Source organism: Aotus nancymaae, unplaced genomic scaffold, assembly GCF_030222135.1.
Source record: "Aotus nancymaae isolate 86718 unplaced genomic scaffold, 86718_ANA_hifiasm-v0.15.2.pri h1tg000089l, whole genome shotgun sequence".
In the NCBI taxonomy this organism is placed as follows: Eukaryota; Metazoa; Chordata; class Mammalia; order Primates; family Aotidae; genus Aotus; species Aotus nancymaae.
This window is the reverse complement of record NW_026988504.1, coordinates 13,354,999-13,603,573: the sequence shown is the minus strand read 5'-3', so window position 1 is coordinate 13,603,573 and position 248,575 is coordinate 13,354,999. Positions and strand designations below refer to the sequence as shown.

The 248,575-nt window shown below is 39.3% G+C and overlaps 2 protein-coding genes and 1 non-coding gene across 5 annotated transcripts; 1 reads left to right on the top strand and 2 right to left on the bottom strand.

Moving 5' to 3' along the window:
- Positions 1-52,463: 52,463 nt before the first annotated feature.
- LOC135271786 (U7 small nuclear RNA) lies at positions 52,464-52,525 on the bottom strand. The gene has a single exon (XR_010339911.1). It is a non-coding gene; the product is annotated as a U7 small nuclear RNA (small nuclear RNA).
- A 22,724-nt stretch (positions 52,526-75,249) lies between these two features.
- On the top strand, positions 75,250-214,482 carry MAP2K6 (mitogen-activated protein kinase kinase 6). Of its 3 annotated transcripts, none has more exons than XM_012453817.2 (12): positions 75,250-75,562; positions 168,417-168,483; positions 178,960-179,008; positions 179,604-179,717; positions 181,102-181,221; positions 182,372-182,488; positions 183,150-183,201; positions 185,710-185,837; positions 187,108-187,185; positions 188,781-188,920; positions 198,428-198,473; positions 203,722-214,482. In XM_012453817.2, exons 1-12 carry the CDS (start codon positions 75,547-75,549, stop codon positions 203,797-203,799), a joined length of 1,005 nt encoding a protein of 334 aa, XP_012309240.1. In that variant the 5' UTR covers positions 75,250-75,546; the 3' UTR covers positions 203,800-214,482. The 3 variants fall into 3 exon arrangements, with proteins under 3 accessions (XP_012309240.1, XP_012309242.1, XP_012309241.1); XM_012453819.3 differs by lacking the exon at positions 75,250-75,562 and adding an exon at positions 127,887-128,104; XM_012453818.3 differs by lacking the exon at positions 75,250-75,562 and adding an exon at positions 164,997-165,017.
- Positions 117,012-117,549, bottom strand: LOC105718239 (small ribosomal subunit protein eS26-like). The gene has a single exon (XM_012453900.3). The coding sequence runs from the start codon at positions 117,516-117,518 to the stop codon at positions 117,012-117,014; it is 507 nt and encodes a 168-aa protein (XP_012309323.3). The 5' UTR covers positions 117,519-117,549.
- Positions 214,483-248,575: the final 34,093 nt, after the last annotated feature.

Genomic DNA, 248,575 nt, shown 5'->3' with positions numbered 1-248,575 from the left:
GTACAAAATTAACAGTGAACCATAATTTTAACAGTATTTGATGTAGAGTAAGAGAATAAGGCTTGCTACCCTAAATACGAACCTGCAACATACCCTTCTCCTGCTGGTGAACAATGAATTCTATTTGTGTTACTTTTTAATTTGCTGGACATCAAAGCCTTATTTAATGTATTCCCTATGCTATTTTTGCCAAAATTAAGAGCAAAAATTGTTAAATTGTTGCAGCACCTTTTTAAATATCAAGTTAGTTCCTTAATTTACATGATTATAATACATTGAAAATTACATGATTTTTTTAAAATCTATGATTATTAAACACTAGTATTTGTTTTTAAACATTTAACGTTTCTGCAAGGCTAAAAAAAGGTTTCAAGAGAAATGATGTGGTTTATCTATTTAGAGTTTAGATATGATTTCAAAGCATTGCAAATTGGTACATTTGTCTAGAATGAGTTAAAACACATAAAGAAATGCAGCCAGGGGTGGGGCTTAGGATAATAAAATTTAAAAAAAAAAGAAAGAAAAAAAAAGAAATGCAGCCTTGGCTGACAAAGTAGGCAGGGAATCAAGCAACTTTACCAATAAATAGAATTCCAAACTAGCATATCAAATGTGGCTGAAATAATTATTAAATAGCTCAGTAAAATGATTAGTTGATAATTGTTAGAGGGTTATGGGAAGGGGTTGGAGAAGAGAATAACTTCTAAAGGTAGTTTTAGTTTGTTTGATTTTTATTATTACTACTAATATTATTATTATTACTATCATTTTTATTACAACAAAAAGAATTTTAAGTATTTTACTCTTTTTGTTTCTCCAAACAGAAAAAGTAGTCAAAGAAGACTGATATTTGAAGAATGTATAGCCAAATTTAATATTTAAGATTTAACCAACCAATAAGTATTTATTGTCTAGTATTCTTACTTGGTAAAAACTCTCAACTTTCTAGGTGAACCAAATGAAAAAAAGGTAAAGAAATCAACAATTGTGCTGAGAGTTTTTTAAAAAATAATTTAAAAACATCAAACAAGGAAGATAATATTTCTTCCACTGTTAAAATATGTGGTGCAAATTATAAAATGCTATAGAGAAATCGTTGAGAAATAGAGTTTACCTGGTAACTTCAAGACAGAAAAGTGGGAAGATTGGTTTAATGAGAGTGAAGAATTAAAACAGAAGGCAGAGAGAAATAAACCTTCATAAATTTGTATAAAGTGTGTAATTTACCTAAGAGAATAATATAAACATTAAAGAGAAACTTGACTCAATTTTTCTTTTCTTTCCCTCTTCAGTAAAGAAAATGGACTTTACATAGGTAAAGGTGAAACACACAGAAAGAGAACTGAAACTTGAGATAGGTGAGGAGGTAGTAAGAAAACACCTATCTGTTTCAAAGAAGTTCATGTTTCCAGGCACAAATTACATCCCACGGCTGTTTAGAAGTAACCTAAGATCTATTGCTGCTGAGTTCTGAGAAACTGTAAAAAATGAAAAAGGTGATAGATCACCTGCTTAAAAAATGGTAAAAAGGTATACATTGAAAACTGTAGAACAGAAGAGTAAAACTCCAGAGTCCATACTTAAATGTGTTAGAATTTGGTGGTCAATTGGAACCAGACTGACTAAAATAAGACAAGTCACACTATACTTCTTTATTTGATCTTTGAGAGAAGATGGAATTTTATAGCCATGATGTAAATTAATTTCAGCAAAGCATTTAATCCAATCCTTCAAATCTTTGTGGATGAGACTAAAATAGGGGCCTGATTTAATTATGATTAGGTAAATTCAAAATTAGTTGGATAACTGTACCCTGATTTTTGTTCATGTTTTTCATAAATTATATAGGTGAAGAAATTATTCTGGTCAAATCAACAGGTGAAACAAAAACTATATAGCATAGAAAATATGACTGAAGACAGAACCAGAGAACAAAATTAACAATTTGAGCTAAAACCTAAAAGATAAAATTTAACAGAAATGTATGAAAATTTCTACATTCGAGTTGAAAAATGAAATAGCACAAGTACAAAGTGGGATAGGTTCTAGCTTAGCTATGCAAAAAACATTCAGAGGTTTTAGTGTCTACAAAGATTAATGTGAGGATGGCCTGAAGTTACACCTCGAACACTTCCATTTGAAAATGCTGTCTTTACCTCCCTCCTTTCTTTCAACCGTTGCCACTATTCCCCTGATAAGCAGAATAGTGAGCCCCACCCCCACTGTCCTAATCCCTGGAACCTGTGAATATGTTAATTTATATGGAGAAATGGATTTAAGATTGGAGATAGAATTAAGGTTGCTAATTAGCTGATCTTAAAATAGAGAGATTATCCTTGATTCTCAGTGGATGCAATATAATCACAAAGGTCCTTAAAAAGTGAAAGAGAGAGGCAGAAGAGGAGACTAGAATTATGTGATGGAAGAACTCAATCTGCCACTGCTGGCCGTGAACACAGAGGAAGGTCTGTGGATGACCCTTAGAAGTTGGAAAAGGCCAGAAAACAGATTATCCCGTAGATCCTCCAGGAAGGAACAGAGAGCCCTGGGAACACCTTGACTTTATCCCAGAGAGATCCATGTGTTGGGCTTCTATTGGTTTGTTTGTCTGTTTGTTTTTGAGATAGGGTCTCACTCTGTCACCTAGGCTGGAGTGCTGACAAAAATCATAGCTCACTACAGCCCCAATCTTCTGGGCTCAAGCTTTCCTCCGGTCTCAGCCTCCTGAGTAGCTGGCACTACAGGTGCATGCCACCCACCCAGCTAATTTTTTAATTTTCTGTAGAAATGGGGGTTTACTGTATTGCCCAGATTAGTCTTGAACTCATGGGCTCAAGCCATTCTCCTGCATCAGCCTCCCAAAGTGCTGGGATTACAGGCATGAGCCACTGTGCCCCGCCTGTATTGGACTTCTAACCTACAGAACTGTAACAATAAATTTGTGTTGTTTTAAATCACTAAGGCTGTCACAATTTGTTAGGGAAGCAAGAGAAAAGCTAGTACACTTTTTATAATTTATTTTCCTTCTCTACATTGCAGTTATGTGCTTATTTAGCAACCAAACTTCCTTTCTTCTCTCCTGTCTTTTTTTTTTTTTTTTTTTTTCGCTTTTGTTGCCCAAACTGGAGTGCAATGGCATGATCTCGGCTTACTACAACCTCCATCTCCCAGGTTCCAGTGATTCTCCTGCCTCAGCCTCCTGAGTAGCTGGGACTACAGGCATGTGCCACCATGCCTAGCTAATTTTGTATTTTTAGTAGAGATGGGGTTTCTCCATGTTGGTCAGGCTGATCTCGAACTCCTGATCTCAGATGATCCGCCCACCTCGGCCTCCCAAAATGCTGGGATTACAGGTGTGAGCCGTCGTGCCTGGACTTCTCTCCTGTCTCTCTGAGCAAGCAACATGATGCCATAGAAAAGACAGTAAACTATTACTTAGATATTGTGGATTTAGAAACATAGTAACTGATGTGACTTCATGATCATACATTACTCATGGTTAGTTTCCATAATCACTGGTTTCCTATTTGTAAAACAGAAATCTAAAATAACTTCCTTCTTTGACTCTGTGCTGCTTTAGGGAATTTATGAGATGAAGTATAGGAAATAATAAAATCCAACTGTTGAGCATATAATATATGCTGCATAATCTTCTATATGCTTTATGTGTAGCTTTTTATTTGATCTCTATGATATGTGAGCTATGACTTATTATTTTTTATTCACCGAAGTAAAGAGAAGTACTCTGAAAACTGTAAAGTACCAGAAATTACAAATAAATGTCCTGTAGGGAATCAATGTACAATGAAGAAAAAAAAGTGTTTTCAACTAATAACTTTCTGGAAACTTTTTGTTTTCTTATTTAAACTTTACTGATACTAGCTTTCAATATTTGTACCTTGAACGTTTCCATCACAGTTATTCTCTTTCTTCATCAATCTGTCCATTCATTCTGTAAATATTTGTGAATTACCTATTATATGTCAGGTACTATCCTAAGGCTTTGGAAGAACAGTGGATGAAACAGACATGGGATTATCGATTGTAATGAGGCTATAAAACGGGAGGTGACAAAGAAGTGTGGTCAGTAGCATCATGGGAATAGTGGTCCGTAGAAGGATATTACAGACCTAGGGTGTCGAGGAACATCGTTTAGAGGAAGTCATATCTAAAGATTTGAAGGCTAAGTAGGAATTAGGCAAAATGGAAGCAGAGAAAATTCCAAAAGAATAGTACCTTCAGTATTTCTGCCTCTTTCTTGTTTACATTGATTTTCTTTTTCTCTCTCTATCTTTAAACTCAAGTAATCCTTCTTTAAGTTTTATTCCCAAAATATAATTTGATATTGTTCTTGTAAAATTTTCAAATATTTCATATTTCATAAGCTTTTCATAATCCATTTATCTGATCTCACATTTCTTAATCCAATAACCAAGCAATATTTTATTAAGTGTACTTTATTTCCCTATTCAGGTAGAACATGGCCCTCTGTTATTAGCTAATCATAATATAAATAAAATTCAAAATAAACAAGGAAATGTTTTCTATATAATTTCATTCTTGTGGTTTCCTTCCTTTGCCACTAGATGGTACTTGTATGCCTGAGAGACCAAAATGCTGATTCAGTTTACCTTCTTGGAAACTATAAAACTAACCAATCAGAGGATCAGGTCATTGAGAAGAAGAAACTTGCCAAACCTAAAATGTAAGTGACCCTGGTTCTTAAATTTATCCTTAAAAATTAACCCAACAATTATCTTTTCTCTTTAGATAAATATGACAGTAAGAAGTCTTAAATTAAATTAGCTTTAATTTCTTCCCATCTTAAACCCCATTTTTAAAAATTTCTTTATTTTTACTTTTTAGTAGTACTGCTTTTCTAACATCCTAACCTGGAAAATTGGATTACTTGTTCCTTATTGGAGGCCCTCCATCCTCCTAGCTCCTTGTGTAAGCTAAAGCTTTTCTTTCTACTTGGAAAAACCGCTACCTCCCTTCCGATCCCTTCCTACTAGTTTTTATTTTCAGAAATCCTAGTCATTCTTGAAGGCTCATTTTAACTAGTACCACTGCCATGAAGTTTTTCTTGTTATTATTACTTGAAAATACCTGCTTCTGATTCCTTTTTCATTCTTCTAACAATTTGAGTAATTTGTTTGATAATACTTGGAATGTATTATTCTAAAGAGCTATATGTATCTCGATAACAATTAGACTTCCTGCATTGTGATTATTTATGAAAATTTCTTAATCTCTGTACTATACAATGTTTGCCTCTTGAGTGCAGAGACTATCTTAGTAATCTATATATTCTGAAATATTTAGTACATTATTATTTATTGAATTGAGTTTAATACTAATATCCATAAGACTATTGCAAAAAACTCTTAAGAATAAAAAAATGATATGGTGATTCTTAATGATAGTCTCATGTGTAAGTTGGATCAAATTCATTAGCAAGACCTGTGGAATTAAATCATCTTTTTCCCATTTTCCCTTTTTTCCCATGGCATGAGACTCCTGCCTTCCCCAAATATATAGAAGTAATGGGCCTGGTGCCCCAAATATATAGAAGTAATGGGCCTGGCGCAAAAGTGGAATCACACCTGTAATCCCAGCACTTTATCGAGACCATCCTGGCCAAAATGGTGAAACCCTGTCTCTACTAAAAATATAAAAAATTAGCTGGGTGTAGTGGCACATGCCTGTAGTCCCAGCTACTCAGGAGGCTGAGGCAGGAGGATAGCTTGAACCAGGGAGGCGGAAGTTGCAGTAAACCGAGATCATGCCACTGAACTCCAGCCTGGTGACAGAGCGAGACTCTGTCTCAAACAAAAAAGAAAAAAAAAAAGAAATAATGCATAGAGTATAAGCACTTTAAAATATAAAGCTCAGTTTAAAACAGAGACAGCAAAGGCTTCAGCTACCAGAATTGAAGAAGAAATTCAAAGTCACAGTAATAAGGATCAGGAGCTGAGGTTTTAACCCCATTTTGGACTAAAAGATGTGGTCCTAAAACTACTTATGAGGATCTGGAACTAACAAACATTCCTGCATAAACTAGAAGCCTAAAGAGATTTTCACATTTTGAAGCTGTAGAAGCTTATCTGTTAACTCAGTAGTCTAGGATGAGCAGAGGTGAGAGTAATATTGAAAGCCTGTGAATATTCAAAGGTTCCTGTGAATACTGAAAGCCTCTGCCAATAAAAATCCAATTTTACGTTATTGTTTGAAAAGATAATCATAAGCTTAAAAACAGAGAAACAGCCAAGCCCTATAGAAGCAAATATAAAAATCCTTGATGAGGACATCTACACAACTCAGGAAACAAAAGAATCCCACAGAATAAACAGCCTTCAGTAAAGGCGCACGCTCAATAAAATTTGCACACCACACAAAGAAGCAATCTACCACAAGGCAGATGAGAAGACACAACAAATAGAAAAGCCTGTGCCCAAACAACTTGAGTTAATAAAACAACTTGACAACTGGGTGCAGTGACTCACACCTGTAATCCCAACACTTCATGGGGGCCAAGGCAGGAGGATCAGTTGAGGCCTAGAGTTGAGACCAGCCTGGGCAACACAGTAAGACCCTGTCTCTACCAAAAAAAATTTTTTTTAAATTAAAAAAACAAAAACCTGGAAGTGACAAAGAGATATCCATAAAATGATTCAAAACATAAAGAAAAATAAAAATCAAATGAAAAAACAAGATAAGGTAAAAAATAAAAATATTTGAGAAAAGATAGGAATTTGTTGATGTATTAATAATTTTGATACTTATTGAACATCTGTAGAATTCTAGTACTGTTCTGGGTACTAAAGATAAAATAGTGAATAAAATATATAAATTTTCTACTGTCATAGAGCTTATTTCTATTAAAAATAAAGAGCTCAACATATGGCTTAAATAGATGGACTAGATACAGTGAAGGAGATAATTTTTTTTCTTTCTTTCTTTCTTCTTTTTTTTTTGAGACGGAGTTTCGCTCTCGTTACCCAGGCTGGAGTGCAATGGCGCGATCTCGGCTCACCGCAACCTCCGCCTCCCGGGTTCAGGCAATTCTCCTGCCTCAGCCTCCTGAGTAGCTGGGATTACAGGCACGCGCCACCACGCCCAGATAATTTTTTGTATTAGTAGAGACGGGGTTTCACCATGTTGACCAGGATGGTCTTGATCTCTTGACCTAGTGATCCACCCGCCTCGGCCTCCCAAAGTGCTGGGAAGGAGATAATTTTTAAACTGGAAAATAAATCTGAGGAAATTATACAGAGGATTTTAAAATGGAGAGTATAAAGGTAAAGTTATATCCTTAAGAATGCAATAACAAGACTTAACACATATTTAATAGAAGTTCTTTCTGAGATGGAGTTTCGCTCTTTCACCCAGGCTGGAATGCAGTAGACTGATCTCAGCTCACTGCAACCTCCACCTTCCCTTTTCAAGTGATTCTCCTGCCTCAGCCTCCCGAGTAGCTAGGATTACAGCTACCCACCACCATGCCTGGCTAAAGAATTTTGTATTTTTAGTAGAGACAGGATTTTATCACGTTAGCTAGGCTGGTCTCGAACTTATGACCTCATGATCTGCCTGTCTCAACCTCCCAAAGTGCTGGGATTATGGGCATGGGCCACCATGCCTGGCTGGTAAGAAACAGATGTTCTAAAAAGAAAGAAAATAAAGAAAATGGAGGGGAGGCGTGATTCAAAGAGAAGACAGCAGAGAATGTGTCAGATGTAAAGATAGACATGAACCAGAATGCAGTAAGTCCTTAGCAGGATACATGTTTTAAAATAAATCAATATCAGAACATTCTAGTTAAAGTTAAAGAGCTCCAAAACAAGAAAAACAATTCCTAAGAGAAAAGCAAGAAAGAAAACACACCTATAAACTGGGCATAGTATCTCATGCCTGTAATCCAATACTTTGGGAGGCTGAGGAGTATGACTTGAGCCCAGAAGTTTAAGACCAGCCTGAGCAACATAGTGTCTCCAAAATTAATAATTAAAAAAATTAGCTGGGTTTGGTGGCCCACGTCTGTCACCCCAGTTGTGTAGGAGGCTGAATGGGAGGATCACTTGAGCCCTGGGAGCCAAGGCTATAGTGAGCTGTGATCATGTCACTGCACTCCAGCCTGAGTGACAGTGTAAGACCCTGTCTCAAACAATAACAACAACAACAACAACAGCCTACCTATGAGGAAACAAAAATGAAATTGGCAATAGAAATTCCGCTGGTAAAAAGAAAGGTTAAAATAAAATTTTTAAAGGGCTGTGGGAAATTCTATTCTCAACTAAACTGTCGAAGTAAGAATGAGAAAGTTGTCAGATAAAGACCAATAGAGTTTACCATTCACAGACTTAGGCTGAAGGAACTACTGACAGATGTACTTCAATAAGAAGGAAATCAAATCCAAAAGGAAGAAGCAAGATGTACGAAGAAATATTGAACAAAGAAACTAAATAAAATTTTGGAGAAACTAAGTATTGACATATAAATAATGGATTATAACCAAGAAAATTAAGATGCTATATCATGAAAGAAGAGGAAGTCAGGTTTGAACATATTGTGTTTGTAAATTCCATTTTTTGAGAGGAGGCTACAGTTATTATTAATTTTCGAAATCATAAAATCAGGTATGCATGTTAAAAATTTCCAGAGTAATCACCTGTCATGTGTATTTGCTATACTATTTAAGAATATTCAATTCAGGGACTAGAAAATGAAAAAAAGAAAGAATTAAGAGATACATAGATATGTTAGACATAAGGTAAGTAGATTATGTGTGTACTGAGTGCATAAACAAGAAGGTATGGAAGGAATGAGTAAGCACCAAATATTCATGAAACACCCAAGGCACCAATATTCATGAGGACCCATTTTGGCTTCATGTGTCCTCTGCTTAAGAGAGATAAAATCTGTGGGTGCTTAGCAAGGTATCAGTGGTGAGTTTCAACTATATCCAGGCAGACCAGTCCCTGAGTCTTGCAGAGAAAATATGAGCTGGCTGTAGGCACCCTCTATCTGCTGAGTCTTCTTTGTTTATCTGCGACTCTGGTCTTTACAACTACAATGTTAGCAAGAAGAATTAATATAGAATAATAGAAGAGAGGACATATAAACGTTTTATAGACTAGGCTTCAAGTAATTCAATCCCTCTATACCAATTGTACCCTTTCCTAAGTACATTATTAGCCTACTCTACCCTTTTCCCCTTGCTTCTTGCTGTATGTTTTAAATTGATTCAGTAAACTGTGATCTCAGCATCTTACTTTGATCTGTGAGCCTGTCTAGGCCAGCCCCTTGGTAAAGAACTCGGAAACACCATTGCATTAAGGTAATCTCCCACTAACATACCACTAAAAGGTAGAGATACATAACTTACAAATGTGTGAAACAGAAAAGGAGCCAGCCTGGCTAACATGATGAAACCCTGTCTCTACTAAAGATACAAAAAATTAGCCGGGCATGGTGGCACACACCTGTAATCCTAGCTACTCGGGAGACTGAGGCAGGAGAATTGCTTAATCCTGGGAAGTGGAGGTTGCAGTGAACCGAGATTGTGTCATTGTACTCCAGCCTGGGCAATAGAGTGAGACTGAAAGAAAGAAAAGGAGAAAGGATGGAAGGATGGAAGGAAGGAAGGAAGGAAGGAAAGAAGGAAGGAAGGGAAAGGAAGGAAGGAAAAAAGGGGAAGGGGGAAGAAAAAAATCACTCAAATGGAAGGCAAGAAAGGCCTAAAAAATTAAGAAATGGCATCTTAAAATCAAACTTGGTTACCTTTTATTTCAAAGATACACAACTCATTTTTAATTCATCTACCTCAGCACATAATTTCTTATTGGTTGTATGAATACATGGTTAAGAAGGATTCTAAAGCGAAGTACCATTTTAATAAAGAAGAGTGCTTTCATTTATTAGCAATATCTATCCAAAGGCACTGGAAATGAGCTGATATAATATGAGGAGTACATATGTGTCTTTCTTAATCCAGGTTTTCTAAGGTTAAAAAATCACCAATTCCCAAAGCTCTCAAAAAGTCAATTATATTTTCTTTTAGTTTTTTAAAATTTGATGCTTTTATGCCTAATCTTTTTGTATGTTTGAGAGAAGTTACTTCAAATACTACTAATTCAAATAAGAATATTTATAATATGGCCGGGCACGGTGGCTCACGCCTATAATCCCAGCACTTTGGGAGGCCGAGGTGGGTGGATCATGAGGTCAAGTGATCGAGACCACCCTGGTCAACAAGGTGAAACCCCGTCTCTACTAAAATACAAAAATTAGCTGGGCATGGTGGCGCGCGTCTGTAGTCCCAGCTACTCAGGAGGCTGAAGCAGGAGAATTGCTTAAACCCAGAAGGTGGAGGTTGCGGTGAGCCGAGATCGCGCCATTGCACTCTAGTCTGGATAACAGGAATGAAACTCTGTCTCAAAGAAAAAAAAAAAAAGAATATTTATAATATACACAACAGCATGAAAATCATAAGACAGTATTTTTAGTTACTACATAGGAAAGAAAGTCCATCAATATGTCTTTAACTGGCAAGAAATTTCAGTCATTATTCAATTGAATTCCACAAATGGTCGCTGAGTTCTTATTGTGACATGCACAACGAACTCTACTAAAGGATCCAAAATTTAAAAACATAGTCCCTGCCTTCAAGAAATTTAATAGTGAGGGAGATATCCATTACATAGTCAACTGTAAAACAGAGCATAATGTCAGTACATTCTACATCTAGCAGGGCATTAGGATCATCCAAGAAGCTTTCGTTTGTGTATTTATTATTGTTGATTGTTGACTGTCAGAACCTGTCAAAGATATGAAAAAGGAATCTCTAAGGTATGAAATCTGAAAATGTATAGATTTAAAAGGGGTTCCACACGATTCTGATACTTAGCCAGATTTGTGAACAACCATGATAAACGTTATGCTATTCATACTTAGAAGAATGTGGTTTATGTTACTTTATTGCAATTGTTTTATGACCCTAGTTCTCAAGGAAAGGAAACATAATATGAGTACATTTCCTAGGAAGATAAACTTACAAGGATAAACTTGCAAAATAGAATATTAACGTGGGTTGAGCCCTGGAGTGCCAGAGAACACTATGAAAGCATTTGATGACAAGAGGGAATAGAGGTACAAACTCACCCAACATGTTGAGGGAAAAGACAGGAGAGGAAATATAAACATAACCTATGTCCAAATTGTGCCATGAGGTCAGGCCTGTTTTTTACTTTCTCTATATTCACACTTCAGCCTGAGGACTGACTTGGAAGAGCTCTTGTTAAATTGGAAACTTTAATTTAAAAAAAAAAAAGAAAAAAGGAAAAGATCATATTTGTACACTTCTGGTTCCTAGATTGCAAAATATTTTCAAGTCACCCAATTATTTTTGGCATATTTTTGTGTCATTTTCTAAAAAGATAGTCTATCTAGTCAGATAAGTTTTCTAAGTGGGACTGCTTGTCTTTTACCTATTTTTGTGTAGACCTTTATTTTTTATGAAGATTTTTATTTTTCAAGTAATTTTTTATTTTTATTTTTACTGTTGTTTGGTGATGTTAAAATGGCTTGTAGTCATTCTTTTACAAACTAAGAAAAAGAAGAAAAGTATGTAAATAAAGGAAACATTTTAACTCTAGCTGTTCTGATACACGTTATGTAGCATATGACCTAGGATAGACTGATCGACCAAACAGGCCAACTGACTAAAAAATGTGCAATAAGTCAAATACCACTGATATTTATTTCTTGCTCACATAGTAATTCAAAAGGATGCCCTAGGCATTGTCATCCTGTTGGAGGATAGAAAGGTTGAAAAGGCACAAAGGAACAAAAGGCCCCCTTCTTAGCAGTCCAGACCGTGAAGTAACAGTTATCACTTAAGCCTACGTTTCTTGTATGAGAAATAGCTATGTGGCTCTACCTAGATGCCAGAATTGCCAGTCTTGGCTGTGCAACCACTTCCCAGCTATAGTTCCATAATATGGAAGGAGGATTACAAATCTTCAGTGACAGCTAGCTATATGTATTCTCTTTCTTGAAAATTTAAGAGAATCTACTTTTGAAAGTGTCTAAGCCTGGCACATCATAGAGGTTATTTATTGACAACACTATTTTTACTCCATTGTTAGTGGTCTTCTTAAAACATTTTGGAAATTTGGCCAGGCGCGGTGGTTCATGGGCTATAATCCCAGCACTTTAGGAGGCTGAAGGGGGCAGATCACGAGGTCAGGTGATTGAAACCATCCCGACTAACACAGTGAAACCCCATCTCTACTAAAAATATAAAAAAATTAGTTGGGTGTGGTGGCACGTGCTTATAGTCCCAGCTACTCGGAAGGCTGAGGTAGAGGAATCACTTGAACCCGGGAGGCAGAGGTTGCAGTGAGCCCAGATCACGCCACTGGCCACTGCACTTCAGACTGGGTGACAGAGTGAGACTTGGTCTCAAAAAAAAAAAAAAGGAAATGTATATTTCCACCGAAATTGTTAATTTCATCTAAATTTTCTAACGTATTAGCTTAGATCTGTGCAATAGATTCTCAAATAAGTATCTTAAATTTATTTGAATCACTGGTTACATCCATTTATTCCTCAGCCAATAAACTGTCTAATTTGTTAGTGTTTTTAATGAAAAATAATTGAGTCTACTTATGAATTCTATTATTTTTCTGCATAGAATTTTTTTAGTATTAAATCTTGCATTTCCATTCAGATAAGAGTTTTTTTTTTTTTTTTTTTTTTGAGACATTGTCTCACTTCATCGCTCAAGCTGGAGTCTTTGCACCCACTGCAAACTCTGCCTGCCAGGTTCAAGTGATTCTTGTGCCTCAGCCTCCAGAGTAGCTGGGATTACAGGCATGCACTACCACCTCCAGCTAATTTTTGTATTGTTAGTAGAGATAGGGTTTTACCATATTGGTCAGTCTCGTCTCAAACTCCTGACCTTGGGTAATTTACCTGCCTCGGCCTCCCAAAGTGCTAGGATTACAGGGGTGAGCCACCATGCCCCGCCATGTATTCAGATAGATTTTTAAAGCAATAGTATAGGAGTGATGTACTTCCTAAGCCCTTGTATATTTAAAAATTATTCTTTCACATGAATCATGATTTAACAGCTGGGAACAGAATTCTTGGGTAATACTCTTTTCTTTTTTTTTTTTTTCTGGATCTGGTCCATGATTCACCAACCACTCCGGTACCCACAACGGGCTTTCAGCAGATCTAGGGAAAACACAAACATGTCCTCGTCCCCATATTAGGACGGGATCAGGTCCATTCCACTTGTTAGTTAAGACATTCTTCCACAGCACCTCAGCTTGTTTTCTGGGACTAGGGTACCAAAAAACGCTCAGCAGCAGAACGTCCTTCCGCATCAAAAGTCAAAAATTTTAAAACATAAAGAGCATGTCTGAGCCAAGTATGAGGAGTCTTATGTATATCAGCTCCTGACTCCCCCTTTTTTATTTTTTATATAGTCATTTTCTATGATCGCATTTTATAATTCCTTGTTTTTGTGGATTGTAGGGTATACCTATAGGGTGCTGAATATGAAATTGAAAGTAAAAATGATTACATTTTTTGTTGGTGTAAGCAAGAGCATTATTTGTTTTAGGGAAAAGACCAATAAGCAATGGGCTATAACATCTTTAACAGCTTTGCCTGTATGAGCAGAAGCCACTAAAAAATGAGAAAAAGTATAGTGATTGTTACAAAAGTTTACTTGATAAATATTGTAGCTTCTGACTCTGGCTCTGTTCCCACATTTTACCTACCAGGAAACCAAGAGATCCTAAAATGGGTTTAATATGTCAACACTGAATGCTTTTAACTCGTTTATAGGCAACTACCCCTTTTTCCACTATACCTAACTGAAAAGCCAAGTAACCTTTCCCAACCCACAGCGCTCGTACATGCCACACACCTTCCACAAACTTACGCTTTTCTCTCTGTCAACCCTCAACAAAATCCTTTACCACGACCTACAGCACTCGTCCATGTCACACACCTTGTCCAAACTTACGCTTTTCTCTTTGTCAACCCCCAACAAAATCCTTCACAATAAATTCCTCAGAGTTCCTAGATTTCTGTGTCTTTTGATTCACATGGACTCCTAGTTAAACCTATTTTTAAAAATCATCTGCACATCCATAAGCTTAACAGCATCATCATATAATTAAAATAACTAAAAAAATAAAGTAAAAAAAAAAAACAAAAAAAAAAAACGGAACCTTGATCCCGAGCTTCAGACACCACCACCTCCACCTCTTCGACGCCGCTGAAGAAAGCGTCACCAGACACAGAACACTCAGGGCCTTCCTGTTCCTACGATGGGCCAGATAAAACATCTTTGCGCTGAAGCTACCCAACTTATAGACTCACAGTGTACCCCAAAAACTCCTGCTGTAATGTTCATAGCCATGTTAGCTATTTTGACCTACAAATCATTTATGAACAGGCTTGTGTAGCCTCCCCTTATGCTATTCTATTTGGAAATATATCTATAAATGACAAAAGTGGACATTATTTTATAACTTGTCCCTTAATATTTTCCAGCTTCAACAACAAATTCATGCCATTGATTTTTCCCGCCAGGACCTTCCACGGGATGATACTGCCGCCCGTGATATTGTTAACACTTTGTTTTCCTGGACCTGCAGTTTTCACTTGCCATCTTTTTCCACCATTCTGGCCGTTGGTGGCTGTGTTCTTCTGCTTCTTATTTTTCTGCTGTTCCTCTTTCGCCTTGTGTTCTCCTCCCTCCAGCGTTTGCAGCTCAAAATATTTGAGCTACATTTAAAGAATAAAAATGGGGGAAATGTGGGGATCACTCCAGCGCAGAGACCCCTAACAGTGTCTCCACCATAATGGAATTTGAGCCCAGACACGTTTCTCCCCCACTGGAGGCAGTCGAGCTAAGGGAAAGAAGGAGCTGAAAGAGGTTTGTTTTGCAGAAGTTTATCTCTGGTTCACTGACCTAATATTATGGCTGGGTGAAGGCTGTGTGGTTTTACTAGATATTGTGTTTTTAGAAATTCCTGTTCTGGGCTAGTTTTATGACTTTGTGACTAAGCATTTACTGAATCTTGTGATTATTCACAGGTCATTTTGAAATTGTTACCCTTAAGATTTATAACTTGGTTTGACTCAGTTTCTGTGTTTTTGATTATCAGATACGTAGGAAAAGGTCACTTGTTTGTCATATGACTTTTGGATTAATCTTTATGACAGCTGATTGTATGTTTCTCCTTTTACTAGTTTTATCTTGAACCCCAGGCTTGCAATGTTATAACTTTTTGTTCTCCTTTGTTATCTCCACAATGTGACTTGACGTCAGCCACTGCAGGCTGAAAGATATATAATGAGACCCTGTGCATAAAATAAATTGCTGTTTTAGGCATAGCCTATTCAGTCCTCCAGACCCTGTCTATCTGTCTCTCTTTTCTTCCGCGCACTCTCTCTTCCAGGTACTTGGACCCTCTTGCAGGTCAAGAGACCACCGGCAGAAGTGCCATCTTGCCAGTCCCCCACATGCTTTATCTTTTTTATGACTTTCAGAGTTATAAAACAGCTCAAAGACGCTCAAGTCCCCACATTCATAGCCACATTAAGGAAACAGACCCCTGACCAGGATTTTCAGCTACTAAATCAAGCATGATGACATCTTAGCATGTACTGATTTCAAAATATCAAATTCAGACCTTAATGCTGCTTTATAGGGAATTATAAAAATTAATTTGTGTAATTTATTTATAAAATGTCATAACATTTTAATAATAAGGCACCAAAGAAACATTCCAACTCCTCTATCACAAGAGTAGGTGCTGTCTTAGCCAAGAGGACTTGAAACCACCTTTACAAAAATTGTATCAGTGAAAAAAATTATGGCAGTGAGGGAGATCTGATCTAGCCCACACCCCTCTTGCCTTTAGCTTTCAAGCTGCCTTTAATTATTCCTGAGCTGACTTTGGAAGATGTTTAGGTTATCATTTAAATGATAATAGCCCTTTCTCCAAAACTCAACCACCCTGTAAAGCTAATGAGAGACAACCAAGCTAGGTAGGGGTAGAAGAGGAGCTGAATTCTGCAAAGGTATAGACTGACCACAAGATATGAAACTTCCCTATTCACACCTACAGATAACATCACAATTTTATATTGGCCTTTGAGATATCTTTTGAGGTTTTTTTGCATGTCTGACACTGATGGCTCCACTTGGACCCACCAAACCACTCCTGTGCCCACCCTCCCAGGAGTGACTCAACTAAAGAAGACAGCTTTAACCCTCTATAATTTTATTTCTGACCTAACTAAATCAGTAGCAAACACCAATTTCTTAGCCACCCCCTTCCTTCCTCCAAACTGCCTTTGGAAAAATCCCTAACCTGGGATCCTTCTATGAGACTGATTTGAGTAATAACTCTGTCTCCCATGTGGTGTGGCCATGTGGTATGGCCGGCCTCACGTCAATTAAACTCTTTCTTTACTGCAATGCTGTGATCTTTGTCTGTGCAGCAGGCAGGATGAACCCATTCAGTGGTTACAGATTTTGCACAGGGACAGAAACATTAAAGTGACTTTAAAGATGCAGATTGAAATCACAGTTCCAACACATACTAGCTGTATAATCATGGGGAGATAAATTAACATCTCCCAGTCTCAGTTTCTTCATCTGTAGCATGATAATAGTAAGCCCAATGTATTACATTGAGGTAATACAAGTGACACACTTAGTATATAGCCTAGTACAAAGTAATCACTTAACACTGTTATTTTTCATTCATTCAAAATTAATTAATTAATTTTTTAATTTATTTTTGAGACAGAGTCTTGCTTTGTTGCCCAGACTGGAGTGCAGTGGCATGATCTCTGCCAACTGTAACCTCCTCCTCCTGGGTTCAAGCAATTCTTGGGCCTCAGCCTCCCAAGTAGCTGGGATTTCAGGCATCTGCCTCCATGCCCAGCTAATTTTTGTATTTATAGTAGAGACAGGTTTTTGCCATATTGGCCAGGCTGGTCTCAAACAGCTGACCTCAAGTGATCCACCTACCTCAGCCTCCTAAAGTGTTGGGATTACAAGCGTGAGCCACCACGCCCAGCCCTGTTATTTTTCTTTTAGATCAGGGGCTTGATAACATCTAATTTGTCTAAAATTTGCCAGTATATAATTTTGGACACTCTTGACAAAGCTGTGTTACCATTTTTATGTCACATTTGTGTTTTATTTGAGAAAGTTCTTTCTTGGTGGAAATTACCAATACATTCAATTCTCTAGAACCTGGCTGGTGTAGTGACATGGAATAACCATACCTCTCCTAAGGTATCCTCTGATACCATTTATCCGGGGGTGTACATTTAGGTCAATAGAAAGAAGAGGAACACCATCTAATTTTCTATAGGAACCAACATGTTCTTTGAATTACACTCAAGTCTTTTCTAAAAGTCTCAACCGACACTATGCAAATCCAGCATGCATTCAATTTTATTAGAACCTAATATAAGGAAACATCTTTGTTCTATACAATTATTTTTTAAAAACAGGCGTTTTCTACACCAAAATGAACACAGAGGAAGAATTAAATTTGAACCTAATTTCATTTCAAGTAAATTATAGACACTTACTTGCATCTTTTCTGCTCAATTTATAGCATACATTAGACCTTTAAGAAATTAGAATTGTTATACCCCTGTTACTGGAAAGGAGTCCTAATCCAGATTCCAAGAGAGGGTTCTTGGATCTCGTGCAAGAAAGAATTCAAGGCAGTCCATAAAGCAAGTGAAAGCAAGTTTATTAAGTGAAAGCAAGTTTATTAAGAAGGAAAAGGAATAAAGCAGCCCCGAGGACTGCGGGTTGCCCATTTTCATGGTTATTTCTTGATTATATGCTAAACAAGGGGTGGACTATTTATACTTCCCCTTTTTGGACCGTGTAGGGTAACTTCCCAGTGTTGCCCATGGCATTTGTAAACTGTCATGGTGCTGTTGGGAGTGTAGCAGTGAAGACCACCAGAGGTCACTGTCATCGCCTTCTTGGTTTTGGTAGGTTTTAGCCAGCTTCTTTATGCAACCTGTTTTATCAACAAGGTCTTTATGACCTGTATCTTTTTTTTTTTGAGATGGAGTTTCGCTTTTGTTGTCCAGGCTGGAGTGAAATGGCGTGATCTCAGCTCACTGCAACCTCTGCCTCCTGGGTTCAAGTGATTCTCCTGCCCCAACCTCCCGAGTAGCTAGGATTACAGGCATGCCCCACCATGCCTGGCTAATTTTGTATTTTTAGTAGAGACAAGGTTTCTCCATGTTGATCAGGCTGGTCTTGAACTCCCAACCTCAGGTGATCCACCTGCTTTGGCCTCCCAAAGTGCTGGGATTACAGACATGAGCCACGTCACCCAGCATGACCTATATCTTATGCTGACCTCCTATTTCATTCTATAACTAAGAATACTTTAATGAGTGCAGCCTAGTAGGTCTCAGCCTTATTTTACCAAGCTCCTTTTCAAGATGGAGTTTGTTCTAGTTCAAACACCTCTGACCCCTGCACTTCTAAACTGAAAAAAAAAAAAAAAAGTATAACTGAAGTGACTTCTTTTTAGAACCATGGAGTTTTTTTTTTTCTGAAATGTAACATTTTCTATATGAAGAACTGACATTTTAATTCCATGCCCTACTCACTCATCACGCTGCTCGAATCATCATTCCAATTCCTCAACTCAGTGGTTTGTTGTTGTTGTGGGGTTTTTTTCTATTTATGGTAGATGAAAACTAACATTGATGTTATAAAAATAACGTTAAGATGCACATTCAAAGCCCATAAGAAAAACTTTCTGGGTTGAGGACATTTCTGACTGGCTTTTCAGACAACAAAAGTCCGTTGACTTTTGAAATATCTTTTGTTTGACATTGGATTGTCTGCTTTTGCCTGCTTGATCAGAACAGGTGAATTTAATTTCCTCTTTTCTTTCTTCTATTATCAACTGCAGGCACCTCTTTAAGAGGACCCAGTAGGAGACAACTGCCCTTGAAATGCTAAAATGGGGAAAACAGCTTGAGAATGTTATGAGGCAAGACAGACTGACGTGAAAGATATTTTCATCTCCATGCACTTGGTGCCAACTCAAGGCCAAGTTAGGAAAACAGTCCACGATGTACTGTAAAGTAATACTGAATGGAACAGGTGAGTTAAGAATGGAGTAAGAATGGAAAAGTGAGTCAGACATAAAGTCACAACACCCTGAGTTTGTCCTCAAGATAATTATTTTTGGCATTAATTGGCAAATTCCTGTTGCTGTTTAATTGTAAACCAATTAATGCTACAAATATTTGCATTTTGTGGAGAGTACATAACAATGTTCTCAGTATAAAACTAGATGGGAAAGTGGAATTTAGTTTTAAACTCCAACATATCTCTTAAATCACTTATTTCTATTTCAAGCAGGAGAGAAAATTATTGTGCATGAAACCTATAATAATTTATGGTGTTTATCAGGAAAAGGAGAGTGTTCTGCAAGTAAGGGCTTTATTTAAATTTACTAAGGGAGAGTGTATTTACACTTCTATGGCAATTTTTTGGTATGACTACTTTCTAACATATGAAATCTTTCTGTTCCAAATAGGTGAGTGGTTTAAATCAGAGAGCCTGTATCATGGTCTTTGATTGTTGATCCTGTTTTTACATGGCCTTGAAACCATCTCAGGTTCTGAATTCTTAGCTTTTCCTTTCCATAACTATAAAAATGGAAATGATAAAATGCTGAAAGTTTTAAATGTTTGTATGTGTTTGTTTGCTTTGTTTTGGGATTCCCAAGTAGACATTTTTATTTCTATGAAATATTACTACACTGGGAACTTGAAAATACATGGGCAGATTCAGGGGGCAATGCCATAAAAATGGAGACAATTTTGATGAAACAAAACTTTAAAAGTATGAACTTTTAAATACTTTAAAGATATATATTTTAGAATGAAGTTAAAAAATTTTTTTTGAATGTTGTTGAGGGTACAGGGCAATAGAGCTTCTTATATACTGCCAGAGTAGTGTGTGTTGGTAACCTCTTTCTCAAAAATAATTTATCAACATGTGTCAAGAACTCTAAAAATGTTTTTAAGCCAGGCACGGTGGCTCACACCTGAATTCTAGCACTTCAGGAGGCTGAGGCAGCTGGATCACTTGAGACCAGGAGTTTGAGACCAACCTGGCTAACATGGTGAAACCCCATCTCTAATGAAAATACAAAAACTACTCTGTCGTGGTGGTACATGCCTGTTATCCCAGCTACTCGGGAAACTAAGGCACTAGAATTGCTTGAACCCTGGAGGCGGAGGTTGCAGTGAGCCGAGATTGTGTTACTGTACTCCAGCCTGAGTAACAGAGGGAGACTCTTTCCAAAAAAAAAAAAAGCATTTTTATTAGTTTGCATAGGCTGCCATAATAAAATTAAAATACCATAGATTCGGTGACTTAAACAACAGAAATTTATTTCTCACAGTTCTGGAGGCTGGAGTTCAAGACAAGGTGCCAGCTGATTTGATTTCTGGTGAGGGCTCTCTCTGGCTTATAGAGGGCTGCCTTCTTGCTATGTCCTTACAGAGCAAGGCTGCAGGGAGAGAGAGAAATATCTTTCTTTTCTTATAAGACTTATAAGACTATAGTAGTCCTTTCTATTGGTTAGGGTCCTACCCTTGTGACTTTATTTCCTAATGACCCTCTCTCCAGATATAGTCACATTGAAGATTAGGCCTAATTAACATATGAATTTGGGTGGGAAACATAACTCAGTAATATTCATACCCTTAGATCAAGTAATTCAACTTCTAGCAATCTATCCTGTGTACATAGTATAAGGTAGGGGTGGGGAGGGAGGACAGGGAACTGAAATGTAGCCCTGGATGGGAGCTTATTTAAATTCATCACATTCTTTATTTACAATTTAAAATAGAAAAACAACACAATGTTCAAAAGATATTTTGTTTGACCACAGCACACAAATGTGTGTTTGTACCCTAACACACTCAAAAAATAGTTGAGTGTGTTGTGGTACAACATAGACAGAAAATTAGACAGCCAAAACTTTTAATTTTTTTAATCACAAGAAAATAATTATGTTCTATTTTAAAATGTAGAATAATGGCCAGGTGCAGTGGCTCAAGCCTATAATCTCAGCACTTTGGGAGGCCGAGACAGACGGATCACCTGAGATTGGTAGTTCGAGACCATCCTGGCCAACATGGTGAAACCCCTTCCTTCTCTACTAAAAATGCAAAAATTAGCTAGGCATGGTGGCGCACGTCTGTAATCCCAGCTACTCAAGAGGCTGAGGCACAAGAATGGCTTGAACCCAGGAGAGGGAGGTTGCAGTGAGCTGAGATCGAGTCACTGAACTCTAGCCTGGGCGACAAAAGTGAGACTCTATCTCAAAAAAAAAAAAAAAAGAAAAGAAAAGAAAGAAAGTTGTAGGATAAAAAGTTATCATGGGCCGGGCACAGTGGCTCACGCCTGTAATCCCAACACTGTGGGAGGCTGAGGCAGGTGGATCACTTGAGGTTGGAAGTTTGAGACCAGCCTGACCAACATGGAGAAACCACATCTGTACTAAAAATACAAAAATTAGCCTGGCATGGGCGCATGCCTGTAATCCCAGCTGCTTGGGAAGCTGAGGCAGGAGAATCACTTGAACCTGGGAGGCAGAGGTTGCAGTTAGCCGAGATAGCACCATTGCACTCCAGCCTGGGCGACAAGAGTGAAACTCTTATCTCAAAAAAAAAAAAAAAAAAAAGTTATTTATGCACTGTGATATCCACAATGTAAAATGTAAAATATATCTATAGATGCACAGAGAAAAGCCTTAGGAAATATATAACAAAATATTAATGTGATTATGTCTGGGTAGCAGGATTATACATTTTTTTAACATTTTTTGGAATAAGCATATAGTGTACTGATAACATAAAAATATTTTTTCAAGGTGAACAAATATGTGAATGTGGAATAAAGTCAAGATAGGAGAGCCAAATGTGTATGATTATCTAGGAAAGCCACCAAGTATCTTAATGATAAGATGAAATAAATAATTTTCTAATAAAATCTCAGGTAAATGTATTTAGGCTTTATTTGTTTGTTTGTTTATAGTAGCAACAGGAATACAAAGACTTGAATAAAAAGCTAAAAGTTGCCAGATTTTTTTTTTTGGCCTTCTAGCTTATTAGAAAACACAAGGCTAGGCACAGTGGCTCACACCTGTAATCCCAGCACTTTGGGAGGCTGAGGCAGGTGGATCACAAGGTCAGGAATTCAAGACCAGCCCAGCCAATATGGTGAAACCCTGTTTTAAAAAAGAAAAAAAGAAAATACATTTGAGGCTAGGCGCGGTGGCTCACACCTGTAATCCCAGCACTTTGGGAGGCCAAGGCAGGTGGATCACTTGCGGTCAGAAGTTCGACACCAGCCTGGCCAACACGGTGAAACCGTCTCTACTAAAAATATGAAATTTAGCCAGGTGTGGTGGCGCATGCCTGTAGCCCCAACTACTCAGGAGGCTGAGGCACGAGAATCACTTGAACCCAGGAGGCGGAAGCTGCAGCAAGGCGAGATCACACCACTGCACTCCAGTCTGGGTGACAGAGTGAGACTCTATCTCAAAAAAAAAAAAAAAAAAAAAAAAAATTTGATTGGATAAACATTGAAATAAACAAATACATTTTTACAAACTAGTTACCTGTTAATTTTCTGCTCAAAATTAATGACAAACCAGTAAAATTCTCCACTGGAAAACAAACAAAAAGCAAACATAAAAGGGCTAACCAAACTCATTTTAAAAAAAATACATGCAACTTTAGATGATAATGCATAAGATCCAAGCCAGTTTAATTCAAATTGCATAACAGTTTCAATAAACATGATGTTTTATGTATATAAAATAAAATACATATTAATTGCCATTAGATGTCATTACTAGTTTACACCATTATATATTAAGTTCATATAACAAATGTAAAACTTTTAGAGAAATTCTTCCTTTGACTTTCATCTTGGTTCTGTAAATAACAAGACTGCTATATAATTGTTTTGAATAAATATATGCCCATACTTCATGGTAAACACACAACTTTCCCTGCTGACTTTTTTCCTAAAATTTTTGGCATTTTAGGTTATTATTTTATATCATGGTACAGTAAGATAATTTCTAAATATGATCTGAGATTAATTTTCCTACCTTTACATAGAAATTACATTGTATACTTGGTCATGACATTCTCCGCTGTGGTAGGTGAACTGTGCTGTAAAACTAAAAGAATCTAGTTTAGTGAAAACCAGGCAGGCTTCTTTTTTTTTACAGTCATTGCTGACTGTATAAAAGCATGTCCTAAACCCAGAGCACAGACTACTCAATGGTTCATTTAGGAATAAGAACTCAGCAGCCACACTAGAGCAATATTTTGATGTAGCCTAGAAAAGCACTGCCCCCTGTAGGTAGTTATAGGAGGGTTTGTTAGGATGTGTTGGAGCCAAATACTATGAATTCCCCAAACTGATAGCTAACTGTGTGTTTTGCCTAGTGTGTTTGGTTGGAAGAGACCAGCCACCTGGCCACATTTGCTTGTTAGCATCTGCAGTGAAATGAGTGCCACTAAGGCCCACATTCAACCCATGGTTGCAAGTGAAAAGAACCAATGCTTTTGGGTGAACCATCTTTGTGTTCTCCAGGATGCTGGTGATGGCTCCTGGCTTGATAGAAAATTCATGATCCTCAGATAATTCAGAACATTTAAGCCATGGCCAGGCGTGGTGGCTCATGCCTGTAATCCCAAAACTTTGGGAGGTCAAGGCGGGTGGATCACCTAAGGTTGGGAGTTTGAGACCAGCCTGACCAACATGGAGAAACCCCATCTCTACGGAAAATACAAAATTAGCCGGGTGTGGTGACACATGCCTGTAATCCCAGCTACTTGGGAGGCTGAGGCAGGAGAATCGCTTGAACCTGGGAGGCGGAGGTTGCAGTGAGTTGAGATCCTGCCATTGCACTCTAGCCTGAGCAACAAGAGCAAAACTCTGTCTCAAAAAACAAAAACAAAAAAACAAACATCTAAGCTACATAAAACTACCAACCACTTTGTTTGCAGGTATAATAAATAACCAGTCAGACTATCCTACCTGTGCCTCGGTGGTCTGCAAAAAACGTAGCCTTCACAGCAGTGTTCACAGAGCCAGCCCACATTCATAGATTCATAGAAGTCTAAGTCCTGGCTAATGTGACTGCTCTATTTATGAGTGAAGTACCTCTGTTTAGAATATAATAGCTTCAAATTGTGGTATACCATTCCTTCTGTACTGTCCATACTGTTAATAAATAAGGGAACTTAAAGTTTGCCAGAAGTATCTTGATTCAATTCAATTCAGTTTATTCATTTATTTAAAGAATATTTATTAAGTGCCTACTATGTGCAAAGCACTGTACTAGGTGCTAAAGACTGAACAAAGCACACATACACAAATAACACACACACACAGAGTTTCAATGGAGGAGAAAAAACTAAACAAGATAAAAAGAAAAGCATGTGAAATGTTAAACCCCATGTGAAGGAGAAAAAGAATTAAGTTGGGAAGAGAGATGCTGTGGTTTCAATGTCCCCCCAGATTCATGTGTTGAAACTTAATCCCCGTTGTGGTGGTAGTGAGAAGTAGGGCCTTTTGGGAAGTGGTTAACTCATGAATGGATTAGCACCTTTTAGAAAAGGGCTGGAGGGAACTAGCTGAGACCCTTTTGCTCTTCCTCTCTTCACCAGGTGAGGGCACAGCAGTCATCTCCTGTTGTCCTTTCCCCTCTGTCACGTGAGGATGTTGTTGCAAAAAGATGCATTTGTTGGCACAGGCCCTCAGAGAAGCTGCCAGTGCTTTGATCTTGGACTTGCTCGCCTCCAGAACTGTGAGAAAAAAACACTCTATTATGTGTAAATTACTCAGTCTGTGTTATTTTGCTCTTGCAGTACAAACCTGACAGACCATCCTACCTGTTCCTAGGTGATCTGCAAAAAATGTAGCCTTCACAGCAGTGTTCTCAGAGCCAGCCCTCACTCATGGATTCATAAAAGTCTAAGTCCTTGCAAATTGAGGCAAGAGATATGGCACTGGGAGAGTGGGAATCTAAATTTTAGATGAGATAGCTAAGGATACCTCAATTAAGATGTGACATTATAGGCAAAGATTTCATGGATAAGACTTCAGAAGCATAGGTAACAAAAACAAAAATGGACAAATGGGACCTAAACTAAAAAGCTTCTGTACAGCAAATAAAGCAATCAACAGAATGAAAAGATAACCTGTTGAATGGGAAAAAAATTTTGCAATCTATTCATTCTACAAGGGACTAATATCCAGACTATACAAGGAACTGAAACAAGAGGCAGGAGAATTGCCTGAACCCAGGAGGCGGAGGTTGCAGTGAGCCGAGATTGCGCCATTGCACTCCAGCCTGGGTAACAAGAGTGAAACTCCGTCTCAAAAAAAAAAAAAAAAGCAAGTAATCCCATTAAAAATTGGGCAAAGGATGTCAATAGACATTTCTCAAAAGAAGACATACAAAAGGTCAACAGGCAAATTAAAAAAAACTGCAACATTGCTAATCATCAGGGAAATGCAGATCAAACCCACAATGATATATCGTCTTACCCCAGTTAGAATGGCTATTATTGAAAAGACAAAAAATAAGATATTGGTGAGGATGCAGAGAAGAGCAAACTCTTATACACTGTTAGTGAAAATGTAAATGTTCAGCCATTGTGGAAAACAGTATGGAGATTTCTCAAAAAAATAAAAAACTGATCTACCATAGGACCTGGCAATCCCTCTACTGGACATTTATCCTAAGGAAAAGAAATCAGTATATCAGAGGGATACCTGCATTCATGTTTATTTCAGCACTAGTCACAAAAGCAAAGATATGGAATCAACTAAGTGATCATCATCGGGTGAATGGTTAAATAAAATGTGATCTATATACACAATGTAATACTTTTAAACTGTAAAAAAATTAAATAATGCCATTTGCCTCCAATATGGATGGAACTGGAGATCATTATGTTAAGTGAAATAAGTCAGACACAGAAAGACAAATTTCTTATGTTTTCACCCATATATGGATGCTAAAAAAGTTGATCTCATGGATGTAGAGAATGGAATGATAGATATCAGAGGCTGGGAAGGGTATATGAGGGGAGGGACGGGACAAAGACAGGTTGGTCAATGGATTCAGTTAGATAGAAGGTGTAAGTTCTAATGTTGGAAAGCAGAGTAGGATGATAATATCAATAGTTAGCAACAACTTATTGTATATTTCAAAGTAGCTAGAAGAGAGGCTGGGCGCAGTGGCTCATGTGTGTAACATGGTGGCAGGTGCCTGTAATCCCAGCTACTCAGGAGGCTGAAGCAGGAGAAGTGCTTGAACCTGGGAGACGGAGGTTGCAGTGAGCTGAAATCGCTGCCACTGCACTCTAGCCTGGATGACAGAGCATGACTCCATCTCAAAAAAAAAAAAAAAAAAAAAAAAATGTAGCTAGAGGAGAAAACTTGAAATGTTTTCAACACAAAGAAATGATAAATATTCAAGGTGATGGCTACCCCCAAATACCCTGACTTGGTCATTACACATTTGCTGCTACAAATATCACATGTACCCCAAAAATATGTAAAATATTGTGTATAAATTTAAAAATGTGACTTTGGAGTTGAAATTTGAAGAAGGTGAGGAAGCCAACTATGTGAATTTCAAGCCAGCCAGCTGTCTTTCCTGGCAGGGGGAATAGTAAGTGCAAAGGCCCTGAGGAGGGTGCATGTCCATTTTGTTCTAGGAACAAGAAGGCAGTGCAGAGGAAGTAGGAAAGAGTGACTAATGGAAAGAATGAGAATGAGGTCAGAGAGGTAATGAAGTGAGGGCAAGATAGGGCTTTGCACAGATGTAATTCCACATCACCTCTTCTGATGGCTACTTACCTCTTGCTTCTTCCCCACTGCCACATGGAACACTTGCATGAACCCCTTATCCCTGTGCATGCCAAGAGTCCTTATGGGAGATGGGAGCCAGTGGATAAATACATCCTTCTTCTACCCTTGGCAGGACTATTCTGAGGGAATACAGAGATAGCTTGTTGAGATTCCTCAGTGGGATCCAACTCCAATTTTGCCCGTTGTGGCAGTCAGCTCAATAACACACACTTGGATTTCCTTTTCTTCCATCCTTGTTTCACTTTTCAAACACTCTTGATTTGGGGAATCTTTTTTTCTTTATCCTCCTACCTCAACCTCCCCTGGGAATCATTTTTAACCAGAAACTACCTGCATACAGCCCCTATCCCAGGCTCTACTTTGAGTGGGGAGGAAACCAGGGATAAGACAACTTGTAGATCATAGTAAGAACTTTGAACTTTGACTTTTTTTTGTTTTTAGGCAGGGCCTCACTCTGTCGCCCAGGCTGGAGTGCAGTGGTGCGATCTCAGCTCACTGCAACCTTCACCTCCCAGGTTCAAGTGATTCTCCTGCCTCAGTCTCTCATATAGCTGGGATTATAGGAGTATGTCACCACGCCCAGCTAATTTTTGTATTTTTAGTAGAGACAGCGTTTCGCCATGTTGACCAGGCTGGTCTTGAACTCCTGGTCTCATGTGATTCACCTGCCTTGGCCTCCCAAAGTGCTGGGATTACAGGCATGAGCCACCGTGCCCAGCTAGAACTTTTGGCTTTTGCTCAAAGTGAGATGGGAGCCATTGGAGAATATTGGAGAATACTTGAGACATAAAGTGATCAGATTTCTACTTGAAAAGGATCACTCACTGTCACCTGCTAGGTTGAGAACAGACTGCCTTAGAAATGGCACAGTTGGGGAGACAAGCTACTGGAATAACCCAAGTAAAAGAAGATGATGTCTTCGGCTAAGATGGTGGCTGTGGAGGTGGTGATCAAAATTAACTTCTGAATAAACATTGAAAGTGGAGCCTATGGATTTGCTCATGAATTGGATGTGGGTTAGTACTATAGACAAAATGTTTGTGTTCCCTAGTCTCAAATTCATACGCTACAACCCTAACACCCCAGTGTGATAGTACAAGGAGGCAGGGCCTTTGAAAGGCAATTACATCATGATAGTGGAGTCTCCATGAATGGGATTAGTACTTTTATAGAGAACTCTGAAATGGTCAGAGTTCTTCCTTTTGCCATGTGAGGACACAAGAAGAAGATGGTTGTCTATGAGCCAGACAGTGGCCCTCACTAGACACAGAATATGCCAGCACCTTGATCTTGGACTTCCCAGCCTTCAGAACTGTGAGAAATATTAATAAATGTCTATTGTTGAAGCCATACAGTCTATGGTATATTGTTATAGCAGCCTGAGCAGACTAAGACACTCTATATTCTCAAGGTCCACTTTAGAATTTTATTTTATTTTATGAAATGAGATGAAATGAGACAAAGTCTCACTCTGTTGCCCAGGTTGGAGTACAATGGCACGATCTCACCTCACTGTAGCCTCTGCCTCTCAGATTCAAGCTCCCATCTCAGCCTCCCAAGTAGTTGGGACTACAGACATACACCACCACGCCTGACTAATTTTTCGTTTATTTTTTATGGCGACAAGGTCTCACCATGTTGCCCAGGCTAGTCTTAAACTCCTGAGCTCAAACAAACTGCCTGCCTTGGGCCCACTCCCCTACCCCAACAAAGTGCTGGGATTACAGGTGTGAGCCACCACGGCCGGTCCACTTTGCAATTTTAATAATAGTTTTTCTTTTCCTACAAACCCAAAGATTTCAATATAAAATTCAAATTGTGGTGTCTAAAATTCAATTTCGTACTAGAAAGGTCAATCAAAATCACAAGTACAGTGAGAAGCCTTCACAGCAGTCCTTCCTACATGTTTGTTTTCTCCAAACGAAAGATGTACCTGGAAAGAAAATCTCACTATGTTGGAAAAGGCTATGCCCTTGCCAACAGAAATGATTTTTAAGCCAAGCATGTATTAGCACAAAAGCTGGCAATCTCTATTCCAAAAGGTGGTTGCAACACTCCTTTTCTTTGTACAACAGATGTGTGCCAGCCTTTAGGTCAAAGAATAGTTAAACAACCTTTCTCCAAACCTATTGCTGATGGATCAGTGACTAATCAAAGAAGAAATGCTTCCTCCAAGTTAGAGTGAATGGTTTCACTCTAACTTGAGGGTTATAACTAGAGGGACATAGATCGGATAAGTCCACAGAACAGAGCTCTATGACTCAGGAGTCTTTGCATATTTTCCACAATAAAAGGTTACGGTATCTTTTTTTTTTTTTGAGACGCAGTCTCACTCTGTCACCCAGGCTAGAGTGCAGTGGCAGAATCTCAGCTCACTGCAACCTCTACCTCCCGGGTTCAAGCGATTCTTCTGCCTCAGCCTCCTGAGTAGCTGGGACTACAGGCATATGCCACAATGCCCAGCTGATTTTTGTATTTTTAGCAGAGACAAAGTTTCACCATGTTGACCAGGATAGTCTCAATCTCTTGACTTCATGATCCTCCCACCTCAGCTTCCCAAAGTGCTGGGATTACAGGTGTGAGCCACCGTGCCCAGCCTTTGGTATCTATTGATTGTTATATTGATAGTGCTAATCCGAACAAGCAGAGCCATGAGTCTCCAATACTTGCACACTGGTTAAAGTGTCTGAGTGTTAAATGAAGTTGCATTGGTTGACTATATTTGTGTTTCAGCAGCCCGGGTACCTGAGAAAAATGGCTCTTAACTCTAATAAAAATTTTTTTACACAGAAATCAAATATGAACATGACTTAATTTTTTAAAACTATTTTTATTGAGATAGAGTCTTGCTCTGTCACCCAGACTGGAGTGCAGTGGCATGATTTTGGCTCACTGCAACCTCTGCTTCCCAGTCTCAAGAGATTCTCATGCCTCAGCCTCCCAGGTAGCTAGGATTACAGGCATGCCCCACCACACCTGGCTAAATGACTTATTTTCAATTTAAATATTGTAAAGCTCAGTTTAGCTATCTGTTGGATTAAATGTCAGGCACATCCTTAATTTACTAAATCATTGTTCACATCTGTAATTGAAGTAATCTCTTTTATAATATTATCTATAAGGCAAGGGTATACTTTGACTTAATTAAAAAGAAAATGTTTGTGAATGAGTATATTTTCTCAGAAAAAGCTTCCTTGTTTATACTGCAGTTGAATCAAAGAAACATTGAATTTGTCAGCAAAACCTAACAGAGAACATGTATGTAATTTAAAAATGATTACCCGAGGTGGGTGGATCACGAGGTCAAGAGATCGAGACCATCATGGTCAACAAGGTGAAACCTCGTCTCTACTAAAAATACAAAAATTAGCTGGGCATGATGGCGCACACCTGTAGTCCCAGCTACTCGGGAGGCTGAGGCAGGAGAATTGCTTGAACCCAGGAAGCGGAGGCTGCAGTGAGCCGAGATTGTGCCATTGCACTCCAGCCTGGGTAACAAGAGCGAAACTCTGTCTCAAAAAAAAAAAAAAAAAAAAAAATGATTACAATTGTACAAATGTAAAAATGATTATTTGCCCTGATGGAAAAAAAATAAAAGATTTTCTTTTTCTTTTGAGACAGAGTCTCACTCTGTCACCCAGGCTGGAGTGCAGTGGCATGGATCTTGGTTTACTGCAACCTCTACCTCCTGGGTTCAAGCGATTCTCCAGCCTCAGCCTCCTGAGTAGCTGGGATTACAGGCAAACACTACCATGCCTATATGCCTATTCCTTTAAACAAAGAAATCTGAGCTCGCTAGTGTTAAATATATGGTTTGGATAAATAGGACGGCTTCCTGATTACAAGCTTATTACACACTTTAACAGGTTTTCTAGGAACAAGACTGGGCTTCATTGAAATAGATTACGTAGGTTGTGAGATGAAATGAGAAGGGTGAAGGTGACAATAGAAATGTCCTCAAAGAACGTCTCTCCTCAATATTATGATGAGCAAAATAAACATGCAAACTGTTGACAAAAAGAGTTGAACTCTGTAAAATATTTGAAGAGATTTATTACGAGCCAAATATGAGTGACCATAGCTCATGACACAGCCCTCAGGAGGTCCTGAGAACATGTGCCCAAAGTGGTCGGGGCGCAGGTTGGTTTTATACATTTTAGAGGCATGAGACATCAATCAAATATGTTTAAGAAATACATTGGTTTGGTCCAGAAAGGTGGAACAACTCAAAGCTGGTGAGGAGCTTCCAGGTGATAGGTGAATTTAAACATGTTCTGGTTGACAATTGCTTGAGTTTGTCTGAAGATCTGAGATAGACAGAAAGGGAATGTTCTAGTTAAGATAAAGATTGTGGAGACAAAAGTTCTTTTGAAGTTTTATAGTGGCTGCCCTTAGACACAATGGATGACAAATGTTTCCTATTCAGATCTTAGTTATCTCTTCAGGATTGGGAGGGTCTGGAAGGAAGAGATCTAGCTATGTGAATAGAGATTCTTTACAGATACAAATTTTCTCCCACAAAGAACAGCTTTGCAGGGCCAATTCGAAATATGGCAAAGAAACATGTTTTGGGGTAAAATATTTTGATTTTTTTTATTTGTCTTGTAATGTTATGCCAGAGTCAGGTTGGAAAGTAAATCATGATATATAGGGTTAAATAAAATCCATCTGATGAGAATTTATGATTTTTAGGGCATGACTCCCCAGACTCCTTAGATAGGAATTTGAGCAAGAGAAAACAATCTTATTATTTTGCCCAAAAAATCTTTTGAGTTTAGGCCTCAAAACAAAGAAAGAAATGCAACCAACATTTATTAAACACTATGTGCCAGGTACTATCCAGCCAGAAAATTCTATGTCCTTGCGAAGCTCACCTTGGAAGGGAGTGAGGAGCAGAGCAGGAGTAGGGGACAGGGAATGAAATGAAGTAAATGACATGGTGTGTTAGAAAGTGGTAGGTGCTACGGAGAAAAATGAAAACATCAAGCAGGGAAAGGGCTGAGGGCTGCAGTTTAAAATAGCTTGGCCAGAGGTCACTTTGAGGTGATGTTTGAGCAAAGACTTAAAGGAGGGGAAGGAGCAAGCCCTGAGCATTTGGAGCGGGATGGGGGGAGGGGAGAACGTTTCAGGTAGAAAACCCTGAGGCAAGTCAATGCCCCTGCTTGAAGAATAAGTAGATCAGCTGGCCTCGGCAGAATGAACAAGGTCAAGAGAAGTGGACAAAGGCAGAAAAGTAACAGGGTGAGGATGAAAGCAGATCCTTATGGGCCCAGTGAGCCTGTCAAAATCTTTGATTTTCACTCTCTCTCTCTTTTTTTTTTTTTTTTTTTTGGAGACAGGGTTTCACCATATTGGCCAGGCTGGTCTTGAACTCCTGACCTCAGCTGATCCACCTGCCTCAGCCTCCCAAAATGTTGGGATTACAGGCGTGAACCACCACGCCTGGCCTTTTTTCCTTTCTTTTTTATTTTCACTCTCAGTGAAAGAGGGAGCTACTGGAGAATTTGAAACAATGGGGCGTTATCACGTGTCTTAAACTTCCAAAGGATTACTGGGGGCAAAAAAAGGCATCCGCAACTGTTATTCAAAAGTGAAAAGGGTCAACAGAGAAAGAGATGGAAAAGTCTTTAGAGAGAAACAGAGAAGTACTTGGCTCTAAACCTTGCTCCTATGCCTCCCTCACCCCAACCTCCTATTGCCAAAAGGCATATTGGAAAGAATACTTTGCCAAATCTGGAGACAGTCAAATTGAGTTGGTTTATTCACTTTTTTTTTTCTTTGAACTGAAGATTAGTAAAAACTATTGTTGAAGGGGCAGGGACGAGACAGAGGAATGAACAAAGAGGCTCAGTCTCCAATGGATACAAAACCCAGGGCCACACAAATCGAGTGGAATGACACAGAAGGTGAATAAACAAATGACATGCACTGTGGAAAAAGATTCAAGAAGTCACCTGTACTATATCAGGACAAACACGAGGTCAGGTAGAGCCACAAAATCTTAGCAAAAGCAATAGCATGATGGTAAGGACATAAGTATCCTATGGGGGAATAGGAAATGTAGCATAAAAGAGGCAAACAGCCACCTTAAAGATCAAAAATGACTTAAAAAGGCATAATATTCACCCAAAGAAAAACATTACAAGGTTCAAAACAACATAATAACACAACTAAATTTTAAAAATCCGAAATAACAATTAACAGAATAGATACTATTGAGAACTGAATTACTGACTTAGAGCAAAGGCTTTAGATAATCAATGTGAATGAATATAAATAATATAGAGAATAAAGGAATAAATGAAGCTAGGAAGATCCAGGACACATGACTGGGCACTGTGGCTCACACTTGTAATCCCAACACTTTGGAAGACCAAGGCCAGAGGATTGCTTGAGTCCCAGAGTTCAAGAACAGCCTGGGCAACATAGTGAGACCCCATCTCTTAAAAAAAAATTTAAAAATATCCAGGACACAGACTGAAATAATCCAACAAAATAATTTCTTTCCTTGAAATAGAGACCCAATCAGATGGTACAGAAGATGTATTTAAAAATAGACTTCGAGAGAATATCCTATACATCTAGAAAAAACATCTCTCAATTTACAATAACACACTTTTTTCCTAGGAAAGTCTGTTAAAGAATGCTCAAATTCAATAGGATGACTGAATCTCAGTGATAGAAGAATTCTCCAGGCATCCAGGTAGAAAAAGAAAATCACCTTCAAGAGGACAGAAAAAAAGTTGGTGTTAGACTTCTCTATAGCAGTCTTTGGAGTTCAAAGATGATAAAGCAAAGTCCACAAACATGCTACTCAACACAGAGTCTGCAGATGGGTAGCATGAACATTACCTGGAAGCTTGTTAAAAATGCAGAATCTCGGCTGGGTGCAGTGGCTCACACCTGTAATCCCAGAACTTTGGGAGGCCCAGGCAGGTGGATCATGAGGTCAGGAGTTTGAGTCCAGCCTGGCCAATATGGTGAAACCCTGTCTCTACTAAATATACAAAAATTAGCCAGGCGTGGTGGTGGGCCCCTGTAGTTCCAGCTACTAGGGAGGCTGAGGCAGGAGAAACACTTGAACTCAGGAGGCAGAGGTTGCAGTGAGCCAAGATCGTGCCACTGTACTCTAGCCTGGGCGACAGAGCCAGACTCCATCTCAAAAAGAAAAAAGAAAAAAAGCAGAATCTCAGCCCCAATGCCAGACCTACTGAATATACATTTTCAACAAGTTCCCCAGAAAATTCCCTTTGCATATTGGTTTGAGAATTATTAACCTATGAAGCTTTTATGGAACGAAGCTGTTGCCAGGAATGTTCAATTGCAGTTACTGTCATTCCATTTATAAGATCATGTTCTCAAACATGAAATTACTTACAAAATTAGCCCGCAGGTGCCCTTCTGAATGCTTGACAACAAAAATTCATGTCTCAAAAAAGAATTCAAAAACAAAGAAGCCAGAAGTGAAAATACTGTGAGAACTTTGAGTTCATCTGAATATAGAGCAAAAACAACCATGACAATTGTCAAGGAAATTAATGTGAATGCAATAGCCTGGATGATGTAAAAATGATATAACTCAGAACAGGGAAGAGGAGAGAAAGAACATTTTACTCTTTCACAGAAGACAGACTATACATACTCTCTAAAATCGAAGCATATTATGTTTTCTAAAAAGCTTAATGACTCAAATACCTTAATGTTTCTATTGTTTACACTTGTTCCTTTAAAAAAAATTAACCTATAGACATATTTTAGGAAATGAGTTCATCTGTGGTGAAAAGACACATGAAGTTCAACAATTTCACTTCCTTTTATTTCTGTTACGCTAAACTCAAAAAATTTTAACATTTCAGTTATTATTTTTATAGTTTTTCTTTTTTCAGACGGAGTCTTGCTCTGTGGCCAGGCTGGAGTGTAGTGGCTCAATCTCAGCTCACTGCAGTCTCTACCTCCCGGGTTCAAGCAATTCTCCTGCCTCAGCCTCCCAAGTAGCTGGGATTACAGTCATATGCCACCATGCTCGGCTAATTTCTTTGTTTTGTTTTTTTTGAGATGGATTTTCACTCTGGTTGTCCAGGCTGGAGTGTAATGTTGGGATCTCGGTTCACTACAACCTCTGCCTCCCAGGTTCAAGTGATTCTTCTGCCTCAGCCTCCCTAGTAGCTGGGATTACAAGTGACTGCCACCATCCCCAGCTAACTTTTTGTATTTTTTTTTTTTTTTTTAGTAGAGACAGAGTTTCACTATGTTGGTCAGGCTGGTCTCAAACTCCTGACCTCAGGTGATCCACCCCCACCCTCAGCCTTCCAAAGTGCTGGGATTGCAGGCATGAGCCACTGCACCCAGCTCATTTTGTATTTTTAGTAGAAACTGGGTTTCATCATGTTGGCCAGGCTGGTTTCAAACTCCTGACCTCAGGTGATCTGCCTGCCTTGGCCTCCCAAAGTGCTAGGATTACAGGCCTTAGCCACCGCTCCCGGCCCATTTTAATAGTTACAGCATTTATAGTTATCATTTTTACAAAAGCATTTTGATCTTTCTCTTTTTATCTCTCCATCTGTCATTGATCTTTTATCTGCACATATGCAAAAAGAATTGCATATGCATTTGTGCTGTCTTGAATGATGTTTAATGTTGACAACACAAGTATTTAAATGTTCATATGTTTATACTTCTTCCTTTTCTAAGTTACTTCAAAAGAGCATGTACAATTAAAAAAATAATATAGCAAAACAAATATGAGAAGACATAAATAGTAGTTAATTAGCCAAGTGAGGTGGTTTGCATCTGTAATCTATTTGGGAAGCTGGGGTGGGAGGATCCCTTGGGGCCAGGAGTTCAAGGCCAGCCTGGGCAATATAGTGAGAACCTGTCTCAAACAACCACAACAACAACAAAAAAAAACCCTAAAAAATTAGTCTGACATGATGGCACATGCTCAAGGACACATGATGGCACAATGAAGGACAGAGTGATACCCCATCTCTAAATTAAGCAAATAAATAGTGGAGGGGGGAATTTGGTTTACTTTTGCTTTGTTTGTTTGAGATAGGGTCTCACACTGTCTCTCAGGCTGGAGTGCAGTGGTGCTATCATAGCTCACTGCAGCCTTGACCTCCTGAGGCTCAGGTGATCCTCTCACCTCAGCCTCCTGAGTAGCTGAGACTACAGGCGCTCTCCACCATGCCCAGCTAATTTTTTTTTTTTGTAGAGATGGGGTTTTATCATGTTGATTAGGCTAGTCTAACTCCTGTGCTCAAGTGATCCACCTGCCTTGGCCTCCCAAAGTGCTGGGATTACAGATGTGAGCCACCGTGCCCAGCCAATAAATAGTAGTTAATGTAGGTAGCAGAAAAAGGTTATTCTCTTATTTGGTTTTTTATCTTTTTTTTTTTTCTTTCAAAAAAATTTAGCCAAGCTTTATGTCAGAGCTGGGCTTCAGTTCCATCGCCTTCAGTAGGGGAATGGAGAGACAGAAGTCAAGGTCAAAGCACATCTAAAGTAGGGGGTCTTAGATCTCTCTCTCTCTCTCATCATACAATAGCCAGGATTCCCACAGGATGCACTCTCAGGGTAAATTAAACTACGACTGACCCACCCAGCATCCCAGCCACAGAATTGCATTGGCATGAATGTTGCTTTGGTATGGAAGAGAAGAAAATGGGATAGAGATGAAATTACTATCCTTGATATGGTAAGGCTACAAGTCAGCAGATCTGCACTCTAGGAATGCCCAACTGAGATGGGATGGGAACTCGCAAGCCTTAAAGTTGGTTTGAGATGATCCCCAATTGGTAGTACACTCAAGTACTTGGAGATACAAATGACAGATATCTCAGGAAGAGGCTACCATCATCATTAGCACTGAAGAATCCTCACAGGGTTTTTGAAGGACAATGGCCAGCGCTCCATCAATGATGTTAACCCAGACACAGGTAACAAGGCAACATGAACTGAAACCAGCAGAAACAGTCCCACAAATGACCACATACAGATTATAAAACAAATATCCTCAATGTGCTTAAAGAAATAAGTGATGAAAGTTTGGGGGATATTTGTAGTCAGCATGAACCTACAAGACTGAACTTGCAGATTTGAAAAATAACCAAACAGAACCAGACTGCCTCAATATGAAAAATGCAATAGCTAAAATAACTCATCAGATATGTTAGGAAACAGATAAAACAAAGTAGTGGAATTAGTTAATGGGAAGATTGAAGTAATTACTCAGAATTTCAGCACAGAAGAAGAAAATATGCAAAATACAGAAGAGAGCTTAAGAGATGGGAGAAGTCTAACACACATTTGATCAATTATAGAAGGAGAAGGGAAAATAAATAGAGGCAATATTTGAAGAGATAATAGCTGAAAATGTTCCAAAACTGGTGAAGGTAACAATCCACAGACTTAAGTGGCTTGGTAAATCCAAGAAGGCAAATAAGAAGATAAAAACCATCATATGCATCAGATTGTTTTAACAACAGTGAAGTTGGGGTAGCCATATTGATATCAGAGAAAGTTCACTTTAAGATAGAAAGCATTAATACACCAGTGATTAAGTGGGCTGCTTCATTAAGATTAAAGCACTCAATTTAAAAGGAAAGTGATCATTTTACTTTTTTTTTTTTAGATGGAGTTTTGTTCTTGTTGCCCAGGCTGGAGTACGATGGCGCAATCTCGGCTCACCACAACCTCTACCTCCCAGGTTTAAGTGATTTTTCTGCCTCAGCCTCTTGGGTATCTGGGACTATAGGCATGCACCAACACACCAGCTAATTTTTGCATTTTTAGTAGAAATGGGGTTTCTCCATGTTGGTCAGGCTGGTCTTGAGCTCCTAAACTCACATGATCCGCCCACCTCAGCCTCGCTGTGTGCTGGAATTACAGGCATGAGCCACCGTGCCCTGCCATTATTTTATATTTAATATGCACCTAATAATACAGCCTAAAAACATATAAAGAAAAAAAGAACCACAAGAAGAAAGAAAAAAAATCTATAAGTTATATTGCAAAAACAAAGCAAAACAGAAACAACCATTTCAGTAATTGAAGGAACAAACACATTAAAATGTCAGAACAGAAAGATACAGAAGATTTGAACAACATGATTAACAAAATTTGAACTAATGGACATTTATAGACCATAGCTTGCAACCACAGTGGAATGCACATTCTTTTCAAGAATTTACATACACATACATGAATCCAAGATGCTCCTATATAATTTGGAACAAGGCATGGACATAACACCATACACATATACAAGAATGTTCATAGAGGAATTATTTATAAAAGCCAAATCTGGACACAACCCAGCTGCCTATCAGCAGTAGAATAAACAAATTGAGGTAGATCCATAAAAAGAATATTATTTAAAAAAAAAAATGGGCCAGGCACGGTGGCTCATGCCTGTAATCCCAGCACTTTGGGAGGCCAAGGCAGGCAGATCACCTGAGGTCAGGAGTTTGAGTCCAGCTTGGTTAACATGGTGAAACCCCATATCTACTAAAAATACAAAAATTAGCCAGGCGAGGTGGCGGGTACCTGTAATCCCAGCTATTGGGGAGGCTGAGGCAGGAGAATTGCTTGAACTCAGGAGGCAGAGGTTGCAGTGAGCTGAGACTGCACCAGTGCACGCCAGCCTGGGCCACAGAAGGAGGCTCTGTCTCAAAAAAACAAAAAAATAAAACCCCAAAAACCCAAAATATGAACTATAGTCAAATATGCCAACATAGATGTATTACACAAACATAATCTTCATTAAAAGACACAAAAGCAAGATACATAAAAAGAGATATATAGCATACTTTCATTTATATAAAATATGATAAAGGGCAAAATTCAACAGTTGTGTCTAGACTCTTAGAGATATAAAGAAATCCAAGAGACCAATTTCCGTAGAAGTCAGAATATCATAGACTGGGCATGGTGGCTCACGCCTGTAATCCCAATACTTTGGGAGGCTGAGGTGGGTGGGTCGCTTGAGTACAGGAGTTCAAGACCAGCCTGGGCAACATGGCAAAACCCCATCTCTACTAAAAATACAAAAATTAGCTGGGTGTGGTGGTACCTGCCTATGATCCTAGCCACTCAGGAGGCCGAGGTGGGATAATGGCTTGAGTCTTAGAGGTGGAGGTTGCAGTGAGCCAAGATTGTGCCATTGCACTCCAGCCTGGGCAACAGAGTAAGTCCCCATCACACACACACAAAAAAACCCAAAAAACAGAAAAAAAATAAAGATCAGAATATTAGGATAATGAATACCCTATAGAGTGAGGGAAAGGATTGTAAGGGTTGTAATCGGAAAAGTACCATAGGGGAGAGGCTTCTGTAGTGAAAGCAATATTTTACTTATTAATGTGGACAGTGGGTATTCATTAGAATTTATAAAGTTGGCTCTATATGTTGAACAAAAATTTCTGTATGTATATTATGTTTCTTTTTTGCATTTAAATAGCTGATCTATTCCTATTTATTCTAAAACATATCTGAAGAATGGGTCCAACTTTTAACTTTTTTTCTTTCTCTCTTTTTTCCAGTAGGAAGGAAGAAAGGGGGAAGGGAAAAGGGGAGAGAAAAGGGGAGAGAAAAGGGAGAGAAAAGACACCTTTTTTTTCCAGACTTTTTTTCATATAGCTATCCACATATCACCATACTTGGTACTTAAAAGTTTATCTTTCCCCCAATAATTTGCAATGTGCCTTTATTGTATACTAAATTAAAAATGCAAGTGGATCTAATTCTGGATTTTCTATTCCGTCCCACTGGCCTGTCTACTCATGCACCAATACTAAGATGGTTTAATTAGAGAAGATTTGGTGCCTAGATTCTCAACCTCAACACCATTGACATTTTGGATCAGATAATTCTTTGTTGTTGAGGGCTGGACTGCTTAATCTTTGGCCTCTACCTACTAAAATCCTGCAGTGCCCGCTGTCTCCACCCATTCCTGGCTATGACAATGAAAAATGTCTCCAAACACTGCTGAATGTCTCCAAACACTGGGGGGCAAAATAGTCCCTGGTTGAGAATCACTGCTTTGGAGTATATTTTAATATTTGGCAATGCCATCTCCACCCATTGCTCTTTTTGTCTTCTTGGTTGTTTAATTCTCCCAAATGCATTTTATATACCACATTTCTAGTTTCAGAAGAAAACATAATAGAATTTTTAATGAGATTGCATTGAATTGATAAGTTAATGAAAGGAAAAGTTTCTTTATGATATTAAATATTCTGGTTCAAGAACATGAATATGTATATTTATTTAAGTTTACCTTCGTGTCTTCCAGGAAGGTTTTATAGTTTTTCTTACGTAAGCTTTGGATGTTTCTTGTTAGTTTTGCTATTACTAATTTTGCATTGTATTCTGGACATTATGGATTCTGCTATTTTCCTCCAAGTGTTGATATTTATGTTTTAGTTGGCAATTAACTTTGTTCAACTCACTGACTCTGTGTGGGAGGCACCTCAGATCTCAGTTCAGACTGCCTTCAGCTGGTTCTGTTCATGCATAGTCCCAAGGTGTGCCAGTGTCTTGGCAGAGTTTTTACACAGACTTTGGGATCCTCCATCTCTCATTTTCTCTTTTCTGAAATTCTCCCTTCCCTCTCTGGAAGCTCTGATTTCCCAGAGCCCTTTATTTGATTTCTCTGACCAGAATGAGTTCCAAGCAGGGATCTTTGGTGTACTAGTTTTGTTTTTGTTTTTGTTTTTTGAGATGGGATGTCACTCTGTCACCCAGGCTGGAGTGCAGTGATGCAATCTTGGCTCACTGCAACATCTTCCTCCCAGGTTCAAGCGATCCTCCTACCTCAGCCTCCCAAGTAGCTGGGATTATAGATGTGTTCCACCATACCTGGCTAATTGTTGTATTTTTAGTAGAGACAGAGTTTCACCATGTTGGCCAGGCTGGTCTCAAACTCCCAACCTCAGCTGATTCACCTGCCTTGGCCTCCCAAAGTGCTGGGATTTCAGGCATGAGCCACCATCCCTGACCCTGGTGCATTAGCTTTATGCAGGTTGTATTTCTCAAGAATTAGTGGATGTTATTAGACCATATCCTATCACGACCTCTTGCACTCAGTCATATACTGGATACACCAGAATCCTTCCTAATTTGGGATGCTGTTCTGAGTGAGTGTCTGTTGGTGATTTAGGGATTCTTTTGTAACCCACCAGGGTTATCAGATACCACATTGTTTTCTTCACTTCACCCAAATAAATGGTAATTCCACATAGACCTTGTAGGTTTGAGTGGTATATTAGTTTCCTAGGTCTATTGTAACAAATTGCTACAAGCTGCACAGCTTAAAATAACAGAAATTTGTCTCACAGTTCTGGAGCACAGAAGCGTGCAGGGTCATGCTCTCTCTGAAGGTTCCGGGGGAGGATCCCTCCTTGCCTTTCTTCTAGTTTTCAGTGGTTGCCGGCAACCCTTAGCATCGCTTGGCTTGAAGAAACATCACTCCAATTTCTGCCTCCATTGTCACATGGCATTATCCATATGTGTCTTCTGTGTGCTCAAATTTCTCTTGTCTTAAAAGGACACTAATCATTGGACTAAGGCCCACCCTGTCCAGAATGATCTCATCTTAACTTGATTGCACCTACAAAGATCCTATTTCCAAATAAGGTCACAATTCAAAGATACTGAGTAGGATTTGAACATATCTCTTTGAAGATACAATTCAACTCACAATAGGTGGTTTCCCCTTGATGGAACCTACTGGAGGAAGAGGGCATGGGAATAATGTGTAGAGTTTTGTTATGGATTTTTGATCTATTTTTCTTGTTGTTGTTCTGAATTGTCAGGAATGGGAAGATTTCTAAAAGGTGAAAGCACTGGATACCTAAGGAATAGAGTGGGTTGAATAGGGTTTGTAGTGTAAGAAGGGGATGTTGCTGTAAGGGAATAAAAAAATAAAGAATACAAGACGATGGACTGAAGATAAGTTTGCTTTAGACATTAATATCACCCAAGATATATCTAAACTGTAGTTCTAACCTAAAACAGGCTGGAAAATATCTATTTTAAAATTAATGAAAAATCTAGAGAAAACATTTTTTTCTTTTGATTTTTTGATTGTGCAGTGGCGTGATCTCAGCTCACTGCAACTTCTGTCTCCTGTGTTCAAGCGATTCTTTCACCTCAGCCTTTGGAGTGGCTGGGATTACAGGTGTGTGCCACCACACCTGGATAATTTTTGTATTTTTATTAGAGACGGGGTTTCACCATGTTGGCCAAGCTGGTCTCAAACTCCTGACCTCAAAAGATCTGCCAGCCTTGGCTTCCCAAAGTACCAGGATTATAGGCATGAACCACCACGCCTGACTGAATTTAGAGGAAAATATTTTAAATATACATCTTACGTAGGGCCAACTGCAGCTGTCAGCACCCAGCCCGGTCTGGCCACCACTGCTTTCTTAAAAAAAAAAAAAATATATATATATAGATAGATAGATAGATAGATAGATAGATATATCTTAAACTCCATATTTCTAACTATAATATTTACTTTATACATAAGAAAAATATTTTATTTATATATAGATAATTAAATGGCTTGTATCATATCACATAAACTGTAAATTAGAGTATAATTCACTATGTTCTTTTATGCAGTAAATACATCACATTTTCTCAGAACAGTGTTGCTTATTTTACATTTATTTCTTTTAAAAGTGGAAAACTCTAGCCAGGCGCGGTGGCTCATGCCTGTAATCCCAGCACTTTGGGAAGCTGAGGTGGGCGGATCACGAGGTCAAGAGATAGAGACTAGCTTGGCCAACATGGTGAAACCCCACCTCTAAAAAAAAAAAATTTTTTTTTTAAAGTGGAAAACTCCCAGGTGTGGTGGCTTACACCTGCAATCCCAGCACTTTGGGAGGCCCAGGCAGGTGGATTGCTTGAGCCCAGGAGTTTGAGATCAGCCTGGGCAACATGATGAAACCTTGTCTCTATGAAAAATACAAAAATTAGCCAGGCATGATGGTGCATACCTGTAATCCCAGCTACTTGAGAGGCTAAGGTGCAAGGATTGATTGAGCCTGAAGAAGTGAAAGCACTCTATCTAACCCGGGTGACAGAGTGAGGCCCTGTCTCAAAAAAAAACAAAAAAAAGAAAAGAGAAAAGAAAAGAAAAACCACAATACTGAAATTTTTAATAAATGGAAAAAACTTATCCTATTTTTCCTACTATGCTTGGATCAAATATATATATGTGTATATATATATACACACATATATATATATACACACATATATATATGTTGCCTATCATCTTCCAGTGTTTTTTCCATTTTCACTAGTATTTTTGTATAGTTGCAAGAAATCATGGTTCTTAACTTTTAAATAAAAAGTAAATAAGCAGTGATTAAGGAATTAATAATTAATTAAGAAATTCAGTTAAAAGAAACTTAATTGCTTTGCATTTTCACTTAAAATAAAATCCATAATACCCAGGGAAATTTCTAAGTCTTGTCAGCTCCTTCTTGGAATCTTCCTTCATGAATTGCTGATAATGGTCTTACAACTGGTCCGTTTTCATAAAAGCATGTTATGTAATTAAATACCATCTGCTATACACCTGCTGAAACTAACAACTTGAACTCAAACATTATTATCAGTGAATTTATTAATCTTAATAAGCTTAACAATTATAAATGAACTAGATAATTTCTGTGACTAGCCACGATTCATGATAGATTACCATCAAAAGACATATACATTTGGTGAAAAACAGTACCCTCAATTCAGATATAAATGCCTGTGAAATGAAATCATCTAGACACATAGCACAGAAGCAGAAGTGCATAATAAAGAATGAGGTTTGGCTTTGGAAAGAACTGGCTTCAGATCTTAAGTCCTCCATGTGCTGACTAGTGAAGGTACTTAAACCTCCCTAAAGCTTCAGCTTCATGAGTGAAGAAAATACAATTTATTTCATAGGGCTCTGTTTTTTGAAGACAGGGTCTCGCTATGTTGTCCAAGCTGGTTTTGGACTCCTGGCTCAAGTGATCCTCCTGCTTCAGCCTCCTGAGTCATAGGGTTCTTGAGAATGTGATAAAATTAATACAGTGGCCAGGTGCAGTGGCTCATTCATATAATCCCAGTATTTTGAGAGGCTGAGGTGAGTGGATTACTTGAGCTCAGGAGACCAAGACCAGCCTGGGTAACATAGTAAGACTCCATCTCCCATTTCTACAATAATACAAAATTAGCCAGGCATGTTTGCATTCGCCTCTAGTCCCAGCTACTTGGGAGGCTGAAGTGGGAGGATTGCTCAATTGAGTATTGAATTATTCAATTGTTGAATAAATATTCAAGGAGTAATAGGTCATATAGAGATACTATTCTATAAAGTATGCTTCTAATTCAACTGGCCTGACTATGGTCACTTGAATTTTTTTATTTTTATTTTTGAGACAGAGTCTTGTTCTGTCTTTGAGGCTGGAGTGCAGTGGCAGTGAACTTGGTTCACCACAACCTCCACCTCCTGTGTTCAAGCAATTCTTGTGCCTCAGTCTCCCAAGTAGCTGGGACTACTAGCATGTGCCACCATGCCTGGCTAATTTTTGTATTTTTAGTAGAGACCATATTGGCCAGGCTTGTCTTTAACCCCTGGCCTCAAATGATCTGCTCACCTCAGCCTCCTAAAGTGCTGAGATTACAGGCATGAGCTACCACGCCCGGTCTTGAATCTTGATTGTAAACATCACTCTGGTCTATTTGACTGTGGTATTTATCTTTTTTTTTTTTTGAGATGGAATTTTGCTCTTGTCACCCAGGTTGGAGTGTAATGGCATGATCTTGGCTCACCGCAACCTCCACCTCCTGGGCTCAAGCGATTATCCTGCCTCAGCCTCCTAAATAGCTGGGATTACAGGCATATGCCACCACGCCTGGCTAATTTTTTGTATTTTTAGTAGAGATGGGGTTTCTCTGTCTTGGTCAGGCTGGTCTCGAACTCCTGACCTCAGGTGATCCACATGCCTCGGCCTCCCAAAGTGTTGGGATTACAGGCATGAGCCACATCGCCCGGCCATGGTATTTACCTTTAAAAATACTTGAATGGTACTTTCAACCCACGGCTTCATCAGGATAATAGAAATTAGTGGTTATAAATGATATAACTTTATATAGTTTAGTACACATTTAACTTATGCATATAGGCCAGGTGCAGAGACTCATGCCTGTAATCCCAGGACTTCGGGAGGCTGAGGCGGGTGGGTCACCTGAGGTCAGGAGTTCAAGACCAGCCTAGCCAACATGAGAAAACCCTGTCTCTACTAAAAATACAAAAATTAGCTGGGCTTCATAGTAGGCACCTGTAATTACAGCTACTAAGGAGGCTGAGGCAGGAGAAGCTTGAACCTGGGAGGTGGAGGTTATAGTGAGCCAAGACCATGCCACTGCACTCCAGCCTGGACAACAAGAACAAAACTCTGTCTCAAAAAAAACTAGAAAACAAAAAACAGAAACTTAAGCATATACGTAACAAATGCAATTAATACGTAGTCATAGCATAGTGTGGTCCAGAACTTAATTCCAATCTTTCTCGGATTAAACTTCAGGCAGATGAGGGAAATGTTTTGTTCTGCTATCTATCTTCCTCATCTTTCAATGTCCAGGGTCTGAGACTGTCCTATCTCCTTGTTTTTATTGATCTGTCACTGGCTTATCACTTCTTTGCTTTAAGAATGTGGATCTTAGACTACAATTACTCAAAGTTCACATACAGTCTTCATTTACAGTATTTTTTTGTGTGTGTGTGCCAACTTTTGGGCATTATTTATAGTTTCATTCTCTTTAAAAATGTACACTTTTCCGTGACATCTGATGCCGTTGTGTATTGGTCAGGGTTCTCCAGATAAACAGAGCCAATGGCATATATTTAGATATATAGAAACAAATTTACTATGAAAGATTGACTCACGAATCTATGGAGGCTGCGTACTTCCCCAATCTTCCATCTGTAAACTGGAGAACAGGAAAGCTGGCAGTGTAGTTTTTATCCACGCCCAGTGCCCAAGAACCAGGAGCACCAATGTCCAAGAGCAGTGAAGATGGATGCCCCAGCTCAAGCAGAGATCAACTTCTCTCTTCCTCTGCTTTTTTGTTCTGTTCAAAGAATTGGATAGTGTCTGCCCACATTGATATGGGCAAATATTCTTTACTCACTCTACCATTTCAAATGTGAACCTCTTCTGAAAACACCTTCCCAGATACATCTAGAAATGTTTACCAGATACATCTAGAAATGTTTACCAGATAATCTGAGCAGCCCTTAGCCCATTCAAGTTGACACAGAAAATAAACCTTTCCAAGCTACCCCTGGCATTTTGTGTGAGAATTCACCTAAACAAATAGTGATATCGAGAAAGCCTTTAGGTCGGGCGTGGTGGCTCATGCCTGTAATCCCAGCACTTTGGGAGGCTGAGGCAGGTGGATCATTTGAGATCAGGAGTTCCAGACCAGCTGGGCCAACATGGTGAAATCCGTCTCTACTAAAAATACAAAAATTAGTCAGGTGGTAGCGGTGTGGACCTGTAATCCTGGCTACTGAGGAGGCTGAGGAGGGAGAATCGCTTGAGCCTGGGAGGCAGAGGTTGCAGTGAGCTGAGATCGTGCCACTGCACTCCAGCCTGGATGAGAAAGTGAGACCCTGTCTCAGAAAAAAAAAGATAAAAGAAAGGAAGCCTTTAGAAGAAGTGATTCTATTTTATTTGGCTCTTGAAACATGTCACATAGACCATTTTGCGGGGGAAGGCATTCAAGGAGCAAAGAAGCTGATAATGTTGAGAAAACATTTTGTTTCCAATAGTCTAGTTAGAGGGAAAGGCTCTTTGGGGGAGAATAGCAATAGACAGATCTGGACAGGAAGTCAGATTATGACAAGCCTTTTTTTTTTCTTTTTTTTTTGAGGCAGAGTTTCACTTTTGTTGCCCAGGCTGGAGTATAATGGCGCGATCTTGGCTCACTGCAACCTCTGTCTCCCGGGTTCAAGCAATTCTCCTGTCTCAGCCTCCTGAGTAGCTGGGATTATAGGCTTCCACCACTATGCCTGGCTAATTTTTGGTATTTTTAATAGAGTCAGGGTTTCACCATGTTGGCCAGGCTGATCTCGAACTCCTGACCTCAGGTGATCTGCCTGCCTCAGCCTTCCAAAATGCTGGGATTACAGGCGTGAGCCACTGTGCCCGGCAGATTCTGGCTTTTATTCAGAGTGGAATGGGAAGTCATCTGGGAGGTTTTGAGCAGAGGAGTGGCATAATCTGAATGACTAATTCAACATAATAACTTTGGCAGCTGCTCAGGAACAGTCTGAAGAGGGATACACATTCTGGGCGAGAAGAGATTGTTTGGACCAGTGTGGATGTGAAGAGATGTGCTGGATACTTCATATAGTTTGGAAGTGGTTTTAACAGGATTTCTAATGGTTAAATGGGAAAATGAGAGGAGTGAAGAATGTCTCTAAGTTTTAGCTTGAGCAACTAGAAACATGGAGTTGCTCTTTACTGAGATAAATTGGATGACCATTTAATTCACTGTCAAATTACGACACTGTTGAGAATGAAAAGCGATGCTATGCACTTGGGAAAACACCTGTAATCCAGGACTATTTTAGGAAACTTCTTCACCCTTGGCTGTGGTTCTCAATCAGGGGTGACTTTGCCTGCAATGGGACATTTAACAACATCTGAAGTTATTTTTGGCTCCCATGACTAGGGGGCTGCAAAGCACAGTCTTCCAAAACAATTATCTGGGACAAAATGTCAATAGTGCTGAGGCTGAGAAACTCTGCCCTAGAACTAGGAAACAGAATGAGAAGGCTAGGTTTGCTGAAATGAATGGAGATGAAGATCATTAAAATTAAAGAGAGAAATTACGAGGATGCTTACTCTTCATTCATTGATCATTTCACCCCAGCATACTTCTAAAAAGATATGAGGCCATTTACCGAAAAAGGCATCGGTTCACGAATGTAGCAAATAATTGATTAAGCAATTATACATTTGGAAGAATTTATCAGCCTTAAAATTACAGCTAGGGTTTTACTGGGACTCTCACTTACTTTCCTTCTTTTTTATTTCATAAAAATCACAAAACATAAAATTTACCACCTTATCCTTCTTTTTTTTGAGACAGAGTCTCACTCTGTCGCCCAGGTTGGAGTGCAGTGGTGAGATCTCAGCTCCCTGTAACTTCCGCCTCCCATGGTCAAGCGTTTCTCCTGTCTCAGCCTCCTGAGTAGCTGGGATTACAGGCGTGTGCCACCAGGCCTGGCTAATTTTTGTATTTTTAGTAGAGACCGGGTGATCCACCTGCCTTGGCCCCCCAAAGTGCTGGGATTATAGGCGTGAACCACTGCCTCTGGCTCACCTTAACCATTTTTAAGTATATAGTACAATAGTGTTAGCTATATACATATTGTTCTACAACACGTTTAGAAGTTTTTCGTCTTGCAAAACTGAGACTCTATACTCATTGAACAACAATTCCTTTTTTTCCCTATGTCTAGTCTCTGTAAACAACCATTATACTTCTGATTTCTATGAATTTGACTACTTTAGATACCTCGTATAAGTGAAATCATACTGTATTTGTCTTTTTGTGACTGGTTTATTTCACTTAACATAATGTCCTCACAGTTCATTCATGTTGAGATAGGTGACAGGATTTCATTCCTTTTTAAGACTGAATTGTATGTATATACATTTTCTTTATCTATTCATCTCTAGGTGGACATTTAGATTGCTTCCACCTCTTGGCTATCCGGAGTAATGTGGCAATGAATATGGGCATACAATTATCTCTTTGACATCTGTTTTCAATTCTTTTGAATATATACCCAGAAGTGGGATTGCTGAATCATATGGCAATTCTATTTTTAATTTTTGAAGGAAACTCCACTGTTTTCCATAGTGGCTACTCCCTTTTACATTCTCATCAACAGTAGACAAGAGATCCAATTGGTCTACATTGTCACTAACAATTACAATTTTCTGTGTTTTGTTTTGTTTTGTTTTTATAGCAGCCATCCTAATAGGTGTGAGGTGGTATCTCATTGTGGTTTTGTTTAGCATCAGTTAATTGTGGTTTTGTTCTGTATCAGCTATCTTTTCTTTCGCCAAAGGCTCAATTCAGCTACAACATCATTGGTTCTGTTAGCTTCTTGGATTCCCAAAGCATATATAAAAAAGGGGACTAAGTGTAACTTTAAGCAAAATGATTGCCATGATCTCCATGCATCTAGATAGAGTGATCTGAAACTGGTTTTACAATCAAAGTTTTTCCTATCAGTGACAGGTGGGTAAACCTCTCAGGAAGAACAAGATCATCAAGTCAGATTCCCAAACTCATTCTTATCCCCACTCATCTTCCCTGCAAAGCAGAAATGAATGAATGGGTGTATGAATGAATAAGTGAGTAAGTGAGTAAATGAATGAATAAATAAACAAATGAAAACACCGTTAAAATTGATAGCAAAACCGGGTGCAGTGGCTCACACCTGTAATCCCAGCACTTTGGGAGGCTAAGGCAGGTAGATCACCGGAGGTCAGGAGTTCGAGACCAGCCTGACCAATATGGTTAAACCCTGTCTTTAAAAGGAAAAAAATTGATAGCAAAACTCAAGAGATTGACTACCAGATCTCTGAAACTATCTTTTTCTTCTTTATCTTCTTGGACCACCTGTGAAGTTACAACTAAAATCTCGAAATAACTGACCTCAAAGCTCTCTTTTAGTCTCAATTTAGGTCCTTGTATTTTTATTCCCCCCTCTGTTGTTTTCTCCAACCAAATTTAGTCATTGAATAAGACAACTCCAACAGTTGGATATACCTAATTGAGCATGGTAGTCCATTAGCTGCTGGAATCTGAGATTGTCATACCAACTAATTATTAGCTATAAAGCAAATTATTTATTTTATTTATTTATTTTTTTGAGGCAGAGTTTCTCTTTTGTTGCCCAGGCTGGAGTGCAATGGCATGAACTTGGCTCTCTGAAACCTCCACCTCCTGGATTCGCACAATTCTCCTGCCTCAGCCTCCCAAGTAGCTGAGATTACAGTCACATGCCACCATGCCTGGCTAATTTTCATATTTTTAGTAAAGACAGGGTTTCACAATGTTGATCAGGCTGGTCTCAATCTCCTGACCTCGGGTGATCCACCTACCTCCGCCTCCCAAAGTGCTGGGATTACAGGCCTGAGCCACCACGCCCAGCCTAAAGCAAATTATTAAAAACTTTAAAACTAGCACTATTTTTCTGCATTCAGGATGAATAGACAAGGTTTTATAAACTCAGATCCTTTCCTGTCTTGATCTTCCTCTGTGATCTTATAATGTGATCACAAGCTTTAGTAAAGTGGGTGTAAGTGTCTTTCTGCGTATGGCTAAATACCGAGAGGGTGCCCACAGGTTTTTTTTTGTTTGTTTGTTTGTTTGTTTTTTCCTGGTAGAAATTATATGAAGGCTTAGATCTGCACCTGCCCCTTCCTCCTCCTAGTTTATGCTCAGGCACACGAGAGCATTTACAGTCATTACATAACATGGTATAAGGCAGGGGTAGGGTGTTTACACATGCAGAACTCTGCCAAGCATGTGGAATGTGATAGAGACGAGTTTAGGCAGAATTGTGCCCCCAAACATAGAAGAACTTCAGGGGAAGTTGGTGGAGATAGTAATCAACCAAGCTCTGTGTTCTGTTCATTCAGGTTAGATTTTATAAAAAAGATGAAGAGCTATAAAATAGCTGTGATTCTTGACAATACATGGGTTTCTGTATTTGATTATTAGTGAGGTAACTATGAAAATTTTAATATGAATACTATTTCTACATATGTTGTATATGTTCTACAGCATAACACCATTGGCGCAATTACAGAGCAAACAACTCTGTGTAAGCATTAAAGGGAAAAACAGAAGGAACAAAGATAACGCGGCTACTTTTGAACTTTGGAATCTCCTACGTAGCTATTATGTGCTTAACAGCATGCGATCATCTTGGGTAGAATCATGAGGGTCCAAATGTGTGGCAGTTCTACCCTCAACCCAACACATCTCCCCAAAGTAAAACAAAATAAGCAAAATGGCTATGATGTACCGAGAGGATTAATATGTCATCCTTAGTTGACCCTTTTCCTTACTTCTGTTTGAAGAAATCAGGTGGCTCACTGCAGTCACATACTGATTCATGTTCCCATCCTGAAACTCAGATGAAAGATAAGACACAGATCAATCGAATACCTGTTTTTCCAAGAATGAAAGATACTCATGTTCAGAAGCTGAGGTCCAGATCCTGCTTTCCTTCCATCTTCCCCAACTCTCGTTGTTAATTACTGTTTGTCAATGCTTGTTAAGAACTGCCTACATCCACTTTTGGAATCTCAGAATAAAATTTACCTACACAGTGGGCATACTTCCTGAGACTCATCGTGGAGATGCTGTAAACCTAGCACATTTCATTATCTTAATGTGACAACATGAAAATATTATTTCTTTTTGCATTTGTAACATTCAAGAATGCTCATAACCTTCAGGGAAATATCTTTGTTCCTGAGTATTACAAATTCATTGCATAAATTGTCTGTTTCAATGAATACAGAAATAGAACTAAGAGTGTGTACATATAGCATCTTGAAAAATGATTTCATGTTACTTGTTATTTGGCTTCCAAAGCGTTATTCAAAATTTATTGAAGAGAAAACTGGAATAGAATATCATTCAGCATAAATGAAGGTTTCTGCTTAGTTCTTATCCCCCATGACATTTTTAAAGTGCAGTTTTATTATTATGTATTATTTTTTATTTCAAATAGGTTTTGGGGGACTAGGTGGTGTTTGGTTACATTGGTAAGTTCTTTAGTGCTGATTTCTGAGATTTTGGTGCACTTATCACCTGAGCAGTATGCACTGTACTCAATGTGTAGTTTTTTTTTTGTTTTTTTTTTTTGTTTGTTTGTTTTTAGACAGAGTTTTGCTCTTGTTGCCCAGGCTGGAGTTCAGTGGCATGATCTCAGCTCACTGCAACCTTCGCCTCCCAGGTTCAAGCGATTCTCCTGCCTCAGCCTCCTTAGTAGCTGGGATTGCAGTCATGTGCCACCACACCTGGCTAATGTTTTGTATTTTTAGTAGAAACGGGGTTTCTCCATCTTGGTCAGGCTGGTCTCAAACTCCCGACTTCAGGTGATCCGCCCACCTCGACCTCCCAAAGTGCTGGCCAATCTGTAGTCTTTTATCCCTCACCCATCTCCACCCTTCCCCCTGAGTCCCCAAAGTCCATTTAATCATTCTTGTGCCTTTGTGTCCTCATAGCTTAGCCGCCACTTATGAGTGAGAACATACAACGTTGTATTTTCCATTCCTGAGTTACTTCCCTTAGAATAATGGTCTCCAATTCCATCACAGTTGCTGCAAATAAAGTGCTGTTTTTTTTTTTTTTTTTGGGCTTTCCGGCAAAAACCGGAAAGCCTGCTAGACAAATTCTAAAAGAGCTGTAACACTGTAAAGTGCTGTTTTTAAGACACAAGGCTCAATTCATTTTCTCGAAAGCATCCCAATAGATATTTGCTCAGCTCTTGATACAGAAACTTTTTTTTTTCTTTGAAAGACTGTCAGTCACTGTGAACACGAAATCTTAAAAATACTTACTTTTCTTCATTTATTATCTACTAAAAACTAGCATTAATCATACATTCCTAAAAAATTTACTATTTGAAAGTTAAAGTTTGATTAAAATTAAAAGATTTAAGTTAAAAGGGGTTAAATGTAGGCTGGGTGCAGTGGCTCATGCCTGTAATCCCAGCACTTTGGGAGGCCAAGGCGGATGGATCACCTGAGGTCGGGAGTTCGAGACCAGCCTGACCAACATGGGGAAACCCTGTCTCCACTAAAAATACAAAATTAGCCAGGCATGGTGGCACATGCCTGTAATCCCAGCTACTCGGGAGACTGAGGCAGGAGAATCACTTGAACCCAGGAGGTGGAGGTTGCAGTGAGCCGAGATCGCACCATTGCACTCCAGCTTGGGCAACAAGAGCAAAATTCTGTCTCAGAAAACAAAAAAAAAAAACAAAACGGTTAAATGTATACATTTTTAATCGTCAAAAATTTAGCTTTAGAATCCATAATAACCTGAGAATATGACAAAAATATTATGGAAACAGAACAATAGAATATGTTACCTGTAGGTCAGACTTTAATTTTTTGAACTTATTAAAGCTTCAATATAAGTCTACCTATTAATATCTTTTTGAAATCCTGCAGATTCTTACAGGATGGCTTTCACATCTGGATCTCTCTTAACATTGATAAAGGAACAAGAGATATTTTCTATGTATGATTTTTAACTCATTATGACGGAAGGCAAATACTTCAGCTAATACAAAATTATCTAATTTTTCTTTGTTTTCTGTTTTTTTCTTCTTACCTCTAATCCAAAACAATCCATGCAGTTCATTCTGAATAGATAATGAACAATTATTTTAAACACAAATTCAGTGAATAAATCTTTAATAAGAATTTCTCCATTTTAAATAATAATAAAACATCCCTAATATATGCCTGAATCCCTCTGTTATTAATTCATCAGGTAACCAGGCCACTAGGGAAAACATATTTTGATGATTTTAAAAATATACCTAAGAGCTAGGTGCAGTGGCACCAACCTGTAGTTCCAGCTACTCCGGAGAGTGAGGCTGGAGGATTGCTGGAGCCTAGGAGTGTGAGACAAGCCTGGGTCACATAGCAAGACCCCCATCTCTAAAAAATGAATAAATACATACAATATCTAACATAAATCTTTAAATTGAGCTAATTAGTTAATTAACAAGTTAACTAGCAAAAAGGTAGCAACCACTAGTAATCAAGAAAAAAGTTAATAAAAAGGTAATGGGGTCAGGCGCAGTGGCTCACACCTGTAATCCTAGCACTTTGGGAGGTCAAAGTGGGCCGATGACTTGATATCAGGAGTTCAATACCAGCCTGGCCAACATGGCAAAACCCCATCTCTACTAAAAATACAAAAAATTAGCAGGCTGTGGTGGTGTATACTTGTAGTTCCAGCTACTTGGAAGGCTGAGGCAGGAGAATCACTTGAACTCAGAAGGCGAAGGTTGCAGTGTGCTGAGATCACGGCACTGCATTCCAGCCTGGATGACAGAGCAAGACTCTGTCTCAAAAAAAAAAAAAAAAAGTAATGGGAGTAAGAAATATATAATCAGAATAAATAAAATGGAAGAATGTAGAATCTTAAGGTCCTAATGTACTCAAATGGTTGGAAAGACCAACATAATCAAAATAATGTCATCTATATACATATTATGTATATTCATTGATATATATGTGTATTTATATTATTATTATTATTATTTGAGATGTATTCTTGCTCTGTCACCTAGGCTGGAGTGCAGTGGTGCAATCTTGGCTCACTACAACTTCTGCCTCCCAGATTCAAGAGATTCTCTTGCCTCAGCCTCCCAAGTAGCTGGGATTATAGGCACCCGCCATCATGCCCAGCTAATTTTTGTATCTTTGTAGAGACAGGGTTTCACCACATTGGCCAGGCTAGTCTTGAAACTCTTGACCTCAGGTGATCTGCCTGTCTCGGCCTCCCAAAATGCTGGGATTGTAAGCATAAGCCACCAAGCCCGGCCAGGATTTCAGGATATTTTATTTTATTTTATTTATTTATTGAGATGGAGTCTCGCTTTGTTGCCCAGGCTGGGGTGCAGTGGCCTGATCTCGGCTCACTGCAACCTCTGCCTGCTGGGTTCAAGCAATTCTCCTGCCTCAGCCTTCCGAGTAGCTGGGACTACAGGCATGCGCCACCATGCCCCTCTAATTTTTTGTATTTTTATTAGAGATGGGGTTTCACCATGCTGGCCAGGCTGTTCTCGAACTCCTGATCTCGGTCCCCCAAAGTGCTGGGATTACAGGTGTGAGCCAGGGCTACCGACCTAATGTATTTTTTAAATAGTATTAAAAAAATAATTTTTAAAAAATTTCACACATAAACACTGATCCTGGAAGCTGGACAACTCTTACCATCTCGCATTAGCCACCACTACGCCCCCTGCTGTTCACTTTTTTAATCTATGACATTATATGGCCAAGGGCCTGTATAATGCATGTCTGGGCTATTCAGCTGTCCTTTAAATCCATTCCACACTGTGGAATGGAATTGTTTTCTCCAGATGGCCTCCATTTCCTCTTCACAAGCATCCAACAGTGTTTTGATTTCTTGCAATAAAAAAAAACATTCTTTTCCCTTTCCCTTTCATTAGACTAAGCATTTCTATTAATATTTCCTCATGTTGGTGGTAACAGTCCTCTGATTTCAGAGCTTTCTTATGTGATCTTAAAAGATTTTCTTTTATAGGCCAGGTGCGGTGACTCACTCCTGTAATCCCAGCACTTTTGAGTCAGGCAGATCACTTGAGGTCAGGAGTTGGAGCAACATGGTGAAACCTGACCAACATGGTGAAACCCCACCTCTACTAAAATTACAAAAATTAAGCTGTGTGTGGTGGTGCACACCTGCAATCCCAGGTACTTAGGAGGCTGAGGCGGGAGAATCACTTGAACCTGGGAGGCAGAGGTTGCAGTGAGCCGAGATCACATCACTGCACTCCAGCCTGGGTGACAGAGTAAGACTCCATCTCAAAAAGCAAACAAAAAAAAAGATTTTCTTTTATCATTTGGTAGCACACATGTTCTTACTTCCCAATTTTCTTCCATATCAAATACTATATCTTTGTTCTCAAGAAAGTAGCCAATACCTGGAAATTTAATAGCAATAATAATAACCAAAACCTCAATAGCTAATAGCTCTTGAGCACATATGCACCAGGTACTCTTGTGCCAGGCACTCTTTTTAGTGCTTTAAGTGTAATTAATTCACTTAATCTTCTCAACCACCTCATGCGGTAGGTACTATTATCATCAACTTTTTGCAGCTGAGGAAACTGAGGCATAGAAAAGTGGTTAGCTTAGCTTGACATGACAGAACTAGTAATTTGGGAGCTGGGAGTCTAACCCAGGCAATGTGGCTTCAGAGCCTGTGCTTTGATCCCCTCACAACTATAGCCAAACTATACAGGTATAGCATAGTCAAATTATGCCTACAGACAACTGAAGAAGAGAATGGAAACCAGAATGGGTCATGGAAGCAAGTGCCAGCATTGTGTCAATTTATCTGCTTCTGCAGTACAGGAAAAGAGAATCTTCCAAGCATATATTCTTGGTATTTGACACTTTACTATATCTCTACCAGTCTTCAAAATGGAAAAGTGGAGCTCCAAATTCACATTCACTTGAATTTTCATTGTATATAATGCTCTACAGTATTTATAGCCTAAATCACAATGAATAGTATCCTATCAGCTGAACTGTCTTAAATCTTACCATCAACTGTTGAGCTGAATGAAAACAATGATCACAAGTGGAGCTGAGATAACAGAGAAACTCATTTACTCTGAGATATAAGACTGGGACAATTATTTCCCATGAAATGAACCTAATTTTCTTTTTCTTTCTTTTTTTTTCAGACGGAGTCTCGCTCTGTCACCAGGCTGGAGTGCAATGGTGTGATCTCGGCTCACTGCAACCTCTGCCTCATGGGTTCAAGCAATTCTCCTGCCTCAGCTTCCTAAGTAGCTGGACTACAGGTGCGCACCACCACACCCAGCTAATTTTTGTATTTTTAGTAGAGACGAGGTTTCACCATGTTGGCCAGGATGGTCTCTATCTCTTGACCTTGTGATCTGCCTGCCTTGGCCTCCCAAAGTGCTGGGATTACAGACGTGAGCTACCACACCTGGCCTAATTTTATTTTGCTTAATCTGAAATTGATTACTTTGCTTTTTTTTGGTATATTAATTTGGTGTTTAAGGTATAAATTACAAGTAGATCAAATACACTCCAAAATATCTGAGACTCTTATTTTTCTTTGTTAATATCTGACCGTATCTACTAATTAACATGAAATAGTTGCTTGTAGTTTAATATGATATACTATCATCTGGATATTTCCTACTCTTTCCAAGCTAAACTGGTTTCAATAAAGTACTTGACTTTAAGAAATACTCATCCTATCTAACATTGTAATTTTCTTTTTTGAAATGGAGTCTTGTTCTGTTCCGGGGGCTGGAGTGCAGTGGCACCATAACCACTCACTGTAACTTCCTCCTCCTGGGTTCAAGTGATTCTCCTGCCTCAGTGTCCCAAGCAGCTGAGACTACAGGCACATGCCACCATGCCCAGCTAATTTTCATATTTTTAGTAGAGATGGGGTTTTGCCATGTTAACTAGGCTGGTCTTGAACTCCTGACAGCAAGTGATCCTCTGCCTCGGCCTCCCAAAGTGCTGAGATTACAGGCATGAGCCATCGTGCCCGGACCTGACTCTTCTATTTACATGAACTTTAAAAAAGATTTTATTTGTAAGTGACACATAGTAATAGCACATGTTTATGGGAAACAGTGTGATGTTTCAATATATGTGTTCATTGCATAATGATCAAATGAGGGTAGTTAGCATGTCAAGCACCTCAAATCTTTATCATTTCTTTATGATGATAACTTTCAAGATCTTATTTTATAGCTATCTTGAAGTAAACACTATATTAACCTTAAAGATATATAGGATAGGTATTAAATACTAATCCCTTTCCAAATTACATGTGAAAGAGAGAAAAAACTAGCAAGTATCCTTACAATAATTTTTTTCATGCAACATTTGGAACAAATGGTGTTGTAACATTTGTTATAATAAATGGGTTTCAAACATAACATATGAAACATTTTCTTTAGAAGGACACTTGAAAAATCACTATCAGCCAATAAATTCCATATTTTAGAGTTACCCATTGCACGTCAAAAATAGTCCATGGCTACTGGTTATGTAAAGACTTGTATGTAAAATAATTAAACTTCTTTGTAGAACACAGGATTCATGGGTCTGGGTTGTGAGATGCACTACTATGTTTGTAATATCCAAATAGCTTAATCTTGTTTTAATCATATTTTTAAAACACTTTTTTCTCTGATATTTAATTTTAAATATAACAAAATAGTCAATAATGATTTTAGTTTCATTTTACCTCAATATTACTTCTAGATCATCATTATATAAAATCAGGTCACTTAAAATTGTGACAATGAGGATTCTCAGTTTGCAAACTAAAACAGTGGTTTCTGCTTACCGAATGAAATCTGAATCAACTCAATTCTCCTAGTGTTGATGAACAGATAAACAAGTATCTATAGATACAGAAATAAATAGAGCAATGTAATTTACTTTGAGGGTGCCCTTTTGCTTACATTTTGTGAGTAATTTTTTTTTTTTGAGACAGTCTTGCTCTGTTGCCCAGGCTGGAGTGCAGTGGCACAATCTCAGTTCTCTGCAACCTCTGCCTCCTAGGTTCAAGCAATTCTCCTGCCTCAGCCCCGCAAGTGGCTGGGATTACAGGCACATGCCACTACTCCTGGCTAATTTTTGTATTTTAGTAGTGATGGGGTTTCTTCATGTTGGCCAGGCTGGTCTCGAACTCCTGACCTCGTGATCCACCCGCCTTGGCCTCCCAACGTGCCGGGATTACAGGCATGAGCCATCTTGTCCGGCCGAATTTTAGTAATTTTTAAAGTCTTAGCTAAGTAAGCAGTTAGATGTCATAAGTAATGTATGTTTGCTATTTGACACTTTACTATTACTATCAAAGTCTTTAAAACACAAAACTGGGATCTAACATTAGTAGTACCCTACTTTCCTTCTTGATTCTATAAGAATCAAACATATATTGTGGACTGATTTCAGTTTCCCTAGCTTCAAACCGGGAGGCACTTTGATTGGCTACCTCATTAAGATGGGGTCAGAATGAATGCAGGTATGCCTTGTTTTATTGTGCTTTGCTTTGTTGCACCTTGAAGATAAGGCATTCTTTACAAACTAAGGTTTGTTGCAAGCCTGAGTGGAGCAAGTCTATCAGCATCAATTTTCTAACAGCATATGCTCACTTCATGTCCTTAAGTCACATTTTGGTAATTCTTGCAGTGTTTCAAGGTTTTTGTTCTTATATCTGTTTCAGTGATCTGTGATCAGTGATTTTTGATGTTACCATTGTAATTTGGAGGGGGCATCATGAACCACCCAGTATAAGACAGTGAACTTAATCATTAAAGTTATGTGTGTTTATGGCCAGGTGTGGTGGCTCATGCCTATAATCCCAGCATTTTGGGAGGCCTAGGCAGGTGGATCACCTGAGATCAAGAGACCAGCCTGACCAACATGTGAAACCCTGTCTCTACTAAAAGTACAAAAATTACCCAGGCACGGTGGTGGGTGCGTGTAATCCCAGCTACTAGGTGGGCTGAGGCAGGAGGATCACTTGAACCTGGGAGGCAGTGGTTGCAGTGAGCTGAGATTGTGCCACTGCCTCCAGCCTGGGGAACAGTGCAAGACTCCATCTCAAAAAAAAAAAAGTTATGTGTGTTGTAATGGCTCCACCAACGCGTTGGTCATTCCAGTCTCCTCTCCCTTTCTTCTGGTTTCCCTATTCCCTGAGACATGACAATATTCAAATTTGGTCAGTTAAGAACCCTATCATGGCCTCTAAGTGTTCATGTGAAAGGAAGAGTTGCAGATCTGTCATTTTAAATCCAAACCTAGGGGCTGGGCACGGTGGTTCACACCTGTAATCCCAGCACGTTGGGAGGCCAAGGTGGGCGGATCACCTGAGGTCAAGAGTTCGAGACCAGCCTGGCCAACATGGTAAAACCCCATCTCTACTAAAAATATAAAAAATTAGCTGGGTGTGGTGGCGTGTACCTGTAATCCCAGCTATTTGGGAGGCTGAGGCAGGAGAATCGCTTGAACCTGGGAGATGGAGGTTACAGTAAGCCGATATTGCACCATTGCACTCCAGCCTGGGCAACAAGAGCAAAACTCTCTCAAAAAATAAAGCACAATCAAGTAAAATAAATAAATCAAAACCTAGAAATAATTAAACATAGTAAGGAAGGCATATTGAAGGCTGAGGCAGGCCAAAAGCTAGGCTTCTTGCACCGAATAGTTACCAACTTGTAAATGCAAAGGTAATATTCTTGAAGCACATTAAAAGTGCTACCTACTCCAGTGAACATGTGCATGATAAAAAAGTGAAACAGGCCAGGCACAGTGGCTCACACCTGTAGTCCCAGCACTTTGAGTGGCCGATGTGGGCAGGTCACTTGAGATCAGGAGTTCGAGACCAGCCTGACAAACATGGTGAAACCCTATCTCTACTAAAAGTACAAAAACGAAAAAAAAAATTAGCCAGGTGTGGTGGTGCATGCCTCTAGTCTCAGCTACTCTGGAGGCTGAGGCAGAAGAATTGCTTGAACCTGGGAGGCAGAGATTGCAGTGAGCCCAGATCGTGCCACTGCACTCTAGTCTGGGCAACAGAGTGAGATTCCATCTCAAAAAAAGGAAAAAAAAGAAACAGCCTGATTCCCATTGTGGAGATAGTCTGAGTGATCTAGAGAGATCAAACCAGCCACAGCATTCCCTTAAGGCAAAGCCCAACCCAGAGCAAGGTACCAACTTTCTTGAACTCTATAAAGATTGAGACAGGCGAGGAAGCTGAAGAAGAAAACTTTGAAGCTTTAAGAGGTTGGTCTATAAGGTTTAAGGAAAGAAGCCATGTCCATAACACAAAACTGCAAGATGAAACAGCAAGGGCTGATACAGAAGCTGTAGCAAGTTATCTAGATGATTTGGCTAAGATCATTGATGAAGGTGGCTACACCAAACAGATTTTCAGTGTAGATGAAATAACCTTCTATTGGAAGAAGTTGCCATCTAGGAATTTCATGGCAAGGAAGGAGAAGTCAATGCCTGGCTTCAAAGCTTCAAAGAACAGGCTGACACTCTTGTTAGGGGCTAAGTCACCTAAGCTGGTGACTTAGGTTGATGCCAGTGCTTTGTTGCCATTCTGAAAATCCCAGGGCCTTAAGAATTATGCTAGGGTTGGGTGCAGTGGCTCATGCCTGTTATCCTAGCACTTTGTGAGGCTAAGGTGGGTGGATCACTTGAGCCCAAGAGTTTGAGATCAGCCTGGATAACATGGTGAAACCCTGCCTCTACAAAAAAACAAACAAACAAACAAACAAAACAGCCAGGCATGGGTGGTGGCATGCACCTGTAGTCCCAGCTACTTGGGAGGATAAGTAGCTGGGACTCAGGTGCATGAGTCCCAGCTAAGAGGATCACTTGAGCCCAAGAGGTTGAGGCTGCTGTGAATTGTGATCACATCAGAGTGAGACTGTCTCGGAGAGAGAGGGGGAGAAAAAGAGAGAGAGAGAGAACAACAAAGCCTGGATGACAGCACATCTGTTTATGGCATGGCTTACTGAATATTTTAAGCCCACTGTTGAGATCTACTGCTCAAAAAAATATATTTTTTTTCAAAATATTACTGCTCATTGACAATGAACCTGGTCACCCAAGAATGCTGATGGAGATGTACAGAGATGAGTGTTGCTTGCATGCCTGCTAACACAACATGCATTCTGCAGCCCATGGATCAAAAAGTAATTTTGCCTTTTAAGTCTTATTACTTAAGAAATACATTTTTTTGTGGCTATAAGTGTTATAGATAGTGATTCTTCTGATAAATCTGGACAAAGTAAGTACATCGAAATCCTTCCAGAAAGGCTTCATCATTCTAGATGGCATTAAGAACATTCATGACTCATGAGGCAAAAATATCAACATGAACAGGAGTTTGGAAGAAGTTGATTCCAACCCTCATGGATGACTTTGAGGGGTTCAAGACTTCACTAGAGGAAATAATTTCAGGGGTAGTGGAAATATGAGGAGAACTAGAATTAGAAGTGAACTACGAAGATGTGACTGAATTGCTGCAATCTCATGATCAAAGTTGAATGGATAAGGAGTTGCTTCCTCTGGAGGAGCAAAGAAAGTGTTTTCTTGAGATGCAATCTACTCTTAGTGAAGATGCTTTGAACATTGTTGAAATGACAACAAAGCATTTAGAATATTACATAAACTTAGTTGATAAAGCAGCAACAGGGCTTGAGAGGATTGACTTAAATTTCAAAAGAAGTTTTACAGTGGGTAAAATGCCATCAAACAGCATCACATGCCACAGAGAAATCTTTCATCAAAAGAAGCCTATTGAGGTGACACATTTTGTTGTTGTCTTCTTTTTAAAAATTGCCACAGCCACCTCAACATTTAATAACCACTACTCTGATCAGTAAGCATCCATCAACATCAAGGCAAGACTCTCCAGCAGCAAAAAGATTATGACTTGCTGAAGACTCAGGTGCTTATTAGCATTTTTCAGCACTAAAGTATTTTTTTGTGCTGGGCATGGTGGCTCACTCCTATAATCCAAGCCAGTCTGGAAGCGGAAGTGGGAGGATTGCTTGAGCCCAGGAGTTCAAGGCTGCAGTGAGCTACGGTCATGCCACTGCACTCCAGCCTGGGTAAAAGAGTGAAAGCCCATCACTAAAGAAAAGAAGGGTCAGGCACCAGGGCTTACGCCTATAATCCCAGCACTTTGGGACGTCCAGGCAGGTGAATCACCTGAGGTCAGGAGTTCAAGACCAGCCTGGCGAACATAGTGAAACCTGTCTCTACTTAGAAAATATAAAAATTAGCCAGGCGTGGTGGCATGCACCTATAATCCCAGCTACTCGGGAGGCTGAGGCAGGAGAATCACTTGAATCTGGGAGGTGGTGGTTGCAGTGAGCTGAGATGGCGCCATTGCACTCTAGCCTGGGAGACAGAGCGAGACTCTTGTCTCAAGAAAAAAAAAATGTTGTTTTTTTTTTTTTAAGAAAAGAAAAAAGGGTATTAAAAAGGAATATACTTTTTTGTGAACACAATTCTACTGTACACTTAATAGACTATAGTATAGTGTCAACATAACTTTCATATGCACTGGGAAACCAAAAAACTCGTGCAACTCACTTTATTGCAATATTTGCTTTACTACAGTGGTCTGAAACCAAACCCCCAATAGTTCTGAGGTATGCTTGCGTTATGATGTTCACAAATCCTGTAAAAATATTTTATATCGCGTATATTAAACAACTACTGTTAGAAGCCCCTATTGTAAAAAAAAATGATTTTTTTTTGGGAGTCTCACTCATTGCACAGGCTGGAGTGCAGTGGCATGATCTTAGCTCACTGAAACCTCTGCTGCCCGAGTTCAAGCTATTCTCCTACCTCAGCCTCCTGAGTAGCTGGGGTTATAGGCACCTACCACCACGCCCAGCTAATTTTTGTATTGTTAGTAGAGATGGAGTTTCACCATCTTGGCCAGGCTGGTCTTGAGCTCCTGACCTCATGCCATGATCCACCTACCTCAGCCTCCCAAAGTGCTGGGATTATAGGCGTGAGCCACTGCCTATAATCCAAAACAATGAATTTTTAAAAGTTAAAAACCAGGCATCATATTTTTCATAAAGGACTATCTGGCTATTAACAAAAATCATCCAAATGTTAATTGAAAACCTGTGTAATACCCTTTGTAAACTCTAGATCTCATGAAAATAAATTTAAGAAAATGATGCACCAAATTTCCTACATTTTTCTTTGAAATTTCCGCAAGCATCCCAAAATTTATTCATCGGGCCAGATGGTGTTACCATACTCCACACAGTTTCTTTATATATAGTAGCATCCGATTTGGCAATATGCCCCTAAAAATGTTTAATAAATTCATTTTGATATTTATTTGGGTCAAAAAACAAACCAGAACCAGAAGAATAAATAAGGATCTATAAAATGGAAATCTTCAGTTATCTTTAGCAAATGTGCAGGGTTTCTAGGTTCTCTTCATTTTCCATCTAAATGCCAGTAAGGCAAGGCTGCCAGAAAGGGGTTCTAGGACACACTTCCAAAGAATTCTAGTGGCAGTAAAGTACAATCTAATGTCTCTGCTATTTTACTTCTTACACTGTCTGATACAGAATCATGAACAAATGTACAATATGTAGCTCATGCTGCTGCATTACAAGGTTAACCATAATCTTTATGGATATTAAAAAGTCCAATTTATAAAATCCCATTAGTGTTCATTATACTCTCAAATAGCTACTTTCTAATACTATACAATCACATAATACTGATAAAATATGATAAAATAATACTGATAAAGTTAACATGTGATATGTTAATTAAAAATCATTTAGAACTAGGCTGGGTACAGTGGCTCATGCCTGTAATCCCAGCACTTTGGGAAGCTGAGGCAGGTAGATTGCTTGAGCCCAGGAGTTTGAGACCTGCCTGGGCAACATGATGAAACTCTGACTCTACAAAAAAAAATATGTAAAAATTAGCCAGGTATGGTAATGTGCATCTGTAGTCCCAGCTACATGGGAGGCTGAGGTGGGAGGATCACCTGAGCTCAGGAGGTCAAGGCTGCAGTGAACTATGATTATGCCACTGCACTCCAGCCTGGGCTATAAAGTGAGATCCTGTCTCAAACAAAACAAAACAAAAATCCCAACAGATAAAACTCATTGTTTTTTTGACTTTGGTCTACAGATACAATTACTTGTCTACCAATCTCAAAAAAGAATAAATATTTAAAAATCAGTATTATTTTCTACTTATTTGCCATATGCTGTTAATTATAAAACACTCCCTCTGGATGCAAATCCAAATAAGAACAAGTTTATTTGTTATATTGGCTATCTAATTATTTCTACACAACTGTAGTTAAGACAACTTCATTTTCTGTGGACTTTTAAACTTCTTATAACTTGCATACATCACTTACCTAAAAAATTTCCCAGAATATTTTATAGTTTTTAAAAAAGTGCAGTAGTTCAGTGTGACCTGAATTATTCAGGTCTGTGACTGAAGCCCAGAACCATCTATTAATATCAATGTAAACAGACGAAGGAGCCTTGAAGGTCACAACACTTTGTCCTATATCAGTGTTTCTAACTCATCCTCAAATAGTACAGCATTTATTGAATTGTCACAGTATTGGCCAAGGTACAGAGTGTAAAGGAGATATACAATTTTTTGTGGACTTTGTAAGTCCTGAACTGAGCTTGTCCCATTAACAACTAATATAAAATGAGGCAGAATGTTGCTAGATAACTCTTAGCCTGAAAAGGACACATTTCCAGGGCACTTAGGAAAAGTTACCTAGCTTAATACTAGATCAGACAGCTTAAAGTAAGGAAGTAGGAATCAGAAGACACATTTTTACATCTGCGGTCAAGATGGTTTCAAATCACATATTTTTCCATCTTGTAAAAGTAGAGTACCCTGAGGTGTCGATGACAAACTGGGATGTTGGAACAACCCATTTCACAGTGTCATCGTAAGGATAAAATGATATGGTGTATGTGGAAAGAGACTGTAAGCTGTGAAACGTTACAAAGACGTTATTAACATTACTCATGGTAGAGAGCAGGGTTTCCAGAATTTTAAGCTTCTCTGACCAGAAATTGTACTTTTTCATTTTTGTAACCTATACCTATCATAATTTTAACTCTTAAGAAAAGTCTAATTACTTGTAAAAAATGAAATATAATAAACCGAGGTGCTTCCCTCATTTCTTTTGGTCTCTGAGATTAAAAAGCAGATTTGTGAGATATGTCTTTTATAGCTGGCATTTCTTAGGCTGTATTCTATATTTTGATTTTTCTTAGTCTCTGTCTAAATACATAGACCTACTACTTAAACATACCAGGACTTGGACATCCTGAGAGATATGCAAGAAAGTAAAATAGGTGGAAAGTCAGATATATATTCAAGGAAAACTGAGAAATCCTTTTGTCTGTTTATAAAATTTTATTTATTTTATTAAATTTTTTAAAATAGAGGTAGGAGCTCACCATGTTGCCCAGGCTGGTCTTGAACTCCTGGGCTCAAGCAATCCTTCCACCTCAATCTCTCAAAGTGTTGGGACCACAGGTATGAGCTACCACACCTGGCTGATCCTTTTGTCTTATGTTTCAAGATTCATGACTTACCATGAATGAGTAACTGGAGTTTATGGAAACATGCAGTTAAGACCAGTTGATAAGGCAGGGATCTACACATTTATCGTGTAAAGGGCCAGATGGTAAATATTTTAGACTTTAGGGACCACATGCTCTCTGTTGCTAATATTCAAACCTGGGGAAATATGAAAACAGCCATAGACAATACTTAAATGGATGAGCATAGCTGTGCTTCAATAAAACTTGACTTGGCGGGGTGTGGTGGCTTACACCTGTAATCCCAGCACTTTGTGAGGCTGAGGTGGGCAAATCATGAGGTTAGGAGACGGAGACCATCCTGGCCAACATGGTGAAATCTCATCTCTACTAAAAATACAAACAGTAGCCAGGCATGGTGGTGTAGTCCCAGCTACTCGGGAGGCTGAGGCAGGAGAATCACTTGAACTTAGGAGGGGGAGGTTGCTGTGAGCTGAGATGGCACCACTGCACTCCAGCCTGGGTGATACAGCGAGACTCCATTAAAAACAAAAAACACGCAAAAAAACCCTATACTTATATAAGAGCCAGCAGGCTGGATTTAGAGCATAGGCCACAATTTGACAACACCCATTCTAAAAGAATTCTTTCTGCTCTCTCTATAATTTAATAAATGTTCCCTACACACTCCTCATGTCACTGGGCATCCATCAATCACCCTGAGCCCTCTGTAGCATACTGCCTTTGAAAACTGAAGTGGTAGCTACAATGAGATTCTTTAACTCTTCTTTTAAATTTTGAGATGAAGTCTCACTCTGTTGTCCAGGCTTGAGTGCAGTGGCACAATCTCGGCTTAGTGCAACCTCTGCCTCCTGGGTTCAAGCGAGGCTAATTTTTGAATTTTTAGTAGAGACAGGATTTTGCCATGTTGGTCAGGCTGGTCTCGAACTCCTGACCTTGTGATCGCCTAATTTGGCCTCCCAAAGTGCTAGGATTACAGGTGTGAGCCACTGTGCCCGGCTCTTAAATTCCTTAACTTTGAAAAAGAAGGTACAGTATAAACATAAGGTTATGAAGGCATCCTCTCTGGAAGAAGTGGTGTGAGAAACTAGGACTCTGGGTGACCAACATGCAATTCTTTCTCAATCACCCTGTATAAGACAAGCCAGTAATTAATTAAATATGGAATTGATTAGGTGAATTCCAAAGGAGTTCCAAATTTAAGTGTAACTGAAACTTTACAGAGGGAGCACAGCCATTTATTTGGCTTTCTGTAGAGCTCTGGTGTCTTCAGATTTTCAGAAGCCAGACAGGGCAAGACCAGAGTTGGCAGAAAATGAGTGAGTGTGGTAAGGGAGAGAAAAATATACACAGATGTGGGATATGTGTATATATAGTTCCATATATATACAGTTGACTCTCCATATCCAAGGATTCAACCAACTGTGGATCAAAAATATTCAGAAAAAAATTGCATCTGTACTGAATATGTACAGACTCTTTTTTCTTATCAGTTTTCTCTAAACAATGCAGTCTAACAACTATTAACATAGCATTTACATTCTATTAGGTAGTATACATAATCTAGAGATGATTTAATGTATATGGGAATATGTATGTAGGTTACATGCAAATACTATGTCATTTTGCTTCAGAGATCAATGGATTTTGGTATTGGAGGGAGGCCGTGGAACACAACCCACAGATACCAAGGGACAACTGTATAAAGAAAGAGAAATTGATTGATGAGGGTAGAAGAGAAGAAGTATATGCTGTTTGTTAGATTAAACACCATTCCAATTTTCTCTCTTAACAGAACTTGAAATTTTTGTGCCCTGTATTACTCAATCTAATGATTCAGACGAGCTCACTACTTGCACTGGCAAGTAGTGCTACAAATCTTTATAAGTGCTACTTATAAAGATTTGTTGACAGTAATATGAAAATCTAGAATCTTAATAGGAGCTTCAAGAAAGTAATAGCCAAAATGTTTTTAATAAGATATTATAATTAAATAAAAAAAATTCTTCAAATCTCTATGTTGGTGTTTCTTTAACTTTTAACAAAGAAGGCTAAGATAAACTAACAGATAATCAACATATTTCAGATGAATTCATTTAGTAGATAATAAATCCATGCAAACATCAGATAAACAAATATTGGTTGAGCACATATTATCTGCATGACAAATGCTGGATCTGGGGCTACATGATGTTGATGAAACTGTCCCTGCTTTAGCTTAGAGTCAAGGGCCAAATACAGACAAGCAAGGTCTTCCCACACAAAGAATAGGTTAGGAAGGTGCCGGGAACACACCATTTTGTAGAAAAGGTAAAATGTGAACTCAAGTAATGTTACCGAGAGATAATATCAGATATATGGCATGTAAAAGCTAATAGATGCCACTGGAATTTAAAGGAGTGGATACTCTTTGTTTGTCTGTTGAGAGATGGGCTTTTACTATATTGGTCAGGCTGGTCTCGAACTCCCAAGCACAAGTGATCTGCCCGCCTTGGCCTTCCAAAGTGCTGGGATTATAGGTGTGAGCCACTTCACCTGGGCTGGGGTGGATTTTCTTTCTTTCTTTTTTTTTTTTTTGGAGAGAGAGTCTTACTCTGTTGCTAGGCGCCAAGCTGGAGTGCAGTGGTGTAATCTCGGCTCACTGCAACCTCCGCCTCCAGGTTCAAGCAATTCTCCTGCCTCAGCCTCCCAAGTAGCTGGGACTACAGGTGTGCGCCACCATGCCCAGCTAATCTTTGCATTTTTTAGTAGAGATGGGGTTTCACCATGTTGGCCAGGATGGTCTCAATCTCATGACCTTGTGATCCACCCACCTCAGCCTCCCAAAGTACTGGGATTACAGGCGTGAGCCACCGCACCCGGCCAGTGGATTTTCTTTTACAGGACAGAGGGATGTGATCAATGATGTCTTCATGAAAGAGATGACATAGAACCTCAAATGAAGACTAGAGTTTAGAAAACAAAGATTGCAGTGGAGGCCAGAAAAAGGCAAAGTCATAGAACAAAGTCATAGAACAGTATGTTAAGGTATAGAAGTGGCGCCACGTAAATTCATGGCTCAGTGGGATAAGTAATCATGTTTTGACTAGATTGCTTAAAAAAAGGAATCCTATAGTGGATGAATGGGAGATAAGGCTAAACAGGTATAGCCAGCCATATAGTAAGTTGAATCATACTGAGATTTCTAGAATTTCTGCTGGCAATCATAGTTCATTGTGACACTTTAGTGCAGTAAGAAAAGAAAATAATAATTGCACTTAAAAATATTTTACCATCACAACTTGCTATCCAGTTCCTTAAATGAATCCTCCACCTGCTTCTTCCCCATATACTTCACTATGTATAACACACCTGTGTATGCAATGATTTTCTAGAGTCTGGAAAAGTAGATATTTAGACTTGAGTTCTTAGCTTGAGTTTTGGTACCTTCCTTTCTCTTTTTTCTGACATCTAGTAGACACTGTTGGAAAACATTCATAAATGTCATGTGCAGATTTGTATTACTTACCTAGAAGACAGTATTTCAAATGGTAATATGAATATCTTGTCTCATCTCTTAAGAGACGTTGTTATGAGATCATCAGTGGTTTGCCAAAGCAAGGGATCAGGAAGATGTTTAGCTAGTGTATAAAATAGAGTGTGTGATGATCACAATTCTCTTCTGTCTTTAAATCATTAGTGGTTTTAATCAGACAGGTGAATTAGGTTTAGAGACATGGAATGTTAGAACTGGAAGAGGCCTTAGTCTGAGTCTCCTTATTTTATAGTGGAACTAAAAGAGGTCCAGAAAAGTAAGATGACTTGCCTTAGGAGACACAGTTAACATTTTCTACAGTCAGAATTAGAATCCAAATTGCTTAGGTTCTCGTGTTTTTCCCATGTCAAAATATTCCGTCTCTAAATCTCATTAGCTTTAAATTAACTTAAAAGTAGAGTGTTTAGCCTGGGTGAGGTGGCTCACACCTGTAATGCCAGCACTTTGGGAGGCCAAGGCAGGTGGATCACCTGAGGTCAGGAATTAGACACTAGCCTGGCCAACATGGTGAAACCCCGTCTCTACAAAACACAAAATTAGCCAGGTGTGGTGGCATGTACCTATAATCCCAGCTACTCGGGAGGCTGAGGCAAGAGAATCACTTGAACCTGGGAGGCAGAGGTTGCAGTGAGCCGAGATCACACCCTTGCACAACAGCCGGGATAAAAAGAGTGAAACCCCATCTCAAAAAAAAAAGTAGAGCATCTAGCAACTTTTCATGGTATATAGCAGTAACTTTTCATGGTATATAGCAGTAACTTTTCATGGTATATAGCAGAGTTTCTCAAACTCGGCACTATTGACATCTGGACCGGATAATTCTTTGTTGTGGGGGCTTTCTGTACGCTATAGTATCCCTGATCTCTATCCATTAGATGCCAGGATCACACTCTCTCCCACTATTGTGATAACCAGAAATATTTCCAGACTTGCCAAACATCTCTTGGGAGGCAAGATAACCCCCAGTTGAGAAACACTGCTATTCAGATATTAAGTCACAGGTACTGTTCCTGGCCTGTGGAATATATGTGACACCTCCCTGACCTCCTCCTCCCTGCATATACCTCTAGAATAACTCCTTCAGATGCCAGTCTGACCTAACCTAAGGGCCTCCTTCCAAGGATCTCACACCTCAAACCTGACAGCACAAGGCTCTTTCCAGGTTAGGTGCTCTAGATTCCCCTGCTGGTGATAACTCCCTTGTTGGAATCCAGGGTAATGTGTTACAGAAGGTGGTTGAGAAGACAGCCCAAAGGATGTGCCCGCTGAGTCTTCAAGGACAAGTCAGAGGGAACTAGGCAGAAAATGGAAAAGGCTTGTTAGGCAGAGAGCGCATGTACCAGGCTGAGTGTGGTGGCTCACGCCTGCAATCCCAGCACTTTGGGAGGACAAAGTGGGTGGATCACTTAAGGTCAGGAGTTCAAGACCAGCCTGGCCAACACGGTGAAACCCTGTGTCTACTAAAAATACAAATATTAGCTGGATGTGGTGGTATCTGCCTGAAATCCCAGGTACTCGGGAAGTTGAGGCAGGAGAATTGCTTGAACCTGGGAGGTGAAGGTTGCAGTGAGCAGAGATGGTGTCACTGCAACAGAGTGAGACTCTTGCCCCCCCCCCCCAAAAAAAAAAAAAAAAAGCATGTATCTAATGGCAAGGAAGGAAAAAACCTGCCCTCTCCTGGTTCCCAAGTAAATATACAATGAGAAATGAAGCTGGAGAGAAAGCAGGGCCCAGGTCTTGAGGAACCAATTATACTGTACCATGGAGTTTGGAATTGATCCTGAGGATAGCTAGAAGCTGAGAAGAGAGTGCATCAGACATATTTTAGAAAGATCTGAAGAACAGAAAATTACAAACATTGGTGCCTCTAATCCCAGCACTTTTGGGAGGCTGAGACAGAAGGATTGCTGGAAGCCAGGATTTTGAGATCAGCCTGGGCAATATAGCAAGCAACTCTGTCTCTAAATAAAAAATAACAAAAATGGGCTGGGTGCGGTGGCTTATGCCTGTAATTCTAGCACTTTGGAAGGCCGAGGTGGGTGGATCACGAGGTCAGGAGCTTGAGACCAGCCTGGCTAACATAGTGAAACCCCATCTCTCCTAAAAATACAAAAATTATCTGGGCATGGTGGCACATGCCTATGGTCCTAGCTACTTGGGAGGCTGAGGCAGGAGAATCATTTGAACCAGGAGGTGGAGGTTGCAGTGAGCTGATATCGGGCCACTGCACTCCAGCTTGGCTGACAGAGTGAGACTTTGCCTTAAAAAAGTAAATAAATAACAAAAATTGGCTGGGCATGGTAGCTTGCACCTGCAGTCCCAGCTACTTGGGAGGATGAGGTGGGAATTTCTCTTGAGCCCAGGAGTTCGAGGCTGCAGTGACCTATGATCAGACCACTGCACTCCAGCCTGAAAGACAAAGCAAGGCTCTTGTCCCTAAAAACACACATAGCCAGGCATGGTGGCATATGCCTGTAATCTCAGCTACTCTGGAGGCTGAGGTGGGAGAATCTGGGAGGCAGAGGTTGCAGTGAGTCAAGATCATGCCACTGCACTCCAGGCTGGGTGACAGAGTGAGACTCTGTCTCAAAAAACAAACAAACAAATAAACAAACAAAAAATTAAAAAGATGGGGGAGGCCAAGCGTGGTGGCTCACACCTGTAATCCCAGAACTTTGGAAAGCCAAGGTGGGTGTATCACTTGAGGTCAGGAGTTTGAGACCAGCCCGATCAACATGGTGAAACCCCGTCTCTATTGCAGGAGAATCGCTTGAACCCGGGAGGCAGAGGTTGCAGGGAGCCGAGATCATGCCACTGCACTCCAGCATGGGCAACAGAGTGAGGTCTCCATCTCAAAAAAACAAATAAATAAATAAATGGGGGATCTAAAGCAGAAGCACAGGCCACCTGAAGATAAACACTTGATGTGCATATAAAAGAAGAGTCCTGTCAGAATTCACTCTTGCTTTCATATACCACAAAGGGAGGGATTCTCCTCCTGGTGCCAATGGCGCCATGAAGACTGGCAAGAAGAGGAGCACAGGTACCTCCTCTTCCACCACCCAGGTATGTGGGAGAGGAAACCTTTTAACACTAAGGCAGGAAGAAATTTTTCTTCTGGTAACTAAGACTTCACGGAGAGGTTGAGTTCCCTGTCATCCCAATTTCCTACTTGAAATGCAGGATATATTTTTCCCAGAAAAAAATATGACACAAAATTTTGCTTTTTTTAAATTTATGATTCAGCCAATTTATGGATGAAAGGTATTTTGTGTACACATATGTGGTTGTGTATATATATTAGCTGTTGAACATATTGTTGGTTCTACAGGAAAATGAATTGCAGGCTGACTTTCAAGATACAATCCATTTGCCAGCTGTGGACTCTGCACACCTATGCAGAGTAAGTAAGAGCAGTAATGACAGTGGCAAAATGCACCAGACAAGTTGTGATTAGAACTCTTCCATGAAGAAGGGAATCTGGGGCTATTTAAGAGCAATGCAGCTGACCACATAAAATGCAAATTGAAGCAAGCTCTAGGTGGCTGTTCAGGCCCTGCCTGGTCTGAGCCAGTTTACGTAAAGCTCCAGTAGCTATCCTAGGGCCTGGCTCCATGAGTGTTGAGGAAAGTGAACTAGATTGTCATATATATGTCTCCTGGTTAAATTAGACTTAGGAAAACATGCTGGTTTGAGGAGGTGCTGAGCTTGTGTGTATCTGATAGGAGGGAAGTGACAACATGGATTATCCCAGAAGGTTAGTAAAAGAGTTAAAAGTCCTTAGTAAAAGAGTTAAAAGCACCTGTGTTCATGGATCAGCAATGCCTTCCTCTTAGGGGCAGAAGCTAATATGGAGATAAGATTGCCTTGACTAGTTCTCAAGAATGTCAGTAAAGGGGATCAACTTAGGTGAATTAATGTTAGTCCCACAGCCTATTCATATTTAAGAGTTGATTTGCTGGTTTGCAGCTGAAATAAGATGTTTTTCTTCCCTCTAATGCATCCCTTTCTGCATATGGTCCTGGCTTCCTAGCATTCTAAATACAGTTCCTATAGTTTTCATTAGCAGTCATCAAATCTAGCTGAATCTTCTTTCAAAGTGCCCCTTTTGCCTTTCACTACTGACCTGACCTATCTCTAACCTCTCAGTTTCAACCCACCTTGATTGCTGGGGGCAAATTTACTTTCTTAAAACAATGCTTGGATTAGGTTACACCCTGTTTCCAGATCCTTTCACCTCCCTGCAAGTACCTATAGAATAAAGCCCAAACCTCTAGCCTGCCTTTTAAGGCCCTTCGGAGTCCTCATCTGTAAATTTCCCCCGCCCCCACCACTCTTGCACACAAGGCAACAAAGTCTCCTTGGCATCCTCTGAGAGGTTGTCCTCATTTCTGCCACATGCTTTGTCCACACCTCCCTGAATTCCTCAATTCCTCCCTCTCTATCTTAAAAGAACATTTCTGAGTCTGTCTACTCCATGAAGTAGAAGTCTGAGCTCATTTTTGCCCACACCCTGCTCACTCCTCTCCATTCCTTGCAGTGAATTATTCTCAGAATCTCTGGCTTCCTTGTGAAAGAGGTGATGCTGTCTTCCATCAGGTGTGAGCAGTACATAATGAACGAACACCCCAGGGCCCTAGACAGGTGCCTGGCACATCCTGGACACTTAACAAATATCTGTTAATTTTAATGAATAATTCAAGATATTTGACTTTATTCACTTTCCACTCACTTTCCCCCTAGGCCAAGGACTTTCCTCCCAGGTGAGATAAAAGCATCTAGATACCTTAACTTTGATAAACTTTGATAAACTTAGCTCTGACATATAAAAAGCAGAACTTCCTCTGTAACCCTGTGAGAAATGAGAAGCCTCCAATCTTCTTCCCCAGACCTACCCCCTACTGAGTTTCGAGTTCCTTGGAAATAACTGACCTAGATCGTTTCTGACAAAATAAAACTTTGCATCTTCTCTACAGAGCAAAGGTAACCTTACCTCCAGCTAGCCAAATCATCCACAAATTTTCATGCCAGAAAAAATGTTTTTAAAAATGGAGGTGTGGCTGGGCGTGGTGACTCACGCCTGTATTTCCAGCACTTCGTGAGGCCGAGGCAGGCTGATCATCTGAGGTCACGAGTTCGAGGCAAGCCTGGCCAACATGGTGAAAATACAAAAAAATAACCCGAGCATGGTGGCACACACCTGTAATCCCAGCTACTCTGGAGGCTAAGGCAGGAGAATTGCTTGAACCCGGGAGGTGGAGGTTGCAGTGAGCCGAGATTGCACCATTGCACTTCAGCCTGGGCAACAGAGCAAGACTCTGTCTCAAAAAAAAAAAAAAAAAAAAAAAAAAAGGCGTGAGGGTAAAATATCTACGGGCAAGAACAGCACAACAGGTGCTGAGCTGCAAAATCAACACGCTAAACTCCCAAACAGACCTTCAAGACAAGCCAAAAGCTCTTTAGCTAATCTAATGTTCTTTAGCTGTTGTTTCAGGGACTTTTCGAGAACAAAACTGCCGCCCCTTCTTGGCCTTGCCGCTTTTTACCCATCTCTCTACTGAGTGTATGTCTGGCTTGCTTATCTGGGCGCAATCTTTGTGGCACCCAGTTATCTCGCTCAGCCACCGGGCGACCACGTTTCCTTAAATCAGAGCCCCGTGGACTCCGCCTGAGAACTACATTACCCAGCGGCCTCCGCGCCCTTCGCAGGAAGGACGTCTGCGCACTAAGATACTCAGTTCCAAGTTTGGAGCTTTTAGCTGCCAGCCCTGGCCCATCATGTAGCTGCAGCACAGCCTTCCCTAACGTTGCAACTAGGGGAAAAATCACTTTCCAGTCTGTTTTGCAAGGTGTGCATTTCCATCTTGATTCCCTGAAAGTCCATCTGCTGCATCGGTCAAGAGAAACTCCACTTGCATGAAGATTGCACGCCTGCAGCTTGCATCTTTGTTGCAAAACTAGCTACAGAAGAGAAGCAAGGCAAAGTCTTTTGTGCTCCCCTCCCCCATCAAAGGAAAGGGGAAAATGTCTCAGTCGAAAGGTAAGAGGCTATTTGCATTAGTTGCAAAAATGCAAAGGGTTGTGCATGCATTTATGAATGCATGGATGCAATTTTCGCCTGGCGATTGCATTTTTAAGTTTGAGGTTTTCCACAGCTCAGTTGCATTTCCTGTTTAGTATGTGTCTTTTTTTGCAGACACAGAGAGTTCCTGTAAGGCAGGGCTTGCAGTTCAGCTGTGCATTGACGTTATTTGCATTCTTCTGCTAGGATTACTGAGCTCTTTTTGCCTTTTGCACAGTCAGGAGAGACAGAGCAGGTTGGTAGCGTCTAAATGTGCAAGGCTTTATGTAATTGTAAAATTCTGTACTATGCACACATATTATAAGTAATTTTGTATGCAACAGGAATAGAAACTTTTAAAAACTCTATAGGTGAAGATGAAAGGTAAAACTTGAGTTAAACTACTAGGAAATTAATGTAATCTTATATTCTTTGGGGAATAGACCGTTGCGGTGCTAGTATTTAGCTAAATTTCCATTGATATCGCTTTGAACATTAGGCAACTTTTGATTTTTAAAGGAAGTAAAGGTGAAGGGTGAATAACAGCATATCACAAAAAAAGCAGAGAAGTCTTGCTCTTCTGAGATTTTACACTTTGCACCAATTGCTTATTGGCTCGCAAAATTTAGAGGCAGCAGAGAAAACCTAATGTTTTATGTCTACCCATTTGGGAGATGCTTTGCATCTTGGGGGAAAATACTGGGGTTAAAACTGTACTTTTAAGCTTTATAGCCACGTGAAGGGACTGCACTGTTTCATTGACAACCATAATGAAATATTTTAAATGTGTAACTGCATATATTTAGTCAGCTATAATAGGTCAAGTTCAGTTTATGGTTGTTTTCTTTATGTTATTTTCTTTATTTTTGTTTTTAAACACAGTTGTATTTTGCAGGCTTAATGTCCCCTTAGGAAGGAGATTTAAAAAATTCCTGATATGACATCAAAGAGCAGACTAGGTGCTGTCAGGTGCCTCTGGGATCCCAAATCACTTGTTTCAAAACAATTGTTTCTTTACCGTAGTGAAAGCACATGCCATATGAGAAAGTATGGAATGATGAAGAGAGGAGTTAAATACATTAGGCTATCTGGGGCACTATTTGAGCAAGACCTGGTGAAATTAAGATGTCTAATAAGCTTTTTGCCACTTTTTTGGGAGGGTGTATGGGGAGTTGTTGCACCACTTTTTAATTCTACCTGATGGGAGTTATATATCTCAGCAGCCCAAGAAGGAAGTAATGGTCTCAAGCATTCAAAGTAGTACTCTGCTTTTCTTTGAGTATTAGGGAGGAATGGAAATCTGAAAAGTTAAGTGTGCTGAAGAACCTAGGAATTGGCATATCAGGTGGAGATGTTCCTTAAATAGGGAAAACTTAATATTGGGTAAAGAAGTAACAGTTTAGAAGAGGCAGTCATGCTTTGGTGTATTAAAGAGATGGCATTTAGTTACTTTGTATTTGGTAAACATTTGCTCATTCATTCAATTCAGTTTAATATATGAGTAAATATATTGTAATATGCATGTATATACATATGTATGTGTGCATATATCTGCATGTGTATGTATGTATTGTGTGTGTATGTGTACACATGATTTGGGGACACACAAAAATATTTAAAATGAAGTTTTTCCTTGAGGTTGGTGAAAACAGAATGTAAAGAAATCATTATAATACAAGATATAAAAACAAGATAATAGGACAGATATTGAAGAGAAATGGTGCTATTGGAGTTTTAAAATGGAAGTAATTTATCTATTTGGGGGATAGTCAGGAAGGTTTATGAAGAAGTTGGTGTTTACTGTGATCTTATTTTTGAACTTTGGCGTCTAAACTAAATCAGGCTCATTTTTGCATGATTTTGGATTCACTATGAACATAGCTCCCTCTTAGTAGAGCCAGTTTTTGAGTTGAGAAGCTAAAGGAGATATTAGCCCTGCACTCTTCCCTATGAATGTGTTTACAATGGATCAGGTACTGGTGGTCCTTCAAATTGATTCCTGTTTACCCAGATGAGTTTTCTTAATTGAATTCTGCTTGGAAAGTACATATGGAATGAACATGGGGTTCTTGTCCAAAAGGAAAATTATTTGTAGAAAGAAGTGGGTGATCATTTTGGAAATAGCAAAAGAGCCACCTTGGCCTGGACTTTAAATGTAGAATTGGCCTTATTCAGCTACGCTATTCTCAAATGGCCAAAATACTTTTTGCAGCACCAAACTTGTTTTTAATATTCTAAACAAAGAAATGGAAGGAAAAGTGAAAAGTGGATACGATCTCATCATATTGAAGAACTTAACAACATGTTCAATTCAAGGACCTTTACGAACTTTCTGGATCACTATAATTCGGTTTAACAGACCTCTAATTTAAGGCACAGCAGAGGCAAAAGAATTACAGACTCCCTGGTAGAACTGGGTTACTTCTCTACAGCCTTACCAACAGTGAGATTCCGAGAAAGAATTTCTTAAAAAGAAATTTTGTTTTCCACAGTTGTAACTTTAGGTGGTATGCTTTTCAGCTTGTTTATATTAGCTGTCGGGGGTTGAGCTGACATTTTTCAAATATTAAAGCAATAGAATGCCTTTTGAGGAAATCTGAAATGTAATTTAACAGGAAGGGCACCCAGAAAGTGCAGGAATTCCTGCACACTACAGGAAGACAAGCTACAGGAAAAATGTGTCATCTACACTACCCGGGAGAGAAAAACTATTGTTATCAGCCATAATGATCTTCTGAGGGAGAGAAAGAGGGAGGTAGGGATACTGGCACCTCCCAGTTCACCTGAAAATATACAAAAAGTTTGGCCCTGTTAAAAATACACTTTTCTCACTTCTCCTCCTATTCACCTTTAAAAGATATTAGTTTATTTTAGTTTTAGAAAGCAGTAAGTAAATCATGTAAGAAATGCCTATGAGGCACGATTCAGAAGCATAGAGCAGAGTGATAGGAAAGGTCTTAACTCTACTGGGGATCTTTGCTTCTGTAATTCATTCCACCCTGGGAAATGAAATGTGTAAATTTCTCATTCTGTATAAATTCCTTTGTTAGATTGTACCAGACGGACTTGTCATGCTTAGCTTGTAATCTGAGCCAGTATGTTTTATAACCCCGTACATCTCAGGACACAAAATCAGAATAGGTACCTTGGGTTTCCTGAGCTTGTTTTGTATTAGTATTGCATTCAGTTCTTTAGACCATGCAGCATGTTAACTGTAGGGGGCTTCAGGGGTCTCTGGGTGGTAAATTTAATGTTGGAGAAAAGAGTTGAGATTCTCTTGTCTTTGTTTGTCACGGATTAGTGTTGTTTTAATGACTCCCCAGTATTTTAAAATCTGAAAGATCTACAAGGAATATTTTTTAAACTTAGAAGAAATTTCATAAATAACACTTGTTCATTATAGAAACATTTCATAGAAAAAGAAAAATAAGAATTGCTAGTTACTGTAGTCTACATTTTGGCATTTATTCTTTTGGACTTTTTTTCCTATATATGTGTATGACGCATCCAAAATGTGTGCAAAACTAAGTCTATTTCGTTACCTCTTGTTTCACTTACCAATATATGGCAAAATATTCCCAAGTTTATATATTTCTGCATTCATAGTATCCTCTTCCATTGTATTTATTTAAATAGTATCTTAATGTTTATTAACTTTCACTATTATGAATATTTCCAAGACAATCATCCTAGTTCATACATTATCATTATAGCCTTAGATTAAATTCCAGGGAGCAAAACCATAGGCAATGGATGCCCAGTTCTTTTTCACTCTCCAGTCTCTTTTCTTCCTTCTGAAAATAGCTTTATATTATTGCAAAAAAAAAAAAAAAAATGACATATACTAATCAAAAAATTCAAACCAAAGAGAAATTCATAATAAGAACATAAAATTCACTCTAAGTCATACCACCCAGAGCTAATTACTGTTAGTTTTTTGGGTATTATTTCCACATTTGTACGTACTTGTTACGTTACACACTATATACGATATTTTGTAACTTTCTTACACTCTACCATATATCTTGGATATCTTTCCATAGTAGTACACATAATGTTACCTGTTTTTTAACAACAGTATATATTAATTTGTAAGAATGTAGCCATTTACTTAATGTCACATTGAGTTTTCAAATAGTTTTCTTTTTTTTTTTTGCTTAGCTATAAACAGTACTGCAAAGAATACTGTTTATACTTTGAACATACATCTTTACACATTTGCCCAATTATTTCTTTAGGATGATTCCTAGAAGTAGAAGTCCTAGGTCAAAGATATATTGCTAAATTGTCCTCCATAGAGGTAACACTAATTCTCATTTCTACCAATAATATTTAGAAGTGCCCATTTTCTCCTTTCAAGCATTATGGTAAATATTGCCAAGTAAATTGCTCTTCAGGAAGATGGTACCTTTCTTCATCCTGGGTATAACAATTTGAAAAAATCTTTGGCAGTTTGATGAAAGCTGTTAAGATTCTACTCTAGTATTATTAGTGATAAGGCAATTGCATATTTCACTTTTTTGACTTTTGTGTTTCATGTGCCCAAATTTCTTTTTTTCTCATCAAATATATACTTTAAGTTTTAATTTGGGTGGCTGGGCATGGTGGCTCACGCCTGTAATCCCAGCACTTTGGGAGTCCGAGGCCAGTGGATCACCCAAGGTCAGGAGTTCGAGACCAGCCTGGCCAACATGATGAAATGCTGTCTTCACTAAAAATACAAAAATTAGCCAGGCAGTGGTGCATGCCTGTAATCCCAGCTACTTGGGAGGCTGAGGCAGAAGAATTGGTTGAACCTGGGAGGTGGAGGTTGTAGTGAGCAGAGATCGTGCCACTTGTACTCCAGCCTGGGTGACAGAGCCAGACTCTGTCTCAAAAAAAAAAATTTCATTTTAGGATCAAATTATTTTCAAAGTTAGCCAGAAAATAACAATATTGTAGAGGTTAGGTAATCATGGATTGAAAGTTGGGTTCTGTGTATCTAAACAATCTAATTCCTTGATGAGTCTTAATTTTGATGTCTTAAGTTGCTATCACACATTTTATAAACTCATTTTGTTTATATAGTCTATAGCTCTCCAGACCTGTATGAAAATAGTAAGAAAAATGTAATGATCTGATTAAAATTACAGTCTGAGAAATAGCTTACTGTTGGGCATTCCTGCATTTTCAGTTATCTTTTCAGGCAAAATCAGCTTTTCTTTAGTTTTGTAAATAATTCTTACATAGAACCTGGTTGTGTTATATGCATTGTTGCAGAGAAATTTAATCTAATTTTTTAGGTTTATATGCAATGCCTAATCACAAAAAGTGGTTGACTGAAATTTCCTAGATTTTTAAAAAGAATTCACTCTAGAATCAATTTTCATGACCTCACAAGTAATATAAGTCAGTCAGACTTAACATATCCCTAACATAGCCTTAGTAAATGTACCTTTTAAATTAATTAATTAATTAATTTTGTAAATTTGCCTTTTTATGCATCCTGATATTAAGTGATAGAATTTAGAGCTATGAAAGTTTTATAGTCCAATCACCTAATTTTACAAATAAGCTAACTGTGGCCTTGGAAGTGAGTGTATTTCCTGAAGACATTAGAGGTAGAACCATAGATAGAAGTTAGATCTACAGATTCTCTATCTGTAAGTTCTTTTCACTAAACCACGCACAAACACTAGTAATACACATTTATAAACTATTTTTTCTTTGAATCTTTAGTATATTTCACATTTTTAGCTTTGCTTGTTTTTGTGGGGAGCAGGCTGGCAAGGGGCAGCTGATGGTGTAATCAGCAGGGGTTATTTTTCTGTGTCCAAGAAATGGTGATATGTGAATCATGATGGTGGGGTTTCTTACCAATTCTCCACCAAAGGATATTTTGAAAATGCTCTCATTTTGATTCCCAGTGCCTCATTTTACAGCTGCAAGTTTTTTTTTTTTTTTTTTGTTTTTTTTTACAGCTGCAAGTTTTAACCACTGTAATGGTTATTTGCCTTTTATGGACTGTCTCGTTTGAAAGCCCTTGCTGGGTAACTACACTTGTTCTTATATATCTTTACATCTCTGACTCTTTTAGCATTGTGCTTGTAAATAATAGGTGCTCAATAAATGTCTGACAAGGAAAGTATTTTTCACCAGGAGAGATAAACTCTCATTTACTCCTAAGTTTTATGAAAGATTTGGGGTAATTACATTGTAATGCAATTTTCTTCTTGTGCTTGTTTGCACTGATATTCCCATTATGTATTTGCTTAATTATTTGGAAGTTGCAAGAATAGCATGAAAAGCAAATTGCAATAACTGGCAATGTGTCATTTTTCCTACCTAGGCCTTCTGAACAGATTTGAAGGTTGCATGATTCTCTGCTAACATTTTTTTTTCAAAAACATGAGGAGCTAAGGTTAGTTGTCCAAAGAATCCCATCCGATAGGATTGAAGTGAATTTTTCCATACTGTGCTGGGTTGGTTTTTAAGTCTATGAGGCCTCTGAAGGGTTGTCAGAGACAATGTTTTTAACAGCCGGCTGCCCTCTAACAAAACAGGGAACTCCGCAAGGATCACCTCCCAGTGAAATGATTCTTCACTTCCTCCTTGACCACCTCCACTGCCTCTGCCCATCCCCTTCCTCCCTGGCTTGTTCCCCACTCTGTCTCTTTCGATGGTTTTCCTTCCCTGAGCTGGCCCATATGGTTCATTCAGTATGTAGTCCATAATTCTGAGTTGAGGAGGATATTCAGGTTATAATCCCCATACAATGAAGTCTATCAGAAATCATTGTAATTAAAAAAAAATTTTTTTAGATGGAGTTTTGCTGTGTCAGCCAGCTAGAGTGCAGTGGTGCAATCTTGGCTCACTGCAACCTCTGCCTCCTAGGTTCAAGCGATTCTCCTGCCTTAACCTCCCAAGTAGCTGGGATTATAGGCACCTGCCATCATGCTCGGCTAATTTTTGTATCTTTAATAGAGACTGGGCTTCACCATGTTGGCCAGGCTGGTCTCAAACTCCTGACTTCAGGTGATCCACCTGCCTTGGCCTCCCAAAGTTCTGGGATTACAGGCATAAGCCACCACGTGGGGCCAAATCATTCATAATTTAGTCAACGCATCTCTGAGTTGAAGCATTAAATAAGCATTTGAAGCATCCTTGTCATCTGTTTTATTTTCTGGTCTGTACATCCCTCCTTAAGTCAGATCCTTGAGATCAATCTTCTTTGTACAGACCATTAAACTCAGATGAAGCTGCTGATCACAATCCGTTCCTGCACCACTCCCAAGGCTGTTGTTGTCATCACTTACCCTAAACCAGTTACTTTTCAGGTAGTATGCTTTAGGATGTCCCATAAACACTATGGAGAAAGGTGATGTTATTATCCTTAATTTATGAGTGAAGAAATTAATTGTTGATAACTAACTTGCCCATGGCTGGATAGCCAGTCTGTGGCAGAGGTAGGATGGATGTCTGACTGGAGGGCCCGTGCTTCTAACCAGGGGTCAGCAAACTATAGCTCTTGGGCCAAATCTAGCCTCAGCTATTTTAAAGTACAGACCATGAGCAAAGATGGTTTTCCTTTTTTTGTTTGAGATGGAGTTTCGTTGCTCTTGTTGTCAAGGCTGGAGTGCAATGGTGCAATCTCAGCTCACTGCAGCCTCTCCCTCCTGGGTTCAAGTGATTCTCCTGCCTCAGCCTCTTGAGTAGCTGGGATTACAGGCATGCACCACCACATCCGCCGAATTTTGTATTTTAAGTAAAACGGGGTTTCTCCATGTTGGTCAGGCTGGTCTCTAACTCCTGACCTCAAGTGATCTGCCTGACTTGGCCTCCCAAAGTGTTGGGATTACAAGCGTGAGCTACCAGCTATTGGTTTTCCAATTTTTAAATGATTGAAAAAAAAAATCACAATCAATGTTTCGACACATGAAAATGATACAAAATTCAAATTCAGCATCCACAAATAAAGTTTTATTGGAACACAGCTATGGTCATTCATTTATATGTTTTCCATGGCTGCTCTTTGCTCTGCAGCTGTGGAGTTGAGTAGTTTTACTAAGCTCCTGTGTCCCACAAAGCCAGAAATATTTACTATCTGGTCCTTTTCAGAAAATGTTTGTTGAGCCTTTATGACTTTATTCAATTGAATAGTGGGGTCTCTTCACGACAGAGCTCCCAGAAAACATTCCTCTCTGGCTTTCATTGGAAGTTGTTAACCTAAATAATACTGGTCTGCTGCTCAGCCAGAGACCTCTTGGGCCCAGCCCACAGGAAATGTCTGAGTGGTGTCTCTCCTAGTTATAAGAATTGTAGGTCATTGCTCATTTCCTCTGAATTAAGTTACCCGTCTCCTTTTGCCCGTCCTGGGGTCTTTTCCCCTTAGTTGTGTTCTTCCTGTTTGCTTTATATTTCTTTCTTTTTTTCTTCCCTTCCATGAGAAGCTGTTTATTAATTCTTCCCCCAGTCTCTTCATTCTCCCTTATTGATCCCACATTTCATTTAGAAAGTATTAGCTTGGTGCAGAAGTAATAACGTTTTTTGCCATCGCTTTTAATGGCAAAACCTGCAATTACTTTGCACCAACCTAAGAAATAAAAAATAACTCTTATGCTACCACCATGCCTAGCTTGTTGATTATCATCATGACCCAGCTCAGAGGTTCCATAATTTCTTTTGTGTAAATACGGAAGCCTCCCTCCATGGTACCCAGAGAGGTTTCCAGTTATCATTTCCTGCAAAGTTTAGATCTGTTTTCTTACATTAACCTCCAACCCTGGGTGGGCAATTTTCTTTTGAGAATGAATATTCTTAGGCCAAGCACAGTGGCTCACATCTGTAATCCCAGCACTTTGGGAGGCCGAAGTGGGTGGATCATGAGGTCAAGAGATCAAGACCACCCTGGCCAACCAATACAAAAACTAGCTGGGCATGGTGACACGTGTCTGTAGTCCCAGCTACTCAGGAGGCTGAGGCAGGAGAATCACTTGAACCTGGGAGGCAGAGGTTGCAGTGAGCCAAGATCGTGCCGCTGCACTCCAGCCTGGCAACAGAGTGAGACTCCATCTCAAAAAAAAAAAAAAAAAAAAAGGGAAAATGTCTATTCTTTGTGCTTACAGAGTTGCTTAAATTGTGGGTATTGGGTGTATTTCGGAGAGAAGATTTTGATAGAGGGTCTGAAAATGAAGGGAGGTGAAAGCTACATGTAGACAGAGGAGCTTTGGTAGAATGAGCCCAGATTTGTTCACCATATCCAGAATGATGTAAATTTAAGTCACGTACAAAGAAGTGCTAATTTCTACCATCCCAGATGGTATCACTGCTGTGATTCTTTCTGTGCTCCAGATATTGTGCTTAGTGATGAATGTAAATTATATCATTTACTCTCACTATGGATCAGTGAGGTGATGTCCCATTTTGTAGATCAGCAAACTGAGGCCAGAGAGGTTAAGAACTTGCCTCAGTTACCAAACAGGTAGTGGCAGAGCACAGGCTTTCATCAAGGTCTGTCTGACCTCGGAATCTGAGCTCCTGGTTACTCCACTTGAGCTGTCACTTCAAAATAAAGATTTGAAATCCACAAAACACATGCTCAAAGAAAGAAAAACAAATGTATTCTGTAGGAATTTGGATATATTTGGGCATACTAGGGCCAATTATGGTAATTAAGGGCTGACCTATGTCTATCTATTTATAGGTTCTTTGTGACATGTCCCTTTATATGTCTTTTGATCACAGAATGCAGAGTCTGACTTATTTTGACTCTTAAGGTTGAATTCCAAGTAGAAACTGTTCATTGGTTGAAGGAGGCTGATTACAATTGGCCCAGTGATAGTTACTGGTCTGTATATACAGGAATGTTACGTTAAAATGTAGGTAACAAATATTGCTTCCATTTGCTATCCTGTAGGTTGTATCACATAGAAACTAAGCAGACTCAAGCCTTGTGTGTTTCCTTATACATCTAAGTTAAATTGTTCTTGTATCGTAACAAGAAAATGGCCAGTGTGGCAGCATACTTAGGTATGGGAATACTGTAACCCCTTTTTGGCTTAGTGAGTTATTTTTTTCCTGGTTGTTTCTATGTAAATGTAACAAGTGCAGTTTCCTTGAAATGATAAATGAACTCACATCTTCAATGTTTTCCTCTTGTACTGGACAGAGTAGAGGAAACTGGAATTGCCTGTTTTTGTGGCAGAGGATGTAGATGGGGATGGAAATGAACTTCCTTTTAAACCAATGAATTCTTTCTCGGCATTCTCTCTAGCCAAAGTAGAGCAGCCATACCTGTGCCTCAGTTGTCTTCCATGATCCCATGCCAAAGCTTTGGAAATAGATGGTCTGATTGTTGAGTGCCAACTTATTTATCCTCTACCTTTATTGTCCCTCCTCCAATCCCAAATGGGATGAGAGGAATTCGCCGTAAGTATAAGGCTAGAATCTGAAGAATCAGTGGGAACAGAATAGTAAACAGTATGGAAATTATTTTGAAGTAAATGCAGAGATAACCTTTTTGTGATATTTGTAAACCTTGCAAGGCAGACTTCGCAGTTTTTTTACTTCTTCCTAAACACCTTTGCCATTTGAAAAAAAAAAAAATCAAAAACTCTGGATATACCTAAAAAGAGAACTTGGATAAGGAGTTTGTTTAGATCAATTCAACAAAGTGTTTTTTTTTGTTTGTTTTTGTTTGTTTATTTATTTTGATTCAGGGTCTTGCTATGTGGCCCAGTCTGGTCTCAACTTCTGGGCTCAAACATCCTCCTGTTTAGCTGAGATTACAGACAGTGCCACTGCCTGGCTTAACTAATACATTTTTGATCAATTTTTATGTTTAAGACATGATGCTGGGTGGAAATAGACAGAAATGCATTTGACTTTACTCTCCACTGATTAGCCAGGTGGCCTTGGAAAACCTACTTAGCCTCTAGCTTCAGTTTCCTCACCTTCTAAATAAAAAGACTGACACTCATTCAAGAGATCTTTATGAAGATTAAGCAAGGTCATATATGTAATACGCTTTGGCCAGTGCTTGGCATTCGTTGATTCAACAAATATTTATTGAGTGCACTTTATGTTTGAGGTACTTTGCTATAGTACTCTCTCTATAAACATACGTTTGCTTCACTTTTCCTTTCCTTCCAGCCCTTAAGGAGGTTATTGTCTAGGAGGAGGTAAGAAAAGTACAGAAATGTATAGAATCTAAACTGGAATCCTAGATTAGCTTAAAAGAGGTGCTATGAGTTGGGAAGTCCTATGAATCAGAGAGTGATCAGGAAAGTGTTGACAGTAGGTGTGGAGGTATCAATGTGATTTTTAGAATCAATGAGGAAATTAGATCCAACGTAAGTACGGGAAGAACTCTTGACTTCTAGTATCTGGTGGCGCAATAGAACAATAAAATAGAGCAGTTCTTTAGAAGGATAAAAAAGAAAGGAAAGAAAGAAAGAAAGAAAGAAAGAAAGAAAGAGAGAGAGAGAGAGAAAGAAAGAAAGAAAGAAAGAAAGAAAGAAAGAAAGAAAGAAAGAAAGAAAGAAAGAAAGAAAATGCCCCAGCAAAATATCTGAAGCTTAAGAGATCTTACTTGTGTTTTTAAGGATTTCCTTTTTCTTACCAAGATTAATACTGTAGCTATTGCTTGTGATTGCAATAGGTGAATAAATGGAATATATCATATCTCATACTTTTAGGTGTTTTTTGGATTGTGGAAACTCCAGGAAATCTAGGGGTTAATAGTTAAACAAGTATATCATATCAACCAGGTTTATAGACACACTGTAATTATATAAGCAAGCTGTTGGTTCAATAATCAGTGTCTAGCTGGGTCAGGGAATATTTTCCAGAGCTTGGCCACAGCTGTAATTTTCATTTTTTATAACCTGCTAACATGCCAACCTGCCTTTTCCATTTCTTTTTGCTTTTCTGAAATCATCTGAAATCAGTGTAGGAGAAGGAAACCTGTTCAATGTACTTTTGAATTCTCATTTTATTTACCTCAAGTAAAATAGTGTTCTGGAAAGTTCTTTCTATTACCAAATTCACTTTCTCAAGCGTGATATTGGATATTAGCAAGGGAGTTCATAATTTATTTTCTATTTTTTATTTCAGAAAAATACAATTCTAAAAGATAAAAAGATAAACATAAAAATAAAAGAAATATTACAAATATAGTATAAAAGATAAATATATTTGATACAATTGATAGATTAAATACATTTTTTCTTTTATTATTTTGGTTTCAAAAACAGAATGACCTATAGCTCTGGGGCTCACAGTGGGCTGTTTCTCTGTGAACCTAGCACTTAGTCACCTTCTTTCCCTCAATAACTCCATTCAAACAGAGTCAGTACAGTGTGAAGTAGGTGAACTGAGTCACCCCTAGTCAGATCCATGCAAGCCACAGGGCCGTTTTGACCTCATCTTGCTGTGCGGTTAAAGACAACATATGACCCAGCCAGGTAGAAGACCTGCCAGCCATATCATCTCATTCCAGTGGCCTGCAAAGTCTCCTTGCTTAGGACTTTGTTTCTGAATGAGCCTCCATTTTGTAAGGAAAGTAGAGGAAAAAAAATGCAGATTTAATTCTGAAGTTGGTTTAAGAATGAGATTGAGAAATGTTGATATATTTGGTCTAGAATAATTGTTTTCCATCCCTAGTTTCATTCTTTCTTTTTGATATAACCTTCTCTAAGGACAGGATAGGTAGGCAGTGTTGAGCAAGACATGGGAGGTGGAGGACTAGCTGTTTCTTGGTTGCATTTAAGAGGCATTATGGAACAACTAAATAAATTATCTGTACCTTGCTCTGTGCTAGGTTAATACAAAAATGAATAGAATCCTTTTATTACCCTCAAGAAGCTCATATTCTGGTGGGATGTATATGTTTGCTAGAGCTACTGTAACAAAGTACCACAAATTGGGTAGCCTAAGTCACAGAAATTTATTGTATTGCAGTTCTGGAGGCCAGAAGCCCAAGATCAAGATGGTGGCAGAGTTGGTTCCTTCTGAAGGCCATAAGGGGAAAACTTGTTCTGTGCTTCTTCCCTAGCTTCTGGTGTTTGCTGGCAATCTCTGCGTTTCTTCCCTTGTATACTCATAGACCAGACTTTGCCTTCATGTTCACATGGCATTCTGCCTGTCTGTGTGTCTGTATCCAAAATTCCCCTTTTTATAAGGAAGCCAGTCATATTAAAGTCGGGGCTCACCCTACTCCAGAATGACATCATCTGTCATCAAGTAAGGTCCATTCAGAGATGCTGATGGCTAGGACTTCAATATATTAATTTTAGGAGATCATAGTTCGACCTGTAACATGGCAGACAAACATAGTCAGCAAACTGATGCTACTGTGTGTGAAGTGCATGTGAGTTCTGGTGTAAGATGCGGGTAGGACACCGAGGAAGGTGGGTGCATAACTCAGCCTGGGAAGATCGGGAAAGTCTGTTGGTAGAGGAAGGACCTTAACTTGGTATAGCAGAACTTGCAGTGTGTTGTCAAGAGAATAAGGAAGTAAAACAAGAGACTTCCCATCTGGTCCTTGAATAGACAGACTACCTGCCCTTTCTTCTGTTTTTTTTTTTTTTTTTTAATTTGATTTTTAATGACAGACTGGATGCTTCTAAAGAGAACACACACACACACACACACACACACACACACACACACACACACAAACAACACATGCTGTTGCTTTATTGATTACCAAAAGGGAATTTGTGTTTAGTGGTAATGAGACCTATGCAACACTCTCTGTGATTGTCACAGGTACCTTTGACGTATAGATGCAGGGACAGGACTTGGTGGTTGGAAGAAAGGATGATCCTTCCCATTGTAACAAATGGTTCTAGTCCTATCGGGACAAAGCTTCAGAGGGAGAGAGTGGGCTGGGCTGGTGGCTCATGCTTGTAACCCCAGTGAGGCTGGAGGCTGAGACAGAAGGATCATTTGAGGCTAGGAGTTTTGAGACCAGCTTGGACAACATAGTGAGACTCTGTCTCTACAAAAAGTGAAAAAAAAAAATTGCCAGGCATGGTGGTGTGTGCCTGTAGTACTAGATGCTTGGGAGGCTGAGGCAGGAGTATCACTTGAGCCCAGGAGTTCAAGTTTGCAGTGAGCATTCCACTGCACTCCAGTCTGGGCAATAGGGTAAGACCTTGCCTCTAAAGAGACAGAGACAGCGACAGAAAGAGAGAGAGAGAGAGAGGAACAAAGCTATGGCTAAGCTTATTTTTAGAGAAGGCCTGTAAGTCTTAAAAAAAAAAAGGTATTCACATGTTACCAAGCTCTTGCAATATTGATTATTAACAGAGATCTTTTCAATGATATGTATATTTCCTAGAGGCTAATATGCAGCTTTGTTTTCTTTATGTGATCTGGGTATCTTTAGCATAACATTATGAGTAAAGTATCAGGAGCTGCTTCAGTAAGAAAGGACAACAAGGAAAGAAATTGTTAAGCATGTTATGTGAGGTGGTTGGGGGTAAGGTTAGTGGAAAGGAACTTTTTCAGCTGAGAACAGATGTCCATCATCCATCAGATTGTCCTGCTGGGGTGTTGATGGCAGTAGGCTTTAAGTGTGGGGTTCAGGTGGGCAACCCAGAGAAAGTCACAGGAAGGTGAGGCTGGGGCCAGGGTATCCCTTGGAGCTGGGTGGAGGGGGATAGTCTTGGGACAGGTGATCTGAATAACAACAGAACAAGTGAGCACCAGAGGCTCAGCAGAAAGTCAAGAATTAGATGAATCAACGTGGAAGGTGAAGGAAGAAATAATAAAATAGGCTGGGCACAGTGGCTCATGCCTGTAATCCCAGCATTTTGGGAGCCTGAGGCGGGTGGATCACTTGAGGTCAGGAGTTCAAGACCAGCCTGGCCACCATGGTGAAATCCTGTATCTACTAAAAATACAACAACAACAACAACAACAACAACAACAACAACAACAAAAATGGGGCCGGGCATGGTGGCTAATGCCTGTAATCCCAGCACTTTGGTAGGCCGAGGTGGGCGGATTACCCGAGGTCAGGAGTTTGAGACCAGCCTGGCCAACATGGTGAAACCCTGTCTCTTTAAAAAATAATAGTAATAATAATAATAAAATAGGCCAACTGGAAACCAGGATTCAGAGAGTGAAAAAATTCAAGAAACTAAGCTGCAGAATCCAGCAATCATGTAAGTTTTTATTCCATATTAGTTCTGCCTGTAGGAAATGAGTATACATCTCTATTTTTTTCAGTTTCAGCAGCAATCTTTGTTCATCCAGCTATTATGTGAAGATTCATTCATAAGAAGCCTAGGTAGGTAGGGTGTAGAGGGACACACAGAAAAAGAGCAACAGAAACTAGTTTGGGGCTTGTTTAAAACAAGCCCAGACTTATCTTCTATGCTGAGTACCTGTACACAGCTCTCTAAGTGGGACCAATGGAGTCAGAGGAAAACAGGAAGCAGTGAATCAGCTGGATTGTCAAGCCACTCCATTTAAGACAGAAATCAGCTACTGCTTTTCTCTCTCAGATTAGAGGGAGTGCACAGTCTAATGTGAACAAGCAACCCTAGACTTTTACATCCAAGGCAAAGCTGGTTAGAAGAAATGTAAGTGCTAGAAGAAGGGTTGTACTGCTGTTCTGTTCTAAAAATATATCAAGGGGATACAGAGAGACTCACTCAGTTTTTGGGAAAGTATGTGGCCCATATCAAGAACCTGCACAATTTTCATACCCTTTGATCCAGCATTTTTATTTATGAGAATCTAGCCTATAAAAGTGATTATTGAGTGCCTACTGTGTGCAAAGCTTTGTGATAAGCAATATTTATCTCCTTTTTACAAAGGAGGAAGTTGCAACTTTGGTAAGTAACTTGTCTCAGATTATACGACTAATGGGTGTAGAGCTGGGATTTGAATCTAGTTTATTTAAATACTAAAGTTCAACTTCTTTCTGTACCACTACTGTGTTCAAACAGTGAACTATAGAAACATCCTTATTGTATAATATACAATTATACTATATTGTATATTACACATATAATTATAATTATATACAATAATTATAATAGTAAGGGGATAGCTTAAGTTATCAAATACTCACTTGATGTAATAGGTTGTGAGGAAAGGGCAGTACCATTAATGGAAAGATGCCTGTGACACAGGAAGAATGGATATAAATATATCTGGGGTGTGATTACAAATAAGTGCATGTGTTTGTGTATTTATGTGTATTTTGTTTTACCTTAAGTAAAAGTCTGTGTTAGGGAGGATTTCATGGAATCTAATTGCAGGGTGTACAGCTGGGCTGGGTGGGATCTAAGTAATGCATTCTCTGACTCCCTCCCTCTTTCTTTATCCAGTCTATCCCTTCCCTTTGCAGGGACCCTCATTCAGCTTTCCTCTGAAGGTCTTCTGTGCTTTCTGCCTTCCTTTGTGGACCAGGCTTTTTGCTCATTCATTGATCAACATGCACGTAATTTAAAAGAGTCATCTTCCTATAACTTACTTGCATTTATATGACATGTAGTTGTTTCAGTACTTAACCATATTTTGGCTACTTACACTCCTAGTCTGAGATTACATCCTCTATCTTTCAAAAAAAAAAAAAAAGAGAAAAATTGGATAATGTTATGAGGAGTAACCGGTTGGATGTGAGTCAGGTGTTCACCCCTGTGCACATGAGGTGTTACCCCATGGCTCACTACCCACTTTAGAGATACTGTAGATCCAGGTTATCTGGTATGGGGAACAGAAGGGACAGTCAAGTGGCTGATGTCATACTCAGACTGAAAGGAAATGCATTAAGCAAATGAAAGCAATGTATATGGCTGGTTAGACTGATATTTAAATGAAGCTTTGTAGTGTTGTGACCTGTGGTGTTTTGCATCATTCTTTTTTTTTTTGAGACGGAGTTTCGCTCTTGTTGCCCAGGCTGGAGTACAATGGCGCATTCTTGGCTTACTGCAACCTCCGCTTCCTGGGTTCAAGCAATTCTCCTGTCTCAGCCTCCCAAAGTGCTGGGATTACAGGTGTGAGCTACCACGCCTGTCCACATCATTCTTTTAATACAAATTCCTTATAAGGTTACATACCATTAATCATTAAGTACTTCTCCAGAAACACCATTTAACTTAGCAATCCCATTACTGGGTATATACCCAAGGGAATATAAATCATTCTATTATAAAGATACATGCACACATATGTATATTACAGCAGTATTTACAATAGCAAAGACTTGGTGGGCAACCCAAGCAACAGAACAAATGATAGTATATACAATAGGCAACCCAAATGCACATCAGTAATTGACTGGATAAAGAAAATGAGGTATATATACACCATGGAATAACTATGCAGCCATTAAAAGGAATGAGATCATGTCCTTTGCAGGGACATCAGTGAAGCTGGAAACCATCATCCTCAGCAAACTAACATAAGAACAGTTAACCAAATAGCACATGTTCTCAGTTATAAGTGAGAGCTGAACAATGAGAACACTTGGACACAGGAAGAGGAGCAACATACATTGGGGCCTGTCAGGAAGGGTAGGGAAGGGACAGCATCAGGATAAATAGCTAATGCATGTGGGGCTTAATACCTAGGTGGTGGGTTAATAGGTGCAGCAAACCACCGTTGCTCACGTTTATCTGTATAACAAACCTGATTGTTCTGCACATATATCCTGGAACCTAAAACAAACAAAAAAATAAAATAAAAAGATCTTGGTTGTTACGGATGCATATCCTCAGATTTGCTTATATTCTTTGTCAGGGGAAGAGACTCAGATCATATATATTATCATTTGTTCTGTTTCTGGTTACCTTTATAAGGAGACCACTAGAGCAGTAAAAAGGGCTACAGTACCCTCTGGTGAGCAAACTGAGGCAATGCCCTTGAACCAAGAGAACAACCCAGAAAAGGCATGCTGGTGTTCTCTAATGCCTAAGTGACAAGTACAAGCTTAATTGTCCAATGATGTGACAGTTGTCCAATTATATATAGTACAAAGAGTCGGGGCAAGATATACCAGGCAAAATCTAAAGACAAAACTTTAGAATCATGGAATATTACACATAGCAGGGACTTTGGAAATCAGCTAGGCCAACCACTTCATTTTATAGATGAAGCAATTATGACCAAGAGAGATTAAGTAACTGGAGAGGCCAAGGTAGCAGTGAGCCAAGTATGGAACACAGATCTTGTAAAACTCATGCCTGGGCTGTTGTCAGCATCTCAGTGCATCTTGAAGCTAAGTCAGACTTTGACTCTCTGGGGAGCCCTTCTAGTCTTCCTATAAAGACAGAAGCTAACTCCTAAGGCTTAAAGATATAAAACAAACAAGAGCACCAGGCATGGTGGAAATCAGGACTTCTGTTTATTCAGTCAGTCATCTGCTGATTGAGTGGGTCTGTTCAATCCTGCATGTAGCCATTCTTCCATTTATTAATTCCTTGGACATTTATTAGCTGCTTCCCTGTGTGGTTCACTGCTAGGCATGGAGAGTGTACAGGGAGATGATTCCTACTTTTGAGAAACTCACATTCTAATGGGGGACAGATGTCTCTGCCAGTATTTGTGATGTAATGATAGCTCAAAGGGAAAGTGGTTATGAACTGCTTTGTTATTGAAAGGTGAATGGGAGAATCACCTTTCTCCCATGAAAGGATTGGAGTGGGCAGTCAAAGCTCTCACAGCTTTGGTCTGTGGGGCTGGGAGAAATGACACCAGTTTCCAGGAAATTCTAAAGTTCTGTGTGGTTGGGATGTAGGGTCACCTAGCAGACCAGTAAGAGATAAGATAGGAGAAATAGACAGGAGCCAAGGTACAGAAGGTCTTGCAGTTGAGGAGGCATTCATTGCATGACTTCAATATACTATGAAGTGCTGCTGAGAGAGGGTTTCTTCCAGCAACTAGATTAGCATCATTTTGTATTTTAGACTCAACTATGCATCTATGTCCCTTAGCAACAGGTTTTTGTTAATATTTTGAGCTCAGAGTGGAATGGACAGCCAAATTGGCTTTGAAGAGCTCTCATTTGGCAAATCTACCACTAAAAGATACCAACCTTTACAGAGAAGAGAGTTTGCACGGGTTGATTAGTACTGAACGTAGTTTTCTTTAACTACCATTTGATGACTCAACTCATCATGACATTTTGTTGGCATTTCTCCAACTTGCACTTGCCTCTGTTCAACAGGACATGGCTTGAGGTCTGATTATATGGTTTTCATTCATACGGTATGTCTCCCCCTCTGCTTTTTGTTTTTTAGCTAAGTAACTTAGCATTCCTGCCTGCCAAGAACCAGGGAGCTTGCTGGCTCTCCCCATTTGCTTCTTCCATGAGGTCGTGCAACTGCTACTCACTCACATTTGAGTGCCTGCCATTCTGGAGGTTTTACAGAACAGAAAACTCAGCCTCTGTGTTCTAGAGCTGGAGCCTCTGGGCCTTTGGAAGTCAGTCTTAATCTCTGAAACAGGAGAGTGCTCCAGGGTTCTAGAGTCTTACAGAAGTGCAGGAAAATGCACCGAAGTTATGATAAAATGCAAAACCACACCTAAGATGGGCTCTTCCAAATTTCATAAGCAGTTAACATTACTTTTTGTTATTTTCCACTTTCTTTTTTTTAATCTTGAAATTTCCAAAGTCTGTATCCACAGCTTTGCATAGTTCTTAGCAACAAACTTAGCAACAAATTAGAGAAAAAAATTAGTTATCTATATTTTTAACAAGATCTGTGATCTCATCTTCATCCTTGAACTGCCTTGGGCCTCAGTTTTTTCATCTGTAACTAGATGGTCACTACATACTATTGTTTTAAATAATTATCTAATTTGATTAGGAAAATGCGTTAAGGCCAAAAAATATGAATACAGAGATATGGTAAAAAGCAAAAGTATAAAATTAAGATGGGTGAATGCTAGCGGATGAAATATCTCAAACACTTTACCCTTCCTGCACTCAAGGAAATCATCCATGCTTTTGTTTTTGGTAGAAGCTTGAAGAAATGAACGACACTAATAGTAACCTGAATTTATATATGAAACTAACCCATGTTTGCTTTCCAAAATGCATTTTTCCATATTCTGCTAGGAATAAAAGATAAACAATGGATATAGAGGAAGAATGGGCTTTGTATAAGAGTTGTAAATGCTAGAATGTAAGATTAAGAAAGGTTGTCTTCAGGGAAAGGATAGCGTTGGCTTTGTGAGTTGGTTTAGATCTGATATTCATAAAAGTTAAAAAACAATAATTTCTTTTCTTTTTCTTTTTCTTTCTTTCTTTTTTTTTTTTAAACAGAGTCTCGGTCTGTCGCCCAGGCTGGAGTGCAGTGGCATAATCTTGGTTCACTGCAATCTCCATCTTTTGGGTTCAAGAGATTCTCCTGCCTCAGCTTCCTGAGATTACAGGCACCCACCACCACACCTTGCTAATTTTTATATTTTTAGTAGAGATGGGGTTTTGCCATGTTGGTCAGGCTGGTCTCGAACTTTTGACTTCAGGTGATCTGCCCTCCACAGCCTCCCAAAGTTCTGGGATTACAGGCATGAGCCACAGTGCCCTGCCAAAAAAACAATAATTTCATATATATTCCAATCATTTGAAATCGACTTAAAAGAAAAAAAAATAGATGTGCTGCCAGCAGCATTAGATTGTTAGACTGCAAACAACACTTTAAAAGAAGTGAACAGCTGTCATACTTCTCTGTCCTTTGTAGAGATTTAGCTTTGGAAAGATAACAAATTTTTAAATTAACAGATCTCATCTAAATTCCATCGTTTTCCTGGAGCTTCTGCCATCCTAACCCCGCCCCCTCCAAGAGCACACTTCTTTGATTTTCTTGATCCAAAGAACTTTTACTTCCTTTCGCTTACTGTTGGGCATGCTAATAGGTAGAGTTAAATGATAATTGATGAAGAAATACTATAATTATTTTTATTTTATAATAGTGATTGTACAGTAAATATTTTGTATGTAGTTTTACAAAAATGCCTGTATGGGAGTTTTTGCTTTGGTTATTTACACCTTGGAAATAATTTTAAGAAACACTTTTCTGTCTTGTTACAGTGTTTTATCTTCAGATCCAGGCTCAGTGTCTGGCACATAGTAGGTGGTCAATAAGTACCTTTAGAAGAAATAAATTTCTGATACCATAAATCCAAACATTAAACAACAAAAGAAGGAATAAATTATTTTTATCAGTATCCAGGGCAAGCCTTCATCAAACCTGTAAAGTGAACTAAGCTGGTCTTTGTTAAATTCATCCTCCCTTTTCAAGTCTTTCCTCTTCCTTCTTCTCATAGGAGAGTATCTTGGCACACCTGCAGAATCCTCAAGCATCCTTTTTATATAGTTGACCCTGAACAACGTGAAGATTGGGACACTGAGCCCCCCATGCAGATGAAAATTTGCATATAACATTTTTTCTCTCTGTTTCTTTCTTTTTTTTTTTTTTTTGAGACACAGTCTCACTCTGTTACCCAGGCTGCTGGAGTGCAATGGAGCGATCTTGGCTCACTGCAACCTCCATCTCCCAGGTTCAAGTGTTTCTCCTGTCTCAGTCTCCCAAATAGCTGGGACTGCAGGCTCCCATCACCAGGCCCAGCTAATTTAAAATTTTTGTTTTTATTTTTAGTAGAAATGGGGTTTCACCATGTTGGCCAGGCTGGTCTCGAATTCCTGATCTCAGGTGGTCCTCTCACCTCGGCCTCCCAAAGTGCTGGGATTACAGGCATGAGCCGTTGTGCCCTGCTGCATATAACCTTTAGCTCCTCTAATACTTAACTATCAAAGCCTACTGTTGACCAGAAGCCTTACCAATAACATACACAGTTGATTAACATATATTTTGTATGCTATATGTATTATATACTATGTTATTACAATAACTTAAGCTGGAGAAAAGAAAATGATATTAAGAAAATCATAAGGAAGATAACTATATTTACTAAGTAGAAATGGATCGTCATAAAGGTTTTCATCCTCATTGTCTTCACATTGAGTAGGCTAAGGAGGAGGAGGAAGAAGAGTAGTTGGTTTTGCTGTCTTGGGGTGGCAGGGGTGGAGAGGAAGGCAGGAGAGGCAGACACACTTGGTGAAAGTTTTATTGAAAAAAATCCATGTATAAGTGGACTTGTGCAGTTAAAATCCTTGTTGTTCAAGGGTCAACTATATATGTATGTATTTTTATTGTGGCTAAACACACATAATATAAAATTCATCATTTTAATTATTTTAGCGCATACAATTCAGTGGCTTTTTGTTTATTCACAAGGTTGTGCAATGATTGCCACTATCTAGTTCCAAAACACTGTCATCGTCACAGAAGGAAGCCCTGTACTCATTAAGCTGTTGCTCTTCAACCCTTTTTCCTCCAGTCCCTGAAAGGAAACCACTAATCTACTTTCCATCTCTTTGGATTCACCTATTCTAGATATTTCTGTAAATGGAATTATACAATGTATGGCCTTTTATGTGTGACTTCTACCACTTAGCAAGAAGTCTTCAAGGTTCATCCATGTTGTAGTATATATCAGTGCTTCATTCTTTGTATAGCTGGATAATAATTCTGTTGTATTGCTTTACCACGTTTGTCTCTTTACATTTCCTGTGAAAACCTAGCGTCTAAAGAACCACTGAAAAAGTAGCCAATACATTACATGTAAGTGTAGCTATAGAACGTGAATTGAGAACTCATCCAGAGAATGTGCATTGCTCCTGTGGTGAAATCTCAAGATAAGGAAACAGTTCCAAGGGGACAGGAGACTTTCCAGCACCACTGAATTATAATTCATGAATGGATGACTTCTTTTTTTTTTTTTTGAGATGGAATTTCACTCTTATCACCCAGGCTGGAGTACGGTGGTGCGATCTCAGCTCACTGCAACTTCCACCTCCCAGGTTCGAGCAGTTCTCCTGCTTCAGCCTCCTGAGCAGCTGGGATTACAGGTGCCTGCTGCCACACCTGCTAATTTTTTTGCATTTTTAGTAGAGACAGAGTTTCACTATGTTGGCCGGGCTGGTCTTGAACCCCTGACCTCAGGTGATCTGCCTGTCTTGGCCTCCCAAAGTGCTGGGATTACAGGCATGAACCACCATGCCCGGCGATGGCTGACTTCTTATAAAGCTAAGTCTACTAATAGCTATGGGACTGGAAAAAGCATTGCATTGAGTAGATGGACACACAGGTTTTGATTCTGGTTTAGATATTAACTAATTGGGTTGTCTGCATTTCCCTGGGTCCAATATTTCTGTTTGTTGTTTTGGTTACCTTGGGTTTGGCTTTGTATCAGGCCTTCTGCTAAGCTCATTTACATGCTTGATCTCATTTAATCTTCACAAAGATTATATGGAAGGTATAGAAAACTAAATACAATAGCTGAAATTTTACTTTTAGTGAATTGTAAGGGAGAGATTCAAACTCATGTCTGACTCTCTTTAGCCTGAGCTCATAACCACTATATGGTAGGAGTTGGCAAACTATGAGTCTCTGCATGTTTTTGTACATGCTGTGAGCTAAAATGGTTGATACCTTTTTTTTTCTTTTTGAGACATGGTTTTGCTCTGTCACCCAGGCTGTAATGCAGTAGTACCATCTTAGCTCACTTGACCTTCCAGCCTCAAGCAATCCTACTACCTCGGCTTCCCAAGTAGCTGGGACTACAGGTACACCACCATACCTGGCTAATTTTTATTTTATTTTACTTTTGTAGAAATGGGGTCTTACTTTGTTGCCCAGGCTGATCTTGAACCCCTGGGCTCAAGAGATCTTCCCACCTTGGCCTCCCAAAGTGCTGGGATTGCAGGCATGAGCCACTGTGCCCAGCTGATACATTTTAAAATGCTTTAAAAAAGTCAAAAGAATATTTTATGAACCTGAAAATTATATGGAGTTTAAGTTTCAGTGTCTATAAATGAAGTTTTATTGGAACACAGGCCTACTTACATAGCTCTCTGTTTGTATTGCAATGACAGAGTTGAGTTATTAGCACAGAAACTCTTTGGTTCAAAAGCTCTAAATATTTACTATCTGGCCCTTTAAAGAACAAATTTGCCTGTTATAATTCATAAAATGGAGGCAGAGAAAGAATTAAATCATTCCTCAAGTCCCTTTCAACTTAAATGTTCTGAGAAATTGCAGAGAAAATTGCTTACATCTTCTGTTTTCCTATGAGGTCCTCATCTCTCCCTGCCCTCTCTCACTCTCAACAGTTGAGTTTGCCTCTTTTCTAAAAAAGATTGAGTCTATCTAAAATAGATGCCTCATCTCCAGCCATACATCCATACCCTGACTTCCCAGCTTCCTCTCTGAATGTATCCTTTCATCAATTCTCGATTTCTTCTATTCTGAGAAATAATATTATCATTTATTAGATACCTGAGATTTTTAGCACTCTTTAGAGTTGTGAAGAAGGTTCAGAGATGATATATGTAAGGTCAGGCTTATTATTTCCATTTCTGGAATGACAGAGTTGAAGCTTGGGGAGGTCAAATTGCTTTTCCAGGATGTGTCAGTGAGAAAGTTGTGGTGCCAGAGTTTGAACACATCTTTCTGATCACAGGGACTTTACTTCTCTTGTTTTATGTGATCTTTGTGCTCTGTGCACCTACAGCCATTTCCCCCACACCACAGTCCACCCTGTTCTTCTGTGTATGCCTCTTTATTTCTTCCCTTATTTTTCTAATGGTCTTTTGGTATTAAGTTTGCCTCCTGAGAACAACATTCCCTTAGGCCAGTTCCTCTTCTAGCTAAAATAGCTACTTTAGCTACTAAGAATAGGAATAGCATTTCTTGAGCCATTACATTCACACACCAGACACTGTGCTAAATACTGTGAAAGTGTTGTCTCATTTAAATTTTATAATAGCTTTATGAGGTTGCTACTATTATTACCATTAAAAAGGAGGGAAACCAAGGCTTGGAAAGGGTAAGAAATAAAGAGGGCATACAGTTGGAAAGAGGATGAGTAGAGACTTGAACACTCTGTACTTTCTTCTTTTTTTTTTTTTTGTTTTGAGATGGAGTCTTGCTCTGTCACCCAGGCTGGAGTGCAGTGGCGTGATCGTGGCTCACTGCAACTAACATCTGGGTTCAAGTGATTCTCCTGCCTCAGCCTCTGGAGTAGCTGGGATTAAAGGTGCCGACCATCACACCTGGCTAAGTTTTTGTATTTTTAGTAGAGACAGGGTTTTACCATGTTGGCCAGGCTGGTCTCAAACTCCTGACCTTAGGTGATCTGCCTGCCTCGGCCTCAGAAAGTTCTGGGATTACAAGCGTGAGCCACCATGCCCGGCCTGAACCTGCTGTACTTTCTAATCAATATCCCATACTTCCCTACCCCTACTCTAGCCCCACCCCATATAACTCATCTCCTCTTGTGACTTACAGTGGTCCCCTCTGGCTTCTTCCTTTTCAGTACCACCGTTCTGTTCTACATCTCATAGTCTGATACCTACTTTCTCTATGCTACTGACATTGCTTTCACAGCTCACCTGTGGCTTTCTTCTTTTATCATTTCTTTTCAGTTTAGAGAACTTCTTTTAGCCATTGTTTTTAAGAGTAGATATGGTGGTGAGCAATTCTCAGAGTTTTTCTTTATCTGAACATTTCTTGATTTTTCCTTCATTTCTGAAAGGTATTTTCTTTGGTTATAGAATTCTGGATTGACAGGTGTGTGTGTGTGTGTGTGTGTGTGTGTGTGTGTGTGTGTGTGTTTTCTTTTTTAAGCACATGAAAAATGTGCTGAATCTTTCTAGCCTCCATTGTTTCTGATTAGAAATCTATCGTTACTTATTTTCTCCGATACATAATGCACTGTTTCTTTTTGGCTACTTTCAAGATTATTTTCTTTAGTTTTCTGAAGTTTTTTTTTTTTTTCGAGATGGAGTTTTGCTTTTGTTGCCCAGGCTGGAGTGCAATAGCATGATCTCGGCTCACCGCAACCTCCGCCTCCCAAGTTCAATCGATTCTCCAGCCTCAGCCTCCTGAGTAGCTGGGATTACAGGCATGTGCCACCATGCCTGGCTAATTTTGTATTTTTAGTGGAGATGGGGTTTTTCCATGTTTCTCAGGCTGGTCTTGAACTCCTGACCTCAGGTGATCTGCCCACCTTGGCTTCCCAAAGTGCTGGAATTACAGGCATGAGCCACTGAGGCTGGCCCTGAAGTTTTACTATAATATGTTTTCATTAAATTTCTTTGGATTTATCCAATTTGGAGTCTGCACAACATGAATCCATAGGGGCACATGTGCGAATGTGTATATGTGTGTATGTGTGTGTGTGTGTGTGTGTGTGTGTGTGTGCAGGTAATATATACCTTTCTCAAATGTCAGCCATTACATTCATATGTCACTTGACTATAGGTATGGTAAAAATATGGCATTATACTCTTATGGGGCCTACCATTGTATATGTAGTGTTATCGACTGAAATGTCATGATGTGGTGACTGTATTTTTTATTTTTATTTTTTAAGTCCCTCAATTAACCAGTGAAGACTGTATTATTTGAATACTTTTCAGCCTCAATTTCTTTCTCTTATTCATTTCAGATTTCAATGACACAAATGTTCTATCTATTGTTACAGTTTCATGTGTCCCTGAAGATTTTTTGTTTGTTTGTTTGTTTGTTTTCTGGTCTATTTTCTGTTTTTCAGATTGGTTAATTTCTATTGATCTATTTTCAAATTTATTGATTCTTTCCTTTGTATCTTCCATTCTGCTCTTGGACCGTCATTGAGTTTTTAAATTTTGGTTGTTGCATTTTCTATTTCTAAATTTTCCATTTGATTCTTCTTTATATATGCTATTTCTTTGCTGAGATAGCCTCATGTCATTTGTTTCAGGGATATTCAAATGCTTGTTGAAGCTTTTTTTTTTTTTGAGACAGAGTCTCACTCTTATTTTCCAGGCTGGAGTGCAACGGCACAATCTTGGCTCACTGCAACCCCTGCCTCCCGGGTTTAAGTGATTCTCTGCCTCAACCTCCTGAGTAGCTGGTATTACAGGCACGCACCACCACGCCTAGCTAATTTTTTGTATTTTTAGTAGAGACAGTGTTTCACTATGTTGGCCAGACTGGTCTCAAACTCCTGACCTCAGGCGATCCACCCGCCTCAGCCTCCCAAAGTGCTGGGATTATAGGCATGAGCCACCGCGCCCGGCCTTGTTGAAGCATTTTTGTGATGGCTGCTTTAAAATCCTTGTCAGATAATTCTCACTTCTATGTCATTTCAGTGTTATTTTTCTTATTCAGTTTGAGATGCTCCTATTTCTTGGTATGACAAGTAACTTTTGATTGAAATCTGGACATTTTGTGATATCTGATTCTTACCTAATTGTTATGATTCTTACCTAAACCTTATGATTTAGAGGATCTCCTCTGACACTGCCCTGGTTGGTGAAAGAGAGTGCTGCCTTCCTTACTGTCAGGTGGGTGCAGACACATAGATTCTTCACGTGGCCTCTGTTGACACCTGGAGAGAAGAGGCCCCCTGTTACTGATAGGTGCGGGTGCCTCAGCCTTCCCCCTAGGCCTCCTTGACAGTTCCCTGGCTGGGAGGGAGAAAGGCACTTGGTTACTACTCCCCATGTGGCCTCCCCTGATGCTGTAGAGAGGGTGGTTTTGCTACCACTGAATGTGGTAGGGGTCTTCATTTTTTACTAGGTCTTATCTGACACTACCCCTGTGGGAAGAGGAAGTAACTTTCTTGTGGACATTTTCTTTGATTTGTCCTATCTGCATTTATTGAAAATCCATTTAGTTAACTTTGTACAAACACAGTGTTATTTTTACTTTCCTGTTAGTTTGATTATTCCTTCTATTACCTCTTCTTGGCTCCTTCTTCATCTTCTACCTCCCAAATGTGGACCCTTCCCAGAGTGGCTTTTCTCTTGAGGTATGCTGTTCCACCAACCAACCAGTCTGTTTCACTGTTTCCAGACCTCTGGATTTTACTTCTCATCATGGCAACTTCCAGATCTTGCTCCTTAGATCTTGCCTCTTCTTGGATCCTTAATCCTGATGGTCTTCCTCCTTGAAAGACACTTCTTATTTCATCTGCTGCCACTTCATACTTGATAACTGTAACCAAAAATGCAGTTGTTTTGCTTTCTTCATCCTGATTTTGTTTCCTTCTTGATTTCCCAACCTCTGTCCATAATAACATTATTTTCATAAGCCTGTGGACATTAAATCATCTGGTTTATTTCTTTTCATTCATAGTTTATATCACACAGTGAATCACAGGGATAGAAGGAGGAAATCCCAAAACTAACCAAATTGTAGTTCAATGGTACAGAAAGACAAACCTAGTTCCCTTTGTCCCTTTGTCTTTCAACATGCATTACCTAAGGTGTGTATTTAGGGCAAAAAGCACAAGTTGAATCTGATTCTGCCAATTGTGAGCTGTGTAACCTTGAATACTTGAGTTAACTTCAGTAATTTCAGTTTCTCCAGCTGTAAAATGGGGATGACGATAATAGCAACTGCAGAGTTTTGATTCAAGGATGAAATATTAGTTATGTGTAATACCTAGACATATCTGGCATCTAATAGAGATTCAGTAATTATAGCTCTTGGTCTTCTATTAATATAAAACGGTATTTTCCATCCTATTGCTCAGTCCCAAACCCCAGAATTTTCCTGCTTGATTTTTCAGAGTGCTTTATTGTTTCTTCCCACCTAGACCATCCAGTTTATATTCAGCTTATTTTTCACACCCTAACATGCATTCTTTCCTCAGTCAGCCTCTTATCTTTGTTTCCCTTGAATGTATTATATCTCTCTCATACCTTATGTTTATTCTTAGAATGACCATTCCCCTCTCCATCCCCTTCAAATCCCAACCATGCATTTGTTAGGCCTCAGCACAAGTGCTAGGGTCTTCTGTGGCTATTTCCTTCTGATCTCTTCCTTTGTGATCTTCCTTTGAATGTGGAGTAATCAAGCCATAGACCATGGCTGTGTAAGGCACCATGGAGGCTGTGTGGGTCTTCCCATTTGGCAGGTCACAAGCTTCAGGAAGGTTATCCAACCTATTTGTGGTAGTGTTAGACCCTGCCCTCTCTACTTCATAGAAAATATTCTCTGAATCATATATACTTTCTTATATTATTGACCATTCAGTCGATAAAAATCTGAGTGCTTATTCTATAGTAGTTCTCTGAGGTAGTTATTAAAGAAAGCAAGCTGGATAAGGACCAGTTTTATGTACTTGCATAAAGTTTGTGCTCTACGTGCCACATTTCTCTTACCCTAATCCTTGCCCTGGTAAGTTTTTCACTTGTCTTAGGAGCTCATTACTGGGGTTTAGGGTAAATGGGTTGACTGACACTCTCAAAACTGAGGAAAGCACAGTGGCCACAATACAGATTCTGATAACACAGAGAAAGTAGTGATAAGATGGTAGGGGGAAGGTGGTATTAAGAAAGATTCACAAAGGAAGGGATTTTTGAGCTGAATTTTGAAGAATAAGAGTTCTTCAGAAAGAGGAATGCATTTCAGTCATAGTGATAAGCCTGGGAAAAGCAAAGAAGGCATAAACATGTCCTGTGTAGCATATTGGTTTGTTGCCAGAACTGGGATGTGTCTGGGTATATTGTCCTTAGGATATTGAAGGAGAAGAATGATGAAAGGAATGACCAAAACTAGATTTTTAAAAAAAATTTTACTAAAAGGTCATGCTCTTCTTCTAACCCCATACTGCTTCCATATAAAAGGTCTGAGTAGAGTTGGTCCTAAAATGTTTTAGATGATCCAATCTCCTAGGTTTGTTTTTCTGTACCATTGAACTACAATTTGGTTGCTTTGGGGATTCCCCCCTTCCATCCCTGTGGTTCACTGTGTGATATGTATTTTAAATGGAAAGGTTGAATGGAATCACGAGGTTTAGTGGCACCCAACTTAGAGGTTTGAGGATAGAGTGGGGTACTCTGCTGGTCCTGGTTGATTTCTTGGCCTTGAGGATGATTTCTGGGTCAATGAGTTTTTGTTAAAAGAAATGGATTCTTGCTGATTTTGGCAAGGAAAAGAATCCATCAAAAGAATTTTGTGTAGCTCACTCCACAGGGCCGGAGAACTAGAATCAGAGGCAATACAGCTAGAGCAAAGTCCTGAAACATAAGAAGAAAGGGGTTTGGTACAATATACAACAGCTACCACCAGTTCAACAAAACTGCTGCCAATAAAGCCTCCCCAGCTGGATGGAGCTGCTGCTGTCATTGTCAAGTCCTGAAACGGATCCTTTGCCGACCCTCCATGTCTGCATCGCTGGGGACTGATTCTGAGGTTGCAGTGGTTGCCCTGGGCCCAGACTTTAGCTGCAATGAACGCAGGGAGATGAGTATCCAGCATTTTTAGCTTCTGTAATCAGTGGCAGACTCTGCCTCAAGAGGTGGAAGATTCAGCAAACATAGAAGGGAACTAAGATGGCAAATGCATGACAAACGTCCACTGAAATCTCCAAGTTGGCTGTTGCATACATGCCACTAACTTTCATTCACTGGAGACTTACGGGAAATCCAAAGAACATTTTCTTTTCTTTTTTAATTTTTCTTCTCTCTTTCTTTTTTTTTTTTTTGAGACGGAGTTTCGCTCCTGTCGCCCAGGCTGGAGTGCAATGGAGTGATTTTGGCTCACTGCAACCTCCACCACCCAGGTTCAAGTGATTCTCCTGTCTCAGCCTCTCGAGTAGCTGGGATCACAAGTGTTCGCCACCACACCCAGCTAATATTTGTATTTTTAGTAGAGACGGCGTTTGCCATGTTGGCCAGGCTGGTCTCAAACTCCTGATTTCAGGTGATCCGCCCACCTCAGCCTCCCGAAGTGCTGGGATTACAGGCCTGAGCCGCCGCCCCCGGTGCCTGACCCCAAAGTACATTTTCATCAGAAAGAAATTTTATGAACTCTGAGATAGAGGAAGGAAACTTGACTTAGGGAAGTTAAGCAGTGGAGAGAAAACTCTTGAGTCTTAGATTACTTCCTGACCTCAAAAGCAAAAGGGCTGGCTCAGCCTTAGCTATAGGTCTGTCTGTCTGTCAGTAAGCTAATTCTGGTTCATTTAACAAAAGTGAAATCATAAATGTGGACAGCATTGCCTTGATTTGTGAATGATTTTCAGAAAACAAAGATGAAATTATGGATAAATATTGTTTGGTTCATATTAAAAACTTAAGGAGAATACATATTTATCTTGTTTTGTAGATGGGAAAACTTCTGCATGTTTAAATGAAATAAATAGTTTTGGGGTTATATGACTAAGGGGTAGTGAACCCAAGGCTAGGACCTAATCGCTCCATTTCTTTTTTAATATTATTCTCACTGAACCATGAGTATTTCCCTGTAAGAATTCTCTTTGGATAAAAAATGAATTGTTTCTAAAGCCTGCATCATTAAGAATAACTAGAAAAGCTCTGGATTTATGTATAATAATTGGGTTGACAGGACATACTTACTAAGTTTATTTCTCAATAGTTATTTAGATGCGTGATATGGTACATTAATCTGGCTTGAAAAGGTATAGCTTGTGCAAGTCTCTTTTTCTTATTTTGAGATATTTATACTATCACCTTCAGTTTCAAATGTATCAATCTTAGGTTTAGTTCACATTTACTTCAATTTATTAAAATATGTATTGAACACTGCATAAGAAATCAGATGGGCACATCTACACCTAAGGAGTTAAGGGTTTTAAGCAAGGAAAGAAGTGCTTATTTTTTACCCTGCAATAAAGGTATTTTGGATATGCAGCATGTTGTTTTACCAGCTGCTACCTTAGCGTTATATTTACTTTTATTGCTGTAGTCTCTTCTGGTGATTAATTGATGTAGTCTCTTCTGGTGATTAATAGAAACGGATGGGGAGGGTAGATCTATCATTTGGCTTAAGAATATCAAGTTTATATAATCAAGCCAATAATTGAGAGTTTTCCATTAAGCAACAAAACTGTAGCATTCTGCTAGAGAATGGGAACACAATGTAGGATACAGCCTGGAATTACGTTCATCAACAAGTTTTTTGAGTGACACACAGAAAGCCTAAACTATACTAAGTGTTAAGAAATTGAATTGCTAGATTAAGAATCGTGTTACTCAGGCTAAATCAGAAATAGGAGGACTGGCTGAGCTGAGTCATTTTTTGTACCTCAGTTTCTCCACCAATGTTGATAGGTATTTACTGTATCCCAGAGTTCTCATGCATGTTAGCTCACTGCTCCTTCACTGATAACCTATTAGGTATGTGTTGTTTCTTCCTTTTACAGGTGAGGAAAACCAAGTTCAGGGAGGTTGAATAATTTTCTTTGAAGTCACAGAAGTAGTTAATTGCAGAGTTGAGATGCCAACTTAGATCAGGGCTACTCCAGAGCCACTTAGTCTCATTGCTTCTGCTTACCCTGCCTTTTGGGTGTCATTTGAGTACCCCCACAGACACCAAAGTACATGCATGAACGCCTCCTCCACCCTTTTACAATTGCTGTGCTTTGAGCTTACTGCAGAATGGGTACTTGAAAACACAATTGCTAGACTTAAAATAAGGTTTTGTTTTGTTTTGTTTTGTTTTTAAGATATTGAATTATGCAATTATTTGAAGTAGTCATTCATTGGATATTTGTAACAGGTTTGATGATGTGGGTGATTTATATAACTTCGTATTTTATTATAACCTTTGCTGCTTACATACAAAATAGTCTCATGTAGAAGTAGGTTTGGGAATTGGATTTTAAAATTTCATTTCTATTTTTTTGACATGGAGTCTTGCTCTGCCACCCAGATTGGAGTGTAGTGGCATGATCCTGGCTTACTGCAACCTCTGCCTCCCAGGTTCAAGTGATTCTCCAGCCTCAGCCGCCTTAGTAGCTAGAATTACAGATGCCAGCCACCATGCCCTCCTAATTTTTGTATTTTTAGTGGAGATGGAGTTTTACCATGTTGACCAGGCTGGTCTTGAACTCTTGACCTCAAGTGATCTGCCCGCCTTGGCCTCCCAAAGTGCTGGGATTACAAGCATGAGCCACTGTCCCCAGCTGGGAATTGGAATTTGATGATTGCATGGAAGGCAGTTTAGTAAAAGGCATTGGAGGGGGAAGGAGATGAAGAAAGAAAGAGAGCAATGGCTTAGTTTGGGTCATTGGGGCATTCAGAAGGGTGAGCATTAGTGGACCAGGGAAGAGACAGTTAATGAAGGTGTACTGGGAATAAGCAGTTGCTGAGGGATGCTTATTCCTAGCAGGGAGCCGGGGCTAGGGAGACTTGTTAAAGGAGAGACTGGGCTGAGTCCAGGGGAGTGTAGAACTGCCAGACTGCTGAGGTCAGTTGGCAAACAGGGCTGTTTCAGCCCAAAATTGAGAGACTGCATCTGGAACACAGCAGAAAGAGACCTGAGCCACTCTTGGGGTAGAGATGAAGGGAAGTAAGCCTGTTAGCCTGGCGCTGAAACAGGGAGGCATCTTTAAATGTCTCTTCTTCCAATAAACCCTGACAAACTCACCTAAATATTGTTACAACATTTCCCTAATTTGTCTTGTTGTTTCTAATTTACATCCCCAGGACTCCTTACTCCACAAGCAATGGCTTAATTATCTAACCCTATAGGGAAATATTGTAATATGATTTTTTTTTTTCAAATTAAAGTTAAGCTTCTTGAGTGCAGAGGCCTAATTTGACCCTGTTTTTCACTGGACTCCTTCTAAAAAATCACTGTCTTTTTTTTTTCTTGTCACTTAAATGTAGTCTAACTTTTTATTTAGGAAACAGTCATTTTGCTGGTCTGCATTGCATGGAGAGCCCATTAAAGGTTGCTAAGGTCCAGACCTTTCTGTTCCCAGCCCAAGGTTGGAGGTCTATGGTTCCCCCATTGCTGTCTTGCTGCCTTGCTGCGGAGGCTGCCCATCATTGCCCTGGCCTCACTCCCAGTTGCAGCCGGCCCTGGCCAAGGCTCTTTTCATTCTTCCTTGTATTTTCCATCCGCTTTTTTTCTCTGCCATAATCTCTACTCTTGACCCCCTGTGGTTCACTCTTTTAGCCCTCCCCAGGTAATGAGAAGGCTCCTTCTCCCTGGTCAGTGAACTGATTATTTGCAGGGCCGGATGTCCTCTTGCTGCTTTAACTCACTCTGGCGCTTTGCAGCATTGCTCAGAGGATTTGTCTTCACTGCTGGAGGTAGAGTTGCCTTCCTTTCCTTTTTCGCCTCTCTTTTTTTCTGTCCTTGGGATTCATGGCATTTCCACATGCTGAAGTTGTTAAAAATAAAGGCTCCCTTGACAACGGAGGTGTTAGTAGGTGTAGGGCTGGCTGGGTGTAGCTGTTGCAGGTGATCAGCCATGTGTGGCATGCCAAGGTTAAGGGCAAAGGCCAGCACTCTGAGGTTACAGTTTTTGAAAGGGATATTACCTATCTTTTGATGACTGTGGAAAAAAGTTATAAAGGAGCTGGTTTTTCTCTTTCTCTTAGCATTATGAAGGGCATGGATTTTGGAGCCGGCTGCCTGGGTTCAAATCCCTGCTCTTCTACTTACTAGCTGTGTAGTCTTAGGCAAAATATTTAACATCTCTGTTTTTTAATCTGTAAAATGGGGATGATGCTGGTATTCAGGACACAGAGTTAATATGAGTTTTATATGTTTTATAATATACATCGTATAAAATGTTACATGTAATATATAGTATATAAACTATACATAGATAGTTAATATATGTAAAGGCTTTAAAAAAGAAGTGGTATACAGCAAGTGGTGCTGTGGAATAGTTTACTATTATTTTTCTTTGTTTTGCAGAAGTTTTTTGGGGTGGGGAAGTATATTTGAGTTAAAAGCAGGCTGATTATTACTCCTCTGAGGTGTTGATTTTCTTCCCTCCGTCCCTCCCTCCGTCCCTCCCTCCGTCCCTCCCTTTCTTCCTCCCTCCCTCCCTTCCTCCCTTCTTTCTCTTTCTTTCTTTTTCTTTCTTTTTTCTTTCTCTTTTTTCTTTCTTTCTCTCTGTCTTTCTCTTTCTCTCTCTCTCTTTCTTTCTTTCTTTCTTTCTTTTTCTTTCAAGATGGAGTCTCACTCTGTCACCCAGGCTGGAGTACAGTGTCATGATCTTGGCTCACTGCCACATCCACCTCAAGTGATTTTCTTGCCTCAGCTTTCCAAGTAGCTGGGACTGCAGGTGTGTACCACCACATCTGGCTAATTTTTTTTTTTTTTTTTGTATAATTTTAGTAGAGATGGAGTTTCACCATGTTGGCCAGGCTGGTCTTGAACTCCTGACCTCAGGTGATTTGCCTGCCTCTGCCTGCCAAAGTGCTGAGATTACAGGCTTGAGCCACCACACTTGGACTTTCTGTCCTTATTTTAAAGATACAGCATTTTACAAGCAGTAGGAACTGCATGAGTGCATGTAGTTTGATTTATGAATGAATCATAGTAAAGTACTTGGCTTGATTCTGAGTTTGAGGCAGTAGCATCTGAAAAGGTTGGTCTCCAGGTTGCCTGGCCAGGAGCTAACCCAGCTGGTGCACCTGCACCCTCCCCTTGGACCAGCAAAAATTGCTCCTGTTTTCACAAGTGCTTTTCTCCTTGATGCAGAGACCCTTGGGTTTGGGATGAATGAAGCCTTAGAGGTCATGCCCTGTCTTAGCCTTCATTCATGCTTTGCCTTTCTGAAACATTCTAGAAGTAGGAGGTGGGAGATCAAACTTATGATTCACATTTGGGGTAATGGAATGTCTTTTCCTTGAGACATTTTTAAGACTTGTACTTCATGATAAAGTTGAGCTAGAAAGTAGGGTCAGTTTTTTTTTTTAGCTTATTCATTAAAAACATTTCATGAGTATACTTTTTGCCAGTCACTAAAAATATAAATAAGACCCTGCCCTCAGAGTAGTTAGTCTAGACAGTAGAGTTTTGTAAACACAAATATGTAATAAAATATAAGAAGAGCACTGTGATAGAAAGTATTTATGACACATGCAGACACAAAAAAGAGGGTTCTGTTTCACCTTTGAGTGAAATGGGATGGGTGGAGGTGAATCCTGAAAATGTTTATGGAAGAGATTTTATGTGAGCTGAATCCAGAGCATTGAGTAGGTTTGCATGAGTCAGACAGGGAAAGGAAACTTATTCTAGACAGAGAAAGCAGCGTGAATAAGGGCATGGAACCTCAGCGCATCCTGGAGGTCTGAGATTTGCAAGAATTTGTTATGGCTGAAGTGAAGGCAAACAATTAGAGTTAACAATAACGAATGGTCAGGGACTATCAGTGGTGTGCTCAAGCTGCCTTGTGTCTGGCTTATGGGAGCTGGTTATTAAAGAGCCAGTCATTTTGCAAGCTGGTTGCAAGTCAGTGGTAGCTGGAGATCAACAGTGGTGGAAATATTTGCAGCATGGAAATTAGCAAATGCTACATTTGAGGGCCTTATCTCCCCACTCCACAAACCAAAGAGCTGCTTTAGCAGCAGACTACAGATTGTGACCCCTTGTATGAGACTCCAAAAATTATTTTAGGACTCCTCAGTGCAGGGGATGAGAAGTGAGTGTGGAAAGGTTGGCAGAGAAGAAACATGGACAGATATGTAATCTAGAAAGACAGCTCTGTGATTTTGGTCTTGACCTTTAAGAAAGAGACTCAATAGGGAGATTTGCACGCAGGAAGTTTACTGGGGAGTGTTTTTGGGACCAACATTTGAGGGGACGCTAACAAAGCAGGTTTAGGCACAAGGAGGAATTGAACGAGGAAGTAGATGCAACAGATTCACCTGTTCCCACAGGGAAGCTTTGGAGCTGAAGTGGCCCTATTCAGAGAGGCAGGGAGGTCAGGCCTTTATACCCCTGTGCTGAGCATTGCTGGATACAGGCTGCCCCTGCAGAGGGGCACCTCACCATAGTGAAGTGGTTCTCTTTCCTTGAGGGCAGTTCCTGGAGAAGGCTCAGCAGCTAGAGGAGAGAGTGCTTCAGGCTGAAGATGATTCTGGTGGACCCCAGCATCCACTGCACACCGCTGGCAGTTTGGAGAATGTATGAGATTCATGGAGGTGGGTGGCAAGGAGACTGTTCGGAGTGTATTGTAATAGGCCATGTTAAAGATGATGAAGGCCTGAGCTAAAGTAGCAGCAGTGGGGATGGAGGCAGTAGGAATGCAGCAACAAGGGTGTAGGTAGAGTCTATGGACAAGTTCCCCTAATGCAGTGCTTCTCAACTGAGGGTGGAGGTTACCTCTAGGGTATGTTTATGACATCTGGAAGGAGTTTTGGTTTTGATAACTGGGGTTGGGGGAGGGCGTTACTGGCATCTAGCCTGTATAGGCTGGGGATGCTGCTGAGTATTTTATACTGCACAGGACAGTCTCCACAATAAGAATCGGCAAGTTCAAAATGTCAGTAGCGCTGAATTCAACACATTCTGCCCTAATGATATTAGGAATAAGGGAAAGGAAGTGTAAGATGCCTACCTTCTCTGTTCCTGCCTCAGATGTCTGAGTATTGAATCCACAATTCATTACCAGATAGCTAAAGGGAAGATAATACTTCACAGATGGATAGAGAAGAACTTTCATCTTGTAAGCGTATCACATTGTTTTTAAAGCCCTACCTGCCTCATAGGAAAATTTTAAGGAATCTAGATAGCGATAGATTCACATGTCTTTACCATCTGTCTTCTCTCCAGAAGATTAAAGTGGAGTTTCATTTCTATTTAAAAACACAGAGATAGATGTAGGTGAAAGCAAGCAAATAATTAGAGAGATGAGGGGCTCTTACAATAGCCTCTGTTTTTTTGCTACTGTAGTAAAAATTTTGCAAAGAAATAGTAGAACTGTGGGGATAATTTTAAAATGCATTGTTTAGGTTTTAGCAAAGTAGTAAAGCAGATGATGGCAAGTAAATTTAATTGGGCAAAAGCAGAAGTTGATTAGGGTGGTTAGAATTTAGGTCATACCAAACCATAACATAAAATATCTTTGTTTGCTTCTTAACATTGGCATATTCAATTATAGCCAGTTAGTGAGTACTTTGGTGCTGTCTTTCATTTGGCTGAAAGCTGGTTATTGCATAGAGTGACAGCCTCAACCAGGTGCTCTGCGATGTCCCTGTCATAGCCAAGAAGCCAACACCAATCAAGTGCTGGGACGAAGTGACTCATGGAGACACTTTGCCTTTTGCTGGGAATTACCTGATGACACAGAGCAGGAGAAACAGGTGTGCAGATTTCTGGGATGGGCACTAGTGGTAGGAGAATAAAAGGGAGATGCACTAATTCCTGGTGTGACAAACTACATGATAGAACTAGAGCAGTGGTCTGAAAACTTTTCCTGTGAAGGGCCACATGGTAAATATTTAAAATTTTGCAGGCCATATAGTTGCAACTTTGCTGCTGTGAAGGCAGGCAGATGACAGGCAAATGAATCCAACTGCTGCATTCCAATAAAACTTTACTTACCAAAAGAGGTGGTGGGCCAGATTTGGCCCTTGGGCGGTAGTTTGCTGCTGGGTGTACTTGAAAAAATGATTTTGCTGCACTGTTTAAGGAAGGTATGGACATGGAGATGTAGGTTCAATTGTAAGACTGATGATTAAGGGGGTCAAACACATTCATTTTCTTTCCTTTATTTTCGACTCTTTCTCCTGGTCACCTCTCTCCTTTTAAGTAATTTAGAATGCATATGTATGCATATATATTTGAATTTCCTATTGATTGATAATTAATTTTCTATTCTTAATAGTAGGGGAAACCTTTTCTAGTCCTCCTTTTTAGCCTTTTGTAAATGCAATTGAGCAATTTTTCTCTTGAGTGTAATTCTTAGTTACATTTTCTTCTACTTACCGTTGACCTTGGGTGTAAATTAGAATCACCTGGGAAACTTTTAGACATCTCAATGCCCAGGCCGAGTTTGGAACAATTAATCAGAACTCTAGGAATAGCTTAGGCGTCATTATATTTTAAAGCTTCCTGAGGGATTCCAATGTGCAGCCAAGGCTGAGAATCACTTCCTTGTATTTAAAGAAGAAAGAAAAGTCCTGAATATTTGTTTTAGATGCTGAAATAAAGGAGGAAATTTACCTGTGTAGGTAACCATTTATGGTTCTCCAGTTATAGCCATGAACATAGGAGTTTTCAGATTTTAAAGGCTATTTTCAGAAAAATGTGTTTCCTACTGACACAGTCAAAAACTCTTTGTTGTGGTTTGGTAGGAGCAATAAAAGAAATATCAGGAAGCTATTGGGATTTGACTGATGTCTACATTTCTAGCCAGAAGCACTTCTTCCATCCGAGAGTGTGGTGACAGCCTTTGAGCTTTGTGAACGTTTCCAGGTTCCAGTGATTAAGTCATTACTCTTAGAAGCCAGTCTTTTTTTTTTTTTTTTTTCCATGGTAAACCTAGGGACTTCCAGATTGGGTGGAAGTCCCTAGGTTTCCACTCTGCTCCACAAGGCAAAGATCATTCATAGAAGCCAGTCTTACCAGAGAAAATGATCAGGGGACATTCTCAGTGTCCAGAGGTTATAACCTTCTAACATTATCATAGGTGCATACATAATTGGTGATATTTCTTAGAGATAACCTATTTGACTAAGTGAAAGGTGATTTTTGTTATTAAGGCAACATAGGACAATTCAAAAGGTAAATTCAGGGACTGATAAAAATATGTTGAAATTCATTTGAAGATATAGATATGGGTATAATAATACTTTGCAATTAGGAACATTTTAAAGGGATCCTATGGCATTTTGCTTACAAACATCATTCTTTTCATTTTACAAATAGAAGGCCTAATCTTAGGACACTGAATTGTTCATTCATTTAATAGGCTAAATTAATTCCTTCCTTCCTTCCCTCCCTCCCTCCCTCCCTCCCTCCTTCCTTCCTTCCTTCCTTCCTTCTCCGTTTTGCTCTTGGCTCACCACAACCTCTGAATGGGCTACATTTCAAAGACTTACTGCTTTCTCTCCTAAGCAAGAGTTAGAGTCATAACTTTTTTTTTTTTTTTTTTTGGTGGAGGGGAGGTAAGGGTACAATATTCCGAAGAATTTTTCAGCTAGGAGCAAACTATTTTTAATGCCTATTGCAACTTCTCAAGCTCCATTATAGTGGAAATATGAGAGTTGCTTCATTTAGTGAGGGATAATGGAAAGAGATTAGGATTCTGTCCACTGCACGTAAACAAATACCGAACAAAAGTGGTTGCAACAACAGGGACTTATTGCCCCCTTCATGAAAATAACTGGATTTATACTGTTCCAGGGCTGGTTAATTCAGTAGTTTAGCCATGCCCTGGTGAGGGATGGTATCCCTGCAATTCCTGATTACCTGGCTTTTTCTTTCTGGTCACAGGAGGGCTACTGTAGCTCTAAATATCATGATGTAATATGACAATATCAAAAGGCAGGAAGAGAGGACAGTATTTCTCTCCTGGGTCTCATTATTTTTAATTAGGAAGGAAAATCTTTCCAGGAGCTCCCAGCTGACTTTCTCTTAGGTTTCAAACCTGGAACCCAAAGCTGTGTCACTTTTTCATTCTCAAACCTGTCTTGTCAATGGGGGTTATTATGGTTGACATAAACTAGAGCTTAGCAAACTTTTTCTAAAAAGGATGAGATTGTGAGTATTTGAGGTGTTGTGGGCCACATATGATCTCTGCGTATTCTTGTTTGTTCTTTTTTATCCCCCCGCATAACCCTGTAAAAATACAAAAATAATTTTTTGGAACTTAAGTTTTGTTTTATTTGTTTAGTTATAGCATGACCAAGCCTACAGATATGCCTGGGACTGAGTGGGTTCCTGGGATGCTAGACTGTCAGTTTTAAACCCAGAAACATCCAGGGCAAACGGGATGGGGTTGATAATCCTATTTAGTGGACCTTTGAGGAACCTGGCTATGGCTGGTCTGGAGGGGTGAGTGCCTATGCTTTGGGCCTCTTTGGTGGAAAATAACACTCGTGTTTTGAGATGTCTCTTCTGTTCTGTTACAGAGAAGAAACTTGGTTAGGGATGGCCTGGAGTTTATGTTGAGTCTTATTTTAAAGTAAGACAATTTTATGCCTTTAGAACTTCAGGAAATCATTGATTCTAGAGGTTGGGTTGAATTAAGCGTCTCCGTTGTAATTATCAGATATTGAAATTCATTAGAGTTTGGTCTACTCAGAGCTACCCAACTGTGGCATTCATAAGGTAGATGGTATTGGAGGCTGAGGTGTTGTTGCATACAGAGATTGCTGGATTGGACCAATTGTTTTCTCAGTGGGATTGAGGAAGCTCCAGTGATATCTGTCCTAAGTGATTTTTCCCCACTGGTCTGTTACCACTAAACCCTGTTATTTCTATCAGAGATGTCTTCCCACCTAGCTTTCCTCCTTCATTCTAGTTAATTATTTATTTTGGGTACTGACCATTTCATGAGTACTCTTACCCCACCTGCCCTTATATAGAGACATTTTTCATCACTCTACAAATCCGTCCCCTGCACTGCTGCTGGGTATCTTTCTACAACACATCTATCCCCACTTTTCTGCTTCAAAGTTGTCCCTGCTGCTTCCTTTGGATACTTCCATTTGACTGGTAAATGCCAGCTTCTTCTTTTTTTTTTTTTTTCCAAGTACAATTTCCATTTTATTTTTCTCCAGAGAATAGTTGTCTTCAATCTTTGACTCAGCTCCTTGCATGGGTTTTGGTGGGGGTCGTGGGGCAGCACCCGCAGGTCTAAATCGGGGTGGGGGTGTTCGGTCCTTGCGGGCTTCACGAGATCGATTCCTGACTACTTTGCTGTGAATTGCACAGCTCACACAGTAATGTAGCTTCACATAGAGCTTGGGAAGTACATAGGCATCAAAGACGCTCGCTTCAGAAATATCCCTGACTGCTGCGGACTCCATGTTTCGAATGACGAATTTCTTAATGGCCTTGTCCTTGGGCACGCATCGGGCACAGTTCGTGCAGCGAATAGGCTGAACATGGCCGCGGCCCTTTTTGGCACGACCATTGTTCCTTCTTTTCTTTGTCATCGTGGAAGCTCGCAGCGGAGAAAGAAGAAGGCCAGCTTCTTTACTCGGACGCTCTACCTGACCTACTACGTCACGGCTGCCTATACAGAGACTTCTCACAGCCCACATTTTTGCATATGCTATTCCCTTCTAGAACATCTCCTTTTCCTTGTAGAATCATTCTTTCTGACCTAGATCAAATGTTGTCTTCTCTGTGAGACTTCCTTAGCAAGAGTTCCTACCCCAGAGAGACCTCAGCATCTCTCTACAATGGTGGTTTCTTCTGTTGAAGGATGCAGCTTGGGATTTAGCAGATAAGGCATGACCCCCGCTAGTCCTTCTAGTTACCTTTATGCATTAATAGGAAGCATTTGAGGAAGGACTACCACTGCTAGCACCATTACAGTATTTTCCCTGTCTTATCTGATGCCTGTGGACATGTTTATCCCCCATGTTGAGTGGTATTTACCTGGAAATCTTCAGTGTTTGGCTCATAGTTGGTGTTTGTATGAATGGCTGATGAACAAAGGAGCTCAAGTTGAAATTTTCATAGGGGATCTTCTTCTTATCAAAGTCTGGTGCTTCCCTGGGGACTTGTTACTCCAAGTATGGTCCCTGGACTTGCAGACCAACAGCCTGGCAGCATCAGGGGGCTTGTTAGAAATGCAGGATTTCAGCTGGGTGCGGTGGGTCACACCTGTAATCCCAGCTCTCTGGGAGGCTGAGGCAGGAGGATCACTTGAGCTCAGGAGTTTAGTATCAGCCTGGGCAACATAGTAAGACCTTGTTTCTACTAAAAAAAAAAAATTAGCTGGTCATGGTGGCCTGTCCCTATAGTCCCAGCTATTTGGGAGGCTGAGGCCAGAGGATTGCTTGAGCCCAGGCTGTGATAAGCTATGATCACACTACTCCAGCCTGGGTAACAGAGTGAGACTCTATCTCAGAAAAAAAAATGCAGGATTTCCAATCCCACTCCAGATCTACTGCATCGGGATCTTCTAGCAATGTCTGTGAAAGTTCATGTGCACATTAAAGTTTGGGAGGCACTGCTCTAGGCTGGTCTCAAATTATGGCCCATTACTATCTATGACACAATACCTTAGAATTTAGGGAGTCCTAACAAAATTGCAACTGCCTTTCTTCCTTCTGTCCCTCTTTCTTTCTTTCTTTTTTTTTTCTTGGAGTCAGAGTCTCGCTCTGTCGCCCAGGCTAGAGTGCAATGGCGCCATCTCGCTCACTGCAACCTCCACCTTCTGAGTTCAAGGGATTCTTGTGCCTCAGCCTTTAAAGTAGCTGGGACTACAGGCACCCACCACCATGCCTGGCTAATTTTTGTATTTTTAGTAGAGACAGGGTTTCGTCATGTTGGCCAGGCTGGTCTCAAACTTCTGTACTCAAGTGATCCGCCTACCTCAGCCTCCCAAAATGCTAGGAGTATAGGCATTGAGCCGCTGCACCTGGGCACTCCTTCTTTCTTAAAATGAACATTCACAGGATCTGCCCTATAACTACCGAATTAGAATCCCAGTCAGTAGGGCCACTGTGTTTTAAACAAATGCCTCAGAGATTCATATCACCCTAAAGTATAAGGACCACATTCCAGGGCAAATTTTAACTCTTTAGTTTTCCCCAAAACTGTGGACTGAAGATGCTCACCTTCAAAATGAGTGTTAACTCTGTTGCGGTCTTTACCCATCCACCTTTCCAGTTTCCCTGTTGCTGTTAATAGCACTATCATTCTCCTGCTGTCCCTGGATTTCCACCTGGCTTTCATTCCCATTATTGAAATACTCTTACCTTGTACAGTGTCTCCAAGTTTCAGGAAAGAAAAGAAGAAGTTCTTGTTAGCATCTGTGGCCTTTTCTAGTAATTGTCCTATTTCTTTGCAGGTATTACTTTCCTGTCACATTCATGGTGTGTCGCCCCGTCCCCGTTCTCTGTTTTCACTGTGCCCACACATCTCTAACAGCCTGTAGTCTGGCTTCTCTTTCCACTTCTCCACCAAAACTCTTCTCTCAAAAGTCACCAGGGAATTCCTTATTTTCACATCCACTGACCTTTTGGAGCACATTAAAGCAAACCTCTTAGAGGTTGGCAACCTTATAAAAAATGTTGTATTTGGTTCTAACCTCCTTTGCTGGTGTGCAAAGTTGAACATGAATAGCAACCTCTAAGCCAGAGAGAAATTGGATCTTACTGTGTCTTTACTTGCCAGCCCCCAGGGTAGGAAAGTAGTTGGTCACTGAAAGTTTTTATACTTAAAAACGTGTTTTACAAATTCAGGTTTACTGCCATTTTTTTAAAGCATTAAGCTAGTTATTTTAATTTCTAATTCCTTTAATTACTGAATTCCTTCAGGCAAATAATTACCTGTACTTTTCTTGTGATGTTAATATTATATAGTTGATTCTAACTAGAATTTTCCCTTATTTTCTGGAATGTACCCATACTCAGAGTAACTAAATAAGTCATTATCTTCCCTTTGAGAATATATGAACTAAATCTTTACAATTCAAGGAAAAGAGAAGAACTTAGATTAAAAGGAAATAGAATAAGAAATACAACAAGTGATGCACTGTGGATCATGTCTGTAATTGTAGAACTTTGAGAGGCTGAGGCGAGTGGATCTCCTGAGGTCAGGAGTTTGAAACCAGCCTGGCCCACGTGGTGAAACCCCATCTCCACTAAAAATACAAAAATTAGCCAGGTGTGGTGATATGTGCCTATAGTCTCACCTACTCAGGAGGCTGACGCAGGAGAATCACTTGAATTTGAGAGGCAGAGGTTGCAGTGAGCCAAGATTGTACCGCTGCACTCCAGCCTGGGCAAAAACAAGACTCCATCTCAAAAAAAAAAAAAAGAACAAAAAGAAATACATAGATTGCAAGGTGTGTTTCTTAGAAAAACATTTTGATTCCTTCCTCTATGCCTCCCCTCCCTCCCTTCCTTCCTCTGTTTTTTCTTTCCTTTCTTTCCTTCATCCTGGCTTCTGCCTTCCCTCCCTCCCTTCGTTTCTTCCTTTTACCCTCCTTCCATCCTTTCCTCCCTTCTTCTTTTCTTTCCTCCTTTCTTTCTTTTTACATATTCAGCAAACACATCCCAGACAGCATATTAGGCTCTGGGGATAGAGCAATGAAACAGATGTGGTCCTTTGCCTTTGAGATGCTTCCAGCTTAGCATGGGGCAGTCCTGCCATCCAATAAACGTAACAGATTGCTAAGCATACAGGGAAAGTCAGGATCCAGTGGTGAGGGGAGGGTGTCATGAAATGGGGTACATGGAAATGGATGGAAATTCATATTAGAAGGACAGGTGCTTGAGCTGAATGTCGAAAGGTTGCAGCATTAGGAAGACAGAGGTATGTAAGGCACTGCAGATAAGCAAGACTTTGAGGTGTGAGATTACCTGGTGCGGCTGAAGGAGTATTGAGAGATGAGGCTGGGGCAAGCAAGGAGTAACACATGTTTGCATTTTAATGTGGGAAGTAGCATGAACATGTGTCTGTGATGGAGGACAGTGCATAGAAGAAGTGCAGTCCTCAAAAATGGGAGATCAGTAAGAAAACCAGTGCAAAAGCCTAAGACTTGTTAGGCCAGGATGCAGTATTTTTTTTTTGTTGTTGTTGTTGAGACAGGGTCCCACTGTGTCACCGTGGAGTGCAGTGGCATGATCATGGCTCACTGCAGCCTTGACTTCCTGGGCTCAAGTGATCCTGTCATCTCAGCCTCCTAAGTAGCTGCAACTACATGGGTGTGCCACCAACCCTGGTTAATTTTTGTGTTTTTGTAGAGACGGGGTCTCCCCATGTTACTCAGGCTGGTCTTGAATTCCTGGGCTCAAGCAATCTACCTGCCTTGGCCTCCCAAGGTGCTGGGATTACAGGCCTGAGCTACCACACTTGGACGGGGTGCAGTATTAAAAAGTGAAGTATAGTGGTAGAAACCTGGCGAATAGGTTGCCATGGATGAGCTTCATAGGGAGAGAATAGGTTGAAGACAGAATCAACCTTTGAACAGGAGGAGTGAAGGAAGAGTTTATTAGAGAAGTAGGAGGAAAACGTATGTGATACAGATTCAAAACACTCACTACCCCTTTCTGACTAATAAGAAAGTCCTTTTACTTTTCTTTTCTTTTCTTTTTTTTTTTTTGAGACGGAGTCTTGCTCTTTTCGCCCAGCCTGGAGTACAATGGCGCCATCTCGGCTCACTGCAACCTCCACCTCCCAGGTTCAATCAATTCTCCTGCCTCAGCCTCCCGAGTAGCGGGATTACAGGCACCTGCCACCACGCCCAGCTAATTTTTGCATTTTTAGTAGAGATGGTCTTTCACCATGTTGGTCAGGCTGGTTTCGAACTCTTGACCTCAGGTGATCCACCGGCATCTGCCTCCCAAAGTGTAGGGATTACAGGCATGAGCCACCGCGCCCCACCCAGAAAGTCCTTTTTTCTACTGTAAAAAGCATATTGTAAAAGATGTGAGTGGTATTCCCTTATTCCTTTGCCTTCTGGAGTAACTCACAGCAAATCGATTCCCCTTTTGACATGACAGCTCTTGAAATGATTGAAATAAAACTCTCATGATTTTCCTTAATCTCTTCCTCCCTGGATTGTGCACTCCTGGGTGTCCTCACTGCTCTGTATGTGACATGGTTTCTAAACCCCTCACCTGCCCTCTGAGTACAGCCAGCAGCACATGGTCCCGACGAAACGGAAAGAATGAGGGCAGTGACTGGCCCTGTCTTCATCCTTTTCTCCTTCAGCAGAGATTTATTTCTTCCAATTTCTGCAGCCAACTCTGTGGGAGTTGTTGGGTTGGTGAACCCGAGGGGTGGAAGAGACAGCTCTGGGACCACTGAATAGCTTAGCTTTGTTTGGGGGCATGTTTTCCTGACTGTTTATGGTGCCTGACAGGGTCGTTTTTGTTCTGGGGAGAGCTCCTTTGAGAAAACAGGCTGCCGAGAAAGCCACGGGGCTCCACTTTTTCTGGGGATATCTCCAAGGCCCCCCAGAGAGCTGCGATTTAGCATCCCACAGGCACCCCTTGCCCACGGAGGTCATCTGAGGCTCTTTGCATCCTTGTCCCAAGTCTAACTCAGATAGTGAAGGAGAGAGAAACTGTTGCCAACTTCACCAGCTTAATAGTAGTTGGGAAGGAGTTCAGGCCAGCAAGATTCCATGTTAATCATCAATCACACATTACAAAATAAAGAAGAAAAAAAAAGCTGCAGCTGTGTGCCACTCTTCATAACTTTTCCTCTGTGGTTGGCAGTCAGATTGCTTTCTTTTGCAGAAAATGCAATGTCAGTTTTAGTCAGAATTTATGTGTAGAAATTTGAAAGAAGGCAGTTTGGAAAGGAAGGTGAAATTAGTGAGGATTTCAGTTCTGACTTGGGACGAATTGCAGACATTTGGGATGGTGGCATGCAAAAGTATGCTGCATTTTCCTTCTCAGGCCCTCCTGCTTCATCTCATGGCCCTGGGCACATTGCAGAATCCTTCACAGGCCGGGTTTAAATATAGCAAAGGGGAACACCAGCCATAGAGGACATGAGAACCTCTACCTCAGTTAGCAGGGGACAGGTTAGCACCTCCTCTATCCAGGGAATGGACTCTGGTCAGCTGATTGGTGTGGCGAGTACATTCTTCTGACAGTAAAGAGATGCTTGGCTGGTCTCTGTGGGTTCCAGCACATGCAGTCCCTCCATAAAACGACAAGAGAACACAGTGTGCTACTGAACGCCGCTAGATCTGTATTGAGCCACCTACGTTTTCCTCTAGCATCGTGACAAAGGTGGTTTCTCCAAGTGAATTCTAAACCAGCCATCTAAGGAGCTTTATGTTCAAGTCCCATTTCTACCCTATTTGAGTTTGATGGCCTTGAGTCAACTCTCAACCACTCAGAACTACAGTTTTTTCTTCAATATGTGGATAGGCCATGGATATTTTTACCCTGCATATGTGAGGGCGAGGCAGGTGGGTCACTTGAAGTTAGGAGTTCAAGACTAGACTGGACAACATGGTAAAACCCTGTCTCTACTAATAATATAAAAATTAGCTGGATGTGGTGGCCTGTGACTTTAATCTCAGCTACTGGGGAAGCAGAGGCAGGAGAATTGCTTGAACCTGGGAGGCAGAAGTTGCAGTGAGCCAGGATCATGGCACTGCACTCCAGCCTGGGTGATGACAGAGTGAAACTGTATAGACTCAGCTTAAAAGTTATCTCATATAGTTTTCCCAGATTCTGTTGTTCAGGAATACATGCTTGGAAAATGAGCAGATGAAATTATATGCTGCCTGGAATTCACTTCAAAGAAGGCTTATAGGAGTGTGGGGTATGGCGAAAGCAAGACCGGCTAAGAATTGATAATTATTTCATGGGAGTCATAGGGGCATAGGGCTCATTAAGTTGCCGTCTCCTGTATGTTTGAAATTTCTCATCATAAAAGGCCACATGACAACCAAAAGTCTGGAAGCTTCCTAGTGGTAGGTTCTTCAGATATCTGCTTCCTGTTGTGGCTGTTGATGAGTAAGTATAGCTCAGTAGTTAGACCAGGCATCCTGATTTGTTGTGGGCAGTCTTGGAATACTCCTTTGTCCTGCATTCCATCTGGGTTACATTTATCCCAGGTTGGTATTTTTATTTAGTAACAAAGTATCATTATTTTGTAGTTGCATTAAAATAAGCCCGAGTGAGTCTTATGGATCACTGCTTTTTACTTCCAGCTTCTGCCATGGTCTCTGTTAATGTGTGAGATGTGAGTGCAATGAACAGAAATTTATGTGAATTAATGCATGGACACATCTAAAAGAGGACCGGCAATGACTTGTTTTTGTTTGTTTGTTTGTTTGTTTGTTTGTTTTTGCCTTTCATGGACAGCACGTAAGGTGCTTGCTGGCTGATAAATCCATACAATCAGGGTTGGCTGACTCCTTCATGTCTTAGGTGGTAATGGGAGACATATTTGACACTGCTGCCCCTGATGACCCGTGGGTGAACTAGCCATTGGGGTGCCTCCATGAGACACAGTGTTAGAGGCTTATGGCTAAGAAACCAATTTCAAGTGTGTGAATGTGTTTCAAGAAAAAATGATTCAGCTTTTGTTTTTTAATAATGTTCAGATAATCAATATGAAGCATTTTTCTACATTTTGCTTTCATGTATGTATATATGTATGCATATGTATACATATATATATATTAGTGAACCTATTTAGAAAGAATTTCATTTTAAATATAAGCTATAACGAGTACTTTGGGAGGCCAAGGCAGGTAGATCACCTGAGGTCAGGAGTTCAAGACCAGCCTTGCCAACATGGTGAAACCCCGTCTCTGCTAAAAATACAAAAAATTAGCCAGGCATGGTGGCATGTGCCCATAATCCCAGCTATACTCTATCACCCAGGCTAGAGTGCAGTGGTGTGATCTTGACTCACTGCAGCCTCAGCCTCCTGGGTTCAAGCGATTCTCCTGCCTAAGCCTTCCAAGTAGCTGGGATTACAGCATCTGGGTCTTAGGTTCCTTGTCTGTCAAATGGAGACAGTAATAGTTGATTACCTAATTTTCATGAAGATTAAATGAGTTATTGCATGAATAAGGTTTAGTATAGTGCTTTCCCCTTATAAATACTCCCTACTTGTTTTTATTTTTTATCTTTTATTTTTGAGACAGAGTCTTGCTCTGTTGTCCAGGCTGGAGTGCAGTGGCACATTCTCAGCTCACTACAACTTCCACCCCCTGAGTTCGAGAGATTCTTCTGCCTCAGCCTCCCAATAGCTGGGATTATGGGCATGTGCCACCACACCCAGCTAATTTTTTTGTATTTAGTAGAGATAGGGTCTCACCAAGTTGGTCAGGCTGGTCTTGAACTCCTGATCTCAGGTGATCCACCCACCTTGGCCTCCCAAAGTGCTGGGATTACAATTGTGAGCCACTGCGCCCAGCCCTGGTGATGCTTTTTAGTGTCTCTAATTCTTCTGAGCCTTTTCCTCCTTTTCTTAGAAATATATAGACCTCTGGCTGGGCACAGTGGCTTACGCCTGTAATCCCAGCACTTTGGTAGGCCAAGGCAGGTGGATCGCCTGAGGTCAGTAGTTTGAGACCAGCCTAACCAACATGGTGAGACCCTGTCTCTACTTAAAAAAAAAATAAAGGCAAAATTAGCCAAGCATGATTGTGCACACCTGTAGTCCCAGCTACTTGAGAGGCTGAGGCAGGAGAATAGCTTGAACCAGCAGGTGGAAGTTGCAGTGAGCCAAGAGCAAGCCACTACTCCAGCCTGGGTGACAGAACTAGATTCTGTCTCAAAAAAAAAAAAAAAAAAAAAGAAAGAAAGAAAGAAGGAAGGAGGGAAGGAAAGAAAGAAAGAAAGGTATAGATCTCCTCTTTCCACCCCCTTTTTTTAGTAACTTGTCCTTTATCTTCTCTTTCTCTATGTAAAAGCATATTGTAAATTAAAAAAGTAAAAAATGCAAGAGAGTATTCTGTATTGATACTTTTACTGTGATCTCCATTTTCCCAGAAAGAGTGTAGATCCTCCTTGTCATCCCTCAGCTCTATTCTTTGGCTGATTTCTTTTTTTTTTTTTAATTGCATTTTAGGTTTGGGGTACATGTGAAGAATATGCAATATTGTTGCATAGGTACATACATGGCAGTGTGATTTGCTGCTTTCCTCCCCATTACCTATATCTGGCATTTCTCCCCATGCTCTCTCCCCAGCTCCCCACCCGCCGCTGTCCCTCCTCTAGTTCCCCCCGACAGACCTCAGTGTGTGATGCTCCCCTCCCTGTGTCCATGTGTTCTCATTGTTCAACACCTACCTATGAGTGAGAACGTGTGGTGTTCGATTTTCTGTTCTTGTGTCATTTTGCTGAGAATGATGGCTTCCAGGGTCATCCATGTCCCTACAAAGGACACGAACTCATCGTTTTTTATGGCTGCATAATATTCTGTGGTGTATATGTGCCACATTTTCCCTGTCCAGTCTATCATTGACGGGCATATGGGTTGGTTCCAGGTCTTTGCTATTGTAAACAGTGCTACAATGAACGTTCGTGTGCATGTGTCCTTATAGGAGAATGGTTTATAATCCTTTGGATATATACCCAGTAATGGGATTGCTGGGTCAAATGAAATTTCTATTTCTAGGTCCTTGAGGAATTGCCACACTGTCTTCCACAATGGTTGAACTAATTTACACTCCCACCAACAGTGTAAAAGTGTTCCTATTTCTCCACATCCTCTCCAGCATCTGTTGTCTCCAGATTTTTTAATGATCGCCATTCTAACTGGCATGAGATGGTATCTCAATGTAGTTTTGATTTGCATTTCTCTAATGACCAGTGATGATGAGCATTTTTTCATGTTTGTTGGCCTCATGTATGTCTTCTTTTGTAAAGTGTCTGTTCATATCCTTCACCCGTTTTTGAATGGGCTTGTTTGTTTTTTTCTTGTAAATCTGTTTTAGTTCTTTGTAGATTCTGGATATCAGCCCTTTGTCAGATGGGTAGATTGCAAAAATTTTTTCCCGTTCTGTTGGTTGCCGATTCACTCTAATGACTGTTTCTTTTGCTGTGCAGAAGCTGTGGAGTTTGATTAGGTCCCATTTGTCTATTTTGGCATTTGTTGTCCTTGGCTGATTTCTTTCTGGAATTCATCTCTCAAGCCATCGGCACTGCATCCCCTCCAGTGGTGTGAAACCGGGCAAGACCTTGCATCCTAAAGCAAAAGCCAAAACTGGATGCTCTTAGCAGTCCCCGTGAATGCTGGGAAATCCCATGGCATTTTCTTAGTGAAACAGGTTATACTGGGTGGATGGGTTTAAAGCGTTATTCACAGGACTAATTGTATGACTTGGAGCAGCCTCAGTTTCCTCATGTTTCCTCATAAAATGACTTCTACTCACTTAAGGCCTGTTCTAGTTTCAAAGATCTAGGATTCACTCATGTTATCAGTTAAATAGGCTTTTGTTGGGCTGATGTAGGAGGCTCCCTATTGAAATATTGTGTATCTGAGAAAATATATGCGGAGTGAAATAATCAGATTAACTAGTGAACTTTTGATGTACCATCTGTTTATTATGGTGGTTCTACTGTGAAATCTGTTGGAAAGATAATGACTAACAAAGCAGAAAAGTGCATCTTAATATTTACATGGATTACAATAAGAATCAGTAATGACTCATGAACTGGTAATCTCACTGGCCCTCATTCTATCCTTCTGGTTAATGCTTTACTTGAAGCTGAGTTTTGTTCCACCAGTTATTTCTTTATACCTGCATCCTAGGCAGTAATAGTCTCTATAGAACGCAAAGAATATGGAATTAAGTAACCGAGTTACCATATATGAATATATATATTCATACAAGAAGAGAGTAGAAAATGTTAGAATCTGTGTTTTGATACTTGTCAGGAAGAAGTTCTGGGGTGATATTTTACCTAACACTTAATGATATCTGACTGGTCTGCTCCACAGGGATCACAACCATGTGGTGCTCATGGCTGATGTTTGTTGGGAAGTGGACCATCTGTAGCCAGGAAGGCTTGAGATTATCAGGAGGGGAAAAATGGGAGGAGAATGGGTTGCATGGAGTTCTGAAATGCCAATTGTGGTGAGTTTCCTTTCATTGTGTATTGATTGGCTCTTCTAGAGGACGGCTCTGGACTGAGTCTTTTTCATGTTCACAGTTACTAGGTTGACTGTTAAATAATGGTTTTAGACTTCTTGGTGAGACAACTGAGAACATCCTGGAACTACCATACTATAAAAATGTTCATGTGTGTATATCTATGTATAACAGTAATCTCAAATCTCAGTTTTTATTCAATCCTTTCCTTGAAGCTTAAGACTTGAGTAAGCAGTTGTTTGCTGGATTTCCTTTCCCTTTCCCTCTCTCCCTCCCTTCCTCTTTATTTCTTTCTCTACCTCTTTCTTTCTTTCTTATTTCCTTTCCCTCCATCCCTCCCTTCCTTCCTTCCCTCCCTCCCTTCTTTCTTTCTCTTTCTTTTTTCTTTCACTCTCTCTCTTCCTTCCTTCCCTCCCTCCCTTCTTTCTTTCTCTTTCTTTTCTTTTCTTCCTCCCTCCCTCCCTCCCTTCCTTCCTTCCTTCTTTCTTTTTTCCAGTGGCATGTGATTTCATCTCACTGTAACCTCCACGTCCTGGCTTCAAGCGATTCTTGTGCCTCACCCTCCCAGGTGGTTGGGATTACAGGCATGTGTCACCATGCCCAGCTACTTTTTGTAGTTTCAGTAGAGACAAAGTTTCACTGTGTTGGCCAGGCTGCTCAAGTGATCCACCCATCTTGGCATCCCAAAGTGCTGGAATTACAGGCATGAGCCACTGCATCTGACCTTGGATTTCTTTACCTGGATGTTGCCTGAACCATACCCTGTTTCAGTCCAAGTACATCCCTTCCCACATTCCTAGATTGCTTCTCCTGTGATAGTGTTCTCAGTTGTTACCTGCTATTTCCCTAGAAGGACCTTCAGTGTAATTCAGTGTTCCTTCTACCCATCTCTATGATCACTAATCTAATCCAGGCCCTTTTCATCCCTCATTTGAGCCTCTGCTGTAATCTCTCAATGAGTTTTCCTGACTCCAGTCTCATCCATTTGACCCACTCTCTATCTGCCACCAGAATAACTAATCCAACAACCATTTACAAGCCAATTACTCTTTTCAGGGCTGGGGATAACACAGCCAACGAATCACTGTTTCTGCTCTTACAAAATTTAGTGTCTAGTACTGAAGGCCAATAAAACCATGTACACGAACACATAACTAATACGTTTAAAAACTGGGTTGTGTTACAAAGGAAACAAATAAGGATTTGAGGTGGAGGATGAAAGGGAAAGTATACTTTGCATAGGGTTGATGAACAGGGGCTCTCCTTGAAGATGATGTTGAAGCTGCATTCAAAAGGGTGTGAAGAAACTAGAAGAGGAATGAAGAGAGCCAAGGCTGTCCAAGGGAGAGAATACAGTTATGGGTTCTTAGTTTCTGTTTCTGGTTGGGCCAGTAAAGCCCCTTCCTCATTCCTCTTTTCTGCTTATCACTACAGACAGAAACTAAAAATCATGGTTTCAGGCTGTAAGAAGCCTAAAACAAAATAGAACAACAACAACAACAAAAGGCAGGTTGGACAAGCAATCTACACAGAATGAACAGTTTGTGCAAAGCCTCAAAGATGTTTAAGAGCTTATTGAGCTTATTGGTTTCAAAGAAGTGAACACTAGAAGAGAGTGATTAATGCACAGAGAGCAATTGAAGAAGTCATAGGAGATGGGATCAGGGAAATGGGCAAGAATCATGTTACAGAGGCCCTTGTAGTCTGCAGTAGAGAGTGCAGGACCTATTCTCTAGGGGAGAATAGATCCCCATTTTCTTGTAATTGTGAAAAAGAGATCCCTGTTTTCTTGCTGGCTGTCAGTTGAAGACTGTCACTAGGTTCTAGAGGCCACATGCATTCCTTGACTTGTGTCCTCTTCCTTCATCTTAAAAGACTGCAAAGCTGGTCAAGTTCTTCTCACATTGCATCTCTCTAACCAACCCCTCTACCTTCCTCTTCCACTTTTAAGGACTATTTTGAGCCTGCTCAAAATATCCAGGTAATCCTGATCAATCATTAACCTTAATCACATCTGCAAAGTTAGTTTTGTCATGGAAGGTAACATAGTCTCGGAATCGGGGAGGTAGGGCATGGACAGCTTTGAGAGTGGAGTGGATATCATTCTGCCTGCCACAAAGGTAGAGTCAAATAGAGCAAAGTATCTATAGGGGTGGTTAATGACCTTGACAGTAGCTTTTTTGGACATATGATGGTGAAGGAGAGCCATATCATTGTTGGTGGAGCAATGAAAGGGGAAGTTAGATAGCAGAAACAATGGGCCTGGTATGGTGGCTCCTGCCTGTAATCCCAGCACTTTGGGATGCCGAGGTGGGTGGATCACTTGAGTCCAGAAGTTCAAGATGAACCTTGGCAACATGGTGAAACCCCAGCTCTACAAAAAATCCAAAAAGTTAGCCAGGCATAGTGGTGTGTGCCTAGCTACTCAGGAGGCTAAGGTGGGAGGATCCCTTGAGCCCAGGAGGTAGACTTTGCAGTGAGCCAGATCACACCACTGCACTCCAGCCTGGGTGACAGAGTGAGGCCCTGACGTAAAAAGAAAAACATAAAGTAGAAACAATGTAGTGTGTAGACAACTCTTTAGAGAACTTGGATTATGGCTGGAGGAGGATGTGGAATGAAATGAAGCATTTTTTAAGGCAAATACAAATGATGTTTACTAATAAGAACAAACCAGGCAAAAGTAGCATAATGATGATACTTGGAGCATCACCAAGATGAGGCCCTGGAATCCTTCATCCAGGGAGGATAGATGCTTCATCAGTCAGGGAAGGGAGGAAGCCCTGCAAGGAAGCACTGGAATCTTTCCTAGTACAGGAGTGGATGCCTCCAGAGCCAGTGGAGAGGTTGGCCTTTGATGGGAGGGACATGCCTCCTTGTGTATAGAAGGGAAGATGGAGGATTTGGATGCTTTGTGACATTGTAATGGGAGATAAGTGAGATGCTATCTCATGCTTTTTATTTTTTCAATGAAGTATGAAGCAGGGCATCATCTAACAGAACTGTGACTATACCAGCCTTACTTCAAACTCCTCAACAGCACTACCTGCTTACCTCCGTTTTTATTTCCTGGTGCTCTCTGCCTAGAACTTGACAGTACCTCGTCACACATTCTGCCTAGCCCTCTGAAAATACCACACCTCTTTGCTTTTGATGGTGTGTTTGCTCATGCCCTTTACCAGAACACCTTGCCTCTTCTCACTTTGCCTTTTACCGCCTCCCATCCCAACACACACTTCTTTTCCAGGAACCAGCCTTGAAACACACCCTCACCCTGGCTGGTTAGTTGCTCAGGTTCTCTCAGAGCTCTCTGTGTATATTTCTTTTACTCCTAATATAGTTATTTGTTGTATATCTGTAATATCTACTAAACTATGTTTGTAGGGGCGGAGGCCATGGTGCTTTCATTATGAAATTCATAGCACCTAGGATAGTGCTGGCACATAGGAAGAGCTCAGTAAATGTTTTTCAATATAATAACTTCAGTGAAGGTAAACTAATTGATTGAGCATATATCTCAAACTACCAAAATAGGACAGGAAAAAATGGAATGTATTAAGTGGGAAAGAACTGTTGTTTTGCTCTTCACCGACTTAGTATATTTTGCTCACTTTCAACCACCAGCTATCAGTGGGCTCAAGTGTTCAAAGTGGTCAGCTTTACAAAGTCATGAAATCAGCCTAAGCGTTCATCGGTGCTTAGGTTGATGGATAAAGAAAATGTGGTATATATATGCCACGTAATACTCTACAGCCATAGAGAAGAATGAAATTATGCTGTTTGCAGCAACATGGATGGAGCTGGAGGCCATTATCCTAAGTGAAGTAACCCAGGAATAGAAAACAAAATACCACATGTTCTCATTTGTATGCTGGAGCTAAACAATGTGTACAAATGCATATAAAGATGGAAATAATAGATATTGGAAACTCCAAAAAAATGGGAGGGTGGAAAGCAGGTGAGGATTAAAAATATTACCTATATGGGCACAATTCACTCTTTGGGTGATGGGTACACTAGAAGCTCAAACCTCATCATTATGCAATACACCTGTGTAACAAACCAGCACATGCACCCCTGAATCTAAAATAATAGAATAAAAGAAAATAAAGGAAAACAAGCCAAAATGGCAAATAAAAAAATTCCATTAATAAATAATTCATATGTTAAAAAACACAAAAAAGTGTCAACTTTAAGTCTGTGTTTTGCTGTAAAGTGGTTGAGAGAAAAGATTATGGTTTAGTCCTCCTTGTATTTTCAGTTCCTGACACAAAATGTAAAACTTGTAGAAAGTATTAAAACGTTTAGATAAATGATTTCATATTATTTAAAAATTACTATCTGTTTCTAGAAGCTGCAATATCTAGCAAATTTTCTCCTCAGGGATGTCCTTCTGTTCTCTGATTAGCCTTTAGAGAAAGTAGTTTGATACCAACCTAATTTTTATCTCTTTATCCATTTCAGAGGCCTTGGGTTATTCTGAGCATGTTGATTTCAAGTCCTCTAAAGCTGAGTGACTTAATATATTGTTATTCAACTTGGTCTTTTTAAAGAGCCAAACGTATTCACACATGCTACAAATGCATGCTAGCTCTGCATTTGGTTACCTGATGAGTTCAATAGAAGCCTACATCTCAGCATTAAGCAATATAATCCCTGTTACAAGACTGCAAATGTACCCCCAAATTAAAAAAAAAAGTTTAACAATAATACATTACAAATAAATATGCATCTTTACAAACAATATTTGTAGTACACTAGGTCCTTGAATAATGTCATTTCATTCAACATTGTTTTATTATGGTGTTGATGAGAAAACAAAATCAGTTTCAAACTAGGGGTCTGCATGGTTTGCACATTCTCCCCATGTCTGTATGGGTTTTCTCTGGGTACTCAGGTTTCCTCTTACATCTCAAAGATGTGCATGTGGGTTAGTGGGCGTGTCTACATTGTCCCCATCTGAGTAAGTGTGGGTGTGGATGGGTGCACCCTGAGATGGAATGGCATTGGGATAAGCTCTGACCACTTTGAATTGGAGTAATTGGGAGCATTATTATCTTACTTGTTTTTATTCATTTTTCTTTTTCTTTTTGAGATGGAGTCTCACTCTATTGTCCAGGCTGGAGTAGAGTGATATGGTCTCGGCTCACTGCAGCCTCCACTTCCTGGGCTCAAGCAACCCTCCTGCCTCAGCCTCCTAAGTAGCTGGGACCACAGGCATATGCCAACGTGCCCGTCTAATTTATGTATTTTTTTGTATTTTTAGTAGAGATGGGGTTTCACTGTGTTTTCCAGGCTGGTCTCGAACTCCTGGACTCAAGTGATCCACACACCTCAGCCTCCCAAAGAGCTGCAATTACAAGCATGAGCCAATGCACCTGGCCTATTCATCTTTCTTAAATGTATGCATAGCCCACTTTCATTTCAGTGTTTAATATCAGATGTGTCTTGGTCTTAATTTAGAAATTCATGTTTTTTTTTGTGATCAGAAATATGCCGTAGCAAACTTATTCTTGTTTATATTAATTAGCCTATGGTAAAATTGGTTTCATTATATGTTGTTTTGCTTAAGGTCACAGTTTTCAAGAACTGTTGAAAATAAGTAAGTACTTAACTGTATTTTGAGTGGAATAATTTGCAACTGAAAAAAGTTTACAAAAATAGGATTAATTTCTGCAGAAAATGTTCATAATAAAATGCTAAGGGATAAAAATGGTATTAAAAATTATATATGGCCAGGCATGGTGGCTCACGCCTGTAATCCAAGTACTTTGGAGGCCAAGACTGGCGGATCACCTGAGGTTGGGAGTTCAAGACCAGCCTGACCAACATGGTGAAACCCCATCTTTAAAAAAAAAATTATATACACAGTATGGTCTTAATTTTATGAGAAAATTCTATATCTGTGTAAGCATATGTAGTTATAGATTTGTGTATAAAAATAGCTGTTAAGTAATAAGTCAAAACACTAACAACAGTTTTGCCTGGGTAGTGGAATTTGGATAATTTCAGCTTTCTTCCTTATACCTTTATTTATTTATTTTCTAAATTTTATAATAAATATTTTCTTCTTTTTGAACTCAGGAAATCTATGGTTTTTTATTTTTTTATTTTTTTTACTTTTGAGATGGAGTTTTGCTCTTGTTGCCCAGGCTGGAGTGCAATGGCGCGATCTTGGCTCACTGCAACCTCCACCTCCCAGGTTCAAGCGATTCTTCTGCCTCAGTCTCCCGAGTAGCTGGGATTATAGGCATGTGCCACCACACCTGGCTAATTTTTTGAATTCTTAGTAGAGAGGGGTTTCTCCATCTTGGTCAGGTTGGTCTCGAACTCCTGACCTCAGGTGATCCGCCCACTTTGGCCTCCCAAAGTGCTGGGATTACAGGTGTGAGCCACCGCACCCAGCTGGTATTTGTTTTTAAAAGTAAATTTTTCTTTAAGCATCCATGATAAAATTGCTTTCTTCCCCCTCCAGTGTTGAAGAGTGCAAGAAATTTGGAGTCCTATGTTTGAAATGTTTTTAGCCAAGAGGACTAGAGAATGGCAGTTAGTGTACATCAATGGTTACTGATCTAGGAGAGGCTTTGGAGTTGACTTAAAATGTAAAAATATGTTCTGGGTTCAATCTATCTATTTTGATTGTTATTGATCAGATCTGTTTGGTTTTATCACCTCTGGCAGATGTTCCAGTGGTTTCTTAGGAGAGCCTCCCTCTACCCTGGTACGTGTGATTATAAGCAAGACTTTCTGAATGCAGTGTAATGCTCAAGACCAGAATAGACTAATGAGTCACTTGGACATATTCTGAATCAAAGATTTAAAAACCAAAGCATGCAAATAAATGCTTCTAATGCCTTAGCTCAGAGTAAACATCAGTTAATTTTAATTTTAAGGCTAGCCAAATGGCTATTGCTCAAGGCAGCCAGAGTAATGTTAGTGTGGAGAGCTGGCTCCACATGAGCAAGGGCTACATGTTTTGGTGTGTTACGGTATTTATGGTATGCTATTTTATATTAATTAATTTTGCATATTCTCTGTTAGTAATACAATGTTGGGCATATACAAAGTGCTGAATGAATGACAGAGACCAGAGCAGAGGAGAGTATTATAAAGTACTGATTGAATAGGATGTCATAGGTTGGCTGAGACTGTCCTGCTTCATGGCTCTTTTCGTAGTTTAATCATTAATAATATCCTCTTTGACTCTCACAAGTGTTTTGTTTGGATGATTGTTTTATAGGGCCACTTTTTGACTGAGGTGGCAGAGTAAAATCTTCTAGATTCCATGCATTCATCTCTGCCTGCACAGCAGTTGTCTGCCTGGCAAAAATGTAAGAGCCACACCCAAAGGCACATGCTTTTTAATGCCACCCTCTCCTTCTTACCCTGCGTAATGGCTGCAGTAGATGCCTTTGTACTAAGCCTTTTCAGATAGATAAATAAAACTGTTGAAGAAGCCCTAGAGGATTAAAGCTCTGGACAAGTTGATCTCTTTCTATTACCACAGCTGTTCCAGATGGTGGTAATACTTATAGGCCCCTGAACGCTGCATTTGGGGCCAATGGGATGAAATCCCAAGAACACATTGAAACTGACAAGCTGCCTTGACATTGGCTCTTTAGCTCCCAAGCCATGGATTCACTTCTTCTTTATGGCAGTTTGCACTCTGTTTCCTTTATTCCTTCAGAGACTTCTGCTTCATTCCCTTTTTTCTTTAGAAGAATGAGAATTTAAAAGGAAGCATGTCTAATTCGCTGAGGATTTAGTGCCTCTTAATTGCCCTAGAAGCCTGAAAAGTCAGGCTCTAGGAACAAGCTCAGAGGACTCAAATTGAGACAAACATTTGTATTTTGACAAAGGCTGTGCAGGCTTCTGATTGCTGCTCTTGAAGCACAGTGTGATAAATGAGATTGAGAAAACACTCGTATTTTTTGAATTAGGGTTTAAGTTCTTAGAAACCTCTTGTTCTTGTTCAATTTAAGATTGATATCTGTGTTTATTTAAAATGAAAATGGTTCTAAACTTTTCTTGAGTCACTGAGCCCTCTAAGAAAATGATGACTGAGGATCTTCTCCTCTCACATGTGTACATACAAAGAACATTATATATGTAATTTCAGAAGTTTTATGTTGCCCATTCCACTCTGGATTGTAGGTTAATATAGAAGATAGTTGGTTGCCTTTCCCACATCCAGGCTCTGTATCCTGCATTCCTTCTTCCTATGAGAAACCTTATTCTCTCCAGGTATCTCATTCTCCTCCATGGGATGGTGTGATTGAGAGGGGGCCCTGACCTCTGGTCCCAGGGGTGGTGGGGCTGGGGGAAGATGATTGGTCGAAACCAATCATGATGGTTCCCTGTTTCCTTTGCCAGAGATTGGTTCAGCCATGGGTATGTGATGCATTTCTTGCAAATAAGTAGAGTGTAATCTTACTGGGTAGCTTTGGGACAAAGTTTCAACACTCTTAAGATGATAACCATGCAGTAGTATGGATGAAGGAATCTTGAAACCCTTTTTAGATGCATGATAAGATTGAGCAAATGAGAAAAGACAGAAAGAGCCCTATGGGATGAATTGGAATTGGCATTATTGGTGTGAATTCATGATTTCCAAAATATGCAAGTGAATGCATATATGTGTGTTTATGTGCAGATGAATGTATATGTATATTTATAAATATGTGTGAAGACATTTATATATGTATGTCTATGTATACATATAGTCATATATTTCCTAGCTCTAACTGTTAAAAGGACCAAGAAGATATGATAACCTGATAACAATGAAAACATCTGGTACCCAGATTTTAACACCATTCTTCACTTAAAAAAACCCTCAAGGAAAACACAAAAAACAAAAAACCAGGGCCTGGGCATGGTGGCTCACGCCTGTAATCCCAGCACTTTGGGAGACTGAGGCAGGCAGATCATGAGGTCAGGAGATAGAGACCATCCTGGTACATGGTGAAACCCCATCTCTGCTAAAAATACACACAAAAAATTAGCTGGGCATGGTAGCACAGGCCTGTAATCCCAGCTACTGGAGAATCACTTGAACCTGTGCGGCGGAGGTTGCAGTGAGCCGAGATTGCACCACTGCACTCCAGCCTGGGCGACAGTGTGAGACTCTAAAACAACAACAAGAACAACAACAACAACAACAAAAACATAACATGCTTCCTTGCCGAAATTCCAGGGCTGGGGCATGAATCAAGGTGATATTGGAATCACAGGTTGTGTTTCTCAAGCTAGTCCCCTAACCAAACCTTTAACCAGTCTAGAATTCAGGTAAGTTGGATGCTTGTGAATGAGGAGGTATGTGAGAAAACTCATGGAGTCCCTACTCATACTCATTGCTGCACCTACTTTGACATATATCAATCCCTGGGTCTGAAGCAATGTTAAGTGGGATACTACATTGGTAGATTAGGCATTCTTATATGCTCAAATAGTGGCACTTGCAGAGGCCCTACAGGCAGAGAAAGCAAACCCAAAACTGGAGTACATGCCAATTCAAGCAAGCATGAATTTCTGTCTCCCCTCTCCTTTTTGGGGTGGAAGTGGTCTGTTATGATCAGCCTTTCCCCAAGGGCCTGGCTATTATCCTTGAAGGTGCTATAGAGATTGGCATCTCCCTCTGCTATTGGTTGGTTGGACCATTCAGCAGTGGCAATACTTAGGTCATTGCTAAGAGAAAACCCATAATGCCTAGCCCATGTACAGCCTGTATCCCTCCACCTGAGCCATCCCATCCATGGGGCCACTGTGCCAGCACTGGGTGTCTGAGAAGAAGGCTCTAGCTGACATTCACAGGGGAGTCATGCATTCAACCAACCACCACTGGATCTGCTCATTTACATGGCTTGAGTGACAGGGCAGATTGTACCACAGTCTGTTGCTGCTGAGTCCTCTCCTGCTTTGGACCACATTTCTGCCATCTGCTAACTGAATACAGAGCTTGAAATAGAGAATTGCCTGCAAGAGACTTATTTGTCAATGTGATCCCAAGAAGTAGGAGGGACAACGGGGGGATGAAATAGGAAAGGAAGACAATACAGTGGTCATGCTAGGGACGACTGATGTTCTATCCCCTTGTATCTTCTAGGAGACTTATGAAATTTATCTTAGCACTGTGAGTCCAGATAACTAATGGGGTTATCGGCTCCTGTCCATCATTGTTCATTGATCACAGCTTGACCCACATGTTTTAGCTCCCAGGCTGTGCATGTCAGCTGTCCCAGAAGCTTCCTTCAGGTGTCAGAGAACTCCGAAGGCAGGAGTCCAGAGATAGAAGGCATCTGGTACAGCCAAAGATGAGGTGCTATCAAGTTGCACCTGTTTGGAAGCTGGTTGGAACCTCTGCTGGATTGGAAAGCCACATTGAGCACTGAAGTGGGAGGTGAGAGGAGATAAATTAGGAGTGTTACATAAATTGTGTCCCATGCACACACTACACTCCAAAGGGTCTAATGAGGAAAATGCAAGCTTTGAACAAGATACAACTGGCTCCACTCTTACCTAGTTGTAATACTTTGATTTATTTACTTGACCATTCTAAAGTTCAGTTTCTCATCTGCACAATGAGGATATCAACTCATTATGCAACTGGGAGAGTTAGCAGATGTGACATCTGTTAAGTTCCTGCTTTGGGCCTGGTATGACTGTGCAAAGCAGCAGATGCACAGATATCTTTCTAGTCTTGTAGGTGGAGGGGAAGGAAAGGAGATAGGCCATGAGGGACGAGTTCGTAGAAAGAGGGCACTGGACAAAAATTCAGGAAAAAGAGCTCTTCATAAAGAGAGCAGTGTTCATGTGTTGCAGGGAGAGAGGACAGGTAAAGGTATTAAAGGTGGCAAGATTAGTATGGCCCAGGTAGAGTCCAGACCAAGGTTGGGTATGTTCAGGGAAATAGAGGGACTTCCGTTTGACTGTCTTGTAGTTATCTCTTGAGAGTAGACAGAGAAGACAGCACAGCTAGGGTAGGCGCCTAAATGCCAGTTTGAATAGTTTGAATTATACTTGGTAGGCAGCCTGGAAGGACGTATAGACAAACTTCTCCAAAGACTGGGAATTCAAACAAAGAGGTCAGTTTGCTTTCTAGTTTCCCCATTCCTGCAGCTCATTGAGGCCATGCAGGAAGTTACCATTGCATATATGTCCTTCTTGTAGCTTCTGGGGATATCACTAGGTAACTTAATCATTCCAGAAGAGACATATGGGAAGATGGGGGTGGGCAGGCATTAGGGGGTTAGCTCTCGTTCATGTTTTACTTTCAGGGTATAGTGTGTAGTGCCCAGTGCTAACTAACATATACTAAGTATTGAGTAAATATTTGAGGAGAGGATGAGCGAATGAAAGTGCTGTATGTTGATCTCTTCCAGTTCTCTTCTTGGTGGCACTGTTAGCTTATGTGGCTTCTTGGGTAAGACATTTGCCTTTTTTGTGCCAGAGCCAGCCATGAGCTAGGACAGGAGTGAGTTCTCTTAAGTTCTGTGGTTGAAGACTTCAGACAGGTTTTGAGCTTAGATACATATTGAATATGTGTGTCTCCATTTTTCTTTCTAGGTCTGATGTGGCTGTGTTTCAGTCTATGCTTGTACACTATTCAATTCACTGAAAAATAATGTGGTTGTGTAAACACTCAGAAGGAAGTGTGGTGTGACTGGTGATCACAGCTTCTGCCAGAATATCTAGAACAGGATGCATTCTGCGATGAAAGAGATGACTACAATAGCTGTAGCTATTTATTTTATTAAAAAAAAATTCTTAGCCTTAGTTCATGTCCTACTTATTCCAAGCAGTATAGGTCCAACATCCCTAATAAAAAAGCTACAAATGTGGAAATTTTTGAGCACTGACATGATGCCACAAGTGAAAAATTTCACACTTGGGTACTTAGCACAGTTTGTTTCATGTGCAAAATTACTTAAAATATTGTATAAAATTACCTTCAAGCTATATGTAAAAGGGTGTCTATAAAACATAAATAAACTTTATGTTTAGACTTGGGTTTCATCCCTAGAATATCTCATTATGCATATACAAATATTCAAAAATTAGAAAAAAAATTCAAAACACTTTTGGTCCCAAGCATTTCAGATAAAGTATACTCAACCTGTATTTAATGTAACAAAATTTCAATAATACCACAGACTTTGAACAATGACTTGGAGGCTTATATAACTGATTTTGCCTTACTGTGAGAATATTTGGGGAGCTGAGCTCAGGAAATGTACCTTTTCTTTCTTTCTTTCCTTTCTGTTTCTCTCTCTCTCTCTCCTTTCTCTCTTTCTCTCTTTCTTTCTTCCTTGGATGGAGTCTTGCTCTGTCACCCAGGTTGCAGTGCAGTGGCATGATCTCAGCTCACTGCAACCTTTGCCTCCTGGTTCAAGTGATTCTCCTGCCTCAGCCTCTGCAATAGCTGGGATTACAGGCACATGCTACCACACCTGGCTAATTTTTGTATTTTTAGTAGACACTGGGTTTCACCATGTTGGCCAGGCTGGTCTCGAACTCCTGAAATGAAGTGATCCACCGACCTTGGCCTCCCAACTCTGGCTGCAGAGTCAGTTAGCTATTGGCTCTTTCCCAGTATAAGAGGGTTTGGAGAATTAATCTGATATTCCCAGGTTGAATTTTTTTATTTGTTAATAAAATTTAAGCAAAAAGTATATTTTAAAAAACCTTCTAGCAATTCAGGGGCTTATATTCTGGAGAGTTGAACATTCTAAATAACACAGCATAATTTCCTAGCATTTTGCATTGCTACCCTGAGTTCCTTCATGTTCTTTCACTTTCATTCCGCAGCACGTGAAACACCATGGCAGCAACCCTTATTGCTTGTGGCTACCTCTGTGTCTCTCTTTTTTTTTTTTTTACAGGACATTCTGTTCTTCTCACCAGCTCTAATCTGGTTGCCACTTGGCAAGCACGGAAAACAGGACTCTCCACATAGTCTTACCCTGGGGACTGGTTTCAGCTTTTCGGAGAGCAAAGCTTCTGGTTCAACAGCATTTGTCAACTGAGACAATTGGGGAGAAGTAGTAATGTGTTTAACTGCAGAGAATGTAGCCTTTGGCATACAAGGAGGAAGCTGTCTTGGCATCTGTCATTAGAGCCACTGGGTATATTGGAAAAAGTCCATTTCATTCTTCCTCTTTTTGGATCCTGAAACAAGAGGCTATAGTGCCATCAGGAATATGGAGATTGGGAGGCATGGGAATGACTCAAGTAACCTTCTAAGGAAAACGTACACCTCCAGGGTAGCTAAACAAACAATGCTTGTTGAGAAAGCAAAATCATCTGAAAACAACCTGAGTTCGGAGGTAATAAAAAAAAAAAGGAATAAAAATAGTTAAAAAAATTATTCAAAATGATAAAATTTAATGGTAGGATGGAAAAGTAGTACTTCTAGCTTGGTTTTGAATTCCTACCTGGATGGGAATACTGATTGTTAAACTGGAGAAAAGAATGTTAGCATCTAAACCTTAGTTTCTGAACCTGTAAAATGAAAGAATAATCGTTTATTTTTTTCTTTTTAAAAATGTTTAAATTGTGGTAAAATACACACAATATAGAATTACCATCTTAATCATTGCAGTATAATTCAGTGGCATTAAGTACAACCACATTGATATGATCTGTCTCCTGAACTCTTTTCATTTTATGAAACTGAAAATCCACACTCATTAAACATTAACTCCCCATTTTTCCTCCTCCTCCAGCCCCTGGCAGCCATCACTTTATTTTCTGTCTGCATGAATTTGACTACTCCAGGTACCTTGTTTAAGTGGAATCATACAGTATTTGTCTTTTTGTGACTGCCTTATTTTACTTAGCATAATATCTCCAAGGTTCATCCATGTTGTAGCATGTGTCAGAATTCCCTTTTTAAGGCTGAATAATCTTCCATCGTCTGTATATCGTCTGTATACTGTCTGTAATGTCTGTATATAGCACATTTTGTGTACCTATTTATCTGTCAATGGTCACAAATTCTTTTCGTAATTGTGAATAATGCTGCTATGGACATGTGTATACAAATATCTCCTTGAGACCTGTGTGTTAGTTTTCTAGGGCTGTCATAACAGAGTCCCTAGACTGGGTGACTTAGATAACAGACATTTATTTTGTCATAATTCTGCAGACTAGGCATCTGAGATCAAGGTGTTGTTAGTATTCATTTCTTCCTTCTCCCCTGGCTTATAGATGGCTGTCCCTCTCTGTATCTTCACATGTTCTTTCGTGTGTGTGTGTGTGTGTGTGTGTGTGTGTGTGTGTCCAAATTTCCTCTTCTTATAAGGACACCATTTATGTTAGATTAGGACCCATCCTAAATACCATATTTTAACTTAGTTACCTCTTTAAAAATGTATTTCCAAATAAAATGATGTTCTGAGGTACTGGGAGTTAAGATTTCATAAATTTTGTGGGAATACAATTTGGCCCATAATACCCCGCTTTCATTTCTTTTGGGTTTATTCCTAGAAGTAGAGTGTCTAGACTATTTGGTAATCTTTTTTTTAATTTTTTAAAGGACATAGTTTATTATTATTTTTTAATTTATTATACTTTAAGTTCTGGGGTACTTGTGTGGATCGTGAAGGTTTATTAGATAGGTATACACGGGTCATGGTGGTGGTTTGCTGCATCCATTGCGCCGTCATCTACATTAGGTATTTCTTCTAATGCTATCCTTCCCCAATCCCCTCATCCCCTGCTATTCCTTCCCTAGCCCCCCTTCATTTTTATAGGGTGGCTATGAGATTTAAATGCACGTAAAAGTTCTAGTGTAGGGTTGGCCCCAGAAGAAGTTGACTTCAATTAGCTGTTTAGACTGTAAACTTAATTATTCTGATTCCTGGATGTTTAGGCAAAGAAATTGAGTCCATAAAAGTTAGGCAACTTATGTCTTCAAGTTTCTTGTTAGCATCAGATGCAGAAAAATAACCTTGGTTTTGGCAACATCAGGACTCTTGAAACCACCATGCACCATTTCTTTTCAGTCCTTCATGGACTGTTCTGTTATTTGCTATTAACTATTTCTGGCTTTTTATGGTATGTGACTTTATTACTTATTTTTTTTAAGCTTAGTTTTCTGAATAGGTAATGTATTCACTTGGTTCAAAATTGCAAAGTTTATAAAGGTTTACAGTAAATGTCTTTCTCTTACTTTTATCCTCCAGCAACCAGGGTGCCTTCCCCATAGGCAACTGATATGACCAGTTTCTAATGTATTCTTCCAAAGATATTTTATGCATGTATAAGCAACTCCTTTTTTTGCCTGTATTTTTTTTTTGCCATTTTCTTATAAAATGGTAATTCATAGTCTTCTGCATCTTATTTGACTTAATGTATTTTGGAGATCGTTCCATGTCAATACATAAAAAACTTCCACATTCTTTTTTCAGCTACATAGCATACCATTGTGTGAATGCCCTATTCCTCATTTAGCCACCCCCCATTGTTAGACAGTTGTTATTACAGTCAGTGCTGTTTTTAAAAAACTTGTACATACATCATTTTGCCTAAGTGGGAGATGTTATATCTTTAACATATATTTCTAGTGGTGGAATTGCTGGGACAAAAGGACTATGCATTCATAAGACAGATTTTGCTAAGCTTTCCTTTAAAGGGTTTTACCAACTTATATTTTCACCATCATCTTATGGAACTTTTAATGATGAGGAGAAATTACTATATTAAACCAGGCTCTAATTTATTAATCTAGTGATGACTCTCTTCATGAGGGGTTGGCAGGAGTCAAAGCAAAAATCAGAGGACATCCCCCATAGATCAGGAACAACACAAGGATGTCTTTTCTTGCCATCTCTATTAAACATTGTACTGCTAGCCAAAAATTAAAATTAAAAGGATCCACATTGGAAAAGAAGAAATAAGATGATCTCTGTTTGTGGATAACATGATCTTATATATAGAAAATTCTAAGGAACCCACTAAAAAATTAACAGAACTTACAAGCAAGTTCAGCAAGGTTGCAGGATACGAGATTAACATACAAAAAAATCAATTGTATTTTTATACACTAGCTATGATCAATTTGTAAATAAAATTAGGTAAAACAATTTCTTTTATAATAGCCTCAAAAAGAATAAAATACCTTGGAATAAATTTAACAAAAGAAATGCAAATCTTATACTCTGAAAGCTATACTGTTGAAAGATTATTAAATAAGATCTAAATAAATGGAAACACATACCATGTTCATGAGTCAAAAGACTTAATATTGTTAAGATGGCAGTAGTTTCCAAATTGATCTAAAGATTAAATGCAGTTCTCATGAGAATTTCAGCTGGCTTTTTTGCAGAAATTGATAGGCTATTCCTACAATTCATAAGGTAATTTAATAGCCAAAACAATCTTGAAAAAGAATGATCTTAGAGGAATCACACCTCCTGATTTCAAAACTTACTGCAAAGCTGCAGTAATCAAGACAGTGTGATACTGGCTTAAGGATAGACATAGATCAATGGAATAGAATCGAGAGTCCATAAATAAATCCTTGCATTTATAGTCAGTTGATTTTTGACAAGTGTGCCAAGACAGTTCAGTGGGGAAAGAGTAGTCTTTTTAACAAATGGTGTTTAGACAGCTGGATATATATATGTAAAAGAATGAATTTTGACCCTTACCTCCCACCATATACAAAAACTACTTCACAATGAATCAAATACTTAAATGTAAGAGCTAAACATGTAACACTCTTAGAAGAAAACATAGATGTAAATTGTCATAACCTTAGATTAGTCAGTGGTTTCTCAGATATAATAGCAAACCCATAAGCACCAATGAAAAGATAAGTTAGATTTCATCAAAATTAAAAACTTTTCTGTGGCAAAGCCATAATCAAGAAAGTGAAAAGACAACTGACAGAATGGGACAAAATATTTATGAATTATGTAACTGATAAAGAACCTGTATCTAGACTATGTAAAGAAATTTTCACTTAATAATAAAAAAGATAACTCAATTAAAAAAATGAGTGAAGGATTTGAACAGACATTTTACCAAAGAAGATCTATAAATGGCCAATAAATACATGTAATTATGTTCAACATCATTAATTATTAGGGAAATGCAAATCAAAACCCCAGTGAGATCTATTTCACATCTAGGATGGCTATTGTAACAAAAACAGAAAACAATAAGTGTAGGTGAGGATGTGGAGAGATTGGAACTCTATAGACTGCTGATGGGAATGTAACATGGTGTAGCTGCTTTGAGAAACAGGTTGGCAGGTTCAGGAAAGGTTAAACATAGAGTTACTGTTGGACCCAGCAATTTCACTCCTAGGTATATTTCCAAGAGAATTAAAAAGATATGCTCACTCAAAAATTTGTACATAAATGTACTTAGCAGCATTATTTAAAATAGCCAAAAGTGGAAATAATACATATCTGCCTATCAACTAATGAGTGGATAAATAAAATGTGGTGCAGGTATTGTATACAATAGAATATTTTCAGCAATAGGAAGGAAGAATTACTGATACAAGCTACAACACGGATGAACTTTGAAAATACCTTGCAAAGTGAAAGAAGCCAGTTGCAAAAGTGCACATAGTGTATAATTTTATTATAGGAAATGAATAGGCAAATCTGTAGAGATAGAAAGTAGGCTCATAGGGGCTAGAGGGAGGGGTAGTGTCAAAGGAAAAGAAGGAGTAACTGAAAATGGGTATGGTGTTTTTTATGTGGGTGATAAAAATCTTCTCAAATTGATTGTGATGATGGTTGCACAACTCTGAATATTCTAAAGACCATTGAATTGTACAATTTAAATAGGTGAAATGCATATTAAATAGGTGAATTATATCTCAATAAAGCTATTTTAATAAGAATCAGAGTGCAAAGGTAATATCATAGACCAACTCTGAAATTAAGAATTCAAACTCTTTGGTGGCAAACATTCTAAAATTTCTAGAAAAGTAAAGTAACTTTGCTAGAAACGTATCCCATACTCACATCGTATACTCACATGTGGCCGTTGAGACTCGTGGGTAGTTCTTGAGCTGGGAACCACTTCTGAGTCATTTTTTTCCGAGTTTTAGGATGAGCAACTTTGGAATGAAGGAGGCCTTTAGAAGAAAGAGGGAAGTTTTAGATCATGCCTGCAATCCAGTCTTGCATAGTTGGTTGCCTATTTGAATTTTCTCTTGTCTTTCACAGAACATTGACTACTTCTTCAGAAACTTACATGCTGTTAGAGTACTGGGTAAAATTTCATTTGAAACTACAGAAACTCCTTTGCTGACCTATTGTGGCTGTTTCTAATGTTTCTTGGCTTCATGCTTCCTAGGACCCCATGGGAAATCTTGGCAGAACACCCTGTTATACATCAATACTGAGTGCCTCTCTCAACTTCCCTTCACATAGAATTTTTCTCTTTGTTGTCACCCTTTTTTGCCCCTTTTTCTTCTTGTCTTAAAGAGAGATACCCTTCACTCCTGTCTCTGAGGCTACCTCTCTCCTGTGTTGTTGATCCCACATTGTCCCTTGGGACACTGTTTCATCATTTCTGTGCACCTCTCTGGCCTCTCTTGACCCTTTCTCCCATGGGCTTTTTTTCCTGGCTTGATGGTTGCTCAAATTTCCCATCATTTTTTAGAAAGTAGTAACAAATATACAAAAAGTCCCAGCATCAAAACTTTCCTTAGATTTTTATGTCTTTCTCCATAGACTGCAATCTTTTTATTTTCTCACAGTCAACTTTTTTTTGAAAAGTCTGTGTATTTTCCTATTTCCATTTATGTAAACTTTGAATGAAGAGACCCAAGTTACAAAGCAAAGAGGCTTGTACTAAAATTAAGTCTAGAACATATCATACTTGGAAGCATTCTGGATGTGAAGGAGAATTGAGGTGGCCACAAGGAGGAGAGCACATTTTCTAAATTGTTTTTTCCAAGTTGTGCTACTAGAAGCTCAACAACCGTAATTAGACTCATATTCTGGCTACAGGGCTGGATGCAGTGAGAGTGTTATTTGGTGTTTTACTTTGTTTATTTTTTAGGCATTGGAGAATGGGCCAGATTCTTGGGGGAGAAAGTACTGTCCTTGGGATTAAGAGATGAAAGTTCTCCCCGTACAGAAAATGCCCCGAGATATTCATCTAGATGTATTTGTTTAAGTGCATTCATTTCATTTTGAATGTTAAGGTTTCTGGCATGAAGCCAGGTTTCAGAGTCTCAGTGATCTTGAGTGTTTAGTCTAGTCTGAGACTGATGAGTGTTCTACCAGGAAGTGAGAAGCATCAGGTTGAGATAATCATCAGGATAAGGTGAGCAGGGAATCCATTAAGGGACTAAGAGCCCTTTTCTTTGATATCGAGAAGTGACATTGGCACGCACAATACAAACAGCACCGATCTTGCTCAGCATCTGCAAATAAGGATCACAGACACAACTTTTCAAACTCCAGCCTTACCCTTCTGCTAAAATAATTTATGTCAAGTAGGGAACAGGCTTTTCAATGTTATCAAACCCCCTTCTTAGGGAAGGGGCATTTGTTTGCAAACACACGACAGAGCTATTGAAGAATATAAAACTTTGTGACCTTATCTGTGGTACTCTTCTCAAACACCAGAGCACCATTTAATGAGAAAATTGACTAGTTGATTGGCCAAATGTTTTCCATTTTAGCATCAAGGGAACCAAAGTACAGGAAGGTGAAAATATCTTGGGCAAAGGTCATGGCAATATAGTTTTTTTAATTCAGTCTAGATCTCCCTTGATAGACCTGGGTCGTGTCAAAACAGTTTCTGGTAAACAGTTTTATAACCTGCCTGTGTTATCTGGAAGAGCCTGGACATGTGAGTAGAAAGCCTGCACAGTGGATTTAATCCAGGACTTTTTCCTTTGGATACCAGAATTTATATATAGCCCTGACATAGTTCAGCAATAATCTTTATACGAGCTAGTGGAAACAGACTTGTGACAAAGAGTAATTTCAGTTGAAGGACTAAATACAATTATATGGGAAAGCCCACCGCTTACATCTCTACAAGCTCTGTGTACGTGGACAAGGTCCTTGAAACAGAGGAAGTAATACCCCATGCAGCTGTAGTGATCATTAAATTAAACAATTCATGTGAAATGCTGAGAACTGTGCCTTGCATGTAACACATATGCAATAAATTCTAGGTGCTATTATTATTCTCATGAGCAGCCACTTGTTAATAAGAAGATAGCTGCCAGAAACAGCAGTGTAGCTGGCTGGTAACTTACTGCATTCATCTATCCCAGACATATTTATTGAGCATCACAGCATATACTGATTAGCTCCTTTAATGCCACCAATGTAGATGCTGGTTTTCCCATTTTAAGGGTGAGGCTTAGATTAATAACACCCCAAGTTTTCACTGCTAATGAGTGGCTTGGTCCTTTCCCACTAGGCCTCTTTTTCACAGGGTCATGTTGTGTTGTTTTCCAATTCACTACATATAACTTTTTCGGAGACTATAAAATCATCTGACTTTATATAGATATGAGTGGGTACTTCCTTCAGTCTTCCGTTCTGCTTCCCAATAATAAAGACTTGTGAGAATTTCCATCAATAATATTTACTTAAAATCAATCCAAAAAAAACCTTACAATGTAAAGAAAATCTTATGAAATTACTGTATCCAGGAAATATTATAAATTATCTCATATTTTTGATTAGCCATTAAAAGCAGTTTGGGAATTAAACGAAAAAGCTTCTGTACAGCAAAAGAAACTAACCCTAGAGTAAACAGACAATCTACAGAATGGCAGAAAGTCTTCTCAATGTATCCAACAAAGGTCTAACATCTGAAATCTATAAGAAACTTATTTCAACAAGCAAAAAACAAATAACTCCATTAAAAAGTGGGCAAAATACAGGAACAGACACTTCTCAAAAGAAGACACACAAGAGGCCGATAAACCTATGAAAAATGCTCAACATCACTAATCATCAGAGAAATGCAAATCAATACCGCAATGAGATGCCATCTTACACCAGTCAGAACAGTTATTATTAAAAAGTCAAAAAACGAGATGCTGATAAGGCTGCAGAGAAGAAATGCTTATACATTGTTACTGGGAATGTGAATTAGTTCAGCCACTCTGGAAAGCAGTTTGGGAATGTCCCCAAGAACTTAAAACAGAGCTACCATTTGACCTAGCAATTACATTACTGGATATATCTCCAAAAGAAAAAAATTGTTCTGCCAGAAGGACACATGCGCACATATGTTCATTGCAACACTCTTCACAGTAGCAAAGACTTGGAATCAACCTAAATGCCCATCAATAACAGACTGGATAAAGAAAGTATGGTACATATACACCATGAAATACTATGCAGCCATAAAAAAGAACAAAATCCTGATCTTTGGAGGAACATGGATGTAGCTGGAGTCCATCATCCTAAGCAAATCAGTGCAGGAACAGAAAACCAAATATTGCATGCTCTCACTTAGAAGTAGGAGCTGAACACTTAGATCCACTTGGGTACTTGTGGACATAAAGATGGCAACAATAGACCCTGGAGACTAGTGGAAGGGGGAAGGACGGAGGGGAGAAAGGGTTCAATAACTAACTATTGGATACTGTGCTCACTATCTGGGTGATAAGATCAGTCTAAACCTCAGCATCACACAATATACTCATGTAACAAACCTGCACATATACCACCTGAATCTAAAATAAAAGCTGCAGTTATAGAAATAAAATAAGGCTAGGCATGGTGGCTCACTTTGGGAATCCAAGGCGGGCGAATAACCTGAGGTCAGGTGTTTGAGACCAGCCTGACCAACATGGTGAAACCCCATCTCTACTAAAAATACAAAATTAGGTGGGTGTGATGGCCCATGTCTGTAATCCCAGCTACTCCAGAAGCTAAGGCAGGAGAATTGTTTGAACCTGGGAGGTGGAGGTTGCAGTGAGCCAAGATTGCGTCACTGTGCTCCAGCCTGGGTGACAGAGTAAGACTCCATTTCAAAAAAAAAAAAAAAAGAAAGTAAGTTTAGGAACATTGCATATGTTACAGTGTATATGGAACTACATGGAACATATTTAGTCTAATATCTTTCACCCACATTTCTCTGATCACATAGATGGAACATGGTTCTGGTGCAATAGAGAATTTATATACTTTTTCTTGTGCTCAGTCTTCGCAATTAACTGATTTAGATGTTTCAAGATGACTGCCTGGAACAATTTCCAGAGTTATTACCTAAGACTAGAGAACTCCACTTCTTTTGACACCCTGAATTATATCATTGCCTGAAGCAATATTTGTTAGTTACAGTGATCATTATTTATTCAGGAGTAAAAGCTGAGAGTTTAAATCTTTCTATAGGACTGTGGAATTTTCACTTTAAGGGTTACATGAGGATCTGAACTAGTTAGAATTGAAATTAGTACACTTGCATGAACCAAACTATGGTACTTTGAAAATAAGTTGTTTGCTTTTGTAGATTAGTTTTATCTTTTCAGAAAATCTAAGATTTAAATTTTATGATTTTCTTGAAGCAATTTCTTTGTCCTTGCTTTTTAATTGGGCATCATGACCCCCTAGCCAGAAGTGTCACCAGTGGTAAATGCGCTAAGCCAGGAAAGTATGTAGCCGAACGATAGTCAGAGGCCACTGTGTTCTTTTGCTAGGCTATGGTTTGCAAAACATGGCTCTCACAAAGGTCCAGCTTCTGGAAAGAAAGGTGACTAGATATTGCAGAAATAGCCATGGAACAAAGGATTAAACTGAGGTTTTCCAGGTTGCATGGTTTGAGTTATAGGGTAAAGAATCTTGCCACGTATTTTCTACTGTTTTGGCTGTGATTTCTTTACCCTCTTGTTTCTTGTTGGCAGGGAATATGAAGAGTTTCAGAATTCATGAGGAATTTCAGGCCTGGGGAAAGGACTGCATTTCTTCCTTATGCTTTTTCCTCCAAGAAGGCATTGCGTTAGAAAGGTCTGGAAAGGGTTCAGCATCTCCTCCTTCTTTGCTCCACTCAAGAGTAGGAGGGACTCATCTACTAATATCCATTCCTTCTAGTTTGCAGTTAATTTCTCAACTTTGCTTCTTGTCAAATGGAGACTCTAGATGTTTCTTGAGTCCAGGGATTAGCCAATTCTTTGTTTCTGTTGCCACTGACAATGCAGGATCATAAGGTGCTTCTGAAGACCAAATGCTAAAGCAGTTAAGAAGGCAAGAGAGTGAAAATGGGGTGGGGAAATGAAGAAAAGAGCATGAAAAAAGTAAGAAATACATTTGTTAGAGAGTGTGGCAGTGTGGGTATGGCAGGAAAGATGCTGCATTATTTCAATAAATGGTGAAAGAAAATTTGATAAAATTCATTGTCCATTTCTGATAACAGCAAATTATTTATTAATTTTCTGTAGCTGCTGTAACAAATTACCACAAACTTGGTGGTTTAAAACACCAGAATTGTGTGTATGTGTGTGTGTGTGTGTTTTTTTTTTTCAGTTTTGTTTTAAGTTCAGGGGTACTTATGCAGGTTTGTTTTATAGGTAAACTTGTGTCATGGGGTTTGTTTAGCATATTATTTCATTACCCAGGTATTAATCCTAGTACCCATTAGATATTTTTCCTGATTTCCTCCCTCCTTTTACCTTCCACCCGCTGATAAGCCCCAGTGTGTGTTGTTCCCCTCTGTGTGTCCGTGTGTTCTCATCATTTAGCTCTCATTTCTGTAAATGAGAACATGAGATATCTGATTTTCATTCCTGCATTAGTCTGCTAAAGATAATATCCTCCAGCTCCACCCATGTTCCTGCAAAGGACATGATCTCATTCTGTTTTTATGACTGCATAATATTTCATGGTGTATATGTACCACATTTTCTTTTCTTTTTTTTCTTCTAAGACTGAGTCTTGCTCTATCGCCCAGCCTGGAGTGCAATGGCACAATCTCAGCTCATTGCAACCCCAGTCTCCTGGGTTGAAGCAATTCTTCTGCTTCAGCCTCCCACGTAGCTGGGGCTACAGGCATGCACTGCCATGCCTGGCTAATTTTTGTATTTTTAGTAGAGACAGGGTTTCACCATGTTGGCCAGGCTGGTCTCAAGCTCCCGGTCTCAAGTGATCTGCCCACCTTGGCCTCCCGAAGTGCTAGGATTATAGGTGTGAGCCACTGTGCCTGGCCCATATTTTCTTTATCCAGTCTATCATTGATGAGCATTTAGGTTGATTCCACATCTCTGCTCTTGTGTGTAGTGCTGCAGTGAACATATATGTGTATGTATCTTTATGGTAGAATGATTTATATTCCTCTGGATATAGACCCAGTAATGATATTGCTGGGTCAAATGATAGTCCTGTTTTTAGCTTTTTGAGTAATTACCACACTGATTTCCGCAATGATTGAACTCTAATTTATACTCCCACCAACAATGTATAAGCCTTCCTTTTTCTCTGCTGTCTTGCTAGCATCTGGGTTTTTTTTTTTTTTTTTTTTTTTTTTTACTTTTTAATAATAACTATTCAGACTGGTCTGAGATGGTGTTTCATTGTGGTTTTGTTTTACATTCTCTAATGATCAGTGATACGCTTTTTTTACATGCTTGTTTGGCCACACGTATATCTTCTTTTGAAAAGTGTCTGTTTGTGTCCTTTCCCCACTTTTTAATGGGGCTGTTTGCTTTTTTCTTGTAAATGTGTTTAAGTTCCTTATAGATGCTGGATATTAGACCTCTGTGAGATGCATAGTTTGCAAAATTTTTTTCCCATTCTGTAGGTTGTCTATCATAATTTCTTTAGATGTGCAGATGCTCTTTAGTTTAATTAGATCCCATTTGTCAATTTTTGCTTTTATTGCAGTTGATTTTGGCATCTTCATTATGAAATCTTTGCCTAAATGGTATTGCCTATGTTGTCTTCCAGGGTTTTTATAGTTTTGGGTTTTATATTTAAATCTTTAATCCCTCTGGAGTTGGTTTTTGTATATGGCATAAGGAAGGGATCCAGTTTCACTCTGCATATAGCTAGCTAGTTATCCCAGCACCTTTTATTGGATAGGGAGTCCTTTCCCCAGTGTTTGTTTTTGTCCGTTTTGCTGAAGATCAGATGGTTGTAGGTGTGCAGCCTTATTTCTGAGCTCTGTATTCTGTCCTATTAAAACACTAGAAGTTTTTTCTCTGACATCTGGAGGCCAGAAGTCTACAGTGAAGGTGTTGGTGTGTCAGGCTCCCTCCAGAGGCTCTGGGAGAGAATCCATGCCTGTGGTGGCTGCTGGCCTTTGGCATTCCTTAGACTGCAGCTGCATCACTCAGTCCTCGCCTCCCCTTCTCTTCTCTGCATGTATCTACTCTCCCTCTGCCTCTCTGTGTAAGGACACTTCTGATTGCATTTAAGTTTTACCTGGATAATTTAGGATAATCTTCTCATTTCAAAATCTTTAATTCAGTTGCATCTAAAAGTTTATCATAATAACATTCATAGGTTGCATAGATTAGGATATGAACATGTTATGGGCATGTCCTTGGGAACCATTCTCAGCCTAGCCCACTCAGTAAAATATAAATAGTGATATACCTCTTCAACATGAGAAAAATCATTCAGTTGGTCTATTCAACTGAATCCAAAGCCAGCATCATTTTTTTTTAAATTGTGAAAAGTGAGAAAGAGTTCTTTTAAAGTGAGGATTAAATGAAGATGTCTACATGAATATTTCATATATTTTTTGGACATATCAGCCAATGAGCTTATACAAAAGAACTATATAAGAGGCTTAAATATTAAAAAGTTGTGTACCATTTATTTGGAAACAAATAACTATCTAGCCATTGGGGAGGCAGAAAGAATGTTCTTACCTACCTTATGAAAATGCAGAGAACATAAAAGAATGTAAAAATTTAAAATTTTGTATTACCAAAAAGGAAAAAAAACCTCTGCGTGTATGTGTATGTGTGTGTGTGTGTGTGTGTGTGTGTGTGTGTGTTGCAATACTAAGTACAAAAAGGGCAATGCCTTCTCTTACAAAGAAAACACTAATAATAATAACCTATTATAAAAATGAGCAGATGACTTGAACAGGCAGTTCACAAAAAAATGAATACAGATGTCAGTGGACCTATAAAAAATACTCAGCTGCAGCTGGGCTTGGTGTCTCACGCCTGTAATCCCAGTAATTTGGGAGGCTGAGGTTGGCGGATTACCTGAGGTCAGGAGTTCAAGATCAGCCTGGCCAACATGGGGAAACCCCGTTTCTACTAAAAATACAAAAATAAGCCAGGCATAGTGGTGCATGTCTGTAGTCCCAGCTACTCAGGAGGCTGAGGAAGGAGAGTTGCTTGAACCCGGGAGGTGGAGGTTGTAGTGAGCCGAGATCGTGCCATTGCACTGCAGCCTGGGTAACGAGTGAGATTCCATCTTTATATATATATATATATATATATCTCCTCAGCTCCATTAAATATTTTTAGAATGTGATTCAAAACAATGAGGCGCCCCTGTGTACCTATCAAATTGACAGAGATGAAGATGTTTATTAATTACCAAATGTTGCTGAGGGATTATTCATTTATGTTTATTCATTTTTCTTTTTTCATTAAGAATTTAAGTTAGCTTGCTAGGTTGCATAAAATTAAGCAATTTAGCATAAATTAAAAGTAAGTGAGACCACCTGCAAAGTAGTCTTGCCAAAAATCTGATCAAGTTGAATCTGATCAAGTTCTAACCAACAGAGGGATGTGTGAGTCAATAATAAGGGGCAAGAGCAGCACAACCCAGTGGAAAAAACTGCAGGACACATGGCCTGCATTTCTTCAACAAAATAATTGCATGAGGTTGCAAGAGGAGAGGAAAGGAAGAAGGAAAAAGAAATGGCGGGAGGCAGGTATAGTGGCTCACTCCTGTAATCCCAGCTACTTGGGAGGCTGAGGCAGGAGAATCACTTGAACCCAGGAGGCAGAGGTTGCAGTGAGCTGAGATCGTGCCACTGCACTACAGCATGGGTGACAGAGCAAAACTCTATCTCAAAAAAAAAAAAAAGAAAGAAAGAAAGAAAGGAAAAGTACGTATCCTGGGCTCAGCTCCCCAAATATTCTCATAGTAAGACAAAATCAGATCACCTGAGGTGGGGAATTTGAGACCAGCCTAGCCAACATGGTGAAACCTTGTCTCTGAAAATACAAAAACTAGCCGGGCATGGTGGCTCATGCCTATAATCCCAGCTACTCAGGAGGCTGAGGCACGAGAATCGCTTGTACCTGGGAGGCAGAGGTTGCTGTGAGCCGAGGTTGTGCTACTGCACTCCAGCCTGGGTGACAGAGTGAGACTCTGTCTTGAAAAAAAATAAGAAAAAAGAAAAAAAGTAATGAAGGGAGAGGCCCTTGATTAAAAGGGAACTAAGAAACTTAACTGCTTATAAGGCATGGTCCTAATTTTGATCTTGATTCAAGCACACAGTAATTTAAAATATTTGAGATTTTTGTGAGACAATTAGAATTTTGAGCACTGAGCAGACATTAAGAAATTATTTGTGTGATAATGATATTACGGTTACTATTTTTTCTGTAGTTTCTTTTAGAGATATTTGGTAAAGAGTAATGGTTGGGGTATAGACTAAACAAAATGTCCATGAGTCAATATTTGTTGAAGCTGGGGAATGGATATATAGGGATTGATTATAACTACTTTGATATTTTCTCATATGCAGTCATTTGTTGCTTAACAATGGGGATAAGTTTTGAGAAACATATCTTTAGGTGATTTTGTTGTTGTGCGAACATCATTGAATGTACTTACACAAACCTCAGTGGCATAGCCTGCTACACACCTGGGCTATATGATATGGCCTATTGCTCCCAGCACCTTTTATTGGGTAGGGAGTACAAACCGGTACAGCATATGACTGTGCTGAAAACTGTAGGCTCTTGTAACAAAATGACCAATATTTGTGTATGTCAGCATAGAAAAAGTATAGTAAAATGTGGTATAAAAGATAAAAAATGGTTCACCTGTGTAGGGCACTTACCATGAATGGAGCTTCCAGGATGGGAAGTTGCTCTGGGTGAGTCAGTGAAGCAGTGGTGAGTGAATGTGAAGGCCTCACATTACCTACTATACACAACTGTAGTCATTATAAACACTGTACATTTATGCTACACTGAGTTTATAAATATATTTTTCTTTCTTCAACAACAAATGAACCCTAGCTTATTGTAACTTTTAAACTTTCTAAACTGTAATTTTTTAAAACTTCTGGCTCTTTTGTAATAAATAACACTTAGCTTAAAACACAAATGTATAGCTATACAAAAATATTTTCTTTTTTTATATCATTATTTTATAAGCTTTTTCTATATTAAAATTATTTTAAGTTTTACTTTAAAATTTTTTTAAAAACCAAGACAAACACACCTATCAGGTGTGGCCTACACAGGGTCAGACTCATGAATATCACTGTCTTCCACCTCCACATCATGTCCCAGGTTTTCAGGGGCAATAGCACACATAGAGCTGTCATCTCCTATGATAACAATGCCATCTCCTGGAATACCTGCTGAAGAACCTGCCTGAGGCTGTTTTACAGTTAACTTGAAAAAAAAAATAAGTAGAAGGAATACACTCTAAAATAACAAGAAAATGTGTAATATAGTAAATATATAAATCAGTAACATAGTCATTATTATCAAATATTATGTACTGTACATAATTGTGTGTGCTGTACTTTTGTATGACTGGTAGTGCAGTAGGTTTGTTTACACCAGTAGCACTACAAACCCATGTGAGTAATGAATTGCACTATGACATTATGATGACTACCGTGTCACCAGATGATAGTAATTTTTCCACTCTATTATAATCTTATGTGACCCTTTGTGTATATGCAATGCGTTGTTGACTTAAACATCATTATGCAGTGTATGCCTATATTTAAAATGTCTTATAATAAAATGTTATTAAAACAATCGGTAAGACAGAAACAAAGTAGACCTGCAAAAAAGCAGTGACTTGGGAAATGATTACGAATATAATTCCTAGTTTAGCTCTAAGCTTTTTAGCCATAAACCCAAGGAAGGAAACAGAAGGAAACATCATTCTCATTTGCTCTAGGCAGGAATTGATCAATTATGCAGGAGAAGCCGATTCTTTCTGTTACTGATACACATTTTTTTTCCTGAGTCTTTATAAAGAGAACATCATGTAAGATAATGAAAATCATCATCAGGGACATGCACTCCAGAGGCCTCTTTGTAAGGTGTACCCCAACAAGGGCCAATGGCATTGGGATAGAATGCAGCTCCGAAGAAATCAGATGGAGCTGAGTGAGAGACAGAATAGACCCTGTACTGATAGCATTCTAGGAGGGGTTGCAGATGAAGAACTTTGCTTTTTATATTTTTATTGCCCCTTAGTCTTCAAGCAGCTGGTTGAATTAAAGTTGCTTCCTTGAGTTTCCATTGGTTAAAAGGGAGGTGATCAGAGTGTTATTAAAATTGTGGTTTTGGACCAGAGGGAAAAAAGCATCCATTACTTTCACACATACACACAAAATTCAGCTATTTTACTATGCCACTCTTTTAACTATTAAAACAGAGTTTCTGTGATTCTGTTACTATTTAAGAATATCTTTATATTTTGGTAAATTTCTTTTTTTCTTTTTTTTTGAGATGGAGTTTCGCTCTTGCTGCCCAGGCTGGAGTGCAATGGCTTGATCTCGGCTCATCTCAACCTCTGCATCCCAGGTTCAAGCACTTCTCCTTCCTCAGCCTCCTGAGTAGCTGGGAGTACAGGCATGTGCCTGTTTAATTTTTTATTTTTAGTAGCGACGAGGTTTCTCCATGTTGATCAGGCTGGTCTCGAATTCCCGACCTCAGGTGATCCGCCTGCCTCAGCCTCCCAAAGTGCTGGGATTACAGTCTTGAGCCACTGCGCCGGCCCTTTTTAAATTAAATTAAATTTTTTTTTTTAGATGGAGTTTCTCTCTTGTCACCCAAGCTGGAGTGCAGTTGTGCAATCTCGGCTCACTGCAACCTCCACCTCCTGGATTCAAGCGATTCTCATGCCTCAGCCTCCCAAGTAGCTGGGACTACAGGTGCCTGCCATCATGCCCAGGTGATTTTTATATTTTTAGCAGAGACAGGGTTTCATCATGTTGGCCAGGCTGGTCTCAAACTCCTGACCTCAGGTGATCCACCTGCTTTAGCCTCCCAAATTGCTGGAATTACAGGCTTGAGCTACTGTGCCTGGCTATTTTGGTAAATTTCAAACATATTCAAAAGTAGACTGTATAACTGCCAGGTATCTGGCACTCAGCTCTGACAATGACCAACTCATGGCCGATCTTATTTTATCTGTATCTCCATCCCACACCCTGCCGTTATTTTGAAGCAAATTCTAGAATATTATTATTTCATTTGTAAACATTTCAGTATTATTTCTAAAAAATGAATACTTTTTTTAAAAGTCTAACCAAAACCCAGTGGGTATTTTGAAAAGATTGAAGACACCACTAAATTTCTTTGCAACCAATTGCCATATTTTTATTTTAAAGTGATATTTTTAACACCCTTTTGACTACCTTTCCTTTTGATCAATGTTAATGAGTGAAGCAGCCCATAAATGAGGAAGGAGATGAACATAGACACTGGAAATTCCCCAAGAACCACTGCCTGCCTCCCGCCTTCCCCCTGAGCCTAGAACACAACTCAGGGCATTGGCTGTGATTTGCTTTTAGGTTCTTTTAAGAACATGTTAGTCAACACCAAATTGTTAATATGACATAAAAGCTCTACTAGGCTTTTTTTCTTTTTTTTTTTTAAAGCTTTAATCACATGAAGCTGTAAGAAAACCTATTGAGTGCTTTTATTCTCTGAAAAGGGGGCCATTTCCCAATTAGTGGGTGGACAGCCTGGCTCATTCTCTTTTGACAGGAGCGTAATTCTTTGTGTCCTTCACCAATTCTTCAAAATGTTCTTAGCTTGGCTGCCTTCCCTTCTTCCGTTCTTCTTATTTCCCTGACTGTCTCATGCATCTTTCTACTTCTTTGTTTGTTATTCCCAGACCTACATATTTCCTCCTGTCTCTCTCTTAAGCTCCATTTGTCTGGCTGAATTCTGCCACATGTCCCTCTAGCATCTTTTCCTTAGTACATCTGAGTTGGAACTCATGATCTGCCCTTTCCCCACTGCCCACCCCAACTGACCTGACTTTCCTCTTTCACTTAATTTCATTTAGGTGTGGAAAAACCAGATAATGAGCATTATTTTTACTACCACTACTTCTACTATTACTATTACTATTAACTACTATTACTACTTAGCTTCTTTTCTTTTGTACTTCTGTAGTAAGTGACCAGAGCCTGTAGATTTCACCTCTGCAGAATTTGAACAGCTTATTTGTTAGCCAAATTGCTATGGTCTCTACCTCTTATTTTTGATTCTAGTGCTTAAACTCTGTGCATAGGTAAGAAGACATGGGCCCTGACTTTGAAGGGCTTGCATTTTTAGTGGAAGAGATGGATGAAGAGATGTGTTCACTTAATCAGTATGGGAAGGTCCAGGGTACTGTGGCAATGCAGAGGAAAGGTATTTATTGTATTGGGGACTTTCATGAAAGGCTTCCTGGAGAAAAACATGCTTGAGTTGAGTGTTGAAGTTGACTGGGGAAAACAGGAAATAATGACATTCTGTGAATATATGAGCAAAGACCTGGAGGCATAAGACATCAAGGGATGAGAGTATGTGGGTTTATGGGTGAGTGTGTATGTAACACAGTTTCAAACATCCAGATATTAGATCAGTTAATCTTGTTATATCTTTTTTTTTTTCCTAAGGCATAGATGTGGCATGACACTCCGCTACTGAAAAATATAAATGGCTTTTTAAATCTGAAATTTAACTTTTATTAGTTACAGTGTTTCAATCTCTGACTCCAGCCTCCTCCTCTAGGCTTCTCTCTTCACTACCTTTCACTTCTTTCAGTGTAGAAAACTCCGAATTCTTTGACTATACCACAGTGCTTCTCCTTACATAGATAGTTCATCCTCATTTTGCTTAGAATCCTCCTATTGTCTCCCCAAGTCCTGATTGCCAAAATCCCACCTGTCATCTTTTTAAACTTTTGAGTTTGGAAACATTTAAATATATACAAAGAAGACATATAGTATAACAAACCCTCATGTACCCTTAAATCCTACTAATTATCAAAGTGCCACTTCAAATATCACTCCCTATGTGAGACCATTTATTATTTTTTTTGAGTCTCACTCTGTCGCCAGGTTGGAGTGCAGTGGCACGATCTCAGCTCACTGCAACCTCTGCCTCCCAGGTTCAGGGGATTCTCCTGCCTCAGCCTCCCGAGTAGCTGGGACTATAGGCGCACCACCACACCCAGCTAATTTTTGCATTTTTAGTAGAGATGGGCTTTCACCATGTTGGCCAGGATGGTCTCAATCTCCTGACCTCATGATCCACTTGCCTTGGCCTCCCAGAGTGCTGGGATTACAGGCATGAGCCACTGCGCTGGGCCGCGACCATTTTTTGGTGTTGCTTGTCTCACTTCTTCTCTCCTGCTTTCAGGTGCAATGCTTGTATTGTATATCACATATACTCACTGTTACTATAGAGTTGGATTTTCATATCTCCTGACTCTTTGATGGTAGAATTTGCATCTTAATAAATTTTGACCCTTGCAGTGTGTACCCTGGGGAATGATTGACAATTTCAACTCAAAGATAGAGATAACTCAATGAGAAGCTAGCTTGGAATTTTGTTCTTACTAATCAGAAAGAACTGGTGGGTTGCAGGGAAAGTGACAAGAGCCTGAAAGGAAAGTGACATTCTTATCATAAAGTGAGAAATGGTAAAACAAGGCAAACAAAAAACAACTTTACATAGACATATGGTAGACAAGGGCTACTTGACTGTGGCTGGGGTCTCAGACACTTGTGAAACTTAAAAAAAAAAAACCAAAATATGGCTCCTGAAGTCTCACTTTATTAACTTAGCCAGTAATTACTGTCCCTAGTAGCTGAGAGACCTGGACAAAAGAGTATCAGCAGGGATCCCACCTGCATGTGTCCTTTTGGGGCAGTTTCACCAGTAGGGATAGGACTGCAAATGTGGTTTCAGTGACACAACTAAGATGTAAGATTTTAAGAGTTTTTAGCACTTAGAGACTCTGTATGGGACCCAGCACGCCTGGAAGTCACACACACACATGCACGCACGCACACACAGAGAGAGAAGGGACCAGTGGGCCAATGTCTTTATTGGGTACAGGGTGTTACCCAATTTTCTGCAGGGAACTTTAATTTCTGGGTTTAAAGCAAGCAGGCAGTAGTTCTAGGAGGTCACAGTGTGACCGAGAGGTGGTCACCTTACGTTTATGGGCAGAAGTCTGTATGGTCTGTTTAAAGGATATGGCAGGAAAGTAGGGAGGCCAGCCTGCTAGGCAGGAGAGATGTCTGTAAGTTTCATCTCTGCCACTGGTTTGGAGCCACTCTGGTGGAGTACAGTACTAGAAACCGTGTCAAGAGTGACTGAGTCCTGCTTCTCGTATGAGAAATTTTAACTTAGGTTTAAAAATGATTACTGAGGGCTGGGTATGGTGGCTCATGCCTCTATTCCCAGCACTTTGGGAGGCTGAGGCAGGTGGATCACCTGAGGTCAGGAGTTTGAGACCAGCCTGGCCAACATGACAAAACCTGTCTCTACTAAAAACACAAAAATTAGCCAGGCTCAGTGGTGGGCACCTGTAATCCCAGCTGCTCGGGAGACTGAGGAAGGAGAGTTGCTTGAACTCAGGAGGTGGAGGTTGCAGTGAGCCGAGATAGCACCATTGTACTCCATCCAGCATGGGTGACAGAGCAAAACTCTATCTCAAAAAAAAAAAAAAAGGATACTGAGACAATGTAAAATTTTAAGTACTCACTCAGTCCCAGAAATCCTGAGGATGATTCAAGACTGATGAGATGTTTGAAAAATGTAATTCTAGCATAAATAACACAAAAGAGGAAGAGTGGAGCATGGAATTTGAAGAAATAAGATATCATCCAGGGAACATTCTGCTTAGCTCATATTTTAAAAATAAAAGCACAAATATGGAAGGGAGAAAAGAAGATATTTATTGAGTACCTGTGTTTTGCTAGACCCTACTAGGCTTCTTCACACACAGTGTGTCAATTGAGTCTCTTAATGAACTGGGGAGATTGTACGTCATCTCCAGTTTGCAGGTGCGGAAACTTAGTTTAAGATAAGAAACATTCTAAACATTATGTCACTAAGTGGGACAGCTGGGATTTGAAATAATGTCTTATTGATGCATAGGTTTGTGCAATTTACATTCCATTATTGGTTGTTCATTTTGTTTTTTGAAGAGCTCTGTACAAATGTTCAAAACAGTTGAGAAAAGACTAATAAATATTCAGTTGACAAATATTTATGATGAGTAGGTGCTGGGCAGAATCATTGGTCATCATGGAACTTATATTCTAGTAGGGAAAGATAGATAAGCAAGTAATAAATAAATGCAAAAGTAAATAAATACAAAAATAAAATAATTCTATATTGTGAGAAAAGGTATGCAGGAAATGAATGGAAGATGATCATGGAGTTCTATTTTAAAGAGAGTGGACATTTTCAACTAAAATATCAAAGTTTCAGGGAAGCTACTTTGATCTCATATTGTGTTGCAGGCCATGGGTAAGGTGCTGGAATGGGAAAGCAGGAATGTGTGGATAGTAATGCTTAGGTTGTGTTCAGGAAGATCTGGGAAGGCTCTTTGAGGGAGGTTTTGAATTTGGAAGGTTGAGTTCTTGTCTGTAAGAACCCTCCTTAGAGGAAGGGTATCTACCTAGAGCCCTCCAGGTAGAAGGAACAGTATGAGGAAAGGTCAGATCTTAAGAGATTCATTCTGACTCTGAAATCAAACTGACTGCAGGTTTTAAAATATAAGCACAAATATGGAAGGGAGAAAAGAAAGTATTTATTGAGTACCTTTGTTATGCTAGACACCGCTAGGGTGCGGTGGCTCACACCTGTCATCCCAGCAAGAGCACTTTGGGAGGCCGAGGCAGATGGATCACCTCCTGAGGTCAGGAGTTTGAGATTAGCCTGCCAACATGGCAAAACCCCATCTCTACTAAAAATACAAAAATTAACCAGGTGGGATGGTGCGTGCCTATATTCCCATGTGCAGCTACTGGGGAGGCTGAGGGGCATGAGAATTGCTTGCACCTGGGAGGTAGAGGTTTTGGTGAGCCTAGATAGTGCCATTGCACTCCAGCCTGGGTGACAAAGTGAGACTCTGTCTCAAAAAAAAAAAAAGAGCTTTTCAGCTTTTCTTCTCTAAACTTTATGTAATTCCAGAGAAATCTGTCCTACTGGTTGGAGTCTCAGTGGTTTATAAGAACCAGTGGTTTTGGAGGATGGCAGGGTCCCTGTTCACTTTTACATCACCGTTGCAAAGCCAGCTTTCTTCCTGCACGCCTCTTCCCCGCCCTGCTTCGTTAGTCGCTTTGCATATGATCATTGCAATTTAATAACATTGAATGATACTTCACTGCCAATTTTATTGCCAACTACCCTTGGAACGTAAGCCTAGATGCAAGTAGTAAGGAGAGGGCAGCCAAGGCCTCTAGATTGCCAGTTACTTGGCTGGAAATCCCATTCATATTGGGAAACGTATTTTTAAAATAAATTTGGCTCTGGAAGCACTACCATCCTTTTGTGAAGCTGTGTCAATAATCATAAGGTTTCATAATCATGCCCCCAACCCTCAGCCAAGCTAACAAATATTTAGGCATCAGCATATCTTCACGATGCCACCTTCTGTTGACCGCATGGGCTTCTCATGCTGTTTGGGTTGGCAGTGGAACACAATCTTCTGTTTTATGTAATGAGGAACATCAGAGAAGTCCTTTGTGCTTACCCTGTCAGAGTGTGTGCAAGACCTCTCGTGTACCCCATCATTTTCGCTGCAGTCAAAGCTAGCGAACATTTCTGTGGCCTGGTAAATATTTTCTAGCTATTGGCAAGGTTGTTTTTTTTTTCCCAGTGCCATGTTGCTCCAGGCCAGGATTATAATGACCCAGCTTTGCTTTGGTTTAAGATGAATTTTGCAAATATATGTGTGTGTTGGAACTACACTATTTTCAGAGAACACAGACATGGGTGTAACAGGGTCTGATGCAATATAGTGCTGTATATGCCCAATCAGGCCGACGAGGCTTACCCCTTGCAGACTGTGCCAATAAGCAGTCGAGACTTGTTGTGATCTGCAGAAATATACAGAATTCTCTCATTCTGAGAAGGCTTGTTGCTAGCATGTGACATCATAGAAAGCCCTTTTTTTTCTGACTTTTTTTTCTGCTTTGCTTTGGAATATCAAAGGAAAAGGCTGTTCAACATAGTTGGCCACTTAGCTTTATTATTCATAGTGCTCCCTCCCATTTTTTTTTTTTTCAAACAGTGTTCAATGTTAGCGTCAGGTGTTGGCTGCCTTCCTGGGGGAACAGATTGCTGTGATGTAAACACAGCTGGAAACTGACCACATATTGTTTTTCTTTCTTTTAAGAAATGAAAGAGGCGTTTATAGAAAGGCTGCAGAACACGGTCCTGTCCAGAATTACTTTATAGATTTATTCCTCCAAGTTGGGTTAATGATTAATGTCACGCCTGGGTGTCCACATAGACCCACGTCCTCTCTCCCTTCCTGAAGCTGCAATTTCCTGGGAACAATGAACTTGCAGAGGTTTGCTGCTATCCGAACATGAGGAGGGGTGGAGTCTGTTCAGTTCTGTTTCTTCTTGCTGAAGTGTGGTCTTTGGAGCTAAGTGAAGAATGACTTCTGTGGGGTTTTCCTCTGCTGGCCTTCCTTGCAGCCTTGGAAACCTCATCAGAGTCGCCTCTGCTAAACTCTTATTGTGCAGCTCTGTCACAGATGGGCAAGTAAGTGAATTACAGAATGTTGCTCTGTGTGCTTGTGATTTTTATTTTATTTGATCTACATTTTAACGCGAAGGCAGAGTATTTTCTAACGCTGTAATTCAACTAGGTTTTGTGTCTCCTGGATCTGTTTTTTTTTTTTTTCTTGTTGTTTTAAGGAGTTGGTATATTTGGAAATACTAGGCTTAAGATATACAGATGTCCAACTTATATATAGTCAAGGGTTTAGAGTCTGGAGACAGGAGGCTGGCAATTTCAACTAGGAGGCAGTAAATTCAGGGTAAGAGTGATGTTGATTTGGGGATTAAGGGGGGTGGCTAGGTGTAAAAGTGATCTGGGGAGAGAATCAAGGGCCTTCTCCCACTTGGAAGACTTTATTCTTATTTTGATCTTTTATTCCTTTGGTCTCTGTGCCAAAAACTTTCACTCTTTTTTACTATTTCTTTGTATAGATATTCGGATGAATTAAGTTATGGTGTAATAGTTAATTGCTGTTAAGAATTGCTACTAATTAATTGCTGTATTAAGGTTTTTCAAAGGGGTTTTCTTAACAAATAGCTATTTCTCTTTACATCTATCTTATAAGAATTGAGTTAGAAATGAGGAAGAGAAAGATGTAGGAATTTAAGTGTAACTTCTGCTTTTGGTTTGCTTAAATGGCAACTGGAGACCCATTTTCATAGGCAAAATATGTTACCTTAGTTTTTGTTTTCTTTGAGAGAACTGTAGGGTTACCTCTGTTGGGATTACCTGAATTATCTGTCATCTGTACTGGAATCTGCATGTAGTTATCTTTACAGTTATCTAAGCAAGTTGAATCTGTCATTCATTCCTCACTGAAGAATATCACTGAAAATAACATTCCCTGTCTGTTTAGCTGATGCCCATGGATGGGAATTGTTGGAATTAGGCTATACGTCTATTTGGAGTCTCATAACTGGGTCCAGCACCTAGCATAGCTCCTGGTATATAGGGAAGCTCTATGTAATGTCAATAACTGACTAATTTAGTAACATTCCTAACAGCTGTTTGAGTTCCAAGAGCAGGAAAGTGAATGGTGAGTTTTGAACCTTATAAAATACATAGGTAAACCCAAACGAGGAGAGAATTGAGAAAGTCTGTTATTCTGAAGGTGGTCCTAAAAGGCTTTCTCTAGGCTGATTACTGCCAAGCATATTTTTTTCCTGGCTTTATACAGCTTGGCAGAATTGATCTCATTTTGGATTCTGAAGGAAGAGAAAGAAAAAATTTCATTATACATTATATTGGGCTGTAATAATGTGGCCAATTCTCTTCATGAATTTTTCAAATGACTTTTTTAAAGAAATGAGACAGTACTGATTGTTTCCCTCTATGAATCTAATTAACAGCTACTTAAGGTATCTTAATATTCTTTCATATATATTATCTGCTTTGATTCTCAGATCAGTCTAGGGAGGTGGGTATTGATGTTACTTCCTCATTTTACAATTGAGAAAAGCAAGAGAGTCAGATGAAAAGTGATTCCAGAAGTTGCTCGGTGCGTGGAAGAATCAGTCAGCTGGGTATTTTAAAACTCAAAATCCCATATTCCTCTCAACTGCCCCCTCTCCAGTCATCTCTAAACGTCTCCTATTGCAGGATAGCAGCAAGAATTTGCACCTGGGTATCAGGAGACCTGGATTCTAATTCTGAGTGGGTCATTGCTGGCCTCTGTAATGTGAAGCAAGTCACTCACATCTTTGGATGTCACTTTTCTGCAAGGTGGTTACTTTGGTTGATTTCTTTTCTTTTTTTTTTTTTGAGACAGAGTCTCACACTATCACCCAGGCTGGAGTACAATGGCACGATCTCGGCTCACTGCAACCTCCCCCTCCCGGGTTCAAGTGATTCTCCTGCCTCCACCTCATGAGTAGCTGGGATTACAGGTGCCTGCCACCACGCCTGGCTAATTTTTGTATTTTTAGTAGAAATGGGGTTTCACTATGTTGGCCAGGCTGGTCTCGAACTCCTGACCTCATGATCCACCCACCGTGGCCTCAAAGTGTTAGGATTACCGGTGTGAGCCACCGTGCCCAGCCACTTTAGTTGATTTCCTAAGTTTCTTTGCAGTTTGAGGATCTATCCAGGGTTGTATCCAGGGCTTCTATTATCTCTCAGCGGTCATCTGCAATGTGGAGAAGAGGTGGGAAAGGAGGTAGCATTCTTTCCAACCATCCTATCCAGCTCTCCCTTGGTTTCCCCTGCCAAGTGCAAAGAGACACAGGATCTCCATGGATGAGGAAAACCTCAGGCCCTTGTTTGCTCTGATCTGCTTCCTGAGCTGGCATTTCTCAGTCTGTTCTTTTTTACTCATAAACAAAAGTATTCAAGCCAAATTCTCTTGTAATTTCAGCACAGGTATGAACAACATCAAGTTACCTTTCCGTCAGGCCCAAGAAGTGCTAACCTTCTTGCATAAGCCCATCTGCTATCCTAATCCTTTTTGGAATATGGCAAATGTAAATAAGTATTGCTCTATCCCTCTCAGGTTTTTCAAATTACAGCAGGTGGTTGAGAAAAGGGGAGGGCAGAACAGTGGAAAAATATTTTTTATTCTGCTTCCATTGCTAACTCTCATAGTTGTTAACAGATCAATTTAGAAAATAGAGGGATACTGAGATAAGGGTGACTACCTTTTACTGACACTAAAAAGAAAAAAAAAAGCTGTGACCAAGTGTCTGCCATCGCCATTGTAGTGTAAAAAAAAAAAAAGGCCACGCATGGTGGCTCTTAGGCTGGGTGTAGTGGCTCATGCCTGTAATCCCAGCACTTTAGGAGGCCAAGGCCGGCAGATGACCTGAGGTCAGGAGTTCGAGACCAGCCTGCCCAACATGGTGAAAGCTTGTCTCTACTAAAAATACAAAAATTAGCTGGGCATGGTGGCACACATCTATAATCCCAGCTACTCGGGAGCCTGAGGCAGGAGAATCGCTTGAATCTAGGAGGCAGAAGTTGCAATGAGTCGAGATTGTACTACTGCACGCCAGCCTGGGTGACAGAGTAAGACTCTGTCTTAAAAACAAAAGAAAAAAAACCAAAAGAAAAGAAAAGAAAAAAAAAAAGAATTTGAAATGACAAACTCTCAGTGGAGAGAAAGGGTAGAACTTCCTAGGAAAAGAGAGTTGGCATTCTTATCCTGATGTTTGCACTCTGGACTGATGAAAAACCTCATTCATCACCACATTCTGTATTTGGGAAGCTCCATTCTACCTGGTACTTGGGTTCTCAACGCTCACAGACTTTCTGGGTAGGAACTGTTGCTTTGAATGGAGACATGAGAGCTGCATACGCAGGTCAGCTCTTTTCCTTTGCTGCAGTTTCTGTCTCTGCTCTTTTGCTATGATATAGTCCTTAACTTTTTCCTTATGTCTTTCCCCATAGGTAAGAAGCGAAACCCTGGCCTTAAAATTCCAAAAGAAGCATTTGAACAACCTCAGACCAGTTCCACGTAAGTTGGCAAGATTATCATCTTAATCCAAATCCTTATACCTTACAGGTTTCCCCTGGGGATTCAGTTTTGGACTGGTAAGCAGTGCCTTTACTTTAAAAGAGGCCTTTAAGGGGCAAGCCATTTACTCAATGTTCTGAGACTGGAAATAATCATACCTCATCAGTCAGTCTATTTTGAGTGGGTGGTTTTGAACTCAGCATCTTAAGTTATTGGTTGAGTCAGAATTGAATGTCAGATATATTTGGTGGATGGGGTTCTATGTAAGGCCAGAAAGGCCCCTGGATGTGGACTTCCTTGCCTTTTCCCTGTAGATTGGAGCAAACAAGCAAATCCCTGTGAAAGCCACTACTATAAAACTTGGGTTGAGATGGAAAGATGGTATTTGGTGAGGACCCACATCCTGACACTTAGATCCTGACTTATATAAACAGAAGGAAGAATGAGGTAAAGGAACACTTTCTTATTAGCTGAGGTTTTGGCCCAAATCCCTAAGTCAGCTCAAGTCCTGGTGAAGGACATCATGTGAAGGACATTCTCTCTGTGAACCTCCTTTTTGCTTTTTTTTTTTTTTCTGTCTCTTTTTGTGGTGGGGAAGGTACTTCCTGTCCAGCTGGAGGTACAACCATCTACCAAGGCATCTGCATGAAAGAAATGGAAATTCCGAGGAAACAAATCACAATAGAGGTGTTAGAGAGACAGGGCAAGGGCAAAGAGAGGGCATCCCATTGGAGAAGTGAGTTGTTAAGGCTTTTGTTCATGTCTACAAAAGTGCCTCCCTTTGTAGTGGGTTTTGATCTTAGCTGTGATCTACTATCAGAAAGTCCACCGCCTAGTGTTGGAATGTGCTCTAAAATGGGATCATGTCTGTTGTAAGTCTTTATTGAAGCCATTGGTCCTTGCATTGCCTGAAGCAGTATACAGAAACGTTCCACTGGAGAATTTTTAAGGACAAAGTAGAGTGGAGGGCTACTCTTCAGGGTTCTGGACTGTAGCTAGAGTCTAAACTCAAGACAGAATGTTCCTTTCATTAGAATTTGCAGGAGGAAGATCTTTCTTCCTATACTTGCTATTAAGATTGTTTTTCCCCCCACACACTTTTTTTTTTTTTTTCTCCTTTGGTCTCTCTGAGCAATTGGCTTTTTTTTTTTAACCTGTAGAACTGTGAACTGTGTGATTGCTATTGTTTCTTCTCTGCCTGGTTTCTCAAGAGCTTAGAGTCTAATATGGTAGACTACTTTTACTACCTGAAAAGGAATTTATGGGATATACTTTTAAAACTTTTTATTTTGAAATAATTGTAAACTAACAGGAGGTTGCAAAGAAATGTACAGAGAAGTCCCCTAAATCCCTTTCCCCAGGCCATGCCAAACTACCCTCCATCCCAAGTTAACATCTTACACAACTATAGTACATTCAAGATCAAGAAAGTGGCAATAGTGGGAATCCTAGAACTTAGTCAATTTTGCCAGCTATGCAAGCATTCACTTGTGTGTGTGTGTGTGTGCATGTGTATAGCTCTATAAAATTTATGACAAGTGTCTTGCATAAGTACTGTTATAATCAAGATACTTCACTACAGCAACATTACAAGACTCTTTCATGTTATCCTCTTATAGTCATACCCACTTCTTCTCCCCATCCCCGTCCTTAATCCCTGGCAACCACTAATCTGTTCTCCTTGCCATTTTGTTATTTCATGATTGTGATATAAATGAAATAATGCATGTTTTTTTGAGTTTTGTTTTTGGTTCAGCGCAATTTTATTGAGGTTCACGTAAGTAATTGCATGCATTGATAGTTTGTTCCATTTTATTGCCAAGTACCCATCTGTAGTATGGTTATACCACAGTTTGTTCAACACTTCAGCTTTTGAAGGAGATATGGGCAGTTTTTCATTTTTGGCTATTCTGAATGAAGCTGTTATGATCATTCATGCATAAGTTCCTGCATGAGAATAAGTCTTCATATCTCTGGGGTATATGCCCAATAGTACAATTGCTGGGTTACATGGTAATCCCATCTTTAGTTTTGAAAGAACTGCTGAACCATTGGCCAGAGTAATTGTGCCATTTTATGTTCTCATCAATAATGTCTGAATAATCCAGTTTTTCTGGATCTCTGCCAGCAATTGGTTTTATCAGTATTTTTCATTCAGATGTGTAGTGATATATATGTAGTTTTAATTTGCAATTTCTGTAGTGGCTAATGCGTATCTTTTGCCCATTGCCTAATTAGATTCTTTTTATTGTTTATTTTTGAGAGTTATTGATATGTTCTGGTTACAAGGACTTTGTCAGATATGTGATATGAAAATATTTTTCTCAGTTTGTAACTTGTCTTTTTATTCGTTTGGCAGGGTCTTTCACAGAGCAAAAGTTTTTAATTTTGGTGAAGTTTAATGTATCAATTATTACTTTTACAGATCATGCTTTTGATAATAAGTCTAAGAACCCTTTGCCTAGTCCTAGATCTGTCTAGAAGTTTTGTAGTTTTGCATTTTACATTTAAGCCCATGGTCCATTTTGAGTTAATTTTTGTTCAAGGTATGAGTTTAGGTTGAGCTTTATTTCTTTGGCCAGTGGGTTACAAATTATTCTAGTACTATTTGTTGAAAAGGCTATCCCTCCTCCATTGAATTGCTTCTGCTCCTTTGCCAAATATCAATTGGGCATATTTGTTTGAATTTATTTCTGAATTCTCTATTCTGTTCCACTGATTTATGTGTCTGTCCCTCTGCCAATATCACTCTATCTTGATTACTACAGCTGTGTAGTAAGTCATAACAGGGAAAAATGATTCCTCTCATTCTGTTCTCTTTCAGAATTATGTTGACTATTCTAAGACCTATTTTCATATACGTTTTAGAATAAGCTTGTCTATGTCCACAAAGAAACTACTGAGATCTTAGTAGGAATTGTGTTTAACCTATAGATCCATTTAGGGAGAATTGACATTTTTACTACATTGATTCTTCCAATCTACAAACATGATATATTTCTTAAACTTTAAAAATTTTATTTCTTTCATTAGCATTTTTATAATACAATTTCTCAATATTAGGTTTTGTTAAAATTTATACCTAATTTTTTTTTTTGGAGCAAATTTTAAGTGGAATTTGATTGTGAGCTTGGTTTTCACTTGTTCATTGTCAGCATATAAAAATGCAATAGATTTTTCTGTATTGATTTTGTATTCTGTGAGTTTACTAAAATCACTTATTAGTTCTAGGGGCTTTTCATAGAATCCTTAGGGTTTTCTGTATAGACAATCATGGCATTTGTAAACAGAGATAGTTTTATTTCTTCCTTTCCAATCTTTACTTTGATTTTTACTTTTTTTTCCTTGCCTTGTTGAAGTAGCAAGAATGTCCAATCCTTTGTTAATAAGGTTGATGAGAGCAGGCAAAACTTGCTTTGTTCTCCATTTTGGAGGGAAAGCATTTAGTCTTTCACTATTAAGTATGAAGCTAACTGTAGGATTTTTGTAGCTGTTATTTATGAGGTTGAAAATGTTCCCAACTATATAAAACCTGTTTTTTTTGTTTGTTTGTTTTTGTTCTTTGAGACAGGATTTTACTCTGTCACCCAGGCTAGAGTGCAGTGGTGTGATCATGGCTCGCTGCAGTCTCAGCCTCCCCTGACTCAAGCGATCCTCCCATCTTAGGCTCTGAAGTAGCTGGAACTACAGGCAGATGCCACCATGCCCAACTAATTTTTTTTATGTTTTGTAGGGGTTTCACCATATTGTCCAGGCTGGTCTCAAACTTGTGGGCTCAAGCAATTTGTCTGCCTTGGCCCTCCCAAAGTGCTGAGATTACAGGTGTGAGCCAATGTGCCCTGCCTGAGAATTTTTATTACGAATGGGTATTGAATTTTGTTGAATGCTTTCTCTGCATCAATTGATATGATAATAAAATTTTTCTTCTTTGTTTTGTTGATATGCAGATTACGTTGATTCATTTTTATGTACTGAGCTAGCCTTGTATATCCCAAATGAATTTCAGTTAGTTATGGTATATATCTTTTTGTGCATTGTTAGATTCAATTTGCTAAAATTTTGTTGAGGATTTTTGTTTCTAGGCCTTTGGGAGATGTTGGTCTGTGGTAGTTTATTTAATTTTTCTCTTGTGCTATTATTTTCTAGTTTTAGTATTAAGGTAATCATGGCCTAATAAAAATCAATTGGTAAGTGTTGCTTCTATTTTTTGGTAAACATTGTATAAAATTGGTGGTAACTCTTCTTTGCATGTTTGCTAAAATTCTACAATGAAAGAAAATGAGCCTGGATTTTTTTTTCTGGGACTTTTTAATTACAATACCAATTTCTTAAATAGTTGTAGGACTATTCAGCTTCTCTGTTTCATCATGGCTGAGTTTTGGTAGTATGTGGTTTTGAGGAGTTGGTCCCTTTCTTCCAAATTGTCACATTTATGAGAGTAAAATTGTTCATAGTGTTTCCTACCTATCTTTAAATGACTGCATAATCTGTTGTGACATCCTTTTTTTGTTTGTTTGTTTCTTTCCCTGATACTGATAATTTGTGTCTTCTGTTGTCAAATTTGTCAGTTTTGCTTCAGGTTTGTCAACTTTATTGACTTTTTTCTTTTGAAGAACCAGCTTTATTTTCCTATTTTCAATTTTATTGCTTTCTGCTTTTATTTTTACTATTTCTTTTGGGATTTATTCTTATATCAACCTACCAGCAGTTTTATGTCCCTTCCTCTTAAAATTTTTATTCTTTACCTTTTATATTAATTTACATTATAGCATAAATTATATGTTAATTTAATTTTATAAATTTTATGAATTTTGGAAGGCTTCTATAATCCCTTTCTTGGTATAAACAAGGATAAAAACAGTTTATATTTTGTTTTTCCCTCATATGGTATTAATAGCACATATTGTGAATATACTTATCTGTTTCACTATGTGAAGCGAAAAGCATCACTTCATTATTGTAGAGTATACCTCTCTAGCTCAAAGAGTCTCCTTGTTATTATTTTAATACCGAGGCTTAAATTTGTACTCCTGAAGAAGTAGCTCCCATATTTTGTGTTTTTCTTGGCAATTTTTGAAGGCTGGCTTCGTGATTTCTTCTCATTCATACCCTGCCTCCTTCTGCTGCGCTTCACAAAAATAAATAGCCCTTGACAAAGCTTCATTCTCCTGAGTTCAACGTGTGTGGCCCCTCTGTTTGAGCTCTTTCTTTGAGCTACCAATGTGAATGTGAGCTGTTTCTTTCCTTGATTGATAGTAACTAATTCTAAATCAGTATGATGCTAGTTCATATTATTTTATTTAACCATCACAAGAAACTCAGAGCCAGTTTTTGTTACTCTCTTTGACATGTGAACAAACAGAACGATGTAAGGGTCAGGTGCTTTGCTCCAAGCTATTGAGCATAACTTCGTGGGTAAGAGTTCAGGGTCTGGAGCTAGAATGCTTAGGTTTATATTTGGGATCTAAACTTCACTAGTTGAATACCTTAGGCAAAATATCTAAATACGCTAAGCCTTAGTTTCCCCTTCTAAAAATACAAAAAATTAGCCGGGCGTAATGGCGAGCAACTGTAATCCCAGCTTCTCGGGAGTCTGAGGAAGCAGAATTGTTTGAACCCAGGAGGCGGAGGTCACAGTGAGCCGAGATCCTGCCATTGCACTCCAGCCTGGGTGATAGAGTGAGACTCCATCTCTAAAAACAAAGAAACAAAACCTGGGAATAACAGTGATGTTGCTGTTATAAGGATTAGATGTCATAATCCATATGAGTGTCGAGTGTAGTGTCTGGTCCATTGTAATTGCTCAATGAAAGGTAGCTTCAAGTTAGTATTTTTGTACAGCTTCTCAGTGGGAAAGCTGGCATATAAGCTCAGGAATCTCTGACTCTCAGTTACATGCTCTTAGCCACACATCAGACTGGTAGAGGCTGTGACCAAACAGTTTACGGCTAATGAAATGAGAGGTAGGATTCTTTATAGCATACTGTGTAGGAGAAGTCATCATGGTGCAGCTGTGGGTTCTCATTTCATTGTCTCTCCAAGTATTCTTAAATTATTTAGTCACATTCAATATTAATTGTTGAAAAAGGTATTAATAGAAGTAGTATTACCTCAATTTCAATTCATACCCTATTCTATTTCAATAGAGGTAATAATACCTCTATTAATAATACCTCTGAGAGTTGTAAAAATTAAGGAAGCTATTTTGTGTAAGTGGCCTTGCACAGTCTTTTGCCCCAATAGGTCCTTAATAAATATTTCTGAATAAATGAATAATAATTGGGATAATAACCAGTGAACTGATTCCTCATATAAAATTATAAATGAATAATTATCATACTAAACCAAAGCTGGTTGTTCATATAAAAAATGAATACTAGGTGACCTTTGGAAGACCTTTGGTCTTCCAGGGGAAGAATTTTTATAATAAGCTTGGTTCTTTCCCCAGAGGACTAAAATATTGAATAAGTGGCAGAGAACATCTACCCACAGTATAAACTTCCTGTAGAATTGCAATGCCCCTGGCAAACTAATATACCCAGCCCTGGACAGAGCACAACGTCAACTAATTCAATCTGATTTGTCAGTCTTGGCCCCGTTGTTTGATGTTTTTGGCCCACTTGATGAGCCCAAGGGCCTGCGGTGTGGGCGAATTGATCATTTTCATTAGAGGAGGCCGGGTATTGGGAGCAAGTTCCTTGTATTCAATCTGCCTTGATGGGAATCATGACAGCAGGTAAAAACTCTTAGCCCAGTTTTTTATATTTCCTTCTCCTCCTTAAATCAAGGCTGAGATTCAGATGTCTTGAGTTTTATTTTCAGCTCTGTTGATGACCATATGGCTTCAGAAAATCACTCAGCTTTTCTGGGTTTCATTTTTCTTAATCTAGAAAATGGCACTATATCCTTTTATTAGGTCCAGGGGTAATACAAGGTTAGTATAGAGCCAAGGTCAACAAACTTTTTTTTTTTTTTTTTTGTAAAAGGCCAGATAGTAAATATTTCAGGCTACATGGGCCACAGAGGATGCTGTTGTTTATTTTTTGTTTTTTACAAGCATTTAAATTTGGAAAAGTCATTCTTAGCTGTATCACAGGCTGTAATTTGCTGAGCCTTGGTATATATATACAATATAAGGATTTTAGACTTGGAAGAGATCATATTCAGTAACCTCATTGGATGGCAATAAAACAGTGGCAGCCCCAAATAATTAGTGACCTTTCTGTTGCTTCATACTTTTAAAAAGTCAAGGTGGTAGCTGGGTGTGGTGGCTGTAATTCCAGCCACTACTGTATGATTCTAACCCTTCTGCTGAAATTAAATACATAAATAAAGTAAAAAAGTAGGAATACAGGCCAGGTTTGGTGACTCATGCCTGTAATTCCAGCACTTTGGGAGGCCGAGGTGGGTGGATCACCTGAGGTCAGGAGTTCGAGACCAACCTGGCCAACATGGCAAAACCCTGTCTCTATTAAAAGTACAACAATTAGCTAGGCATGGTGGCAGGCACTTGTAATCCCAGCTAGTTGAGAGGCTGAGGCAGGAGAATTGCTTGAATCCGGGAGGTGGAGGTTGCAGTGAGCCGAGATTGCGCCACTGCACTCCAGCATGGGTGACAGGGTGAGACTCCGTCTCAAAAAAAAAAAAGCGGTGTTGAATAATTGCAAGGGATTTTGTATTGTTTATATTAGTCACGTTTCAGTCATATTTGCCTTTATTTCAAAGTGCCATTACAAATTAGCACAAGCAAATTGTGACAACTGAAAAAAAAAACAGCTTTGGAAATCTTGAGAAAGAGGAATTAGAGTTTTAGAAATTTGATTCTTCCAGAAACCTTTTCTGAAGAAAAATTCCCTGCTCAGAAACACAAGGTATATAAACACATCACTTTTGTTTACAGGGTGTGTGTGTGTGTGTGTGTGTGTGTGTGTTTTCTTTGTTTTGTGTTGTTTTTCTCTCTCTCCCTCTCAGTCCCCAGTTTTAAGTTGGTATAAAAAACTTTAAGTAGTCTATGTATTCCAAAAGGATTTTAAGGTGAGAGAAGTCTTGCCATTAAAATCTTAGTCATGTTTATATCTGTATCCGTATTCCTCCTTTTTTTTTTTGGTTTTGTTTTGTTTCATTTTTTGAGACCAAGTCTTGCCCTTGTCACCCAGGTTGGAATGCAGTGGTGCGATCTAGGATCACTGCAACCTCTGCCTCCCAGGTTCAAGTGATTCTGCTGTCTCAGCCTCCCAAGTAGCTAGGATTACAGGCTCCCACCACCACGCCTGGCTAATTTTTGTATTTTTAGTAGAGATGAGGTTTTACCACGAACTCCTGACCTCAGGTGATCCACCCACCTCGGCCTCCACATTGGCTAGGCTGGCCTTGAACTTCTGACCTTAGGTGATTCACCTGCCTTAGCCTCCCAAAGTGCTGCGATTACAGGTGTGAGCCACTGCACCTGGCCTGTATTCCTACTTTTAAATTTTATTTATGTATTTAATTTCAGCAGAAGAGTTTGAATCATAATACCTGACAGTTGGGAAAAAAAATCTCATTGGCAAAGGATTATTTTCCCTCTCCCTTTCATCCTTCCCTTTTCCTGTCTCTTTCCATTTTCCTTTGCCTTTTTCTGGCATGGAATGTACTTCCAGAGAAACTTAGTCTATACCTATCTGCTCACTCTCTTTTTTTGCCAGCACCAGGATTCTTTTGTTTTTAGCCTTTAGTTGTTCTTTTCGTTTGATCACATTAACAATATGTTTCTTGGCATTTGCTATGTTTTTCTTTTTCTTTTTCTTTTGTGAGACAGAGAGTCTCACTCTGTCGCCCAGGCTGGAGTGCAATGGCACGATCTTGGCTCACTGCAACCTCAGCCTCCTGGGTTCAAGCGATTCTCCTGCCTTAACCTCTCAAGTAGTTGGGATTACAGGAATGCACCACGATGCCCAGCTGATTTTTGTATTTTTAGTAGACATGGCATTTCACCATGTCAGCCAGGCTGGTCTCAAACTCCTGACCTCAGGTAATCCACCGGCCTAGGCCTCCCAAAGTGCTGGGATTACAGCTGTGAGCTACCACACCCAGCCAGCATTTGCTATGTTTATCGTACTACTATTGGCAACATTTCTTTTAGGAAAATGCCTGTCTGAGCTCCTAGTTCTGTGGACAGCCAAAGCCAAACATTTTTCTCTTAAGTAGATTGATACCACCGGAGAGATCACTGAAGTAGTAGAAGTAAATACTCAGGAAGTGACTATAGAAACAAAATCAGCAAACCTCTGGCTCCTAAGAGGACCCTGGAATTGTGTATGTGTACTATGTATGGTAAAAATATTGCTGGGCTTGATGTGACAGCCTGGTAGAGTAGACAGAATGCAGAGCTGGCAGTCAGGAGACCTGGGGCAGCTGTGGGCTGAGGGGAGTCACTTCACCTCTCTGGACCTTCTGTCCATCTGTAAAAGAAGGGACTAGATTTGAAATTACTATTTCTATGAATTTTGTGACTTAACACAACATATGCCATTACTATTTGTTTCTTAAAACAATTGTGAGATGTGTGGTGGAATAATTATATACATTGGTGCTCTTGGATGAAAGAAGTTTGAGACTTACTGCTGTATCACAATGATCTATATCAGCAGTTCCCAGCCTTTCTGGTACTAGGGATTGGTTTTGTGGAAGACAGTTTTTCCCTGGAATGGGTAGGGGGATGGTTTCGGGATGAATGAAGCACATTACATTTATTGTGTACTTTATTTCTATCGTGATTACATTGTAATACATAATGAAATAATGATACAACTCACCGTAATATAGAATCAGTGGGAGCCCTGAGCTTGTTATCCTGCAACTAGATGGTCCCATCTTGGGGTGATGGGAGACAGTGACAGATCATTAGGCATTAGATTTTCATAAGGAGTGGGCAACCTAGATCCCTTGTAGTCATGGTTTACAATAGGGGTTGTGCTCCTATGAGAATCTAATGCCACCGCTGATCTGACAGGAGATGGAACTCAGGTGGTAATGTGAGCAATGGAGAGTGGCTGTAAGTACAGATGAAGCTTCTCTCCTTCACCCACCGCTCATCTCCTGCTGACTGGTATTAGTCTGTGGCTTGGGGGTTGGGTACCGCAATCTATATAATTGCACATATATGGCTCATATGAATTAGATATTTACTGTATGCCAAACATTCTGCTAAGCATTTTACTTGTATTATCTCAGTTAATACTCATTCCTGCTTCACAATGTAGGTATGTTAATATCCCCATGTTAAAGGAGAAATGTAGCCCCAAAGAGATTAAGTAATTTAAACCCAAATATAATTTATTTCAGATCCCCTCTTAATCACACTCATATGCTGCTTGAGTTTACTCATGAACTTCCACTTTCTTCTTAAGGACAAACATCCCCAGTGGCATGTGATTTGGGAAGGACATAGTGGACTCCATAGCTTATGTTTCTTCTTTTCTCCCTTATCTTTCTTAGGCCACCTCGAGATTTAGACTCCAAGGCTTGCATTTCTATTGGAAATCAGGTAAGAAAAATCATGTCTGCCAGCTAATACCTTGGCCATTTTATATGTATGCTTTCTGACTGAAAAATGTATCTTCCCTAGCATGCTGTCAGGGGATGGCTTAAAAAAGGTTTGCATTTAAAAGGAAGTGGTATGTAAAGTTTTTGCTATTTTGAAAAAATGTTGAATTGAAATCAGGCTGTTGTGGTTTTGATGGAAGCTATTTAAAGGGAGTAGATGATTCTCTTGGGAGGGCATTTCTCAAAGTTCAGACATAATCTATTTGCCATCAGTCAATAATGGGTTACAGACAGAATGAAGGGTCATGGCTGAAGAATTGCAGTGTAATAGCTTCAACTGAGCGATTGGCAAGCTGAGTCAAAGCTGGGTTTCTGTGTTGCGTGGGACAAGCAGGTGGGCTACTGTGGCAGCTCCTAGACATCTCTTGGCCCTTCTTGTAGCTTCTTGCTTTCAGAGGCTGCTTTGACATGCTAGAAAATCTTCTGGCCCAGAAATAATCCTTAGAACATCGAGAGAAACGAGATAGAGGACAATGAGCTCTCTGTTCTGTTTATTTTTCTCTTTCCCATTGCATTATTCCTTTCCTCTCTTGCAGAACTTTGAGGTGAAGGCAGATGACCTGGAGCCTATAATGGAACTGGGACGAGGTGCATATGGGGTGGTGGAGAAGATGCGGCACGTGCCCAGCGGGCAGATCATGGCAGTCAAGGTAGAGTTGACATTCTCCCAAATGTTTTATATCTGCTGTGTATATGTTTGTCCATCTCAATTGTCAACCGGCCCTTTTAATAGAAGCAAAACCATCTTCAGTAGGGTAAAACAGAACATATTATTTGCAGGAAAGAGTGTTTTCCTCCAAAGGTATAGAAAAGGCTTTTTTTTTTTGGTACGAGTTGTATCTCCTCTTTTTTTTTTAACCCTTAAGTCTCCCTCCACCCATTCTTCCACCATTTTTAGTTTTTACAAAACTACCTTGTCAACATCACACTTAAAATTAATTAATGATACTTTCTTCATCTCATCTGCAGGCCAAATGAAAATTTCCTTGATCATCTCAAAGTGTGTATGTGTGTTTTATCTTGTTGGATTTTCACATCAGCATCCCAATGAAAGTTTACGTATTGCATTTGGCTGTTATGACTCATAAATCTCTTTTATTCTGTATTTTGTTGCTTTTAAAGAATTGTCCCTGAAAATCAAGAAACCAGAATTGAGAGAGAAAATTGTCTCCATTTGTGAAAAAAGGAGGGTAAAATATATCTGGAGTAAATTTGCATAGTTTTTTGAGCTATGAAAGGAAGTTTAAAATCATTTCATATTGTTGAGTAGATGCTGGGAGGATTGTAAAGAATTAACATCTCTAGTTGAATTAATAGATTTGGGCCATTGTTAGGAATGATCAGGTGACTTGGATCCCTTTGCTTTTGAAGAATGGAAATACTTTTATCTTTTAGATTTTCCAGTTTGTTCTTCTGCTGACTTGCTAAGTAGGCAAAGAGTTTGAAGGCCTAGTGATATTGTATATCTCCTATCATTTAGTGACATAATCATGTTTCTGTAAGGCTATGTCTGCTAGTGTGACAGATTTCTCTCAGAAGCACTGGGATAGGAATGAATGGTTTCTTCATTTCTGTTGAATTCCTTCTATTTCCTATAGCTGTACCAATTCTCTTATAGTTGCTGTTCGCTCCAAATATTCTTACATGTTCCCAAAGAAGAGCTTTTGGCTTTTTATTTTCTTAGGACCCCAGATAAGCAGCAAAGTAATTAATACTATGTCCTCTTTGCACTGAACAGACATAAGAGAGTAAACTAGATTGTTTTTGTAATTTGGAAATACATTCCAAAACATTTTATCACCCTCCAAAACAGTATCAATTTGTTTCTTACCAGTACTATTTAAGAAATCAAATGAGTAACATTCTTCCTTATTTTCATGTGTTACAAATAGCTAATTGCTTAGGGTGGATATTCACAATGTTGTTGCTAGAAGTTGTGTTATGAACTGTACTATTTTGATGGGACTCCTTCAGGTCCCTGCCTGCCTCATCATCAGAGTAGTAACCATAAATTTTCCATGCATTTCCATTCAGCGGATCCGAGCCACAGTAAATAGCCAGGAACAGAAAAGGCTACTGATGGATTTGGATATTTCCATGAGGACGGTGGACTGTCCATTCACCGTCACCTTTTATGGCGCACTCTTTCGGGAGGTAGGTGACCCTTCAATTCGAAGTCCAAGAGGAGCAGTAAATGAAAAAGAAGTTCCTTTGATCATGTAAATGCCATGCACAATCATGGAGCTCTTTCTTGTTTGACACATCTTGTATAGGGGGTTTACATGTGTGCAATGATGACATGCTCTGGGGCAAGGTTGGATTGAAATTATGGTATTTTCTTTTCGTTTTTTTTGAGACAGAGTCTTGTTCTGTCACCCAGGCTGGAGTACAGTGGTGCAATTTCAGCTCACTACAGCCTCTGTCCCCCGGGTTCCAGTAATTCTCCTACCTCAGCCTCCTGGGTAGCTGGGATTACAGGTGTATGCCACTACACCTGGCTAATTTTTGTATTTTTAGTAGAGACGGGGTTTTGCTATGTTGGCCAGGCTGGTCTCGAACTCCTGACCTCAGGTGATCCGCCCTCCTCGACCTCTCAAAGTGCTAGGATTACAGGCGTAAGCCACCACCCCCAGCCTACATTATGATATTTTCAAATGTGATTAGCCTTTTTAAGTAGCTGAGATTCTCTTCTCCTTTCTTTCTTGTTTTGTTTATGTTGGCAGAACTTTCTATATTGCCTATAGACTGATTTGTAAAGATCCCTTATAATTTGAAATATTCTGGTCTTTTGACTGCTTTATGAACTTCACCTAACCTGCTTGTGTACTATATAGACTTAATTTGATCTCTTTTCTCTACCTCTGTTTTTCACTTTACCATTATATGGATTATGAGGCTTGACCTCATTAAAACCAGCTTTTTGACTGACTATTGCTGGTGCTTAGTGTGGGAAATCCTACATGGAGTAGGCATCTAGAGCTAACTCCTAGAGAGTGGTATCAGTAAGGGCTTGGATTTCTGGGGTTGTATTGCTTGTGTCTGTTAGTAATTAGGTTCAATTTTCCATTGAGGTGTAGGAGATCACATGCAGGTTCTGCTCGGCTACCTACTGGTTTTCTCTTTGGAGATAACCTTGCTTATTTGTAAATTCCTTTATGGTCTTGACAGAAAACGATCTATTTCCCTGCAAAATTAAAAAACGAAATAGTTAATTTTTCAGGACAGGTGTTTACTGTTTTTTTTTTTTTTCTCCTTTCTCCCTTTTTCATCTTTTTAAACAATTCCTGGACCAATTGGTCTCCAGGGTGATGTGTGGATCTGCATGGAGCTCATGGATACATCACTAGATAAATTCTACAAACAAGTTATTGATAAAGGCCAGACAATTCCAGAGGACATCTTAGGGAAAATAGCAGTTTCTGTGAGTACATTATGAGCCTTACTGCAAGAATAATGTGAGAAATAAAGTTCCTATGTGTCTTTGTACCTCAGTATAAAGAAATACTACCTGGACCACAGCTACTATTTTACATGTCTGTTGAAGTTCATTGGTGGATGGATAAATACATACTTGTCTTTCTGAGCACTGTGTAGAAGGTTCTAGCACTGCTTTGGTTTGGCAGACTCTTAAGTTAAATGACTCTAAGCGGTGCATTCATCAGCTAGGACCACATTCCTGGTGTCTATATTCTGACATTAGTTTATTTTGATTTTCATTTATGGATTTTTAAAGTGTTCTCTTAAGACTATTAGGCATAGAAGGAAGCAGAAGAAAATAAATAGAAAGAAGGTCTGCTACCTTTATGACTCTTTAGGCTCAGGAAGGTGGAGAGAAAAAGAATGAGGGCAAGTGAACAAGACAGATGAGGGAGACATCCTCTCTGATATAAGATATAGTCCTCTCTGGTGGATGGAGTCCAATTTGTGTAACTTCCTGTGTATTTTCCTAGATAAGACCACCACTATTTAAGAAAATATCTCACCGGTAACCTGAAGCCAAGGAAAATAAACCTTGGTATACTTAACTTTCAATTTCTTTCCAGGGATGTGATAAATAAATCTATCTTGTGTTTCTCTTGCAGATTGTAAAAGCATTAGAACATTTACACAGTAAGCTGTCTGTCATTCATAGAGGTAAGCATCCATGAGCTGCCTTGGCTGTTCCTTTGATAAAGTTCATTTCTTCCACCTGGAGTCCCTACCTACCCCAATCCCCTGTGGATGGAAGTAGAATTGACTTCCATCTAAGGCAAGAGAACTACGGGGCTTTCCTTTATGATTGGATAGCAAACAATGTAAGTAGTATTCCTTATTGTGGCTGAGGACATAAGAAGAAATGATCTTTATATTACACCCAAATTGACTATAAACCCTTGTTAGCAAGCGGAGCTGTGGGAGTACATCTTTGGAAATTTTAGAGAACACAATAAAAATTGATCTTGTATTGGCCATCGCATGAGAGCTCGTTGGAAAAGGATCATGGATCTCAAGACCAAATAAATTGGAATTTGCATTTTAACAAGATTTCCAGATGATTCTTGTGCACATTAAAGTATGGAAAACTCTGGTATAAAGCAGAGCCCTTTCAGACAACAGTAGACAGGATAAAATGATCTCTTCCTCCTTCCTTTTATTCCTTCTTATTGGCCTGTTATTTCTTCAACCATCCATTTATCCATGCACATATTCATTCACTCATCTTTTATCCACCCATTCATCCATTTATTCACTTTTTAAAATCACTTTTAAAATGTAATAGATGCCCTGAGAAGTATCTGAGAAGAAAATATATTCTTATTAAATTATGCATCAGGATTTTTATAGGGAAGTAAGATAAAAAATAAAAAAATCCACCTTAGAAATATGAAAGTACCAAGCCAGGTGCCATGACTCTTGCCTGTAATCCCGGGATTTTGGGAGACTGAGGTGGGTGGATCACCTGAGGTCAGGAGTTTGAGACCAGCTTGGTGAACATGGCAAAACCCTATCTCTACCGAAAATACAAAAATTAGTCGGGTGTAGTGGCGGGCGCCTGTAATTCCAGCTACTTGGGAGACTGACACATGAGAATTGCTTGAACCTGAGGCACTCCAACCTGGGCGACAAAGTGAGACTCCATCTCAAAAAAAAAAAAAAAAAAAAAGCAAGTACCAAATATAGAAGTAGTATAGATAATGTAAAATAAGTAAGTGCTATCACCTAGTGATTGTAGTCAGGGAAACTTCTAGGAAGAGATACCCTCAACTATGTCTTTGGGAAAAATAATGAAATGTATTGGTAAGTAATAGGGCATTGTGGTTTGGGTAATTCTTAAACTCTCTGAGCCTGGAAATAATGTAAAATGCCTTGCACAGTGTGCTTATTATTATTAGTTGTTATTATTAAAAATTGGAAAAACAGGATGAAGGAAGATGAGAAGAAAATGGGAAGGAATACAGATAGGAAAAAGATTGTAGATTATTCACAACTTTGAAATTAACATGAAGGGTAATTTCACAGTTATGAAATACGTAATTCATATTAGAGAATATATGTAAGGTATAAAAATAATAAAATGAAATTTGTATATCTGCCAGCTTAAAGGGAAAATTATAAAGGATAATTTTAAAGCTTTTGTAATAACCTTTAACTTCTAATTTTATGGGCTTTGTGAAAAGTATCACATAGGGAAAAATTTAACTGTAATTTCAAACTGTATTGTCCAGAGATAATCATAGTCTCATATTTTGGGCATATAGGCAGGTGGGTTAAACCTTTCTAGTCAAAATAATTCATTTAAAATCTGGTTTGTAATGCTGCTTCTTCAGTAACCTGCCCTTTGGTCTGGATTACCTGGGTTTATGATGCTTTACATTTTGTGATCTTTGACACATTACTTACAGATGCTTTGGGCCAGGCTTGGTGGCTCACACCTGTAATCACAGCCCTTTGGGAGGTGGGGTGGGAGGATTACTTGAGGCCAAGAGTTTGAGACCAGCCTGGTCAACACAGAGACATCCTGTCTATCCAAAAAAAAAAAAAAAAAAAATAGCTGGGAATGGTGGTGCACACCTGTAGTCCTAGCTACTCAGGAGACTGAGGCAGGTTAGGATGATTTGAGCCCAGGAGTTTGAGGTTGCAGTGAGCTATGATCACACCACTGCATACCAGTTGAGTGATAGAGCAAGACCTTATCTTGAAGAAAAAAACCAAACCAACCAAAAACAAAAGTAAAAAAAGGTTGCTTTGGTCATATTTGGTTTATCATTGTGTCACAGTCTGCCTTTTTGTTCTTTGGTTTATTACTCCAACATTAAATATCAATAGATCATTTTGAATTGAGTACTTGATTCAGTAATAATTTTTTAGGCTCTTACTACAAGTATGAGGGCAATGAAGATCATAAAATAAGTGGAGAAAAAAGTTCTTTGTATTGAGAAATTCATGATTCTACAAGGAATGAACAAAACATGCAATAGAAAATCAGGTTGAAAGCAATAAGCAGTTTGTAACTAAGAGTCAGAGATGGCAGTTACTTCTGTGTTGGACAACTTGTGGAAAGGAAGATGAAGGACAAATGGAGTTTTTAGGCCCTCTGGTGGTAGAGAAATGAATCTTGAAAGCAGGCTGGAATGATGGTACCCTGGTTGTTTTTGCTTTCAGACGTCAAGCCTTCTAACGTACTCATTAATGCTCTTGGTCAAGTGAAGATGTGCGATTTTGGAATCAGTGGCTACTTGGTGGACTCTGTAGCTAAAACAATTGATGCAGGTTGCAAGCCATACATGGCCGTAAGTACCGTAGCTAGGGTGACATCTGGTCATGTCACTGCTGACAAATCATGCTGGGAAATAAGAGATGGATGGCCACAGAGGGAAAATGGAAATGTGCCTAAGACTCCAGAAGTAGTCTGCCTCTTAGTTTTTCTTAAACATTTCCTGTCTGAAATCTTCAGTCACTTGCTTCATATATTGTCTTAGTTTGTTCAGGCTGCTATAGCAAAATAATGTAAACCAGGCAGCCTATAAACAACAGAAATTTATTTCTCACCGCTTTGGAAGCTAGGAAATCCAAGAGCAAGGCACCAGAAGATTTGGTGTCTGATGAGGGCTCACTTTTCTCAGGATCATACATAGCACCTTCCTGCTTAGTCCTCACATGGTGAAAGGGGTAAAGGATCTCTCTAGGGCTTCTTTTATAAGGACACTGATCCTGTTCATTAGTGTTCCACCTTCATGACTTAATCACCTCCCAAAAGCCCTGCCTTCTGATATCATCACATGTGCGATTAGGTTTTAGCATGTGGATTTTGGTGGGGCACAAACACTCAGACCATAGTTATTTATGTGTTACTTTGAAAAAATCAAGTGAAAGAGATATGTTATTTGAAAAAATATATACACAATACATATAGCCTGCACAGTTTTCCAGACTGTGTTGCAGGGGAGTATTACCTTGTTTGTTGAGGACAAAATAATAAGTAGAACTTAAACTACCCAAGCAAGGCAGTGAGGTTAGTCATGAGAGGACCTCAGGGCTATGAAGATTCACTGCCATTAGCAGAGACTTTGGAATCCCCTTTAACTAAAGGAACGGACACTATATTCTATCTGGAAATAGACTTGTGCTTTTATTGGAAAAGCTTCCTGTCTGTGTTAGCTAAAAATTGCTCAGGTCTATTAGCATGGAACAGTAGCCCATTGACTCTTGTTTTACTGAGTTCGGGACTATTAATATTTTTAACAAGGATAATTCTAGATGGTCAAAGTAGCTTTATAACATATGCCCTATTTCTTCTTAAGGCGAATTTGAAATTTGTTATGAAGGGAACTTGATCCATTACTATGTCCAAGAAAAGACAAACACAGAAGAAGGGAAACCCCATGGAGACATTGATATTTATTGTAGTTAACTGGGTCTTTTTGGCCTGGGAGGCATGTTAATAACAGCTTATAACAACTTACTTGGCAGCTGGTGCTACCCCCATCCCCAGAGACTATTGAACTAAGAATGTTATCTCAATTGTCTTCCTAGTTTCTCAGTTGTCTGTCTCCTTTCCAGCCTGAAAGAATAAACCCAGAGCTCAACCAGAAGGGATACAGTGTGAAGTCTGACATTTGGAGTCTGGGCATCACGATGGTAGTGTATGCCAATCATCATGAACTATGAGACTGTGGGCATGAAACTTGAATGAGGTAGACACTGGGGCCAAGAAACAAATGCCCTATATGCTGGTTTGGGGCACCCTCTTCTGCTGAGATGGCAGGAGATTTTGAGTAATAATTGTTTGTAGTGTGGTATAGTAGAAATACTGATATGGGATTGGGGAAACCAGTTTTTCTTTTGATTCCACTTCTGACGAGCTATATGCCTTTTTGAGTAATTGTTACAGTCACATGGACTATCTTCCTATCCTCATCTGTAAAGTAAGAGGGTCTGACTAGATTCCTTATAGTTTAAAATTAAATTATTCAAGCCAAGGCAAGACGCTTAAGCTATGCAAAGAATGCTGATCTGCATGAACCCTGATAGGGCTGTGATATCCAGGACATAGGGTATGCTTCCTAGGATATTTTTATTGGAGAAGTAGAAGTAGAAGTAAAATTCTGATGAGGTCAGTGTATTAGTTCGTTTTCACACTGCTGATAAGTGCATATCCAAGACTGGGCAATTTAAAAGAAAAAGAGATTTAATGGACTCACAGTTCCATGAGGCTGTGAAGGTCTCATAATCATGGCGGAAGGTGAAAGGTATATCTTACATAGCGGAAGACAAGAGAGAATGAGAGAACCAAGTCAAAAGGGAAACACCTCATAAAACCATCAGATCTTGTGAGACTTTTTCACTACCATGAGAACCGCAGAACAGTATGGGAGAAACTGCCCCCCATGATTCAATTATCTCCTATGGGGTCCCTCCCACAACATATAGGAATTATGGGAAGTACAATTTAAGATGAGATTTGGGTGGGGACACAGCCAAACCATATCAGTCAGCTATATCCTCAATATATGATAACCAATAGGATTATTTCCTTAGACACAGCCCTAAAGTTATTGATTTATTCAGATCTTATTCATAACTTTGGTGGTCATAAATTTTATAACTTTGGTGGTCATACATTTTCAGTGTATCACCAAGGTCTGGAATTATCCACTGTGGTGCTGGCTCCTCCCCAGACACAGCAGCTGAATAAATCCCGTGAGTTATTTCTCCTGCCTGCCCAGAAAACACATGATCCTGTAATGCAAAGTGGCCTTTTCTCAAGTCCAAAAAAAGATCAGTCATTTGGTCCTAGGTTGCTTTCTTTCCCCTGTCATTTCACCAAGGCTCCTGCAGGTGGCAGTAGATGCTCAGCTCTGGAAAGGTCTTAGGCTGGGAATTACTTTTCAGACCAAACATTTGAAGTCCTGGTAGCTTTACATCCTGAAGTTTATTTAATACTGTTGGCTTGCAATTTTTATGAAGTACCACAGTGAGTTTTAGTGAGGGGCCTGGTTTTAGATAGGCTTAAGTGGCTGTGTCTAGTAAGTAATATTAAAAAATCCCGAGGACTAGGAATTTGGGGAAAATTGCTAAAGAATAGATTATTAGTTTATTCTCTGCCCCCCAACCCCGACTTATACTTGAATTTTGCTTTGTGTTTCCCTCTGGCTATCCACAATTGAAACACGGGTGATTCCCTAAAGTAGCCCTGTTGAAACTGATGTCTCCTTGTTTCCTCTCTCCTCCAGATTGAGTTGGCCATCCTTCGATTTCCCTATGATTCATGGGGAACTCCCTTTCAGCAGCTCAAACAGGTGGTAGAGGAGCCATCGCCACAACTCCCAGCAGACAAGTTCTCTGCAGAGTTTGTTGACTTTACCTCACAGTGGTAAGAGAGCCTCACCTCCCAAGTGTCAGTGCAAAAGAAGAAGAGTTTTCATGAGTTTCTTCCATCGGGGTTGAACCATCATGCATACATTCATTCTGAAAGCATTTGTGGAGTATGCCCTCTCTGCTGGAGAAGGAAAGATGACCATATCACACTTGCTGCCCTCACTGAGCCCAAAGTCAAGTAGGGAAATCTCATAAATGAATAATTATAGCATAATGTGGCAAGTCCAGTGTTGGAGATGGGGCATAGACAATTTAAAGAACTCAGAGGGAAGACCTCAGAATAGGCTTTCCTGGAGGAGATAAATCTGGAGCTGAGTCCATGAGAGGTATTTTCCAAGCAAAAGGGAAATAGGGAAGGAAAGATATTCCAAACAGAAGGAACATCATTCACAATGTCACAAAAGCAAGAAACTCCTTCATATGAGCTTTAAGCAATTTGATGTTGATGAGAGCACAAAGAGAAAGCTGGATGGGACCCACTACAGGTCTGGGGATAGAGAGTAGAGGCAAAGAATTACTTTAGGTGAGAAGATAGTGGATAGTTTGAGAGTATTTCTTAGGTCCCCAGAAGTCTTGTAGAACCTTGGCTGCTACTGAATACTTGCTAACTATGGAGAAACCTGCTTACAGGGCATAATGGACAATGCTGGAGTTCTGGGAAGGGAATTCAAAGAAAGTTAGAATGGAAAGAGAGAGGGAGCCATACTCATGTGGTAAACTATATTTCCATGAAAACTGCCAGGGCAGTCAAGAAAAGTAACAGAGAGGAAAGTAAACTCTAGACAAGTAATTTCTATCTGCATAGAGGTCATGATGCCTAGCATGACTTAATAGTAATGATCATTGCAAGTGATGCTGGAAGCAGAATGCTGGAAGTGAAGCACACCACTAAGCCAGGTTAGTGTATGTGGCCATCTGGCAGAAGTAGAGGAGAATTGGGAGGAAGGGAGCTCGGAGATAGTGGCAAGCTCCGCTGTGATCTTGGGAGGGGAACAGTTCTGAGCACTTGCTGCTAGGGAAGGGCCTGGAGCTCTGAAGGCTGTTTGAGGTACTGAGGAAGGTGAAGGAACACCTTCCTCATGGTTTCCTTCCTTGGCCTCCATGCTTTTTAGAAGTGCTGTGAGGCAGAGTGCAGTGGCTCACGCCTGTAATCCCAGTACTTTGGGAGGCCGAGGTGGGTGGGTCACCTGAGGTCAGGAGTTCGAGACCAGCCTGGCCAACATGGTGAAAACCCTCCTCTATTAAAAATACAAAAAATTAGCCAGGCGTGGTGGTAGATGCCTGTAATCCCAGCTACTCAGGAGGCTGAGACAGGAGAATTGCTTGAACCCGAGAGGTGGGGGTTGCAGTGAGCTGAGATCATGCTATTGCACTCCAGCCTGGGCAACAAGAACAAAACTTTGTCTCAAAAAAATTGTTGTGAATAAAGCATTCATCAGGAAACATGATGAAACAAAGCAATTGTCTGTTGCTTGTGAACCTAAGAGCTCTTGGACCCTTTGTTAGCTCAAGGCCCCTTCTCTTTCCTAGTACTTTTCCCTAATGATATGTGAGGCTGGCCTGCAGTTGTTTTTGTATTTGGCTAGATGACTAGAGCGGGGCTGGAGCCTTAAGCGGTAGTACAATATGTTGTTGGATGCCTCTTAAAATATGTATTCTCTAGACTGCTTCTTATCTGTTTTCTTGAGGGAGTGTGCTGGATATGTTTGTACCTCTGCCAAGTTGAAATGGGTTCATGATTTTTGCCTTCTGGATTCAAAAACTTGGTTTTGTTGTTGTTTATTTATTTATTGCCTTATCCTCAAATGTTTAAAGGTCACATCAAAAAAGGGATGAGAGGTTGGGTGTTGTGGCTCATGCCTGTAATTCTAGCACTTTGGGAGGCCAAAGCAGTTTGATCACTTGAGGTCAGGTGTTTGAGACCAGCCTGACCAACATAGTGAAAAGCCGTCTCTACTGAAAATACAAAAATTAGCCAGGTGTGGTGGCACACACCTTAGTCCCAGCTACTCTAGAGGCTGATGCAGGAGAATTGCTTGAATCCAGGAGGTAGAGGTTGCAGTGAGCTGAGATCACGCCACTGCACTCCAGCCTGGGTGTTAAGAGAGAGACACTATCTCAGAAAAAAAATGGGATGAGGCACCTTGGGTAGTACAGAACAGTAGTTCTTAAGAGAGGTGGTAATGGGGAATTATCTTGTCTAGCTAAGTCTCTTCAAATTATTCTCCCTATTACCTTTCTCCCACCTGTCCCCTTTTCCCAAGATTCTGAGTACTTTAGGAAATTTTGGTACGAATAAGGCTGCTGTGAAAAGTTTGAGAAAGCCGTCTCCCATCGTGAATCACCGGTTTAATCCAATAGTTCTCAACTGTGGCTGCTCATTTATAAAACTCTAGTGAGTTTTCAAAATCACTGTCCCCTAGGCCTCATCCTCATAGACTCTGATTTAATTGGTATGGGGAGGGGCCAGGATATTAATTTTTAAAAAATGTTCTCAAGTGGTTCTTATGTACAACTGTGGTGATAACTCCGTGTTTAGTCATATGATCTATGGACCTCCTATCAACTACTTTCTGTTCAGAAGGCTTATTTTCTTCAATTTATTTTTTTAAAGTGTCCAATTGCTTTATTTTTATTTTACCAGTGTATTTTTTCCCTTACTTAGAATTTTCCCCAAAGAATCAGAACATTGAAACTTTTTATAGATATTTTAAAAATGAACACCTTGAGAAATAAATGTTTTCTAATTTTAATGCATGCACACATATGTGGAAGTTCCAGATACCTGCATCATTGCTCTTCATATAATGACTGCCCTGTGCCTATTCTCTCCTTATAATACCCATAGTGCCTTTATGGCCGCCTGCTAAGGTATCCCCTTCTCTTTCGTTTTCTCTTAATTTTAGTCCCAGCTACCACAGTTCATTAATTAAAAAATTTTAGGCCGGGCTCGGTGCGTCATGCCTGTAATCCCAGCACTTTGGGAGGCTGAGGTGGGTGAATCACGATGTCAGGAGTTCAAGACCAGCCTGACCAACATAGTGAAACTCCATCTTACTAAAAATAACAAAAAATGAGCTGGGCATGGTGGCGGGCACCTGTAATCCCAGCTGAACCCAGGAGGCGGAGGTTGCAGTGAGCTGAGATCACACCACTGTACTCCAGCCTGGGAGACAAAGCGAGACTGTCTAAAAAAAAAAAAAAAAAAAAAAAACTTGAGCCATAGACATGTCCTAGCTTTCCTGAAACTGCTAATTCTATTAATACTGTTTACTCAGTGTCATTTCATTTCTACTCAAGTAAGTCAGTTTGTCTTATATCTCAGTTTATTAAAAATAATACCCTGTTTCTACAAAAAATACACAAATTAGCTGGGTGTTGTGGTGCATACCTGGGGTCCCAGCTACTTGGGAGGCCAAGGTGGGAGGATTGCTTGAGCTTGGAAGGCTGAGGCTTTAGTGAGCCATGATTGTGTCACTGAACTCCAGCCTAGGTGACAGAGCAAGACACTGCCAAAATAAGGTAAAATTAAAATTAAATAAATAACGTAATAAAATATATAAAAATAAAATATGAAAATACCTAGAAACAAAATCCAAGTCACTTTACCCTAGAAATCATTAAAAGATAAGTTTTCCTTCCTCGAAGTGTAAGTATTATAGTTCTGGTAGAATGCTATACTTAAGAATATCAATTGTCTAAAATAGTGAGTCATTTTGTTGGTATGGGAATTAAGAAATAGAAGGGAATCATTAATTCTGAATTTTATGAGCATTCTTATCCTCAGTTTGACTTTTTCAGCATGCAAGCTCTTCCATTTCAGATCTCAGGTCGATATTTTTTGCCTGCCACAAACTACCAATATATTTTCTTTGATGTCCCTTAAGGATGAACATTATTTTTCAACTGGGTTGAAAAAGTCATCTCATACTTAAAAAGTAGCACTGATTTTCCTTTAGAGTTTATGACTGGCCTAGAACTTTATGGAGGCAGTTTTAATTTTTACACGTATATTAACATATGAGTACGTACCTCTGCTCATTAGTAATCTAGTGATTTTATTTGTTTGATTACTGAAAGCTTTAGGTTTGATCTGGAGCATGGTGGAAAGAATGGAAAAGTGATTGTTAACAAAAGAATTAAACTCTTCTACCTCTTGATGAATAGAGAGATTTTGCCTGTGAGTGTAACTCCCCTTTATCAGCTATTCTTTTATTTTTCCGAGGAATAAAGCTGTATTATTGAGACATACCTTCATTAAAGGACCCTCTTTTTGTGATCTTTGTGTTTTTTATATTTTTATTACATAGACTATGGTCCTCCCAGACTTTTTAGAAAGCCTCAACTCTATGTTCTAAGCAAGGAAAGGGGACTACAGATTTGGAAAGTGAAATATTTAACCTCAAATTTCAAGATAGATATATCTATGTTTTTGTCTCCTACATCTGTCTCTGGGTAAATGTAGAAAAACAGCACAGTACCCACAGCCTACATAACTGTCAGAGTATTAGTGAACTTGTGTATCCTGCCTAAGCATTCGATGTCATATTGCTACTAGGTATCATGCACCTGCACCCAGGGAATCAACTTGGCTTGATGCCATCACCATGCTGCTAGGTACCATAATTCTGTATCCAAGGAATGAGCTTGGTAGCCACTCTTTTCTGGCCCATCAGTACTGATCACTGCTTAGTTGACAGTAAATCACATAGTTTGTGGGGTGAAGTAGAAAAGCTCTTTTTTTTTTTTGAGACAGAGTTTCACTCTTGTTGCCCAGGTTAGGGTGCAATGGCACAATCTCAGCTCACTGCAACCTCTGCCTCCTGGATTCTTCTGCCTCAGCCTCCTGAGTAGCAGGGATTACAGGCATGTGGTACCACACTCGGCTAATTTTGTATTTTTAGTAGAGATGGAGTTTCTCTATGTTGGTCAGGCTGGTCTCGAACTCCTGACCTCAGGTGGTCTGCCTGCCTTGGCCTCCCAAAGTGCTGGGATTACAGGCATGAGTCACCACGCCTGGCTGGCCTATCATCCCCACACCCAAAGTTAGACCTAGAGTCTAGAGTTCCAGTTTTTGCATTTCTTTTGCAGTAATATCTGACAAATGCTATCTTAAAGGAGAAAGAAGAATTAACCATATAAATGTAAAGGAAAAAAGCAAACCCACAATGGTTTCTTACAAACCCTTTTCTGTATTTATTTTGAGATAGGACTACAGAATGAGTTTTTCTTCCTCTTTTTCTTATATATCTCTTTCTTATCATAGGAGTTTTAAGGAGTTCTTGGGTTATGTTGTGTTGACCATGTCAGCCTTGTTTTGGGATTTAAAATAGAGAAGTCTAATAGAGAAGTCTTACATTCTAGTCCTCCAGAAGGGTTAACAAATGAGTTCTGAAAAGATTGGAATCTTAGCTGGTTTACACTTTTCATCATAAACTCTTCCTATAGGTTCACAGAAGGGAGTCACTGGACATCAACTGCCAAGTGCCCAAACAGCTGGACTTCCTTTTTGCTTTTTTCCTAGGCCTATTTAAGAAGCTGTGGGGCCAACTGACCAGTCTGATGGCATATTGAAGGGTAGTGGAGGCCAACTCAAGCATCAATATTGTCTGACTCAGAGAAACTAGTATAAAACACAGACAGTCAAATACAGTCTTTTACTTGTGTAGGAAGGACACTAAAAAGAGGCACTAGATGTTTATTTAGCTTTTGACAAATGTATGCCTTGAAAGGAGCAATGTGTTTTTATTCTGTGGATGCACCAAATAACCCTTCTTGGAAATGATTGGGGGAATTCAAATAGGCAGAAATCCTCTGGTCAGCACAAACTTCAAGCTAGCAATTCTCAAGACAGCATAAAGCTGTTTTTTTGTGTCAGCTATGGTCAGAAGCGTGTGTTGTGGCATTTGGAAAAGGAATTAGGGCAGTTAGCTAATTGCACGCTTGAAAATGACAAGCCCCTTGAAAATTCAAAAGTCTGACTCCAATTCAAAAAGAAATTGGTGTAGCTTTGAACTCCAAAGTTGTTATTGTATACTGAATTTCAAGTACTTCCTATTAAACATGGAAAATTTGCTCTCCCGCCTAACCTTACTTATCCTGAGTGTTTTGCTATTCTTAGCCCATGTTTTGAAGTGTTCTTGATTTAAAAGATGGAGAGAATGGGTTATATCAGTTGTATTAATTTAATAAACAGCCTTGCTTTGCTGTGTAAGTATTTTCCATTTATATTCTGCAGTAGTGTTTGGGGTAAATTGTGCGCTTTCTAGTCAGGGGCTATGAGTCAAGGAACAGTCTATTGGTTTCAGGACTCCTTAACACTTTATAATGGATCAACTAGGGTACTTTCCCCACATTTTCTTTATACACAGTTTAAAAAAATATGGAGCATTTTTTTTTCCTTTTTTGAGACAGAGTCTCACTCTGTTCCCCAGGCTGGAGTGCAGTGGTGCAATCTCAGCCCACTGCAACATCCACCTCCCAGGTTCAAGTGATTCTTGTGCCTCAGCCTTCCTAGTAGCTGGGATTACAGGCATGTGCCACCATGCTTGGCTGATTTTTGTATTTTTAGTAGAGTTGGGGTTTCACCATGTTGGTCAGGCTGGTCTCAAACTCCTGATCTCAAGTGAGCTTAAGTGAGCCACCTGCCTTGGCCTCCCAAAGTGCTGAGATTACTAGGCATAAGCCACCACACCTGGCCGAGAAATTTTTATAAACTGTTCCAGAAGTGAAAAGATAAGATATCCTGACTCAAAATCAGTATTTAAAAAAAATAGCATTAAAAAAATACAGTATTTTAAAAAATACAGCATTAAAAAAATACAGTATTTTAGAAAATGGAAGTGTTTAAGGTATTCTCTCTGTTGGAAAGAGACAGACATTTTTTCTTTTCTGCTAAATATAAAGTAAAAAATCAGCAAATTTTTACATTTGAGAAACAAGCTTTTCTTCCTGACGTTACCTTGGTTCTGTTGTTGACCAATGAAAGCTAGTAACGGAGTAGGCCTGGGTCCTCCCAGATGCAATGCAGAGTTTAAGGTCTAAATAGAGACACCCCAAATCAACCATTTGACTATTAAGCGTTGATTTAATGTTGTGCTTGTGCTTTTTGTTATTTACTTAGCGTGTTGCATTGTTCCAACGATAGAGAAGAATTTCTGGTTTTTGATATGCTTTGAACAATAGTGGGAAATTCAGGGCTTTTAGCCTGTTTATTTTTTTTACTAGGGTCTGTGTGCAAGTCAGCAATGCTCCTGGGATCACAGTACTTCTTCCGTGTTTCTTTCTAGGTAAACTAGCTCTTGATCTTAGAAAGAAACACTTTTGCTTCCTGGAGCTGAGGGTGGGAGACGGTTGTGGTGAGAATGTGCTTAAAAACAGACAAACCAGCTGGAGATGCTTGTTTTAAGTGAAGGGAAGAAGAGGAGCAACAAGGAGATATTGCACACAGCACAGCGTTTCTTAATCTCTGCACTAATGACATTTTGGGCGAGTTTGTTCTTTTTTGTGGGGGATTGTCCAGTGCATTATAGAATGTTTAGCAACATCCCTGGCCTCTACCTATTAGGTGCCAGTAACACCCTGCCACCAGATATAACAACCTCCAGTTGAGAACCACCCATGTAGGCTCTCAGTATCTAGGTACATACAAAGCCATCAGTGGGAGTTCCAAGGACTCATTCATTTCACCCAGCACACATTCTCATGTCAATCTGACTTTGCCAGCTGTTAATTCTTCTTTCTAATGCGCTCTTATTTTTATCCTCAGTTGAGATGAAACTTTCTCTCATAGGTTGTCTGGTCACTGAGGTCACTAGGTCCTAGGTCTGCCCTCAGTTCCAGGTTGAAACATCTGTCCTCACCTCTACCTGTACCCTGTCTCAGGTTCCCTGGCTTCCACCCACAGCATTGCCTGGAATAAACTGGTAGGCTGCTTTCAAATTGTTTTGGTTCAGAAACTTTTTTTAAAAAAAATTTTATTTCATTTTAAACCACAGTTTCTTGAAGGGCCTGAATGACTTCACTCTCTCATGGTTCTGTACCTTACCCCTGTCATGCTTAGCTTCTGAGGGTGAGGCAGAGCTCACGTCACACATACTAGGTCTCATTTGCTTAAAATGATCCATTAGCTCAAATACCAGAACCTAATAATCAGTTACATTTTGATTCCTCCAACTCCAGGCAAAATTCCTTTCCATTCCTATGCCAGGCAAAGTTCCTTTCCATTCATGTATGATTTTGTGGTCCACTGGGCACGGGAGTCTGTAGGTTATGTTGCAAATCATAGTTTTCAAAATCATCTTTTTCTCCATTCTGTAACCTGGGATTCCACCTCCAAGTAAATTGTTGTTTTATTTTCTTTCTTTTTTTTTGTTTTTAATTTTAAGACCAGGGTTGGATAGAAAATAGGGATGGGCTGAGGATGGGGTGATGGGTTGGTTGGTCTCTTCATCTTACAGTTTTATTATTGTTAAATAAGTAACAGCACTTATTGCCTCCGGTATCAAATATTATTAAATGGCTGTGTCAATGGAAATCAGAATAACCAGAAGTCACTTGGCAGTAGTGCGTGACCATAAAGTATTTCTAACAAGAGTAATTGCTGTCACTGAGTGCACTCTCTCTTTTATCAGCTGTTGTAAACAAGTCTTATTACCTTTGTCATAAACAAGTAGTATTACCCCAGAAATGTTATGGGGGACTGGGCACAGTGGCTCATGGCACAGTGGCTCACACCTGTAATCCCAGCACTTTGGGAGGCTGAGGCAGGTGAAACACTTGAGCCTAGGAGTTCGAGACCGGCCTTCACAACATGGTGAAACCCTGTCTCCACAAAAAATTAGCCAGGCATGGTGGGAAATACCTGTAATCCCAGCTACTCAGAAGGCTGAGGCAGGAAGATCACCTGAGCCTGGGGAGGTGGAGGCTGCAGTGAGCCGAGATTGCACTCTAGCCCCTGCACTCCAGCCTGGGGTAGAGAGCCAGACCCTGTCTCAAGAAAAAGAAAATAAATATTAGGGGTTTATTGCTTCTATCTCAGGCAGGTTTGGTTAGGATTATATAAAAGCAAATTATACATTCATGGGAAACAGAAGCAAAGAGAACCAGGTACTTGACAGTGAAGAGGTAACAAACACAGTATAAAAAACACCTGCCAATTTCTTTGTGGAAATGGCATTAAAAGCTGCTTTGAAGTAAAGTAGATATTTCTGAAATATGATGGCTATAGATCAGAAAAATTTGTGTCATTAGTAAAGTGTTAAAAGGAAAGTGTGCGCACACACACACACCCACCCCTATTTTTCCCTTTAAGGTACAACCAGGATGATTTAAAACAATACATAAATGTAACAGAAGAGGAAAGTCAAGATAGGAGACCTGTGTTTTCAATACACTTTTAAAGCTGATTATGTTTAGTGTTTTATAAGTTCTGAAATCCTTGTCTAATGAAAATACATGTGGCTTGTAGATTTTAATATGATTAATTTTTTTTTTCTTTAAGCTTGAAGAAGAATTCCAAAGAACGGCCTACATACCCAGAGCTAATGGTGAGTATTGTTAGCAATATAAACATGACTATACTAATAGCTATAAAAGGCAAAGTCACTAAAGACCTAAATTATCATCACATAACCATATTCAAAGAGTTAGTTCATTGAGACATCAATGACAGGAATTAAACTCCAGGAAAGAGAGTTAAAGAGTTCATCCTACCTCCTTCTTTAAATAGACTGGGACCTATCATTATTCTTAGCAATTTTTTCCAGGCTGATAAACCTGTCATGATATAGAGCAAATTATGCATATGAAATTTATATTTTTGAATTTAAAAGATATTAGGAGCCACATATTACTAAGATAAAATTAAGGAAAGCATGATTTAAGAGATTTCAATAATGAAAAAAACTTAAGTGCTATCTGACTGATCAATTTTTGATAAAATATCTGGGCTAAATTAGATGAACAACTTTTTGGTAGGTAGCTAGGGAGAAAAAACATTTTTTTCTTCTTGTTTTTACTTTGGTGGAAAAAAGTAAGACAAAGCATTATTAGTTTGAATTATACTACCTCAGCATTCACAGTTTATCTCTTGCTATATCTATAAAAAGCAAGAGTGAAAGTAAGATCTCAGCATTGTTGTATTAAAATAACTTCTTTTAAATCGTGGTAACTATAGGCAGGGCACGATGGCTGTTCATACCTGTAATCCCAGCACCCTGGGAGGCCGAGGTGGGCAGGTTGTTTGAGCCCGGGAGTTGGAGACCAGCCTGGGCAACATGATTAAACCCCACCTCTACAAAAAGTACAAAAAATTAGCCGGGCATGGTGGCATTTGCCTGTAACTCCAGCTACTCAGGAGGCCAAGGTGAGAGGATCACTTGAGCCCAGGAAGTTAAGGCTGCAGTGAGCCATGATTGAGCCACTACATTCCAGCCTGAATGACAGAGTGAGACCCTGTCTCAAAGAAAAAAAAATTCTGTTAACTACAATTGTAAGCTAATTACTAATGATTCTAAACTAAATACAAATGGCAAGAACCTAAACTTGGCAACGCTTTGCTTTATCTAAGTATATGTCGAATGTAGGAGAAACACATTTTTTGGGGGGAGAAATATATAAAATTGAGACTATTTTCTAATTTGTGTTAACTCTTCCCTAGATTTGTTTCAGTTATCAAGGTTTTCATTTTAACAGGGGAAACAAGAGTTATGTTCATGCAAAATTTCTAAGTCAATACAACACTGACACCCTTTCTTACTGGAACACAGTTATTTGACAAGCACTAAATGCTTGCTCCTATCCTATCGCAGCCACAAGTACTGCTGTCTTGAAGAACAACTCAGGGCATGTGTTAGAAGCATGGATTTCTAGTGTCAAACGCTGTGGTGAGGTGGCTTAGATATGAGGAAGCACAGCTTGGGAATGTCAAGTCAGGAAGAGTTATAGAAAGCTGATCAGGAAGATGCATGATAGTTACAGTCAAGCACATAGGTTTTCAGTTCTGTTGCTTAAGCTTTGATTGATGATTGAACCGTTTTCCAACTGGATGAATTTGGAGATAAGGCCATCTCCTGGGGCCTCCATTGGGTCCATTAAAAGGCAGCCCCTGGGGCTCAGCACTCTACCAGCTTTATTCAACTAAAACTCACAGTTAAAGAAGGAACTATGAGTAATGTTTGAGAAAATTCTAGCATACTACATGTTTAGGTTGAATATTTTCTCCCTGATTATTTTTTTTAATAGCCAGTGAGAGGCTTTTTTGATCTGTCTACTCTTTTTTAATGTGCTTATGTACCTGCTAGGGCATTTTAAAATTAATTTCACATAAAGTACAATAGATACAGAGTTATTCTTGTAGGATACTATGGAGCCTGTAATCCTATTTTATTTACTCACTTTTAAATTTTTACTTTTTAGAGATGGAGTCTCGTTATGTTGCCCAGGCTGGTCTCGAATTCCTGGGTTCGAACGATCCTCCTGTCTGGGTCCCCCAAGCATCTGGTACTACAAGTGTGCACCTGTATTCCTATTTTAAAGTTGCCTTGTTTTGTAACTAATTTCATATAAGAAGAACATTTTCTATTTATTTATGGCTATTTAAAATACAGAACTTTTTTTTTTCTTCTTCCAAGTGGTTTCTGATCAGAAATTTCACTGAAACATGCTTGAGAAAAAGAATGCTTAATATACATGGACAGCTAATGTCGAATTCTATATTTGCAATATACTATAACACTATGATATTTTATGGCCTACAGATATATTAATGTTATAAAATCATGTTGGTACCCCTTTTCTTCTTACAGCATTAGCCTTTGTGGTACTGGAAATGGACTTGCCTTTTAAGACTATAACTGTTCCCTGTTTTCCTGTGGAATTGAGGTTTTCAAATGGAAAACCTGAGTCCAAACTCCCTGACTTTAGCATTGGGAAAGCACTTGCTGAGAGGCTATTGTTTAGATTTTAGGAGTTGATGAGGAAGTATGAAGGAAAAAAAATGCTTTTTTCCAGGTAAAGGACAGTTTAATTAAGGCCTTAACCTAGACATGTCCCTCTTATAGAAATCCCAAATGTTCCTCTCCCTAACTCGGATTGAAGGATGTATATTCTTTAAGATCATCTCATTTGCTTGTTCTCTCAAATGTCACTGGGGAATATGACTCAGTAGAATTTCTTCCTCTAAAGTAGGTAGCAGCCAACTTTTTCTGTAAAGGGCTAAATAGTAAGTATTTTAGTCTTTGTAGGCCATACAGTTGCTGTTACAAAATGACTCAATTCAGCGGCTGCAATGTGAAAATACCCATATCCAATGTGTTAAGAAAAACAAAACAAAACCAAACAAAAACAAACGGGGTTTGTGTGTCTGTATTCCAATAAAACTTTATTTAAAAAACAGGCAGTGGGGTAAATTTGGCCTCTGGGTCCTAGGTAGCTGATCCCTGTCCTAGATGATAATCACCAGAAATGGTAACCAGTTCATTCAAGTGATTGCCCAGTGAAGTGATTATGTTCTCCAATTATCCTAGGAAGTTCTAGATTGAATTGTATGTTAAACAAAGATGCCTGAACCCTTTCAAAACTGTAGTCTTAAGGGACGAGGTGCTGTGCATGGGACAGGGAGACCTGCTGGTGACTGCAGCTTGTCTGTCTAGTCCTCACAGTACATTCATGGATCTCCATGTTTTCTTCAGGCACAGCAGTGAGCCTAAATGGTGCAAAGTCCTCCCTTCTTTTCTCTCTGGCTCCTCTTTTGGGAAACCCAGCTTGGGAGTATAGTCTGAATATTATTCATGGTCCCTCATTTGCCCATTTCCTGGTTGCTACCCTTGCTAATCTTAATTCATTGCTTATAGAAGGGACTGGGTTCCCTCTTAACCTTTCATAGCCTCAAAACCCTCACAAGAAGGCAAGTCACACTTTCCATTTGACATGCCTACCTGTTTTCTTCTTCCCCTGCCCTATGGCTCTCATAGCATTTTCTCAGCCTGGGAACAAATGGAAAGATGCCTGGGGATTTTTTTTTTTTTTAATTAAAGACTTCAAGTCAGGGTATTTAATTCATTTGCAGACTCAGGCTACATCCACTGAGCTAATAGCCACTAGCAGAACAAAAGGCAAGGTGAGGCTGGCAGGTGTTGGAAGCAGTCACTAAGATAATCTGAGGTTTGGCGTGTCCTGTTTTGATAGTAAAAAACTTTTAAGTACATTTAAAGATTTCCAAATGTCAAGAGGATGTGGGAAAGCTAATAAGCATGATGGTAGAACCTTTGGTAAGTGTACTGTGTATGTGGTTAGTAATCAGAAGTATGGCTGTTATTTAGTTTTTGAGGGAGCTCAGGAGAAACCACCTGGCACCCAGAGCTTCAGTTGATTTCATGAGTGTAAGGATCTGAGCCAGCACCCAACCTGTGTCCTCAGATGGGCAAAGGGAGAAAATCTCTTTTCCATTTTCTGAGTCATGATTCTTAATCATGACCAGATATCTTCTCTGAGGTTTTTATTTTCTTGTTCCTTTTTCATTTACATTGTTTCCTAAAACTTCCATGGGTGGGAACTCAGTTTTCCACGGAGCTGACTCATCCAACCCTCCGCTGTCAGGTTTAAAACAAATATAATTAGGAAACCTACAGCTGGGCAACATAAAGGTTGTAAACTAAACTCCCTAAAGTTAGGGGAAACAGAGTGAGTCACCTACATGTCTGCTTGTAAAAATGCTTACATTTAGCTACTCAACTGATCATTGAAAATAGTACTACCAGACAATCAAGGAAGTCAGCATGGGAGGTGAGGAGGGACATGTGGGACTAAGTTCTGCCTGTAGGAATTGTTCTTTTTGGGTAGGTTTGGTTGGTTCTATTTGCACTGTAAGAACTGTGGATCATGACCTGATAGATCTTTCTAAGTAGAGGAGGCAGGTTCCACTGTGACAACTGGGCATTTATTATAACAAAATTGAGCAATCTAGGGAGAATTGTTCTAGTGCAAAGAAAATGGCTTCCTGTTCAGAATTGTTTTGAAATGCATGGCCTCTTGAATCACATATTGTGCCTGTTCCCCTAGCAATGCACACGACTTGAGTTTACTTGATCTGAGCTGTGTAGATAGAGACCCTTCTTTTCCCTTTTCAATCTTTAATCTCTGAGTTCAATCTTCTCTGCACATACCTAGAGTTTGGCAATCTACATTATTTTTCAGATGGATCAACTCTTCATCAGGAGAGACATAGGTATAACTCATGGCTTGGCAAATGGTTTTAACTGTTTCAGTCTAAACCTGTTCTCCAATGTCAAGGGCAGGGGCTACCTTCCTTCCACATTTACTGTTCAACAAAATTGCTTTCTCATTCTACCATCCTTTTCCTGAGACATAAAAGTGTATACACCTATGAATTGTCTTATTCTCTTACTACTATATCAGTCTAAAATGACTTTGTGGGGCCCAGGGCTATTTGTGAATCAGAGTTTTGGATGGTTTTTTTCAATCTTTGTATTTTGCTGTAGATGGGACTTACATAGTGTAATTATACTTTTTTTTTTTTTTTTTTTTTTTTTTTAAGAATAGACTATAGTGGAAACCTAGAGGTATCAAGATGGAAAGAGTGGCCACTAAGAGGTATCTTTAAAACATTTGCATCACTTGATATGTGCTTGATTTTGGAAAGGGTAGGAAGAGCCCAGCCTAGCTCTGATAGGGATAATTAATCCCTGTAACAAGCAGATCTATTAGTTTGCTAATTGTGTATATTGTTTGTCAGTGACAAATATTAATACCACATTTTTTCTTTTTCTTTCCTAGCAACATCCATTTTTCACCCTACACGAATCCAAAGCAACAGATGTGGCATCTTTTGTAAAACTGATTCTTGGAGACTAAAAAGCAACGGACTTAATCGGTTGACCCTACTGTGGATTGGTGGGTTTCGGGTGAAGCAAGTTCACTACAGCATCAATAGAAAGTCATCTTTGAGATAATTTAACCCTGCCTCTCAGAGGGTTTTCTCTCCCCATTTTCTTTTTATTGCCCCTCTTAAGGGGGTCTTGGAATCTATAGTATAGAATGAACTGTCTAGATGGATGAATTATGATAAAGGCTTAGGACTTAAAAAGGTGATTAAATATTTAATGATGTGTCATATGAGTCCTCAAGCTTCTCAGACTTCTGTTATTCTTTACAAAATGAATGCATTGGCCCTGGCAAAAAGGTGCTACAGTAGTGATGAGATTATAAGTAGACTTGTAGTTTGTCCCATTTATTATTTTAATATTTATGTTTAAGTGTTTGGTTGAAAAGATTCCATTTTATACAAGAAGGGAGATTCAAAAAAAAAAAAGACTAGGTTGGGTTGGCAATATTTATAGGGCTTTTATTTTTTAAGTTCAATTGTGTCTGTGGTTCAGAAGAAATTATTTAATACGCATCTTTGAGAATATTATAAAAATATCAAAAAGGAGTTCTTCTTGTGAAATGTCTGTTCCAGCTGTTGTGACTGCTGCCATTTTTGCAAACATCTGCTCAATCCTGGGTGATCACCACATCTTTTAGGGGAAGTGGCAAGATATTCTGGTCATATTCTTTTCCCAACTTTGGAAAACACAAAAATCACTCATATCACCTCTCAAAGATTAAAACATTTGGTTCTCCTGACACTTGTGGTATAGTATTATCGGAAAGTGATTCGTAATATGATTTCATATCCACTTACCTTTTCATCTACCTGTGTGTGTGTTGTTTGTGTGTATATTTGGCAATTCACAAGTCCTGCCAAGTGGTTTCTATGAGCATCTCTATTTGGTAAGGAGGACATTTGTCAGTTTTGAGGGGAGATGTGTTAAACCACAGAAAAAAATGGTGCCTTCTTCTGCATTTGTCCCTCCTACCATGTGCAAGTTTCAAGAATTGCCTTTTTAGTGTACTCGATAGCTTTGTTTGTTTGTTTTGTTCTTCAGTAAAGAAGCCTTACTATTTATAGAAGGGCTACAATAGGAGAAAATTAAAAGCAGTAATTCTTTGATAAGATGAGGAAATAATAGGAAAGGTTGAATTAATTCCTAGGAATGGACTACCACATGTCCAAGAGTTGAGGCCGCATCTTTCTTCAGCAGCATGCAATCGCTGGCTCCTCTATAGGAGATGAGCTTCATTGGGAACTCCTAGCAGGTTGACTAAGCAACAAAAGTTATTTCTCATGGCTGAATATACCCTCTGGTTCTCTGATTTGTATCTCTAGGTTTCTTGATGATCAAGGAGTAAAGTAATTGACAGGGAAAATATAGACCTGTGATGAATAACCAGGAACCATTTTGGACAAGGAAAGACAGAGGATTTTGATTTTAAAAAGAAGGAAAAAAAACCCTACTTTTTCTTTCTTGGCCTCAAGTTCAATATGGAGAGGATTGCTTCCCTGAGTCCTCCCTTCCTTCCCCTTTTAGATTTTGAAGTGCAATCATATATTTTTCTCTGCCTTTTTTCCTCCTTGTTCTTGACAAGGAGGAGTTGCTCAGCCCAGATTGAGTGTGACACTTCCAACACTTCTTCATATTCAGTTCCAAGATATATCTGTTTTATTAAACATCAGCTTCCTTTGCTCTAAAGCTACCTCTGTCCTCATTTTATTCTAGCCAGAAAATGAGTATCACCCTAGTGATTATCGCTGTTCACTTTCCCATCTATTTTCCTGAATCTGGAAGTTCTTCTCCTTGAGATCAAGAGAAAAATTGAGTTGTATTCCTTACTTTATTCACCCATCTGTGAAAACAGGAAGCAATAGGAAAAATATCCAGTTACTCCATTTTAGCTTTTGGTGAACTATGTAAAACAAATTGTCTCTCTGATCTAGGTCAGATTACTCTTACCTGTTTTTCCACTTTGAGACATTCTAAATCAAATATGTAACTTCTCATATGTATGCCTCTCCAGTCTGTGAACCTAGGCCAAACTTGCAAAAACAATCATATTCATAGTAGGGTAGAGAAAAAGTTAGTCTGTGGTTCTCAACCCTGCTGCACATTGGAATCATCTGGGAGCTGTGAACACTGTCATTGCCAATGTTCCAGACACCAGAGATTTGAATTTAACTGATGGGGCCTACGAAGTGGTGTTTTTTTTTTTGTTTGTTTGTTTTGTTTTTTACAGACCTTTTGTATGATTCTGATATGAAGCAGGGTTCAGAACACTGATCTAGTATTTTCTAAAGAGAACTGACTTAAATTTACTTTCTTTTGGACATTTGCAGAGAGTAATGTGCCATTGCAGAGAGTAACAAGAACAGGTCCTATTTCTTTCCCTTTCCTCATCAGTAGAAATATCTTTATCACTGTGAGGGAAGGCATATTCCTGGGATACTGATTGGAACTGTAGAACACCTTTTCCCCAGAGAAGCTATATTCTGCACAGTGATTAAATATCTTATGTGCTAAAGTAAAAAAAAAATGACTTGATAGCCTCATGAGACTAAATTTTAGAGCATGGTTTTGTTTTTGGAAAACTGTGTTGTAAGTTCCAATCAACCAACTTTTAAAAAAGTCAATATACCTCAACTATATATAAATTGGGAGTATCCCGTACATAAAGACATATATATAAAGATATTTGTATTCACTGATGACCCTCAAAATATCTGATGCTCAACCCAGCATAGACCATCTGAATATCAGCCCTGTCTACACCTATCAGTGTATCACAAAATCAGTATAACTCTACAAGAGTCATGCTCATTTCCCCAAATATATTTGATTTTGTATCATATAATTGTCCATGTTATAATTTTTGAAAATATTTATTAAAATAGCCATTTCTCTTTTGATATTGTTTTAAGAGGTGTACCAAAAAAGTAATGTGCATAACTTTTAAGACGATTACCCTGTATGTGTACATATTAATGAATACTGCCCCCCAGTGTAGCCACCTTGAGAGACTACATATTTATATAAATAATACTGTTAAACTATTTTTGCCACTTCTCTTTCAGAAAAGCTTTAGAATCCATTCCCTCCCCTAAGATGTGTGTCATCATTTGAGAATTATTACGTAGGTCTTATTGTTTGCTTTGGTTTTTACAAAAATCCTTACCAGGTGTTTCCCTCTTTGATTTACCTGCCTTTTTAAAAAACAGATTTAGCAGGAATTTGTGTTTGACAATTTTTAGAAGTTAAATCTTCCCTGAGCTGGAGTTTTAGCATCTCTGAATCTTTGTAAAACACCATGTCATGGGCTCTGAAGATAATTTCAAATGAAGATTTCCACCCCCCTGCCCAAAATATATGATTATTTTTAAGCAGTCATTCTTCCTCTGGAGTAAGTGTAGTCTCCCAAAATGATTACTTTGAAGGAGATAGAACCTCCATAAAGGTAGGTATTCGTTGATAAAATATCAGGTAGTCACGGATTTTGCATGTGAACCACCTATTCTCTATGGTTGGAGGCCCTGATGTGGGGGAATAATCTATTATTCTAAAGACTGTGTTTGGTCACACTGATTTAATCAGAACAAATGGGTTAAGTTAGCAGCTTCTGTCACAGTGAAGCCATCTGAAAGGGAAACGAGTATGTGTGGGTATGGCTCAAAATTGTTTGTATTTTACAATTCTTGTATATTCTTCAAGCCTAACAAAAAATTCTATGTGCCAGAGATTCCTAAACTTTCTGTGTTCGTGGTGCCATTAGTCATCTTAGTAATTTTTTTCATGGTACCCCAGGCCAAAGTAAATACTTAGTACTTCAGTGTTTTAAATAATTAGGTCCCAACAGCTTAATAATAGCAGTTTGCACAGTGTCCTGCATATGTCACTATGTTTCTCTTAAAAATTTCCAATGTTGGCCAGATGGGGTAACTCAGGCCTGTAATCCCAGCACTTTGGGAGGCTGAGGTGTGTGCATCACCTGAGGTCAGGAGTTTGAGACCAGCCTAACATGATGAAACCCCGTCTTTACTAAAAATACAAAAATTAGCCGGACATGGTGGCACATGACTGTAATCCCAGCTACTCGGGAGGCTGAGGTAGGAGAATTACTTGAACCCAGGAGGCAGAGGTTGCAGTGAGCCAAGATCATGCCATTGTACTCCAACCTGGGCAACAAGAGTGAAACTCCATCTCAAAAAAAAAAAAAAAAAATTTACAACATCTTGCTAGGCCTGTGAGTGTGCTGTGGTGTCTCAGGATATCTCAGTACATAATTTGGGGACCACAGATAACTATAATGCCAATGTTGGCACTGTCTGCTGTTGGTGACCCTCAAAATGGAATTATTTGCCACTCAACTCTCCATATTATTTCACTCTTTGTTTTGTTATTATTTATATATATATATATGTATATTATGTGTATATATATATAATATATATATATATTGAGATGGAATCTTGCTCTGTCACCCAGGCTGGAGTGCAGTGGTGTGATCTCGGCTCACTGCAACCTCCACCTCCCGGTTTCAAGTGATTCTCCTGCCTTAGCCTCCCAAGTAGCTGGAACTACAGGCACACACCACCACGTCTGGCTAATTTTTGTATTTTTAGTAGAGATGGGGTTTTACCATGTTGGCCAGGATGGTCTCCATCACCTGACCTCGTGATCCGCACGCCTCGGCCTCCCAAAGTTCTGGGATTACAGGCGTGAGCCACCGCACCTGGCTGGCTAATTCATTTTTTAACTGTAACCCAACTCTGCTTTGCTGTTCCTCAGTCCTGCAATGCCATGGTGGTGTAGTCTAGAAAACTGCAATACTCGTAAGCCCCAGCATCGGAGGAGGCTGGTACTAAGATGGCCAGAGTTCTTGATTTCTCCCATTGAACTTGATTTAGTGTCTTGGGAATTATAATCTCAAAGGAGGCAGAGAGGGGTTAATGTTTCATAGTTTATCACTAAAATGTCTTCGTTGACCAAGGGGTTTTATTAGCTATGCTCAGAGAAATAACTCTGTTTCTCTTAAAAGGGTCTAACAAAACACTTTTTTCTTTGGCCTGAAAGGACAATGGATACCTAGTTCCTAATTTCCCACCTAAATGCTGTTTTGGCTATGTTACTCTCTATGACCTTGAAGGTAAGATATGTATATTTACAAAATTTATTAGAGCTGGTAGTCAGATCTAGTAAAATTAATTAAATGTCTATCATGCTGCAATTTTGCCTTCTTAACATCTATCTATGACTTGAAGAGGGACTTGGCTCAAAGGATCTTCTGCTTTTAATGAATTAGCAAGTGAAAAGGTATTCAAATAAATGTAACTTCATAGGACTTAATTTTTTTTTTAACTTTTCAAATGGCAGGTGCAGTTTTTATTTAGGCCTCTGGAAATTTACATAGTCAGATGGAAAAATGCCAGAGTAAATCTAGGAAGAGGGAGCTACCAGACCCGATAGAATAGAAAGAAAGCTGTTTTATTCTAGGTCTATATTCCTCTTGTGTTAGATTGGCTGTAGTGCTATTAAATGTGCTGACAGCTAAAGATGCTCTTTGGGTTTTTTTTTTCTTTTGGCTTTAATTGGGGTACTGTGGATTCTTTTGGGCATCTGTTGAAAGCTAGGACCTTTTCCCTAGGAAAACTTACAATGTTAATTTTGCAAACTTCTTTTGTTGGGAGGGGGTTGCAATTTATATACCCCATAGTAAATTTCAATTGTAAGGGGCCCATGCAAAATGCCCCATAGGATCAGTAGCTCTGTTCTGTAGAATGTTGACTGTGACATCCTAGATCAGTGTTGGCAAACTTTTTCTGTAAAGGACCAGATAGTAAATATTTATGGTTTTGTGTTTTATACAGTCTCTATCCAGTTATTCATCTCTGCTCTTGTATCATGAAAGCATCTACAAACAATACAGAAATGAATGAGCCTGGTGGCTATGTTCCAATAAAACTTTGTTTACAAACCAAGCAATGGGTCAAATTTGGCCCACAGGCCATGGTTTGCCAACACTTGTTTTAGAACATTAAATATAAAACTCTAATTGATTTACTAGATGTGTAGAGTACTTCCATTTTAGTGACTATTGAGCTCAGCTGCTGTTGAGGCAGATTAGGAAAATGGACATAGGAAACTGAATTTAGAAAGGATGAGGACTGTTTAGTCCCATGAAAGTTGCTTGTTAAATTCCTCAGGTAAGTATGAATTGTTCTGGAAGCTGATAGAACAGTTTTCTTCAGATCAAACTGAGTTCTGACTTTTTCCATTTCTATGCAATCACCAACATAATTTACTTCAATTTGGAAGTGTCATACTTTTCTTAGTTGTTAACTGTATCCTTGGATTAGGTTATTTGCATTTTCTTTCTTTCTATAGTGTGGTTTATACACAAGAAGAATCATGAATCCAGATACTAGTCAATTTGTTTCTCTATTCCCTGAACTGTACTGAGACTGGGGAATTTGGGAGGTCAGACTTACCTCAAACAAAGAAGAAGGCAGATAGAATTCTTAACATTTTCCAATTCATTCATCTCAATTATTTGTTCACATTTTAAAGAAGTGGGAAAGAGTAGTTTGAAGTCCAAATATTTGTTCTCAGGTGTTCTTTGAGCTCCCTGTTCTCAGTGCGACAGAAGACCCAGGCCTACCCCTTTTGTGCTGTCCCAGGGATGTAAGAGGAGTACTTCTCTTCTTTTAATCAGCAGTAACTTTCAATTTTAAGGGGCCTTTGCAAAATGCCTCCTTTCTGATGTAATTTTCTTGGGTTGCTGGCCCTAGTTGAATTTCTGGGCCCTGTAGCCTCTAGTGGAAGTCCTGTCTTCTCTATAGAACCAGAACAGGTATGTAATTTGCTTCACCTTTTGTTAGTACTTGCACCCCATACAGAATGCTATAAAAATGACTGTCTGCCAGTGACCAAAGCTTTCTCATTTTTTTTTCTTCCAGAACAATAGAACACATGTTGGTAAAGCTATAGTCTCTTTATTATTTAGAAACATTCTTTTTCTTGCTGCACCATTAGGCAAATATACATTATGCTTAGAATGATACTTGGAGACTCCTTAATAGGACATATTGAAGTATTTGATCTGGCAGTTTACCTAAAAGAATGTTTTCTCTTCACCTAGGGAAACAAAACCTGAATTCCAGAGCCTTCAAAATGAAATTATCCTTCCAGGGGAAGCACACTGCCACCAAATATATCACTCACCAGCTGTTCCTGGTGTTATTTTTCTGAGGTTTAGAGAGTCATTGTTTACAGCTATGCAAATATCATTGTACCGTTACAGATTTTCTAATGAAGTAGATTGAAAACAAGACTTTAGCTGGGGGTAATCTTTTCAGTTTCTGACCCAGATTTCTTTTTCAAGCAAAATTCCTCTGAAAGCCTCTTTCCTATAGCGGTGATGAAGGCACTAACCTAACCAGAAACATAAAGTAAAAATCTCTGTAGTAGGGAATTTTTGTTGGTACGAAATTAGTATCATCTTGTAACACATGCCTAATTCCTTGGGACTTTAGGTATCTTGACATCACTTGTGTTATCTTTTGAACTTGGACATGGAGCCCTTTATTTTTGGGAGTTCACAGTTAAATTTTGGAATAATTATGTCGTAGCTCCTTCCCGCCCTCCCTCCCTTCCTTCTCTCTTTCTCTCTTTTCACTATTGTTGCCCAGGTTGGCATGCAATGGTACAATCTTGGACGCCTGGCTCATTTTTGTATTTTTAGTAGAGATAGGGTTTCTCCAGGTTGGTCTGGCTGGTCTTGAACTCCTGACTTCAGGTGATCCGCCTTCCTCAGCCAGCCAAAGTGCTGGGATTACAGGTGTGAGCCACTGCGCCTGGCCGAATTGTGTTGTATTTCTTTCTTTGACCTTGTCAGTATGAACAGAATTTTTATAGCTTTCCTGAGTTTATTGCTTTGCATTTCTGAGATTCAGGGTCTTTTTCAAGGAAGAAGGCTAATGTTTAAGGCTTGGAGGTTGAATTCAGGGAGTGTATTGGCAAGTTTAGGCACTTACTTGTGTCTTAATGTGGGAAACAGAACTTCCTAAGTAATCTCTAGCGTTTGTGGCTTAGACCAGGCCTTCAAAAGTCTTTTCTGTTTTCCTATGCTGCAGTTGGTTGTTATTTCTCTGCTGGTTACAGATGACCTGGACTGACTTAATGCTTTTGTGGAAAGGAACTGATCTGATCATTTTCATATATCAAAAATCAAAGTCAACAATTTTGTATCAGTCTGCCTAAATGAACCCTATTGTTTCCAGTTCTTAAAAATGTAAGGGCTATCTAAGAAAAGATTAAGCAAAACCCTCATTCAAAACATGAGACCTTATAATAAGAATTTCCTTTGAAGATGAGCAGCAAGGTTGGGTATCTGATTTCACTAAGTAATATTCTATTGTGGTCAGAAATGAGTAATTGGCATCATTTGGTCGCTACCAATATTTGTATTGGAGTCTACAAGATATTTCAACAAAGTAAGTCAAACCACTGTCTTAGGGGATTGTCGCTGGACTTTGGAATTTAAGGCTGAACAGTGATGTGAAGTCATGTTTGGGGGCTGAAGGAAGAGAAAAATGCAAAGTGATGCTAAATTAGGAACCCCTTGGAGGAGCAAGCTGATTTTAAAAAAAGAAAGCTGGCAGACATATGTATCCTTTAATTTATTTGCAGTGTTACTATATTATAGAGATGATTTCCTATGGGAAATCCCATCAAAAAGCCAAACCTTTATTGTTATTTTTCCTTAAAAATACTGAGCTATAAGTAGATTCAGAGAGTGGCATTAATTTGGATATCAGAAACATTTTCTTTTGTATCCCTAGTGTTATTGATTCAAAAGAGTTACCATTTCAGACAGATGACTGAACGAAAGTAAATGATTAGTGGGAAATATGATGGTTGAGAAAAAGGAACAATACGCCTAAAACATTGTCAGAATATAAAACTCATCCATCAGCCACCTCTGGGTAAAAGAAACACAAATACCAAAACCTGAGCTCCTTAACCTTTGGTTCCAGAGGGCAGTTTCATTTGTAAAAAAGGTGGATGTTAGAGAAGGTTACCTGATGAGCAGACTTCTTTCCCATAATGAAGAGAACTGTGAATGTTCTTAGAAATACACTACAGGTCTTCCCCAGAAGACCTAGATTTTATAATTTTAAAATATAATACTCACAGCTGGTTCGAAGCTTCAGAAGCAGTAAATTATGGGGAAGAAGTAGTTGTTTTATTTTTTTCTGATCTCAAGTTGTTTGTTCTGTTGTATGTTCAATATTTGGGGAGATAAGAGTGAGGTACAGCTGTGGTTTTCAGTCCATGTTCAGTGTGCCCCTGAGGGTCTCTTGTTCTGAACAGAAGGGAAAGAGAGTGTGATGAAGGTCAACCCTGCCTATCTGAACCTCCATCAACCTCCAGTCAGAATATCTGGCTTCTAGTATTGTTCCTTTTAACTGGAAGTCTCTGTGGCCATTAAAAGCTTGGGAACGCTGGCTGAAATGACCACTTCAGCACTTTAAACAGTCTCAAATGTGGGAAATTTTATATCCAACCATGGCTGTGAGTTCCTGGCTTTTGCTGTATTGAGTAGGCTCTTAGAGATAGGGAGATAGGTGGCAAGAAGACAGGGTCATTTATTTTAATTGAGCATAAATCATTTTGAAAGGAAAGTGCAGGGAATTGATGTGTGACAGACATGCATGATAGCTCCTTATATGGGCTGTTTTCCTAAAGTGGTTGAGAATGACCTGATCTTTGTTCATTGTCTCAGTGACAAGGAGTGGAGTGACTGGGCTCTTCATATGCAGTGGAATTTTTACATTTCTAGGTTTGCAGAGGCAGGAGTTATCATTTTTGTTCATTGATCTATCAGAAAAAAGCAAAAACCGTTTGGACAATGTTGACACAGACAGGGGTACGGTCTGAGACTCAAGCTAACAGAGCTATGCCTTGCTGCATTTTACAAAGGTGTTGTAGGTGGAGAAGGGTAATGGAAACCTGGTACAGCCTTTAGAAGCTGGAAGCTATGGTGGTGTATCTGTCATGAACTGCACACAAGGGAATGCTTAAACACCAACTGAGTCATATCAGGTGCCTTGTACACACATTTAAAGAGTCTGGTGAATTCTGACAGTGTTATGTTTGCCACAAGAGCAAATTTAACAGCTGGGGTTTCACAGCAACTGTTTTAGAACACTATTTGTGCCAAAAATTTACATTGGGCAGAAATTTGTAGTGTTCTTGGCCAATCTCTGCATAAAAGCAACTTGAGGAGGTTTCATTAAGAAAATTAATTTTATCTCCTGTATTACCTCTGTGTTTGATTTATTCTTTAATCTCAAATTTATTTTCTGAGTGAAGTGACTTTCTATATGAACTGAAATGTTTTAATAGAATAATAGGTATTTTTAGAGGAAAAATTTTTTGTGTGTAATTAACTTACACAACTAGAACGTATTTCCTATGATACTGAATCATCAACATGAGTCATTTAAAGCTGAAAGAGGTGTTAGGAATGTAGTTTCAAATTATTTAAATACATGAACAGTTTTCTATATATTTTGTGAAAATCTTGATGAGATGCTAGATAGAATTTCTTTATGGAACTGAACTTGACAAGAATTTTAATAAAAGGTGGATTTCTTCAGCTTTCTTTGTGCTTCAGTTTCATAGCTGAAAATGCTGCTTCCATTTATTAATATGGTCTTTGTAAGAAAACACAGCAAAACGTTTTCTTACCTTCTGTAAATTTTGTGATAGACACATATTATTTGTATATATGATTGATTGTTTGCTTATGTTGCACCCCAAAGTTGTTTTTAAACCATGTTTATTGTAAAGAGAGCCTTTGGGCAAGTGAAAAATACCTGGATGCTAGAATGAGGTAGTTCCAGAAGCTAGTTAGGAGCTTGCTACCTCTTCTTGGTACCTGAAATATTGTGAAAGGAGATCAGAGAGGTCATATGCATCCCTGTCTTTCAAAACCCATCTCCAGCACTTCAACATAGTGTCTCTGGAGAGTCTGAAATAAAAGAATGAATGCTACTCTGTAGATATCCTCATTGATGCTGCCATCTTTCCTACCAGGTACAGCACACTGCTAGCTTTTTCTGATTGGAATCATCTCTTCTTTGTGGATTGCCACATTGTCTCTTTGTGAATGAGGCAGGCTGAACTGTATGTAGAGCATGGAATTCATTAGAAGTTTATAAAGTAAAGACCTGTAAAGGATGTGGGTGGAATGTTTCCATGCTCTTGAGGTGAATATTAAATTTAAATTCTAGCCTTTGGGAACTCTGTGCTTATGAGCTAAAGAAGGAAAGAAGGAGTTGGGGGTGTATATCTAACTTTGTGTTTTTCTATATGGAAATATATGAGCATCAAGTGATAACTTCAATAAAGCCTCAGGATTGTATTTGAAATACCTGTTTTGTGAAACAGCATGCCTTTGTTATCTTTGCCTGTTGGCTTTGGTGGCTCCAAACATTTTCATTTTAGGTTAGCTTTCCTGTTACCCAGGTTGTGTGCATTTTTTTTAATTTGAACTATTGTTTATCATTATTAATGATGTTATCTCAAAATCCTAAAGCCAAGGAAATAGCCAATATGCAGGACTTGCAGTAGATATAAGCATTGGTGTTAATGTCGGTTAAGTTTTAATAGTGTTCCCAGAAATATGCTGAATTGAGGGATAATGTAGCTTTAAAGAAATTATGTTTGTTTTTAACATTTAGAGACACCACCTGTCCTGGGTCCCTTTTCTTGAGAAATTCATCTTTTCATGCAAATACCATCGATGGGGGACAAACCTGGATGATTGGCTTCTATCAGGCAATCGACAAGGAATTATAATAATTGCCAAAGGTGAGGGTAATTTTGCCTTTCAAGTATGTAGGTCATTCTGTGGTGAAATTTCCATCACATCTTGTAAAAAAACAACCTTCTCATTTCCCTTCTTCTTCTTCTTTTTTTTTTTTTTTTGAGATGAAGTCTCACTCTTTCTCCCAGGCTGGAGTGAAGTGGTGTGATCTTGGCTCACCATAACCTCCACACCGGGTTCAAACAATTCTCCTGCCTCAGCCTCCTGAGTATCTGGGATTACAGGTGTCTGCCACCACTTCCAGTTAATTTTTGTATCTTTAGTAGAGACGGGGTTTTGCCATGTTGGCCATTTCCCTCCTTTCTAATCCAAGATCATATTTTTAAAAAGTAGGTTTCTGATATGCTATGAAATATTTCTGTGAACTTGTGTTTTTGGCCAAGGAAATGGCTGAGATGTCAAACCAAGTGGTTGTTCCACGGTTTATCTGGCTACTGTTCTGGGTCCCCTCTGACCACCTCAAAAAGAAAATGAAAGAAACTGGGAGAGCAAATCAAGCTTGTCCTCCTCTTTTAATGAGGAATTTTCACATTGGCTTCCTATCTCAGGATATTCTTCAGTTTCATACTGCTGATGAGGAGAAAGGAACAAGCTGCAGACACTGTAACTGGTCTCCAGATGTGTGTGTTTGTGTGTAAAACTTCACACTGTGTGTGTTGCGTTCAATGTGTCAATCTACAAACTGACTCAAACAATAGTTTAAAGATAGAGAAGACAGTGATAATGGCAAAAAAACAAAACAAAACAAAGAAAAACCCAACCACCTCTTTCCGTCAAAGTGCTTGCTATGACTTTCATAGCTGGGACAGGTAACATTAAGTATTCAGGAACAAGGTTTTCTTGAAATAAATGGTGTGTTGATCTCATAAGAAAATGTACAACCAATAAAAGACATTTTAAAAAGTGCAGTGAGTCTGTACATTAATTGAGTTGTTCATGGAAACCCCGTGTTCCAGGAAGATGGTATAAAAGGCTCTTCAGGTAAAAGCTTTCCTGGACTATATATTCTTGTCAGTCTTTCTCTATATATTCTTGTCATTCTTTCTCTATGCTTCTCCTATTTCTACCACCCCACTTCCAAAAGAGAATAGGACAAAACCCAACAACACAACAGTATTGCAGTTGTATTAGTCTGTTTTCATGCTGCCGATAAAAACATAATGGAGACTGTGCAATTTACAAAAGAAAGTGGTTTAATTGTACTCCCAGTTCCATGTGGCTGGGGAGGCTTCACAATTATAGTGTAAGATGAAACGCATGTCTCAATATAGTGGCAGATGAGAGAGAGAGCCAAATGAAAGGGGAACCCCTTGTATGACCCTCAAATCTCTTGAGACTTATTCACTATCATGAGAATAGTATGAGGGAAACCACCCCCATGATTCAATTACCTCCCACTGGGTCCTTCCCACAACACATGGGAGTTATGGGAGCTACAATAATTTGGGTTGGGACACAGCCAAACCATATCAGCAGCCCTGAAGACTCATTAGAAAATCATTTCCAGGCCGAGTGCGGTGGCTCATGCCTATAGTCCTAGCACTTTGTGAGGCAGAGGCAGGCAGATTGCCTGAGCTCAGAAGTTTGAGACCAGCCTGGGCCACATGGTGAAACCACATCTCTACTAAAAATCCAAAAAAAGTATCCAGGTGTGGTGGTGCACGCCTGTAATCCCAGCTACTTGGGAGGGTGAGGCATGAGAATTGCTTGAACCTAGGAGGCAGAGGTTACAGTGAACTGAGATCATGCCACTGAACTCCGGCCTGGACGACAAAGTAAGACTCTGTCTAAAAAAAATAATAATAATTTCATCTCTAGTCTACTTCAGACTCAATAGTCTTTCTTTCTTCTCTTTCTTGTCTTTCTGTTTTTCTTTCTTTCCTTTTCTTTCTTTTCCCTAGACAGAGTGTTGCTCTGTTGCCCAGAGCTGGAGTACAATGGCACAGTCTTGGCTCACTGCACCCTCCGCCTCCTGGGTTCAAGCAATTCTCCTGGCTCAGCCTCCCAAGTAGCTGGGATTACAAGTACGTGCCACCACGCTGACTAATTTTGGTGTCTTTAGTAGAGACAGGGTTTCACCATGTTGGCCAGGCTGGTCTTGAACTCCTGACCTCGTGGTCCTTTTCCTTGGCCTCCCAGAGTACTGGGATTATAGGCGTGAGCCACCGCACCTGGCCTCAGACTCAACATTCTTATAGGCAGCCTAGATTGGAAGTGAAGGCCAAGATTTTGTTATTAAAATCAGATGGCTTTTGGTGAGGATGAGTCCAGATGGCTCAAATGAAAAGATTAAGACCAATTGTTTTTTGGCTTCCATGTGTTGCTGACACTAAACTATGAGGCCAACTAGTCATTCAAGTTTTTCCTGGTACTATAGGTGTAATATTAGGAAATTTGCTTTACACAATCAGTCAGTGCCATGATTCAGATGTTCTTGGAAAGAAAATCTTAGTACAGGTAAATATGGTTGAGTCTGCAAAGTTCTCTGATTTCTCCTATAAATGGAGGGACTAGATCTACTTGACTTGTATCCACATTAATCCAGTTTAGAGAAAAATTGCTAGACCTGAGTGTTACCTGTTTGAGTGGATCACCAGTTATACCAGGAAACACATATTTATCTTTAGGTTGCTTCTTTCTCTCACTTTTTAAAAAAAGTTTTTTATTTTAAGTTCCAGAGTACATGTGAAAGGTGTGCAGGTTTGTTACACAGGTGAACGTGTGCCATAGTGGTTTGCTGCACCTATCAACCCATCACCAAATATTAAGCCCAGCATGCATTAGCTATTTTTCCTAATGTTCTTCCTCCCACCCCCTCACCTCCCAACTTAGTGTGTATTGTTCCCCTCCCTGTGTCCATGTGTTCTCATTGTTCAGCTCCCACTTATAAGTGAGAACATGCAGTGTTTGGTTTTCTGTTACTGCATTAGTTTGCTGAGGATAATGACTTCCAGCTCCATCCATGTCCCTGCAAAGGACGTTATTTCATTCCTTGTTATGGCTGCATGGTATTTTGTGATGTGTATATGCCACATTTTCTTTATCCAGTCTATCATTGATGGGCATTTGGGTTGATTTCATGTCATTGCTATTGTGAATAGTGCTGGAGTGAACATACATGTGCATATATTTTTGTAAGAGAATGATTTATATTCCTTTGGGTATATACCCAGTAATGGGATTCTAACTTGATTCTTACTTAAACAGATTGATGCTGCTGAATCAGAAGTAGACTTTTAAAAAAGCTCTTGGTGTTTCACCTCAGATTTAAATCATTTCAAGAGTTAGAATCCAAAGCAGAGGGCTCACTCTACTTCTGTGTACGTTACTCAAATGACTTTCCAGTGATCATGGACTCTATATGCTGACTTTGGAGTCTTTCTCCCCTGAACTGTATCAAGACTGTCATAATCCTTCATCTTTTTTAAGTGACAGGCCTTCTCTGACATTACAAATTTTAAGTTTCTATAAGGGTGCAGATATGCGGAGAGGGATAGCATGAACAAACAAGATTCTCAGGCATCACATGTGAAGGTTATTTTATCCACTTCTCCACAGCCATTCCTCATTTTTACATAATTAGATTTTAAGGTATTTTTCTTTTGATGTGTTTAATTCCATCTTGTCCCCTCCTCACGTTGACTGGTATTAATTTGCCCCATCAGAATGATTCTCTGTTTACTCAAAATTTTGTAGGAAACTGAATTAAAGTAGAAAATGGAGAAAGGCAATTGGGTTAATAACAAAAGCATTTTGTGGTTGTTTCTTGATGTTTTGGACTTAAATACAGCCAACCCAAAAACTTAGTAGCTTAAAACAACAGTTCATTACTGACAATCCTGAGGGTTGACTGGGCTCAGCTGAGTGGTTTTGTTTGGTGTTTCTCATGCTTTTGTTGTCAGATGGTGGCTGGAGTGAGGGTCTTGGAGGGCTTCTTCCATCACATGTCTGGTGTCTGGACTGGGGTGGCTGAAATATCTGGGGGCCAGTGGAGCACCTCTTGCTTTATGTGACCTCTCCATGTGTCTAGGTTGGGCTTCTCATAACCTGGCCATCTGAGAGTACTTGGAATTTCTTAATGGAAGTTAGACTTCCCCAGATTTAGTGATACAGAAGGCCTACACAGAAGCTGCAAGTTAATCATACAGTATAATTTTTGCTGTGAATACTTGAAGGTTATATTTCATGGTGAGGATGTCTGAAAACTACCATGCTTGGTTAATTCAATACAGTTAGAATATACCAGTAAATTTTAAAATCAATCTGATCTTATTCCTTTTTTCCAAAATTGGTAGTTAAGAGGCAGTGGAAATGATGTATTAGAATCAATGATGAAAGTGGAAAACAGTATTAAAATTGATAATGAAATTAGTTTCCATTTATTTATTATCTACAACTTTGTCAAAGAAAGCACTTTGATCAAAATAATGTTATCCTACAGAGGGCACATTAGCCATCTCTGCATAAAAGACTTAAGCTATAGTTGGAATTAAAATGACATGGAAGAGAATTAAACATTGACACAAATGACTCACAATCTCCTATCTATACTTCCCCACCACCCCAGATGGTCAGGGTTCATAAATACTTGCTGAGTAGGTGTTTTTCCTCCAAATGAAAATAGCTTTGTTTTGTATTTTCTGTGTGTGTGTGGTTTTAAGGAGCAGAGTGTTCAACAGGCAAGAAAGAAAAGAGAAGGCAGAAGGAGGAGGCTCCCCTGTATAGAGATAAAGGAAGGTGGGGCTCCAAAGCCAAAAGAAGAGGTCCCCAAGTGCGGTGGACACCAGGCAGGTATATACGCAGAGGCTGGAGGAGGCAATGTCTGATTTGCATAGGCCCAGGAGATTGGTTTGACTAGGCATGTCATTTATGTAGCCCACGAAGACAATACATACAGGGAAATAAACATTATCTATAATTCTGAGTTAATTGTTTCTGTAGTTTTTTGTTTTTGTTTGTTTTTGTTTTTTTGAGACAGAGTCTTGCTCTGTCATCCAGGCTGGAGTGCAGTGACATGATATCGGCTTATTGCAACCTCCACCTCCCAGGTTCAAGTAATCCTCCTGCAGCAAGAATTACAGATTTGTGCCACCATGCCCAGCTAATTTTTGTATTTTTAGTAGAGACAGATATTACCATGTTGCCTAGGCTGCTCTCAAACTCCTGACCTCAGGTGATCCGCCTGCCTCAGCCTCCCAAAGTGCTGGGATTACAGGCATGCGCCACTGTACCTGGCCAAGTTAATTGTTTATGCATTTAAAAATATATCACTCCACAAAAAATGTCTTTTGCAACAACTTGGATGGAGCTGGAGGCCATTATTTGAAGTGAATAACTCAGGAATGGAAAACCAAATATCGTATGTTCTCACTTATAAGTGGGAGCTAAGCTATGAGAATGCAAAGGCATAATAATGATATAATGGACTTTGGGTACTTGAAGGGGAAGGATGGGAGGGGGATGAGGAATAAAAGACTACATCTTGGGTACAGTGTACACTGCTTGGGTGACAGGTGCATCAGAATTCTAGAAATCACCACTAAAGGACTTATCCATATAACCAAAACCTATCTGTATCCCCAAAATATTGAAATAAAAATAAAATTAAATATATATATAGTTCTATATATTTTTTCCCTAATACACACACACACACACACACACACACACACTCACTCACTTTAACTACTCTATGGTGAAAGTTTTATTTCCTTTTGAATATTCTGAAAAATATTCTTACATCTTTATACAGTAGTCATTGTTTTGGAGAAGTTTTAAAGAACTGAAGGGCTCAACCATTTTCCTCAGGGCTAAACATCATCAGCATTTTGCTTGTTTCAACATAGCTCTCTCCTATTCTTGTGGTGCCTACCCCCTTCTAGGTGCAGCTTTAACAAAGAGATGAGATTTATCTGGCAATAAACCAAAATTGGGAATTTGCAGTGCTAGAATTTGCCCACATGATCATGTCTTCCTGGTCCTAAAGGTGTATTCCTTGAGTACAATGGAGTATAAGCAATATCTTTCAGAAATACCCATAGAGAAGCAAATGTTCCGGGAAAAGCACTTGAAAGAAAAGTACAGAGCATAGAAACAGAGAAATGGAATCTGCCACTGAGAAGCAAAAGGTTGCCTTTTTTAAACTAGCAGTTTTGGTTTAATGGTTACATCATGCCGTAACAAGCAACCAGAGAATTTCCAGTTGGTCTGGTTCACACTCTACCCACTTAAGGCCATATAAATCTACATGAAGCTAGAGCTAGAACTCTGCAAATTCTTCACAAATCTCCTATGTATACTTCCCTATCACCCCAGATGTTCATAGTTTGTAAATACTTGCTGAGTAGGTACTTGCAAAAACAAACAAACAAACAAAAACCACTACCACCACCAACAAAAAACCAGCAACGACAACGAAAAAACAGAAAAAAACTCCAAACTCAATCATCAGTTACCCAATGGTCATTAGCCCTAGAAACCCTTTCTGGATATGGCACAGCTATTCTAGTTTATTAAAAAATAAATTTTATTATGTATATTTAAAGTATACAACATGATGCTATAAGATACATGTGGTTTAAAAAGGTTACTATGGTGAAGCAAATTAACATGCCCATCATGTTAATAGTTACCCAAGTTTTTTTTTCTTTTTGGTTTTGTGTAAAGAGCATCTAAAATCTACACATTGGGTATGAATCCTATTTTATTACCTATAGTCCTCCTGTTGTTTGAGAAGCTCTACACTGTCCTGAAACTTGCCTTCTGCATCCTTGCACATCAATGCTGCTGCATCATTGCAATCATCTGGGAGCTCGTGATACAATACAGAGAAGAACCTGGAGTTCAACGCCATCCCCAGGTGATTCATATTCAAATTATAGTTTAAGAAGTGCTGGTCTATTAATTTCATCCAGCTCTGAAGGGTTGATTGTCAGACCTCAATTGTTATTGCAATGCTTTTGATGTTTACCCCATGTTACTGACAGAAGGTGCTTCTGGCAGTGATAATTGTTAGATGTATGAAGTACAATATCTATGTTTGATGGAAGATTTTTGTGTTAAAGTGTATTTGAAGGTATTTGCACTGATGTTGGGTTAAATGCAACTTTTTTCCTTTTTTTGTCTTTTTTTGAGATGCAGTCGCCCAGGCTGGAGTGCACTGGTATAGTCTCCACTCACTGCAACCTCTCCTTCCCGGGTTCAAGCGATTCTCGTGCCTCAGCCTCCTGATTAGCTGGGACCACAGGTGTGTGCCACCATGCCTGGTTAATTTTTGTGTTTTTAGTAGAGATAGGGTTTCAACACGTTGCCCAGTCTGGTCTCAAACTCCTGACCTCTGGTGATCCACCCCCCTTGACCTTCCAAAGTGTTGGGATTACAAGGGTGAGCCGTCACACTTGTGATCCTCTCTTTATTATTATTATTATTATTGTAGGATTATTGAAAAGAAGTAATGGGAAGAGGGAAAAGTGACCCTTATCCCTGCATACATTTAAATCAGTTGTAGATAAAATTATTTTATAGATTCTAAATGTAATTCTATTTTAGGGATGCAGAGCATTGTGTGGGCTTCATAAGTGAAGGAAGTCTAGGAGATAGTGACCTCGAAACTTAGAGCTGACCCAAAAGGACGAGCTGCTTCTCATTCCAAATTCAGGAACTTTCTGGTATTGTCTGAGACTTAATGTGCCCCACCTTGGGTCCTTGGAGTTCCTTGCACTGACAGTCTGGTCAAAAACTTCCTTGGCAAGTGGTAGTTCTCTGTCCAAGGAGAGATGAGAGGCTGACTTGAAACATAACACTATTTGCCTAAGAGTAATCAGCTCAGCTCAGAGTATTTTCCTGTGATCCAGAATGACCCTGAAGACTGGGAGGCGAAGAGTTGTTCTTAGACAAGAACTTGCTAAACCACTTGACCTTTCGACAGCTGCAGAACTGTTTATCAGGAGCATGCCATCTCTCTTGGCTCTTCCAATTTGGCAGCCAGAAAAGTCAAGCCAGTGACATCGTGTGCTTTAGAAAACTTCTGGACAATTCACAACTTCCACCATAAAGTGGCTAAATTAGTCTTGCTAGTCAGATAGTGATCTGTGGATGGGTCATCCTTTCCTTGAGCTGGTTGGCTTTGGGACTCCTTCACTGGAATCAAATGAGTCACCATTGGAGATAAACATAAATATCTATTTGCCAGAGCTTCCAATTCCCTAAACTATAGCTGATAAAGAAGGAGAGATTAGCTCTGTTTCCAGCCCCGCTCCTAGGGCAAGTGGCACTCTGTTTGCCAACAACAAAGAACACGAATTCTCTTCATTTATCCAAGTAATTTTCTCAAGAAACAAAGGAGCTAGTGAGTTTTAATTTAGTTTCTCTGAAAGTTGTATTTGTGTGCAGAAATATCCATGATTCATGACATACTTTTGCAGGATAATATGAGTTGAAATATGACTTGACAATGCTAATAAAATGGGTGAATAACAATTTCAAAACAGTGACACTGGTTGAAAACGCACTGAACAAGAGATGGAGCTCCTGTTGATACTGAAACAAAAAAGGGCCAGTCACAGTGGGTCACCTCTGTAATCCCAGCACTTTGGGAAGCTGAGGTAGGAAGATCTCTAGAGCCCAGGAGTTTGAGACCAGCCTGGGCAACATGGCAAAATCTTGTCTCTAAAACAAAATGCAAAAAAAATTGACCAGACATGGTGTCACATGCCCTTGGTCGCAGCTGCTGGGGGAGGCTGAGGTGGGAGGATTGCTTGAGCCCAGGGAGGTCAAGGCTGCAGTGAGCAGTGATTGTGTCATTGCACTCCAGCCTGGGCAGGAGACAGAGTAAGACCCTGTCTCAAAAAAAAAAAAAAAAAAAAAAAAAAAAAAAAGAAAAAGAAAAAAGGAAGAGGTCTTCAATTTAGAGCTAGAGCAAGATATGGTGTTTAAAATCTTGGACACATGTCTTTAACTCTCTGTGCCCCCAATTTATTTGTCCTTAAAATGGAGATAATCATAAGAACTACTTTAGAGTTCTTATGATAATTAAATGAAATATCATCTGTAAGTGTAAACACTTAGTGTCTGCCACATCCCTGTCACTCAATACATTTTTCTTGTTATTATCCTCTAATCAAACCCCTTTTTCAACAAATGTAATTAAACAAATACATATGTAAAGGAAAGATAATCAAGCAATTTTAAGTATGAAGGTATTTTAGACCCTCAAGCCCAATAATACTTGGCTTTTGTTGGTTGAACGTGTAGGAGCTTACACTTGAGCCAAATCTCAATGTTTTGAACAAATGTTCAAACTTTTCAGTTTGTATATTACACTAAAAACTTGGTTCACCTTCTTATTAAGTGATAGGGCTAATTTGTTTTTCCTTTTGCAAATCCTGTATTATGAGATTAAAACAGTGACGACAACTTTTGAAATAGCAAATGCAATGTAGATTGAAAAACATTTTCAGAGTATTCATTAAGATTGAGATATGATACATCAGAAAAAAGAGGTGGACTCTATATTTGCTGTTTGTTTGTTTTTTTAAACAGAGATTTGGCCACTGATACTAAAACACTATAGATTGCTGGACTATCCTTTAAATAATGAATACATACAAATAGTTTCTTTTTCTTTTCTTTTCTTTTTTTTTTGAGACAGTATCTTGCTCTGTAGCCCAGGCTAGAGTGCAGTGGTACAGTCTCAGCTCACTGCAACCCCCACCTCCCAGGTTTAAGCGATTCTCCTGCCTCAGCCTCCTGAGCAGCTGGGACTACAGGTGGACATCACCATGCCTGGCTAATTTTTAATATTTTTAGTAGAGATGGGTTTCACCATGTTGGCCAGGCTGGTCTTGAACTCCTGTCCTCAAGTGATCCGCCCACCTTGGCCTCCCAAAATGCTCGGGTTACAGGTATAAGCCACCATGCCTGGCCCCAAATAATTTTAAACAAACATTTTTTTTTTTGTTGCAATTTATCAAATACTTGAGAAAGGACTTTATGTGAATTTGAGACTTAAAAGTCAAATATACTTTGCTCTTCTACTGATACAGTTTGGCTGTATCCCCACCCAAATCTCACTTTGAATTGTAGCTCCTAGATTCTCATGTGTTATGGGAGGGACCTGGTGGGAGGTAATTGAATCATGGGGGCAGTTTCTCTCATACGGTTCTCATGATGGTGAATAAGTCTCATGAGATCTTATGGTTTTATAAGGGGGTTCCCCTTTCACTTGGCTCTCATTCTATCTTGCCTGCCACAATGTAAGACGTTCTTTTCACCTTCCACTATGGTTGTGAGGCCTCTCCAGCCATGTGGAACTGTGAGTCCATGAAACCTCTTTTTCTTTATAAATTACCCAGTCTCAGGTATGCCTTTATCAGCAGCATGAAAATGAACGAATACACTACTTTATTCTCAGAGAAAGCACAAAGTGTATGTCAGTAGAAAGCACGTCGTGTTTGGTGCCACTCACAGCTGGGTTCGAATCTGAACTCTACTGCCTACTAGCTTTTGGGGTCAAGGATAAATTTCTTAAACATTCTAAGTCTCAGTTTTCAACCCAAAATAAGGGAAAACATAAAGAACTGTATGGAAGAGAGGGTAGTGGAAATTGAAAAAGAAGTAAAGAATCTAGCACTGTACCCGTCATAGGTAGGCAATCCTCACTTTCCATGTGATGATCTTAGTTATCATGGAACCACATAATACTGTTCCCTTGTGTGTGCATTTCAGTTACGCACATCTGCATGAGTTGCAACATGCAGCGCAACAAAATCTGTAAGTTTTTAATATATGGCAGTTTTATAATTTCAATATATTAAAAATGTCGATAAGAAAATATAACATTTTGGGTGGGCGTGGTGGCTTATGCCTGTAATCCCAGCACTTTGGGAGGCCAAGGCAGGTAGATCACCTGAGGTCAGGAGTTCAAGACCAGCCTGGCCAACACGGAGAAACCCTGTCTTTACTAAATATACAAAAGCCAGGCATGGTGGCAGGTGCCTGTAATCCCAGCTACTCAGGAGGCTGAGGCAGGAGATTGCTTGAATCTGGGAGGTAGAGGCAACAGTGAGCCGAGTTCGCACCACTGCACTCTAGCCTGAGCGAGCAAGACTGTCTCAAAAGAAAAAAGAAACTATAACATCACTTTAAAAGGAAACATCTGAAACAACAATAACATTAACAACTGAAACAACAATAACATTAACAACTGAGTGTTGTTTCATTTAATCTTTACAAAATTGTCAACAAGGCGAGGACTGTTAGTGACACCCTTTTTACAACTGGAGAAAAGGAGACCCAGAGGTTCGATAACTTGACCAAGTTATCAGCTAGTCAACAGAGGAGCCAGACAGAAGGGACTAATCTATTTTGTCTCTTTTGGATTTTCATTAAAACAAACACAAGTTTTTCTCACTTTCTTGACCCTGAGATGAGGTGTTTGGGTGTTCCGTTTTGCAGGGGAAAGCGATGTTTTATATGGGCCAATGTTGGGAGCTGGATAAGCTGGGACTTTGGTTCTCTGGGTGATCCAGAAAGGCAGAGCAAATCATTGAGGGCCAAACCCCAGAGCAAACCATTGAGGACCAAATCCCACAAGGGGTCAGGAGCGGTGTAGCTAGTTCAACTGCAGAGGTGCTGCAAAGGGTGGAATTAGGAGACTCAGTTGGATGGGCAGGTAGTATCCCAGCGGGTATTGGGGCAGATCACCAGGACTTCAGCAATTGGGAAGGCTTTAGGGTGATATCTTGTTTTGTTAGAGTAGGGATAGGCAGAATAGAGACTTGGATTTTGATGAGGGCTGAGACAAGGGTGTGCAAATAGAAACTTAGATGAGGGAACCAACCTAAGAGAGACAGAGAAGAATAGTAAGTAGGAGACATGAACTTTTCCCTCTATACTTGATCTCATATAAAAATGGCAGTGAAGGAATCTACCTATGTAACAAACTTGTACATGCATCACCTGACTCTAAAATGAAAGTTGAAATTATTTTAAACAAATTGCAGTGGAGGAGATCACGGGGCACAGGGCCGGACGCAGGCAAGCCAGCAGCCCGGCTGACAAGATGGCAGGACCACCAGGTCTGAGAGCAGGGCTACAAGCCAACTCCCCAGCAGGTAGGGGTGGGGAGGGGCCAGTAACAGCCACAACTGGCAGGCTGAGACTGAGCCTTAAGGTGAAAGAGACTGGTGGAGCCAACTAAGAAAAGGTAGGGGATTGAGGGGCTAGGAGCCAGAACCTATAAACTTGAGCTTGTAGCAGTGGCAAAAAATTCTATTTCCCAGCTAGAGGGAATGGGTGATCCCACACTGACCACATGCAAAACGCAGGACAAGAGGATTGGGAAAAAGAGATCTCTGGTCATGTGTTCCTCCTTTTTGGGAACTACTTAGGAAATGTGAAAGATAAGGGCCGTCACCTGGAAAGATGTCTTCTCCCTTTGAAACTTCGGGCTTGTTATAGGCAGCTCTATCCATGCCATTCAGGTAGAGGGCAAAAAAATCAGGTTCACTTGTTGAAACCAGTGGCTATAGAGCATGTGAACTACTTTTATGCCTCAATTCAAAGGAGCAAAAGAAAGGGTTTCATTCTTTAAGAGCCATGTCAAAGATGAATTCCACCATTATTTGGAAATGCATCATGCCTCTGGACTGAAAAAATACCCAGTTAGGCTTAGCTCCTTTAAATAGTTATCGTGATTCATGAGATGGCAACATTTTCTAACATCGGATTGGAAGACTTGTGAAGGGATTAGTAGGGGATGGAGCTCAGCCTTCCAATATGCAGTTCTGTCCTGATGAAGACAGGAAAACAGAGTCTGTGTTCTGGATAGTCTGGCGTTAGTGAATGAATGTTTTGTGGTCAGAGTAAGTTATGGAAAATGTAAAGGTAATACCTTTTGCATGTGAATAGAGAACTCATTCAGAGCTAAAGCATACCAAACATTTACTAGGTGTGTGTAGGGTGGCAGGCAGGGGGAGGTGGGAAGATGTTGTTGGAAAAGCTCCACTGAAATTCTACATTTACTCTCTTGTTAATCTGTAAAAGACTTTTGGGCATTCTCTTATGGAAACTTCAGAAGCAGATGGAAATATTTTAAGATGTATAATACACATGGGCCTATAACATAAATTTTCATTTTCCTTACAGAAGTGAACACAGTGGAGTTCTGCATTATCCTCCATTAGTTAACAAAAATCCAAAAGGGAAATAATGTTTTATGCTATTAGAAGATTTAGAAGCAACTGTCTCATTTGTGAACGTGAACAGCACAGAAGCTGTGCTTCAGTTCTTCCCATTGTATTTCCAAGGTTGCGATCTGCTTCATATCAGGTAGATGATAGTTCTAACCTTTGCCAACAATTCAGCTAATGCAGCAAATTTCTTCTTTTTACCCTCAAAGGAATTATGTCTTTTGAGGCAAGAAATTATCAGGCTCACAGGAAATGGAATAAGCATCTTTTTTCATCAGAAAACTGCATCTATATCAAATTGTAAAATGACCTTTGGTAAAATATCCTGATTTTAATAATTTACTGAAGGTGTAGTGCATTCTTTAAATGATGCATTTATGTTGATGTACCTTCAGTGTTGACAGTAACAGTATCTATATAATAAAATCTATATGCAGTATTTTCATGGACCTATGACTAGGGAAATAAGACTGTTTTAACACCAAAAAATCTTGAGTGAAATTTGAATATGGCATCCAAAGAATGATACTTTAGATGCTCAGCTTTGTATATCCCCATCACCACATAATAGAAACTGAAATTTACTCTTTTCCTCAGCCTGGTGGACCTGTGCTCTTTCTGTCAATGCAAGCAGCCTCACTGGTGCTGAATGGACAGCTCTGGATAGCATTCAGATCAAGGTGGTTGTGGGTGCCTAGGACCCACGGATCTAAGGAGCTGTGAACCTCACAAAATTAAATACAAAATTGTGTGTGTATGATTGTATGCACATTTTCCCAAGAGGATCCATAGCAGGAAAACTTTGCAACCAATACAATTGAAGGATAAAATCTATTGCTTTGCTCCTATCAAAAGAAACAAAATTTTCATAAAGGGTGACCTAATTTTTATAAATTATAGTAATGTGCCCCATCGCCTATCTAGACTAGATAACTAAATGATTGTAACCTATTAATACCCCAACATCCACATCAAACATTCCACAAAGTAAAACAAGGTCTCTGTATGCACTGTCTATATATTAAATATACCTTACATACCTTAAATGTTTTACAATTAGACCTTAATAAATTAACATATAATATATAGGTATATTAGACTTGGTATATATAGTATACATACTTCACATATACCTTATATACTATATAATAATTTATATTATGTGTTACTATATTATATTAATATATTTATGTATTTATATACTATTTAATCATACTCATATTGTATATTATTTAATATTATAATTTATTAACATAATTAATTTAATTATATTATTTAATATATTAGAATAGTTATAGAAATAATATAATGATATAACTGTATTACATATATAGTACATAATAATATATATAATATTATGTAGTGTATAATATATTATTTACATACTTCATATATAATATAGTATATATAATATACCGATATATAAATATATACTTCATATGTAATATAATGTATTATATGTGAGGTATTATATATAACACATTATATAGTAATATTAATAATATTAAACCTTAATAATTATACTTTATAACATTTTTGCTAATCCAAAGGCAATTTATTTCAAAACTTAGAGTTTACTAACCTTATATAAGTGGGAGTGGAGGAGAGTAAATTTTAACACAAAATGGAGCAGCGAAAAGTTTTTTTCAAATGTTTGATTATTGTTTCATAGTATATAATTGTAGTTATTTAAAATATTTTTTATCTGCTTCATATTTCTTTATGAAGGACCTTTAATGTTAAGGCTCCTCTATAGGAATCGTGTGAATGTGGATGAGTGTGGAAAAGCTGGGGAGAAGAGGTCGATACATTTTTAAATTAACTAACTTGATTTTAAACTATCCAATAAACATTTCTCTTAAAAATTTAGGCATATTTTGGTCAGTTTTGTTCCTGTTTTATTTTTTCCTTTCTTGATCCGCCTCTCAGCTCTGGCTGCGATCTCTGGCATCTCCTTAGCATTGATAAAAAAGCTCTTTTAAAATGACTTGGGGCTTCTGTCTAGTGTGGTTTTCTCTCTTCTCTCTCAATTTAAAATATTAAAATTGTTTAACATGTTTCTAGGAAGCAGGTAACACAATGGTAAGTTTACAAACTTCCTCCTGTTCCTTTGTATGTAGGGGTCAATTTCTGTTGTTAAAATGGTGGTGAATGATCAAGCTCCAATATTAAACTTTGGAGAAAAGAAATATCCTCCATTGTGGAAGTTTGAATTACAAGATGTCTTTCAAGTGTAATTGAAAATTTAGCCATCACGATATCATTCAGAGACAAATCAAAATTCAATGTGCTAGTGTATGTGCATGTTTTCATCAAAGGCAATGGTACCAAGAATGCATACTTAGCCTTCTATTGTGAGTAGTTTGAATTGGAAAATTTTAATCCAGGTTATAAATCACTTGAGAGACATTTAAAATGGCCACAAGGGGGCAGCAAAACACACAGGATTCCCCTAACCCACGGACTAAAGAACGTCCAGCAGTGTCTGATGAAGGCAGCCAAAAGAACTAATGAAAGTACCTGGCATTTTGAGCCGTCTTCATACAGTGGCGTTTTTAGCACAAATACAGTGAAGCTGGGAGAGGAGACACTATACTTCTTAAGATAACTGAATATATGAGACACCAACTTTCTAAGTACTGTCTTTTTCTTTAGTTTCTTTTTCTTTTCTTTTTTTTTTTTTGAGACAGAGTCTCACTCTGTGACCCAGGCTGGATGGAGTGCAATGGTACGATCTCGGTTCACTGCAACCTCCGCCTCCCAGGTTCAAGCGATTCTCCCTCCTCAGCCTCCCGAGTAGCTGGGATTACAGGCCACCACACCCAGCTAATTTTTGTATTTTTAGTAGAGATAGGGGCAGGGGTTCACCATGTCGGTCAGGCTGGTCTTGAACTCCTGATCTCAGGTAATCCACTCGCCTTGGCCTCCCAAAGTGCTGGGATTACAGGTGAAAGCCACGTGCCCAGCCCTTTTCTAAGTATTTCTTATGAAGGGCTACTGTGATTTGTACCCAGGGAGGGCGAAAAACCTGGCAGTTGCTCATGATACTTCCCAGTGGAGCAAACTGTAAATTCCTCTTCCTCTTTCTGTTATAAAGATTTCTCTGTATTCCAGGGACAAATAACAATAGGTAAACTGTCAATTATATTTAACTATTAAAAATAGGAAACAGACTCTCTTGCAGAAGCGGTAAATACTTATGAATTGCTTGGCAATTATCAGGCATTGCTCAGCAGGGAAGAGTCCAGGGTACTGGTCAAACCTGGATTTTATTGTCAGACTTTCTTGGTGTGAAACTGCACAAGCTTGGGCAGATTTCTTAACCTTTAGGTGTCTTAGTTTCTTCACTTGTAAGATGAGGCTAATTCTATAGGTTGCTTTAAAGATTTAGTAAAATAATATATGCCAGCTCAGTGACTGGCTTATGGTAAGAATCGGATTAATGGTTATAAAATTACTATCATAGATGAGTAGCATATGGTATTACTCAGTATTGTTTCTTGGTAACTAAATGATTCTATGTAACTTCATTTCATTTTTACAATCAGTGTGAAAGACCAGTTTTATTTCCCTCCATTTTCATAGGTGAGAAGTTGAGGTTCAGAAAGACTGATTGCCTAATATAAATAAAATGGAAAAGTTAAGATTTGAACCCATTACTTTTCTGACTCCTAGCTCAGGTACTTTCAACCACACCTGTGTAGGTCGACACTATCATTATTTTCCCCCCTCTTTCTGGTAACTCCTAAAGTCACCTAGTAAATCTTGGAAATGACTTAGAAGTTCTACTAGGTCAGCATAAGGCAGGATCACATGAGTCTTCACATGCATTAATCAGACCAGGGTGTGGGGACGGAGGAGAGAAGAGACTTTCTAGTAATCACGGAGGAGGCAAGTTTACCCCCATGTCTCAAACCCAAACCAGCCTCAGCCAGAAAATCATTCTAAGGCAATATACTTTAAACTCATGAGCACACTTATTTATCTCCTACGTCATAGAGTGTCATCCTTGTCTACAGGAGCAAGAGATTGTTGAAATGAGTTCACTTATCTATGGTGAAGAGCTTTACGGATGTCTGGAATCAGAATATGTTCCTGAGGTTTTTAAGTCTTGAAGAAATAATCAGTTAAGTGCACAGAATTTGCTCTATTTGCTCTCTCTCAATATGAAAATGGAAAGACCCCTCTTTCCAGTTTTAATTGGAGAAGGCACTGTTACTTAACAGGCTTATAGAAGCATGTCCTCACCATGTGCACTGAGAAACCACACTGAATGCACTTTTAATTATTTTTTTTATTATTATTTTTGAGACAGAGTCTCATTCTGCCACCCAGGTTGGAGTACAGTGGCGCAATCTTGGCTTGCTGCAACCTCTGCTTCCCGGGTTCAGGTGATTCTCATGCCTCAGCCTCCTGAGGGATTACAGGTGCACACCACCACACATAGCTAATTTTTGTACTTTTAGTAGAGTTGGGATTTCATCATGTTGACCAGGCTGAACTCCCAACCTCAGGTGATCTGCCTGCCTCAGCCTCCCAAAAGTGCTGGGATTACAGGCGTGAGCCACCGTGCCTGGCTGTGAATGCACTTTTTAAATTAAAAACACAAACATACAAACAAAACAACAAAACAAAACAAAACCCTCTCTGGGTAGAGCAGGTTAATTATCCACAAATTCTTTGTTATTGTAGAGGAGTAGTTACGCCCATACGAGTGATGAGCAACAGAAAATTACAAAGAAAAAGCCCACTGACCTGTATATGTGCTTATTCCTTATTTCAACTGACATTCATACAGAAATGACACAAGATACTCCCTTTAGTACCTATTGATTTTTCCCACGTTATTTTACAGAAACTCTGACCTACCCCAAATGAATAAAAGTGTCCTCAGATCCTCACTTACTCCTGTAATACAGTGAACATCCCAAAGTAAAACCAAGTCTGATCAAGAGCACTCTTGGTAAATACTCTGTTGCTGAGAGTGCCCCATAGCACTTGGCCACCATGACACCAGTTTCAAAAGGTTAGATCTAAATGGTGAATGCTCTTAAAATATCTTCTCAATTATCTGTTGACTTTAAATATTTAACAGTGGTACTCATTTGTATCCTAAATGGGAATTATCTTGTTTTTCTCTTTGGTGCCCTTGATATTAAATTGCTGTGGTTTGGGGAGAATTCTCAGCGAACTCTGTTCTTATTGAGGGTAGGCCTTGAGGCATATATTGACTTTCTGTGAATCTGTCTCTCTGCAGAGCAAGGGTTCTGGGTGACCAATGTCAGAAAGTGGGGTAAGATGTTGGGGTGAGTGGGTGGAGGTTAAAAGCCTCCAACTTACCTAAGAACATCTCTCCATTCTTTAGTTTATTCTAGAGCCAGACCTATAATCTGGCTCTAGAAGAAAGTACTCTGTACTCTGAAGAAAGTGCCATGATGTTTCTTTGGGTGGTCTTTTTTCCCTCCCCTGCCCTTTTCCTCCCTACTCCTCCTCTCCCCTTTCTCCTTTCCCTTCCCATCCCCACTCTCCCTTCACCTCCCCTTCACTTCCCTCCCTCTCTTTCCCATTTTCTTTCTTATTGCTTCCTCTACTCCCTCTTCCTCCTCCTCCTTCTTTAAGAAATGACATAATTTAAGACACTGCTGCAGATTATTTAAAACATATATTTACCTTCCTTTTTTGGATATGACCTAAAAGGAAAAAGTGATGTAAAGGGAGAAAACGACAGGTTAGAAGAGTTCATCCTCCTCCTCTCCTGTTTATAAAGATTGGGCTCCAGTAGCATAATATGAAGGTAGCTGGAGACTATCTGCTCAGTGTCAGGGTGGTAGTATGTGCTTGTCTGAGAAATGAAAAGATGATTTAATCTTGTGTGTGCGTTTTAACAGGATTAACTTCATGACCCCCTGGGAGGAGTGGTAGAGTAAGGATCTCACACCAATGGCATAAAGAAGTACAATTATGAAACCTGGAGGGTGAGTGCTAACTGCCAACCAGTCTGGAACTTCAGCTGTGTTCATAAGGGTCCACACCACAGCCTTCACCCTTGCCCAGGCTATAAACCTCATCTGGGTTATTCTGACTCTCCATCCTGAAGGTATTTTTCTTCCTCAGTGCAGGTGAGAACTCCTTCATCAGGTCAGCAGGGAAAGACATACAAAACAGGATAATCTGGAAATCTGCTGGGAGAACTCTCTTTTGTCCATGAGTTAAACATACCTTAATAGACTTACCTTTAAAACAACAAACAAATCAAAAGCACACTTAACCAGAAACAAAGAAAATATTGATCATGACAATAATCAAACTAAGCAAAAACAAAAACTATCTTGTACTTCTTTGGGTTGCAGATTTTTAACATAATTTTTAAAAAGTGTTATTAAAATAAGAGATATTCATTGGGAAAATGTAGATAAGTAAGAAGAACAAGTTAAAACACAATCTTAGCATTCAGAAATAACTCTGGTTATATTATTTTGGTTTAGACTCTCAAAGTGTATATGTGTGTATCTCTGTGTGTGTGTGTGTGTGTGTGTGTGTGTCTTTCTCTCCTACACACAACCAATACAAATATAAATTTACAAAAATGAAAACGTTTGCTTTTATTACTCTTAATAAGCATACTCATCCTTTAATAACTGCAAAATATGAGTATACTGTAGTTAATGTAACCGGCCATTATTACTGTGTATGTAAGGTGTCTTGCAATTTTTCTTTCTTATAAATAAATTGCTTTATAAAAATTGTTCTTGTTGCCAAGTGTTTGTGACATTACAAATACTTACTTAGGCTAAATTCTTAGAAGTAGGATTTCTATGTTAAAGGTTAAGGACATTCTGAAAGGTTTTGTTATTAAGTAATGCCAAGACAGCAAGAGGTCTCACCCACGTATTTTTGCGTCAGGAGTGTATGAGATGCCTAGATTCTCACTATTCCTGAGGGTAGTCATTGAAGTTAAAGGAAATACTTAAAAGTGGATTTTAAAAGAGGAATGACTAGGCAGTTTAATTCTGCCTTTTGGAATATTCAGATTTTATTGCCGGACCAAAGTCTTTTTCAGGAATTCACTTGTTACCAAATGACTTGGAGTCATACTGAAGGCTGAAGACTATAAAAGGGGTCACGCAGATGGTATTGTTCATTCACTTAGGAGAAAAGTCATGTCTTTCTTGCTTTATTCAAAGGAGCGGAAGCTGGCTTGCTTCCAGGTGGGATATCCTGATTGGAAGTCAACTCGGACAGTCAGCTTTGCTTCTTCCTTACCATCCTCTTAGTGCAAGTTCCTCAAAGAAGAGCGTGATGTCTACACATGCTGGTTTGCACATACACAATGCGTCGAACACATGATCTACTTTGGTCATCCTGTGTGACTTTGAGGTCCAAGGGGAGGGGAGAGGAAAGAGGCTGAGAAAACGGGCATTTCTTCCCGGTAAGTCCATATCAAAGATTAGTGTTTGGCTCACCAAGAGCTGTTACACGAATTATTCATGTTAATAACAATGAGTAATGCCTTTTAAAAATCGCAAGTGCCTACCAACACTACATTCAGTGCTATATGCTATGCTTAGGTCAAAGTCCTATTTTATAATAGTCTTTAAAATAATATCTTACATTTTCAAAGCCCTTCACAGTGGACAAAGTGTTTTCATATTGATAAGCAAATGCATGGTGGGTGGTCAGATGTGGTGGTATTTCATGCTTTTTACCTGTGTTTAAAAAGTATGATCAGTATGCTAATTTTGTTTCTTCAAATTATCAATGTCTCTTTAGTTGTAGACTCAAAATACCAATTTCAGGTCTTCTGTTTCAGGTTTATCATTTAAATTCTTACTTAAAAAAAAGAGAGATGGGCTCAAATCTCTTATCCTGTTTCTTAATGGGATGGGATAAAATGAAAGATGTGGTTAGCCGTGATGACACATTTAAATAAATAGAAAAAATATAAAAGGCGAGTGTGTGGCAAGATATGCTTTCACTTAGTGCCTTGTCCCCTTTAAGTCAACATGAAAAAGTCCTCTGGGTCTTGGATTAGAAAAAGCCCCAAACATCTTTCATGCATGGCTGGAAGCGTAAGACTCGTTATCCTGGCTCTAATCCAGTGCAAAGGGGAATTTCAAGAGCTGTTTCACATATTTGTAATTTTCCAGTTTTAAGCATACACTTCCTATCCTGGCCATTTGTGCTTTCTGGGGGAAGCCAGCAAATTGCTTGTGTAGAGGGAAAATGCTTCTTGATATCTTAAAACCGTAAAGTGCTGTGGGATATTTTTGGATAAAGAGTTCAGGGAGATCATTAATTTTGTAACCACTGTGTTGTCATTAGCACGGTTCTAGACTTACAATGTTTTATTAGTGTGGTTTGCATGATTAGTTTACTTGGAGAATCATTATAAATTATTGATGCTGTCATTCTGCTGTGGGGAAGCCTAGCAAACTGGAGGAAATAAAAAAGGCATAGATTTTGTTGTTGTTTTCAATCCTAGTTTCTGAGCTGCAGTACTCACTAAAGTGCTTTGGAAATCTGCTAAAAGATTTGTTAATTCAGGAAAAAGGATATTAGTTCAGAGGACCACCAGAGGAAGCTTCAAGGAACACAGGGGCCCCAGAAGGTCTTTGAGCAGCAAAATAGTACTATTAGCAATAAACTACATTGTTTGATCGAAATGGAGCATTCTCCAAGAAGCTGAAAGGCAATGGGTCAAGAAGATAAAACGTAGAGTCATTTAGCTATGCAGTTTAAGAGGAGCTTCCAAGAAGCCAGAGCTAGGTGCCAGGAGAAATCTCCTAAGAAGATGGACACAGATGATATGTCCTACATAATAAGCTATGTGGCCCATCATGGGTGCTTGGTGCATGAGAGGCTGCCCTACTTGCAACTAAACATGACGACCATGACTGGCCAAAAGCCCTTGCTGGAGGAAGGAGAGAAGAGCAGAAGGCATTTACATAAAAGATACATCAGTACTTCTTATTGTGAATAAACCCAAAGCCCTTGTTGATGGCGACCCTCAATCCTGGCACTCTTGTTGGATTGACTCATCCTTCTAACTGAGCTGTGCTTTTTTGTGATTTTGGCTTTCTGTAAATGATCTCCCACTGCACACCCAAACATAAACGTGCTTGTAACATGTCAAGTATCTCTTGAAGCTCTTTCTGTGTAAGTATACTCGGAACCACTTTTAATTTTAAACTGCTGGTTGCATTTTGTAGTAGGATGTCCTCTATATACGAAGTCATTCTCCTGTAAATAGACATTTAGGTTTTTCTGATGGTGCTTTTCTGATAAGAACAATGTTGCGGGTTCCAGGTATTTATTGTCAGTTATTTTCTGCCAAGTCAGGTGAAAAGTGATATTCCATGAATGTCTAAGGTTGACTGGCCAGCAGAGTTTGGACAGTCGAACATATTTTTTTGGCTCTGCCTTTGCATGGACAAGTGCATAAGACCCGTGTTGTTGCTTCTACTTGCCTTAGTGGAAAATGTCTTCATCATAGTATTGAGGGAACTATGTTCCCATTAGGAGACGCTTGCATTTATTCCATAGGACAGTTAGGTTATATTAACATTTTCTGATTTTCCTCTGTAAGGGTAAAGGAAAAATAATTTTTAACCTATGTTTTAGACTTCTGTGAGAACCCTCTCCTATATTCACACTTTTACTACTTTTCAGCAGATTCATAGAAACATCTATGCAGACTTAACATTTTGGCCATTAGCTTACGGTGAACTTAGGACATATTCTTTCTAGCCTAAGTGTGGGTATTAATTTATGATTTAATTTGTTTTGTGACTGAGACTGGGCTGATACTAGTTATGGGATGTATGACCTAGTTAAAAATGTTAATTTTGTTCATGGGTTTTAAAGTTTTATATTCCTGTTTAGCAGCAAGGGAGAATTCATTTAAGACCAAGTAGAAGTTATTACAGGTGGTATTATTATTACAGAGTAACCCATGAAGAAGGATATTTTGTTTAAGCCTTCTATATCATACAATAAATATTAGGTATTTGATAAATAAAAATAATATTTTCTCTGTTGACTTTGGTTGCTGATACTATTTGACATGGAATAATGAGTTCAGTTCAGGATATCTGAGAGCAAAGATTACAAAGGAAAATTGCTGAAGATAAACCCCTCTCTCCTGGAATCTGTGAGGGCAGAGTTTATCTTGTCTGGTCTAACTCATCTGGGAATTTCAGACATCTGAAAAAGTTCTCTTTGGAGTGAATGACTGGCCTTGAATTTTGACCCTTATAACAGAGATAACTTGGATTTTTTGGGAAATTTGATGGTGATAGATGATGAATTTTCTTATCTGGGAAAGATGAGTTTTTGAAGTGTTGTTATGGAATGAGTCTTTCTGGAAGAGTCTAGCTTTGATTCAAGCTAGCTTCCCAAATGCTGCTTGAAGTCATCCATCTTGGAGAATGCTTGTACTGCTCTTAAGTAGGCAAGGAATCTTTGCTTATTCCCTAGCAGCCATGCATGGCATTTCCAGTTACTCAGGCTTAGGAAATAGAGCAGTCTTCCTCCAACAGGGATCAACTCTGCACTCCGCAAAAGAATTGTCCTCTTTAGGATACTTTTGATTTGTTGTGCTAGTTTGAACAAGGGGCACTTGACTGGGTATGGTTTACTTTGTGTTTACAAGAGGAAAACAAACAACCTTCCTGTCTCTATTAAGCAATGGACAAATGTTTATGGAGTGTTTATTGTATACTTTCAATGGTACCATGCCCTTTTGGGGACATAAAAATAAATTATAGGAAGTTTCTGAATTGCCTTTCCCTCAAACACCATTCTCTTCTCTAGGCAGGACTTTCCATTTAACTGTACCTAAAAGTCCCAAGTCAGATAATATTTGAGATTCATGTCCTGCCTTCCCAGAAACATCAGCACATCTGGAGCTGTGGCCTTGGGGTTGCTTGAACTTGACTCCTTGCCCATTCTACATGTCTGTGTTCTGGACCCTTTGCAGGTCAGCTTTTTGTTTTGTTCCTGTCTACTGTTGGCCTCTTCAGACCTTGTGCTTGTCCTTGTGTCTGCTCCTGTTTGTTCCAAGTCAGGTTCCCAGCTTCACTGTCTGTTGGATTCAATTCTTATCAGCTGCTGGGTCTGCTCCTGTCTTGGCCTCACTTTGGTGACCCCAGTTCTACTCTTGGTCTCTAGATTCTCTTCTTTTAGCTCACAGCTTGGTGTTGAGCCATGGTTTATACCCATCATGACTTTATACAGCTGTTCTCAGGGGGAGGTTGGGCAAGAGGATGCGTATGACTTGGTGAAAAAGTATTACCTCTTTAGGGAAACTGGTTGTACTATCCAGGATACCTGTGAAAACATATCCATGACATTAGCTGTGGTGATAGCATGGTGGTGAGAAGCACATTCTGGAATTAGACAACCTCGATTGTCTGTCCTTCACCTCCCATCTGTGTAGCTTTGTAGGGGTTATTAATCCTCAGTTTCCTAGTAAGTAAAATGTTAATATGACACATTTCACAGGGTTGTTGTGAGCTAGAAGATGCATAGGATATCCTTAGTCTATAATAAATGCTCATTAAATAATAGCTATTGCTTTCACTATAAGTGTCTGAGGAAATGCAAGTAGCTGGGTGTTATTATTATTACATGCTTTAGTAACTTGGAAGTTATGCTACAAGCTTTCGTTAATCATTCTAATTTATTACAATTGATATATATTAGGTATCATCTATGAGCAAAGGATTACATCAAACACTTCCCAGGATGTAAAGAATAGAATATGATTTCCCTTAAAAGAGGTTGCAATTTATTAGAAAATCAACAAAACAATTTTAATAAAAGGCAAAATGTGATAGATGGTGCAAGGGAGATGCCAAGTCTAGTGGGAGCAGAAGGAAAGGATGGGTGTCTAATGGCTCAGAGAATTGGAAAGGGATCCATCAAGTAGAGGACATCTGAACTGGAAGGATGTGAGTATTTCTGGAGACAAAGAAGGGAGAAGTAGGAATTTGAGTAGGCAGATATTGAGGTAAGAGGGTATATTTAGGGTAAAGTGATCTTGAACAGGCAAATATTGAGATAAGAGGAACTATTTGGGGAAAGTGGTTTTACAGTGTTGTTTAAATTGGGGATCTTTGTAAATGTACAATTGGAGACCATTGTATGAATGATCTCAAATGTCATGGTCAATGAATTTAGACTTTATTTATGGCAAGTGAAGGACATTGAGCAGCATAGTGTTATAATCAGGTCACATTTAAGGGAAGATTGGCTGGAGTAGGTCATGAGATGAACTGGAGCTGTATTAGACCTGGAGACAGTGAGAAGAGAGAAGAAATTGTTGCATTAGTCTAGGTGGGAGGAATCCTAGATAGTATTAGGATATAAGTGAGAACACATATGAATCATTTCGGTGGTTGAAGCAAGAGGACTGATTGAATATAGAAGGCAGGGAAGGTGGATACACTGGAAAACTCACTGGAGTCTGGGATCCTGGGAAAACAGTGACATCATTAACAGAAATGGAAGGAAGGAGGAGAATAAAGAAAGATGATCAGTCTTGTTCTGTACATGTAGACATGGTGTCTAGGACTAGTGGCACATTCTGGTGGAACTATTTAGCAGACAGTTGAAAAGACCTTGTAAAATAGCACTGCTCAGATCCCATTGTGATCTAGTTTGTTTTTAAATCCATGTAGGCTAGAATCTTTCTCATACTTCTTGCACTCAGTTTTTTTTTTTTTTTTTTTTTTTTTTGCACTATTCTCCTTAGCATCTAATACCAGTTTTCCCCTTTGGAGGTTTGCCCAGTGGTACAGTTAGGGAAGTAATAATAATGATTCTGCCTGGTGTGTATGTTTGTGTGTGTGTGTGTGTGTGTGTATGTGTGTGTGTGTGTATATATATATATATATTTTTTTTTTTTTTTAATAGCTTAGCTCAGTCTATAAGGGAACATGCAATCTTAAACTTATCTGACCTCAGTTTTCTAACTTGTAAAATATGATGAGTAATAATCACCTTATCTATCTCCTAGGATAGTTGTATGTCCGAATTAGAATGTCACTAAAAGCACAATTAAAGTGCTATATAAATAAAATAAATCATTCTTGTACTCATCATCAAAGTCCATAGCGGATGTCTTTCGTGTGACTTTTAAACCCATTCCCCCATTGCTTCCTACAAAGTAGGAAATCACCCAATGAGAACTCTTTTTTTTTTCTGGCATTAGCCTGTGAATCATAGACTTACTTCTTCTACAGTGACAATTAAAAGCAAAGAGAAAGAAAGCCCAACTGCATAAACACATCTATTTATATTTTAAACTGAAAGTGCATCACCAAACCACACCACAAAACCCCAAATCAAATTTTAGCTCCTTCCGAGCCCTTGTCCAGCCCTTGGGCTCTCCCGGAGGTGAACTGCTGGGAAAGTGTGTGGGCTTCAAGCCCAGGATCGACTCAATGCCTTCTTCCTCTCCCCTCCCCACGCCTTCCCTCCAGCACACCTGTTTGCAGAACTTCTTCCTCTCTTGCCCAGGCATTTCGAGTCTGGTCACGACCACCTGTGAAGGATGACGCAGATTTAGCCCTACGCACATCCTTGCCTTGTTGCTGTCTTCAGGGTCCCAAACTGGGTTGATTCACTCCACAGGACATTATTTTTAGCCTTTATCTCTTAGCGGTTTTGTTTTCTTTCCGCTGCCTTTTGACCTGAGGGCTGGAAATAAAGTCCGCCTTCCATAAAGACGAGAAAGTTGTCAGTCATTTCCTTCCTGCTCACATGAAAGGCCAGCCCAAAGGAGCTTGCAGAAGACGCTGAAAGTTCCTGTTCACTGGGTCCTGAAAACACCCGCATTTTAGGAGTGAATTTCAACTCTTCCGTGTAGACTAAGCACAGAGGTTGCTTGGGATAGGCAGCTGTTCTTTCAAAGGGTCTTGAAGATGCTCAAGGGGAAGGCAATAAAAGAAAACCACATTTTCCCTCTCCTGTTTATCATGGTTGCTGAACCTAAACACGTGGGCAGCCTGCCTGTTTTTAAATATTGGAAATAATTAAAAGAATTCATAGACAAAAAGAGAAATTATTGCTTTTAGCATGAAATCATCACACTATAACCTCATGGGGCAGAAAACTAAGTTTTACTCTGAAATAAAATATGAGAAAATGCAAATTTTGTAACATGCTAGGTATATTAAAGATCTCAAAAATTATAGTTTGCTTTTCCTGATTCTGAAATGAATATATACAAATATTTCAAATGAAATAGAAAGATATAAAAATAAAGAGAAAAATATATGAACATGCAGTATCTTTTTCAATACTGGAATTCATTTTTGGGCTATTATAATTCAACCAGTTGCCTATTGATAAGCATTTTTGGGGGGTATTATCAATATTGGTGACACTAATGTCCTCATGCATTTATGAGTAAACTTTTCTATCATTATCCTTCAGATTAAATTCTAAATGGGCAATTACTGACTCAAGGCATACACAGTTAACATTTTAAAATTAAGTTATAGCTGATGAATGAAAATTATATATATTTATGGCATGCAACATGATGTTTTAATATATGTATATGTGTGAAGTGGTTAAATCAAGCTGGTTAACATATCCATCACCACAATATACTTATTTTTTGTTGTGAGAACATTTAACATCTACTTGCTTAGCAATTTTTCAAGTACACAGTACATTATTATCAACTACAGTCACCCATTTCTCCAGGAGGACAGTACCAGTGTACAGCTTCTACAAAGGTGTATAAAAATTTCCATTTTCTCCAACTCTTGCCAACAGAGGGATTTGTTTGCTTGTCTTCTTAATCTTTGTCACTTTGGCTGTCCTCTTTGTTATTGGGTAACTTGAATAACTTTGCGTATGTTTGTGAACTATTTAAATCAGTCTCTAATGAATTGTTTAATCCTTTCCCATTGTTTTTTCCTGTGAGGTTGTTATCTTTTACTAATTGGTTTATAAGAATTACTTTCCTTATGCAGTCATCAAAAACGATGAATTCGCATCCTTTGTAGGGACATGGATGAACATGGAAACCATCATTCTCAGCAAACTGACACAAGAACACAAAATCAAACATCGAATGTTCTCACTCATAGATGGGTGTTGAACAATGGGAACACATGGACACAGGGAGGGGAGCACTATACACTGGGGTCTGTTGGGGGGGAGTGGGGGGGACAGCGGGGGATGGGAAGTTGGGGAGAGATAGCATGGGGAGAAATGCCACATATAGGTGAAGGGGAGGAAGGTAGCAAATCACACTGCCACGTATGCACCTATTCAACAATCTTGCATGTTTTTCACATGTACCCCAAAACCTAAAATGCAATTAAAAAAAAAAGAATTACTTTCCTATTGGGTATTCATTTCTTTTTTCTCGTATATATGCAAATATCTTCCCAGTCACTTGTCTTCTTGTTGCCATACAATTTTTTTCCTTTGTTTTTATGTGGCTATGCTTCTTCATGTTTTCCTTTATGGTTTCTGCTTTTTGCATTGAATGGCCTTTTCTGTCACTGGATATAAGCCTTGCTTCTAGGCAGGCTTTGGAGCTGGACAGATCAACTTAATCTTTCTTTCCGTCTCACATTGGCTGAGACTCGAAGAGGTCAAATTACTTGCCCAGGTCTGGGCTAATAATTACCTATTTCACAGTGTTGTTCAATGACAAGTGGGCTTAGGCTCAAGAGCTCAGGACTAGGCTTACCGTAAAGGAGGGGAAGGGTGTCAGTTTCCTTTCTCTCTTTCATCTTCAAAATGAACTGGGTACTGATTTAGTTCCTCTGAAGAAGAGAACAACAGGGATGACAAGGTCTCTTTTACTGTCTTGCTTTCAGTTTATACTAATAAATGTTCCACAGAGAGGTGGTTCACAGGATGTCCTATGGGTATTAAGGGAGTGCCCATCTATTTCCTGCTTTAGCATCTTTTTTGTTGTTTGTTTGGTTTTGTTTTTGGAAAAAGAAAGTAATTTCTGTTCCTGTATCTTCATCAAGTTATACATTTTTGAAAGAATAATTAGCCTTATGGCAAAATGCAACTTTCCTCAAAGATGAAAAACTAAAATGATTGAATGTAGATGCTCACGTGAAGGTCTCAGGTTAAACAGAGAAAAAAGAGGAAGCTGAGACATCAGGGAGATTCTTGGGAAAGAAGGGCTTCTTCCTTGTAGAGGAAACCTCTTTGGGACTTTATTACTTCTACATATACCTCTATGCTAACAAAATCTAGAGTCAGTCATTAAAAAAAAGATAACAACCTTATTCATTAGCATGTCGAAAGCTTGAGTTGTATACTGTATAGGTAGAATGAAATATGAAAAGATGCCTCATTAAGAAGTTTACTTGGTTTCACCATCCAACATCTACCTGCATGTTTTCATTCTCTCCAAAAATAATGAAGTCATAACTATCATCTCTTTGCAAAGAAGGTACATTTTCAGGGCAGCTCCTTTTCTCTGCCAAGTGTAAATTTTGAAGCACTCCTCAATTAGGTCTGCATGCACAAAGTAATGGAGGAAATACAACCAGCCAACAAGCTAATCCAAGAAATAGGAGCTCACTGTTACTTTACTTACCTGAATATCTAAAATAGTGTATTTTTTTCAGCCTGAATTATACAGAATTATTGAATCATTTCTAAGTCATTTTGTGTGTGTAGGCACAGTCTATTTTAGGGTTCTGTTCTTTTACATTTATAATCAGACAAGCTAATGTATGAAATATTAAGCTTTATTAGATAACCTCTTGTTTCCACTTTCTTAATAATCTATCTCCTGCTTCTTATATAATAAAACTTAAATTTCACAAACTTATTTGAAATCATCACTATAGTGGGATTAAGGATAAATTCAGCATCTGTCATTAAGAGATAATCCAGATATGGCATGAGTAAGTATCATTATTATTCTTTTTGAGATGGAGTTTCACTCTTGTTGCCTAGGCTGGAGTGCAGTGGTGCAATCTTGGCTCACCACAACCTCTGCCTCCTGGGTTCAAGTGATTCTCCTGCCTCAGCCTCCCGAGTAGCTGGGATTACAGGCATGTGCTACCACACCTGGCTAATTTTGTATTTTTAGTAGAGACGGGGTTTCTCCATGTTGACCAGGTTGGTCTTGAACTCCTGACCTCAAGTGATCCACCTGCCTCGGCCTCCCAAAGTGCTGGGATTACAGGCATGAGCCACTGCACCCAGTGGGATAGGTATGATTTTTAAAGACCTGAGTACAAATAATAATAATAACAGTGATAATAAACTATATAAATTAATTATTAATAAAAATAATCACCAAATAGTATTTGAGTACTTAGTATTGATTGGTTAATTCATTCATCAAATACTTAGTGAGAGCCTACTATGTATTAGACAGGGTTCTATATACTGAAGATAGAGTGGGAAGCAGATAAGATCCTTGCACACACAGAGCTAATTATCCTGTAGCCAATGGGGGAAACAGATAACAAATGGGAGAATGCAGAAATAAGGTAACTGTAGATAGTAATAAGCATATAAATAAAATGGGGAGACGTAAGAGATCATGTTGTGGTGAGGGAGGTGGTAGGGAAAATGCAATATGTGGGTTGGGCAGGGAAGGTCTCTCTGTAGAGGTGACATTTGTGCTGGAATCTGAGTGATGAAGCGTATGTGAGTGATTGATGAAGCATGTAAGGAAGAGTTTTCCAAACAGAGGAACAGCTGCTACTAAGGCCCAGGGGAAAGGATGAGTTTGGTGGTTATATGTATCATGGTTAATTTTCTGTGCCAACTTGGCTAGACCATGGTAGCTAGGTGCTCAAATACTCGTCTAGATGTTGCTATGAAAGACATTTTTTAGATGAGATTCTGTGTAAATCAGTAACCTTTGAGGACATAAACAGACACTTCTCAAAAGAAGACGTACAAGTGGCCAACAAACCTAAGAAAAAATGCTCAACATCACTAATCATTAGAAAAATGCAAATCAAAGCCACAATGAAATACCATCTCATACCAGTCACAATGGCTACTATTTAAAAATGCCAAAAAACAGCAGATGCTGGTGAGGGTATGAAGAAGAAGGAATGCTTATACACTGTTGGTGGGAATGTAAATTAGCTCAGTCACTGTGGAAAGCTGTTTGAAGATTTCTCAAAGAGCTTAAAACGGAATTACCATTTGACCCAGCCACCCCCCATTACTGGGTATATATCCAAAAGAAAATTGTTCTACCAAAAAGACACATGCACTGGTATGTTAATGACAGCACTATTCACAACAGCAAAGACATGGAATAAACCTAGGTGCCTATCCATGGTCGACTGGATAATGATAATGTGGCACATATAAAAAATGTGGTATATATCATGTAATACTATGCAGTTATAGAAAAGAACAATATCATGTTCTTTGCAGCAACATGGACGGAGCAATTCTCATGCTCAGTCTTCCAAGTAGCTGGGATTACAGGTGAGTATCACCATGCCCAGCTAATTTTTGAATTTTTAGTTGTGATGGGGTTTCCCCATCTTGGCCAGGCTGGTCTTGAATTCCTGATCTGGTGATCCTCCTGCCTCAGTCTCCCAAAGTGCTGGATTACATGAGCCGCTGTGCCCAGTCATAAATGGAACTTTACTAATTTAACAACTTAAAATTACCCTGTCCCCTAGAGATGAACATATGTAAGAGGAGACCATTTGACTTTAAAGACAAAGCTTGTTTTACTTACTTTGCTTTAGTATGGCATTAGTTCTATTAAGAGTTGTCCTTTCAAAAAGAAAAAAAAAGAAGAGTTGTCCTTTCAGTTAATCTAATTTTTCTTGAGTTATAACATTTCCTCATTTTTGCACCTTTGAGGTAACAACATCCCCAGGATTTTTCTCTCATGGTCTCCATTATATATAGTGGGCAATGGGTTTGTTAGGGAATCGCTCTGTAATTCTAGTGTTTACTTTAGTTCAGCAACCCCTCAGCATAATACGGTATTAATGAGGACTTTCAAACAAGAGAGATGAAATGTTGAAATCTTCATGTGCTCAATTGCAGCTTTTGGATACAGGAGATCATTTAAAATAGACTTTTAATTTTATTTATTTTTGAGTTCTGATAACTTTCTAGGTGACCTTGGTGTGTAAAAACAGCATGGGCCAAGAAACTGTTTTTTTTCCGGCTTTCAGACGTCAGATTGCTTCCTTTCACACCTTGGAATGTCAGAAATTTATTAACTTCTTTTTCCCTAGATATTTTTCTCTTGCAGTATTATTATGGGGACGGCGGTATTCTGTTTACTTGTTGCCAGGTAGTTTTTCAGACTCTGTTGCAATTGAAACAAAAATCAACTCTTGAAATCATTTCTGTTACAAAGAAAATGTCACATGAACCTTCTCAAAAGCTAGAGATTTAATGCTAAAATGCATTGTGACATTTATAGGGTTTTACCTTAGGTTTGGAACATGGATGTGAATGCCCTAAAACTTAGACTTGGAGTGCCCTAAAACGTGTGGCTGTGATATGGGGGAGTCTTGATATATATCCAATTCTCTATTAAATGACAATCTTGATAAAAGTTTATAGGTTTTTACTAAGCAAAAGCCAGAAGAGATTTGGTGGCAGAGTATTGAGTGCTCACAAAATATCAGGATTTCCTTGCTTTTCTTTCTCAGCCTTGCTTGCGATTAAGTTTGAGCTCTAGG

What these genes read in the sequence shown, in the direction of transcription:
- LOC105718239 (XM_012453900.3), bottom strand. Translation starts at nt 117,518, where the DNA reads ATGACAAAGAAAAGAAGGAACAATGGTCGTGCCAAAAAGGGCCGCGGC.
- MAP2K6 (XM_012453817.2), top strand. An exon ending in TAGGGAAAATAGCAGTTTCT is followed by an intron (nt 182,489 to 183,149) that starts GTGAGTACATTA and finishes TTTCTCTTGCAG; the next exon opens with ATTGTAAAAGCATTAGAACA. An exon ending in GTTGCAAGCCATACATGGCC is followed by an intron (nt 185,838 to 187,107) that starts GTAAGTACCGTA and finishes TCTCCTTTCCAG; the next exon opens with CCTGAAAGAATAAACCCAGA.